Source organism: Nyctibius grandis, chromosome 6 (genome assembly GCF_013368605.1).
Source record: "Nyctibius grandis isolate bNycGra1 chromosome 6, bNycGra1.pri, whole genome shotgun sequence".
Classification (NCBI taxonomy): Eukaryota; Metazoa; Chordata; class Aves; order Nyctibiiformes; family Nyctibiidae; genus Nyctibius; species Nyctibius grandis.
In genome coordinates this window covers 35,448,831-35,668,990 of record NC_090663.1, presented here as the reverse complement: position 1 = coordinate 35,668,990, position 220,160 = coordinate 35,448,831, and the positions used below count along the sequence as shown (strand labels likewise).

At 40.5% G+C, this 220,160-nt stretch overlaps 3 protein-coding genes and 1 long non-coding RNA gene across 10 annotated transcripts; 2 read left to right on the top strand and 2 right to left on the bottom strand.

Moving 5' to 3' along the window:
* The first annotated feature begins 12,225 nt into the window (after positions 1-12,225).
* On the top strand, positions 12,226-37,559 carry FGL1 (fibrinogen like 1). Of its 5 annotated transcripts, none has more exons than XM_068403544.1 (9): positions 12,226-12,312; positions 13,971-14,059; positions 16,945-17,020; positions 23,219-23,399; positions 26,542-26,701; positions 28,798-28,895; positions 29,860-29,948; positions 30,499-30,686; positions 34,624-37,559. In XM_068403544.1, the coding sequence occupies exons 3-9, from the start codon at positions 16,955-16,957 to the stop codon at positions 34,781-34,783; spliced, it is 942 nt and encodes a 313-aa protein (XP_068259645.1). In that variant the 5' UTR covers positions 12,226-12,312; positions 13,971-14,059; positions 16,945-16,954; the 3' UTR covers positions 34,784-37,559. The 5 variants fall into 5 exon arrangements, with proteins under 5 accessions (XP_068259645.1, XP_068259646.1, XP_068259649.1 ...); XM_068403545.1 differs by having other exon boundaries at positions 12,226-12,356; XM_068403548.1 differs by lacking the exon at positions 34,624-37,559 and adding an exon at positions 34,277-34,355.
* Positions 37,560-44,763: 7,204 nt separating this feature from the next.
* Positions 44,764-52,336, bottom strand: LOC137664529 (uncharacterized). Its single transcript, XR_011048346.1, has 3 exons — positions 52,279-52,336; positions 49,508-49,736; positions 44,764-44,809 (listed from the first exon to the last, which is right to left on the bottom strand). It is a non-coding gene; the product is annotated as an uncharacterized lncRNA (long non-coding RNA).
* A 76-nt stretch (positions 52,337-52,412) lies between these two features.
* MTUS1 (microtubule associated scaffold protein 1) lies at positions 52,413-187,824 on the top strand. 3 transcript variants are annotated; one of them, XM_068402683.1, is made up of 15 exons: positions 52,413-52,429; positions 88,380-90,611; positions 92,876-93,071; positions 107,135-107,317; positions 111,821-111,955; positions 114,012-114,101; positions 151,549-151,766; positions 164,846-164,912; positions 177,740-177,954; positions 179,104-179,209; positions 180,228-180,301; positions 180,406-180,501; positions 182,943-183,059; positions 184,556-184,653; positions 185,543-187,824. In XM_068402683.1, the coding sequence occupies exons 2-15, from the start codon at positions 89,526-89,528 to the stop codon at positions 185,757-185,759; spliced, it is 2,898 nt and encodes a 965-aa protein (XP_068258784.1). In that variant the 5' UTR covers positions 52,413-52,429; positions 88,380-89,525; the 3' UTR covers positions 185,760-187,824. The 3 variants fall into 3 exon arrangements, with proteins under 3 accessions (XP_068258784.1, XP_068258783.1, XP_068258785.1); XM_068402682.1 differs by lacking the exon at positions 52,413-52,429 and adding an exon at positions 52,622-52,735; XM_068402684.1 differs by lacking the exons at positions 52,413-52,429; positions 88,380-90,611; positions 92,876-93,071; ... (1 more) ...; positions 111,821-111,955; positions 114,012-114,101 and adding an exon at positions 127,743-128,212.
* A 3,158-nt stretch (positions 187,825-190,982) lies between these two features.
* On the bottom strand, positions 190,983-216,639 carry PDGFRL (platelet derived growth factor receptor like). Its single transcript, XM_068402685.1, has 6 exons — positions 216,559-216,639; positions 206,645-206,939; positions 198,616-198,767; positions 196,857-197,150; positions 196,407-196,546; positions 190,983-192,023 (listed from the first exon to the last, which is right to left on the bottom strand). The coding sequence occupies exons 1-6, from the start codon at positions 216,611-216,613 to the stop codon at positions 191,835-191,837; spliced, it is 1,125 nt and encodes a 374-aa protein (XP_068258786.1). The 5' UTR covers positions 216,614-216,639; the 3' UTR covers positions 190,983-191,834.
* Between the last annotated feature and the right edge of the window lie 3,521 nt (positions 216,640-220,160).

Sequence of the window (220,160 nt, the reverse complement as noted above, 5' to 3'; positions counted from 1 at the left end):
AATCATCTCAAAACGCTGAGCGTGGGCGAGGGTCAGATTCCGTCCTCGTTCGGAGCACTGTCAGTTCCCAGAGCCTGTTTCTGCCCACGTTTGGTCTCCCGTAAGAAGTCGCAGAAAACGCAGCGGTGAAAAGGTGGAAATCGTTGTAGTCTGTTCTGCCTTTTTTCCCTTCTTTTTCTGCAGTGCCATTATTCGTGTTTTACTACTTGCTTCAAGGCTTGGAGTTTACAGATCTGGGTTCTTCAAACTTTCCTTTGGAAAAAAAAAAAATAGAAGGATTTGACATTCGAAAACATAATTATGGGTAATAGCCGTGCTGTGCTTTACTGCTCTGCTCTGATCACCCGGTTGTTCCAGGCAGATAAACTTGTCTGTAGCAGAAGTTCTTGTTGTTAGTTGTCAGGGGGCTGGACTTGCATAATACACTCAGGATTTTCGATTTCTGTTTCAGTAAAGCTGATACAATTTATATTTCTCTCGTTTGAGGGGTTGTCCCTTGTTGTCAGAATGAGAAAAACAAGTTACTGTTTTCAGCTTTGCCATTACACTGAGTTTCCAAAGCAGAAGCACTAAATATTTACGTGGGCCTCACAAGTCATCCTGGTTGAGAAACGTTCTACTGGTACTACATGGAAATGTCGTTAACTCCCCATCTGCAGTCATTAGCTGCATCTACCGGCAGTCCTGGTTAACTGGAGAAGTTCCAGCTGACTGGAAATTAGCAAATATAGTGCCCATCTACAAGAAGGGTTGGAAGGACGATCCAGGGAACTATAGGCCTGTCAGCCTGACCTCGGTGCCAGGTGATTGAACAGATCATCCTGAGTGCCATTACACGGCACATGCAGGACAATCGGGGCATCGGGGCCAGCCAACATGGATTCATGAAAGGCAGGTCCTGCTCGACCAACCCGGTCTCCTTCTATGACAAAGTGACCCGCTTAGTAGATGAGGGCAGGGCTGTGGATGTAGTCTATCTAGACTTCAGTAAGGCATTCGACACTGTCTCCCACAGCATCCTCCTAGACAAATTAGCTGCCCAGGGCTTGGATGGGTGGACTCTTTGATGGGTTAAAAACTGGCTGGATGGCCGAGCCCAGAGAGTGGTGGTGAATGGGGCAAAGTCCAACTGGCGGCCGGTCACTAGCGGTGTTCCCCAGGGCTCAGTTCTGGGGCCGATGCTGTTCAATATCTTTATAGATGATCTAGACGTAGGGATTGAGTGCACCCTCAGTAAATTTGCAGATGACACCAAGCTGGGTGGGAGTGTCGATCTGCTGGAGGGTAGGAAGGCCCTACAGAGGGATTTGGACAGGTTAGATAGATGGGCCGAGACCAACGGCATGAGGTTCAACAAGAACAAGTGCCGGGTCTTACACTTCGGCCACAACAACCCCATGCAGCTCTACAGGCTGGGGGAAGAGTGGTTAGAAAGCGGCCCGGTGGAAAGAGACCTGGGGGTGCTGATCGACAGCCGGCTAAACATGAGCCAGCAGTGTGCCCAGGTGGCCAAGGCGGCCAATGGCATCCTGGCCTCTATTAGGAATAGTGTAGCCAGCCGGTCTAGGGAAGTGATCGTCCCTCTCTACTCGGCACTGGTGAGGCCGCACCTTGAGTACTGTGTTCAGTTCTGGGCCCCACACTTCAAGAAAGCTGTTGAGGTGTTGGAGCGAGTCCAGAGGAGGGTGACCAAGCTGGTGAAGGGTCTGGAGGGTCTGACCTACGAGGAACGGCTGAGGGAGCTGGGGTTGTTTAGCCTGGAGAAGAGGAGGCTCCGAGGTGACCTTATTTTAGTCTACAACTACCTGAAGGGAGGTTGTAGTGAAGTGGGGGTTGGCCTCTTCTCCCGGGCAACTAGCGATAGGACAAGAGGGCACAGCCTCAAGCTTCGCCAGGGAGGTTCAGGTTGGACATCAGGAAGAATTTCTTTTCAGAAAGGGTTATTAGACATTGGAATGGGCTGCCCAGGGAGGTGGTGGAGTCACCATGTCTGGATGTGTTTAAGAAAAGACTGGACATGGCACTTAGTGCCATGGTCTAGTTGACATGGTGGTGTCAGGGCAAAGGTTGGACTCGATGATCCCTGAGGTCTCTTCCAACCTGGTTGATTCTGTGATTCTGTGATTCTGTGATCTCTCCCATATTAGTACTTATACCGATGTATTTAGCTCCACCAAAAAATAAATGATACATGAATCCTTTTCATTGACACATTAATCTATCTGTGATTTAGAAGAGGAATTAAATGATTGGAAAACCTATAAAATAAAAATGTTTCAATAAAATATCATTGCTTTCTCCAGCAGATGTCCCAGTGTCAAAGGAATAGTTGTGGACAATACGTAGTGCATGAAAGAGGTGAGCAAAAGACTGCCTGCTACAGCAGCATTTTTCTCCCATTTCTGCCATGGGCTACATGACTGTATATCCGTAAATGAAATCACCTTAAAAAGAATCTGCAACAACTTGATGGAAGCTCTCTAGGTAATGAATATATATTATTCATCTGTATTGCAATTCTGCAGCTAATAAAGAAGTTCATTCATCAGCTTTTTTAAATTACACTTTTAACTAACATCCTTTTATCCTGGCCTCAGGTACCATGTCTGGATATTCGACACAATATTGGCAACGTTGCTGCTGTTGGCAAGACGCTTTATATTGTTACAGTGGCATACCTCCCGCTGCCGGCAGGTGGAGGCAAAATTTAAGAGAAAATAGTGCATTAATACAATAACTATTATTATTTTTGTTGCTGTGGTTTATTCTTAAAACACAGCTCCCTCATTCTTATCGTTTCCTGCAGGAAAAAAAAACCTTACATAAAAATATAATACAGTTAAGGAAAAAAATACATTAAATAGATTTTTGTAACAATGTCTTTATTGTAGTACCCTGTATGTCATAACTGCGTATTTTCCTTACCACAGGATATCATATATTGGTAGTATGTCTCTCATAGGACCCTACAGCATCATTACTCTGATTCCTGCTTGACGTTTGCAGGATGATTTTTTCCTTCTTTTTTTTTTCTGTCCCTCTTCTGGAACTGGCTGCAAATGCGTGCTTTTTTTTTTTAAAAAAAAAAAAAAAAGTGTTCCAAAGAAATAAAGCAGTACTAGCTCCTCAGAGCCATTTTTCACTGGGGATGGGGACTGAAAAAAGATACAATGAGCGTTAAGGAATCATGGATTGCACTGCAAGAAGCATTATTTCCAGTACATGGTTCTCCACTACTGTTATAACATCTCAGGATTTGGGAATGACTGTGAGCCAAAACTAACATGGCTTAAAGAATGTCTTGTTCATTAAAAAAAAAATCCTTTGGGGGAAGTCCTATATCAACGCTAATGAGCCTCTGGATTGACAGTAACTAATTCCTCCTACAAAGATCTCTGTTGTAAGTGCTTCCATCAGCAGATGCGCTAATGAATGCACCCTCACAGAAACTGAATGGATTCTCTTTGAGATAGCCCAAATTAATTAGAATTGAAAGCTATGTCAGAGACATGTGATGATTTTTTCCTTGCTCATCTGCTGGTTGTATCTTGTTAATTTTACTTTATTATTCTAGAGTGAAAGGAAGGAAAGCAAACCAAATACAGGCATGTAAGGACTAGAGACAAGAAGAAGTGAAGGATTAAAGTTCTACTGAGACAGAGGAGATATGAGGAGTTGTTGGAGAGATTTTTAAAGGCCCTGAAACAAAGGCAGTAATTAACAGGGCATTGAGTTCAAATAGTAATTGTCCACTTTTTTGCTGATTTTGTGACAAAGAGGTTTTTGCTACAAAAATGCAACTGGCCAAAAATGATTAGTCTATCATAATATGGCTACACAGTTACTGTCAGACTACTACACAAAAGGTAGTTCTTCTTTCTTTGCATAACATTAGATTGGAAAGATCTTTTAAGGCATTAACAAAGAGTTTTGAGTTGATTTATACAGGAAGATAAATTGTCCACTTATCCATGTGGGGTCTGATAATAAATTAAGCAGGTGTAAGGCAGAGGCACAGGCATTTAAGACCCCAAAGCCAAGTGTTAGGCTGGTCAAGGATTAGCCAATTCACTACCAGTCAAGAAGAAAGCAATTTTTGATGATCCACTCAAGCATAATAGCCATCAGAAGCAATAAAGAAAAGAAGAGTAATTGAGAGATAGGTATCAGCTAACCTGGTCAGACCCCGGAAAAGCGCCTGAATCTCAGCCGAAGAATGGACAGGATCCCTGTTGTGAACCTTCCCCATATCTGTAGGAGTGGGGAAAGTAATCCTCTCAATACTGCTATTATCTCATCAGTCTGTACTATTTACTGTTACATGCACTCAAGGTATTACATTCTAGTGAATATAGTGACTAGTATCAAACCTAGTGCTAAAAAGTGATGGGATGGAGCCATGAGGCATAACCAGTTTTGTTTTATCAAGCATGCTTATTTCAAACAACCAAAGCACATCAGGAGCACCACTACTGCCCTACCTAGAAGCCATAGGAACACATTTTTCTCATTGTCCCCTGTGAAGTTCTGGGCCCAGCACTTCAAGAAAGATGTTGAGGTGTTGGAGCGAGTCCAGAGGAGAGCGACCAAGCTGGTGAAGGGTCTGGAGGGTATGACCTATGAGGAATGGCTGAGGGAGCTGGGGTTGTTTAGCCTGGAGAAGAGGAGGCTCAGAGGTGACCTAATTGCAGTCTACCACTACCTGAAGGGAGGTTGTAGTGGAGTGGGAGTTGGCCTCTTCTCCCAGGCAACTAGCGATAGGACAAGAGGACATAGCCTCAAGCTTCGCCAGGGGAGGCTCAGGTTGGATGTTAGGAAGAATTTCTTTTCAGAAAGGGTTATTAGACATTGGAATGGGCTGCCCAGGGAGGTGGTGGAGTCACCATCTCTGGATGTGTTTAAGAGAAGACTGGACATGGCACTTAGTGCCATGGTCTAGTTGACATGGTGGTGTCAGGGCAACGGTTGGACTCAATGATCCCAGAGATCTCTTCCAACCTGATTGATTCTGTGTGTGAAGTCAGGCTCCATTAAAGCTGATTTTGAAAATCATTTTGAAAGAGGTGTCTATAGCAGAGAAGTTAGCAAGGTTGTAAGTACTATTTTGCTCTTAAGGAATTAAGATCGAGTTTCACAACCAACCTACAAATAAGGTGCTTAATCTGGATGTCCCTCTGTTTACTGTTTAGTTCAACATTATATTTGAACTAAACACTGTACTTTTAGTTATGTAGTCTCATCTATTTCATTTTTTTCTATTTCCAGTCCGGTAACAACATCTTCAGTTTATTCCTTGGCTAACAAAAGCAATCCGAGAAGAAACAAAATACTTCAGTTGTTCTGAAATGACAGATTTGAGTTAAACAGGCATAGCTGCAGGTTCCTCAGAAAAGTGAGTAGGAACAACCTTTAATTCATAATATCTTGGATGGTCATTGTATATCATGATATTGTCTATCCACTTCCACATTATTTAGATTTTTGGAGTCACAACCTAAATATGTGTTACACTGAAACAAAAAAAAATATTAAACAGTGAGCAGGAGAAAGATAAAATGATTACATAGCTTAGAAATACCACATAAATTTCTCCCTCTGAATTAAACGAAAGGACAAGAATATGAAAGAAACAAGCAACCCCACCACACGTTATAAAGAAATGTTCGGAACTAAGAATTCTCATGCCTCTCTGCATAGCCCCAGATTTTTTTTTTCCATTTTTGCAATTAAATAAATAATTTTTTATTTTTTATTTTCCTTGGTTCTGAGTGTACAGAATGAAAGATACTGTACAACTATTTGAGAGTTCATTCTAAGAGGAGAATGTCGCAGATACTTCCTACTTTTTCTTTTGTAATTGGAAACTAAAATGTATCTGATGATAGCAGTCATTCCTGCACATTCATAACTAAGTGCTTCCTCTACACTGTATGGCTTCAGTTATGTTGAAAACATATCAGCATTAAAATAGCATATAAAAGCTACAGTGAATTCGTCAAAATCACCTAGTTTTTATTTTCATATGTGTTCACACTTCTTTAGATGGAAAAAATCTGCCAAAGTTATAGGTCATTTTATAGCCACTGTGCAGTTTGATAGTGAACATCCGATCCAGAAGAATAAAAAATTCCTAATAATTACATGGCTTTATGTTCATAATCTAGTATGTGTTGACTTTTTATAAAAAAGTTATCATAAGGAGTTCCACTGTAGCTACACAAGGTTGATTAATTTTATGATACACTTCATTTCATCCTCTGGCAGTAATGTTTTTGAAATAGATATTTGCTTTTCTGATACAGGTTTTGCAAATATAGAAATAATGAGTAAAGTACGATGACTTGGCATGTCCAATGACTATGAATATATATATGCAAGGATTTAAATTAGAGTAACTTTGAAGTGTTTTAAATAACTTTGTAATCTAAATCTTTTTGTCACGTTTCCAATAAAATTGCTTTTGTGGTTTCTTTTAATTTTTTTCTGATGATAAGAGGGGTGGTAGAGATTTGGTGCTAAGCGGTTTCAGTTCTACTATTGATTAGGGTTGGTACAGATGGCTAACAACACTAAGCTGATAAATACCAAGGAAGAGAGATCAGTTGATGCACCTTTACAAAGAGATTACATAATTTTCACAAAGTAGACTATAGGAGAAGGATGTCTTTGGAGAGAACAAAAGGAAAACTGGGGCCAGCAGGAAGCTTCATAAGTAAAGGAGGCACTCAGGAGAAGGCAGGGTATGTAAGCTGTTCTTGTAAGGCAGAAGATTATGGACTATGTTCTCTTCTTGACTCTCACACTAAGATCTTGAGCAAGACACTTGTCTACCATATACATTTCCTCACTACATATCTTAATTCATGTTTGTTATGATCTTGGGGTTAATGAATAGAAGACAAACACCAGCAATGGAACTTACTGTGATAATTGTTTAAAAAATTAAAAATTACTCTGGGCCTTCACCAAATCCACTGTTTTTCTATATTCTGCAAAGGAGATGTGTACAGATCTAGATGTTTGTTAGATCTTTAACTTCTGTGATGTGTTCCATCTATGCTAGTAATACTGTCTTTGCTACTGTCTCTTGAAAAAGATGGGAGGGACTATTCATTTTGTATTTCTAATAAGAATTACAGGGGTTTGCCATATTTGGAGTGTGGTAAAATAATGGCTAAGTATGCTGAATTTGCTGATCTTATCCATAATAATGAAGGTGTATTGCTGATTTCTGTATTGTATATCTAAAATGACAGATTATGAAATGACTGAAATTACTAAATTATGCACCTGTTTCTTAGAATACTACAAAAAAAATGAGGTAAGTTATTTAAAAACTGGATTTTATTGTTGCATATTATGTCCATACACCAAAAAATAAAGTACATTCATTCGGTCATTTCAGAATAAGTAGGAAGTCCTTTCCTGCTTATCTCTTGGCCTCATCAGGGAATTACATCTATTGCCCTAATATTTCAAATTCATCATGCGATTATGCAAGTTTTAGAGATCTATTATTCATATGCTTCAGGTTGCAGTCATAGGCCCTGGTCTCTCTGTGCAATGTACTTATATAGTTGGTGAAACCTTCAAAAGTTTGTAGATGGACTTCTGTATTTTCGGCATAATATGTTTCTACCACTGCTTTCATTAATATTGTGGCAAGCATTTTGATGAAAGCATGTTAAACGAATCAAAATCTTTAAAATATTTTGAAATTTCTTATTTGTCCAAAAGTAAGCAAAGTATTGGCTTGTAGCACTCTTAACTCATCCAACACTGAAAAAGTAAAATATTACTAATAAATTATATGAGAGAGATGGCTAACCGTCACACATAAGCAAGTGCACAATATTCCTTAAAGGAATAGGCAAGTGAAACAATAATGGCCACTGTCTGCTTCAAAGACTGAAGCCTATGGTGGATCATGTACATTAAGGTAGCTTGCCTGAAGACTACTGCAGTGACACTGGCTATTACCTCGTGGAACTATGCATGTCAGTGGATTGAAAGAAGCAGAAAACTGAAATACAGGAAGGAGGCAACAATGTCCTAGAGAGAAAGAAAAAAAATCAGTAACCCTCAGAAAAAGGTAGTACTGAGTAAGCGGAGAATTGGAATAGTGAGCAATGATGCTTCTTCCTTTTGTTGATTTCTGTCGTGTTCGGTACAACAGGACTTATTCATATGCTTCCCTGTGAATAATCAGAATTGCATCAAGGAGGTCCATCATCAACATCTCATGAACTTTAGGGATTTGTACTGGCAAGAGCATGTCACTTTAATTTGATCCTGTTTTGTAGTTATTTTAATACTTTGGTGCAAGCTTCTTGTATATAAATGTATCTCCCAAATATATATAAAATATTAATAGCTAATAACTATATTTAACTTCCAAAAGCTTAGTGGATATAATTTTTTACAGCAGTCCAAACTGTTGACTAAATCCAGTGTAGCTTTTTGATCATTTTATTCTATTGAATATGTGAGCCACGTCTTATGTAAATGTACTTAAAGTGAACTGTTGAACAATCTAAAGTAACTCCACTCAAACAGATAAGAGTTGTACTCACTTTCCTCAGTAGTCTGCCCTGGAACGTTGGAAGCCATTTAACATGTCAGTCAACTGTGCAAACACCCACAGCATTATGTGTGTGAAGCTCTTACACAATGCTTTTATTTGTGGAATACACTTAAAATGGGGAGATATAATAGTATTCTGGTAACTGGCACATTGTCAGTTACGATAACTACTTAACCAGATTTTCTTGTAAATATCCCCTGCCATTCTTAAGTCAGTGTATAAAAAAATACACACTTACTTTTGGAAAGGAAGCTACCTTTAAAAACATGGGCACACAGAAATTTTTAGTCATAAATCTGAGTTTGGGTTGTCTTTGATTTCTGCTCTGTTCTGTTTCAGTAACAAAATATTATTATGGAAGTAACACATTGCTACTACTTTATATGTTAAAAAATAAAACCTCCAAAGTTAAATTTACTCAGACGTCATAATTTTGATGGAGTTAGTCAGGTTGGGTTTTGTGTATTGTATTTTAGTTTGTTTGGGGGTTTTTTGTTGTTTTGTTTTCCCTTAGAAAAAAAAGCTTAATATCTAAGCTACGAAACCAAGCAGCATATTCCATTTAAAAGTATTTTCATTTTGTTATTGTTACTGTTTAGCATATGTCAAAGATCATTTAATTATCATCTTGTTGGATATACAATGCTGAATGCACATTTTCAAGTATGTGATTTCAGCCAACCATAGAATGGAGTCCGTTACATGTTTTCTATTTTATCCTTAGCATTACACAAACTAAAACAATGGAGAGAAGAGCATAAACAAATAAATTTGTAACAGATGGAATGAAAGTACCTTTTCACAAACACAGTTACCATATCATGGTTATACTATCTTTGACCCTTCCATATTTCTACGTGACAGCTGAAGGTGATTTAAAACTTTCCTAGATAAAAATCATACACATGAGAAAAAGTAAAGCTTTATATTTTATAAATGGTGCTTAACACCTGCGTTACAGCTTATCAAGGAAAAAATGGTGCTTCCTTGTACTATGAAAGATTCTTGTGTGCTTGCAACTTCTTTTGAGTCTGAATGATAAAAGGATGATATTATGAACGCATTTTCTTGTGTTTGCTGATTTTAGAATCATAGAACAGTTTGGGTTGGAAGGAACCTTAAATATCATCTAGTTCCAACCCCCCTGCCATGGGCAGGAACACCTTCCACTAGACCAGGTTGCTCAGAGCCCCATCCATCCTGGCCTTGAACACTTCCAGAGAGGAGGGCGGCATCCACAACTTCTCTGGGCAACCTGTTCCTGTGTCTCACCACCCTCACAGTAAAGAATTTCTTCCTAATATCTAATCTAAATCTTCCCTCTTTCAGTTTAAAACCATTAACCCTTATCCTATCACTATGCTCCTTGATAAAGAGTCCCTCCCCATCTTACCTGTAGGCCCGCTTCAGGTACTAGAAGGCCATTATAGGGTCTCCCCAGAGCTTTCTCTTCTCGAGGCTGAACAACCCCAACTCTCTCAGCCTGTCTTCATAGGAGAGGTGCTCCAGCCCTCTGATCATCTTCATGGCCCTCCTCTGGACCCACTCCAGAGGACCATGTCTTTCCTGTGCTGAGGACTCCTGAGCTGGATGCAGTACTCCAGGTGGAGTCTCACAAGAGCAGAGTAGAAGGGCAGAATCACCTCCCTGGACCTGCTGGCCATGCTGCTTTTGATGTAGCCCAGGATACAGTTGGCCTTCTGGGCTGTGAGCACACATTGCCGGCTCATGTTGGGCTTCTCATCAACCATCACCTCCAAGTCCTTCTCCTCAGGGTTGTTCTCAATCCACTCATCGCCCATCTGTATCCATGTTTGGAATTGCCCAAAGCTGTTAAACTTCTGTCAGATAAAATACCTGGGGAGGTACTCAGCTGAAAGTGCTAATCCAATGGGAACAAAGACCACTGATTTCTTGTCCTAGCTATTTCTTGTAAACATCCACAAAAGATATAGGATGGATTCAATACAACTGACCGTTTTTACCTTGCTTATAGGAAGCAATAAACATGTTGATTTAGTGTAGAAGTGAGGAACAGCATTTTATTCTTTATATGTACTTTTGTCAAAAAACTGATAAAAGACTAATTGATGATCCTTGCCATATTTTGCTTTACTTCTGTGCAAACTCCCCCAAGAGCAGCAAATCTGAATAAGATTTGTGTGAAGAGCCAGGTCTTTACTGGCCGCGTGAAGGTCTATGACATTTGCCAGTTTTCAGTATTGGTTGTATCCAACAGGTCTAAGACAGACATTTCTTCTCTTCCTGTTGAGTTTATATGACTTCCATTTGTATACTCTTTGAGAGTATTCTGTTTAATTTGTTTATTCTTGCAAAATAATTCCGATGATGAGTAGCCTATAGACTTCTTGAATAACACAAATCTCTGACTTGACGCTGTATGTAATTATTGTTTAACTGAACCACAGCCATACATTTTAGCCATCTAGTCTTTGTTTAAAGACCTCAAGTGATGGAGAGTCTACTTGTAACCCTCAATAAATTGTTTAAATCATTAATAAATCTGAGTTTAAAATGCCTTGCCTTTTTTCCTAAACTCGGAGCCCACCCACTGAGTAACCATGGGTTAGGAGTCATGCTACGAACAGGTGTTTCCCTCCTTGCAAAAATCGTTAGCCATGGTAAGATTCCCAGTAAAAATGACTTGTTGAATGATTTTGAATTTTTGAATAATTCTTAGTCTAGGCTACTCATAGAAATTTATTGCAATTTTTAAATATTTGAAATTCAGAATATGAAGTTAATTAGTTTATGTAATGTAATTAGTAAAGAGAAATAGATTGCCAGATTCCAAACAATACACCATAAATTATTCAGAGGAAGTGTGCAACAAATATTAGTCTTCAAAAGGAAGTTGCTGGTGTGAATATTTATATTCTGGAGCATAAAATTCCTTTTACTGCTTTTGTTCAATATTTCCTTAAGAGTTCACATCTTCCAGAAGCATTCCTTTAAGCATACTCATTTATTGAACTTTTTGGGAAGAGCCAAAGGAGGGCAAACACTCAAAACAAACTGTATTTTAAAACATACTTTGATGTATTCATCTGGCTCTAAAAAGCTTATATAGAAAGTGATTTTGTCTAACCAAGTCACTGAGATCATGTGCTTCTGAGCGCCTCCCAATTTAGCTAAAAAATACTGACTTACATCAAACAAGATCCTTAGTCCTTTTTTTCTTGTTCTCTTTGGCTTTGTCTGTACTATGATACTTTGTTGTTTTTTTTTTTAGCAAGTTTCTTTTTTATTTTACCACCTCTAACATGTAACTTCTAGTCTGAGGGATTATGTTTTATTTCTAAATCAGTTGAGTCAGTTATGGTCTCTATATACCCCGGAAGCCTAAGAGATTTAGGCTTTGATTCAGGAAAGGACTGGAGAATACAGCTGAATATGACGCTGAGAGCAATTTCCTGGATCAGAGCAGTGAAAGGGAATGGATGATCCTTTGTTATTTTTGGTTTGTTTTTATTTCAAAAGTGTTGTGTTAGGCACAGAATTACCATCTTCTCCCTCTTATGTTGCAATTTAGTCTTGATAACTGCAACTTCTCAGTAACATTCCTGCCTAGTGACTCATAGCAGATGTAAGTCTCAACTCTACAGAATTTAATAGCAAAAACAATCGCAGCCTGGGAAGGGCTCTGGAATTCTTTGCATCAGCTTAAGAAGATTTAACAACTTTTGAGTTCTGTCCAGAGGGTAAAGGTAAACATTTTAGGTACCTGTGAGGGAAGAAGGAAGAATTTGGGGTAATTGCTATAGATATGGTTTAAAATAATACGTTTTTGAAGTCCATGTAACTGGTGCAGCGTTGCTAAAGATGCATGAATGTTTTAGGAGGATCTAGCTATTTTGCTACGACATCTAGCTAGTTAATAAACCTCATATTCAAATCTGTACTTTCTAAACTTATAATAATGTTTGGCTTTATGAAATAGGCTGCTTTTTAAGCCTAAAAGTAGATCAAATGATGAATTATTGTCCATTTTTCAGATGAGGAAAATGGGGCAATTTTTGTAACACTACCTAATTAAAACAAAGCAAAATTTGTGCATGAGTTTAACCATTAAAACCAGTTTGAATTTTAAGAAAGCAAACAAAAATCTTTCAAGTCATTATCTGTCCTTTTGGCAGATTCTAACTTCTTATTATTGTATTTATTAGCAACGCAATTCTTATTGACACTGTACAAACAGAAACAGGCATCTGAATTCTGTCTAGTTTGCTGTCTCCAGAATTCAAGAACAAGAAAACAGGCTAGGAGTTCAAAATTTTCTTAGCACAGGGTTTCTCTAATGTCATCAAATCTATTTAGTAGCTTGTTATTGAAAGACTTGCAAAACATCAAATTTAGGGGAAATTTGAACATACTATTAAATGCCTGAGTAGCCTGGAAAGAAAGTCCAGACACCGAGAAGGAAAAAGTTACCTTTCTAGAATTTTCATTCCATAGCTTTGGAGAAATGTTTCTGCACAGCTGTGGAAGTGCACATTCCAGGTGTAATCTTTGAATAGTAAATGAGTAATCTCATATGGATAAAATTTCAAGGTGTCACAAGAGTTGCCCTTAAACTTCAATTTCATTAAAACAGAAAGTGATTCTTTTTTTTTTCAGCTGTTAAGGGCTTGTGTTTTCAATTTGAAAATCTTACATTAAGTTTTTCTCACTCTGTCATGATGTATGATAATTAATCTACATGTCTACTGTCTGAGATTAAGATTTTCCTGGAAAGGGATGTCCCCTGCACAAATTTGTTTTTTTGTTTTTGTTAAACAAACACAGGTGTTATAACAAAAGTCTTGGAAGTTTCTCAGCATGTATTAACTCTTTGGATTCACTAGTATCAACAACACAAAAATATTTGCTAAGTTATGCAATTGTTTTCATCTGTGACATGGATTAAGATTTGTAATTTTTTTTGCAGTTTTTTGGAGTGAATGTTTTTATTGCATTGTGTGTGAATGTTTATCAGCAGTTGTATTCTCTCCCTACGTTTTTAATTAGTTTACCCTCCACGTACATTTCTGGATAATGCATTTTAAATAGTAATATAACAACCAGGGTAAATATTTAAATGAGTGGATAAATTAGTTTAAGAAACTGGCTTTCAAAGCAGTCTTTCTAGAGCAAGATTTTAAGCTTCCCTTGAATAGAACTTCAGCTTTATGTATTACCGAAGAACTTTCAGAGAACTGTTACTAACATAACCTTTTCTAAAACTTTTTGTAGAAATGTAGAAAACTGAGTAAACAGTTACCCACATTAATTCAAAGACTGAGCCTGTTGATTTAGTTAGTGTATGCAAAGTGCTTTGAATATACATGGGGCTTGACCCTATTTACCGCTTTTCTTATCACTGTAGATTTGACCACCCAGTGAATCTCATGTGACTGCAACTGTGGGATCAGATAAACTACGGGAGTTTATACTTGCTGAGAAATTGGTTCAAAGGTACGAGGTACTGCCCCTTCCAGGATCAGCACTGCTCACTGTCCTCTACCTTGTCCAGGTCTCCCTGCTGGGCAGTGACGGAAGCAGAGCAACAACATTGGGTCAACCATTTCCTTTCAGAACTTGAATTTTCATGTCTCTTCCTAGTCTTCCTGACCTTTCTCCTTTTTTGGGAGGACAGCAGCACAAAGACTTTGGTCCCCCCAACCCTTGTTCCTACTTCAGGTCCACTCTATGGTTTTTCTCCTGTGTCCTCTCTGTTTCAATGTCTTCCCTGATTCTGACTGACAGGTCTGCCAAATGGAGCTCTTCGTTGCTCCCTCTTTATATGCCTCTTAATTCTCTTACGATCATAGTGAGCTCATATTGTGAGTGACTACAGGATCAATAATCCATCTTGGGTTTACTGTCTAACTTCCTTTCTTAAAAATTAAACTCCAAGATTAAAATATCTTGAGCAATATATTCAAATCATCACATTTAGAATTTTATTTATGAGACTATTCCTATACTTTGGTGTCTTTTTTTTTGTTACTCACATACATTTCTCTGAACAGTATGCACGATTTACTTGATAGTATTCTTATTTTTTTTTAGAAAGACTGTAGTTGTAAAGCTGTGCAACCCTTTTAAGATTGATTGCAGTATTCAGGCATTCACAGTCAGTGAAATCATGATAGAACAGTTTGAATATTAAGACTAATGTGAGGGAGAACAGTGTGTTTTTATAAAGAAAATAACAGAAAATGAAGTAGCACAGTTAAGTATGAATCTTCCAGTGAAAAAAATATAGTCCCTTCTCTCCTAGAAAACATATTTAAGATATGCATGGAGTTGGGACAGCAATTAACAGACACAGATCATTTGTGGGTTGTCCAGATAGTTAATGTACCCTCACAGACAGTGTCATTGCAACAGATGGCAATAGCTGCTTTCAAAACAGTAGTAGCTGCAATAGCCATAATTACTACTGTCGTAAGGTGAAAGTGCATGTTTTCTCATGGCAGAAACCTCCAAAATCCAAATTAATAACAGAATTCAATGCCAGGCAGTTCTTGCAGATTTCCCCGCCTTCTCATTTTTTAAGCCTGAAATCCATACGATTCACCACTTCAAACAGTAGCAGAACTTGTTGCTCTAATTCAAATGATATAATATTTATTTGGTTAGCATGAAGAACAACTTACAACTTAAAATTCAGAAATTTTATGACATAGAAATAATTTAGCCTAAAATTTTCAGTTCACACTTTCTACTCAAGAAACAATTTTATAGATAATTTTTAATGGATTACTTTGGAATAGACATTAGCTTAGTAGAGTGCTTTGCAGCTTAATGGTAGATGTTGCATATGTCCAAAATGCTTAAAAAAAACATCTGAGCTGTCTGTAACATGAGACAATGGGTACAGAGTACCCTCAACACCTTGTGTTTGCATCAGTCCAGTGCAAGAAGTGGTATAACAAGCTTTATCCAGATATACTTGGGCCCCACAACTCTATGCTTTCAAATACAATGCTTTCAAACCAGCAAAACTCCGAACTAGAAATAAAAAAAATTGTTGCTTACTTAAATAAGATAAGTGTAATTTTAAAAAAACATCCTAAGTATTTTATAGGTTGGTGTTGAAAACTTGAAATTTGGCTGGGCTGTAATTTGTACTCTTGTATGAGGTTTTCAGAGATTGGTGAAAATGAAGTTGGACTTGTCCAGTTTTACAAGAACTTAAAAACATACTTCACACATACACCTTGTTTATCTTAGTACAGTAAAAAGCACAGTCTGCCAGATTTCCAGTGGTGTTTTATATTACTTCCTGTAGAAACAGGAATTTCCATGAAGTTGGTGTTTCAATAAACACATGCTGACATTGAATCATTAATCTCTATTATAGATCTTATGCTTTGTCTAACCACAAATGTTTTAACATGTAGTTAGCTGATTTAGTTTAATAAGTAGAAAAATCAGAGTGGATATATATTTTGGTTTAAACAGGCGTTAGCATATGCTAAATGAAAATATTTTAAGTTTAAAAAAAAAAGAAACATTCCCCAGTTGATAGCTTGCAGCAGTTTAACTAACCAATTTAGAACTGATTTATGTATGACCTATGTAAATATTTTAGTAATTGGAGGCCTTGATTTCTCATCTGTGAGCTGAAAAGCACACATCTACCTTACAGAAAATTGTGAAGTATTATCAGCTAATGTTTGCAAGGCAGTGAGATACACTGGTGATTGGTTTGACATATAAAATAATTTTCATATGAAATAATGTGATTTAAAATGCTATGGGTCACAGAGTACAAAACATGCATAGCTATTAGTTGAAAGATGTCTTCCTTGTCACCATTAGAATAAAAGCTGATAACTATTATGCTTTTTTCCCCAAAATTACTCTATAACAGTAAAATTATCTCCATCCTCTCATGGCACACAGAAGTTGCACAAATCTTTAGTTCAAGGACAGCTAGCTCAAGTCAGGTTTTAATTACTTGAATATAACAGAGAGCTTTCTCCCAGCTTTAATGGACGAACAAGGAATATTGCTCTGCTTTTCAGGACATTTTAAAATGCTATTTTTCTTTTGCATTGTTTCACAATAAAATGTGTGGGTTTGAACAGCTGTCCTACAATACATGGAGAGCTCTGATACAAAGTGGCCTAAAAGGATAAATTATGTTTTTACTGGGTTTTGGAGTTGTACTTGATCAGACTGTTTTACACATTTGTAATGAAGCCTAAATATACATTATATTTACAATATATAAGAAACATAATTATAGGTTTATAGATTATTTCAAATTAAATTTAAGAAGTCAGGTGTAAATATTTAGTTTTAATGTTTAAGTTAACTAATATTTCATTTTTTCCTCTACTTCACAGCTTCCAAAGAATGAAGATTTTTATAATGATTGATTTTGTCCTTGCAGCTAGCTTGATGGATGCCACTGGTAGCTCTGTAAGTTCTAGTAATTAAATTTGCCTATAGAGTTTCTTCTAAATATGTCATACCTTGTCCTCTATAGTGCTTACAGTGTATCTCAGCTACATGGGTTGGCATGACGTTTGACAGGAAAAAGTAGGATTCAGAACAATACTGAAATACTGGGAAAATAACCTCAAACAGCATTCAGTGGAGACAAGTTTCCGATATGGAGAGAAGAAACAAATGTGTAAATATGCAATGGAAGATAAATGACTGGGCAATAGCACTGAAGGAAGTAATCCAGTCAGTTTGTTACTGGATCTGACGTGAAATAGGAGGCGATAGAATATGATGCATTAACAGGCACATTGTACAGAAAGCACACAAGACAATTATACTACTATTCAGGGATAATGCTAACTCAGAATAACACCTTTAGTTTTGAGCAGCATAGTTACAGAAAGGCAAAATCCAGGAACTCCTAAAGCGGTGGCTGCAGCAGTAGTATTCTGGGTCACTGACACTCAGGACGAAGAATGTTTCTATCCCGTGTCCACTTGCCATACAACTTTTTCTCAAATAAGATCCACAGCTTCATATTCTTACTTGTTCCCATGTTACTATGTTATAATTCACACTCAGAAACAATGATCAAAGCTCCTTCACTTTGATCCAAGTGCAAGGTCCTGCATGTGGGCTGGGGCAATCCCAAGCACAAATACAGGCTGGGCGGAGAATGGATTGAGAGCAGCCCTGAGGAGAAGGACTTGGGGATGATGATTGATGAGAAGCTCAACATGAACCAGCAATGTGCACTTGTAGCCCAGAAGGCCAATCGTATCCTGGGCTGCATCAAAAGAAGCGTGGCCAGCAGGTTGAGGGAGGTGATTCTGCCCCTTTACTCTGCTCTCGTGAGACCCCACCTGGAGTACTGCATTCAGCTCTGGGGCCCCCAACATAAAAAGGACATGGAGCTGTTGAAAGAGTCCAGAGGAGGGCCACGAAGATGATGAGAGGGCTGGAGCACCTCTCCTATGAAGACAGGCTGAGAGAGTTGGGGCTCTTCAGCCTGCAGAAGAGAAGGCTCCGGGGAGACCTTGGTGCAGCCTTCCAGTATCTGAAGGGGGCCTACAGGAAAGTGGGAGAGGGGCTTTTTACAAGGGCAAGTAGTGACAGGGCAAGGGCGAACAGTTTTAAACTGAAAGAGGGTATATTTAGATTAGATATTAGGAAGAAATTCTTTCCTGTGAGGGTGGTGAGACACTGGCACAGGTTGCCCAGAGAAGTTGTGGATGCCTCCTCCCTGGAAATGTTCAAGGCGAGGTTGGATGAGGCTTTGAGCAACGTGGTCTAGTGGAAAGGTGTCCCTGCCCGTGGCAGGGGGGTTGGAACTAGATGATCTTTAAGGTCCCTTCCAACCCAAACCATTCTATGATTCTGTGATTTACTTCTAGCTCCCAAAACCTTCTGCTATGTCTGCTGCCTCTCCAACAAAAACCCTAACATGCACACACTTACTCTACTGCTTAAAATACTTCGAACCTCACCAGTCCTGTGCTGCCTGTCTTGGCTGTCCTTCCTAGTTTGATATTCAGGTCCTAACTAGCAGGGACATGGGAGACTGAATTGTTGATTCATAATTGCCTAGGTGGAAGTGGTTGCTGAATTTACAACTAGGTGAGCATCATTATTATGGCTTATATTATCTTATGGAAGCCTTTTGTTCAGATAAGTAGCTCTATAGGGGCATTTGTGCTCAGTGGAGAAAAATATTACTAATTTTTATAAAAGCCTACTGAGAAAAAAGCATTACAATGAAATGTGTTTTCTTTCTTTGGATTTTTCATTTGGAATGTTATGGGCTTTGGCTGACCCTGTGAGTAAAATCTGGGAACATTCTGAAATTTATCTTTAAGTTTTCACATTTTAATCTCATTAAAACACTAATCTTATTAGAGATTTTTTGGAGCTCATTTAAATTCTGAAAATACAGCAACTAACACCTCAAGTAAAAATTTTGTATTTTTATAGTTTTCATAAAGTATTCTGATTCTAGTTTATAGCATCAATTTTAATGGAAGGTCACTAGCTGCTAAATAATTCACACAATAATGAAATAAAGATTGTGAATGCACACTGATTGCAACAGCTGGTTAAATATGGGACCACATGTCCAAAAGCAGAGCCGTCAGCAGTTGTTAGATAATTGCTTCTCAATGTGTAGTACAAACAGTTGTTTCACCGAAACAGACAGAACAGGTTATGTTCAGTCTGGTTTCAATCAGTGAGCACTACTGTCCACTGGAAACAAACACAATCAAATTCACATTTTTTTGAGTATTTTGATATTGAAATAGTTTAACTTTGGTCCATATCTAGCAAAAGGAATAGCAATATGTTACAGCTGTTGACTCATATAACCCTAGGTTACATTTTGCTTCTATAGTACTCTAGCTGTGCACTGGTTTAACTCCAATCATTTTAAGAGTTACCCTGTGAAAAAGTGTAGTAGTACATTAAAAGAACAGTCTGGTAACCTGCAGATCTAAAAGCCACATTGGTCCACCTTGAAGTTACACAGCTAACTTGTAATTGTCCCATGGGAAAAATAGGTGTGTAATTCCAAATACAAGAATTGTGGTTTTGCTGTCCAGCAGCAAAGTGTAATGGGATTTGTTTGGAGTTGACAGAAAGAGACGTCAATGAGGAGGCTGGAGTCAGGGAGAGAAAGCAAAGTATCAGGTACCAGTACTTTTCATATGTAGGTTACTTTCAAAACTCTATTTCTACTCAGTCATTTCTTTCTTACAGTGTAGTTACTCAGTATGGCTGGTGATTTCTTGATTGTCACTTACTATTTACCAGCATTGTGAGCTTAAATCCTTTTCATCAGGAAACTGCTGTGTGTAATGTAGATATATTACTGTTCATGCCATAATGAGTGTATTGTCTGTAAAGCAGATGAGAATCAGCTCAGTGTTAGTTTTTCATTTTCATGAATTCATTCATAATTTTTAAGTAAACAAAAAGAAAAGATCAATATAAAATGCAAAGTTAAGAATAATATTTAGAGACACAGCCTGTTGCAGACTTGTGTTTAATTTCATTCAAAGGAAAGGTCCTTTTATAGGTGGTATATGAAGTAGTGACACACTGAATTTAGATACCAAGTTTTTCTAAGGTACGACAATATTTTTTGAGAAGTTCTGTACTTTTACAATATAATTTAATTACAGTAGGAGAATGGCTTTTAGCAGTATGAATAGGTGAATTGATAGATGCATTTTCACTACACCTGAAAGAAACACACTTAGCTGCCTTTTGCTGCTCTCCTCAAAGGCTCAGACTCATGGTATCTCCAGAACTGAAAGTAGCTCTTTGTGGCTCAGACCTTGCCATGTGTTAAAGAGACTACCCACCTGAAGTCTTGCCTGTGAAACGGCAAGGGCCTGGTGACAGGGGCTGCCATTTCCAGGATCCCCCAGGTCTTTCCTATTGTGTTTTACCATGTTCTCCAAGGTTGTGAGTACTGAGTTCAAACTGATACAGGCTAACCTTCTCAATAACCAAACACTGCAGTAAAACTGGTAAGTGTGGCATGGTGGCTCCTTTATCACTCTTAATTAATATGATTAGGAATAATATTTGGTCTGACTGTTAACATGGTTTTTTTGACAGCTTTATGTCTATAGTTAGCATTAGCTTGTCAGGGTGAGCCTGAAAATATTTTTTTTTAATTATTTATTCACTCTTTCTCAACCCACCTGTGCAGCTTTGCAGTTCTCCATAATTTTCTGTATGCACTCAGGACTAGTCTGAGAATTTGCAGAGACCTGTCAAGGAAGCCTCTTCTGAATTTTCCAATTCAGCTCAGCTTTTGTGAAGGGTTTATATGAAGCTGCAGATAGGAGTTGAGACAACCACCCTGTAAAGACTGCATAAATAGTGCATCCTTTCTTTGTAATATGCAACATGTCCCACATTAACCAGTAATTATTGTCAAATGACATCTCTCTAGGCCACTGTAGCAAGTTTGTCTCTGTATGTGCATATATTTTAAGTGTGTTTCTTCTCTTGTTTCCTGCTAGAAGAAAAGGAGGGTATGCTAGGGATCTCATACAGCTATCAACAACTAGCTGTATGAGGGACTCTAGGGATATTAGGTCATAGGCTGCTTTGTTTATTCTAAAAATTTTAGTGTTTGGTAAACATGCCTCTTACTTTACAGCTCCTCCTTGTGGTCAAGCTTCCCAGGACCTAGTAGCAAGCAGACAGCTGGAGTCTGCACACACCTGCTGTCAAAGCAGCCTGACATGGGCAGCCCAAACCCAGAGAGGCAGTTGAAACCTTTTCCTCTCAAACAGGTCACTGACAAACTGCCTAGTCCTGCCACATGTATATTCCCCGTTCTTTTATTCCACCATGTATATTAGATTGCAGTTAAGTATGATACACTTCAGAAATACTTAAAGCAGAGGCCTATATTCAGGATTGTTCTGCAAAGTCTGATCATCAAATTTTTCAGTGTGACTAAATATTGCTGGCAAATGAACATGATGGCTAGGAACCATTTTGCTGCACTCATGGACGTAGATTCTTTTATCTTCAAATACTCTCTTGAAATGTCTCTAGTTCATTTGTCTGTTTGTTGAAAGTGAATTGCATCCCCTCTAGCGAAAAAGCAAAGGGACCTGCAACACTTACTTACTTCTATCAGAAATAACAGGTCATAGTCATGACACAGTTTATATGGATGTTCCTTGACAGTAGCAGAAGTTCCTCTGCTTTATAACTAGTACCACAAATTATTTATGAAAAAATCTGCATGTAGTAGTCATAAAATGCAGATTCTAATTAATACTGTTAGTTTAATTCACAAAGATTATTCCTGGAATTGTGGTGAATGGTACTGCAAGGAAGTCAGTCTAACCAGAACCATGTTTGTGCTGCATAGAAACTTACAGAATGGTATCAGCTTTTCAGATAAAAGAAAAAAAAATCACTGCAACAAGAAAGTGAGAAGAAACGTTGGTGGGAGTGTTCATGAAAAATAGGTGAAGCCTGAGCCTGATACAAATGAAAGTATGTGGATGCAACTGGAGGTGCACGTCAGTATGCTGCTTCAGATCTCTCTATAGTTCAGTGTGATAGGGCAATGTTCTAAGATATCAGCTCTTCCATATGGATGGCAAATGTTACAGGTCTACATCCTTAGCTCATGTAAATAATGTTGCCCTATGAATAAGGTTGCACCAATTTAGAAGTACTGCATATTTGATCTTGCATATCAGATTTCCAAAAGGTTGCCCTCTGATTTTGCTTTTGCAGTGCTAGTTGTTCTCTCATGCAAGCACCATAGGTACTAAACTCTGTTTGCTCATATAAAATTGTAGACACCATGTTACTGATGCAAAACCTCATGTCACATTTATAAAATGTATCATAGAACCCCAAAGGCTTTTTTCCACATTTTGAAATCAAATTTGTTTAATATCTATTTGAAACTGTACAGGCTGTTTTAATTTAAGGTCCCTAGATTGTGTTCTGTTCAGTTTGGCTATTTTACCATAGTCATTAATCTAAAAACAATTATTTATTGTTCTGCGTATATTCAGCATGTCAGAAGTTGGAACAGTTATTCCAGCTCTCTTGTCACATATCCCTATTTGCACCAGGGTGAAATGAGTGCTAGGTATCACCATATCAGAATCGTCACATTTCTCACCCACTCTGCATGGCAAAATTAAGTGTACAAGTCACAGTACAATACTGACTTTAAGTTTTTAACTTTTATTTTTCATGCATATTTGCAGCTTCTTTAAAACTCTGGAATTTTAGAACCTTCACAACGTTAGTAGCACGCCTTACTGGATAGTAAATCTCTGTACATGGCAGGTGATAGAGAATAAGCAATCTTTATGATAGGGTCTGTACTGTAGTGGTTTTCCCTCAAGTCCCCTCTGCATGTTCACGGTGAGAGCTGCTAGTTATAGCCACTAAAGAGAAGGTCTCTTTGCAAAGCAGGTATATGTTTGGACACTCTGTAATATATGAAACGATTTTCAATAGAGTAGCAATTGAGGTGGAAGTCAACATAGTGTCTGTAGGAAATTGTGACCCAAATGTTTTATTCAAGTTAAATTTTATTTATGGCTTGGTTGGTTTTTGTATCACGTGTTAAACATGACAAAAAATTGTTGATTTTACAATAAAATATGTTTTCCTCTTTAGGATCTACAGAACTGTTTTCAAGAGCAGATAAGACTTCAGGGCCAGGTGAGGCTTCTGGAACATCGTGTGAAACAGCAGCAGTTAAAAATTATACAGCTTTTAGAGAAGAAAGAGATTCAGTACAGTGACAGAGGAGATGAAAACAGTGTCATTGACTTGGGAGGAAAAAGACAGTATTCAGGTTAGAAATGAAGCTATTCTTTTCATTTCCATTCATTGTAATGATACCCAGAAGCTTTAGCACAATTGGGTCCATTGACTTATTGTTTTAAAAGCTCATAGGAAATTGTTTGTTTAAAACACAGCGTTCAGCTTTTACCTAGGCCTGCTGCTGCAGGGAAAAGTTGTTAATGTCACACGGTATAAATCAAACCAGGATTGAAGCAGTTTATTGATTTATTAATAGCACATAGTTAAAAAACAAAGAGTGAACAATAAATTCAGAGTAAATATCAGCAATACAAGAGATAAAAGCCAATAATAGACACCTACAAAATGTTAATAGACAGTTACAGATTTCTAAACACCCTTCTTTGACTAATCGCAAAAAGTTCTAACCCATAGGGTCACGTGTGTTACAAGCACACACCAACTCTTTTCCAATCTGTAAAGTCCCTGAGACATCCATATTTACACACTTAAGCCTGGCATAATGACATCTGCATATCACTTCAGTAATATTCTGTATGTTGCACCATTTTGACTGGTTCAGCTCAGGACATCACAGCTTCTAAAATATTGGTTTTAAGTTGTTTTTGTAATCTCACCAGCATTCTGGTGGTGATCCAGTGCCTCTGCAGTGGAAGAAGGCTGTGTGTTAGCTTGTAGTAGCTGGAGTGAAGCCCAAACTCTTAAAACAATAAAACACCATTCAAACCAATAGCTGGATTGAAAACACAATTTGGGGGTCTGATTCTTGGATGATGTTCATTTCTAGTTGTCCAGTGCTAGAGAGTCTAAACTTCTGTAATTTTTAATAGCCATGTTTGAATATACTTGCAGTGTTTATGCTGCTGGAAGAAATCACAACATAAAACAAGGCATAAAATATAATAAAGCACTAATAAATGAAATTAAAAGCAGTTGTAAGTCTGACTTTAAATTTTAGCTGTATATTTATTTATGTATTCAGCATCCTGAAATACTTTTTTTTATTATTATGGCTGACTCATTTGTTACTGGAAAAGATTATTAAAACCATATTTAGCTGGAAGGTATTTGTCCTTTCTTAGCATATGCCTCAGTTTATTTTCTTAAAATGTGATTCCAAATAACAGACCTAAGTTCTCCTAGTTTCTGCTGATGTTTTTTTCCATTATTTTTTCACTTTCCTTACAGCTTAGAAAATGCTTTTCCCTGTCGATACTGCATTATTTCATTCAAACTGCTGTAACATTTTAATGTCAACAGAGATGGATAATTTGGGGTTAGATAGTGAGGGAGAAATTCCACACTACATACACCTGCTAAAAATTAAAATATGCTTAAGTGTTTTGCTAACCTACTAAGAAAATAATGGACAAGAACAGCTATTTTCTATAAGCCAGTCAAACATTCCCTAGAAAGATAACTTAGCTGTTATTTAAATCATGTTTTCTATTAGAGTTTATTCAAATCCTGACACAGATATTTGTTTTCAGTATAAACTGTTTATTTTCTATGTCTGATCTTCACTGACACTTTCACTGAGAAGAAATATAGTAGTTCAGAAAGTTCCAAACTGGCCTGGAAGTTCAGCCAACATGTTCCTTAGTGTTTCAGGGAAAATCTGACAGTTAATCAGCCCTACCTTGGCCAGGAAAACCAGAAATGTTGAAAATTATATGTCTTTCCTGTATGACTGCTTGATAGTTGATTACATATAAACAAAGAACTTTCATTTCTTAACTCCTAGAGGAAAAAAGATAAGATTATACAATTACATTGCTGTTATATTTCATGAGCTCTGAATTTTGTCATTGCTGTAAATGCTGATTAGTCATTGACACCAATGGAGACCAGACTGTAAATGGTATCAAGCCGAAGTGGTATCATTTTACACATACATTGCACTTTTTGGGGGTAGTCTTCTATGTATTTTTGCACCTGTTTGGTACAAAGGACAAGAGTATCAGGTCCAGCAATTGTTTCCCTTTTCTAACGCTGGTGATTCCATACTCTTGCTTTTGGCAGTTCTCCTGTGGACTTTCTGGACGTAGAATCACAGAATCACAGAATCACAGAATGTTAGGGATTGGAAGGGACCTCGAAAGATCATCTAGTCCAATCCCCCTGCCGGAGCAGGATTGCCTAGACCATATCACACAGGAACGTGTCCAGGCGGGTTTTGAATGTCTCCAGAGAAGGAGACTCCACAACCTCTTTGGGCAGCCTGTTCCAGTGTTCGGTCACCCTCACCGTAAAGAAGTTTTTCCTCATATTTATGTGGAACCTCCTGTGTTCCAGCTTGCACCCATTGCCCCTTGTCCTGTCAAGGGATGTCACTGAGAAGAGCCTGGCTCCATCCTCATGACACTTGCCCTTTACATATTTAGAAACATTAATGAGGTCACCCCTCAGTCTCCTCTTCTCTAAGCTAAAGAGACCCAGCTCCCTCAGCCTCTCCTCATAAGGGAGATGTTCCACTCCCTTAATCATCTTCGTGGCTCTGCGCTGGACTCTCTCTAGCAGTTCCCTGTCCTTCTTGAACGGAGGGGCCCAGAACTGGACACAATATTCCAGATGTGGCCTCACCAGGGCAGAGTAGAGGGGGAGGAGAACCTCTCTTGACCTGCTGACCACACCCCTTCTAATACACCCCAGGATGCCATTGGCCTTCTTGGCCACAAGGGCACACTGCTGGCTCATGGTCATCCTGTTGTCCACTAGGACCCCCAGGTACATGTTTGTTTTAAAGGTTACTGTGTGTTTTATATGTACATGTTGGTTTTAAAGGTTACTGTGTGTTTTATATGTAGAGAAGTTATATGATTGTAACAGGATTCTAATGTGGATTATACCATTGTAAATTAAAAGTGACACTTAAACCAGAGGAATTATTTTGCTAGTCAATTTAAACCAAAAACTGATAGTATTTTATGGTAGAAAAAATCTTTTAAAGAAATGTCAAAATAATTACAGCTCAATAAAGTTTTAAAGCAACACAAATACAAGTAAATGCACAAAAGTCATAAAAATGTGTTTGCAGAGGTATTTCCTTTGTATTAGCCTGGTCCATACGTGACTCTTGTGATGTGACTTGATTTTTGTTACTGACTTGATTTCTGATTTTGTCAGTAAGTATATGACTAAAAAAACCTGTTGAATGAATGTTTTGTGAACAGATTGTGCAGAAATCTACAGTGACGGCCATAAGCAAAGTGGATTTTATAAGATGAAACCTATCCAGAGTCCTACTGAATTCCTTGCCTTCTGTGACATGTCTGAAGGGGGTGGTTGGACTGTTTTTCAGAGACGTTCTGATGGCAGCCAGAATTTTGATAGGTAGGTACTAGACTTAGTCATTAAAATTGGAAACAAAGTGGAAAAACATTAAAACAGATGGAGCTAAGTTAAATCTTAACTTTAGACTTCTATGATTAGTTGTTATATCTCCGATAATAGGGAGGAATGGTTATTCTGTGGGACAGCCTCCAGATGGGATACCACTTCTGTCTGTCTCTCTTCTGGGAGACATCTCTTCTAGTCTTCTTTTGACAGCTTCTGCATTTTACATGAGGACACTTCAATGTCAGATGCATTAACAATTGCTGGAGCAAGAACTCTTAATGACAAGAAAAGGACTACCTTGTCTTTTGCAAATAGTAAAATCTAAAAAAGTAAAAAATACAAGCAATCTGCTTGAACTGAAATACCAGCAGCAAACAAGTATGAGAGAAACCCACCACAGAGTAATTTGTAGCTCATGCTAAAATGCCTCCAGAAAAGATAAGATGGGTGAGAAATTGATTTGTGGACACCAAACCTCCTTGTCTTTGCCAAGACTCAAGCATTTTTTGGAAATGACCAGAAGTTAAACATTTGGTGCTGTGAGATTTGAACATAAAAAACCACAAATACTTACAGATATTAGAAGCAACAAGAAGGTTTTTAGAACCTCCACTTTGCCCAATTTGCTTTTCACATATCTGCATTCTTCTGTAGATTTGTGTCTTACCTGTGTTTATAATTACTGTAACTAACTTTACAATACCCTTATGAAATAGAGAAGGCATTCCCAGAGATAATGAAAAACTGCAATCCATCCAAGAAAACTTTGCTGTTCTTATTTTATAAAATAAGGTCAGTCAAGATACAGAAGTAATCTGTAGCAGTTTACAATTGTTATCACCACACACCACCCATTCTTCTCCCTTGCCAGAGACTATCAACTACTTAAGTCACAGAGGCTGCTTTCCCTTATGACTGCCTGTCCACAGCTTAATACTTTCACCCAGTGGTTGAAGTATGGTTGCTTCTCATCAAGGAAATAGATCATATTTTTGTCCCTGTTAGAACATGTCATGAAACCAAAACCACTGAGAAAGTGTTTCAAAGCCACCGTAGACAGGGAAAAGATCCAATGCTTTCAGTATACACATTAATTCTTGAAACTGTGCACCAGTATGGGTTCAAAAGTCATTAGAATCAGTCAATAAGTCAAAGCTGGAAGCAGCTAGCTAATACCTCAATTTACAAAATTACATATCCAGCTGCAGGAGTTTCACAGCTTAATCAAATCACAGAAAATAAAGAAACAATGCTTGTGATACACCTACACATTCACTTAGATCCCCTGGATTTAAGCAGGAAAAATGTTCTCACTTTGGGTAAATTGTGCTATACCAGAGACTGGACTGAGCTAATGTGTTTTCTTTTGGTCTTAAAATCTGTTAATCTTAAACCACTTTGAATGTACCTCTTAGGACTACTCTTTGGACTGGGATTCAGTGACCAATGTAGTGTGGGATTCAGTCTTTCACACATGAGAAACAGAAATCATTATGTGAAGATCACAAAGTCTAAAATATTTGTCTATTAATGTTCTGATATATATATATATGTAACCTACAAAGAGTTCAGCAGAGGGCTACCAAGATGATCAGGGGCTGGAGCACTTGCCCTAGGAGGACAGGCTAAGGCTCGTTCAGCTTGGAGAAGAGATGGCTTCAGCAGAACCTAATAGTAGCCTGCCTGTACCTACAAGGAAGTCACTAAGAAAACAGAGCAGTTTGAAAGCTCGTTGAGTAAACAGGCTCTTCACAGTGGTGTCTGGTGGATGAGAGACAAAGTACATAAGTCAAAATGAGAGGTTCAGACTGGATATAAGGAAAAACTTTTTCACCATGAGAACAGTCAGCAGGTTGCCCAAAGAGTTTGTGCAGTCCCCATCCTTGGAGGTTTTCAAGACCTGACTGGACAAGCCCTGAGCAACCTGGTCTGATCTCATGGATGACCTTGCCTTCAGCAGGGCATTGGACTAGATTACCTCCTGAGGTTCCTTCTAATTTGAATTATTCTGTGATCTATGATTGTATGATAAAATAAGCATCCAAGCAAACTTGCTTTTTTGATAAATTAGTAATTTATACTCTTTTCAGAGTCTGGACTGACTATGAAGAAGGCTTTGGAAATTTTGTTTTGACAAATGGTGAATATTGGCTTGGAAATAAAAATCTTCATTATTTGACTAATCAAGGTAAGATTTGTATTGTAATAATAGTCTTCTCTTGTTTCCATTTCTTTGCTCTCTCTGGGCCATTTTTGTTACCCCTTTTGTTAGTATAAATCCTGAGTTCTGTTGTTAGTCTGCATGGACTTCTCCAAGTTTCAGAACAAAACACATTTGAATATATGTTTTTTAACAAAAAGTTCAAAACTGTCATGGGGTCACTGGCATGCAGGGAGTCCCTACAAAAGAGAGAACAGTAGATGGGGGTGTGCCTTACAATAATTGTCTCTACCCATTTCACAGTCAGCATCACTAACAGTCCAGAGTCAGGTAGTATACTGTACCAATTCATTTATTCAGGGCTCTGCATGGGTGCATAGGCTATTACGTGAAGGTAAATCTAGGCCTGTGCTCTTGATTAGGTTAGCCTTAGAAAGCTATTTCCATCTTTCTAAAAGTCCCTCAATCTAAGACAACTTCTGCTTTGCTGTGGAATGCTGCATATACAAAACTTACCCATTGACTTAGCTAGCTAATTCATATGGAAATCAGTGCCACCACGATGTGGTCCTAGTTTAGCTCTTTTATCTTCAGAGTATAAAAATCTAATTTTCTTAGGTGTATGCATATTGATTGATTCTCACTATCCTTTCATTACCACCTCAAATACCTTACTAAAATATAAAGCCCATAAGGCCAGTTATTTTAGAATTTTTTTTAGATTCTTCTTGTCTACACTTGAAAATCTCTATTGGAAAAATTCTAAAATTTTCTAAGCTGAATCAGGTGAATAAAGACAAAGAATAGCAAGATATGCTTTAATTTGCATAAAGAAGATAAAAACTCATCAAGTATGCTGTGATGATAGAGATAAGATTCTTGATGAAAACATACTTAATTAGTATTTTAATCTTCTACTGTACTACTCTGTTCTGAAAAGTAGTGAGATAGGCTAGTTTAACCAAAATAATTTGTGATGTTATTTCTTAAGGGAACTATACTTTAAGAATTGATCTAACTGATTTTGAAGGAGAACGGCGTTTTGCACAATATGCAAGATTCGGAGTTGCAGGTGAAGAGGTAATAAAATATTAAATAATGATTAGAGGTTTTAATGAAAATGTGGATTCTGTAGACGGACAATAGACATACAAGTTCCCTAATTTTTGTAAAGGTTTGTGTAGAACCTTATTATGATATTTTCTTTCTTACAAATGCTTGGTATTTTCAAATATATAATAATAGTAGTTTACATTGATACATCCATTTCACACTTTCTGTAAGATGCATGAATCATTTGTTTTAGCAGCCATGGATAAAAGCAGTTTTTCTATTTTTGTTGATGCTACCAACAATAATGGTACATGATGCTCTGATTTGTTACCATGTACTGCAAATTAACTCTAATATTGTTTTTATTATGTCATTTAAACATAAGGTTATTGATAAATGTTACCCTTGGTAAGCATCTTTACACCCCTTCATTATCTAGTACACAGTGTTTAAGTGGCATGACATTTCTGAGCATAAAAATAGTAGCAAATGGAACAGATTAGTTTCCTCTTTGTGGTTTCTCTTGACATATTAAAGACATTGGAATTTTTTTCCCTTTTTTCACATTTTTCATTAGCATTCTTATGAGATGAGCTGTGGTGAATACTCTGGTACAGCTGGTGATTCACTTACTGGTGGATTTCATCCTGAAGTAAAATGGTGGGCTGATCATCGAGGAATGAAATTCAGTACTAGAGACAGGGATAATGACAACTATGAAGGCAACTGTGCTGAAGAGGAAAAGTCTGGCTGGTGGTTTAACAGGTATTTTGATTTTGTATCAGTATTGTCAACTATTCTGCTTCATGCATATTCATCCAATAATAACACATAGTAGAAGATAGGATTGGCATTGTTGATTATATTTGCAATCTGCCCTTGACCCCTACCAGAGGTCTCAGTGCTGGTAAGACTGAAACTCACCTTAGAAGGGACAGCACAGCTCAAACTGGTCTGTGATAATGGTATTTGCCATAGGCTGTGGTCATCTTTGTTACCAGACAGTAAGGACAAGATAATTCTGCCCCTTTTAGGTAACACAGTTTTTACACAAGTAGGTCATGTAGAGTTTGCACATGTATCCCTGTTGTACTTCATTCTTGCATTTTTCCTGCGTTGCACTAAACCAGATGTGGCAGTACTGCAGTGTATCTGACAAGTTAAGCTAGTGCTGGGTTATTAAGCCTCATTTTTTTCACCTCAGTTCACAGCATCTCACTCCTGTTATTCCTTCTGTATCAAGATGGGCGTGTATCCACTCAGTTTCTGTCAGTGAGCATGGCTCGACTGAAAGGAAGATTTTTTTTAATAGGGTTCAGTAAAAGAATTTTAAAATCTCACTTACATACAAAATACCAATTGAAAGAGAAAGGATAAAACTGGTAGGCTTAGTACTGTCTGTATAGGCAGCTATGTTCTTTCCCTTAATTAATTAGATGAATATAGCCATGAAGAGAAACTATGCAATCTATCTGTGTAATAGAGAGGTTTAAAACACAACTCAGGGAAGCATACTACTATCTCACTGTGATCTCAGTTCACTTGGCAAGAGCTGCCAGGCTGGATCAACTCCGTTGTTTCTCTCTGTTTCGTCATCCTTTGTTTCTGTTTTTTAACTCCTCATTTTCCAAATTCTGTTTCAGTAAGTAGTCTGTGACCAGCTTAGCGGATATGATGTGGCTATTATCTCACTGTTTCACAATTAATTACATATTTTAATATATTTTTATATATTTGCATGGATAGTGGGTCAGCAGAATGTTTGAGACATATGAAAAAAATCACATGTAGACAATGTTTTTTTGCAGTTCTCACGAAAGCTAAGATATAAAACGGAAAGGCAACTGTGCTGGAGATCCTTTTCCTGTGAAATCAGAACTTTTGTGGATTTAGAGGAATATCTAGACCTCAAGTAGCATAAAACTCTGATACCATGCCATGGAGCTCATTAAGAGTGAATCACCAATCACTTTTAGTCAACTGCATACATTTTTTTTTTGTCTTTTAAAATTTTTTAATTATTGGATTGGCTGGACAAAAGAATGACCCCTTTGCAAAAGTAGCTGTACAGCAGAACTTGACAGTTATTAATACCTTGTAGTTGGTGCTACATAACTACTAAAGATAGCTGACTCTTACCAGGCCAGTTCGCTGTGTAGCTCATGCTCTTGAAGTGGCAGTCTATCTGGATAATGAAAATGAGTTACTAATAGTGTTATTTCACTGCCTTGCTACTGGCTTTTTTTGTGTTAAGCCTAACATAAAAATGAATACTGCAAAACACTAGAAAATTTCAATATCCTCAAATCCTACCTGAAAGAACAGTACTGGCAGAGAAAGGAAAGCACTCAGAACACGTTGTCATGCACAGATTAGCAAACATAGAAGGAATTAGTGCTCTTGGCTGGTTTGTACAGGAGCTCCCAGCTATGAAGGAATTTTTTATAGCCAGCCTTATGCTGTCTGGACTAATGAAATACAGAAACGCCCAGATAATATGAATACTGAGGGATGTGACACAAGTGACGCCATATAGAAGTAGTTCAGATCTAGTTTAAAGCCACTGGTCTTGCTCCAGCTCAGCACTTGTTATCCTGGACTTCTGCAGAAAAATGGCCTTTCTTCATTCTTTTGTAAGCTCTAGAAGTGATTTTTAGCTTGGATACAAATCCACAGAGATGGGTTCACTCTGGTACTACACCCAGGTCATAAGCTTTCCTGCATCCAGGGCACTGCAAAGGTCAGTAAATTCATAACTGGTAAAAGAAGAGCTAACAAGTCTCGTTGGACATGAGCTTATTCTTGCCCCAGCACTCCCAGTTTTAGTTATACCATGCATGGATGATCACAGTGGATCTGTCAGGCATCAAGTTGGGGCCACAGATCTCACTAACTCAAGCTTCCTGCCTCACCAGTCATCCTGGAGACAGCATAGCTACAGCCATGTGGGGCTGTACTGGAGTCAGTAAGACCAGGCAGAACTCAAACAGTTCTTCAGGGAATCAACTCCATCTCTCCGCATCTGTCATACAGTTAATATATAATTCAGGTAAAATGTCCACAGAGAATTGAGCGTTGGCTGTACTTTTGAAACTATTGCAGTGAAGTTTTTTAATTGAAAAATTAGCCTATCAGAAAGAAAGGAGGAACATCATGGGCTAACTTTAAGGTGTTTATTGACTTGTGAATAATGAATGTTGCTTCAGAGTATCACATCAGTAATCACATGCCAGTTGTTTCTTTAGTGTGTCCAGTTACTTCAGACTGCATCCAGTCAGCTACAGAATACTGTGTATTTTTGCTATTTGTGCCTCCCAGCACTAATTAAGAGTTGTTACTGGCTCATGTTGCTGTTGACAAAATCATGTTTTGCCTGCTTCCATCAAAGGAAGTCAAAGAAGGGGTTCAGTTGATCTAGAGACCTCTTAGCAATTACGATTCTTATAATGAAATCTGTGTTTTGATTCAAAGTAGACAGAGTACCTGCTCAACGCAGAATTTGTATGGCTAGAAAGATTATGTCAGCTCTGAAACATGTTTGTCATTCTCGAAAAAAAAGTCACTTTTGATATCTGCAGTTTATAAGCTTTCAACCAACACATTACCAAAGTAGAGCTTAAAAATTGTAAGCAATGAATAAGCATATACATACAAGAATTCTCCTATGAGGCTTTTATTACAGTTTTTATTTCAGTTCTCAAAAAGTGTTGTTAATGAAGTGTAAGCAAAGCCAAAGAGACTAAGATTTGCCAGTAATAATATCCATAAGGCTCATTTGGACTCTTTTCTGTTTGCATATTTTCTGAAGTCTGCTTTTGAAATCCCTCATGCTGTTCAACAGCTAGATATTAACAACACTTAGAACAAAATATTGAATTGGCAGATAAACCAAGCCGATTCATTACAACGTGCTGCAGAAGAAACCACCATTTTGCTCTCCATATGGTTACGTAAGAATCTAAACTTCTTTCTTGTAGAAACCAAATGAGTATCAAGGTTGTGCTCGTACCTATTCAAGCCTTTTGTGTTTTGCTAGGGGATTGTTTGTTTGTTTGTTTTAACCACTTCATTTAATAAACTAACAGGACTTCTGCTTCAGTGTGTTAAAGAACCAAAAAAAGAATGCACTTCGTATAGTCAAATAAAATGCCAGCTCCAACGATCCAGTGAATTGATATACATGTGTTTAATTAGCTGTCAGATTTAATCTATTTGTAAATAGAAATCTACAGCTGAATAGGAAAAGTGATGGTGGTATTCAGGTTTTGTCACATGAAATACCATGTGGGGTAACTGCATAACTTATGAGGGGCTCCTCTGGAACAACAAAAAGCAGCACAGTATTTCTTTCCCAGAGTTTTGTGTGGTGTATGCCCTGCTGCCACCCATGACCTGAACAACTCTGGGATAATTCTCCACTGAAACAGATGAACAGGTAAAACTCAGAGACCTAGTAATGTCAAAAAATGTGTGGAAAGAACAAAAAGAACTTTTGTTTCAAAGAAGCTAAAAGCACTTTCAGTTGTGCCCTCATTAAACTGGTATTATTTAGGCGCACTGAAGTCCACAAATGTAAATTTTGGCAGCTGTCAAACTGGGCTGTTAAAAACACGGCAAAACTTTTGACTTGCACAGAAACTACAAATGCTTTCAACTTCTCGACTGGAGGCCTCATTTCTGTTTTCCTTTACTTTTCCACCAGGTGTCACTCTGCCAACTTGAACGGTTTGTACTACAAAGGCCCCTATACTGCAAAGACAGACAACGGGATTGTTTGGTACACTTGGCATGGGTGGTGGTATTCTCTGAAGTCCGTTGTCATGAAGGTCAGACCAGCAGACTTTGAACCTAATGCTGTTTAAGTATTTTATTAAGACGATTTATCTAGTTAATCTTTCAGCAAATAAATCAAAATTAAAACAGATGGGCAGATTTTTGCTTCTCATCTATGCATAAATAAATCTGGAATAATTACTCTGCAACCAGTAGTTGCATGAGATGTAAATGACAAGACAATCTGACCTATGAATCTGTAGATACAAATACTAGTGCTAATACGTGTACAGGATTTTTTTTAAAAGGCAGGTGTTCACCTAGGAATAAGGACATCTTCATCACAATGGAGAATTTTTGGCTTTTGCAGTAACTACAAATCTTTTCACCTTTTTAAAAAAACAGTATTGTCACTGTGTTTTCTCGAAATGAAAATGAATTGTACTTACTACAACCAAAAAACTATTTAAATACAAGTGTAAGGCTGGTTTACTCAGTGGATGGAACATACTTTCTTTGGAAGAGTAAATTCCTCTGATTTATTTGTTGCATGTGTTGTGTACATAGCATACATGAAAAGTAGAAAGAATGAGGCAGGGAACTGAAGGAAGAGAAGGGATGCTACCAGGCTAGAATCAATTAAATCCAGCATACAGAAGTGGATTGTCTGTTGTTGCTGAAGCATTTCTAGGGTGGTCACATCATTTCAATCTAACATTTTTAGACGGTCAGTAATTATGCCTTTCTTCTTCTTGGTAACCATTATGCCATTCTTTTTTTTTGGTAACATTTGGTAGCAAAACCTGGACTTTAATGTATTGACATTTGGAGTTTACTAAAAGGCTAAACAGCAAAATCTGCAACTAATTTTCATGTGAGATATGCTTTGAACATAATGCATGTGTAAAGGGAAGTCTATTTCATGTGCAACTAAAATCTGGCATCTTAGAGGTTCTTAGTGCTTGACTCTATAAATTTTTACTTTCTTCATGTGTCTGTTAGACTCCACAACTCTCCAAATTCAAATGTCCTCTTCAGTCACTTCAAAGTGGTTCTGCTTCTAAGCCTATTATCTTCTCCTTTTCCTATGTCCTTGTCTTGGCTCCCTAGGCTTTCCCTTTTCTCAGTCTGCAGATCCATGTTTTTCTTGTACAAGAAGAATCGTAACAGAGATTCTGCCTCCCCCTGGCTTTTGTGCCTAGCACCTCAATAGACTCTACTCTAATAGCCAGTAATAACAAGAATTGCTGGTTAGTGCTTGCTGCTGCCATGGAGAGGATAGTAACACTCACTAAAAAGCTATCTGATTAAATGTAATTCATTTCTGCTGAGCAGATGCAAATGAAGATTTAAAAAAACACATGGATCTGAGCCAAACTTGGACACTTTTATTTCCCTGCTTTCCTAAAATAATTTTGCTTTTGTGGTTGGACTGCCAGTCTCTCTCTCTCTGTCCAAATACAGTTTTTGAACATGGCAGTCAGTTTCAGTCAAGCTTAACATAATTGAAACTAACTTTTGGCAATCTATCAGCCAGTTTATAACTACATTGATATGAATATAGGTCAGCTGAATGATAACTCCCTGCATGGCCATTTTTCCTTTCATTTTCATCCTCCAAGACCAAAAGTTTGGCAAGAATCCTTGAAAGAATTGCATGGAATAAGGGAGGGAGGATGTGTAGAACAACTTGGGGGACAAAAAGAGAGGTTCATATGAAACAATATCACTCAATAAGATAAATCAGATTGCACCTAAACAAAAAAAGGGAATTAAGTAGAGAAAAAAAATGGGGTTCAGGCAGCTAAAAAGAACATTATCATGTAAAAAATGGTGCTGATAAAAATCTGCAGTATAGAGGTTTTGAGGTCTGTGCTGTTTGTGGTAATAGCAGGTATTCTAGATAAACCAATCTTTTTCTTGATGTATCAATAGATACTGTGCTAGAGTTTCCTAGCCTTTAGCACAGCCCTGTACCCCTGCGTGAGAGGACTGACGGATGGCTCTACAGCTGCTTATTTGGAACCTTGTTTAATCAGTTAAACCAAATTAAATTCCGTATCTGACAGGATAGGCATACCAGCCTATGTATGTATGTGTATGTATATATGTATATACGTATATTCAGCATTCAACATTAAAACAGAACATCTGATTTTTTTTTTTTTATCCCATTTTATTGCAGAATTTAAAATGGGTTCCTGTGTAACTCTATGAGCAGGTCTGTAGGTATGGGTCATTAATAATACGATGGAAGTTTTGGAGTAGTTTAAAAAGATGTTGTAAGTACAGTATTTCCCACCATGATTTTCAAATTCTTTTGCTACTCTAAAAGGATTTAATTCTTTGCAAAAACATGGATGACATTACATAGAAATTGTAAACACACCCTGAGGTTTTCACAGGAAAATGGAAAGATTAGCTCATGTACTTGGAGAGTATCAAGACAGATCATATTCCACATAATTTAAATAAAAGACATGGAGGATTTAAGTACAGCAAAGTTGGATCTCTAGCACACAAAAAAGACTCTTAACATGTACAGATTGTGCTCATAAAATCTGCAGTAATTATTTTGTTTGTTGCAGCATAAATCCATCCTCTTTACTTAAAAGAACACTAATGAAATCTTTCAGCTGAGTTAGGGTGCTTTTGTCATATTGTGATGTAAAATTTGACTCCCTTTGTCTATTGGAAATCATAAAATGAAGGAGGATCAAATCTTTCTTTGTACATGTTACAATGTATTTATATGTTTATTTGGACTGAATACTCTTCGGAACAAGGACTTTGATATCCTAGCTGTCTGAAAACCATCTAGCATACTGCTAGCAATATGCAAATACAGTATTTAATTCCCACCGTCTTTCTATGGCCTTCCTTTGTGTAATAAATCTTTTTGGCCACATGAAAAACATGTGAAATTGTTGTAATTCAAAATGGTCATACAATTGTTCTCAAATAAACAAGTCCCTTATTTTCAAAAGGCAAGTTTAAGTAGCTACTAGACAAGAGAGTACAGCTTGGAAGAGAATTCTTTTCTCTGCCTGGCTTGCCTGTTCATATTAATTTATTTCCTCAACAGTTATGAACATGTTCTAAGGCAGTCTTTATTCTTACAAGATAGCAGAACAAAGGCCAGTTTATTTGTTCAGGCATGAGACAAAACAACATAATAACTCCCAAATAGCTGAAAATTAATACATGCCGTTTGATACAAATCATATAACCCAACAGAAGAATAAAAATCAAGGAAGTAACAAGGAAAATATTTTGTCAGTCATGATTTAATAAAGAATATAATGACAGCTACCAAATAGCTATCATTGATAGCTTTAAATCAAGACAGCTTTTAATCAAAAATGCATCTTGTAATATTTGTTCAAGAGAAACACCTTTATATTTTCAGTTGTCTATTTCTGTTTTCTTCCATTTGCTAAACATATTGGAGATTAAAAGAATGGAAATCACAAGCCCAGGTGAATTAAATGAGCAGTAAAAGAACCTTTTATGCTACAACATTTGTTTTCCCTAGAATGTCTAGTATGCATTGACAGAGCCGAGGTACTGCAGTCTGGCCTACTGCTTTCCAATGGAGACTCTTCTTTTCAGCTCTACTGCCTAGCTAGAGCCTACCTCTCCCCACCATTCCCCAAACTGTTACTCCTGACATCAATTCTTGAACCCCTTTTGTAAGTACGTTTTGTTCTGTCAAAGCTACTTCTTGCTGGTAGCAAAATGGTATACAGAGAAAGGGGAATCAAACCACAGTTTGACAGGTCTGTGAACATTCCTATCATGTTCTTTTAGTTTACTCCTCATTAGCTCAAAAAGAATGAAAATGCAGCTTTTTCTTCAGTAGTAGGTTCTCTTTGGCAGTTGTAAAAGAGGTAGAAAGAGCAGAAAAAGTATCCAGGGAAGTATTCGGTATCTACATTTTCAAAAATTTCCACTTATTTCTGTCTTGTTTTTTTTTAAATTGTGAAATGGATACAGAATCATAGAATCATTTTGGTTGGAAAGGACCTTTAAGATCATCGAGTTGAACCGTTAACCTAACACTACCAAGTCCACCACTAAACCATGTCTGAGTGTATGCTGCTGTTTTCTCAGAGTAGGTCTGAGAATTGGGAAATCAGCAAGGTTTCGAGCATTCAGCCAAAATCCGTATGCAATGTATGCTCAGAGAGAGAAAAGTTATCATCTTCTGTTAGTTAAAGTGCTTGTTCAAAGAGAATGTAAAACTTTGCAGTGATTAGTGGCTCTTTGATGCTTAATTAGTTTTTTGTTGAATACATAGAGTTCATCCAAAAATCATCTTTTCCAAGTACCTGAGGGCCATCTTAACCTTTGTTTAGTGCAGGATGAAATCCAGGTTGTCATTGCTACATCTTCAGTTAACTGAGACAGTTCCCCTTAATCCTACCCTAATGCTAAATAGATTGCATCAGAAACATAATGTTGATAGCCAAACATTGATTAAACAACCCTGGGGCCAAATTCATATGTTTGTTTGCTTGCAGAAGAGCCAATATATGACCTTTGCAAAAAAAAAACCCTGTAGCCCACTTTCTTCCATCCTTCCTCAGCAGCTCGTAAATACTTGTGTGTAAGTTTCTTTTACCTGTCTCCTATAGAATCTAAGCTTCCTTCCTTTCTTCTTTTCTTCCTGTCTTAATGACAGTCAGATCTTTAATTTTGCCTGTTAACCGTGGTTTGCATACCCATGAACACCTGACTTAAGGAACCTGGGTAGCTCTGAGGTTCTGCAGAAGCTGAGCAAAGGCTCTAAGGCACCTAAAATGGCAGTTGGGTCTCTAAATCTGTTGTGAGAATCAGTGTCCAACCTAGTTTATAAACAGATTGGATTGAATTATTTAATGAATGTATCACCCAACACTGTGGGCAGGAAGATAAACAGATTCCTCTTAATAGTATATGGTTCTCACAAATGATTACCTGAATTTCAGTGCATCCAGTTTTGTTGTTCTTGCCAAAGGTCCCAAGTAATTTTCAATCCATGGTCTCAATTACATTGCCACAGGAGCCACTGGGCTGGCACTTTCTGCAACATGATGGTTCACATTAAATTAGCTAAACACAGACATGTGAGCAGAAAGGCTTTTATGTTAGTGATATCCTGCACTAGATGGTGCTCTGTACATGTATTTTCTTAGGCAACCACATTTGTAAACTAGTACAAATGTTTCTCCTGATTAAGTTAATTATTAAATGATAGAAAACAAGTCAAAAATGTTTAAGTGAATTTAGTCCTTAACTCACTTTTGAAGTCATACATGAGCTCCTAAGATTACTTAAACCCTATGGAAATTCACAGCATCTAATTATCTTGAGATATGGCACATTTCAGCAGTTAAATTGTGGTCTCTTTAATTTAAAAAGCCTTGCAGTACAACAGTAGTTCATATCTTCTGCTGATTAGCAAACAGAAACAAAACTGTGCAAGTTCCAAACACTACCTGAACTAACATATCTGCACCACTGCGTTCCTGCTATGATTCCTCTACTGCTTTTCCCCGATATGGTCTCTTTCTGTTTTTCACATCTCAACTACACTGAAATTCAAGGGAACTTTACTGGAGTGAGGCCCATCTTTATATCATAACACAAATAATAAAGCATTTGAATGTTTCTTGTGATCAGGAAACCGAGATTTTGTGATACTTGTGGCACCAGCAAGATGAAATAAGTGCTTGTGCCATAGTGAATCCACTGCAGGGAAAGCAGGAAATCCACCTCCTGCCAAGATGCTATACACTCATCTGGTAAAAGCACCCTCCCTGAAATCAGTGGGTTATTCATGTGGTACTCAGCAAATGTAAAATTCATGCTGCATGTAATTGCTAGAAAGTCTTGCAAGTCTCACTCTACAAGCTACTAAGTCTGAATTATTAACACTTGCAAGATATACAAACATTTTATCTGGTGGTGAAGGGGATTTTAATGATTGTAATGCATGTCCTTTTTCTTATTTTCTAATAACTTTGAATGACTCATTTTAAATATCCCATGGAATTTTTTGAAATAATGCTAATTCAAATTGTTCCAGTTCTCTGTCACTGAATCCTGTCTACCTCTGTTAGGCAGCATACTTAATTAAGGTCTCAGCACAGTTCTCATCTATTCCTCTTACTGACCCTTCCTAACAAGGGGCTTAACAGCTTCTGAGTTGGTTTCACTACTCCTCTGACTCAGTACAGAAAAAAAGAAAACAGAAAAATCACACCCATCTGGAAGAACGCAAGTCACCTAAAATTTCTAAGCAAAAAGTTCTAGAGTATTGAAGGAAGGGAAGAGCTTCCTTTTTATGTTTACACAACTTGAAAAAAAGAGTCATTAATATTTGCAATCCATGACAATAACTTTAAATTCTACTTTATATTTCTCTTTAACTCCCCAACATTAAACAAAAGCACTTGAGCATCTAAACCTGGCATAAAAGTTTCATATATAAGATACTAACTGGACACCTTCCCAGCTATGTAATTCTCAACTTCTTTTTTTTTTTTATCTCTCCCCAAAAGAATGAACAAAATTAATCTCATGCAAAGCAACTGAGTCCAGCAAGGTCACACTGCGGATGAATTAGGCCTGTCACCTGCTCCTCAAGCAGATCATGTACATTGTGTCCCAAAGAACACACAGCTTTAACAACAAATCCTTTCTATTGTTCTACTTCCTCATTAAAAAGGTATCAGCCATATTCATTACATAGCATTCTATAGGGAGTGTAGCCGTGTAAGTCTGTTTGTGCTCTATAATTCATCATGTACTAATGATCAACAACCTTCTCCTGTGTTACCAAAACAACAAAAATATCTGCACTTATGTCCAGCTAGAGCTGGAAAGAGCTAGAAAGCAAGGAAGAGATTGCCCATGACATCTCAGATGAACTTGTTGATGCATGTGGTAACAGGCTATACAGTCTCGATATGGGTCTCACAATGTCTCTGTCATTGGTACACTAATTAACCCTCAAAATTAAAATTTGAGAGAAATTAAGACATCCTGCAGCTTTTCAAAGAACACCATCACTAAAGACTAGGAATGAGCATCAGGCTGTCCAACATAGGAAGAGTTCCTGACAGAAATAATAATGTTATCAAATTTACTTTTGAGGTCTTCTGGTACACCACAAAGTGAGTGTAGGGAAAATATGGACTTCCTTAGAGAACAGCACTACCATAATGATTGCAGCAGATGAAATACAATTTATATGGGTATATATTTTGTTTCTTACTTGATGGGCAGCCTCTTAATCTAAGACAGCTTTAAAAAAATACTGAACTCTGTATCATAGACTTTGCTCATGAAAAGCTCTTACCAGAGAATACAAAAGACTACCTGTTTCACAAGGAAACATGCTGCATTATGGTCTTCATAGTATCAGTGAGGATATTTTTGAAGAATGCAGTGGAAGCTGATGTCTGGCAGCTGACTTGTCTCTGTTATTCACCTCCTTTATTTTTTTTTACCTACAGTATCTCCTTTCAGTCGAATAGTGCTGGAACCAAAAATGTAAAATGAGACTCGAGAGAAGTCAGCTGCTAATAAAAGGTTCCACTGTCCTTTCTCGCTGACCCACTAATTTAAATGCAAGCAACTCCGATGTGATACCAGAGAAAGCCTTCATTGGGGTGTATTTATGCTTACTCATTAAAAACAAAGAAGTTCCAGCAGACTGCTGCTTGGAAATGTTGTGACATAAATCTTCAGCTACAAATGCATTTCTTCAATTATATGATTAAATTAAATATTTTAAGCAAAGCCTATATTATTCTCTGAAATAAAAAAGTACTGCAGTACTGTTTATTTCACTGCCTATTTTACAATCAAGGAGTCCAATCATAGTGGGAAAAGAACAAGTGACCAAAACTAAAATCCCTCTCTGGAACATACAGATTTTGAAAGGCAGGGAAAATTTGCAACTCATCTGACCCATGGATCTCATTTTCTCAACATGAAGAAGAATAAAAATCAAATGTATGCATTTTCAGTTTAAGAAGTGAAACCTACAAGTCATAGGTGTAAGAGTGAGAATGAATGTTTTCCCCCACCACCTCTGATTTTCTCTGTATCCCCTTGCAAGTCACTGAACTCTTTGATACTCTTCTCATGTATGAGAGAAATATGATTTAACTATTTTACAAAGTACTTTGAAACCTCCTCAGGAAACATGAAATTCAGTGACTACATTTTATTCTACCACTATCTTAGGCTACTAGTTTTGTCTGATCCCTGTCTGTAATTGGGAATCTTCATGTTTTTCACTTGGATAAAACCTTACTAGCAGCAGTTCTAAACTATATACAACACAGGAAGAGAGGTTAAGGCTTTTTTGCACTGGTTTAAGGTAGCAGAATGCCTCTGTTTTGGAAGCATTTTTCTCAGTGATGAATTCAGTCTCTGGGAGAGGTGTACTGCGCAAGTATTTCAGGGTATATTTAAAATGCCCAGAGTTCTCCCTGAAAGATTACCTTTGCTAGCTTGCATCCAAGCTGTGTATTTAAAGGAAAGAAGTACTGACTATAGCAGAAGGCTCCACTATACTTAGCCCTTATTGTCTTCAGTTTCTAGACTGGCATGATTAATTAAGGAAGTCTGCAGCTTCAACTTCCACAGAGACAGCAGCACTGAAAAGCAGGAAGTAATCAGCTCTAGTGGGCACCACCATCCATTATATCAATATTCGCAGAGAGAGACTGGATCAGTAACTCTTAATAAGAGTACTGCCTGTTATAGCCATTTTAAACACACTGCAAGCAGCTCATCGTAAATGGCAAATGAAATCCAGAAGTACAATCAATGTGCATAGTATGGTATTTCAGTCAGTTTTCTGTGATACATACAAAGTAGGGGAGAAAAGTCAGGCATACAAGGATTCCTTGGAGAATTCTAGTAATACATAAGGGCTAGAAAATGCTATTTGTTACTACGGTTTGCATTTCAGGCTGTGGAAAATTAAAAAAACTGACAAATGCCCACTAATAGGAGGCTGAGCAAGAGATTGTGGTTAAGGAGGGCGCCATGTGGCACAGCAGGGATGAGTATTCTTCCGCTGCACATTCCAGCTCTGACTCAGAAGCTCCTTACAATAGAAAACATACATGTTTTTCTAATCCCTTGTACAAATAAACTGACTTCTGCCTTCAAAAGATTCCGACATTGCATCTTGGTGGCTCATCTACATGCTAGCCTTAAGTTCAGCTAAGGGAAAGAAAGTAGTTAGCAATGAAGAAACTAACAAACATGTTAGTTCCTACTGCAATTTAACTATTCCTCCTACTATCCAGGAGTACTGGCCTATCAGAAAAAGGAACTGAAATGAAAACATAGAACGAAATAGATTGTCCAGACAATGCTAATGATTTTGTAACTTTATATGTTTGTTTTTTTCTTTTTTGTTACCGTTCATTATGCTTCCAATTAATCACTAAGACTGCACAATAGCCAAATAACACATCTGAAATATTAATTCAAAATTTATCTGGCTTATTAATAACTTCATTTGTTTACAATGTCTTTACAGTATGAAATACCAACAACACGTCATTTCATAGATAAATCCTACTGCATCCCAGGTGAAGATTGCTGTAGACACATAATACATGCATGACCTTTCTCATTTACCAGCAGTTTTCCAACAAAATGATGTTGTTCTTATTTCAGATGTACCTGATTCAACAGTAACCTTGTCCAGTTTGTAAAGTCAAGTGGCTTGAACCCTAGACAGGACTCAATTTTCTTATCTAAAGCCTGTCCAGACATTAAAAATATGTCAAGAACAACAGTCTTCCAGGCTGTTGCGTTTAAGTTGTGGGTTTTCTTCCCTAGCAAAGTTTCTTTGGTCAGTTAAAAGAAGTATTTGGGGGAGCAAAAATAATACATCAGACCTGTTCTAAGGAAAATAAGGATCGGTTCAGACATGAGTTCATGTAATACCTCTAAGTAATCTATGCTGCAATGGAAAACATAGACTAAAACACATTAAGTGCAAATAAGAAAATTTTTCATTTTTATTTCTCATTGGACTGTTTTCATCCTAAATTCCGTATGTGTTTTCTCATCTTCTTCCCTTTGGCTTGTGTTACCACCTGGAGGGAAAAAATCCTAAATTTACATTCATTTTCTTGCTCCCATTGGATGCATACCATTTCTTAAAAATGGAATGCAGAAAAGGCTTGTTTTGTGTTTTCTTTACTTGTTTTCCCCCCGTCTCTTACCGTCCATTCAGTAACCTTTCATGTATACAGAACAGCATTCAGTTTCAATCACCAAATCAAAAGCACATGCTGTCCCTTCATTAATGTTGGAATTCATCTGTCCATATTAGAGAGGATGGGGAAAGAGAAGAGGAAAGGTTTTAATTCTCTGGTTATCTGTCTTTTCACCTTTAGCAGTTCCTTTTTGAGCAGTTGGTGCTTAATCCTGCTATAGGCTGCTGCAACGCAGCTTCCCCACAGCATTGTTTTGCTGAATCCTGTCTCAGTAAGGCTCAGATGGGGACATCTTGTTGGCACACAGAACCGGTTTCGAGCTTTTCCTCTCTATTTTGTTGGTGCAAGTTTCTGTTTCATACTTACTACCTTTATCACAATTACTCCCATTTCTCTTTTGTTTCTGTCTGATTACATATACCATACCTACTCCTAAATAGGACTAATCCAGCCAGTATGAACACTGGCATAACTTGCAATATGAAGGTGCTGTGTGTCTAATGCAATACACATTCACATACATAGAGGTCTGAAACCCACAGAAGCCTACTGAAAGACCAGAAAAATCCCATTACTCATAGAACAGGGTCTAAGCAAAGAGCAGTGTAGTACAGTACATTACATTGTCTTGTGAGCCTAGAAGCACTATCAAGTTAGCTCCTATTAACAATTTACCATGCATCAGCTGGTCTGCAGAATTTTCAGCATGTATCACTTTGCATTTGCTATAGGCTCACTGTGTGCAAGTTACCTTAGCCTTCTCTCTCGTCAGAACAAGTCACATCACCATGTATATGCTGCTACGAGCCTGTTCATCCCCACGTCCACATGTACCACTGTGCAAATGATACTTGCTAAACCTTGCTAACTTAATCTCACATCCAGGCCTCACATCAGGGAGACGCTGCGATAGCAATACGATTTATGTGTTCCTTCAACACAGAAAAGTCACAGCAGCAAATAATATTCAGCACCATTTAAACCACTGATCTGCTACAGGTAAGAATGGAATTGGTTTTATTTCAGCAAAATTTTATTTCTTCAAAACATTAAGTCTATAGTGGGCTCGTGGTGAAACCACTGAAAAGCAGGAAAAGAAACTGGTTGTGTAACCTTTTTGTTCTATTAGTTTCCCTTAAATAAGTCTTAGTGCCAATAATTCTTCTGCAGACCCCTGTTAACCATGGTCTATATAGCTGAAGGCAAGCATATCTTGGAGCTGTTGCAGAGGCATAGCCCTTAAAGGCTCAGGAGCACTTGTTTTCTGGCAAGAAACACTTTCAAATAGGTCTGTGCAAGCATCTTATTGGAATTTTATCTTCACCTTCATTTCTTTCCCACAGATCGTTCCTTGAACAGAAAGATCTTAAAGTGGACTTTTAGAAGAAAAGTTGTTTTCCTTTAAAGAAAAAAAAAGCAGCAAAGAAACAACCAGTAATAGAAAAAAATAACATGTGGTGCTGGCTGCTTTTCATCCTGTACTCAAGACTGAAAGTCTCCATTCCCTGTTCGCTGTCTACAATAGCTAGATTATCTCCCACTCCTTCTCTAGCTTCTCTGACTCATCTGCCAGGATCTTGTTTGGAGAGCTCCTCCAATTTCTTCTCTAATTTGCTATGGGGTGCCATAGAAATTTGTTGTCAGCTATCATCTCTTTATTACATTGAATAGTCCCACCTGCAAAGAGATCCAGCTAGCATCTCTAGGCACTTTTTTTTTCACAGGTCTCTTCCTCTCTCTCCTCTGACCAAGTCATTCATCAAGTTAGTGCCCTTGTGGTTATGTAAACATCAGCCCTGGCTCAGCATGACTGAAAACCAGGATGGTAAATTTTCTTTCTGTTCAGTCATTTCTTGACATCTACAAAGAACACCACCTTTCTCTTAGGAAGTGGGCAAGTTTGACTGGAAGTCTTCACATTGTGGCATTATATGAATCTCTCAAACATCTTCTTCACATGATCTGCGATTTAACTGTTGCTAGCAGCCATCCTCACAGCCAGTACACTTTTTCAAGGTTTAGCCATCTCCCTTGCTATAATATCCCTTCCCCATTGCCTTGACAAAGGCAATTAAATTCTCAATTGTACTCACATAGATTGAAAATACTGTTTTAAAGGTAACTCTGCTGGGCTGTCACACTCACTATAAAATCTCCTTTTTTTTTTCCTCTCAGAATAGACAAATAGCTGTATTTCGTATTTTTGCATAAATCTGCTTATGTGAAAGTATGTTTGCTTAGGAAACAGCATACGTGGAAAATACGAAGGGGTAACAATTGTAGGTACAGAACAGTAAAGTTGTCATTCTGCATATGGCTATGTAAGCTCATTGAAATGACACTAAAGAAGTAAGGGAGAAAAATCAGTCAATTTTTTTTTCTAATTAGAAAAAATAGAGAAGTTATTAAAATAGCCTAGAAAAATAATATACAAATTCTCAATCAGTAATATCAGGAAGGAAAAAAGACTCCTATCTAGATTTCTCAAAATATCAATAGGAATGAAATGGTTAAACTGATTTCTTAACTCCATAGAAGATGAAACTTACTGTTTTCCTTCTTACTTTATTTGCCATAAAAAAATGCTTCCAAAAATTATTGAACAGTTGTTCTTATGAACTGTGCTAGAAACCATGAGCCAATTCTTTAATGTGCATTTAAGAATAATGGAAGGAATAAATAATTAATGACACGTACAATGTAGGGGTTTATCTAACAGATAATGGCCCACAAAAGGAAGAGTTTTATTACATTAGGGAATCAAGTGAACTACAATTCTAATGGTTGAAGCGTTGAGTATTTTCTAGTTCACCACCAGCATTTATAAGTAGAGAACTGAACCTTGTTTTCATGAAAAGCATTCGAAAAAAAAAAATACTTAAGAGATTAATTTATCCCAGAGATCTGTGATCTGTTCACCAATACTTTTTCTGGGGATACACACGGTCTGTCTAATTCTTTTCTGAACTGTGGAGGAGAAATACCAAGGATTCTTAGAATTGTTTTACTTGTAGCCATTACAGGTAAAATCACCAGTAAAATTACAGGATCGAGCCCAAATTACCATCCAAAGACATTTTCAACATTTTCAGAAGGACTACTCCTAATGATTGTCTCTGGCATACATCATCACTATGTTGTCAAAGCAGGAAGTATACAATTTTATTCAAATGGGCCTTAGGCAGAAGTCATATGAATGTGAAGTGTGCAGTAACAAAAATTAAAGAATATTCATTAGTAATTGAGCCTCAGAAGATAATGAAGACTTTCAACTGTGGTGCTATACTTTTCTTCAACCAAAACTGGCACTGGCCTCCAGAAAGGTTTGCTTTATATTATGCAGTACTTCAAATGTAGTCTGCATAAGCAAACAAAGGGGAACAGTACTTACCACTTGCCAAAGAAATTAAATGCAGTTATCAACATTCATTACCTGTCTCCACTGGCCCTCTCCCCACCTCAAAAAAAAAAAAAATCACAACACAGTACATTAACCTCTGGCCTGCTGGAATTTTATCTGACAGAAGTCAGCCTCACAATGCAGAGAATCACCCATGAACACACCGCTGTGTAACATGAACAAATCCGCAACATGGTGTTTTCCCAAATACAGCCAAGTTAAGACTTATCACAGACTATAAATCCACCACAGGCCAAGCTGTTGCAGCGTTAAGAGCTGCAACCCCCAAGTTCTGGCACCAGTTTCCTAGCCAGGAGCCTCCACTCCCCACTACACAAGTGTCAGTACCTTGGACCAGAATCTCTAACATCCAGCATGGGAAGCACCTGAGTTGCCAATTACTGTCACTGCAACTACCACCTTCTTGGCATCTAAAGCATTTAATTCTTGAGTTGCGCTGGAACAGGGTCTGCACTTAGACTTTGGCGTCTTTCAAAAGCATGGCAGGAGGAAGGGGAGGTCCTCTCAGCAGCTAAAGAGGTAGAGCTCAGACCTGGAGAGTCCTGAGGACAACACTGAATCCCTATCTGGCACTTCCCAGGAAAATCACCAGGCCAGAGGCTAGCTGGGAGGAATGCCTTTCATTGTGCCTGCTGAAGGGCTGTTATTCTGAACAAACTAACCGACTTTCATTGGGCTGGGGAAGCAAGGCATCACTTTGCAATGCACCAATTAAGGTATCTAGCTGGGAGTGGGGAAATTGGAATTTCAATTCCTGTTACAAGACTGCTTTTCTAGCCAATTACCATATAATATTAAAGTACACAAGCAACCAGTAAGAGTCAGAGGCAGAAACTGTGTGAGTTCCCTAATAACCTATTCAAAACCATCCATTACCCTGGATACCAACAGGGCACAGACTTGGCCATCCTGTGCTGCTGCATTTTTACTGCTATTGATACTCAAGTTACCTGGTACTATTTCAAATTACTTACACCTGCTGCAATCCTATCTATTATTAAAGACAGACATACACGCATCTTGGGGTAGGTTTTCTTTCCAGCCCCTTCAGAGGCATTTGTGGAGCTACTCCTGACTAACTCCTATTGACAAGTAATAAGAAAAGAATATAAAAAACTCCATTTCTTCCCTTTCCCACCTATTGTGATATTTACCCCTTGCTCTAGTCTCTCCAGTTCTTTCCCATGATGTATTCCTCTTTGTGGTCTTGGTTACTTTCCCCCTCATCATCCTTTGTCTTCTGTTTCTGTTCTTCATGTAAGTTTTTTTTCCTTTCTTCCCTCTTCTTCCTCCTCTCCTTCCCTCCTTTTTCAACACTAAGTGACATGATACTGCAGCCTTCCTCCGACATTTATGAAACTGAAAATGCACAGACCAGAAGAACTGAGGAGGAAAAAAAGGCAGAGAAGCAAAAGTCATTTCATGGCAACTTAGCAAGAGAAGAAAGGGCTGTCACGAGGTTTTGATCAGGACAACTGTTTTCCAACAGCTTTTGATTAGAATACCAGGAAAAGCACTTCCAAGAGCAAATGATGCAAAAAATGTAAATTATACAGACCTCAGTGGCCTCTCTAGTTCCTTCTCCTTCCTAGCATTGACAGTCCTTGGCCACTTTGAAATTTTCCCTGATGAGATTTGACAAAATTTTCCACTATGTAGTGACTTCAACTATCACCATCAACCTGAATACCATCTTCCCAGGTGGGAACATGTTAAAGGAACGCCAGTGCAACTGTTCCTGAATTCCCTCATTAATATCTCATTTTAAAAGAATCCAAGTCTCTGGGGTTTAAATTGATTTTTTTTTCCTTGATTACTGCTATATGAAAGTCCTAGACAAACAACAAAACCAGGAAAAATTAAAGAGCCATCAGAGTGGAACGGTTGCAGTGAACGCTGAATGAACTGTGATCTTTGGTAGGATAAAGATCAACATGACAAGCTTTCAGCTGTAGCAATCAGTCGATACTTTCCAGACCATGCCCACAGTGACAAAGACAGAGGCATTTTTAAGTTGTAATTGAGATTAGCCTCGATACATACAGTTGGAGCCATGCCTGTGAACTTTGCTAAAAGGCTGGCTAGGTAAACTATCTATCACTCAGTTTCACATGAGCAGTAATCTAATGACACCACAAAAATCTCACGAAGTCCCTCGTTCTACACGTCCAGCCACAGGAGCAGGCTCCTGCCAGGGTGCTTCAGCTGTGCTGCTGAAGGGTTTGCCTGCCAAGGTCTGGAGCACAGTATAGACCCTCAGAAAAGATGGGCATTATTCCCTGTCAGGGTGTCCAAGTCTTGTACAACGCTCAATCTTGTAGCCCAAAAGTGTTCTTGCTGTAATCCAGCTCACTAGATTTGCAGTCACGTGCTGACTGAAAGCTCATGTATAATACTACTGACTCCAGCTTTGGATGAAGCTCATAAAGATGGGCAAGATTGCTTTTCATGGATGGGAACTAAAATATTTTGTTTGTTACTACTAAGCTAACCACAATAAAAATAAATAGTTCTCTTTCATGTGGTGATGAGATAAAGCAGTCATGCTATATTCCTTTTTTAATTATTAGGTTGAAAGATTCAGTGTCTTCCTGGCATGTTTAAGTCTGAATCATATTCATCACATATATAAATACCCAGCAACTGTACATAGTAGCGGAGGGGAAGGTCAGGGAATTAGCTTGATGTCAAGAAAGCATTTTCTATGGAGTCACCAAATCTGTCCTGGATAGAGACTCCTACGGGGAACCTGAAGGCTGCTGTGCCCTCACGTGCCAGACACTCTGGGTAAGCATCTCCAACCTTGCTGGCATTTCAAGGCTTCTCCTCCTTGGACACGACATAAGCAAAACTTACTTTTTTGGCCTTTGTAAAGATGAGTAGAAGATTTTACCTCTCCACCTCCTGCTACGGGCAGTGCCACCAGCTGAAGATGCTGCTTTAGTGCAGAATCCCAGCAACTACTCTGTGGGGTCAGGGGGACTACCACGAGCGGTACCTTCTCCACTGAAACCCCCGAAAGGACAGATCCTGGAGGGAAGCATTGGCTCTACTAACACTGAAATCCAGGACATTGAGCACAAAGAAGTGGCAGCAAGTAATACCGTGGACAGGTTGCTAAAAGGCAGAGTTAAAGCTGTGGCCAGTCACTACTAAACTCAACTACCTTGTATGTGGTTTGCATTTGTAAACTATTTTACATAAACAAAGACTGGCACAAGTCTGGCATTGCACAGCTTAGGCCATCAGGAAAATTAAGCCAGACCTGCTGGGATTTTTTGTTGTTATAACCTGGACGTTGCCTTATGTTAACCTCAGACCCGTGACAGCTCTCACCTGACTTCGCACCAACAATCTGCGTTTTCCACGCTCCCCCGCGTTTGGGAGGGCAGCTGTGGGTACGACGGGGCCAGCCAGCCACCTCCGGCGGAGCCCCGGGGCGTGAGGGAGCGCGGCCCGGCCCGGCCCGGCCCGGCCAGGGCCCTGCTGGGGGAATGCGGCCCGTCCTGACCTGCCGCTCCCCCGGGCTGATGATTTACCCCCGGCCCGGCCGCCGGGCTCGCAGGCCGTGGCCCGGCCCTCCGGCCACCGGACATCTCAAGACTTCTCACCCCGCGCGCCGTCTGTGAAGCCACACGCGGTTTGAAAATTAAAACAAGGGCAGGTTTTGTCGTCGTCGGTTGTGCCTCTGAACTAGCGCACCTTGCCTGGACAGGGCAAGGTCACGGCTGCCCATGACCACCTGCCCCGGCCCGGCTGCGGGGAGAGCCCCCCGCCCGCCGGGCCCCGCTCCGCCCGGAAAGGCGCCGGCACCGCCGCCAAGCCCCAGGAGCGGCGACAGCCTCCCCGGGCGCCGCGGCCAGATCCTTCTCCTCGCTCCCGCGCAGTATTTTTAGTCGCCGACCCAGTTCCCCCTCTCGGTTACCTGCGCCTCCCTCACCGCCCGCGGCAGCGCGGCTGGGCCCCCCCGGGGCGGGCGGCAGCCCCCGCCGACAAAAGCACCGCCCAGGGGCGGCCCGGTCTCGCGGCCCGGCGCCAGGTGAGGGGAGCGAAGCGCGGGGCCCGCTGTGGGGCAGGTGCGGCTAGAGCGCAGTTCGCGGCGCCTCGCTCGGGACGGCCCGATCCGGGCCGGGAGGGGGCGCGGAGCCGCTGACGCGGAGGGGGCGCAGCCCGGGAGGGGGAGCCGCGCACGCCGCCGCTGGCTGCTGCGGCCGCCCCGGCGCTCGCAAGGAGCGGGCGGGCTTGGCGTGGGCGCGGCGCTGCCGGGGCCTCCGCGGGGGCGCAGGGGCCGCGGAGCTGGCGGCGAGCGCGGCACGGCTGTTCGCGGCCGTCTTCTCTTGTGTAACGCAGCTACAAGTGAGGGGCGGCGCGTAAGCGCCGGCGTAAGTACCGATTGTTGCTTTTTTTAAGTAGTAGTTTTCCCCCCCGCTGCCCCAGTGCGGGCTTCCCAGGGAGGTGCGCGGGGGCGGCCGGATAACTGGGCGCGGAGCAGGGCCGGGTCTGCCGGGGCGCCGAGGTGCGTGGCCAGGGAAGCGGGTCACTGTGGCGGCCCGGGACGACCGCTGCTCTGTGCTTCTCTTACTTTCTTTTCCTTTTTTTTTTTTTTTTTTTTTTGGCGATTCACCGGCCGCCGCGCTCCCGTGTGCTGCGGCGGGGTGAGGGTGCCCGAGCCACAGCCTCGGGAGGGAGCGCAGGTGCAGCTGCAGCGGGGCCCGCTCTGCGGGGCCTTCCCCCTGGGCTGGGGACTAGAAACTTAAGGGGGCGTTAGTTGTGTGTTTGGGGTTCTTTATATTTAAAGATACGGAAATTGTACTTTGCTGGCGAAGCTTTTTAGGTAGTTGAATACTGACATGGTGTTAGAAACGTTTAAAGTGTGATAGAGCTTGCTCTCATGCACCCCGGCTGCTTTGGTCCTGCAGTAGGAGCACTGACACTCTTGAGATTTTAAAAAAAGTATCTTTAATGCTTGCTTCTCCACTTGCTGCTATTTATACCACACAAGGTTGGCAAGGAGAGGAGAGGCAGTGTTTGAAAAGAACATTGAGCTTAAACTTGATACCATTGTTCCAAGGACAACGCGAGTGCAGATATTTAAAACAAAAAAAAAAGCCTCAGCAAACACCCTCCTCCAAACAACCCAGGCCCGCCTCCCACCATGTTTTTCTACTTTATAATCAAAGCAAAGAACTGAGCATCCCTTTTTCCTTAGGGATATGTAGGTTCTTGATTCAGACGCAGCTCTGACTGTGTGCCACCAGGACTAGGGCTGTGCTTTGGTGCGTTGGTTGGTTTATTTTGTGCCTGTGATGTGATCTGGTTAAACCCCGTGTCAGGGGGTTATCTAGAAGGTGAAGTCTCACACTGTGGCAGACACGTGACTTCCACTTAGGCAAGTAAAATAAATCATTATTGGTCATTGCCTATGCTTTGTAAGGTTGGTAACAGTCTAAAAGTAGCTATAATGTAAAATATTGTTAATACTAACTCTAACAAATCAGGTGATACCGACACTATTGAATAGATATTCATGGTTAATAATTTTCTTCATTCTCCTTTTTCTAAATGAACTCAATACACAGTTAATTCTTTTCTATCTCTAAAGTGAGGAGAGGTAAGCTTTTCATATAATGAAACTCAGTTTTGTGGGAGCAGAAAAGCTTTAACCTGCTTGATTTATATCACTGAGATTTTCAGAGTGGATGGTGGTGACCAACATGGTGGAGTTCACTGTCTGGATTACTAAATAAGACAGGTATTAAAAATTGTTTATTCCTCGTGATGTGGTGTGTGCTCCTGCAGAACTACAGCTATGCGCTGTAGCGGCTGGTTCGTGTGACTCCATACCAGCCACTGGGGCTAACTTAGTTCTCCTCATGCTAATTATTGTGGGTGAGCAATAGGTTGCTTTTTGAGCTCTGTTTTTATGGAGCTTAATTGTGTGTCTGGTAACATGTCTGTATTTAACATTCGTATAGTCACTTTTAAACTATTGCAGGGTTCTGATATCTGGCTGAGATCAGGCTGCCTCAGAAGTGTGGCTAAAATAGTGATAATAATCTGATAACTCTGATGCGAAAACTTTATGTAGCATCATTTTCCCTACAGGGTAAACATGATTTTGTGTGTAAAGATTCCATACTTGAAAATATTTGAACAAATGTTAAACTTTTAGTAGCTGGCACCTTAAAACTGGTTTCATGGTATCTTTTTGAGCAATTTAGATTCAGAAAATAGCAAGCTTTAGTGTTGGATGCATAATGGTTCCTGGTTCTCATGTGTTTTACTTAGTCACTTCTGAGGTATTGATTTCAGCTGTAAGACTAAGTCTGCAAAAATGCAGTGTAAAGGCCTTGACAAAGTCAAGAATTGGCAGAGTAATGACACTCTAAATGCATCTGGGGCTTCTATTTCTAACTCTTGCATTTTGTGGTTTCAAAGTTTTGATTGCAATCACGTATGGAAGAAGTGGATTTCTTTTTTAGGAAGTGCCAAGATTCTTGCACAGAGGTGGATTGTTATGAAAAATGTCAAATATCGGGAGGATTTTTTTTTTTAATTGTAGGACTTAGTATTGAGCTGAAATCTAACATGTCAAGTAGCTAATGATCTCAGCAGTCTAGCAAAATATTTAGACTGGTAATAGAAACTGGAATGCAGATTAGCCAGCTGATAGTGTGGGGCTGATTTTATATACATAAAAATAAAACCATACATATGGTTTTATACATATATATGCATTTTATACATGTATAAATCTATACATTATATATGTATAAATGTGATTGTTACATATTCATATAAGATGCTACAGTGTGCCACTGCTGTATTATGATTGTGTGGTGTTGAGAGATACCTATGTGAGTGCAAGTGCCACATGTGGTATGATCCAGCAGAAGCTGCTGAAGTGATTGCCTGCCCTGAAATCCCTATCTCTGTTTAGGTCATTTTGTTATCTTCATTGGGTTTCATGGTATATCCCAATTTACTGTTTAATTGGGAAAATCAAGCCATTTTAAAGTTGCTTTCATCCCATGAATTCAGAGGATTGCCTGGCGAGTTTGTGGAATGCTCAGACGGTGCAGTAGTTTGGAATTAAAGCTGGACAAGGTTAATGCTCTGTATTCTCCTTTACTTGATTTCTTGTGGAAAGGGAAACGAGCTGGTGCTTCTTCAGTGTCTGTGAAGTGTAACTGGCTGTTGTAGTTTCTTTTAAGCAAACATAAATGTGAGAATGATAACAGCCTAGTTACTTTTGAGGGAGTACTTGCACTGTGGTGTCTGTTCCTTTTCCTAATTCATGTATGAAGATGTATTTAGACTCAGCAGTTGCTCTGATAGAGCCATGGGAAGAGTTGTTTTCTGCTTTTCTGCTTTTTGTGTTGTCACTGAAATTATTTCACAAAGTACATTGGCTATGCATAGTTATACTTTATTAGTTGAAAAAAAAAATCAGTGCTATTTGATAGTTTTATTTGTTGTATAAGTGACAAAATAATACTAATTAGGATTCTTAGTTTTCTACATTAGTGGGCTTTTTCCAGTACCAATAATTATATCAGGACTTAACTTTCCACTGAACAGTATGATTTTCCTTTTTTTCCCATTCCTAGCACCTGTGTTAACCCTGGTTTTAGTTCATTGACTTTTCCTTCCCGTGGATGAATTGCATTAATCTTTAATGATTCTGGCACTTTTCCACTTAAGTTACTTGCCTCAAACTGCTTCAGTTACTATTCTGTTTAGTTTTTGCATCAGGAAGAACCAAAGCTGCTGTTAGTGGATGGCTATGGTGTGATCTGCATCGCCTGCTTGTGTCGACTCTCCAATCTTTGTTCCCCTAGGTCTGTCATTTTGTTTGACTTTATGATAAACTTTATTTTAGCCCTTCCAGTTTACTGAAATGTAAATGTTAAGTTGCCAATGTTCTCTCAGCAATCTTCAAATATTTAGAGATTTCACAATTACTTTTCCTTTTGAAATCTTAAATCTATTAAAAATGGACAGTAGCTCATTTTTGCATTTAATATAAATCTGGGTACATGTTACTATGCAACACGAGAATTCTGCAGGGAAATGAAACTAGTGCACTCGAAACACTGGGAGTCAAGATGTTGTAACCCACATTGGGTTTTGATGAACTGGTTCCTACTGCAGACCCTACTGAATGTGCACATGGTGGTTGTCTTTCTGTTCAGAGTGACGGTGGTCATCAGCTGTACAGCAGACTCCCTGAGGTGGGGTAAAAGAGTCTGAATGTGTGTGGTGTAGCACTTTATTCTAATGGCTGGTATTCCTAGTATCTGTAATACCTTTTACTGTATACTCTGTATACTGCCTCTAACAGGAAGAAACAAGAGAACCTTGCTTCCAGAGCCGGTTTCCCTGCTGTGTTTGACCCATTCATGTCAGTGAATGGACAGGCCTTCTTCAAGCAAAAACAGGGCTATTGAAGGATGGATTTTCATAACTATGAAAAATTGTTTTGCAGTTATGTTAAGTAACTCTGTTCTTCCCCTGATCTCCTGGAAACGTATGAGGTCCATATAGCGTGTCCTGGACTTGTTAGTTCAGTTTGATGGCATCAGCTGACATCTGTGAGGTCTGGATGGAGGGGTCTGTGAAATGGTGCTCCTTTTTCCTTTCCGAGATCAGCTGTAAATCTGCACAACTGGCCAAAAAAGAAATGCTTTCAGTCATTGTGCTCCTGAACAAGGGTGATTGTACTCTTGGGGGAGTGTGAGTATTTGGTGCTGGAAGTATTACAGACCTCTGTTTTGCCTCTGTTCATCTCCTGTTGGAGTTGTAGCTGAGGCTAGTGGAGGGAGATGCTTGGCTGGTCGTGTCTCTAGTGTTGAATTGCAGCAGGCTGAATAATCTTGTCTGAAGAATTTAGAAAGTCGGAGGATTTTGCTGCACCGTCATTCCAGGAGAATTTGGGAACTAAGGATGTGTAAGCCAGTGAGCATCTGATAGAGTTGTGGTAAATTGCCGTGGAACAAGAAAGGCTACAAACTTGTCCATCAGCTATGGCTTGTGTGCTCATTCTCACAGTAAACATGATGTATCTTTTTTATTTTACTTGGTGTTTTACCTGTATACTCCTAGTGAGTCAAATGTGATTACTCTTATTTGAGAAAGCTAAAGGTAAGATAGGTGTAGTATTCCAAAACCATGACGTGAGACCACGTTTAAACTGGAGGTGTAAATGGAAGATGCTGACACTGGCTTATGCATAGCACACATCCTGTTAATGGCTAGTCTGCAACAGTCATCAGTTATTGGACAAAGTCTCAGGTGCTTGCTCTTAACATCTGATTTAAATGTTTTAGCGGTAGTGAAATATTTCATTTACTGTGATTACTAGAGATACTTGAAATACCAATGATGTGACTTTAAGAGGGAGGCCAGGAAGTGATTGCAGAATACTTTCTCTGAGTTTGTATTTTTCTTTAAAAAAATGCTTTAATTTACAGAATTACAAATTGGCTGGGAGGTGCCTTTGGAGGTCACTTTTTCCAACCTCCAGATCGAAGTAGGACTACTGCCCATTCTAGATCAGGTCAGCCATGGCAGGGTCCAGATCAGCCTTGAAAAATCTCTGTAGATGGAGGTTCTGTAGCCTGTTTTGGATATTCTTGCAGATAACTTTGTTCAAGGAAAGAAATAACTCGAACTGGAATGGCTGATGAGCATTTACAGGATTACAGGCAGGTGATGTTAGAGAAGTCAGTTGGCAGTTGTACCCAGTTTGCGGTTTGGTGCTGCACTCTTTCAGATGAAATGCAAAGAGACCTTCAAAGAAATTGGTCCAAAGTAAGCTGTTGGTACCCGTTGCCTCTGAAATGACTCTGACCATGATCAGATGATCCATCCAGTTGCTGTGCATGGCCCTAGCTCTTTATTGCAGCTCCAAGTTGCAAAAAGATCGTAGTTCTGCCTGTAGGTGCTGTGCAGTTCTGTGAATGCTGGCTCCTGCCATGAGAGATTCTCGTACGCTCACTTTTTAGTTTAGTTGCCTCCCCTTTGGCCTGCCTGTCCTTTTGTCCAGTTGAAGCTGCAGTGTGTCAGATGTCTTTAGAATTACTTTTAGCTTGGGGGGAAAAAAATCTCCAAGCTTTCTGGGAGAAATTAGCAGGAAACCTGACTTTTTGTTAGTGGTATATGGGTAAGTGGTGAGAAATTGGAAGGTTGCTTTGTGGATATAAGTACAAATAGCTTGATAAATAATTATCCTGCAGAAAAGTGGTGTATATACAACGTGTAAACTTGGAAGTCCGTCTGTGCAAGCTTTATGTAAAGTTTATGGAGTTCTGCTAACCTGTGCCAAGTGGTGGTCAGTACGGCTTCCAGTCTATGGAGCAAAAGCTACATACACAGCTGGGTGTCACTTGTAAACTGGGTGTCCAGTTTTAGAGAAGTATAAAGGATTGATTGGAAATTGTCAAAATTGGACATGCTTTTCACTTTGGATTTGTTGTTTTTTTTTTTTCCTTCTCATGCTTATTTTATTTATTTTGATGTCTTGAATTCTGTGTTATTTAGTGTCACTTCTCTGTAGCTGCCATATTCCATACTGGTAGTTTTCTTGTGTCTGTCTGGGTCTTTTAAGTTGTTCAGTTAAAAAGGTAGCTTATGGCAAACTCATTCACCATGAACATTTGGAAGTAAGTGGGGTAGGTATTCCTTTTGGGAGATGTTGATCCATAAACAACATATGCAGTATGCATCTCCATGTTAGGGTTATTTATATCAACAGTAATACGTTAATTCACCATTTAAATTATGAATCAACAGAAAACTTTCTTTAACAGTATCAGGTGCTGTCCTGTTCTTGAATTTCTGTGATGTTCTTTTGAGAAAAATTGAAGAATAACTTGAGATTTGGTTTGAAAGACTTAACACTCCTCTCTGCCACAGGCAGTGCTGTTTGGAGTATCATATCATATGCAGTGATGTCACTTGGAGATTAGACTCTTCTTTTGATGGAGTTTTACCTGTCCCAAAGCATGAACTTTCTGGACGTCATTACTAGGCTTTCTTTAAACGCTTGTTAAACTTTCTGCTGATTTGCACTGGTTCTGTTCATGCTTGAATAGTGCTCTTTGGGTGTAGCAACCCCAAAAGTCATGCTTTTCAGAAAACACAGCTTCTAGTGAGTCCTCTTCTATCAGTTAAATCAGTTTATAATTTTCCCAGAAACTGGAATAATTAAATGCAATAAAAAATGAACTGTTCTATCTTGATTTGTTGGCCTAGATCTGTCTGAAAACTGACTTGCATTGGTGGAGGAGCTAGCAATTAAACACACTGAAGCTTGAATAAACCAAAACCCACTAAGGTGAAAGGACAGGTTGTTTGAACAACTAATTCTTGCAGCAAGGTGTATGCAGTATTAGAGTTTCCACTGTGTGGAATGGGAAAACAAACTTTTGTTAATGGTCTTCTATCTTTGTTCCTGGGAGCATGCATTGCGCACAGCATTGGACTGAAATAGTGGGCTTGGTCAGCTGGTCTAAGAAATTAGCACTGAAATTATCCTCTCATACTGTTATTCAGCAGAGACCTAATGTGGCCCGTTAGAATCTTTTTTTGCAGAGATTGCACAACTGCATTTGGCATGCTTGACAAAGCCTCCCCTGTTGTCTTTAGTGCCACATACAGTTCTTGGTGTAAGGCTCAGTGCAATTTGCTGCAGGTGTTCCTGCCGTGTTTGGGTTTTTTTGGTAGATACGTTGGTTGAAACTAGGTGGTGCTTTGTCCATCTTTGAATGTGGACTTCGTGATTTCCTCTGAGAGGCTTGGCAGATTTCGGTTTTGCAAATGTGCTGGTGTTCAAGCCATTACTGCATGGCTCTTTTTGGCTCTTTTTTTTTTTTTGTTTCCCTTCTCTCTGTCACCCCCCTTCCTGGTTATTGCTTTGTGGAGAAGAAAAAGAGGAAAAGGAATGCTTGTGTTCAACCACTTCTTTCCACCTTTTGGACAGCAGTCATTCAGTCCTGTGCGTACATTATTATTTCTGACTCATAGCTGAAGCTCTTGATGGTCCTGTGGGTTCTTTGTTGACGCTGACTAACTCTATGTGAAGAGTTTCACATTGATGCTGTCTCTACTGAGTTGGTCTCAACAATGTTGCATGACAGCGTAAACCTCACCTTTGATACTGCTTGTTCATGGCTGTTTGATGCAGGCCACTTCTGGATGTACTGGCCTAGCGGTTCTTGGCACTGTAAGCAGGCTCCGTCTGTTGCAGCATTCCCTCATCTGATTTGTGCACGAGTTATTGCTTTCCTCCCATCAGCAATCAAGGATCTTAAAACCATTACTCTGTGCTTTTGACCGTTATCTAATCTGGGAAGCCTGTTGATTGCAAATTGCACTGTTGCAATGCTACCTAATTGCATGGCTTGTCTGCCGGTTTCACCTCTGCCAGACACCCCTAATGCTGACTTGATAGTTTTATTGCATTGTAGATATCTAGGAGATGTCTGTAGAAATTTGGTGTTTCTTGATGCTAGTACTATCTGGACAAATCCCTGTTTCAGGTATGCTGTCTACCAGATACTTGTAACTGAGGAGCCTATATGGTGTCCATATCATCTCAGTTGTACCTCAGGTGTAAGTTTGAAGGAGCTAAACTCTACTGCAGATCTCTAAAGAGAATGCTGTTTTGTATATTTGATTTACTGCTCATTTAGTGATACAAGCCAGACTTATGACACTTCATTCTTTTATCTTTCAAGCAGTGTGGAGCATGGACTGTTTTAATTGTCTGTGAAATCTTTTCCTTTTCAGGTCTCTATTATCAACCAGCGGCTGCCATCAACAGTGTGAAAGTACTGGAAGAAAAGCTGCTGCTATGATTCATAGTTCATAGAGCAGCATGTGTTATCACATAACATGTGGCTGAACTTAATGAATTTGTTGCCAGAATTGTCTGTCTGAGAAGTACTCTTCCCTCACATAATACGATACTTATCATGCACTTTTTTGATTGCAGTGAGGGTTGTCTTATTTGATGCTCAGTTGCAGATAATCAGATTTTTGTTAAGTTTGCATCTACAGGTGGATTGCTGGAGTTCTTCCTTTGCAAGCTTTCCCTAAATGAAAGGAATGCCTCACAGGTGTTTTGATCTGGTTGTGTCCTTACTTGTGTCTCAGTATGAAAGTGTCTCAAAGCTACAGATGTCCCGTATAGTGCATCTGTGTTTCCTCTGCTTTGTTTTGTGCTCATGAACAGTTCATAGGATCTGTTCAGGAATTGTTATAGCTGAGTATTATGAAACTCAACTGTGTGGGTGTTGTCTCCTGCTATAGTAATATAATCAGCCAGAGCCTTGATGCCAGGAGATAATAATGACTGATTCTGCTATCAGCATGGGTTGGTGGCCTTGGGCAGCTGGATGCCTTTAGGCATTTGCACTCTTGGTGCAAATCTTGGCATCTTGGCATCTGCCTAGATGGATGGCAGAGGCTTGCCGAGCAGTTAGGAAGCTCACTTATTTTAGCGTGCTTGAATCTGTAGTTGCAGAATAAATGTTCTTGTTCTGCACCAACTCATCTAATGAGCAGCTGCTTCTGATACTCATTTGGACTTGTGCACAGCACTGCTTCACCTGAGGTTTCCTTGTCCTTTGTAGCTCCTTGATATTCTAATAGCAAGTAGTGCAAACCTCATGAGCTTGACAGTTTTCTCAGGAGATTATAAAGGCTCTTGGTCATCCACTTCATCATGTATACTGCTCGTGGTAAAAGTTTGCTTCTACCTTGTTACACAACCACACAGATCAAGATGTCTGGGCAGTTTCTGTATGTAGTTAGGACTCAGCATTACCTTTCTTTCCTTGCCCTGAACTTATTTGGGTTTGTGCGCCATGGATTTAATGTAATAAAATGTCCTGCTGCTCAGCAAATGGGCTCCAAAGTCAAATACCATAAAGCAAGTATTTTGTGTCACAGATTTCTCAGAGGCTTCATAATGGTTGTATTGGGCATAACTGGTATTTATTCATGCCTCTCTGCTCTAATAGTGCTGCATCTCAACAGTTAAGATATTGGTAAATCTGGTTCCAAATTTCAGCCAGCTTGAGCTGGTGGTTCATTTAATAGCTTAATTGCGAGGTGATAATTCAATAGCAGTTTTCTTCTGTTTCCTAGATGAAGAGGCTGTATCATTAGACCATCTGAAGTCTTGCTAAAAGCTGCCTCTACTGAAAGAGGTATTGCAGCTTTAGCCATTACTTCAGCAAGAAAAGTATTGAGCATGCTTTTTTATTGTTGTTGTATTGGACTAGTAGCTTCCCTGCTTGCCCTGTAGCCTGTTGACTGGGTGCTTCAAGTACTGGGCAGTGATGCCTGCCATATTAGTTGGGGTGTCTGAATTTTTTTTCAGTGTATGGCTTTTTCCACCTGTCTAGCCTAGCGGCTATCAGGATTGTAATTCTTTCCCTCTGTGCCCAGCTATCTTTATAGCAGTATCTCCTGTAAGCTGAACTGTTGGTGTCCCACAGGTCACTGCACTGCTGTGCCGGTGTGTAAGCCTTACTCTATGGTGGTGTGTAGTCATGCATTTGTAAAAATGCACTTCTTGAACAAATGAGTGCTGTGGAGCCTTGAGAGAAGTGACCTTAACATACCCAAAACTGAGAAGAGCGAAGGTGATGAACTGCAGCGGTTAGAGCAGCCGTTCCAGCAGAACGCTTGAGGTTTCAGCTGTATAGCTTGGCATGTGGGCACACCTCCAGCCTTTACTCTCGTGTGGGGTACCCTGTAGGTAAGTTGTTATCTAAATATAGTAAGCCTGTGTGGTGGGGGCTTTTCCCCCCTAGTGGGCTATTTTCAGTGCAAAGTAAGTGGTAAAGCTTTGTCTTCTACCAGGTCACTCCGTCATAGGCTTTCAGATATTTCCAGTTGTTTAGTTTAGCTTTCTTATTGAAGACTGTGTGGAAGCTGAGTGGAGGACTTTGGGATCAGCCTTTCTGGTCTCTAATCTGTAATGGGATGCATATCATTGATAAACGAAGTCTGGTTCTGTAGAGGTCGTTCCATTGTAGCCACATAAGTTATATTTAGAGCTGGTTTATATCTGATTGGTGTCAGAGTAGAGCTACTGTTACAAACTGTTTATTTATTTATAAACACACAGTGAATGCCAGCTTCCTGTAGAGGGGCAGCCTAGAAATTTGTTCTTTAAAAAATCGTGGGGGAAAAGGTTTCTAGGAAGAAAAAATTCAGTTGCAATATGTTCTTCATGGCTGGTTTGTTGTTTTTTTTTTTTGCCAACCAATGGCTTCATATAAAGCTAGTTTTATGCTTGACAAATGTAAATATAGCCAGATACTGTAAAGAAGTAAGTTTCTCGGTCTCCAGGACTAACCATGGTCTCCAGGTAGCAGAAGGTGGCTTACAGAACAGTTGCAAAAGTAGCATGCTGGCTCCTTCCCTGCACGTCTTTGGCTGATCTTCCCCCCCTCCCTCAAAAAAAAATCATTTAAAAATGCAATATTTGTGTTCATCCCATTTCTTACTTAGTTGAGAGTGAGTGATTGTAACAGTTCACAAAGGTGCAGATACTTGAATCTCGTAAATGTTAACAGCCTTTCAGTGTGTGTGGCTTGTTTTCTGGTTTTGTTTGAGAGAAGCACAATTTCAGAGAAATCTTAAATGGCAAATTCAGCTTCTCTTTTGCCTCAAAATAACCGAATAACTGGGTAATTGTACAACCTATTAAGAAGAGTAAGTGTAGCAACCCTGTGGTTGTTCATTCAGCTTTTAGTTGTGAAGTATTTGTTTTGTAAATGTAGATATGAGCTCAGTGCTGTGGTATTTGGTTTTTGGTGTTTTGTTGGGGGTTGTGGGTTTGTGTGTTTTTTTGTTGTTGTTTTTTTTTCCTTTAGGCCCTTGCACTTTTTTTGTCATTGTCATGGAGAAATTTAAAGTTTGATGTATTTTGACTTCTAGCTGTTGATGTGAATACTGGTTACTACTGTTTGGTAGCTGGGTTTTGACGTAGAATAACCAAAGGAGAACTTGCCTATGAAAGCTTTGAAACTTTTTGACTTTCCCAATGCAAAACAGTAGCATTTTTAAAGACAGAAGATGCATCTGTAGTGCCAGAAGGGGAAAATGTCACATAATGTGTGTGTGCCCATGCTTGCAAAGAAAAGAGGTCTATCATTGAAGTGATTATGAGTACTCCAGTAACTTTCCCGTGCTCTTCACCTCTTCCAGAAATCACTTTCATAAAGTGGCAAAATGGCCTTTGTACTCAATGATACTGCCCAGAGAAGAAATTTAATCTCTCTGGACTAACGGCTGCCTTTTTACAAACCAGTGACTTTGAGGTTAATGTTTAAATATTTAAACGGATTTGGCGTGTTGCCATTTAAGTAGAACAGCATGTGCTTAACCCTGAGACTCAAACAGTTCCCTGGGTAGCCAAAAAAAATAAAAATTACTCAATAGTGCTGTGATCTGGTAAGTTCAAAGACTATAATTTAAGGCTAATCCTGAGCAAGGGTATCCTAAAGGAGGACAATTGATCCAATTTTCCTATTTAGCTGAGGGGAGGGGAATTTTAACAGACGGTACCAGAACTTTTTAGGTGAGTCAAAGTCCAGTATAAACAAGCTAGTGTAGGCTCTGGTAAAAATAATCCTAAAAGATACCGATCTGCACATAGGAATTTGAAACTTGTTGAAAACAGAGTAACTTGTTAAATTCGGACAACTTTATTTTTGGTTCTCTTTGTTTGGGTTGGAACACCAGGTTTAAGCAAAGGTTTGACGAGCATAAAGCTCAAACTTAATTTGGGAGTCTCGGTACTTATGGCTTGAAATGGAAAAAATCAAAAGAAGAAAGCCAAGAGCAATTGCAGTGGCGTTCTTCAGATGTCTGGTGCTCTTTACATTATTCTGGGGGACAGTGGTGCCTGTGCCTGGAAGAGATGTGGGAGCTTTGGCCCTGGGGCTGCATCTCTAATCCAGTCTTATTCTGACCTTAAGCTTACCAAGAGCTCTGCTAAAAGCATCCCTCTCAGGAGAGCGCTTCCCGCCTCTTGTGCCAGATGATGCAAATCCAGGTTTTCTGCCAAGTATCCCAAGTATTTTCTATCAGTGGCCAGGTCACAGCCATGCTGCTTTGGTGACTGGATGCTTTCTGTAAGTTGAGGGAATGAAGCAGCGTACAAGCCGTGCTGAGATAAGCCTGGCTGAGCAGAGTGAGACATTTTTTTCCTCATCTTGCTTTTTTATGCAGATCTTGCATTCAAGTTAAAGTAGTATGTGAATTTTTCAACGTGTAGATGTGAAACCTCACACTTAAGAACTCTTAATGAAAATAATTATAAATCCCATAAATATTTGAGTTTGCAAGAACTTTGCAGACAAACTAGTATTTTGCTTAACTCTCATTAAGTTGTGTGGTATTTGTATTTCAGCACGGAAGTGAAATACTGTGGGCCAGGGTTACAGTTAAGTGCTTGAGCTCGTGTTTGCATATCCTAAAGAAAGGAGTGATACTGCAAATGGCCAGCACAGAATTAATACGTCACATATTATAATGTGATTTATGTGGCCTAGAGGAGTAGTGCCTCAATAAATGGTTATGAAATATGCACAGTGCCAAAAAGCATCCTCCTGTGGGCAGCATGAATGCTACAACTCTAAAACTAGTATGAACTACTTACCCTTTTCTATCATCCATGTCAATAGTTAGAGACAAAATTTTATGATAATTTAATGTATTTGGGGATTTCATTATAAATGAAATAAATTTCTACTTAAATAGCTGTTTCACTTGTGATCCTGGGAGGGGCAGACAGGCATGCTTTTGGTTGACCAGCTTCTTCCTTCCTGTCATCTGCTGGTGGTTCAGAGGAAAAGGGAAGATCAAACTAAAGAAATCAGGGTATACTTTTGAGTGCTTTACAGATGGATAATAAAATCATAATCTGTGTTTCATCCAAGAAATATGACAGTAAATACTTAAGCTATAAAAATTTTAGTAGGAGCTTTACTATACCTTCCTTTTAAGATTAAATTTTTAAATCTTACTTCTGAAGAAAAAGGCTCTTTTCCAGACCTCACCTGTTAAGTTCCATGAAAGAGAATGGTGTATTCAGACTGTCAGCTCAACCCTCAGAGGCTTATGGTGATCTCTGCCCTGTGCTGCTGTGTGTAGTCCGCTTGCTCTGGCACTGCTCTTTAGCATCCTTAGTCAAGGGAAAAGAGTGTAGCAGTCAACGTGGTAGGCAAAGAGCTTGAGAAACCTGTCCAAGAAAGCATGCAAGTTTAATCAGTTGATGAAGTATGAATGGATGGGTCAAACAGAAGGTAGATTTGGATCTACGTTGTTCTGAAGGGGAGAGGAGAAGGAGGGAGGGTGGTTGGTGATCACTTTTTTTCATGGAGGTGTTTAAGCTGTATTTAAATAGAGTGAAAGCACGTTAATCTCCATGAGGGAGATCATAATGAACAAAATGGGGAGTAATAAAGGAGAAACACCTGCCCACAGCTCAGTGTTGAGGTGGGTGCGTACCATAAAAGTGCAGCTTTTCAGAAATCCTTAATGTCATGACCAAGCCATAATGACTTTAAGTAGCAACCTGGGAAGGTCAGGTTGTGGTGAGGTGATGGCAGGCTTGGCACAGGAGGGGAGGGATGGCCTGGATGTGCAAGCTTCAGCTAGAGATGGGGTTTTTTTTGGGGGGGGGGGGGGGGTGAGGGGTGCTGGTAGCACATGGCTGTTAGAGGACTATATTTAATGTATCTTGCTCTCTCCTGTGTGCCAGCTGAGCAGCAGCAGGACTTCCCACCCAGTGAAACTGTGAGTGGAGAATGCCTGTGGTGCTGAGGGGCAGCTTTTTCAAACCAGATATCCTCCTAGTCAATGGATATATGCTTACTGCTTTAGTTCCTTCTGATTTCTGTGTGGGTTTTATTTGCTCTGAGATGATTACAGCCTGCCAACAGCTATTCCTGTTCTGCAGGTGCTCAGCTCTCTGCTTTTCTGTTAAGTTCCTGGTGCAGTGTATTTTTCTGATGGTAAACGCAATGAACTGAGAGCCAGTATATGAGGCATGGAGATGGGATCTCAATGACAAGCTGTGTAGTGCCAAAGTCTTGGCTCTTCCAGTATTGTCTTCTTCCACTGGTAACTCAGCGGAGCTGTAGTATACTGTGTTTTAGATGGAGTTTGAAGCATGTTGCCAGCCAGGTAACTTTTGCAAGGCTCTTCCAAGAACAGAAGAAGACTTGGATTTGCCGAATTAGTTCGTTTGACACCTTGAAACACTTTAATGGTACAAAGCTCCTTGTTGTCTAGGAACATGGGATAGCTTAAAGAGTTCTTTCCTGTTCTGAGAGCAAGCATTGTATTCATTTACACAGAATCACAGAATCAACCACATTGGAAGAGACCTCAGGGATCATCGAGTCCAACCGCTACCCCTACACCACCCTGTCAACTAGACCATGGCACTAAGTGCCATGTCCAGTCTTTTCTTAAACACATCCAGCGATGGTGACTCCACCACCTCCCTGGGCAGCCCATTCCAATGTCTAATAACCCTTTCTGAAAAGAAATTCTTCCTGATGTCCAACCTGAACCTCCCCTGGCGAAGCTTGAGGCTGTGCCCTCTTGTCCTATCACTAGTTGCCCGGGAAAAGAGGCCAACTCCCACTTCACTACAACCTCCCTTCAGGTAGGTGTAGACTGCAATAAGGTCACCTCTGAGCCTCCTCTTCTCCAGGCTAAACAACCCCAGCTCCCTCAGCCGTTCCTCATAGGTCAGACCCTCCAGACCCTTCACCAGCTTGGTCACCCTCCTCTGGACTTGCTCCAACACCTCAACATCTTTCTTGAAGTGCGGGGCCCAGAACTGGACACAGTACTCAAGGTGCGGCCTCACCAGTGCCGAGTACAGAGGGACGATCACTTCCCTAGACCGGCTGGCTACACTATTCCTAATAGAGGCCAGGATGCCATTGGCCGCCTTGGCCACTTTAGCATCTGTTAAAGGATGTCTTGGAGGTGTAAGAGTTTTCATGTATTTCTCTGTAGGGAAAAGAGTTAGTTGATATTCTATGCCTTCTTTTAAGGATGGTGCATTATTAATTCTCATTTATAATGGAAGATTACGTATCACCTGAAGGATGCACGTTATGCGTTTTATACCTTAGATTTCTAACTTTTTTTTTTAGATGTATTAGAGGTTGGTTTTTTTCAAATGTCTTTAATTTTGTGACCTTTTAAGACACTTCAAAGTGGTTTCATTTCTTATAGCTTGAAAACCCTGTCATTGAACTGGATAAATTAAATGAATGGAGAAAAAGTTCTGTTTCTTGTTCAGAAAGAGAATTACGCTGAAATGTTTAATTCTTCAACTCTAGCCAGTGGTTTGTCTGTGTTTAAAACATTGTCAGTGAGCACATGCCACTCGAATGTCTTAATTTGAATGATGAATATGTTATAGTGGAGTTTAATATAGCTGTCAATTTCACATTTAAATGGACTTTGTTGAAATGCATTTGTTTATATTTATTGCAATTCTTTTATACCCTGGGGAAAGAAATACTTTCGGAGTGAAAGTTACCTTAACACTGTTTTGCATAGCAAGTGTAGCCTAGCTTTCATCTTTCTTTTACTTTTCCTGCAATGCTGAATTAATTGAGAAGGCTATAGTAAATAGGTGTAACAGTAAATTATACACTTCTATGGTAAATCTATTATGTGGTTAAATTAATTGAGTAAAGGAAAGTCGCCAGTTCAGCCTTTTGGAAGCACCATATTCATCTTTCCTTGCCTGTAGCAGACAGGAGTGAGAGACTGTGGTTTATGTCACTTAAAAGAGGTGAGGGAGAACTGTTAGTCCTGTAGGGCAAAAATGAGTAATTGTTTGACATGTTGCAATATGACTTTTCCAAACAACTGTTCTTTCCTCAGGCTACCTGAAGGTAGGCTAAGATTAAATTTGTCCAAGCTACTCTGCAGACTTTTTAATGTAAAATTGTCTTCTAGGGTAGTGGTTTGTTGTAATTTGTGGTGCACGGGGAAAGGACGGTGGCAGGGGGGGAAACACCCGCGTGTCCATGTGTGTTTCTCTTTGCAACCTGGAGCGCAGGGGCAATATTTCCCCACCCCGGTGCCCGCATACTGCGAGCTCGAACATTCAAGTCCTTGTGGAGGCCTGTGCAGGCAGCGCGGGTGGCACTGTGCAAAACTCCTGGGCTCAGCAGCTGCTGCGGAATGAGTTTGTAGCCTGGCTCTGTGTTTGAATTGTGGTAGCCCGCAGCTTTACGAAAAAAGCAGTTTGTGTTTTTTAAGTCTTGTGGGTCCCTCAGTAACAGAGAGGGGAGTTGAACAAGTCTGTCTTCCTCTCACTCCAGACCTGGCTGAGAAAACCAGTTGCTTACTTTGTTGAACAGAGCTCTTGTCCCTCACTGTAAATAAGGTCTGAAGCGTTACAGAAAATACCTCTTTGCAACTACCACCTGTCAGATCTGTGAAGTCCTTGTCAAACCTGCTCTTAGGACATGCTGCTAGCACACAGGGAGCTTTTGATGCAGTGCTGGCAGAGTCTAAGGAAAATTCTTCAGCCTGAGCCTTTTATTGCTGCGTGGCTGAACTGATCTTTGAAAGTTGAAATCTCATGAGAGGACTCTGTGGCTTCCATGTTTGTGTTTTGCTTGGTTTTTCTTTTTTCCCCTTAATCTTGCTGATTGCTTGTGCTCTGATGTATGCCACTGAGGAGAGCTTTTGGTGACTAATCTAATTCAGCTTCAACTCATCCCATTTAAAAGGCTTGTGCTTTGACTGTGCTAAGTAGTTTGTGGCATGTCTGTCTTTCCCGCATGCCCAAGTGTGAAATGCTACTGTATTCCACATAACTTTCTAAATGTATTACTTGAAGTTGTTTATTCCATAAATACAGAAGCATCCTCTTATATGTGGCTCTTACAGTGTATTCTTTGCTACTTACAGGATAATAATTGTACTTTCTGAAGTTGTGTGCCTAAATGTAGTCCAGAGTAAACCTTTTAGTTGCAAAAATTACATAGAAGCTGGTAATCTTTGTGAGGGAGGTTTGGTAACTTCTGTCACATACTGTCATTGATTTAATGTTCCCTGATGCTTTAAATTTAACAGCTAAACCAGAAGTATTAGTGGCTTCCACAATTAATGCTAAAAACATGCCAGGCTGAGAGAGAAATGCCAAAAAAAAACTCTGCAAGTAGCTTCCATATGTGGCTGACACATTATTTCCTGGACGGCTGGTTGATGTGTTGGCAAAACTAGTATCATATGCCATTTTCTATTAAAGTTTGGGAAGAACAATCAAGTTGCAGTTCTTAAAAGGGAGAGCTGGGGATGATAAAAGGCCTCTACTTAGTGGCTTTTTTAGTATTCTCAGTATTCAAGGTGATCTTTGATCATTGATCTTTGCATGCTAAGGCATTGCTTTTTCGTCTGTTGCTGTCTTTAGCTAAGCTAAGCTATTAAAACAGGAGCTACCAGTATTGGATTTCTAAATAGAAGGAAAGATCGATCAAACTTTTAAAGGTGGTAAAGGAAATCTAATCTCATGTGTTTCTCCTTATGGGAGGGAGGGAAGACCTATATCTAGAATGGGAAAAAATAGGAAATTAATGTAATACTGCAAAAAGTATTTAAACCAACAGAGTTATTGACTTGAATGTATTATTAAATTGTAATAAATACTCTGTCTTAATAGAGTTGAACTTGTAGGCAGGAGTAACTAACCTACAAACAAGCATCCAGTGCTCAAGGAAACTGCTGTGGGCTCTGACCAACACCCCTGTCTGTCTGCAAGCACACATGTTTTTCAAACTGAAAAGGGTTTCCATTGTCACAGCTGATGTAATGTGCTGCTTTTCATTACTCCAAAACTGGTCCTTTCCTCAAGAGATGGAGTGAAGGAGTGCAGGCTATGGAGACAGTGATAGGAACTGCTAACTTCATTTACCCTACTATGATCTGAGGGAGCATGGGATCTGAAGTGATCACATAGCACCAATTGCTGCCCAGGAATGGGCTTCCGTCCAAGGTAAAAAAAGGAGCAATTGTATGATCCTTGTACATCTTGTCCCATTCCTGGTCACCCTACCTTAGACGAGGCTGGCTGTGACAATGCATTCAGGGGCTTGAAAAGCAAATGTGCCCACCTGTAACTTGCAGTTGAGGCTTCCTGACTTTCAGCTGTCAGCCCAGCTCTCTGCTTTACCAATGAGGCTTTAGTTGGTGAAAGCAGGTGATTTGTATTTGCATCAGTACAGTGGTTGAGTTTTGTTCTATGTAGGAAATTGCTGTTGCCACTCAAGCACTTAAGCAATATCTGAAAGCCTGCAAGTACCTTCTGTTGGGAGAAGGAGCTAGTGACTGGTATTTCTCTGTATATATTCTTTCTAAATAAGCGTGACAGCACTGACATCTTGTTTCTTTCTGAATATGGTAGGTATTAAGCAGAAAGTGGTCTTGGGACTCTCACTCACCTCTTATGCTTTTTTTTTTTTTTTCCAGTCAGTAATCTGAAACTCATCTTTGTTGTTCTGCTCTGTGTGGGAATTGTTATTCAGGCACCCTTTTTCAGGAAGGATCTTAATTTTTCTTTCTGTGTTGACTAAAACTTTGGTAAGACTTTAGCCAATAATAGGACAGTATAAACTAGCAGGCTAGATTGGATAGGAGCTGAAAATGGTAATTTTTTTTCAATTTTTTTTTTTTCCCCTAGGCATCCATAGCTTTCTAAAGCAGTGTGTGAACTTGTTGGGGTTTATCCTTCTTGTGAGGAAAATGCATGGCAGCCTGCAATTGGGAGAGTCTGGTTTTGGGGTGTTCCCCCCCATCCTGATGATGGTGTAGTCCTTGTATTTGTTGTTGCTGTTTAAGCGAGTGAGCAGCTCTAATGGCTGCAGTTGTATCTCTTTAGCTGTTAGAAGCTGATGAGGTGGTTTCTCTTGTCCTGGAGGAGCTGTCAGCTTTTATGGACCTCAGCTGGCTCTGTGCATCTCAGCAGAGAGGTGGGATGACATGACAGAGCTGCCAAACTCTTGTGGCTCATGTAACATGAGATACATGAAACTTGGCAGCCTCAATTTGAGAGAGGTCTGGTGGTGAGACCACAGGAATGTTCTCTAAGTTGGTATTTGGTTTCCCCTCTCATACTGAGTATTTTGACTGTATTGACCTTCTGGATACGTGCAAGATTAATCTATCCAGGCCATGGGGTGATTCCACACAGATGTGGACTCTTGCTCAGTGAAGTGTTGATGCTCATGGTTGCTGGTGCTCTGATTTCAGTTAGCACAGCCTGACTTTGACTTTATTTATTGCTTGATTCAAAATACAAGCAATTCTCCTGTGGTTGGTTTGGGATCTGAATTATTCACTGATCTAACTGTTGATTTGCATACGTATTTTATGTTGGATGCTTAACCTAACAGGGATATGAATAAATATATTTGGTGTTACTTAAAGGACTAGTATTTTATAGTTCTATACTAGGCCTGGTATTTTTTCTTTGTAGAGTGTAAATGAGTTATCCTTTATATCAAAGAATAAGACAGAGATAGACAACTGATTGATCAAGTTATCCTAACAGTAAGCTCCAGTGTGTTGTTGCACTAAATCTGTGGCTATGATAAGACATGTGATTGGTTTGTTAAAGAGCTTTTAAAATGTATTTTTCCATTGTGTGGTCGTACGAGCAAACATACAGGTACCTGACATATAAATCAACCTGAATATTGAGGTTTATGCAATTTTATTTCTGCATGTGGAAGCTAATGCTGAGCAGGCTTGTTACAGTAAGCACAATAGGATAGTGCTGTATCTTGTGTACAATCCATTCTTTGCAAAATAACTGAAACATGCTTTAGTGTGATAGGAAGGAGATTTAAAAATTGGTTTACTAATCTAGTGCACTGAGATCAGAGTTGAACAGGAGAAGGCACTGATGGCTGCAGTGGTTCCTGTGTTAGTAAAGATTACTCTGCTTGAACCAAAACATACTCTCCAGCTTGCTGGTATGTGAATGTCACTTTATTTCCAAGGTGTAAGGCTTCTTCTGTGGAGTCTCTGGGAATCTCTCAAATATATTGGGGATAACAAGCATTCTCAGATAGTATCCTGAACACTGCTTCTCTGCTATAGCATGTGCTTGGCTTGGGTTTGGTTTGTACTACCACCTGATATGTGAAAACACAGCCTCCTTGTAGTACTTGGAATTATTGGTTTGTATACCTAAAATAATTTTTTGGAAGGAGTGTAGTTTGTCCGTAGCACTTACATTTGTTAGTTGCCAACTTTTAATTTGAAATGTGGATGGGGAATAATCGAAACCCCCAAATTCTCAATCTTAATATGCAGACTTGGAATTCAGGGACACAATTGGGAAAACCACAAACCAGATTTTGTGCAACTATTAAGACAGAGGTGGGTGGTAGACTAGTAAGGCTTAAAACCTTTAGAAACTGGGAGCTTGAGCAGGCAGTTGTTCTTGCTTCTGCCTTGGGTGAGGAGAGGAAGATTGCATGAAACAATTCAGGAGACATTAGTACAGTTTAATATTATGAAAACGGTTACTTCTGCTACCTTTCACATCTGCTCTTCTTTGTAATATAGTGATTTGTGAAGAAATAGTGATTTGTGAAGAAAATGGTCAAAACGCTCAGTCTAACAACTTTACTGGTATGGAAGGCTTGATTGTCTGACACACAACTTTATATTTAGACCAATAATGTGTGCCTCAGTAGAAGCTCTTCACCTGTCCTGTGATCGGCTGAGAATATAAATTTCTCCTTTCTGCTTTAAGAAAAATCAGAGGCTACCTCCGGAGTTGGTTTGGTTTTTTTTTTAAAGACCCTTATCAGTGGTCAGAAATGAAGTGCCCTAGCCACCAGTCTTATCATGTGAAAGATCAGAAGAGCAGAACTAATTTGAACACTTGATACTTGTATGCAAATTGAACTTTGTCCTTCTGCATGAGAGTTGTCCTAGTCACTGGGGACTGCCCCCCCCCTCTTCTGACTTTCAGCATACCTAGTTTTGACTAGAAACTTCTTTGTAGATGCAAGAAATCCAGCCCAAGGAAGCTTATTACACCCAGAATATTCCTAGATCTAGTTTGATGGACTGCCGTTCCTCTATATTGAACAATTTTAAGTCTAACCACCAAATACTGCTTTGCAACCCTGAAGGCTTAGGTGTTGATGGACTTCCCAGAGGACTGAGGTGAGTGGTTTCCAGGTGCCAATCCCTTACACCCCTGCTTCTTGTGAGGCAGTTTCCTCTGGAGAAAGTTCCTAATGCAGCATTAATTGCTTGTAGTTGACGTTTGCAAGTAATATACTGCCCAAATGACTTGTGAAAATGCCTCTGGTATGTTTAACTTGGGTCAGAGAAAACAGAACCCCAGTGGTGGATTTGAAGGGAAAACATCGAGGTAGAAACAGCCTCCTTTTCTAGGAACATCCCCCAGTACCTGGTGAAGGCAGGAGAGAGCACTCTAATGAATACTTTTTAAAATTAGAGACATGAAAACAGGAGATCGGGGGGTTGGAGATCTGTTGTGGATTCTTCCTGGATGATCTGCTCAGCTCAACTCTTTTTTCCTTAGCATTCAGCAGTCAGGGTTATGTGTTTTCCTACCAGGAGCAGCTTCATGACTTTTCCTCCTATTTGTTTTCTCGGATTACTCAGCACTGGGTGTGTGTCTGTGGTTTGAGGTTTTTCTATTTTGTTGTTTGGTTTGTTGGTTTTTTTTTTTTTCTTCCCCCTCCCTCTGCATAGGCAACCCTTCTCAATTCAGGCTTCTCCAGCATTCTGGGATTTCATGTACCAGAGAGCTTGTATCAACAAACTGTTCATTCAGAGTCCTGAGTGAGCAGGACATGAGGATCCTTGTTTGTGCTCTGTGACTTGGTGGATTTATAGATGGAAATCTAGAAACTGCAGCAGTGTTAATATGCTTTGGTGAACTTGATGCTGATAGATGAAGTAATTGTTATGCAAATTTAAACTTACTGAGATTGCTTTGAAAAAAAAGTTGGTCACCCTTCACAGGACAGTATGCAGTTGTGCAAGTTCAATTGAGCGTTGTTAGGTACCTAAGCAACTTCTTGTTTCGTTTGGTTTTCAACAGTGTTTCTTCCTCATTCCCAGAAAAACAGCTACTTGTGCTACGTGCAGCCCAAATACCTGTCCAAATGTGAGGATTGTTTTCTTGCTTCTTTAAGCTGAAACACAGGAGGCAGAGTTGCTTATCCATGTCTCAAACTAACATCAATGGTATGAAGTTACTCAAGTACACTTATTTGTGTTAGCCTTGTGTAGGAGTTTTCCAGCCGCATTGCAGAGTGGTGAAATACTTGCTGTATGAAATGCTAGTAGTGTTTCTGACTTGCTTCTGATAAGAGTGATAGTTTCATGGCTTTCGGTACTGTTAAGTGACTGTTTGACCCAGCAGCTGCCATTTGGTGTTGGTACTTACTGGAATTAAATAATGAAGGTCTGTGGCCAACATAAATTCAGAAATAATGTTCTGTCTCTGTTGCAGTCTTAATGATGTATGTATATTATGTCCTTGGAGGAATAGCTTGGAAAGCACAGCTTTGGCTAAGTTTGTGCATGGTGAAGCTGTACATCCTGGTGCTGTCTACCGTTTTGAGCAGGGGAAGCTTTGGATTTTGAATGTAGGAATATAAAGGCATCATTTCACTTGAATCTGTGTATTGCCTGTCCCTGTGCAGAATTACAAGTTGCAGTAATTTTTTTCCACTAACACTTTTTTTCCAAATGGTCATAATGGAAAGCCCCTTTACCTGTGTGTTCTACCAATTATTTTCTGCTGCAGATTTGCATGTCTTAAATGTGTCTTAGCCCAAGAAATATAGAGTTTTATAGATGGCTGCTAACAAACTGTGTGTCTGGCTGTTGAATGACAGCTTAAAGCATACCAGGTCAGACCGATGTCCTCTAACTCATCATGCTTCTATCAACAGCTTGTATGTAATTCAGGCTTTCCTACATCAGGCTTATAAAGCTGGTGAAGTCAAAGCCTAAAGGGTTAAATGTGAGGTGAGCTGTGTTGCAGACTGGGTAGTTTATACATGGCACCAAGTCCTAGAGACTCCAGAGAACCACTCCATGTGTATGAGTGAATCATCTGTCCAAGGGGGCAGTATGGTAAAAGTTAATGTGTGATCAGTCCTTCTAAAAAAGACCCATCTGACTCTCTCAAAAACCAGCCGAAAGAAGAGCATGCCTGTTAATCATGTAGCTCCTGTTAGGCTGTCAGTTGTTCAGGGGTTATGATCTAGTTTATTATAAAACCAGGGTGCTGCTTTTTCACTTTGTAGCATGGAGACAGTGCTTTACAGGTGTGTGCAGTGTCCTCTAGTTGTATGCATCTCTCATCTTAAGGGGAGGCTGTAGCAGAAGCTGAAGTTCACTTGGGAGCGTCTGGTAGGGATGTGACACTGGGTGTGTAACACTTCTGTCACTGCCCCTTGCGTTGATTTTCGTCAGTCTTGAGTTGAAATCAAAGCTACTGTTCCCATATAACATATAGCTATAGTTCCAGGGTGTCTGCAAAGACCTGGTGAGATTATATATATATATGTGTGTGTGTGTATATGTGTGTGTGTGTGTGTGTATATATATATATATATATATATATATGCTTTACTCGTGTGGGAAGCTGTCAAGTCAGCTAAATAGTTGAATGAGGAGAACTGTTTGAGAGGCTAGCATTTGAAGTTAAAACGCTTTTCAGCTCTCTGGTTAGATCTCTGGTGCAGACATTTGACTATACTGTAAAACAAAACATAGACTATAATAAGCAGCATTTGGATTTGATGCCTAACTTGAATCAAGGAAAAGTATTAAAATAATGGATATGCACCACTTGCATCTTAAGGAAGAAATTTATAACTCTTTGCTAGACTACAGTATTCCTGAGCAGTCTCGGAGGAACTGAGGGGACAATTTCTGGGTGGGAGCTTCAAGTCCCACTGTTACCCTGTGGATGCAGAACCCTTTGTAGGAGCGCTGCTGCTCAGGGCTCAGGTGGAGTCCCCTCCCCAGAACAGAGGGGGATCATAGAATCATAGAATGGTTTGGGTTGGAAGGGACCTTAAAGATCATCTAGTTCCAACCCCCCTGCCACAGGCAGGGACACCTTTCCACTAGACCAGGTTGCTCAAAGCCTCATCCAGCCTGGCTTTAAACACTGCCAGGGAGGGGGCAGCCACAGCTTCTCTGGGCAGCCTGTGCCAGTGTCTCACCACCCTCACAGTAAAGAATTTCTTCCTAATATCTAATCTAATCTAAATCTTCCCTCTTTCAGTTTAAAACCATTCCCCCTTGTCCTGTCACTACTTGCCCTTGTAAAAAGCCCCTCTCCCACTTTCCTGTAGGCCCCCTTCAGGTACTGGAAGGCTGCTAGAAGGTCTTGCTGGAGCCTTCTCTTCTCCAGGCTGAAGAGCCCCAACTCTCTCAGCCTGTCTTCATAGAAGAGGTGCTCCAGCCCTCTGATCATCTTCGTGGCCCTCCTCTGGACTCTTTCTGACAGTTCCATATCTGCAGGGATCTGCAGGGAGCCAAGCAGCAGCCTGCATGTCTGGATTCCTTCCAGATGCCTGGGTGAGACCAGTAACCTTGCCCTGGCAGCCCTTCAAGCAACGTGTGCCCATCTCCCCCTTCTCGCCAGTCCTTCCCCCACCAGGTCCCGGTGGAATCTCAGCCCTCACGGGGCTGCAGGCAGCCTGTCAGCAGCAGTGTCAAGTGGCACAGGGAGCTCGTGCTTTCCAGAGAACACTGACTGTACCCTGCTACCTAATAGTGTTGCATAAATCAAGCTATTTTCTCTGAACAGCTCTACAAAACTGTCATGATGTCTGTCTTGTTCTTGTCATTTGTCTGCTGCAGATGTGCAGTGCAGTGTTCAGCTTTGCAGAGCTAGTTCCCTCTTGGATTCAGAGGCTTGTGTGTTCTGGGACCAAAGGACAAACAAACAAAAAATATAAAAAGAATAAAATATAAACATAAACTCCTATAGCAGGACTGATCTAACTGTGAGAAAGTTTCTTTTGTAGGGAACATAACATTTTTTTAATATAAAAACAATGTGTGTTTTGTTGTTTTTTTTTTTTCTCCTGGGGCTACAATATTTGGTACAATGGTTGTGAATTGCCCAGTTGCTCCAGATGCCAGTTGCGCAACACAGCAGGTGAAATATTGGTGAAACTGTTAAGATTGATAGGATTTAAACTACTATTCAGCAATATTTACTGAAAATCCTCAGCAACCAGTGCACCTTTAGGACTTCTAATCATTGGGTTGGAGCTGTTTCCTATGTGGCTACCAAAATATTATTTCCTGTAACCAGTTTATAGCAGTTTTATTAGATTTTGTTCGCTATAGGTAATCAGTAGCCTTGAATAGTTTGTTTGTTTCTGAAAGTGTAGTAACACCTTTTCTTCAGTTGGCAAGTACAGCATCTTCAGAATTAAGTTCTGCAGTGAAGCTATTGCTGTGCGAAAGTGCAGTCCTAACTCGGGTAGAATTTCTTGTAGAGTAAGTGGAAACTGTTCTTGGCTGGCTGTGGTCTTTTCTGAATGAATGACCACTTATGCATAGCAAGCATCTTTGAGTGTGCAAACACTGTGAGCTGATTAAACTTCTGACCTGGTTAACGTGAGAAATGCTAAGCATCTTGATTAATTCTTCAGTTCATACGGCAAAAGGATGTCATGGCAAATATGTTGCTTTTTCAGTCATTAGAGACGATGTTGATCTGCTTTTTCAGATAAATTAATCAGGTTATAGATTTGTTACAGAGAATAACCTACTAGAGCTAAATAATACTGCTGTATTTACTGTATCTTGTTTCACTACAGATTATGTTGGAGAGTACTCCACAAGCTCTGTAAACTAGTTCATATTGTAAGTCGATGTTAAATATAGCCAGTTGCTGAACAGCTTCTCAGTTTTAGGTGAAGATCTGAAAGGACACGCGATGCACAGGAGCAGATGAGTCTTTCTGTGGCCTTAACTATCCGATTCCACTGGCACAGTCGCTGTACTAGCCAGAATACTGATAATGTCAGCCACATGTTGTGTAGCACTCGCGCTAGAGCTGGGGGCACAGATGCTTCATAACATACTTCAGGAGCATGATAAGTTTCAAGTCAGCACAGAACCTTAAGTAGTCTCAGTGTATGCTGCCTAGCACATTGTGGTATATTTGCTTGGCATTAAAACTTGATTGTAAAGGCAAATATTTAATGCAGGAGTTATTTCAGTGGTAATGGTTAAAGCCATCTCTGCTCTGACTTGCCAAACAAATGACTAAGTTGTGGCTCATTGCTAGGAAATGAGAACTATTCTTTTTTTCCCAGGGTTATGACTGGCATTTTAGCCACCTTCTTTGCAGCATGGTGCAGCTCCTGCAGAGTGTTTCTGCCGTTTTAGTACTTGCTGTTTTGTGAAAGCCTTGTACTTGTTAGTCAAGAGGAGATTAGCAGCAGACAAAAAGTCTTCACTTAATTAAACGTCTGTAGAGCTAATAATCAGAGGGGATATTTTAAAACAAAATTTAAACCAAACAAAACCCCCAAAGATGCCAAACAAAACACTAAAACATCACCAGCAACAATCCCCCCCCCATTTCTCCTGAGGATCCAAGGTGTAATGGCTATTCTGCACTGCTTCCCTGTGTACCTGCTTCTGTACTGGATTTGACTTCAGCTAGGATGAGAAGCAAGTGAGGAATATGGGGCAAGTTAAGAGGATTGACAGCTCAGTAAAAGAGGAGAAATGTGTAATGGAGAGTAGAAAGGTTGCTGAGAGGACTGGTTAGTTCAGAACCAGTTAGCTCAACTTCTACTTTCAGTGCTTGTAGTTAGTTCAGTGGAGGATGGGCATCAAGGGTGCTGATGGCTGAAATGTCCTTAAAAAATGAGAAATTATGATAAAGAATGTATGATGAGAGACTTCAGGAAAGCTGCTAGATATCTGAAGATTATCTTTAAACTTGAGGACATTCTTGAAGAGCACAAATCTTACTTGCTCAACTTTAGTTTCACTTATTTGCTGTATGCAAGTGTCTGGGCAGACCTAGCTTGAATTCACAAAGCATTTTTGTTCTTTGTTATCTTTTACCACCTTTTCTCCTACACTGATAATATTTGTCTTCGAGGGAAAATTCCTGTGAATAATACTGGCTCACTGTTTCATAACTTGAAGATACCAAAATGTATAAATGTACCCTTTAAATGGTAGCGATGGAGAAAATCAGTTTAGATGAATTCCAGGAAATGGAGAAAGTGAGCAATATTTGTAACCCCTATCTAGTCAACGAACTTGAACACTGATTAGGATTGTCGACCATAGGGCTCTGACAGTCTCAGTCGTTTGTGCTTAGCTATTCAATCAAGTCTTTCAAAAAGAAGGACTTGAACCTTGACCTTACAAGGCAGTGCCATAATAAATGTGCTATTGTTTTGTTTTGTTTTATTTTTTCAAGTTCTAGCTCCTTACTTTTGTTTTGACCTGAAAGTTTATCCTGCCTTGTACAAGAAAATACGCTTCTGCTAAATATTTCAGTTGTGATAAAACAGGAAAAAAAAACCCCAAAGGATCTTCCTGAAAATTTGATGACTAATTTAACCAGGAAGTAATAACTTAATGTTATTCTTAACAGTTCCTAAAGAGTAACAGACTGAATATTGATCTCATGGAAAGCCATGCACAGCCTTTGTTTATGATAGCAATGGATAAATGAATGATAACTAAGTATATAACTGACCATGTGCACAGTTGTGTACTGCACCATACTTTGAAAACCCTGAGAAGTCTGTGCCAATTTTAGCAATGAATGCTGTCTTAATGAAGCTGCTAATGAGAGCGGATTAAATCGTGAGAATGGAGAGTACTGGAATATACAAGCAAGAGGCTTGTTGGTATTCTGATCTGCACATTGAAATAGGCAGCTTTGGTTTTGTTTGATCACGCACTTAATCTCAAATCATAAAGTAAACTGGCTTACTTGCGCTGCCTTAATAGCTGGCATTTGTCACTGGCTTGTGTATGCTTATCTCTGTTACTTCTGTGAATTTCATCTTGTCGGTTGCTGTAAAACAGAGTCGGGGAGAGGCAAGTGCATTTGTAGAACTTCCTGGTCTAGGGGTTTGCACCTCGAAATCCCCAAAATACTAGATGCCATTTCTAGACACTGTTTTCAAGTATCTTGCTTATCTAAGTAAAAGGTGGACTTAATTTACTTTTAGAAAAGTCACTGGACCAGTCTTCCACTTCTGAATGAAGAGTTCTGCCAGAACTTACCTTACAATAAAAATCAGAAATAGGCAATTAAAGGAAGAAAAATTGTGTTATCAAGACACTGTATAAACCCATTGGAATGTCTTATGTGCTTACAAATAATAGCCTGAACTCGAAGATGGGGACAACAGCCTAACATCCTTGAAGACAGGCCAACAAGGATGGCTAGAGTTTATGAACAATTATATAGATAAGGACTCTTCATCTTAGGAAAGCAATGACTATGGACAAGGAAAAGAAGGCTCCAAAAGCAGTTGAATCTTTCCATGGAACCAATACTCTGAAAACTGTGAGTTTGGGGAAAGCGCTAGCATTGCTGTCTCTGTTAGACAACCATTTAGTCACTAGTAGGAGAAGGATGTACCTGTTAGCATGAGTAGTCATATGTTTTGGCATAGTCTGATAATATTATGTCATGGTTTAAAGCTATGGGAAGTCAGCACCTCTTGCACAACTTTAGGATGTCTGATTTCTGCAGCTGTATGCTCAATTGCCTTTCCACTTCCATACCTTAGTGCCAAGATTTAACTGCTTAAAATTCATGCTCCATGGTTACTATCACTTATATGTTATGCTGATGCTTCAGTCTTGAAGCAGGCTGGCAAATCGTAGAGTCATGGAACATTTTGGTTAGAAAAGACCTTTAAGATAATAAAGTCTAACCATTAAAACCTAGCACTGCCAAGTCCACCACTAAACCATGTCTGTAAGTGCCACATCTACACGTCTTTTAAATACCTCCAGGGATTTAAATACAGTGCCACTCAACCTCTTCCCTGGGCAGCCTGTTCCAATGCTTGACAACCCTTTCAGTGAAGAAATTTTTCCTGATATCCAATCTAAACCTCCCCTGGTGCAACTTGAGGCTGTTTCCTCTTGTCCTATCGCTTCTTACTTGGAAGAAGAGACTGACACTCACCTTGTTACAACCTCCTTTCAGGTAGTTGTAGAGTGTGAGTTGTAGGAGGCAAAACCTGATGGTCCATGTCTGTGAAAGCGATACTACTCTTTCAGTCGAACGGGTCTGCATAATTGCTTCCAAACTAATGTGTGCATTATTTCTGCTTACCATAGCAAGTGTCTCACGTTGATTTTTAACGTTAAAATGGTTTTGCGTAAAGCATACAGATGTTGCTTAGCTGCCCTATGGGGTTTTTTTGTTGTTGTTGTTGTAAACACAGCACCTTCACAGTGCCAGCACTGATGATACTGTGTGTTCATAAGGAAGCAATGTTGTTAGCATATGAGCACTTCGTGTAATTCCCTTCTAGGAGTATGTTGTACTTGTAATGTTGTAAATGTTGGAGTGAAGAATAGTTTGAATTAGCTTGGCAACAGCCTAGTTCACATCAGGATGGGACATTACTGAGGCTGCACAGGGAGCTCTGAAATTGCGATTCTGTGCAAATGCAGCATTACCTGAAATTGTGTTTCTTCCCAATGCTTTCTGATGGAATGTGGAGTGGAGCAACACTGGACAGAGCATGTTGGGAGGGATTCCCTGGCTGCTGCAGATGTTTCAGTAGGCTCCCTCCTGGATGCTGCCATCTCTGCCTTCAGCTGTACGTGCTGGAACGTCAGACTTGTGTGATTGTTGTTGTGTTCCAGAACACGGCAGGTAAACTGGTTGTAGTGTAATGTGTTGATGTATGAAGTGCCTTAAGTGGCTTCTGACTTCAGTGACACTGGTATTCATGACCGTGTAATACGGTTTTCTGCTGAAATACAAATGCTGAAGATGCGTTTTCTCTAGTATCAAAGCATGTTCGGTTGAGTAAGAGCACTTTCAGACTGCCTTCCTGCGTGTCTGGGCACACCATCTCCTTTCAGATGGCTTTTTTCCCTTCATACACACTGTACAAACATAACTGATGGGTTTGAGTAAGTGCTGTGTGATTGTGTGGGTGAAAGAACCGAGTTCCAGATGGAGAACCAGGAAAGCGTAAATTATTGCTGTTTGCATTGTGACACTAACACAAATTGACTTGCATTCTTGTAGTAGTTTGTAAACTTGTAGCTTGAATTATCTATAATAATGGTTTTGAGTCCTGTTTACCTAGCACTGAACGAGTTGCTGTCTGTCCCTCTGCCCTTCTATAGCACAGCCCCAGACACTCCTTGTAGGTTAGTAGAAGTGACAAGATCTTGCTCTGAGCCCTCTTCTGCATGTTGTAGTGTATTTCTGCTGGGTATGGGGCTGCTGGCAGCTGATCACTTCTCCTCTTAGGAGAATCTGCTTGCCAAGCTCCTTTTCCTTTTTTTTTCAAAGTGATGCTTCTGTTGCCCCAAGCTCTTTTATGTGTTGAGGAAGGGGAACAATTAGAGCTCTGATAACTAAGACTCTTTTTTTTTTTTTTTTTTTCTCCAATGTGTAAGCAGTTCAAATATACAACTGCAATTTGATAAGTTGAGCTTTACTGAAAGCACAAAACAGCTGAACTCTTTTGTACTGCACTGGAGGGTGTTGCGGAGGCTGGATGTGCATAATGCTTGTTCGTGCAAGATAAACTCAAAGCAAGTTTATTAGTAGCACTTTGTTTAGAGAATTCTCTAAGTCGCTAATTGCCAGGAACAGTATATTCTTGGGAAGGAATGTTCTCAGGAAAGGCAACTGTTGTGTCTGTGCATCTACTACTGACTGCTTCTGTGGAGGAGATGCTGTCTGAGGTTGATTTTTCATTAGCCTCCTGTGGCAGGTATTAAATCTAAAGAAATTCTCATCACCAGGAAGACTTCCCATCCCGTAAGCCTGGTGAACATATTAGTACCTGCAAAGTTACAGGATGTCCATTTTTTTGAGGACTAATGTTAATCTATTTTAACAGATTTTATACACCATAGGTTAATCCTTAGAAATACCTCACTTTTTATGCAGGACACTTCTAGGACTCCAAATGTGGATATGAAGCTGTATTTGAAGCTGGCTTAGTTGCTTATGAAAGGGTTGTTTACAAAAGTGAAAATTTGCTTTAAAAATAGTTGAATCAGTGGTTTATTTCTATATATTCTCTGGTTATGTGAAAGTCCAGAGGCACTGAGTGAGCAGATGTCTATACGTACAATGTACACATTCGTATATGCAACTTTAATGCACTTCCTCATTTACTCTACTCAGCCTCAAAACTACTTTTATTTTTCTGGGAGCTTCTTCAGAATTGATTGGATCAAGATTTACTTAGCTGCCTGTGTTGTTTCAAATTTTGGCATTATTAGCTATGCAAACTGTAAGCTAACATGACATTCTTTAAATTCTTGGAATCTCAGTCTTGCTAAGTCTTGGCATGTTGGAGTTCCCTGTTTTCTGTAGTGAGAAGCTCTTGAAAGAGATGAGACTGCTGGTTGGATCTGAGCTAATACTGAATCAAAATGGGATCTTACCTTTTTGTTGCATGACTAGGTAAGCAAGCTGCATTATGGGCTAGTCTCCAGACAAGTAGAAGCTAGTTTTAATGTGTCAAAACAACAGTGAAAGCAAAGTTTGCAAATACTTTTCGGCAGCTGATTCTGTGATTGACTTAAATCAATGGAAGATTATTCAGGACAGGTTCTTGCCCTGCCTTCAGGGAAGACTTTTTTTTTTTTTGTTGAAGAACTATTGAATCTGCCTTACGTTTCTTAATGGAAAATGAAAATAAGCGTACTAAAATTGTTCATACTTCTATAGGGATTGAATAATACTGTGTAAGCAAAGGATCTAGACCAGCCTTAAGGAACCAGGAGATATTAAGCTAGTCAAGCCATTTCATCTTGGGGGAGGAACGGCGGGGCAGAGGAGGGTGCTGTCTGATCTTGGTAGTTTGTTTTTTCCTTGTTCCATGGTCTTTTTACCCTCAGTTTGAGATAGGTGTTTTAAAGTCTCACGTAAAGACTAATTGTGGGCCAGAAGCTTCTCTGTGTTTGGCCCACAGTGAGCACACAAATTCCTGCAGTTTTAGAATGGTCTTAATTTGAGTGCTGCTTTTGTACTCAAAACTGTTTATGGGCCCTAAGCCTGTGTGGAAAGCTTTATACTTTTCATTGGTATGAAAAAGGATTTATTTTTAAGGTAGTTATTCAAGCTATGTTTCCAGCTGAAGAAAATAAGGTTTAAGGAAAAATGTCAGCTTCTTGAATGATGCGTTCTTGCTTTTAGTACTCACCTTTCACTAAGCATGCTGGCTTTATTTTATACTTTCTGAAGTATTTGTTGATAAGAGTGTGTTTTCTTTCCCCTGCTGTGGTTTCCAAAATGGTTTATATGGTTTCTGTGAGGATTTAAATTTCTTTGTTAGAGAACAAATCAAGAGTTGCTTCTCTTGTCATGGCAAACTTGTTTCCCTGAGCAGTTATTGATTCCCATACAAAAATATGATCAGGGAATTAGTCTTCGGTGTGCATAATCAACATCAAGATAGCGGAAATCTCCCATCATTATTATTATGTTTTCTGATCTTGTAGCCACCTTGAGACCTGTCTTACTGTATTGCAGCCAGTATTGTCACTCCAGTTGAGATGGTTGAGTCACACAGAATCACAGAATGTTAGGGATTGGAAGGGACCTCGAAAGATCATCTAGTCCAATCCCCCTGCCGCAGCAGGATTACCTAGATCATGTCACACAGGAACGCGTCCAGATCAAATATTCTCTGGTTTTCTGTTTTCGCTGGGGTTTTTTGTTAGTTTGTTTTGTTGTGGTTTTTTTTTTCAACTTACAGTTGAAATAATTTCAGTCTTTAATATAATTCTCTTATTAGTGTGCATTATTCTGTCCATCCTATATACTTGATCCTGTTGTTCATGTCCTGCTGCTTTCTTCCCACCAAATTTTAAATACATCTTTATATCAGTATCCTCATTTGAGGACACCACACTCTGGTGTCTGCATTTTAGTTAAACACCACTGACTTTTGTTTGTTTATTGTTTTATATGACAAGTGTCCTCCTCCTTGTTCTTTGGAGAGTGGGATCTGTCACTCCAGACATATGATGGTGTTCAATACCTGTCCAATTTCCCTGTTCTTCAGTTGGGAAGCTGGCCTTTGTCAATGAACGCATCTTCAGCCTGATTCCCTTGTTGGATCCAGTGAACTCTCTTCCTCCCATTTAGACTTTATTGCTCTGGAAGTGACCCTTCTTCCTGCCAGATCCCTCACCCCACTGCAACCATATCTTATAAATCTGAAGTTTTTCCTACCTCTGGTCTCATTTTTGGCACTAGGAGCCTTTCATATGGAGTTGTGCTATGGAGATCATCCAGCTACTTTGGACAGTTTGGATCGTCTCTCTCATTCATGTCCTTGTGGTTTTGGTACCTGAGTGCAGTCTTAGGGCTTGCTAGGAACTTGTCCTTATACATTGCATGGGCTCTTTAGTTTTTTGGGGTGTTTTTCCCTATGCCATCTCCCCCCCACCCCCCCTTTCTGCTTCTGTAGGGTTTGAGGTGAGTATATGTGGCTTTCCTCTGCTGGAGAGGATGCTGGAATTGTTTCCCCACTTGGCTAATCTTGTGTCATCTTTATAGAAGATGGAGGCTGTTGCTATGTAAGGAGCTGCTCTCCAGTGACTCTGAAGGTGTCCCATGTGCATCTGCCTGTTGGCTGCCCCAGCAGTACTGGGGTAGTGTACTGGTGTAACCCCAAAGCTGATTATGAACTTCCTTGTCTTCTCTTTATTTCAGCTCAGCTGTCTTAAGACGACTCTTTAAAGGTATTGAGCTGCCTCCACTGTGCATCGCTTCCTAGAAAGGCGGGAAAAAAGCCTTCAGTGCAGAGGAAAACTGCTGTCTGGGTTGTTACTGCTCTTTGCTATGTCCATCAAGGGATAAGCACTGAAGTTTTTCTTTACTGGGATTCTTAGTGTTGCTGCTATGTTGCTGCTCTGGTGTCTGTTCTAGATCTGAGCTTATACTGAGCAGCATTTCATCATTATTACAGTTTATATCTCTCTTAATTTCCTGTCTTCGTGCAAACTTGTCTGGTCACGTGTATGTTCTTATGTACATGGTCAGACTGAAAATCCACCTAATGCTGTGTCCTGTCTCCAGCAGTAACCAGGGCTAAATGCTGAGTGAAGAGTATAAGAACAGCATGAGCATGTAGTGATTCTTAGAGTTCTCCTAGCTGCTTGCAGCTTGTGACTGAGAGCTGCTTGAGGTAGTTTGGTGTTCAGTTTTGGACAGATTTTTCTTACGTGGCTCTTACCCGCTTGTGTTTGAGCCTGTGTAAGCTTTTGGCCTTCAAGTACCGTGCAATACGAAGCTTCATGGCTTGATCACTCACTGTGTGAGGAACCATGCCCTTTTGTTAAGTACCTGCTATTGGAAGAGGGGGAAAATGATGGTTCATTCTATCATGTAGTCCCTCAGGTACCTTTTTCCTTTTGAGGAACCAAATCTTTTGGGTTGTTCCTTTGCTTCTGTGGAAGCCTAGCAAGCCAAGTATCTGAGAATGCAACCCTAAAGTCACACTTAATTGCAGCTGACCAAAAGGTTCAAAAGTTGCTTGGCAGTCAGGGAAGTGGAAATGGCTTGTGAAGGTAAACATGCACAGATGGCATTGTTGCAAAAGCCTAGTTTCCTTAAGGAAGCTGGTCAAAATGGCTGCACTTGATTCAAAGAATAATAGCTTAAGAATGATTACTATCTTAAAATCCTGGTTTGGCTAATCATTTTTAATTTCTTTTTAATTCCAGAACTTTTGAATCCTCTTGGGAAACATGAAAACAAAGTACTACTTTTTAAATACCTTTGAGGACAGTTGACAAGTTCCAGGGAAAAGCTGTTTTTTTCCTGCAAAGTTCAGAAGAATCTGCATTCTCTGGGATTTTAAATAAATATAAAATGAAAAGAGTTTAAAATTTAGCCTTCAAAATGAATGTTGACAAGTCTGATGACAAAGCAAAGAATGGCTTGAAGTCTTCCTTACTTGGAAGGGATGATAACGGAAATAACTGCGCATGTGACAGGGCTACACCTTCCTCAAAGAATTGTGCCACCAAGACACACAGTAATTCAACTGACCAAAATATAGTGACTGAGAATGAAGATGATACTGTTCTTGAAAATAAGAGTGACTTCAGAAGTATTCTTTTAAAACAGCAGTGTATTGAAGCACTTCCTCTGCAGAAGACACCTGGCAAATACAACTGCACAGGAGCTCTGTTGGGAGATGCAGATGCTGCGTGCACATCTTCCGTGATTGAACAGACTTGTGTGTATCCTTTGAACTGTGACTTGAAAGAAACAACAAACTTACTGAAAGGTAATGCTGCTATGGCAAAAATGCAAAATCAGAGTAACAATCAATCTGTGCCTTACAGTCAGACTGACTCTAAGTGTGTATTACCTCTTCCTGCTTCAGAGCAGAACACATCGTCCCTGATAAATGACAGGGCACGATGCCACCTGAGCACATTGGATGTTACTAATGTTATAGGTGAAACTCTGGGAACTGATCAAAGTGACAACATGCATCTGAGGGAGACGCTGATCTCTTCTGAAGTATGTATGAGAGAGAAATTTGATAGAACCAGCTCAGAAAGAACACCTAATTTCTTCTCTATGATAGTGGCTTCGGAAAGCCCAGATGCCTATTCAGAACTTGAAGTATATCGTCCTGCCTCTGCAGATGTCGAACACTCTGTAAAAAACACTAACAAGACTGATAAAGAATCACAGGAAACAGAAGCACAGTCTGTAAAACTAGCTTCTGGATGTATAAATCCTTATAGGCAAGGTGATTATCACCGTGCATTAATATTAATGAAGATGACCAAGTGAAATCCTTGCAGGATGCCCCTGACCATGATGCAACTGGGAATTTCAATGCTGAAACATGCATGAATTGTCTGGTAAATAATGTGCACCTTCTCCCAGTAGATAAAATGGATGGAGAACAAGTATCAAAGAAAACCAATGAACCCTTAACCAAAGAACAAAGTACCTCGGGAAATGCTACTCTTCAGGATAAGCACAACGCCTCTTTCATGTCTTGCAGCGTACCAAAATTAAAGAGGACTGTTATGCCTGACCTGAAATGCGAAGCAACTTTTGTGGTCTTCAGTCCTGTGGCTGGGGAAGGCGATTCTGCTCTATGTACTTCAACCCCTAAAGAACGATCAAAAAAGACAACTTTTTCTGTTTCAAGTCCGGCAAAACTTGCAGACAAGTCTCCTAAACTAAGACCAAATGAGGCGTTTGTAGCAGGACATAATAGAAGGCCTTTGCTTAAAGCTAGTTCAGGTCAAACTGCAGGAAAACCAGTGGGCAGGTCTCCTATTGTGTCAGCAATAACCAAAGCGAAGAAATTGGAGATTGTTAGTTTTCCCAAACCTAATTTCAAAAACGTGAAGCCAAAGGTTATGTCTAGACCTGTGCTACAGTCAAGAGACAGTGCAGCATTAAAACAGTCTCCCCAGTCCCCCCAACTATCAGTTGTCTCCTCATCTTCACTGATTGCTTCCCCGGGGCAATTGTCCCCCTCTATAAAAGCTCTGAAAAAGAAAATAGATCTAGCTAAAGACACTGAAGTGGAATTGCCTGTGAATAAACCCCATAAGCTACATCTTAACAAACACCTCTTCACTAGCCAAGTCGTACATGCCACAACACATCCCAGAAACGCTTCCCACAAGGCTTCAAAGCCACCTGCGTTAAAGCAGAATCCGGAAGACATTGGCAAAGCAAGCTCTACCCATTCAGCATGCTCCTCGGTTTCTGCTGCGCTTCCAACGTGTGTAGAGAACTCGAAAGAGATGCTGAATGATAAAATGGAAAGTTCAAACTCTTTAATCCAGCCCTGTGCTCAAAACATCTACCCGACCGGAGGTGAAAAAGAGCAAAGCAGCAACATGGGAGTTCTTCTGGAAGCAGCCTTGTTAAAAGATGTGGCAAATGAAACGTTTGACCTGCACTCTGTTCCTTCGGTAAGCTTTTTTCTTTACATACTTAATTATATGTTTTGTACATTTGGAAAAAGGGAATTCCGCATCTCTCAGTGCTAAATGGAAATTGTGGAATGGGTTTTGTGTATACAAATGTCACTGTAATTTTGATTTCTGATGTTAAGTCTCTCCCTAATAAAGGGGGCGAAGAAATACCTTTTTACAAACTGGTTGCACTTGGCCTTAAGTGTGATTTAGTGCTGTCAGCCTTCATCTTATTCCATGGTATCAAATTTTTTTTGGTGAAGTCTTAAGACAATGCAGTTGGTAAGATTTCTGATAAAAGCAAGCAAGTCTTAATTTAGTCAAACTGGTAAAATTGTGTGGCATAACTTGGTGAGGTTTTTCTAAATATAGTTTTTAATATGCACTTTTATCAAGATAATTCTAGTGGTGCTGTAACTTCAAATAGACATTAGAGATAAATTGCTGTTTTCAGTATTTTCTTTCAAAATGTGCTTTAGAACTAAATTACACTTTTTAAATTTACTAACAGAAATGTTGTGCATATATTAACAATAATATTAAGTCACACAAAACCCAAAGACCAACAAGTTGGTCAAGCGTTTTGTTTTTAACATCTTAATTTAACTGTCTGATTTGAATAATTTGGGGGTTTGTTGATTTGAAGTAGAACCGTGACTCATTACAATAGTTAAGAGTAGCCAGGAAATATTTCTCATGCAGAGGGCATATACCTGGTTTTGGGCAGTCAGCCAGCTGGAAGGTGCAAACTTCCTGGCCGGGAGGTATGCGTGTGCTGGTTGGTTGGGAAATATTTTCGGACGAGTCAGCTGCCTGTCAGGGGAAACATGCTGCTTTCAAATGCTGTGAAAGAAGATTGAAAGAAAAGGAACGGTGAGAAAGAAGGGAAGAGCTTCAGGGCTGGGTTGACCAAGATCTCAGGAGGCATAGCAGGGATACAGAGTTGGAGTTTGATGCTATATGCATTCCCTCCTGTGGTTCGCTTGTGGGTTCAACAGCTTATGTTAAATTGGTGAAATGGAGGCAGCAGCTGTTAGCAGCAGAACTGGCATTGTCTGAATTTTTGTCAGGCTTTACTAATTTGCCAGAAAAACTCCAATAAAGTTCAGTATACGGAGGAAGCTACTTCAGGTAAAACAGAAACAGCTATCCATTTTTGAAACATTACAGAAGAAAATAAATAAAATTATTTATTATAATAAATAATTTAACTTGAAAACCTAAAAGAACATGAAAACAAGGATGGTCTATTTTAATTCTGAAGTCTTTCAGAGCTTGGATTCTGCTTCACTCCTTCATTTTGGTGCCAAGGGTTGGAGAGAATGCTTTTAATTCACCCTGTTGCCAAGATTGAAGCCTTTGTGATACTAATTGTTCTGCTGGTACCTGGAAAATTCATAGAGCAAATTCTATAAGATGAGCAGTAGACCATTCAGCTGGACTAAATTTAGTAAGTGGTCTTCTGAAAAGTGCAGATTAACTTCTGAAAACGAAGATGAGGATTGGAGTCAAAAGTGCATTAATATGACCAAATCGCTGCATACCAGCTTGAGTCACAGAAAAGCATATGAAGAGCTGTACATTCTTATGAGTTTACCTTTATAGGCTTATCTTTACAGTGTGAGTGGTCATGAATTAGTGCCTATGTAAACTGGAGCGAGAATTCTCTATGAAAGGTAGATGAGTGCTCCGTATAAACCAATTATTTTAAACCTGTCCTGGGTCCACTCCTGAATTTGTTTTGTCTATGGCACTTGAATGTGAAAGATTTTAACCTGTTTCTGTGTTGTAACATAAGACCTAGACTAGGAAACCTGTTGTAAGTGCTGTGATGTTTCAGGCAGTACAGGACAACTAACTTCGCAGTGCATTAACTTGTGTAGTTGCTTGGCAAATAATTCGTATTCAGATTAGGTGCAGTCATGTAATTTAATGGCTTAATAGAGTTTGGGGAGGAAGAGGAAGAAATTCTGATGTAAAATGACCTCTGTAACCTCTTTAGGGTGTTTGTCATTACCAGTGATTAGCTTCAAACTAGTAGTTTTCTGTTACTGAAGGCCATTCAGGAGATGATTCTTGAAGTTCTGAACTGCAGATGTTGACACTGTGACAGCAGACAGCTAAGCATATCCCTTACCTGTGTGGTCACTAATTCATTATAGATGCTGGAAAGGGAGATCCTCAGCTTCTCACAGTGGTGGTGTGTGGGGTTGGTTGTTGTTATGTTTTTGGTTTTGTGTTTTTTTTTTTTCCTAAAACAGATGCCTTCTGTGAAAGATGGGACAACACAAGGGAAAAACATAACGAAGAAAGGCCCAGTCACACTACGAAGTGTATCAGCTCCCAAGGTTAAAATTGTGCCATCTGTGTTGCCCCCGAAGAGAGGATGTGAAAATAAAACTATCAACACAATTAAAGAGCCTTCTCACAAAGGAGTTGTTCTGTCATCAAGCTCTGGTAAGAGAATTTTTCACTGGAATACTACCATTTAACCAGTTTCTTAAAATGAAGATATCATATTTAATGTAGTTTCTGACAGAACTTTTAGGATGGTACAGAGCTGTATTTTTGGTGCTTACATATCATTCTATCTAAATCACAATTGCTATTACGGGGCGGGGCAGAAGAAGGCAGGTTACATCATCATTGTAAAATCTCATTTTGTAAGGAATGTGTTTAGGAGGATGTGCTATTAGAAGAAACAATATTTAAATATTATTATTTATAATTTGGTTATATAACAGTACTTTGCAGAATTACAACTAAAATTACTTGAAAGGTGTAAAAGTGAAGAGGAGAAAATACAGAGCCTCAGGTACAAAGCATTTATAAGCAACTGTATGCTATCCCAACGGCAATGAGCCCTTATTTCAGGACGTAACATATTTTATTCAACCTAATTTTCGTACAGCTCTATAGTTTCTAGAAAGAGGAGAACATAATTGAAGGAGAGACTACTGCTTGAGTTGCTAATTAAGCTCAGACTGATTAAAACCAAGGGTGGAGGGGGAATCTCACATCTAGTCTGTAGGCTGCTCTTCAAATCTGGTGACTGGAAACTACATTCTGTAATTGTATTGTAGAGATTCAGAAATGCTCTTGTAGGTTATGTACCTTTTTTTTTTTTAACAAAGTGTGGCAATATAGCTATTTGCAAAGGTAGCCTGGCTATGAATGACTACGCTACAATACACTGTAATTTGGAAAGTGTGCACACCCAGGTATAGCCAGTAGAACCTGTTCTTTTTCTTTTCTTTAACCCACTCAATCTAAGATTATAAAACAGGCCAAAATACTCCTCTTAATTATATATAGGTGGTGAGGCATGATAAAATCTGTAGCTGTAGCTGTTTACGGGATGAGTCCCTCAAAGAAAGTGGATATAGGCTATTCTCTGACTTAATCCTTGCTAATATGAGGGACTTGCTCAGTGAACCAGGTACCTACCTACCTGTAAGCCACCAGTTTCTTGGAAGACTCATCACCTCTCTGAATACCAGTTTAGAGCTTTCCTATCTGTAATTACAGTCTTAGAAGAACTGACATGGATATAGATATAGATGGATATTTGTCCCTTAGATTATTAATCCAGAATAGATTTATGACACTGTCACTAGAAATAAATCTAAGCATGGCTGGGTTGCAGGACTAACTTCTTCCCTTCATTAAAAAAAAAAAAATCAGATGCACTTTCGGAAGCAGAAGTCATTTGCTGTTGAAAATAAAAGCCTTTACTCCCCAAGTTTCTTTAGCTCAACTTGTGACTCCTTAACTCATTGTATGTGGAAGTTACGGTGGTCGGTAGAATACCTTCCAAATTTTTCCTGTTGGAAAAAGGCTTAAGGTAAAAGCATGAAGCAATACCTCAGCATTTCAAACTCATGCTATGATCTGACAAGACTGGAACTTTTAACGTTGCCCATGAGAAGAAGTTTTTTCATGCCTTCTCCCTAGCATCCCTGCCAATGCCCACCGTTCCTAGCACATCTTACCCTTCATTTTGCTTATGCAATGTTTTGGTGCTACAAAGTAGGATTTGATGCACTGAAGTATATCAGGTTAATTTCCCCATCCCTTGCCAAGGGAGTTCTTAAATGTGGTTCCTTGCTCTCTGTTAAACTTAGCACTGATGCAAATCAGAGGATGGGATTAGAGGTGGTAGAAGCAAGGATGGGGAAAGGTAGAAGTTACTTGGTATTGCTACCAAAGCCTCACTGTATTATGCGATGACACCTTTCAGGTAAACCCTATCCACTGCTGCTTGCCCCATCTGTTTTTAAAGTTTTTTGAAGTAAAACTCTACATACACTTACTGTGGTCAAGTGGCAGCTTGTAACTGAAACACAGTTCCCTGTTTAGCTAAAGCCTTTCTGTAGGGAGTAACTACTTCTTCCAGTTTAAGGCATTTGAGCATTTCAGTATTAAACTTGTACCTTGACATAATTCCAGCAGCATAGATAAATAACTCAGTAGCCATACAGTTGTTTGCTGTCAGGATTTCTCCAGACTACAGACAGACTAGCTAAATCCAGGATGGAAAGGACTTCTGAAGGTCATCTAGTCCAGCCCCCTCTGCCTGCAACTGGGTCAGCACTGAAGTCAGACTAGATTGTTCAAGTATTTGTCAAACTGAGTCTTAAAACGTCCAAATCCTAGCGACCTCATTGCTTCCTGAGGTGCTAACATAAATGCAGCTAGTTCTTAACCATTTCTTGACTGTATTTAGATCATTGGGTAGGAAGACAAATCAGTGTAGTGAGTCCATTAAATACTCTGAACAAGAGAGGTGATGGTATAGCTCTGTGTCATCTCTCACATGTGTATGTTGAGGGAGAGAAGCAGTCCGTCTGTCCAGAATGTATTAGTATATGTATTATTCCCAGAATAATCAAGAGCTTCTGAGCAGTGTATTCTATCATGCATGGTCATTTTGAGTGGGAAGCAGGAAACTTCCGTACAACCAAGAAATAAAAGAACAAATGTCCTGTATAAAACACCAATTATATACATACTCCTTGCAACTTGCCAGGAGTTGAGATTTTGGTAATTTTTTTTCACTTGTAAATGTAAACCTGAAGTTTTCAGTGGTAATGCACTAACCCAATAGAAGCATGCATCTAAGGAAATTCCCCGATCATGTCCCGAACAGGAGACAGCAGAAGGAGAGGAAACCTTGTGTCTCAAGCATTATATTCTTGTGATGTTATTTGCAGAGCATGTTAAGCTAGAAATAACATTTTTATTTATTTCAAAGTGGTTGCTGACCGCTGTTCCCCAGTATTAGTGTATCTTGGCTGGAAATCTGAGTGTTTGCTGAATTCGATATTGGTTCTCTAAAAGGTGAGCCCAACTTCATTCAGTGTACCGAAGTGGTTTGTGAAATGACGAAGCCCCATTTCTGCAGCAAATCTAGAAATCGGGTCACAGTTGCAAGCTAGATGCCTCAAAATTATTTCTGTAACTATTTGTCTCCATTCCTACATAAGAGAGAATGACCTGCAATCACATACTCATTCTCAAACAAAAATCTTAATTCTCTAGAGCTAATTTTTCCATGGTGGTGTGCTTAGATTTCTGTAGTACTGGATGGCAGGTATTATGCCTTTTGCCATGTTAGTTTTCTATTAGTGAAAACGTTTATTAGAATTCAAGACACAGAATAAAGTGTTTGAGTTACCTGGTTCTTACTGGAAGGCATGTGTAATTTTGGAGTCCTGGCTCAGGACTTTCAACCAGTCCTAGAAATGAAAACAACTGTTGTTTTTGTTCCCAGCAAACACAGCCTTCTAATTGGATGTACGTAACCACTGTGGAGGAGTAATAGGCTGCTGATAGTTGAGGTATTATGGTTTGGGAAGAGTCATGTCTTTCTCTCACTTGAAGGCAGGGGTAGAAGGGGACTGGAGAAGCCAAGGAGGTTTGGTGGTCCAGTGAAACGTCACTCCAAGTTCTTCTACTGTCAGCCTGCCCCAGCAACTGCATGCTACCACCCATTCAGTTGAATGGAAACACTGTGACAGTTTGAGCCACAGGAGGTTGGTTGATTTGTGTTTGAACAGCGTAAAATAGGGATATGAATGGTTTACTTAAGATCTAAAAATGTAAAAGCCCACCACTGTGTCTTTTTTTCTTTTAGTGCTGACTGCAACCTACCTGTAAGTATGTAAAGGAATGGAGCTTTACCTGCAAGTTAAGATATGCTAATACTTCACTTACACTTCTGCCTTAAAGTAATACCATTGCTTTCAGTCATTTCCTACTGCATGAAACTTCATGTTGTTGTTGATGTCTTAACTATGAGAGCTCTGTCAAGCCTTTCGCGTAATTGAAACTATTTGGGGATATGAAAGCATCAAAAAATATTATTCCTCTACTTACTGTTAAAGACTTCCAGAAATTAATGGAAGCCATGTAAATCATCTTTGTAACCAAAATGTCTTTCACTGTCTGACAGTTATTTCTGACATTTTAGGTACCATTTTTGTCTCTTGAGTTAAGTCACTGATAACCGAGTAAAGCCCTGTGCTTTACTTATCTTTTCCATGAGTTTAGTCCAATGGTACTCCCTCTTTCACTTGCTAGTATTTTCATAGCATTTAACTAGCATAATGAAAGCATGGGTAGAGAGAAGCTCAACAGTCTGAATTCTGTGTTTCCTTGAAGAAGATTTTGGACAAGTGAGACCTTTTCCTTAGGAAAAGTTGATCATACGGAAGGACTTTTCCGGTGTTTTGCAACTAACTGAAGCACAGGAAAAATACTTCCCCATATGCTATAGGAAACACGTTTAAGTTGCATTAGACTACAAAAGGTTTAGTGATACTTTGAAATACTGATTTTCTTGTTCACTTGGGATTGCTAAATTCCTTCTGATCTTACACTTAAATGTGTAATTCAGAGAAGCTTCCAAAGTTAAAACCAGAACAGGCTGTAACAGATGAAGACTGTGTTCATTATTGGAGTGTTGTGGCTATTTATTGCACAAAGAACGGGCTTTTCAGATGGAAAAAACGAAACCAAATGGTTTCAGTTGGTTTTCATACAGCTGGAAATGTATATAAACTTGGTAATTCAACACTTTTTGGTATAGCCTTTCACAACACTAGCGAAGCAGAACCAAACCAATTTCGTTTCACTAAGCGTTCTCACAATCTTGAGTCTATGTTCTGACACTGAACCAGGAGCTAAACCAAACATGGTTACTGCAAATCACTTTTCAGCTTGTATCGTTCCTGCTATCTACCATGTGACTCTCTAAAGTTGGATTCACATGCTGCCAAGAGGAAACAAAATATTTTAAAAGGCAAACATAACTTCCAGGTTTTCTGACCTGAAACTGTCAGGACTTTATCAAAATGCTGGACTGGAGAGTTACTTGTAAGTGTATCCATATACTTTCTCATGAACAAACCTGAAATACACCAGAGTCTATAAATAAGGCTTAAAATTTAGTTTCAACCAGTCTTTATGCTGCTTGGTTTTTTTTTTTTTCTTTTGCAGAACAGCCAGCTTTTTTTATGGATTAACATCATTATTTGTCCTTATAATATTTGTTGCTGAGTTCAGATTACTTCGTCACCTTTTCCCTTTCTTTAATACATATGTAGTGCTTCATTACAGTAATTAAAATCTGTGTTAAAAGTGAACTTAAAATTCCTGTATTCACCTTCAGAGATGTGAGAAGGAGAAGACCCATACATGGGTCTCCATGGAGCATAATGTGTCTGTAGTATGACATAAAGCTTGTCTATCATCTGTCTTTGGTCATCTTCACCCAGAGAGCTCCACTGCGTAGTGACGGTGTTTCTCATAACCAGTTCTCTTTTAATTTGCGTTATAAAGTGAGGAATAACTTACCTAATGTATCTGAAAGGACTTTTGTCCAGCTGACCAGTTTGTGAGAGTTCAGGAAGCAGCGTTAGTTGTGAGGGCTTAGGAGCCTCGCAAGTCGTCCCTTCTGCCTCTTGAAATCTCTGATTGCTTGAGTTGGGCTTCCCTGCTAATGTTACCACTCCACTTCGCCCTCGCTTCCTGGCCATCCTCAACAGGAATAGCTTGCTGGAAGCTGCTTGGAGCAGTGTGTATATCCTTGTGCCGAGCCTCTACCCCAGATGCTGGTCATTCAGGTACACACGCTAACAGAAAAATTTCCTTTAACTTTGACACCTATTTTCTTTTGTTATACTTCATTAACAAGGAGCTCTCACTGTGGGATAGATATTACTCACGTTTTGCAAGCCTTACATAGGGTTCAGCATAAAAACACCCATTTGGAACAAATTATTTCCTATTTAGTTTTATAAGTCCAATGGACCATGAGAAATGAGTAAAAGCAGAATGTGTTTTTTGTGAGATATTATGGGATTTGTTACAATGAATGATTTCAAAGCAAGTTGATCGATTTTGTCTCTGATTTGATAGCCTTAGGTGTGGTCCTCTGAGTTTTCTGAGGGTAGGGGAAGAAGGTGGGGGGGATCGCAACTTTTGAAGATGAACTTAAATGATCTTTATTCCAAAGTCTATGATATTTCCGGTAGTCTGTTGACTTCCAGCTTCTAGAAGGGAGCATTTAATCCTGTCAGCTTTGTTTCAGGTGCCACCAGTGACCACACGTAGGGAATTAAGTTTTCACATATATTCTTGGACTTCTTACAGGTGACTTTGACTAGCCATGTCAGGGTTTTAATATACCTGTAGCAAGAAACGTGATCATACTTGCAGAGGCTGATACTACCAGTCCACATATCAATGCTGTCAGAAATGTGGATGCATTTATAAGAATATTCTCCTTTAGGAGTGAGGTGTGCACTGCTTCCCTGCAGGGGAATTTCTTGGTACCTAGTCATTTACTTGCAAGGACATGCTGGTGTGTCTTCAAATAACTCTTCACCTGTACTGGGTAGTTCTGAATTCTCTAGGAGTGGAGGTAAAGGAGGAGAGAAATAGGAATCCTTGCCTTCCTGAAGAAAATTGTGTTTATGTTTTGCTACAGTGAGGTTCCTTCTTCATGCAAGGAATGCATGACCTCCTGCAACAGAAAACTTAAAATGTTTATAGATAACGTGTGTATAAAAGCTGCAAACTATCAAAAAATTCTCAGTGCATAACATGAAGAAGTGTGTGGTATGAAGAGCTAGACAAAAAATTAAAAGCATAATTGGATGTGATTGGTGGTTTTCTTTTGCCTCCACTTTCCTTGTAGTACATTGATTTGACTTCTCCTTGTGCCCACTACTCCTAAACAGACAGAACTTTCCAATAGCTGTGTTAAAGCTAGTGGTTGGGGTTGGTTTGTTTAAGTCAGGATGCAAACAGCTTACAACAGTCTCCTGGCAAAGCTGGAGTGGGCAAGCTTTGCCACACTGTGCAGCTGCCCTGGGAAGCTGGCGTAAAACTACCTGCTTGTAGGTTGTAGGAGATGACAGCACGACTGTGTGGACATGATCTCTCACAGGGCTGCCTACAAAAGTAAAAAGCTAAAATTGAGTAAATGCAGCAGGCAGCACGATGGCAGGCAGCACTGGAGGTTGGGGAGCAGGCATGAGTTTGGACTTGAGACTGGGGAGGAGAAGGGTTGTTTCTAGGTGCTCGAGAGATCCCCTGCAATGAGTTGAGCCTGAGGGAAGACTAGGAAGGGAGGAGTCTGTCTGATGGCAGAAGGGTTTAACTGGAGGGAAGTCTGCCACATTTCATAACTGGGACAAATAAGAAGGGAAAAAAGTGAAATTTAACAGTAGATGTTCCCTCTCTCTCCCCCAAATTGAAAACACCCCAGTCAGTGTTCTGACAGTGGGAGTGTTTGAGAGAATGAAAAGGATTGGTTTGGTTAAGGCCAGGTTGGATGAGGCTTTGAGCAACCTGGTGTAGAGGAAAGGTGTCCCTGCCTGTGGCTGGGGCGTTGGAACTAGATGATCTTTAAGGTCCCTTCCAACCCAAACCATTCTATGATTCTGTGGTTGTTGTTACCTGCAGATACAATGCTCTGTAGCACTGATGATCACAGAATCACAGAATCAACCAGGTTGGAAGAGACCTCAGGGATGATTGAGTCCAACCATTGCCCTGACACCACCATGTCAACTAGACCATGGCACTAAGTGCCATGTCCAGTCTTTTCTTAAACACATCCAGAGATGGTGACTCCACCACCTCCCTGGGCAGCCCATTCCAATGTCTAATAACCCTTTCTGAAAAGAAATTCTTCCTAATGTCCAACCTGAACCTCCCCTGGCGAAGCTTGAGGCTGTGTCCTCTTGTCCTATCGCTAGTTGCCTGGGAGAAGAGGCCGACTCCCACTTCACTACAACCTCCCTTCAGGTAGTTATAGACTGCAATAAGGTCACCCCTGAGCCTCCTCTTCTCCAGGCTAAACAACCCCAGCTCCCTCAGCCGTTCCTCATAGGTCAGACCCTCCAGACCCTTCACCAGCTTGGTCACCCTCCTCTGGACTTGCTCCAACACCTCAACATCTTTCTTGAAGTGCGGGGCCCAGAACTGGACACAGTACTCAAGGTGCGGCCTCACCAGTGCCGAGTACAGAGGGACGATCACTTCCGTAGACCGGCCGGCTACACTATTCCTAATAGAGGCCAGGATGCCATTGGCCTTCTTGGCCACCTGGGCACACTGCTGGCTCCTGTTTAGCCGCTGTCGATCAGCACCCCCAGGTTTCTTTCTGCCGGGCCACTTTCTAACCACTCTTCCCCCAGCCTGTAGCGCTGCATGGGGTTGTTGTGGCCGAAGTGTAAGACCCGGCACTTGTTCTAGTTGAACCTCATGCCGTTGGTCTCGGCCCATCTATCTAACCTGTCCAGATCCCTCTGTAGGGCCTTCCTACCCTCCAGCAGATTGACACTCCCACCCGGCGTGGTGTCATCTTCAAATTTGCTGAGGGTGCACTCAATCCCTACATCTAGATCATCTATAAAGATACTGAACAGCATCGGCCCCAGAACTGAGCCCTGGGGAACACCGCTAGTGAGCGGCCACCAGTTGGACTTTGCCCCATTCACCACCACTCTCTGGGCTCGGCCATCCAGCCAGTTTTTAACCCACTGAAGAGTCCACCCATCCAAGCCCTGGGCAGCCAGTTTGTCTAGGAGGATGCTGTGGGAGACAGTGTCGAATGCCTTACTGAAGTCTAGATAGACTACATCCACAGCCCTGCCCTCATCTACTAAGTGGGTCACTTTGTCATAGAAGGAGACCAGGTTGGTCAAGCAGGACCTGCCTTTCATGAATCCATGTTGCTGGCCCCTATTGTCCTGCATGTGCCGTGTAATGGCACTCAGGATGATCTGTTCCATCACCTTGCCTGGCACCGAGGTCAGGCTGACAGGCCTATAGTTCCCTGGATCGTCCTTCCGACCCTTCTTGTAGATGGGCGTTACCATTTGCTAATTTCCAGTCATCTGGAACTTCTCCAGTTAACCAGGACTGCTGGTAGATAATTGAGAGTGGTTTGGCAAGTTCATTTGCCAGTTCCTTCATTACTGTAGGGTGAATCCCATCCGGGCCTGTAGCCTTGTGGGTGTTCAACTGGCACAGCAGGTCACTAACCGTCTCCTGGATTACGGGGGGTTCACACAGCCCCCCGTCCCTAACTTCAGGCTCTAGGGGCCGAGTCTCCTGAGGACAACCGGTCTTGACATTAAAGACCGAGGCAAAGAAGGCATTGAGCACCTCTGCCTTTTCCTCATGCCCTGACACTACACTACCCTCCTCATTCAGCAAGTGGTGGAGGCTCTCCTTGACCCTCCTTTTGCTGTTGATGTATTTGTAAAAGCTTTTTTTGTTGTCTTTGACCGTAGCAGCCAAATCAAGCTCTAATTGAGCTTTGGCCCTTCTAATCTTCTCCCTACATGACCTGGCCACGTCCCTATAGGCCTCCCAAGTTACCTGACCCTTCTTCCAGAGCAAATAGGCTCTCTTTTTTTCCTTAAGTTTTCCAGTTTTAGTCTGAGAACATTGAGCTACAAGAAGAGGAACACATGAATACCTACCTGCATGGCTGCTGGCAGCCCAGTTGTGTTTTTGGTGCTCACTTGCTGCTGGTTCCTTGACACCTGTGCTGAAGAGGAGCACTTCCCTAAGGATTGTAGGTGAATGGGAACAATACTGTGGAAGTCTGCAACAGATGGGGAATTGGGTCTTGCCTTAATATGTAAACTGTTCTCTGATCAGCTGTTATCCCCTAAACAAATAAATCTCTCTCAAGTAAATATTTCAAGATGCAGCAGTAACTGAACATTCCCTGTCTTTGTCCATGCTTACGTTTAGCAGTTGAGGCGTTACTAGCAACATAACGTAACTGTGTCCTGCCTTTTCTTTGGTAATTTCGGTAGTAATTTCAGACTTTAAAAGGGAGGCATAACGAGAAAGAGATTATCTGTAGATCTTTAGTAGAATTATGAAACATGCTGCTGTTACTACTTTTTATTCCTCGAAGGAGCACTGACCTATGTATAGCGTAATATAGTATAACTAATATTGCTGAATGGCTAATCAGGCAAGCTGGGGAGCTTGCAGCCATCAGAAATCTGTTAGTATTGCTACTGCTTTACAGTGCTCAAAATAGCAACCATAAACACTCTTACAACTATGTTAAGATAGGTCAGCTGGAAACAATACCAACGTCCAGTCTGTCTTTCTATGATTTATTTTCTCCTTTCAATAGATGCGAAAAAATAGCATGTTTTCTTGAAGGTTTACTCCTCTTGCTTTGTAAAGACCTTGTACTGTAGGCTTAGACGGGGCTTTTTCATCATACTTAAAATTATTTTTTTTAAAAAAGCTAAGTTTAACACTTCTAAAATAGAGCCCTCTGGATTTTTAAACTTGCAGGAAAAATCAGAAAAGCGTAAGATAAAAATGGAAAAATCAGTATATTCAAGAGAAGGCCAAACCAACTATTACTGTTAGCTTTAGGGTTAAACAAAAACAGCAACAACTAAAACATCCTTCCAAAGACTTCTTTTGCACTTAGTCTGCCCTGGGTTTCTCTTTGGCAAGGGCTTCCAACCATTCACTTCCAGGTGTCGTATAGCTCCGTGAATGCCAGTTGCTCTGTGCTCAGTTCTAGATGTGAAATGTGTCGATATGGTTTGAAATGGTGGAGATTGAATCTCAGAACTGGTGAATACACATTCAACTTGAAAAATCTGCCTGGTATCAACAAAGTCCCAAGTTCACCACTACTAGCATATGTTTATTCTCTTAATTAGGCTTCAGTGCTATTTAAATGAAGCCTTCATTTATTCTTGACAATAACCACCTATGAGGGATTCATATGAGAGGGTGATTATTTGAGTAGGGATATGAAATCTGACTTCAGAGCTTCTTGAAAAATGAGCTTCATTCTTTCCTTATTTCTATTCCAATACAAGAGATACTTTATCATACTTGAAGTAACGTGGTTGTTCCACAGAGGCATTTTTCCAAAGAATTGCCAACTCATTATTTCACTGTAGAGGAATGTGATATTTCTAGTATTCCACTTCAGTGACTAGATTAAATAACTGATGAAAGCCTGTTACTTTGATGCTATTGCTTGTTGTCTTTATAATAATTGTTCACTAAATATCCTGCTTTTGTGCTTGTTTCCAGTGCTTTTGTTTATATACCGTATCTTCCTGCTTCTGTCTTCAAAACCTTTGAATTTAATTCTGTTGCTACTCATTTCCTAGGAAATGGTACTTATAAAAATGCATTGTAAAACATTGTTGTTAGTTGAAGTAGCAGCTAGAGTAGTTGCTTAATGATCTTGTGTCATGACTTAAATTCTCCCTCAAGCAGGGCTTTTGAAAAATGTATTTGAGTGCTTGAGTAATTTCTTTAATAGAAGCCTTACAGGAAAGCTCTAAGCAGTAGAAGAACTAAGAAAAGAGCAAAGGTCATCTGTTTGACGTGCTTCTGAAACTGGACATCCTAGAGCTTGCTGTGCTCGCTGAATGGGTTTGAGTTCACAGCTGGTTTAGAGCGCTGCCATGTTCCAGCGTCTGCAGAGGAGCTGGGCTGGCTGCAAATCATACATAGGGAACATGCTGTACAAGAAGAGATCAAGCATTTTAACATACTTGCCTCGACCATCTTGTGTGAAAATCACTGTGAAGAAAACAGGATTCTGTTCCCTGTACCTTTTGAACTGGATGAATGAGTCCAGCACAACAGCAATCAAGCATGCTGCCCTCATCTTTAAACAATAAAATGCAGCTGATAATCTGCATTTGTTCCTCTAGCTGCCTTTTGAAATGTAATGCTTTAACTTACTAAGTCATACAAACTTAACAGGCTGTTTGTACGGTGGCCCTTTTTGTTTGTTTGTTTGTTTTTGAGAGTGTGAGACTTGTTTGATTTTTGCACCTTGTTTTGCTGAGAGGCTGTTTAGAAAAGGAATTTCTGACGGGCCTGGATTGATTACTTTTCTGGTATGTTGATCCATTAATGAAACAAGCTTTTAGAAAACAATGTGGAAAGTTTTAGAAAGCTGTTAGATTTATTTTATGAAGTTCAGATGTCACAGAAACTTGCTTTTTATTTTTTGGTCAAACACACAAATGATTTCAGGTATGTTGTCTGGAGTGCTGTGTTTCAGAGGTGTTTTCAGTAAGTGTGAGCTTGTGGTTTGTGGTGTTCTCATAGCATGACAGAGGTTGGATGCTCTCTAGTGAGTTGGATATATTCGAGTGTCCGTTGCAGTAACTTACAAAAAATTCTAAAATATGGCTGACAATTTTGTCTCACAGATTTCATACCAGGCTACAGTAAAGCCATATACAGAATCACAGTTCCCCCAAGTAATGTCAAACAAGTAGTGAAAGTGCACATCCGCAGAAAGGTCTGTCGTAAAGCGTGTTTAACAACACATTGAAGCTTGTGCGTTATATTCAGTGACCAGTATTATATAATATCCTAATGCATGTTCAGTATACGTTGTATGTAGGGTTTATTTTTTGTTACTGAATTGATCTGAACTGAGGGAAATAGCTTGGACATACCTTCCTTTATTAGTGCTGTGCCTGGCTTTGCGTACTTGATAGGGGATATTTTGAGGCAGGTTATCTAATCCTGTCACACCACCTACTGTTGGAAAGCAGACATTGGGCATGAGTGTTTTTCTTGCCTAAATCTTAATGTAATCCCCTTAATGTCATGCTTTTTTGGTCTTAGTGCAAATTAATGGTTTCTTGGTCGCTGGTATTTAAGTATGGAGGTCCTGCAGCAAGACTGATGTTGAATAAAGTGGAATTACTAGCTAATTTTGTCATATTTCAACCGTCTCTTACATAGCTTAAGCAAAATTGAAATGTGGTTTATAGTGACAAGAATAAAGAGGAGAGTATTCCCTTTAAATAGAAACTTGATTATTCTAAGTCAAATCTGAAACACTGTAGTAGTATCTTTTAAAGTAAGAGAAACTGTTCTGTCAGACTTGAAAATGGCAATGACATCAGAAGTTAAGATATTATGTAAAATATATTTTGTTATAATAAATAACAAAATATTTTTTTAAAAAATCTGTAAGTCTGTCTTCTATATCTCTATTTTTGTTCTTGTACAAAAATGAAAACCTCTTTTCCATAGCTATTCAGAGGACTGTAAAGATCTTGATGTCAGAGCTGACAGGAGTCAGCTTGGTGCTGGGAAGACAAGTCTGTGTGTACATAACTTCCTTTGGGCCATTGTAGTTCTAGTCTGGGTACAGACTATTCAGAAATAAACTAAAAGCTATTTTAACTAAATTCACATTTTCTTGCAGAAAGGATAGTTGCTTTGTTAGTAGTACACGAGTAGGCTCCTGTCTGAAGATGGCACACCTGTCTCCTATATAGATACTCTTCCTTTTTGATTAACTTAGCTACTGGGCATTTGTTTTCAACAAGCTCAAATGAAAACAGCAATTAGTGCAAAAATGTGTCTGCACCAGCTGGCCATTAAGAACTTGTTTCTGGGGAGTGCTGTTTAACTAGTTCTGCAGAACTAGTCAGTTTTCGGTATATTATGTGGGTACAATGCAATGTGATTCTTTTCATGCTGTATTTGTCCTTGAAATGATACTATCTTTTGGGAGTGCTCTGTCAAATGAGGTGTGGGGGGGAAGATCTCTGTTTTGGGGGCAGGAACAAATGGAAGAATCTTTCTTGGATTGCCTTTGAGCCAGAGGTTATATTTTTATGGGATCGCCAGTACAGCTAACCATAATACACAGAGGTAGGCGAATGCTAGAAGGACTTTCTGTGCGTGCAAACGTCTACCTTGAAGGCTGGTTTGTAAAGCTCTTGACTTGTTCCTGAGGTCAGTATGCAGGTAAAACGGGATCCTTTAAATCCTTGGAACTGGTTTTTCTGCATTACAGCATTTTTTACTGTGTGAATATGAGGTAGATTAAGCCTCTTTATATGTATTTTTAATGCGTAAATCTTTTTTACTTGTAGGCATGTAAGTAGAAGAAGCAATTGTTTCAGCTTCTTTCCAACTCCTTTTGTTCTTTTCTCTCCCTCCCCCTTCTGCCACAATAACAGGTGTAGGATCTTCACCAAGAGAGAAGCATGCCTCCGTGAAAAATTCTCCAGCCTCTTGGTCTAGCTTCTCTAAACCACCTGCCAAATCCAAAGTGCCTGTCAAAAGATCAGTGCTTGAGAGAACACCTAGCATCTCATCAGTCAGCAGCACTCAGAGTGAGCGAAGTCTTTTCAGCAGTAATTGTAAGTATCTGTCAGGGTTAACGGGTTTTAACTGATAGCCAACATCAACTACTTGTTGAAAAAATCCCCTTCAAGGGAGTCCTGTCTAACAAAGGCCTGGGTTAATTCTCATTGTACTACTTATTATTAGTTCTGGGTCTCAACTCTTTTTGCCTCCTAACTTACAACTTTCCTTCTGGAGATATGCCACCTGAAGGAGCTTTGCGCCTTGAATTTTGGTTTGATGAGTAGAGGTTTCAGTACAGCTCCTCTTCCGTCCTGAAACATTACAAAACCAGTGGGTCTTCCCAAGCAAAAGTTTCCTTGTGTTTACATATAGGGTAATAACAAATAAGTCTGAACAGTGTGAATGGATTACGTGTTGTAATATTTGGAACAGCACGTTACAGGTTTTTGATACTAAATGCTCTTTTGGAACTAGATTATATCTGCTTTCAGAGTTTTAAGATAAAATGTGTAGATGAGATCAAAAGCAGGTAAGTAAAACTTTTCATGGGTGGACTTCTATAATTTCTAGGGTAACTGTAAGCATTGGTGTATTCCATCTTGATTAAAACTAGGGAGAACAATAACAGAACTAGCTTTGATTTGAAGCTCTACAAAGGGTCTGTACCAGCATTTGTAGGAGTTTGAGGGGCAAAAATATGAAGGAAATAACACACAGCTGACTGTCAGACATATTAGTATTCCCAGCTATACGTATTCAAATGAGTACATTCAAATATTCTGTTACTATCGCATCATCTGTTATATCTTGGAGACTGGGAAAAGGCCTTTCCTTTGTGCCAGATGTCATTTAAATCTGTCTTCAATGGACTGAAAAAGAGAACTGTGATTTAACATACGTCTGTAGTTTATGTATGCGCATATTGCATACATACATATATAACTAAATACTCTCTTGTTCTTTTTTTTTTTCTCCTGTAGTGCCTTCATTAAAAAACTAAGACATAACATACTCCTCAAAGGAATAAGAGTATGTGTAATAAAATATGCAGAGCATGTTCCTGTGTAATCGGGTCGGTTTGGTTACTGTGACAGCCATGTTGACTTTTTCTGTGCATGTTTAGGACTGTATCTGCAATTCCTAAGCAGCTTTGTCCTCTCTTCATTTTACTCCCTCATGTAACAAAGGAAAGGGTCATCACTTCATAACAAAGTATATTCAGATTAAGTATCCAAACAGATGACTCCTTATTTAACCTGATTTGCTAGCTGGTTTAATCTGTTTTGTCCACTGCCTTCAAGCTTACAATTTTTTCCACTCCGATTCATGAAGAGCAAGTAAGAGCAATATGAGAGGTTGAACATGGCTGCAGTCTCTTTGGCTTTAAGCTTGCTTTGATCTTTTTTAAATGACTATACCAGGAGGACTCCGCAGTTGCACAGAAACTCATTTTTCTCCTATTATTTTCATCAATTCTACACTAACACCACCGACTGACTCAGGAAGCCACTATGATATTACCTTACTGACATTGCTGGTAGTGGGATCTTACAGCTTTTGTATTATTCCTTTGTTAGCCACGTTTACTGGGAAAAGAAGTAGGTTGTATTCCTTTTTATTTCTATTTTAAAGCATGTATTTTGTTTTGTGGAGGTTGGTAAATGTGTGCAATGTTTTGACTTGCTGATTTTCTGTGAGATGATTTTTCTTTAGTTAATTTCTTGATGAGAATTATTTCTGTCTGATGGTCATGTTTTGTGAGTATAATGAGTTTAGGTTACGTATAATTTATATGTTAGGAAAGTGAAGTTTTTATGATTTTGAATCAAATTGGAAAGAACTAATGAATTTACTTTGTGCTCTAATAGTAAGTACAGTGCTGCTCTTTTTTTTTATTCTTTCATTTAGTCTACTATACAATAATGTCAGGAAAAAAAAAATCTGTATTTGTAAACCTAAAATGTTTTCATTAGATTGATGGAACACACAAAGATCAAAATGGGAGGCTTATGCTGTGAATGTCATGAAATTTATGACAAACTATTGTGGTCCTGTCAACAGTATTACATTGACAAAGTCTCTTAGCTTGTTTTGCTTGAGGAGTTTGCCTTGCCTTAGCTGAGAAAAAAATTACAAAAGAGAGCATTTCTCCTGCTGTGTCAGCCCTTTGTTATGGGATGTCCTTGGATTGGTAATTTCCTGTGGCAGCATTAGGGGTTTTTTTGTCTAATGAGCACTTGAGTTTTATGATTCTTTTCTGTAAAAAGACTTGCTACCTGAGAAGTTTGGAAATCATGATGTTTGAAATGCTGTTGTTAATAGAAGCATATTTTGCATGTAAACTGTCAGTTTGAGCATTGAAAAATTGGATTTTTAACAGTAGAGAAATCTTCTCAGTTTCAGCGCTGAGCTGAAAATACTATCGTTTGAACATATTGAAATGTTTAAGCTCTGAGGTTAAGAACAAGAATCCAAATTTGAGCTGCATTAGAATAACTGCATATAAAGGAAATAACGTTTCGGAAGTTTAAAAGCTGATATTAGCTATTGACCTGGAGCTGCCTTTCTGTACAGTCAATACTTCACTAAAATTCTTTTAATGAATTGAGTTTCAGATCTTAGCTCGAGTGAGATCTCTTGATACCTGTCCGTCTTTCATCACGATTACAGTTACTCCTAATTCTATGAATAACCACCTTTGAATCGCATAGTGACCAAACTTTGCAAATTTGCCCTTTTTTTCTGCACACAGCCTGTTTCGCTGACTCCAGAGCTTCTAATAGGACAAAACAGTGCCCTGACTAGTCCCACATCAGAAGTGTGTTCGCTTACCCGAAGTGTTACTTCCATGGCATGCTTCTGATTTAGAAGAAAGTAGCACAGCAGTTTGTAGGCAGTTGTTAGCTGCTCGCAGTGAGCTCTGAGCAAAAATCCTTAGTTTAGTGATTTACAGAAAAAGTTAAGGACTGCTTCAGGCCTCGTGCTTTACTAAAGCAAATTGGTTTGACTCATCTGATGTTAATATTCCCACAGAACAACTGTGTTATTGATGGGTTATGCAAATTGTTCCTCATGTATAGATTTTTTGCAAATATTTAGCTTTTGTGCCTTTAGAGAGGCTCCAACTTTATTCATTTAAAATAAAGAGGAGGACTTCAGTTGCATATGTTTCTAAAAGGGAAAGCAATTCTGTCCCTCTTTCTGTGGTTGAAAATGTATTGATTAGTGGCCAAAAAACATGTTCTTGAAGCAGTTAACTTACATGGTTTATGCTAGTTCATTTAAAGACACTAAAATAATCTCAAGACTGTATGTTCCATCTTTCAATGAACAATATTAGATATGTAGTTCACAGTACCTTTTGAAAAAAATCAGCCTCATTAAAATGCTAATCTGAGACAAACCTGATATTATATGACACACACCCCCTTTCTTTTTTTTTTTTCTTTAAATGACTGGAGAAAAAAGCAACAGTGTGACAAGCTCTTCCAGCGTGACTTAGTTTTTGCCTGTCTCTGGTAAACAGTGTCAATTCCTTAATCTTTAATGTGTCAGTGTACGTGATTTTTTAGTGCCTGAACCAAAGTGTACTCAATCTATACTTACTTTAGAAGTATTTTCATATTTTTTTCTGTAAAAATAAAACAATGCTTTTCCCAAATGTCAGTTTTCTTTTTTTTCAAGGAAAAATAGTCATTGTGACAATAAGCTCAAACCTCTCTCAAGTTCTTTAGAGAGAGAACAAAGCGTATTCTGTAGCAACTGCCCTGTTAGTTGCAAACCTGATTTTGATGTGAGATAACAATCGCTTATTTGTCCTGCCTGTCCCCATTTGGGTCTGTCTGCCTCTTTTTGCAGGGAGTATTTTGCTGTATGACTTCATCTCTCTCTTGGCGGGGGGGGGGTGTGTCTTCTGAGATCTGCTGTCACTGAGGCGATTGCCATTATGAACGGAGACCACAGGAACCTTCTTAAAACTTGTTTGGTAGCTGGTGAATGCAGTTGGGCTCACACACTTTTTAGTGCCCCACCAGGAGGACGGAAGGAGTGCGGAGTCTGCTTGTGATGTGCGCACCATATCATTGAAACAGCACACTCAGCTCAAAAGAGAGAGGAGGGGAAGATGTTGCATGAGGAAGTTGTCTGAGTTTTATTTGTTTTTTATTTTTTTAACAGTCAATTCTGAAGCCAGAATGTCTTTGTGTACTGATGATGCTTTTTCTTGGCTTAAACTGAAATGTGTTCTGCGTTTGCTTTGTACAGCAATATCAGACTTCTAGTTATGTGTCTTGATCAATATACTTTTATATATATCCCCCGCTTATGTATAGTTCAAAGCTGTATGTCTAGTTCTGAGAAGTGTTTGTAACACTGATAGACTGATCTGTTACAATTCATCAGTCTGTACTGAAGATATTAGATGTGGTCACAATATTTTTATTCTGACTTCTGTTTCTCCTATCTTTAGCCTCAGGTAAAACAGGCTTGTTTTAGTATTTAATCTTCCCCAAACTAGATACTGCCTAGAGCAAATTCTTTGTCATTCTGTGTTGCAGCTGCAAGTGCCACAGTCATCATCAATAATGGAAAACAGCCTTCAAAACCAGCCTGCCAGAATGGAACTTCAGGATCTGTCCCTTTGAAAGCAGTACCAAGACCTAGATTACACTCATTGAAGTCATCTCCGAAAGGTATATGGGTCTGTTTGTAGGTAGAGTGAAACTATAGTTACTACTGTTGTGGTACTGTGGCTACCCCCTGAAGCAGTGTTTATTAAACGGTGGTCTTGGAAAATAGTGCGAGGAAGTAAAATCACATCAGTGGCGCTTCAAACGTTGTAAGATTTCATAGGAAGGCTAACATGTCCTTTGTATTGTAATTGACTGGGGTCTTTCAGGCAAATGAGGAGGAGGTCTTCACTGTGATACGACTAAGGTTTGCATGGCACAGGGACTAAATGCACTTTGCTACATGGCAGGTGTCATCGTGTGGGGTTTATGTTTTCATAAGAATTTTCTGTCACAAAGCTCAGGCACAGACTCTGTTGCTGCTGGTGATCTGCAGGGTAGACTTACCCTGAATTTATCCTGAGTGTATGGTTGTCCTCGTCCTCATGCAGACTTTGCATTATTTTCACCCCTTTCATGACAGAAAGGACTGTCGGATATGGGGATATTTTTTTGAATAAGGTACTGTTATATGAAGTATCTCCTTTCGTAGGTGAATGACTTTGTCCCATCTTTTCAAGGGAAGAGTCCCAGAAGCAGCTTAGCTCTTCATGCTGCTTCTTCTTGATATTCTTCTTATGGGCTGAAGTAGAAGCAGAGGTTGCTCTAATTTTTAACAGAGAGAGGACAATTGTGCTTCATCATCTGGTGCTAAAGGAAAAATTAATTTAAATGTACTTTCTGGCTTTGTATTAAACACTCCTCTGGTTCCTGTTTCTATTCAAGCCAGGACCCCTTGACTGGCCAACAGTGCTTCTCCACACAAGCCACAAACAGCAGTTGACAGCTCATTCTCTGGCCAAAATTAGAGACATAATGGGAGCAGATAAATAAGCTTGCTGTCTCTCTCTCCTAAATCCTAGTTATAATAAGCTTGCTTCTGACCATCTTTGTGGTGAACTGATTATTGTAATTGGATAAACTTAATTAAATACTATGCTTCTGCTTTAGGGTTAAGTTTTAAGCTGGTATCTGACATAACTGAGAATAAATTGAAGAGATGCCTGCCAAATGTCGCACTATAATGACATGCTTTAAAATGGTGAACAGTGAAAAGAAACAGAATTTGCCACAAACTGTAAATCGCTTTGAAACAAACACAAATTATATGGCTGACTGACAAGCTGATGCTTTCTGTTGGGGTCCAAAACATGCAACGCAATTGTGTGTTACCGAACATATTCAGTGACCTGGGTGCTAGAAGCATGCCTCCAGCACCTGCAGGAGCAGTGTGGCCTGAAGAAGCTGGTATTCCCCTCTTGGCTCGGTCTTGTGTTTTGGGGCCTTCCCGGTTCAAGAGGGTTGTTTTGAAACTGGAAAGATCAACTGGAGACTTAGGAAGATGGTTAGGGTCTCTGAACACATGACCTGTGAGGAGAGGTTGAGGGAATTGAGCTTGTGTAGTCAGGCAAAAAGGAAAATAAGGGGAGGTACTGTAACAGTCTGCAATACCTTGAAAAGGACAGCTACAAAGGTGATGGTGCCAGACTCTTCTCAGTAGTACCAGATGATGTGGCAATAGGAAATGATTGCAAATTGTGGAGCAGGAGATGCAGCATTGCCCAGTGGGGCCATAGAGCCTCCCTTCCTGGAGGTTTGCAAGGCTCAGCTAGACAAAAGTATGGTCAACTGATCTTGTCTCGATGGTGGTCCTTCTCTGAGTGGCTGGATAGCTGGCCTCTGGAGGTCCCTTTCAGCCAGTGTTTCCATAGCTGTGTTGTATTTGCCGCTGTTTTGAGACTTAAGTAATTCAATCCTAGTGCTAAAGTGAAATCCTTACTAATGTTTTCTTCTGCTTAGAAGCTTTATTAAAACTGTCTTTTTATTTCTTCCAGTGTGAGTTCTGGTAAAGCAAAGTTAAGTTTAAACATAGCTTAAATTTTCTAGAAAGTGTCTCTTTTTGTGTTTCTTTGAGTAGATTTGTGCATCTCATACTTAACTGTAAATATGTGATGTTAGGCATGTCTTCAATTGCTGACATAGCTGTACTTTTAAACCTGATCTAAGCTTCTACTTCTAGGAGCCAAGGCCAGGTCTGCTTTACTGAACCAGTGCGTACCAAAATCATCCGGGCCACTGCACTCAGCAAGGAAAGTCGGTGAGGCTAGAGGTAATCAGCTGTTGGGTAAAGTCAAGTTTTCACTTATATTCTTAAATCCCTCTGTTTTGAGAAAGAGTGGCTATGCTCCATGACTGCAGAGTAATTGAGATGGTCAGTCTGCTCTTTCTCCTTGTAGTTCATAGTATTGGAGACGGGCTGTGCAAAGTGTTCATAATATTTATCTGGGGGGTAAAAATCAGGGCATTCATTGTCTGCTACCTGCTTGAAACTTGCATCCCATGAGGACTCAGAATACTTGATAATGTCTGTTGAATGATGTTCTGTCACCTGCTTATAAGATCGTGTACTTGCAAGACTCAACCCAGACTAGTTTTTCCAGGTTTGTGTTTAATTTAAGCAAGATTCTTGTGAGAGTGTGCTGATCGGCTTTGGCTGTTGAGGATAGTATTTACTCCACATTTCTCTTTCAGATGCTTGTTTTATTTTTAACTTTCAATTGAAATTAGTCATTTTTACTAGAGTGAATCAAAAGAATAGATATGAATCCTCAGGCAAGTTCTGCTCCCAAAGTGAAAATTTTGTCTTACAAAGTCCCATTTGGATGGCTGAGGTGAAGGAAACAAGTACAGTAATGGTACAAAGCAGGTTGTTTTCTATTGAAATACCTGCTCTTGGATCACACACTATTTGTAAAGCCTGAAGGAAGCTGATAGGTGTTGTCAATAGACCGTTAATAAACTTCTACACATGACTTTTGCACTTATACCTAGCAGTCCAAAAGAGTGCTTTCATTTAACTAATATCCTTTGAAATAATAGATTAGCTTTCTTAGTGCTTTTATTTGTATCTAACTCGATTGGTAGCACATTTGAGAGTGCTTTAATTTCTACCTCCTTTATACAAATAAAATAACTGGAGCATATAGGTGGAAAAAAGTTACTATGATGCTGGTATAGATGACTGTTTTTTATTATCTGTGGTCCTCTTTGAATGAGTAAAATAAAACAGTGCTACCTGGCTTAAATGAAGTATGATAATCGTAATGGAAAAAAAACTGGCTTATTGGGAATTCATCATGCATTTTCCAAATAGTTTAACCATATAATGCTAAGTCTCGCTATTGATCATGCCATCAGCCATTGCAAGAAAGAAACTGAAATTGTGAAGTTTGAGGAGCTTATGTGGAAAGAATATTAAAAAGGCACCCCCAATGCCCCTTACTGGCTTGAAGTGTAATTCTCTCTCTCTCTCTCTCTCTTTTTTTTTTTTTTTTCCTCCCCTGAACACGGTAGGTGCTCCTGGAAGACACGGACACCAAAACCTATCTTGTTTGCGTTCTGATGAGTTTTCTGAACACATTTTTACATTTTCTGTGGTGCAACTTAAGTTAGGTTTATACATTATGTTCGTATATTGGTTCTTTTCTTGGACGAACAGTTTTGCAATGGATAATTCTGTAAGCCATCACTGATTCCAGTTCCAAGGGATATGGAGAAAAGTCTTGGGGTTTTTTCTACTTACTGTCTTCTGGCTACCCTGCTCTTAGCATATGCAGTCTGTGCTATCTGTCGCTCTCTGTTTCCAGTGAAGCATAAGGAGGTTTTAACGGTTACCAAACAAAAGTATGGCAATGAAACTTGGGTGTAGTTTTTGCTGTTTAGCCACAGTGAGATAAGTAATGACTAAAGCTCATGTGTTGTGGCTTTAAAAAAAAATAAATAGAAGAATCAGGCAGAATAACAGGTTCTTCTGGAAGGTTCATGGTAGATACCCTTTTGGTGTCAGCTGTCTCTGTGTATCACTGCAGACTACACTTGAAATTATCTGAGCATGTTGCTGTGCATGTCTGCTTGTATGGCAAGAGGAGGAATGGCAGCTGATTAAGTAGCAGATGGCATTCCAAAATCTGGCAGAGTTTTAAGGACTTCATATTGGGTTTGTTTTCAGTGTTTATGCCAGTCAGGACACCTGGTGCTAGTTTCTATCTGCCAGGAGACAGAAAAGTCTTCAGATGATGTTTCTGGTTGCAGCAATTTCCAGGTCTTTTCAAGAGAGTTGGCAGTCTAAATCAGTTTCTCGAGCATCAGTGTGTATTTGCTGAATTAAAAGCTGCTTGTAATTAATTACTTATTGAAAAGCCCTTTTTGAAAGATGCAGATCATCACTGGAAAGCTCTGTGTCCCCTGAGTGAATAGCAGATGTCTTTCTGAAAGAGGTGCTGTAGCCAAGCAGATGTTATAAATTTGAGTCTGGAATTACTGGGTAAATCAGTTCTGACCTGTAACTCTGGTACTGTGGCAGTATGTTTTTAATTTCCTGTAGTAATAATGTGAGTCTAATGCTTTTGCTTTTTACTCTCTTGGGCGTCAAATGTCTGCATATTAATTGTGACCAAGTACCTTGCTCGATATCTTCTGTTAAGAGTCAGGGCTTCTGTCATACAACAAGCATAAGACTTTGCACAAAGTGCTGATTCTGTTTGTTTGTTGCTTTCATTGATAATTAGCTGAACTAATGTTAGTTTAGGTATAGCCTGACACTGAGTTTCATGAGCTCATATGTGGTACTTTTTTATAGGAGTGTAGAGGATGATAGACCTAGCAACATAATGTCTTTAGTAGCTCTGTTGAGGAAACTCATGATAAGCAACAAAGTCCATTTCTGGACTAGAAACAGAAAATTAAATTCCTCTTCCACTTGCTTATGATAGTCTTAAAATATAACTTTATTTTTCCCTAAATTTAGCATGGCACTTTCTCTGTGTTTTCCATGCAGAAAAGTAATTAGTGCTCCCTCCGCTTTTTACTAGCTTAATGTAATTTTTCTTGTGATTCATCTTTTCCAACCTAATAAAGAATGTTGCCACGTAGCCTTGAAGTATTATATTCGATGCCGTAAAAGCACAGCTGTAAACTCCAAATTGGCTGTGGTATTTAGTGATTCTTTAGCAAATGCTCTTTAGGATAATACGTTTGCCAGTTGAATAGCTGTATTTCAGTGTTTGTCTTAGTAAACCTGAACTGTTTCCTGTACTGAGTCAGCTTCCAAAATTGGATATGTTAGACTTTCAAGTTAATACACTTCTGACTTATACAGAACATTAGTTATCATTTCCCATTTATGCATGCAAAGCTTTCTGATGTAGTATTTTGCTTTTTTAAGAAAGATTCCCCCCCCACACTCCCCCCTTCACAGTTGCAGATAGTTCTTACAACAAAATAAAAATATCGTGTGGCTGCTTACATGTTCTGCAGTACAATGTCTTACATTTTAAGAAAAGACAAATGATCTTTTGTGAAATTAACTGAAATAATGCCAGCTGGTACCATGTAGAATGGGGCCCACTTTTTCTTTTTCTTTAGTAGCCTTGATATTATAGTGAAGCTTTGTTCTAGTGATTTTTAGCTAACTAAAGCTTTTGTTCTTTTCTTTCAGTGCCATAGTTAACACTGCAGTTTTTAGCCTCATTCGGTGAGGAGGTCCAACCCCACTTCTGTTTCTTGCCAGTGTGCTCTGTCTGAAGAGTCAAGAATAGTTTCTTGAGGCAGGACTCTGGTAATAAATTGATTACCATACTAATGCATTAATTAAGTGTCTAGCTGAGTTGTTAATGACGCTTTTAGCATTACTTCAGGGATGGAAAAAATAGCAGACATTTCTAGGATATGATCACTTCTCTTGACTATTTGTGCTCTTTATCCATTTTCCATTCATTTACAGCAGTGATGCAAAGCCAAACACAGCATACTGTGAGTATGCCTGTAGAACTGGACAGACTTACGTATTTGCAGCTGTTCATTCCTTGTTCATGTTAAAACATTCACAAAGCTCCTTTTTGTGAAATCTGTATTTTTTATGGAATACCCAGTGGATCAAGTAATTTCTACAAGTTCTATGGCATATTACTTCAGCACTGGCTTTACTGCTTAGGCAAAATAACTATCCAGGTTAAGGATAAGTTACAATACAATAATCCCTGGTACTACATAAACAGAGCAAAAGCAAATATCCTTTTTTGGCATTTCCAAAGGTAAAGCTATCATTTCAGGAATAAAGCATGCAAATATTTATTGGAAAGCGCTATCCTGTTGTTCAGTGACCCTGAAAGGGACTTATGGTGTATTATGGGTAACAAGTTATGCTTGTCACACAACACTGTTGTCAGGAAAGCTAGGGCAACTGCTGGATATACCCATAAGGTATTGCCAAGTAGGAAGAGTATGATTTATGTCATCTCTCTTCCTACTATGATGGAGCATACATGGTGGAGTCAGTTACTAAAAGCTATAGAAGCCAGGAAAATCAAAGAAGCTTCATTTAAAAATCGCACATGCTCCATCATGAAAGATAGTATTCTGTTGTCTTAGCTTTTGAAAGAGGTTAAAAGGCTGATTGTTTTCATCGTCTATGAGAAAAATACAACACTGGGTGAGGGAATAACTTCAGTCAGGTGCCTTATTGCGAAAGTGAGTAGTAGTGCCGATCAAGCTCAAATGGAAAAATAAGGTATAAATGTAACAGTCCATGAAGCTGTCTCTTGGATCAGGTTGTTAAAGGTGGATGCTGGCTTCTCCCTCAAAGTCTTAATGTTGGGATAGGATGCTTTTACTAACACAATACTCTGGTTCAAACAAAAGTTTATTGAGGCATGCTTTAAAGTTCAGTTAACAGCCCTTTCTTTCATGCCCTCAGTCATCACTGTTGAAAAACAGGGGAAACAGAGGGTAAACATCTCTTCTTATGTTGTAGATTGCCTGATAGAATAGGTTACCCTCAAAATACTTGCACTTTCAATGTCTGGAAAACAAGGGATTAATGTACATCTTACTGTGCTTGTGCTTCTTTAACAACAAAAAATCATTTCTGTTTTAAAATCTGTCATGATACTATATGAAAATGTGTAAGTTTTCTTTAAAAATTGGGAAGATTATAATTCTGAGAGCTGATGAACATCGTTATGAGTGTCAGATATTTAGGTCTTCAGTGAATTCTTTTATCTAGTTGACCATCAGTAGTCTTCAGCATGGTATGGCAAGTTACTGTACTGATGAGGGATATCTGGTCAAGTGGCTTATTAGCTCTGTTTCTCCTTTCGTATCTGCTCAAAAGGGTTTTGGGGTTTTTTGGGGGGGGAGGGGGATGTTTGCAAAATTTTTTTGCGAGTTGCACAAGAAACTGTGCAAGCAGTGTTCTTGTTGCATGGAGGCTTGAGAGGATCGTTGTGCATATGTGAATGTAAGTGCTCATATGGTTGGTCATATAGCAGGTAGATTTGGGGAACTCACCTGAGTTAAAAGCAAGGCAGGAATGATAGTCCTTTTGGTGGCAGTTCTAGCGTAGATCATGGTGCTAGCAACATGCAGAAAACAGCAAACTGCTTCTGTCTCAGCACTTTGAGCATTCATTTTTGATTGCTTTATCTTAGTATTCACTTTTAATATACTTTTCCTGCTGTATAACATAAATGTTGCTATTAGGATTGTTGCTAGAGAATATAGATAGATATTTGTTTTTCTTCAGTACCCAACTTTGCAGATGCAAGGTTAAGTGTAAAATTAATTTTCTTCAGTTCAGAAGAATGTCCATTCATATAAAAAAATCCCAGAGGTCTTAACCTGTTTTTGAAAAAAGGAACAAAAACCCCTCAGACCCCCCCAACAATTCTGATAGAGAGTACATGTTGCAGAGCTCTACATGGCAATTTTCGAACAAACTGTATTTCACTGTTGTGTAAACAGTAATTTTAAGTTTCATGTATCCATTTAAAAAAAAAAAAAAAAAAAGGCGTTCTATGGTAATATGTGGAAATTTTCCATGAAGTAAAACTTCTGTTGCTGAACCAACTCTGCTTTTCTTTCAGAGTCTTCTAATACTGTATTCTGCAGCTCATGGGAAATGAGTTCCCATAAGAATCATACAGGGAACAGTTGGATAGGTAAATTTCTTAAACATTTTAAAGCTCTGTCTGTCCTATTCTGCGTGGGAATAAACTAGGTATCTTCTGCAGTGAAGTTAAAACCAGGAGGAAGATTCTGCTTTTTAACAGCTAGTAGTTTGTACAGTGCTTAAAGCACTCCAGACATAGAAAAAGCAGAGTTTAAGTGCTTGTTAAAGCAAGGGGGATTTTGTCCAGGTGTTCCACGTTGCAGAAGTAGCATCTCTGACTAGTTCTAATCAGGAATTTCAATATAGATGTGTTGAGACTGAATTCTTGGTCTCTTGTGTTAAGAGCTTCAGCTTTTGTAAATAAGTTGGGTTAGTCAGTTTTTCTGTCTTTACCCCTCTTCCCTAAAGGAAAGCCTGGAAATTTTGCAGAACAACTTGGAACAGTTTGTAAACTCTGTGGAGTGAAGAAGGGACAAGATTAGATTCATTATTAGTTTAATGAAGATAGTTAATATTCTACAGACTGGAAATTCTAGGAGTTGAATAGTGTAAGTTAGTCTTTCTCCTTTATCTCTTGAAAAGGAACAAAAAGATGAAGCTTACACTTATTTTGCAAATATTGGTACTGTGCGTTGGACTATTTTGTTGCCTTTCTAGCTGTGATATAAAGCCAGCTATAGCCTTTTTTTAGATGGTTTTTCATCCATGTGAACTATGAGGACCATCTGAATGACTTAATTGTCTCATGTGACCTAGCCTTAGAATGCCTTCAGGCTAATAAGGAATGTTCTCATAAACAGACAGCAAAGCTTCTTATGTGGTATAGCTATTACATGTGAACTGACTATAAAAGCAGGTCTTCGTTATGCCACCTCTATATAAATAAATGCAAAATTAATCTAAATTGTGTGAATTTGAGTTTCTTATTAAATGTGTTCATTAGGGAGATATAATGATTTTTATTTTTAAGAGTTAAGGGAATATCAGTAAACCTGAAATACCTGTAAACCTGTAAAGCTTTGTAATCCAATAGCTGTTACTTTCTTGGCCAGATTTCTCCAGCATTATCAAATAAAGTATAGTAAAACAGCTGGATCTAAGGATTTAATTCATTGGGTGAGAACTACTGTGCTCCAGAAGTCTTCAAAGTGAAATGGGTGGTGCTGATGTTCAGAGAAGGCCACCCTAAACTCTGAAGTCATCTGTTTTGAGTGTTTTGAGTATTTTGGGTTTTTTTTAAATATGTGGCATTTTCCTGAGGTGTAGTATGTTTGTCAGAGTAGAGAATAGGATGCAAAAAACTGAGACATTTGACAGCACAGTCTTAACGTATTCCAGATTGGTCCCTTCAAGTCAGTGTATCACTGTATTTGCATGCATGTTCCTAGTGTTCTTCCCGAACTTGGCCTTCTGAAAATTAACACTTTGAGAAGGTTGTCTCTTGTTCCATACTGAAAGTCAGCACTGCTCCTTATGCCTTCAACAAATATCTTCACAAAAAAACAATGAATTTTGAAACCTCAAGGCTTGCTATGGAGCAACACATGGGCCAGCTCTGTTCGAATGGTGGTATTCTGCTGGGAATTTCTCAAATCAGTGGACTGAAAATGTTGGAATTATTATTACAATCCCAGCAATGAGGATTTGATGTGGGTCCTGTCAGTTTTCCTGTAGCAACAGAGCATCATTCATTAAGGCCTTTTGTAACATAACCCAAATGGTTTTCATGCTACAAAATCTGTTTCTTCTATTAATGCTTTTAAGGAAGGATCTGTTTTCTGGATTGTAAGTTAGATATTTCAGAGATGTTTATTATTATTTAATTCCAAACTTATGTGAGAAACTTTATCTCCAGCTCCACACAGCCATACTCCAGACTCTTGGTGACACAGAGTATGCAGACTTTTCTGTGGAGGAAGTGTTTGTAGTTCACTTCTGTGGTGTTTATTCTGATGTTGGGAGGAATGTCTGTAGTTCCCTTCCATGGTATTTATTTTGATGTTTCACAATAACAAGCCACACGAGAGAAACACAGAGCTGTGATTTTCTTACAGTTGTCTAAATATTGGATAGGTCAGCCTCTGCATGAGTAGAGGGGGCAGCTGAAATAGATATCCACAGATTGTAACAGCTCAAAGGGATGCTTAAAGAAAACATCCCAGTGATGGGAGCTAGAATCCAAGGCTTTTCTAGCATGGAAGTCTGTCCTAATGGCTTTAAATTATAGACCTCATTGTTAGGATTAGCCAGAGATGTGCTTTTATTACTATTCCAAGTGAACTATTTTTAAAAACATCTAAATTCTCACTAATTTTTTCAGTTTTAAGAGAACAATACATTTTTATTTTGTTAGGAGACTTTAGAGCTTTGACCATCAGGATCATGTACCAGTAGCAAACCTTTTTCATTTTGTTATTCCTAACTGAGTTGCTGTGTGCAGTGCTGAATTAGGTCACCACCTTGAAAATACCATCCTGGAACTTGGTTGCTTTTCTACTATCTTCTTGTCCCTTCCCTCTCCTGTTAAACCTAGGTATGGATCTCTTCTGATGTTATCAGACTTGTTTTTTTTTCTTTTACTCTCTGGAGTTCCTTAGATTGTGCACATTGTTTTATGTGCTTGTAGTAAACAGTGAGTAATTGGGTGTCACTGTACTGGAGTTCTTCCTTAACTTTAAGGTGAGGTGTATAAGGTATCCCAAAGCTGACTCTTGATGTCCAATTACAATGCTTTTTTTTTTTTCAAGTTATTTTGAAGTCCTCTGACTTGTTCCTTCTGGCTTTCTTTAAGTCCTTTCCCCATATTTGTTAAGATATTTTTCAGCGGATACAGTAGCTGCCTATGTGGCTGTCATTGACCCCTGTTAGGGAGAAGAGTTGGCATAATATGTGAAAGACCGTGGAACTACCCCAGAGACATGAAACTCGGGGATCTTGTGTCAAAGATGGTTAAACGGCTTGTAAGTCAAATATACATCTACACTTTTGTCTGCACACCTGGGGCTATTAAGAACATACAAAGCCTGCAGAGATAAGTGAAACACACCGGTTGTGAGTTGTCTTTAATTTGCCCTGTGAACCTTGAGAGCTGTAAATCAGAGTTGATAAACCACTGGTGTGTCTTAAGAGATGTACTTGCCTAAATTGTCCTTATTTGCAAAGCTGCTTTTCAGTAGAGGCTGTCTGGGTACTGGTTATTGTTGTTCTGAGGCCACAGATGAACAGTTGCACAATAGATATGAATCAGTATCATGTGAATAAATAATTAATAGATCTGTAAGCTCTGGCCTTAAGTAAAACTTTTATTTCTCCTCTGTACCTTGGGGCCTGAGCTCACAAGAACTCATGTATACCTAGTAACCTAGCCTGTTACTGAACAGCAGGAGTCCCTAGCGCAGGGGTAGTTGGGCTTTTTGACACATCTGGCTAGATCATTGAAACTCCATATTTTAAGGCACGTTGTCCTACTATTAGTGACATTATTCACTGTTGTCAAGTAACAGTTTTTCTTCAAAGCACTGTAGGATTTTAACTGAGGCAGTCTAACAAAAATGCTGTTTTGGAAAGGACATCCTACACATGGAAAATAACTTGCTACTCCCTTAGGTTAAAATTAAACTATTCTTCTGGTGTTTTGTTGCCTTTCTCAATTCTGAAAGAGTGTAGACATTGTAAATGCCACCACTGTTGTGTGAGAGACAGGTCAGCCTGATTCCTGTAGCTGTTTGCCTGGAAATCCACTGTAGCATCACTTTCTGTTTGACAGGCCACTGAATTTATAATGGTTAAAAGCTTCAGTGTACCAGAAGAAACTTAAATTATTTAGGATTTTTAGTGCTTGCTCTGAGGCAGGAAGAGGTTTGCTTTTTTCTTCAGGTGAGGATTTGAGCTTAAAATAAGTCCTGAAGCTGCAAGGTGCATTCGGCATGGCAGTGGGTATTAGTGCCTGCGGGAAGGTTAGCTTTTCAAACTGGAGCACTAGCTAGAGCCAGGTGGTCACAGGAAAGTGGAGAGGGGCCAGTAGTTTTCCAGAAACAAAAACAAGGACACAGATGACCCTTTGGCTTTTAGTACGTTCCTGCTTCTAATGTCTCTCTTTGCATAAGCAACCACCTCTCTGTTCTTCCTGAATTAAAGCATGCCAGTAAAATCCATCTGTTCCGCACTGCTCTTGCTGTCTTACGACCAGGAGCCAGTTGTCCTCTATGTGGGCTTCTCAGATTTAAAGATCTAGCCTCTGATTTATACTCCTTTGCAATAAGACACTTGCTCTACTCCGATGGCTTTCTTAGTGATTATTGGATGTGGAAAGAGGAACAGAGACAGCAGAAACATGTACAGATACTGCAGGTTTGGCCTCATGAGGCTGAATTGAAGAGCCTACTGATGCCAGTGCCCTTTGCTCCTTTCTTGTCACATTGCTAAGGTTCCCAGGGAGTGGCAGATATGCTGAATCTTCTGGCGTTAGAATAGGCCTAGCCCCACCATCAATCTGATCGTGTCATCAGATATTGATGCATTTAGCAACCCAGATAAAATTACATGGTCATAATGGGGTAGAGCCCCTTTCTCCATGTTGATCGCCAGTTTTGCCGTTGGAGTTCGAGGGAAGCCAGCAGTAAGGTGCTGGTAAATAAAATCTGTCAGTTGTTTTGTCCTCTGTCTGGGCTATATGTCACTTCCTATTTTATTCTTCTGTTTTCTGGTGCTATTTTCCGTTGCCCTTATCCAGTGTCAGGATAGAAAAAGACCTCTCTGTGATCCTCATGTTATGCATGAAATGTAGACAGCGCAAGTTCCTGGCATGCTGTGTTAGGATCCCATGGGTTATGTCCTGGCTTTGAACCCTGCTGGCACCAGGCACTAGATGGTCGTAGGAGTACAGACTCGGAGGTGCTCTTTTCCTGAGCTGAGGAAACAACGCTGGCAGATGCACAGCCACCACTGTGGTGGAACGTACCACGGCGTAACACACAGAGCTCTGGCAACGCTGGAGTAACCTCTCTGGGAGTTAAATCTCCCCTGGGAGCTATTCGTATACGGATGGACCCGTCCTCTCGCTGGCCGCTGTCGGAGCGGAGGTAGTGCTGCGTGCTAATTGGGACTGACATGCCTCTGTTGCTTTTTATTAGTGTTGTCAGGTCTACTTCTGCATAAAGCAGACTTGTTTTAGGTTTGTGGGTTAGCAGGACTCCAACCCCAGAGGCTAAAAAGGCATTTTCTTCATAAGTTTTCTTGAAAAATTGATACTATGGTGTATCTCTGTCTTCATGGCCTGTTTCCACTCAGACTAAGGGTGGGAAAGAGGAGGCAGTGAAAGTATTATTTGTGTATCTCTGTAAAAGGAGTTTTAGCCTCTGCTACAAGGGCTTTTATGTCCATATAGAGCTTTTATCTGCTCATATTTTGCTTCATGATTCATTCCTTCCTTAGTCTCCAGACTGGTTCATTACATCATGCTTCCCCTCTAGAGATTCTTTGTTCTAGCTCCTGTTCCTAGGAGGGAAGTTATGGTTTCAGTGGGATACTTCAACTTCTCTGTTTTTACAGGCTGATAAGTTCTTTACCTTTCTCCCAGGCACCATTGCAAGGGTGGGGAGAGGTGGTGGGTTGGGTTTTGGGTGTGGGTTTTTTGTTGGGTTTTTTTGAACCTGATAGGACTGTTTCCATATTTGTGACCATCAAATTGGGATGGTGAGAGAACATACATTTCATGGAGCAGTCCCTCCCTTGGGGAGCTGAGAAGGGCAGGAGGAAAACAAAAGGGAAAGGGCGTTCCTGTGGGGTGCTCTGGCAGAAGGGTAGAACCTAATATGGCTGTAGGCCTGATCAGAATCTCAAGATGCCTTCATTAAGAGAGGATTTGATAATATGGATCTAATATTTGAAGAGGTGGGCTAAGAAACTATGCTGAATATGCAAGGCTACTGTAATGTGCTGTAACAAGCCTTCTGGCTTACTACTGAGTGTGGTTTCCAAGCGTAATGATCTTCCAGCACAGAAAGGAGGGAATGTCTTTGATAGTGGTGCTGGCTTAGGAAAAGGTCTGGATCTGCAGGCTGTTGGAAAGATAGATGAACACACATGGCTAGAGCCAAAGCTTTTCAGACTAGAAGGAATAGGTGAGGGTTTTATAGCAGTAATGACATGCATGCCCCACTGTGTGCAGAGGCTGCCCTGGGAACCAAACAAAAAAGCTAATTTACTGTCTTTGTCCTTATTTTGAATGGTTTTGTGCAGACCGAAGACATGTTGTAGTACTTCAGAGTTGGTGGTACATCACTGTGCTGGGAAATAAATATTTTGGTACAGGATCATAAAACATTCAGCAGTATTCTCCCGCAGTATGCTGTGGAGGTTGGTCTGACGGGTCTGACCGTCTCCATGCTGGGCTGTGGCTCTTTTGCTCTGCTTACAATGAGCTGCTTTATTGTCACGGCACTGGCCTATGTGGAGTTAGAGATACCCGGAGACCAGCATAAAGTGACAAAATGCTATTTTTAGTTCTAGCTGATGTGGTAAATAAGCACTAGAGACTTTAAAATGTTACGTGTCTTGAGCAAGTGAGGCGTGCTATTAAAATCTAATACATTAGTGGTAAGGAGCGGACAGGCAAAGCACCACTGGGATGAGACCCATCGGTGTGATTATGTTTGCTTTGGGTTATACTTGCTTCAGAGCAAGTCGGGTTAATGGTTTCAGGAACTGGAAGAGCTGTCAGATAGGTGCTAGAGAGCATTAGCTGTGGTTTGGTGAAATGGTGGAAGTGAGGGATCAATGGAAATGTACCTAATTTTGTTGTATCTAAAAGGTACAAAGGCTGTGGAGGGCAGCTCTTCAAGCAACCCAAAAGAAGGTGTGAGCTCTTACTGTCTTGTCTCCTGCATTGGCTGTGAGATACTTGGGTGATCCCTGCTCCTATGGCTGCCTGGCAAGGCAGCTACTGACTGTAGGCAAAGTAGTGAAATGTTTCTCTTTACACAGAAAGGTGGCCAATGCAAGTCTGTAGCGCCTTAGCAGCATGTATTTATAGTCATGGTCATAGGTGAAAAATGTGATGTTTTCTAATCTCTGTAAACCAGTTACTCCTCTATTTTCTAGCGTCTGACTCTGTTTTTAATTTTATTTTTGCTAGTGGCTGCTGAAAGGGACCAAGATATATGCAAAACTTTTGAGCTCATTAAATAGTAAGAAGAAATATTTTTTTAAGATGGATAATTAATATGAAGACAGCATCTATTTTGAAGGAACTCCTGTAAAGCTGCTTGTTTGCTACAGTGTTTGGGTGCCTTCAAAATCCATCTGGCAGAGATCTGTTTTAATATGAAATTGATGCCTGCTTCCTTGCTCCTCTTCTGATAAATGGAAGCGTCTGCAGTGTTGAGCTGCCAAGCTAAATAGTATTTCCCTTAAGCAGATCTCAAATACTTAAGTGTTCTTAGAGAATAGATGTGTTTGTGGATTTGTTAAGACTTTAAATGTTGACATAATATTTAATGCCAAAAGCAACTCTCATAGAAAATGTTAGCTGATAAATTTGTTTTGATAAATTCATGTCAATTGAAAGAAACTGTTTAAAAAAAATGCACCCTGAAAGGATTTTTGGAGAGGAGAGCTGAAATATGCCTCCAGAAATATTCAAATAATCTCCGTAACAGTCTCCAAAGAACAATTACATGGTCTGTGACATTGCTGGATGATATATTCAGCTGGCAAGACCACCCACTTTCTCCTCCTCCTCCTCTTCCTCCTCCTCCCTCTTCATCTTCCTCCTCCCTTTCCTCCTTTTCTACCTCCCAGCCCCACGGAGTCCCACAGCAGATTAAGCGTCAACACTGTGATGCAATTCAGAGACTGTTGGTTTTCTGAATCAGTAAATTGGTTTTATTCTGAGGACACGCTTTGTTTCCACAACATCTGGTGAGGAGAAGCTGCCAGCAGCATTTACGCCGTGGATATCTGCTTTACTGATTTGTTTGCTTGTCTATGCGTAAGGATTAAGAGCAAAGGAACGGAGACTTGATTATTTCTTCAAGCCTGTTTTCTTTAGCAAGAATTGCTTCACTTCGGCCAGTAGTGATATAAAAACGTAGTATGTGACAGTACATGGAGGCTGTTTCTTGCTTGTTTATCTTCCAATTGCACTGAAGACATGTTATGGTCCCCGAAATTTTCCTTATCCAACATGCGTGTACGGCTGACAGCAAAGGGGTTGCTCCGAAACATTCGTCTACCTTCTGGCTACAAGAAAAGCACTGTAATATTTCATACAGGTTTGTGGCTTTTTTTAATGTGACGATTAGAGCATGTATTGAGGGAATACCTTGTTTACTTCAACAGCAGGTTATTTTTAGCAAATAAAAGCGGTACTGGGCATGAGAGTTTTTGAATTTCATACAGAAGTCTGACTTCTGAGCAAAACAGTTTCATATTCTAAGTCTGCATGTGTGTACACCCATGCTGAGCTGCTCGTTTGGAAGATGGTTATTCTGTTTCTGAAATGCAAATTGGAATTTGCTCTTTCTTCCCACAAGTCCAAAAATAGAATGAGGAAGTCTATGCTATTAAATATTTATCTAATCATTTTGATGACTATCTGCTGGGAGCCCTATCTTTTCTATACCTTGATTGGGCATGAAGAGGGAAACAGGGAGGGAAGTGGAATGAACACAGGCTGTCATGATGTGGCTTTCTGTCTGTGAACAATATTTGAATACTTACATGTAGATATCTGTTATCATGCATGTCATGTTAAACATGTCTTACTTGCAAGTAGGACAAGCAAACTTTTATACTCACTGGTGTTGATACAAACCTAAAAAGTATGAAGTTTTAGAGACATTCAAAAGACAAGTGTGTTCATGTTTCACACCCCCATCCCTCCCCCCCCCAAAAAAACCCAAAACAACAAAGAAAAAACAAACAAACCACCACAAAATTCTCAGCTGCATCTGACCTGATTTTCATCTTCAGTGGCAGGTAAAGCAAATAAAGCAAGTTATCTGTAATGGGAACAAGATTATGGAAGCTGAGCTTTTTTCCAGAACATACATGTGTCATTCTGGCAGACGGTGGCAGTTGTTTGTTGTTTATTTGTTTGCTTTAGCTAAGATACGTGACATCTAGAGAAAATTATGGCAGCTCGCATATCTAGAGAAAATTATGGCAGCCCGCATATTACATGTCTTTTTTTCCACTGCACAATCTGTAGTTTTCTTGCATTTTACTTAGGGAGGAGCAAGCAGCTACATAAACGAGTTTTGCAGAAGCTCTTCCTCTCAGGCATTTCCTTGCTCTCTTGAACACCACCCTCTTTGCTTTTATTTTTTGGAGTTCAGTTCTACCGTCAGCTTTCCTTTCTGTCCTGGCATTTCACATAGCAGCTTAAACTGTTCACCTTGTCATTACTTATCCCTGGCAAAGTAAATCTGGTTTCTGAGTTCCTCCTGAATGATAAATTCAGTTGTGAACATAATACAGGCAGACTATGCAAACGTAATACAGGCTTCTGTTTGCAGCTTGCTTGCATGGCTTTCAGTTAGGATTAAAATACCTTCATGCTAAAAATTCTTATGTAAGGGAGTCTTTGTGCACATATACATACATCCTTGATGTTGCTAACAGTGCGAAATTTCCTCATAGCACATATTCCAGGGACAAAAATCCTAAAAGAAAAGGAGGGATAATGTTCACTCTTCCCAGTGTTCATCAACTGCTACTGAAATTTGTATAATTTTGAAAAATAAAAACAGATGTCAGTGCATGTATCAAGGGAATTTTACAATTATAAGAATCCATTTGTGGTTTTACTTTGTTTGAGTGGATGTGAAAGCAAAACCTGCCTGCAGGATGCCTCTGTTAAATACAGCATGTAAAATAGATTGCTAGCCCTGTGTTCCAGTTAAGCAGTACTTCACTAAATAAGAAGTGTTGAATAGACCTTCTGCATGTTTTCTCTATGTGCAGTATGTACAGGCTAATGGTATTACGTTGATAGCTTAGAGAGGTTTTTGCCTGATCTCCTCTTTCTGCTTTGCTGTCCCTGTGTCTGGTAGGATGTCAGTGTGTTAGCAGAAAGCAGACCAGTGGTTAGCTGGAGTTGAATATACCAAAAAAAGTAGGGCATCTGAAAACCAGGTCATATTCTGTAGTGGAGAGTGCAAGTGTGTATTGACATACCATGGTTTTAGAAACAGTGGAATGCATCAAAGCTTGTTAGTGATTATTTCAGGTTCATAAAACTCAGCAACAGTAGATGAGGCAATGACAATGTATATCACAAGTGTAGAAGGTTGTTTTTTTGTTAAATGCCAGGAGGAGCCATGTTTGTTTTTGCAGCACCAGTATGAGTATCTTGTAGTGGTTTAATTGGGTTAAAATGACGTGTGGCTTCTTTCCAAGGTCACATAAGCGATGAGAAATAAAGTATACTAGGGACTGTATCAACAAATAAGGGAGGGAGTAATTGAAAAAAGGAATTACAGGGTCCATGCAGGAATGTGAATATGTATGAGTGTTATGTAAGCAACATTCAGTCCCAGTTTTGGTGAGATTGCACTTTTCATATGCAGTATCATGAATTTCATCCTTCGCTCCCTTTCATAATAGCATAGACCGACTGCCCTGTGTGACTGTAGAACATCCTTATGGCAATTATTGAAATGTAGAGTTTTAAAGTAGTCTAGAGCACCGGTGAAGTTGGATTCTTCTGTTACCATGTCCTGGCTGACAGTTTGCAGTGCAGTAACTTGGTGAAGTTAGGATGTAAACACTGTTGAGAGGACAAGGATGGAACTCGCTCTTGGGTTTTCATTCTGACTTGAGGATATTTTGCAGCAGCCTGCCGCAGTTTCTTCACAGTATGTAGTATGGCTGGACATCCAGGTGTTTACACTGGTGTTAAGTTAGTCTGGATTGGTCATTGCATTTATAGTTAAATGGATCCTGGGGCTGGAGTGCGTTTGTACGTCTTATCAATGTGGAGGTGTCAAAGTAATAGGAGTAGTTCAAATATCTGGCAGTGTAAGTGTTCAGCCTGTTCAGAGGAAACCAAATAAAACTGGAATTTTTTTCTAGGAATGGAATAAATCCAGAGGAAACTTGATGTAAAATTTAGTGTTTCTTAAAAGTCATTCAGCTTGTTGCCTTGTGTCTAACTTCCATCGCTGTGTGCTCTACGCTGCTTCAAGGTCACTGTATCCAGAAGTTTCTTCTCTCTTTAAATGGAGGCAGACATCGAAATGTCATTTTCCTCAGCTACTGGTAGTACACCTGCATTGTTAGCTGTATATGAGTGTCCTCTTCAGCAAAACAAAAACACTGAAATGCTTCAAGAAATACTTTATTTACCCATCCAATGACTTGTAAAACTTATTTGTAGCAAGTAACTGCAACAAAATCTCAACACTTCAGAACTGCATAAACATGATAGATATGACTTAAGTGTGAACCATTGTCTTTCAGTGATGAAATGTAACGTTGGTTTCCTTTATCAAACCATTAAGGATTTTTACCAAAGAGTGACTAAAGTGCTCTTATGCTCTTCATACATCAGTGGTGTGACAAAGTAAATCATCATCTCTGTATGATTCTGTATAAACTGCCAGAGAAAGACATTCTTTTATGAATGGTTCAGAACAGTCATTTTGCGTTACTTATGCTTTCTCTTGCATAAACACAAAATTCTAGACAAGGAATGAAAATGAGGAGCTTTGCTCAAAAAAATCTTTGGAGAAAGAAGTGGAGTGCTGTGAAAAGCATATGCATGGCAACTTCTGTGTTCTGGCTCCACTGTAGTAAGTGATGTTGGATTTTGTTATTCCTTCACTTAAACGGATTAATTGTATGTGAAGGATTCCTCAAGTATTTGTCGACATGAAATAAGAAGAATTGCTGCTTCAAGCTCAACTTCATAGAAGAACAGTTAATTGGAGAGTAAACATGAAAGACCTAGCAGATTATCTCTGCTAATGTCATTGAATATTCTAAGTGTACATTTGTTCCCACTTGATATGTCTAATAGGTGAAAAGGGTCTGGCTGCAACTTCTGTTGCTGTGAAGTAGGTTGGGGTTTGGAAGTGACAGGCAGCTACAATTACACTTAAAAACCTGAATAGCTTTTAATTACTTCAGGAGATTTCCAATGAGGTAAAACTGGACTTAAACTTCTAAAAGCTGCCTCTGCCAGTTTTGCAGCTTGTGCAAATGAATCTGTTACCATAGCAGAAATGGCCTGCAGCTTTCAGACAAGTAAAGCATTGCTATATATTCAGTCCTTTTAATTTGAACTTTCCAAGGGATAAAGCAATAGGGTTTTTTTGAGGAAAATGATACCATGAAATTTCAGTGCTAGAATGCAACGTTTTGAGTATTTGCAGCCAGCTGGCTCACTGTTTTGTGTTACTGTTCTTTCTTTGTTGGCACAGAAAACTATGATGTGGGAGGGAGGTAGAAGGCAAAAAATTTCTTGCGTCTGCAATTAATCAAATATAATTGTATGTTAAGTACTGTCGAGGCAGTACTGAATAGATTGGGACCACACTTAACCACTCTCATTGCGATCAATGGCAAGAGATGACAGTTTCTGTTTATAGACTGGCTGTTAGTTTAGTGTCGTGTAATGAAGCAGTGTCTCCGTTGTTTTTATTACTTTAAAAAAATCTTATCACTGAGTAGCATGGTGCATAGGAAGAGTCTAGGTCCACAGCTGATAGATTTGATTCCTTTAGGAAAATACTGGTGTTTCAAACAGCTCTTGACTGTTTCACCAAATATTGTACCAAAACCTAACTTATTTGGAAGCGGACCCCATCTGTCTTGGCTTGTCTTCCCCCAAACAAAATTCAGTGAAGGCTTCATTGGTCAAGCTGGCTAGCTTGCTGAGTTCACCTGTACCTCTATTTGTTCTTCTCTAGATGTATCTGCTGTCTGTGGTCCAGTGGATTGGTGGTGTTGTCAGATTTGATTGAATTAAATCTTATTTTTAAGAGGAGGTTAAGCAATTATTTTTACCGTGATAATATGGTAAACTAGTGCTGCAGAAGTATTAATTAATGATTTAGATTACAGTTAATGGTATCACCAGCACCTTTCTAACCATGTCCACCAACAGTGCTCTTCCCCATTACCTTTTCCTGGTCACAGAGTATTGTTTCTGTTCTCCGTCCTACAGGGAGAAGAAAATAGCATTTGATCTTCTGAAAAATGAATGCATCAGCAGTATAACTTGCATCTTTAAATCTTCTTTAAAAAAAAAAAAATCCTATTCAATTTAGCTGTCCACATACTGAAATGTAGAAATAACCCACCTTAAATAACCTGGCTTGTATCTGGCTGAGATGTTTCTTTACAGTTGCTATTTATGAACCTTCCATTGGTGTCATCTTTACTGATGTCTACTGGTTGTAGGCAAGGGTGCTAATAACCCTGGACCCTGTGTTCACTCCTGGTTAAATTTATTTTTGCTACTTCTTCTCATGGTAGTATGTTGCTTATGCATTTATAGCAAGTAGAGGTTCTTTCTCAAGATGCTCATGTAAACAGTTTGTATGTGAAGTTATCGAAATGCTTCTAGTTAGGCAGGAAATAGGACAGCTGGGAACATCTGTGGTGAAATTCTTTTAATGAAAGCTCATCCTTTTCGTAAAGAGAACTAGCAGTCCTTCAGTAGAAAAGTCAGGAAAATATTACAAATAATACTCATTAATGGATTCACTTCTTTAATAATGTTTTCAGACTCAGATATTTCAGTGGCCTTCATTTCTGCTGTGTGTGAATATTGCTAATGTAAGAAGCACTTAAATTATTAAAAATGTTATGTTTATACTTATTACAAGAACAGACTTTGTGCTAAGCCTTTTCAAATATTTGTAGTAGTAAAACAGGAATAGTGGAAATGCTTCCAGCAGAAGAATGAGTGAACTTAACTTATAAAGCCAGTTGCAAATTATTCTACTCCAAATAAAACAGAAGGCTAGAAAACTTTGATTTTCTTAGCCATAAGCATGGGCCACTTCTGTATAACCAATATTAAATCAAGGCTCACTTATTTCCACAAATATTGTACAATCTACCACCTGCTTAACTTGCATATCAAATTAAGGCATGTTTCCACTTTAAAAAAAAAAAAAGTCCTAATATGAAATGAATAGCATAACCCTATTAAGCCTGTATTCTTGTGTCTTGGAAGGGACCCCTCCGCTAGGACTTAGGGTCGAGGAAGACAAGATGCACGTGTAATGTGCAATTAATATTTTTCTTGCCGCATTTGTTAGTGGCACAGGTAGAAATGTTTGTCATTAGAGATCTTTCATAGGAATTAACCTCATGTATGGGTTTTGGCTTTGTAGTAAGTTATGGGTATACCCCAGTGAACACCACAGTTACACAAGGTATCAACTCCTCAAGAAAATTTCTATAGTCTTCTTTCCCTCCCTCCCTCCCTACCCACCACACACTTAAGCAAAAACATAAGTCTTCCGTCTTTGTAGTTGTTTGTTAGCTTAAATAGAAGAGACTTAAGGGAACATTAAATGCAAAGAATGATGTGATGAATGTTTTAAACCTCCTCCACAGGAGCTGCCTGGTCTCCACAGCAGGCGCAGCAAGCAGGCACTCCTTGAGGGGAGCACTGGTATCTGTCGGGCAGCATTTGCCAAAGCTTTCTTTAATTGCACAGTTTGGGTAGGAGTCATTGGCAAGAAAAGTCCCTTAACTTCCAGGTGAGGTCAGCAAGCAGCAGAAGGACTGTGCGCCTCTCAAAGGGTGGAGACATACTGTATCTTGTGGCTAATAAAAGCACTGGGTGCTGCCCTGTTCTCTGTTCTGTTTTCAGCTCAGCAAGATGTTTTCACATTGGCTCCATTGGGTTGTGCTCAGGCTGTTCCTGAAACAATGGTTTACAATGTTCTAGGCGTGTCCCTGGGGAGACATCTTTGCTGCTTAATAACAGGAAAACTGTTTAACATAACAGGAAATACACAAATAGGTCCTTAACTGTGACGTGGTGACTGCCAGGAATTGTGTAAGTGTGTTTTGTGTGTCTTTTGAAAAGGGGATGTTCCAGCAGCAATTAGAGCTGGTATGGAGCACTTGAGATGCCTTATCTTCTGTCTTGCACTTGCACTGAAGCATGGAAGATTGAGTTCACATGGATGATTTTAACCAGCAGCAACTGAAGTGGTTCTATTAAGATGCTATTTTATGCTGTTGACCAGCAAATTATGTTTCACTGCTAGGGTAGCTTTAAAGTACCGTTTCAAGGTTAATTTTAGACACATGTTCAACTATGCTGGTATTCCTTAAAACATGCTGTGCTGCTGCCTACTAAAATACATTTTCCTAAAGTTGTGAGCTTATCTCTGATTTTGGTGGCTGCTTAAATTTTCCTTCATTCTGCAGAGACTTTACTTCATGTTAACTGTGTTGATATGTGTAATCAAAAGGATGAATAGCACAGGTGCTTAAACTGTAAATTGGTATAGTAATATATATAAAAGTAAAAATAACTTTCACTGTGTGAACCAACCTAGTGGAGGTGGATATGTGTGAATACCCTTTCTAGTGCCTTAGAAAAACAGTACTCATCTAGAGCAACCCCGATTCTTAACTGAGCTATGAAACGGTTGCAGACATAGATAATCCTCTAGTTACATACAGAAAAAGTTTAATACAACTTCCCTTATGTGATCTTCTAGATGTGCCAGGCTAGTAGTCTGCAAATAAGGTAAATGTGTGCCTCTGCTCTGTTGTGTAGAAATGATGGCACAGATTAACACTTTTCGCAAAGTAACTGCTTGGTTATTTTTTAGTTGTGGGAAAACATTAGTTTGGGACTGAACCTAAACTCATCAAATTAAGTCAGTGTAGGTGGGGAGGAGCTGTCTGCTGGGTTGCCATTTTGGGCTGTGATTAAAACCAATCAAGATATTGATTGAAACAAGGTCATTGGGTGATACCATAGCAAACAATGTTGAAAATGCTACATTAGTGTTTTCTACGTAGCTCCTAAAGCTCTAGGACTAATTCTTGAAGGGATTTGGGAAGTCAGACAGTTACTGTAAACTTCTCAGTTCATTTCCAATGTATAAGCTCAATCATGCCTATATCATCACTGAATTTATTTTTTTTTTTTTTTAATCCATGGGCAAAAGTCATGTCCTAGCTTGGTCTCTGAATTGTTTTATATTCTATTTTATACTCAGAAATTTGTGACTTCTCTAAAAAGTGAATCTGTATGTACCAAAAGGAGAATTTGGATATTAACTATTTATTTTGTAACCTGAAATTGCAAACTGCAGTCATCTATTTTATGAGGAAAATTTTAGAATTGAACTATTTAGTGATCTTTTTGGTAGATAAGGTATGATTATTATGGATAACTTAGGGCTGATTATAGCACTTCCTACATGCTTAGAAGTGCTATCACCTCGCTTTTTAAATAACAACATCTGTGAATTTGAGTCTAATCTGGGTTTATTTGTCTTTAAATGGATGTAGAGTTTTATAAACACAGGAAGCTGTTGCTGGATATACACTCAGAAACAGTTTTGGCAAAAAGGTAATAATATAAAATATAGCCCAGGCTTTCGAGGCTCTTTAAATTCCCACTGCCTGTCCTACTTTTTTTTTCCCTAATATCCTTTAGGCAGCATTTCAGTGCCACACTAAAGTCCAGTGACATTTGTTACAGTCATGTAACATCAGCTTATACTAGTGTGATTGAATAAATAGTTTCTGAGTTCAAACTAAAAGCCACTCTGTCCTCTGCATCTAAGATAGCTGCAGATACTGCACAGGGAATGATGTGGCATATTAATGTGCTAGTCTTGTGGTCAAAAACGTATTTTACAGGTCTCTCTTGTACAGTTGTTTTCAAGGAAAGGTTATGGTTCCTTACAAATTACTGAGTCCTACATAGTCTCTTACTCTTAAAGACTTTGAGTAGTTCCGAAAAACTGGAGAGAAATATCAAATTCTTGAATCTAACTTTAAGCTGAGCTAATAAATGTTCTGTCAGTTAACTAATCATGTGTTCGTTGTGAAGGAAGAATTGCTACATTAAATTGGGGGAGGCACAATAGATAAGATGAAGTTCAGTGATTCAGTTAAAGTTCCAAATTAGTTCTGGGTTTTGGCTTTAATTTTTTTTTGCCTTTATTGCGACAAAGTGGACCTCTATAGTACGTGAGCAGAAAGTGACTTTCAAACTTAAAAGTTTAATTATATATGCTACAAGAATCCTGTTTGGAGTTCTTCTTATAATTAGCTGTTAAAACCTAGGGTTGTTGGAGCCAACTTTGATACATAGATCTAGAATAAATTTATGATGCAAAAAATTGTCTGTTAACTTCCCTTACTTGGATTTGTATGTAACAAGTGTCTCTCCCAGTTACTTGATGTTTATCCCTAGCATACTTACAATGCTTGCCAGCCCTTTTGGAAGGAAGCATGTTAGTAGTTGAAAAATAGTTAAGCTGTCTATATATCTGACTTCTCAGGACATAGGAGACTGCCGTGCATGTGTGAGAGCAGAAGAGAAAACTTCTCAGCTAGCCTGTTAGTATCTGCATGAAATACATGACATGTAGAGAGATCATAGATGGTGATTTAATCTGTGTGAAGTCAGATCAGGTTTGAGCTGGAAGAAAAGGTATGAAAATGCAGGGAGGTGTTTTGTGGTAAGACTTGAAACAGTTCAGCAGTCTGGTGAAATGCCTTTTGTGTCTAGGTAGTGTTTACCTTTCCTCAACAAGGAGAGATGTAAATGGTTTCTGGAGGTTTCTTCCAGCCTTGTATTTCTGATGCTGAGCATGGTAGGGTGGATTACAGTATTAAGGAAGAAATTAATTCAAGCATTGCAATTTCAAATGGCTTCTTCCTTTCTGGTTGTCCTTCAGCCATTTCACCCCTGATCACATGCGAGAGCTGGGATCTTCAGAACGGCTGGAAAAGGAGAAACATTGTCTTGACATCATTCTGCTCTCTGGTGTTGTGTGAGGGTTTCCCACACATGTGTGGATATATAGCAGGTTTCTTCCTGTATCACCACCCCCACACACACTGCCCCCACTGAAAGTCTTTTCCCAGATGCAAAGATACCCAATGTCTGAATATCTGCAAACAGGGAAATTGGCAACCCAGAATGTATCCAAGAAGGATGTGGAGGTAAGAAGAAAGGATCAGGATTTGCACAGGGGAGGCAATTAATGGGATGTGGGAAGGGCTTACAGATGGTATGAACTAATCATGGTGGGATTCCCTGTCCCAGCTGACTCTGAGTCCTGACTGTAGACAGAAGCTGCAGAATGAAGGGCAAAATTATGTCGTGTCCTGTACTGGTGATGAAGCAGTAGAGGGCACCAGACATCAAGGAGCAACTTCTTGTACAGGAGGTGTAAATAGAGAGAAAAGACAGAGGAGAGGAAATAGGCGCAGAGTGCGGAAGATCAGTCTTCAGCATCACTCTGTGCTTGGTTCTTTAGGCAGGTGTGCATTTTGGGGATGACAAGGCAGAGCTGCAACTATAAGAAGGTATGCTGAAAAAAGAGGACTGCTTCAGATGCCTCTTTGCCTACCCAGAGCAGTACCTGAACTACAAACTTGTTTAAATGGAAGCCCCTTATGTAAACATAGTTGTTAGCTTCCAAGATAGCAGGTTTTTTCCTTGAAAAGCTAGGGAATTTAAAGATTTAAGGTTGCCTGCAGCATATATGATGAACTGACGTAGCAAAATTCAAATACCTAAACCAAAGATAATAGATCAAGATATAGTTCACAAACTTCAACTCTTGTCCTTATTGGCCAAGGCATCAGCACACCGTAACCCATACTCATGCAATTATTTTCCATCTTGTCATCTTTGTCCTTAAAAATGGATGACTCGCTGCAGTGTTTTGTTTTTTTTTTTTTGAGGTGGATGAAGAGTTGTTTCATTAGTGTACATGTGGCCAATCTGACTCTCTCATATCAAAACAGCCATGCTCTACACTTTACATTAGTACAGTAAACTAGTTCTACCATCTGCCCCCTCTTTTTTTTTTTTTCCCCTCAGACAGTGGTATGTAGCACTGTATGGTTAACTAGCATGTGTCAGGCTTTGTCCTAATTCAGAACAAGCTAAGAAATCAAGCATCAATATTACCCTTAGTTATTTAGAAAATAACCAGAACAAATCTGATCCACTGGTAGTCTAGCTGGTGCATGTTAGAGTTGTCTTCTGAAAATTGCATAGCATTTCAAATTTGTTTATTTAGTTTGCAGTCATCTCTGAATGTATGGTGGGCTTACTAATATTTTTATCTTTGTAGTTGATGTGTGGCTCGTATTCATGCTTGATATGCAGTGTCTAGATGAAAATCTAATTCAATTCTAGATGTTACACTTTCAGTAAACTTGACTAAATATTTTGTGTCTAAAGACAAAAATCACTTTGTATATTAAGTGTTCAAAACTCAACTAGTGCTTCTGTAAGATAGGCCTGCGGTACATAAGGTAGAAAGTGTTATGGGCACAATGCTGAGATTTCAGAGTAATAGTCAGGCTTGCATGTGTACTATGCATTTAACAGGCAGACATCTGTCTGATACATTAATTACACAGTGTTCACGTCTGGGACTCCTTTAAGTCCTTTGTAAAATGTGGCTTGTAAAGATTATCCCTTCCAATCTTCTAATCTGCTAAAAAATTTGGACATTGCTATTTTTGAAGTGTTTTTTGAATTCTTTCCTGCTATCATCCCTGACTTTGTCAGTGCAGCACTACTAGGGTTGGCAAAATGTGTGGCCATTTGACATCATCTCACCTGATACTAACTTTGCCATCATCAAGACTGGAAAAGAAACAGCTACTGGTAAATTGAGAAAGAAACATGCAACACTAAGACAGCACCAGGGCACAGTTCCAGAGAGTCTTGATCACCAGAATTTCCTTCAAAACTTGCACTTTAAAAAATGCACAGACTGGTTGATCAGGCAGTTGCAGCGATGACATGAGTTGAGCTAACACAGTCATCTTTGTGCTGTTATTTTGGAAGCCACCAGCAGTTTGGAAGGTAATGCATTTTCTCAGATGTAGTTTAGGTATCTTTACAAACATCATATACTAGATCCTTGCAAAGTTTCAGTATAAGGTTAATGTAGGTGTTAAAACATAAATTATAATCTTCAGAAATGTGAGTAAGGCTGATGCAAGATGGAGATTCTATATGCTTAATCAGTATAGTAACAGATCATGCCAAATTACTGGCAAATGAAAATGTGTGTTGTTAATATGCTTCCTCTAGGGCGAAAAGCACTGTGGTCCAGGCGATCCGTAGTGCATTTGACAATGTCCTAAAACAGTTGTACAAGCTTGAGAGCCATATTGCATAGGACAGATGACATCTTAAGGAAACAAAGGCACATCAGTGTTAATCACTCAGATGAAGCCATGTTTTTGGTTGAAAAATACTGAGGCTTTAATGGATGGTTAATTTCCATAGGCGTGTACCCACAGGGAACCCAGTTCAAAGGCTGTCTTGTGGGTAAGAGTCTGTTGGGGTAGGAACCAGAAAGATGATGTACTGAGGCTTATCTAGGAGTCTTAGTGCAATGTCACACTTGCATTGTTGGTATTGCTCACCTTGGATCCATGGCTGCTTCCAGTGCCTCCTGCTTGCAGAGGGAGCTCTCTCCCTCACAAAAAGATGGCAGGATAATGCTCATAACCCAACAGAAGAAGTCCAGACCATCACACTGCTGGGCAGAGGGCTTGCTACATGCTGTGGGTTATCACTTCAGAGACTTAAAGAGTATGAAGTATGTGTCAGATTAACTGGCAGGGAGTAGGCTGGCATCTGTCTTCAGAAGAACCCTTGTGCAGAAGTAGTTAAGGACTGCTTGGGATTGCTAAGCTTTTTGTGGAGACTGTGCAAAAGCTTACTTAGAAAGGTGTGCGGTTGGAAAACTGGCCTTCCTCGCTACCTCTTGGTTTCTTCCCAGGCGTGCGTATTTGCAGGTTTCCTCTTCCACTGCTGTTTCTGTGTAAAGTACGCAGTAACAAAACAGCGCCCTTGGTTCATGCTCCATTTGTGTCAACAAGCAGGAAGCTAATAAAGAGCTGCATAAGGTATATTATAGTTTCTAGGTAACAGCTTTAGGCTGCAGGACTCTGGCATGGTCTGTAAACATTTGGTTTCCTACGTAATAGTCAGCGTTGTAACGGACAGGGAAGCATTTGACATGCTAATAGGTTCTGCTTCAGAAGAGCCTTGCTCCTACCAGTGTGAAACCCCATGTGGCTAGTGCTGCAAGATATGTGTGCGTTAAGCACACGATTAAAACAGTAAACAGGCATAGAGCTCTTTGAAGTATGTAAGTATGTCTGAGATTTCCCTTTTCTTTTTGCTATCGTGTGTATAAAGACAATATCTAGTTCTGTGGCTAGAAGTGAGGAACAAAAAGGGATGGATTTAAAATGCTGTACTGAGGCTAGAAGTCAGTGCTATGATACTGTAAGTCAGTGGATGAGTTGGTATGAGAGGACAGACACAGACTTCAGAAGCAGTACTTCAAACTGAAAGTACGGAATAATATGTGATGATTCTGCACTCCCCCTCCAGGCTGTACAGCATTTAAAAAATACATGCTGAAAAACCTTTGTAACCCTGCAAAGAAAGGCAGAGGGATTTCTGCTGTTTATGTTTAAATCCTGCTGAGTCAATTTAAGCATCTAGGTCAGGTTTTATCTGCCTGCAGTTAAATTTTGTTCAGTTCCTGCAATGGAACCTCACAGGAGGTTCCACATAAATATGAGGAAAAACTTCTTTACAGTGAGGGTAACCGAACACTGGAACAGGCTGCCCAGAGAGGTTGTGGAGTCTCCTTCTCTGGAGACATTTAAAACCCGCCTGGACACGTTCCTGTGTGATATGATCTAGGTAATCCTGCTCCGGCAGGGGGATTGGACTAGATGATCTTTCGAGGTCCCTTCCAATCCCTAACATTCTGTGATTCTGTAATTTTTTTAAAAGCCTCTGAGGTGGTGGTGGTGGTTGGTTGGTTTGTTCAGAACAACTTGAAAAACATTTGATGAAAGCTGAAATAAGCTGATGTTTCTGGACACGGGATAGTGCCTGACCTTAAAGAAGAGGTTACAGTAAGAGTAAAGGAAAGGGACAGCTGCCATGCTGCTTTACGAAGCATTTGGTTGTCGTCTTGGGCTTCAGACCGTGTTGATGTGGGGGGAGATGCAAGATGAGAAGTGCTGTTTTTCTTCCCCCAGATGCTCTGAGACAAGACCAGCTGCATAAGTAGTTAGAAAAGTTCCTGAGGGACAGCAGCATCTTAAGCATTTCAGTTGGGCAAATTATCCAGGCACAACTCTGAAAAATGAAGTCACTTGGCTGTGGACCGGCTCATGACTGGCGTGCTTGAAGTGTGAACAGAACAAGTTGGGGATGTCTGCACCAGCTTAAACAGACAGGCCTGAGGCAGAGCTTAGAAACAAAACATCACTTCTTCAGGAGTCTGTGTCTGTACAGTCACCAGCCCAGACTCTTGAGAGGCACAACAGGAACGTGTGCATTTGCCACTTGCCAAGCTGGGTGCAGACAAAAATTACAGTTGACCAATCTGTGGAGCGGCTGGGGGGGCTGGAAGACTTCCATCCAAGTCTAGCCTGTCAGGCCCTCTGCAGACACCGTTAATTTAGTTTTGTGACTGATTTCCCTGTATATTTGTCTGAAACGGCTTCCTGGGTTTATAGCCCAGAACAGGAGTTTTGAAAGAATTTAGGGTGGTAGTTTACAGCTAGCCAAATGTCCAAGTCCTCTCAAAGATAATCTTTTTCCCTGCCAGATTAAACCCAACAGCTTCCTTATTTGTGTGGATGATCTTAAGTCTCCCTCTCTGAAGTGCTGTAGCTTGTCACAAGGCAAACTTTAAAATCAAAGCCATGAGATCAAATCGTTGATTGGTCTTGCTGTTGCATTGCTTGAATAGCTTGTACGCATTGCAGCAGCGGGGGAGGATGGCCGGAGAACTGTAGAGGTTTTTTGAGGTTTCAGAACTAGCTGTGTAAAGATTAACATACAAGGAAAGTTATGTGCTCACTTTCGGGCTGGTTCAGATGCAAGACTGAGATTTGATAACTCCTGAAAGAAAAACGCCAGAATCAGACCCATGGGTCACACAGTACTGCATTGATGGGACTAGCTCACTTACAGGAGGAAAAGATAAAGCATCTAGAGTAGAGGTCAGCAGTTCAGGTCTGTGTTCTTCAGGTTCTAATAAAAACAGGTGGACCTTCATGTTTACTTCAGTGCTTATCAGTGTATTTGGAGAAATTTGATCCAACTTAAAACTCCACTGAACACAGTTAGCTGTAAGTGTTTTATGACTGTTAATATTGTACAGGATACGTGTTTTCTAATGCTTTCCATAACCTGGTTCAATGTGTGTTGCAGCAAGCATTTCCTTACCTTTATTTCAATATTTTAGTTGTAACTTGGATGATTTCATAAATATGAGTATATATCTAGTTTGCAAGGATATATTCTTGACCAAGTGTTCTCTCCTATTATATGTAGCAAGTACTGTGTTCTGTAGCCCTCTCTTTTTTTAATTTTTAATTTGGTCTTTCTCCTTAGTTCTCAAACTCTTTGCCAGCCTAATGCCAAGAAGTCCAAGAGTAGGGGTTTTTTTGTTGTGTTGGTTTTTCTTTTTTTTTTTCTTTTTTTCAGTGGGGGAATCTGTTCAGTTACCAACTACAATTAGGTGTAAACCAGACTTTGAAAAAGGTAAAAGTCAATATATAGATGCAACTAGATGCTTCCTCTTTCATGTTTGGGAAGTGAAAATATCTGGCTGCCGTTTTAATTCTGACCCCTGTCCTAGATGTATGAACTGGTCAGCCTCACAGAACATGAAACCACTGTGAAGGTCAAAGTAATGGATTTTTTTGTACGATTCACTGTAAGCTTTGTGTAAATTCTTTTGTTTAATATTTCAAATGTGCTGTATTACTTCACACTGTAAAATATAACTTACTGTGGTTTAGTGAGTTTCCATGCTGACTTCAGAACTATGCATGGTGCTTTTCTCAGATGCTTTAACTTCATGGGTTTTATTCTTATAATATTAGAGCTATAGAAATAGGGATGTTTTGTGTTTGCTGGTAGCTAATTGTGTAAAAGATTTCTGTGTTTCCGTAAAGCAAAAGAAATACTTTAAAAACAAAAGACAAGACCCCAAAAAACCCAAACATATCCCACCTAAATAGACCAGATTTTATTTAAATCAGGCTTTTTTTTTTGTTCTGCTCTAATCATTAATTTACTCTTGAGAGGAAAACCTTGTCAGTGTTTGATTTCTGTTAGTCTATGAAATCAGGAGGTTTTTTTCCTAAACAGGAAAACCATTAAGATACTTGAGATGCATCAAGGATAGAGGCATTTTAGCTGGAGCAAAGCTGATGTACAGCAGCAGAAACAGGTAATTCTGAGATGATGAATTCTAGGTTGGGAAGCTTTTGCATTGATGAAAGCTATTGTCCATGTGTCATTAGCTACCACGTATTCCTCTTGAGAGACAGGTTGTAAAATTCAGAGTACCAGCTACCTCTGTAGACTTTCAATTTGCTTTGTAGTATCTACCCACAAATTTAATTTAGGTAAGCTTTTGAAGAGTGTCTTCCAGAGTGGAGAAAAGTAAAAGAAACCTGCCTGGAAGCTATGTGGACAGGGTGATCTTTACAAATCACCAAAGAGTCCTTAGTGATCAGAACCCTTAGTTTGAGTGAGAAATGTACCAAACACATTGGTTATGTTCTGGATGGAATTAATGTATTCATATAGAGCAGGAGACCAGTTTCCAAGGACAGCTTTTCTTCACAGTGTATTACACTATAGCAGAGAGCACTTGGTGATTGGGGTGAGTGCACACACATGTAGAAAGGAGGCTGCAGCCTTTGGATTTGGTGATGTTGGACAGGAATGACAATTGCAGCATCTAGTTTAGTCGCCCGAGCTTTGTCAGCTAGGCTTTCAATGTAGCTTATAGAGAAAGGCTTCCCTCAAGCCCTCCTTGATGTCCCAGTTAATATCTGCTCTGAGTCACTGTCTGGAGGAGCCAGGGTGTATCAGTTGGATACCACCTTTTTTTAGCCCAAAAGCATCTTTTTTTTTTTTTTTTTTTTTTTTTTTTCTCTCAACCCAGTGGAAATCACTCCATGTAGTCTTCATGGAATTATACCCTTAAAATCACCAGAAAATGAAACTTAGGCAAGATGGCATTTTGAGCTGTTCCTCTTAGTATAAACACAGGATTTGTGTTGGCTACCAAAAGCTGTCAGGAAGATTTAGATCTTGGATGGTTACATGTATGAGCCTGGTAAATACCCTCCCTCTCACAGGGAGAGACCTGTTCTCCACCTGTATCATAACTGAATCAATGGAAATCAATTCAGCTGGATTCTCATTTGCTGCCAGGACCTGTCTGACAAGGTCTTTGCAAGTGCTTCATCTCCGTTCATGAGGTTTTTAGGAACTGCTAAGTTATGGTGGAGCTTGGAATGAAGAGTTATGCTGCTGAGCTGGACTACTGCAGGTGTTGGTCTAGCAATGCAGAAGTACTGCTAGTGCTCACACCTGGCTCTCTTCACCTACCTAAATCTTTTGTCAAAGATGTTACCTGGATTAAAGTTTCACATTGGGCTTCTGCACTCTGTTTTGCCTGCTGGTCTTCAGTGGTGACTGTATGTGAATAATAATGCTTAGGAGCTCTCAGGATAGCTATCCAGCTAGAAATGGGGCAAGGGGCTGAGGAGGGCAAGAAACTACACCTGCGGCCTGTGACTGTGCTGGGGAAATCCCATCAGAAAGCCCATGTTTGGCCTTCTGGCAGGTGATACAGAGAGTTGGAAAAATGCTCCACCATTGGCGTTGTGTCCACCAGGGGCTGTGATACTGCTGCAATAGCAGGGCAGTTGGGGGACACCTGCAAGCTGTGAGGTGCTCTGTGTGGAGGACGTGTCTCTCGTACCTTCCCGGTCCCGTGAGTATGCCTGGACTAGTGTAGGAGGCAAACTGGCAAGTGAGCAGTAAACTCATTGCAAGCAGGACTACCCAGATTGGCTTTTTGGCCAGCAGCACTCTGGTGAGTTGGAAATCGTGTATCTGTACATGCATGGACTATCGGCATTCTTCATAACGCCCCCCAGCCCAAAACGGTGCTGATGGTGCTGTGGTTTTGGGTGGATAGCATAGGTCCTCTGCTCTGGGGTGTCTGTGAGATCATCACTGTCTCCACAAGCATCCTGGAGCCATGACAGGGCCAAAGGTGTGGTGTAAAAGCTCTCCTGAGATCCACCTTGTGTGCTGCTCTGAGTCTGGCTCTGAATGCTGGGTGTTGTGCTGAATACCAGCTCGCCTTTTTGAAGGCAGAGACTGACGCCTTCTGTAGACAAAGATCTATGTTGTGTTGATCATTTTTTCCAAACTGAATCCAATGACTGGGTAATTAAATCACTGTGTAACAAAACAGCTAACAGCCTGGTGTCATTAATCTACCTGCTTTTACGTGGAGCGTAGACCTATCCTGCATTCTCTGCTTAGAAGTAAGAAGCCTTAGCTTTTACAGAGAACAGTTATCACTCAGACCTGGTAGCCAAAAGGCTTAGCCTCCTTAACCTGCCAAAAATATCTCATAGACAGTTTTCCTGTATTGCTCTGGTAACTGTTATTGTTTGTGGGCTAGAGCGCTTCCTCAGGATCTGGGTTCTTACGGAGATTACTAGAAGAGCATTGCTAGCTGTGGGAATGAGGAGGGCATTCAGTGGGAGTGGGCCAGTGTCCAAGTGCTCACAGATGTATTCTTGAACCCTCACTGCAAACATGAGCAGAAGGACAGGTGTGTAATCACCTTGTTGAATATAAAATTGAAATAACTAAGTGCTATTGAACTGTTTGGCTTTCAGCTCCTGCAGGCAATTCAGGCTCCTTTTGAGCCTCTGTGTTGGAAAGGAAGGGCTGCTGCGTTCTTGCAGAGTGTTTGGCTGTGTTGCAACAAACCTGGTTACTGATGCCCAGGCATACTTTGATTGATGTACAGATCAAATGACTGTTGGGAGTGGCTTTTGGGGTGACGTCCCACGTACAATGATGTCAGCAGAAGATTTTTAAAAAATTCAGGTGTGGCATAATCTGCCAATTAAACTGATTAGTGCTCTGGCTGAGTCCTGAGAAGGAGCTCTGGCTCTAGAGCCCTGCTTATTGAAGTATTTTATTTATTGCCTTTGTCTCACCTTGTACTAGACTTTTACCCTAGTACCTTCACTGCAGCACGCTGTAAATTGCAGTAGGATACCATACCAAGGGCTATGTGCTAGCTCTCTTGCTATCCGGGGAAATCTGCTACCAGCTCACCAATGTCCCTGACCGCTTGGAAGCTGTGACACTGGAAGAGGTCCTGTGACTCCCGTGGGATCGAGATGGAGTGCCTCGCTGCTCTGTTGGCAGAAGTGAAAGCTAGCCAGGAGGCGATGCAGGCTGGACAGAAGGAACTAAAGCATGACGTGGAAATGTCTCAAAAGGAAATCAGAACAGTGTTAGCACTGCAGAGGAGCCAGCAACAGGTGAAAGAAGATCTCAAAGCAGAGGTGAAGTCCAGTCATTTGGATATAAGAACTGTGCTTGAGGAAATCCAGCGAGTAAGAGAAGAAATGGAAGCTCGATTAAATACCCAGGCTGATTTGGTCTTACTGATCAAAGAAGTGAGCACCAATTTAACATGTGTAGACAAGGCTTTCCAGAAAATGGAGGAGAGGCAGAAAGATTTTACCAGCCTGCATCTTCCTACAAGAGAAAATGTTGAGCAAGGATTTTTCTTTGAAAAGTGCTTACACAAGACACACATGGGTTTTGAGAAACCTGTGGAAGCTAACAGTTTGGATGAGGAATGTGAAAAGAAGGTGCTTAGGGGTAAGACAATGGTGACTGCAAAAGTGTGAGGAGAGAAGTGAGGTTGTTCCTACTTGTGCTTGTCAAGTAGTTTGTTTAGGCTATTTGGAATGCTTTTAAGAAATGTAATTTTTTTTAGAAATTGAATCTCTTGCTTAAAGAAAATAATTTCTAGTTAGCATAGACATTACTACACAGACCTTCCTAGTACTTGATAAGCAAAGGAAGGCTTTGATTTGCTCTGCAAACCAAAAAGTGGGTGATAGGTACCTGTTTCATCTGGTAATCCGGCAACAAGTGTACAAGACAGGCTTAGGGAACCAGCAATACCAGGCAAGTTCTGAGATAACCAGCCAAGTACAGTGTCAAGTACTGGGTAATACCCCAGCACTTAAACTTAACTTTCTGGAACACACCCCGATGTGACCGTTGTGCATTTCTTTCTTTTGGATGCCTATTAACTAGAGAAGCTATGTATGGGAAAAAGTTTGCTCTATGAAAAAGCTTGGGATGGGTCTAATATTCTCCCCAAAGAACTGGAGTCAGCTGCAACCATCCGTGTAGTGACTGTAAAGGGAGTGGGAGGATTTTTGGACCTTCTCCAAGGTCATGGGGTATTCTTTTTGCCAGTGATATATCGAATCTTCTGTGAATGATTCAGTGATCAAAAGGCTTAGTCTTTGCAAAATCACTGCTAATATATTTTTTTTTTTTTTTTACTGGTATGCAGAAGGATAGGACCTTAGATGGTGATTCTGTCTGGTTACTGTGCTACATGCGGTACTTGAGAATCTGATTTCTAGTCTTCAGAAATTGAGCCTTTCGACTAGATTTGGTACAGTGTTTTCGAGCCTGTTGGAGAGGAGTCCAGAACCTAACTTAAGGGTGGAAATTGTTCTTCTTTACAAGTCTGACTGTATAAAGGTGGCAAGTAAAAAGGCCAAAGTGAGGAGGACTTGGGCTGTCTTTAATTTAGAGTCCATCACTGATGTGTTGTATCAGTAATTAGACTAATGATGCTTTTGTTTTAATGAAAGCATGGCTTTTGTTTTGACATCACAGCATGCCTTCTATACAAATCTGGAAACAATCTGTCATTGCCCAGAGGTACGTAGGCCATAAATAAGCATTGGAGTGTCACTGGTGTTAATCTGTAGAGGCAGTTCATGCTACAGAGGGTTTATGCTAACAGAGGAATGCTTTTCAGCATTTGAAGTGGCTGTGTATAGCACATGGCTATGATAAAATTGCCAGCAGGAATGTCACTGAATTTCTCTAGTGCATGTTTTTTGTTCAGCTTTTCTTAGTATAGTATCCAGGGTTGGCTTGGCTGGATGTTTGAATGAGCTTCTAGGAAAAGACTTGGTAGTCTGGGCACCATGATAAAAGCAATGATGTGAAACTAGCAAACCGATAAAGGCTGGCTGAACTCTGGAACAGTGGATGTCTGAAGTCTTGTGTCATTTCTGGATAGCTGTTGTATCACTGTATTTAAATGAAATAATGTAATTTTTTCCCAGAATAAAAATTGTCTGCAGACATTTGTCCAGGTTTAACGCAGCTCTGTCAGTGTCCTACAAATGGATGTAAAAGTCATTTCATATCATTACTTAAATTATGACATTAGCATCTGTATCAGTGATTTCACCCAGTACCCTTAAATCAAGAAGAGTGCTCTAGTTCTCTATTTATTGTAAGTGGAGCATTCAGGAAGGGAGGTGGAATATAGGAGAGAGTAGGAGTATGTGAGCCAGTAGGGCAGAGAAGGGCTGACTATACGTGTTTATTCTGTAGTCCCTGCTCTTTTTTTCCTTTCTCCTTGATTATTGTCTCTTGTGATTTTTGAAGGAGCTTCAGAAGGTAACCAGCATTTTCCTGAACACAGTATTCTCCGTAAGATTGCTGGATATCTGACATGGTGGTTCTCAAATGTGAACTGTCATACATTTAAAGACGTCTACTTAAAGGACATCGTTATGTTTGCACTGCGAGGAAAGAAGTGGTCACGTTAGTTAAAATGGTGGTAAAAATAACCTAACTAGAACTGGCAGCCAAGCTTGATCTTTCTTTCCCCTACAGATTTGTATTTTGATTTGGGTTATCATGTTGATATACCTTTTAACAGCTTTACTATTAAACTGCAAGAGGGTATGTTTCTAATTGAAAATATACCCTTTAACAGACAGCATCTCTGAGCAAAAGTGTAGTGAAATCTCCAAGAATACAAGAGCATCTGAACATGATAAAGCAATATTCTGAAAATTCTCTGACTATGAGGAATGACGGAAAATCTTGCCTAGAGAGGATTTATTTGGAAAATTAATACGTTAAGGAGGCACTTTATACCTGGCTCCATAAGAGAGGCACAGGGGACATCAGTATTTCGAACAGGAAACTCCTTTTCAAATGCTTTGAAAACAAGTGAAGGCCGTGCAAGACTTATGTATTAATGCAATAGTTGATGCGTTAGTGAGACTAACGTTAACTGAGAATCAAAGCTTTTGTTATTGATACTGTCTCCAGTTGCGTGATTGAACCTTACACTGCTGGGACTATTCCAGAGTCACTTGACAACCTTCAAACCAGGTGCTTGGGCTTCAGAAAGGATACATGAGCAACACCTTCTAGTTGGTTAGTTTGTCCCCTGTTTTTTCCGCATGTTCCAATTTTTCTTTTCACCAAATCTCACCTCTCAGGTTTTTTCACTTTATCTTGAAGAAATCTTGTGAAGTTGAAACTGTACAAAGTAATCTGCTTAGATGTCTTCATTAAATTGCCAAGGGACGTTTATGTATTGCATCAGCCTTTTATTGCAAAAGTGTTTGCTCGTTCCCCATGCGATCAAACGGGGAGGACTGGCCCTATCTGCACAGCAGTACGGTGCTTCCTTTCCAGTCCGAAGGCAGCAGAGAAACCTGTAACTTCTGCAGTGTTTACGAGTCAAGCGCTGGATTATGTAATGTGGTTTCCTCTGACAGGAGACAATTGTGTGCTGTGAAGGGATTGAGGTTGCAACATAACTAGGTATATTAAATCAACAGTGTAGTTCACAGACCGTGAGTAATGGCAGGGCAAACTTCAAATACGTTACATTTTAGAGCATTTTTTAACGTGTCATCCTTGTGACTGAAATTGCTGACACTTAAGAAATGCTGCAAGACCTCTAGTTGATAAAGCTCAAACCTGAGCTGCAGAGAGGGGAGTTTTTGCCATGAAAATTTTAAAAGGAAGAAAAAGACCAAGTAAATGTAGGGAAAATGGTTTTGTATTCGGCAATACTTTAGAACGGAGGAAATAGGAAATCCATGTTGCAAACAGAAGCGGTCAACTTTATGTTAGAAATAAGTTACTGGATAGGTAGGATGACAGAGATCTTGCATTTTATGAAAATATTTATTTAAAGCACAGCGTGAAGACTATGCTGAAAAATAAGCCACAGATTAGATGAAAGTGAGGTAGACGTGCAAACCATTGTATACAAAGTTATGGTACTAGAAATTAACCTGGCAGATGATAGTGTCAGCTCTGCAGTGCTACTGAAATAACCCTTTCTCCTAGTTAGTATTTCAGGAAGTGTTTATAAGAATTTATAACTACTTTCTTTTGCACCTGTCTTAAGTTTTGGCGAGACTTCAACATAAAGTGCGTATTAATTACTTATTGTTGTTGTTCTAGTTGACAAGGGCAAGCAGCGGAGTCCCAAGAGCTCGTGCATACAGACTCAAGCGGCCACAGATGTGTATTCGCCTGGCACAAAAGCAGCCGAGTTGACACAGTACAAAACAAAATGTGAGACCCAAAGTGGAATCATCCTGCAGCTGAAAAAATTCCTGACAAGTAGTAACCAGAAGTTTGAAGCATTAACAGTTGTGATCCAGCACCTGCTGTCTGAGGTAAAAACTCACACCTAATCAATTTTGGCTTTAGTTTTTTGAACTCTTCTCAACAATGACTTCTGAAAAGTTTAATATACCGATACCTAACATCTCTGTTTCCATTTCAATGATTTCTCTTTTCCTGCAGAGGTAGCAGTAAATCTGCTCCTGGCATCAGTTAGACGGAAAAAATAAAAAGCCTGACACTGGGTTTATGGCGTCTTTGCAGCTTCACATCTTTTTTAGAAGAGGTTTTTCAATGTTTGTAGTCACAGAGTCCTTCAGGGCTGAGTACCTTTCCACGTACAGACTTAAGTTCTGCCCTTGTAGGAAAGACTAGTTTTAACGGATAATCTGCATGACTTTGCTTTGTTATCTGACATTGGATAGAAGAGTACGTAAGAGATAGATATGTTTTTGAGCTATTCAGAATAAAGTGTAAGTTACAATGGTTGTATTTATTGAATCCTGCATTATTGGTGGTGTCTTAAAATTATCAATGTTTCATTTAAAAAACAATTCTAGAAATGCACCTGGACTTTAGAGTGAAATTAATCTGATGTGGTTTAATGTTTATTTGTTCTAGTCTGTTTGACATACATAATGACCTAATCAGTTTGATATTACACTAGAAACTTTTGGTCTGCTTTGAAAACTTTTGAGAGAAGAAACATCTGAAGTGAAGGAAGTAACAGTTATGGATTTACGTTGCAACAGTTGATGCAGGCTTTAATAGCAGTTTCTCTTGCATTTATAACTAATGTTCCAAGATTGGTATCAATTTTACTTCAGCTGTTCTGATAAGTGGTGATTTTATAGTCTGATGTACAAAAAAGCACTGAGTTGTGTTAGTATGCAGCCAGAAACATAACATTCTCTTGTGGGATAGTACCTGCTCATTCTCATTTCATCTAAAAATACTGCATTTAAGTCCAAGTCTGGTTCAACTCGGTAAGAGCAGTGGCCCTTAGCCAGTTTTGTGGGTTTGGTTTGGTTGGGTGTTTTAAATTCTTGATTGGAACACCTTTCTTTGCTAAGGAACTGGTTTAAGATCTTCAAAAAAATTTGATACAGGATTTTTGGATGGCTGACATCTAATATGAAATTATGAAACTTATATGTGAAATTCTCACAGCTAAACTTCTGTACAATCTTCTAATTACTGTATAATAAACACCTTGATTTTTGGTAACTTTTATCATTAAATGTCTTGGCCTAGATTCTTCTCTCAAATATTTTGTATTGCAACTTTTTAAAATTCAGGGATACTTTATCAATGTCATATTTAATAAGAAGAAACCTGTCATACATAATTGGTTCTTCCAGGCTATTTTACAGGTCACTTAGTCTAAACATGATTTTTTTTTTTTTTTAAACAATAATGGGAATGGTTATTAAAAAAAAAAGGTGTTGAAGATGGAGGGAATAGAGAACTGCATGGAGGAAACTAGTAATTTTGCTCCTTCTTCCTCTTCATTATTCTTTTGCAGAAGGAAAGAAAAAAAATTATTTGTATCAAATTGCATAAAATTAGTAATCATGGACTTAAGTCTAAGCACATGAAACTGGGCTAAATATGACATACTGATGTACTTTTATACCAGTTATTGGTATTGAGGTGGTTCTCTCCTTTCCCAGGATAAGACAATGCTGAAGAGTCACTGTTTTATTCTTGTGTACTTACCATAGGGGTGAGAAGACTCTTCTGCTGTGATGGTGTAAGGAATACTCAGAATCTGGTAGTTAGCGGGGGGAAACATCCTGTAGGATTTCTGTGTTTCAGGGAACACTGTGGAGGGTTGTTTTGGTTTTGTGGTTTGGTTTGGTTTCAAACTCTTTGGGTAAACTCAGGGAGAAACTTGGAGTTAGGTTTTAGTTTGTAAGGCAGGGTCTCATAGCTTAACTACTGCAGAGCCAAATGAAAGTAGCTTCAGCTTTTCTGCTTTGAAAAAAATAAAATAAATCATGCTTAGCTGATTACATGAAGAATAAAGCAGTGCTTCCATTCCTCCCAGTAGAGCAAGTGTGAAGTGACACGATGCATTATGCTGATGAAACAGCTTGATGTAACCAGAGGAAGGTCCTGCTCTGGACTCCTCTGGTGCTGGTCTGTCCCTGCAGAAGGCTGATTCAGCTTGCAACTACCCGAAAGCTAACACAGCCAAAGAGAGAGCATTTCTTTACCGGATTAGCGACGTGGACCATCCTAATGTGTGGTCAGAGCCAGTGCAAGGGTAAGACAGGGTCGAGGACAGGCTGCCTGGCCAAATGGAGAAAAGAGCTGGAGTGAGCTGTTAGGTCACGTCGAGGCTGTGCAGCCCAGCCCGAGCCTCTTGGCAGAACCTGCCCCAGCCTCTCCTGCTTTCCCTGCAAAGCTGAAGTTACTGGGAGGTGATTCAGCTGTTGGGTTTGGTTGGGTTTGCTTTCCTTTTTTTTCCAAGAGGTCCCAATGCATTTCTGCATGAAAGTTTACAGTTGCTTCTCATTTGAAATGGGATAGCTGCGAACCAAATCAGGACCTGCTAGCCATGACTTCTGTCAAAAATGCAGACAGCCCATCTGGAGTGAAGCTGAGAGGGTGATGTTGAAGGGTTAAACGAGATTGAGCAATGCTGCTGTGCTGTTTCTAGCCCAGCAGGAATCTCTCACAAAACTCTGCCTGAGCTCAAACCTGTTTGTTGTAAGCATTATCTTGGAGCTGCCAATATTAACAGCTGGCTCTGATAATACCTTCACACTCGAGCTGTCAGGGTTTTGTCCAGGGAATTTCTATGCTTAACTACCTCTGCCAAGACTCCTCTGAATTTAAAAATCCTAAAAACCCAATTTCTACCTCGCAGGGGCTACTGTTGCACTGGGTTCATACCAAATGGAAACCCTCTTGGCATCCAGAACACCTGATGGCAATGAACGGTGTGGCTGGCAACAATGCCGCGCTGTACCGACTTTTTCCATGGTTAGACAGCTGTATGTGCACTAGCAGTGTTAGAAACACAAGTCAAACTGCGGGTTAATCACAAAAGCAAGCTTAGTCGTTCCAGACTACTGCGCTCCCCCTAATCCCCTGGTAATTTCTGTGACTTCATAACTGTTTTCCTGGTTTTTAAGTTCAAACAAGAAAGGAAAAGTGGCAGTACAGAGGAAATGGTGAAATCAGCCATTTACAATAAGTGCATGAAGTGCCAAGAAAAGCCATCTTCCCTTAACGTTTAACTGCATTAAGCTCTGAAATTTACACCACGGCATTTGAGTTGATCTTTTAATTTCCCCTGGTATTAATTTTGCATATTAATTTTGAGTTTATTTCTTGTCCCTTCAGTAACAGATGCATTCACAGAGGCTTTATCCGTGGTTTAGCATGTCTGTGGTAAGTCAGGCCATGGCTGCCACTCCTGCAGCCCTGCCGTCTCTTCCCTTGCCCTTGTGTCTGCACAGGCTGCTGCTTACCTGGCCTTGAGGAGCCAGGTCAGGCATACAGTCAGAAGGAAAAAAAAAAATTATTATGGGTCTAGTTTTATAGGTTTGTCCATACCCAAAGTGTCATGGGTATGCCGCTGTGCAGTGGTTCGCTGCGGGAAGGAGTGGGAGTGAGGAACCACCAGTGCTGGGATGGGGTGGTAACGTGTGCCAGAGGGGTCTGCGGCTGTGGGTAGACACCAGATGCTCCCATGGGAAGGAAAATCCCAAACTCGGATTGTTTTTGTGATGTCTTGCAAAAGTACGTCACCAGCTGATGAGACTGAGGCCGTGGTGACTCCTGCGTGAGCCTCTACTTCTCGCCTCCAGAGGGGTGCTCAGCCCCTTCCCCTGCCTCAGGGCTGCCCCTGCAAGGTTGCGTGGGTGCTGCTGCTGGTGAGTTTGAACCTCTAACTCACTGCCGTCTATAAACTCTACATGTCTGGGGGTGGAGGGTGTTTGTTTTAGCAGCGCAGTGCTAGCTTGGTTTTTAAATCTGGTTTTGACTTTTTAAGGGAGATTTAGCTTTCGAGTGAAAAGGCAATGTATTGTTAGAGTGACTTGGACAGCTTTGTGACTGTTCAAAGTGTGAACTGGCAAATATTACCTTTTCATCCTCTCATTCTAATGCATAAATTGCCACATTCAGAACTACTCAGGCTGTTTAAAAAAAATTTAGATGTGAACATGTTTAATTATTATAGACACCCATTTCTGTTCTTCTGGTTTAATAAATGCATCTAAGTGTTTTGAGAGCTCTCAACAGATTCTGCTGTAGAAAAGAGCTTCAAAATTGTGTCTATGCTACAGGATGCTGCAGAGATGAAGAACAACTAGATTTCACTGTTGTGCTTCTCTTGGTACGGTTACGGGAAGACTGGTATTTACAGTTCAAACTTTACTTGGGAATGACTGTGGTGACATCTTCAAGAAGTTTCCTTCATAGAGGGAAATGCCATTTGAGAGGCTATAGAGCCTTGGCAATAATATGTGGATACCACTAATTGTGGATGTGACACAGGAAACAATACAAGTAATGTGCTAGAAATAGTGTGGCTGAAACAAGCTTCAGTATTTCTAGGTGGAAATAGAAATTAACCATTAGTATATGAGCTGCTTTAACTGGCATTTCCTGACATGTGGATGACTGTAAGAGTCATAGTTTTCTCAGGAACTTCTTAGCACTTTAAAGAGTTTTTTCCCATGTTGGAGTAGATGGACACATGTGTCAGAAAAAATTGTCCTGGCCTTTGTGGAAGTTCAGCACAAAACGTTTGTATTTATCAAATGAGAAATGCATATCTAGCTTAAGGAGCAGAAGTACACATTGCATTACTAAACCCAAAACCATTTATAGTAAAAGGAAGAGTTTTGGAACAGTCATATTTTGGCCTATAAATCCAAAATATATTTGCAGGCCTATTGTTTAGAGCAGCTGAATGTGAGTAAAATTTATAGTTTTGATTTTCTAGAACCTAACATCAAACTTGGCTGGTTCTCATTAGGATTTTCATCCAAAGTGTCCTCCTGCTCTTTGAATCTGGCTTCCCAAAATATGGACATAACTTTCTACAAGAGAGAATAAAGATATTTAATTTAGATATTTTTTGTGTGTTTTTTAGATTTAAAAAAAAAATCACTTAGAACAGAAGTCAAAAGATAATATCTTGAATTTGAGGAGTTCAAATAGTTTCTGTTCAGTAAAGGAGAGTATTTGATTAATAACGCAGTATCTTCCTGCTGTAAAGCAAACCTAGGCTCTAGCAGTTTGTGTCTGACAGGTAGGTGTTGGAAAGCAGGGATGTTTCAAATGATTCTCAAGGTCCTTGTAACGTGGCTGCTGATGGACAAGAATATTTTTGGCAACGGGCTGAAGATTTGTGAGCTCTAACATCCAGAAAAAGATTTTAATCCATTAATTACTGTGAAACTAGGCTCTGGTGGAAATAACTTTTTAGAACATGCCTCAGTTAAGCAATTTATTGGGTACATCTGGGTATTCAGCATGGGTTACAGCGGGAGAGAGTTCAGAGTCCTGTCCTGTAGCTACTCCTAGCAAAATGTGCCTTGAGAAAAGACACCTTTGACTGAAACAAACTTGGTGTTTCAGGCAACTAGTGTTGGTTCTCATGGCTACCTTGTTATTTCTCCTAAGTATTATTTTTTTCCCAAGAAGATGCAGACTTAATGACAACAGCGAACTAGATGTATCTATTACAAAAATAAAATTAAAGGGAGCAGGTAGTGGAAGAAAGAAAATAACAATCTTTACTTCTTGTTTCCCTCTTTTGTACTGCCTTTCAGATGAAATTCTAAACAGCCTTAAAAATGGAATGGCATAAAGAAAATACTGTAATATTGTGGTCAAGCATAGGATCTTGTATTCTAATATTTCAAAGAACTTTATAGATAATTGTCATTTTATAGATGTGAGAACTTAAGTTGTGACAGTATAACTTGTCAAAGCTGCATGGTATCGATGGAGACTGTCGTACTCAGATGAGCTGAACTGACAAAAAACTTTAGAAAATACTGAGAAATAAGTAATTTCTTAAATAGGGTAACCTTTTTTTAATGAGATCAGAATTTTTACAGGGAAGGAAGGAGTCATTCTGTCTGACAAGTGAAAACTAATACTGGAGTTCAGAAACCCTGTAGAGTAGAAAACAGGGTTGTTACAGAGAAGTAAAAATTAAATAGCCCATATTACAACATCTGGACCTAACTTTGTAAAGCTATTGCATGAAAGTGGACATCACTTCTAAATGGGAAAACAAAGATCCAATATGAGCATAAGATCCCATGTAAAGCTTGTAAAAGCATAAAGAGCCTGCAAGTATACGATCTGTGTTAAATGTGAAGTGACTCAGGAATCCTGTTTGGCTGGTTCTCTGCTTTAGTGTTTCACACAGTAAACATCAGGGAATAAACGTCTGATTCTCCATAAATATATCTACCAAATGAGAGGATGTTAGAAATCACAGTGAGTCTCTATCAGCTAATCCCATAAGTATTGTATTCTGAGGCTTAATTGAATTCTGTTTGAAGTAATAAGTCAAGGTGAAAACTTACTGCTTGTTTCATTTGGTAAGAAGGCAGTGCATAATACTAACAAGGCCAAGAGTGATTTGGAAGCAGTCATTTCACTGTGTATTTATTGATTTGAGATGGTTAATGACATTTTTCACTTTATTGCAGAAATAGTTTTGCTACTCCTTTCAAAATATTCATGGAGCAGAGGGTGTAAATACAGTTTGTTGTGCCACTTCCTTGGCTCATTTCTTTAGCTTGCTTTTGCATCTGAGTGCTGTGGAAGAAATGCCATTTCAAGGGTTTTTTAAGTGGGGTGAGGGGCAGGTGAGTTTAAAAAAAAAAATTCATTTCTAAATTTGCTGACTTCTAATTAGAAGATTTATTAGAGGATTGGGTTTTGCCAGCAAAGAAGGAACAGGGACTGGTAGAAATACTGTAGTAAAAGAACTAAAATAAAGCAAATGTTATACTGCAAAGTGGACATGAATGGCCCTTTTGTTACCCTTTCATAATGACCTCCAGGCTGCAGCTGATGACACATGAGTGACTGTGGTTTATGCAAAGATGTGACTCAATTTCTACATTACAGCCAGTGATGATGCTCATATTTCATGACTGGTGCAGCACAAGGATGGACTAGACCCCAATTTCTAATGCTTTGTCCATAAAAGGAATATCTCCTCAGATAAGAAAGACATCCTGTACTGAGATCTGTTGACAACTGAGACTGCACCAGTATTAAAAAATATTTAAATTATTATCTTTTCTTCCATACAAACTAAGTTCATCTCATATAAGGTCTAAGCACATGTTACAGAAGTGCTTGCAAATAACCATAATTTATTATTATTTTTTTTAGGATGTTCAGTATTTCTCTCTAAGTTTGATTTTAGGAGTAAGTGCTTGCGGTTTGACAGCAAATGGCTTTCAAAAATCAGGCTTTCCTTGCCCAGAATAAAATTAATTGGCCCTGTATATGGCAGTAAAACACATTTAAGTGCTTCCATTCACTGCTGCGCTGATAATTTCTGGTTTATGTGCTCTGAACGAATTTTATTTAGTCTGGTCTAATAAAATGCTTTTAAAAAAAGCATTGTAATGTTTTTATATTTAACACTTCATGTTCTCCTCCTGTAAGTTTTGACTCTCAAAATGACTTGTTTACAAAGTGTATGGCTGATTAAACGAGAAGGCCTTCCAGCTCAGAGGCGTTTCCAGCTGCCAGTTCTGCCTGTGACAGGTACAGTTGCTGCCCTTTGCATGGGGCTCAGAGCTGCCTGCCTGCATGCCGCAGAGTGCTTGGTACCAGCATTGTCTGGGCCTTTCTCTGCCTTCTCTGGGCAGGGACCACATCACATCCCAGCATTAAGAGGTGAACGTTACAGTACGGTCACTATGTGTTTGTGTCACGGGAAAAGTCCCACGACATGACCTGATTCCCTGGGATATTTCAGGACCTAGCAGTGGGTTGTGTCTGTTCCGTTGCAATGTACTAGTGCTTTGCAGCTTTCAGTTCGGGCAATGCATAATGCTGCTTCTGAACCTGTTAATGGATAGAAGATAAAAGGCTTCACGTGAGTACAATTTTGAGGATGCTCTGGAAACATCTGAGGAATAAAAATTGAGTGAGAGGGTTTTGTTAAATGATGGAAGCTTGCTAAGAAGTTTGAAATGCCACAGAGCTCCTGGAGGAGGTGGTACATTGCATGGGGTAGACTAGGCAACTGTGATAGGTAGCTTATCACATAGATACTGGTGTGACATAGCTGCTTGAAATTAAAAAACCAAACTCACTCCCCGTATTTTGATATATAAATGCGAACTTTTCAGTATTGGTTCTTGTGAATTCTTATTTCTTTAGTACAACTCCAGAAGAGTACATGTTTTGTTTCCAGGAAGAGTGTGGTTGCTTATACTGTGAACTGTGATGTGTGGATGATTGCTACCAGATGGGCAGTGTTAGCTTATTTGGACACGCATACTCGAAACCCGGGTTCTACCATGGTTTGCTCTTTTACGTCGAGTAGCTATTGAAGGACTTGTAGCTCTTAATACGGAGGAAAAACTTACAAAAGATGAAGAGGGCTTTTTGGCCAGGCACAGCCTATCTGTGGCTCTCAAAGCCTTGACTTGCAGGCAGAGCATGGAGCTCCCACACCAGGGCCACCTCACCCGGCCAGCAGCAGGACTGTGCTGGGAAACCTGAAACGGTTAGTTTGGCTAGTTGCATGTTCTCTCAAGGAGGTAAGAGTTGCCAGTTTGCCATGAAACTGCATGCTCCTGGATCTGGAGTCTGCAAGGAGCTGTGGGATGCTTGAGGAACACCCACCCATTCCAGCTCGAGAACTGCTTATAACCTGAGCTCTTGGAGGTATCTTGTCTTTCTCACGTAAACATTTGGTATAGGTACGTAGCCAGGAAGGTTGGTTGCTTGCATGCTTGGTATAAGTACCTTTTTTGTTCATTCTGGGATGTGGACTGTTGTAGAGCTTCCTGCTTTTAAAGCAGAGTGATGGAAACTGTTCAGATGCTGATGTGTCTTCACCCTCGTTTGTATCTAAAATGACCCTAGGCTGGTCTGTTTGAATCTCAAGCTGTAGCAAAATCAGCTGGTTGCCAGGAAAAATACTCTTAAGCCGGTAACTGGGCTGCGTAACTGCCAGTAACACAAACATGAACGACAAATTTTGTAATTTATTCCATTCCTGACTTGGTAATTTTTGTCATCTTGAAACTGTTATGTTCTTCATTCCCCTGCCTTGGACCTCTTCTTTTTCCATCCAGTTGTAGTGGGGCAGATCTCACCTTCCCAAGTCCTTGCTATGGGGCACACATACCCCCTGAATTTGCTTGTCAAATTTTCAAGACATGTGAAGGATTTTTAACTGCCTGATCTTTCACAGAAAAAGAAATGTCCAAGTCTCCTTCTTTATGCTGAGAATTTTTTTGTAGTATCTGATAGTAGAGGTGCACCACCCTGATATTGCCTGTGGCAAAGCTTTTATCCCCAAACTCAGTTCTTGTTCCTTCCTACAGCTTCCCTGTTTATGGTAGGGGGGAATGTTTTGGCTAGAGCTCAACTGGACTTCTTGTGCGCCTACAATAGATTCTTTTGAAATACGAAAAATAGGTACCTAGTCATCCTACATGATCTTGGCATAAACTCATAAATTGTGCCAGAAACAGCTTTAAATGGGTATAAGTACCCTCCTTGAGTCTCTGACAACTAAGAGAGGATGATCCCTATTGCCAGATTTATCCGGATAAATGAACAATGCCAAAATTGCTCGATCCTGCATGCTTCCACTTGGTTCTGCTCTTTCAATTTCTGGTATTGATTTTTCAACTATAATCTTGTAAAGCCTGAACTAGAAGGTTGCTTGATATTCCAGCCCAAAGCACATGCATACCTGTCTTTAAATACCGAAGATAGCCCTTACTGGATTATTCAAGTGGTCTTTGGTATTTTACTGCACTTCGATTTCAGGTCTTGGAAACTTTCATGTTTTCTCAGGGAGACCCCTGTACCTGGAGCTTCAGTTCTCTCAGAACTTCAATAAAAGTGTGCTAAATTAACTGCTAGTCAGTCTGACTACTTCATGTGGCTGCTTAACCATATGAGCAACTTATTCTTCTTATTTTAGTCTGGCAGTCTCTGTGGCTAGCTTTTTGTGAATATATTCTTTAACAGAAGATGATGATACAAGTCTGTCTGTCTGGGTTTCTTGATTTCCAAAACTATGGATGGACAAGCTGGAGGTTGAGGCACAAGGTTAAACAGCACCAGTAAAAAGCAAAGGGCCCTTAAGAGAAGCAGAAAGCAAGAACATTTTAAAAAAACAAATTAGTAAGGCAGTGTTATTCTATTTTATTTGGGGTTTTTAGTCTCAGCCTCTGTCAGTCCTTAGTATATTCTGATCTCATAAGCCCTTTTCTCATCAAGTTGCTTTAACTGAAAACAAATACAATGTGTGGAGCATGAAGCAGGCCTTTTAGAAACACTAACCAAAAATGTTAGTGTTTCCAAAAGGTCTGCAACATGGTCCAGCCACTAGGCTGAGGGGGGGAAAATTTGAGATGTTTTAGTAACAGAGTTGGCTGGAAGGAATCAAGTTCGAGGATGATTTTTTGAGAATTAGAATAAAGAATGAATATGCAAACCAAGGGGAGGGGCCACATTAAAAGAAAAAAAATATTTGTACACTGGTTTAGTAATAGACAAGGTTACTGTAAAAGCTTTGGAAAATCCCATCAGGAGCCCACAGCATGAAAATAAAAGTGCTTTGGTCATTAACTTGCTTGCAAATCCACCTTGCCGTTGTGTCCCAGCACGCTAAGATGTAGCTCAAATACCTCGCTGCAGCGTTCACTTTTTCATCATGAGATGCTGTGACCGTAGTGCGAACTGGTGTTGAACAGGAGCGTGGTGACTCATCTCTCCTTCCTGAGCAGGGAAGAGCAGGCGAGTCCTGTTGATAACTGAGCTCTCTGCTCTCCCGAGAATTTACCAGGGAGGGCGAGGTGTGGTTTTCAATCTTAGCCCACTGTCACTGTAAAAAGCTTCTAAGTGCTTAATGTAAAACTACAACACAGCTACCAGTGTGTCAGTGTCCAAATAACTGTTAAGACTGCTTAAACTGTAGTGATTAAAAGGAGATGTTTTCAATACAAGCTCAAAAATACAAGTATTTCTAGTAAAGGGCTGGCCCTTTCTTCTAGCTGGCCATTTCAGCAGCAGAATAATTTCCTATACCTTGCAGCAGATGAGGATGCATAGCATAATAATTACTCATTTTGATTAGTCCTGTGTCAGACCTTAATACATAACTGGTTTCTGGGTGCTCATTCCCTCTATTTTTTCTTAAGAATGGTATATTTTACTGCTTTATTTGTTCTGCAGGCATGCAGTGAGTATTCCCCACCTCCAGGACAGGGTGCCCTTAGCCATGCGACCTGGTGAGAAAGTGCTAATGATAGCCTGCGGTCAGGCTATGGTGAGAGTGACCGGGGGCAATCGGGGAACGTGCTGTAAAGGTGAGGTTTTCCCTGGGGAAAACCAGGTGCAGGTGTGGCCTTGCCAGTGTGTGAACTTGTCTACCATGGTCAGTTGTGTAGTAGGTAATGGAAAAAGTCTAAGCAGCTTTTGGGCCAGTGCCTTATTACTGTTCTTTCTCTAATGTATCCTAGCTGAAGGAAAAGCACGCAATGTGAGTTTCAAGCTCTTTGCGTGCGCAGGGGCTATAAACAGAAGCCTGGGCATTGACAGCAGCAAAGCTGCTGTATCTGTGGTTCTCCCATTCAGCTCAGGCCTCCCGTGGCTTATTTTCGCATCAACAAATTAAGTGTGAAAGCAGCGTATAGCAAGCTCGACACGGCTAAAAATAAGCTCCATTATCCGCAGAGAAGGGCAGCGTTCCCTTCGCGATCCTGGCTGCTGTTTGAGCGAGCGGAGATCGATCGGCGTAATGTCTGGGGCTCGCCTTTCATAAAAGAAGGGCTGTGGCTTTAAGTAATCGCTGGCTGCTTGTGTCAGTTGCAGAAGCTGCAGTATCCGCCGCTGTTGGGAGCGATCTGCGCGGAAGCAGGATAACCTGCGGAGGCAAGGTCCAGCGTCACCACTCGGCCGCGGCCGGACCAGCCGGGCCGGTGGTGCCGCCACCCGCGCGTCGCCTATGAGTGCTGGGGTGCTGAGCGGGGGGCTGCCGGAGCTGGAAGATGGGCTGCTCCAGCAGCAAACTGTGCCTCTGTTCTCAGTGTGCTGCAGCAAGGGTAATCGGTGTTTGTTTCGCAGTGCTTTTTCACAGGGAGCTGGATGGGAGCTTGGCCGCGAGTGAGGTGAAAGCGCCCTGGCAGTGGGAAGCCTGGACCTTGTCACCTCCATGCCGTGGCCACGGGTGTGAGGTGCCAGTCCCGTGCTGTGAAGCGGCCCTGCTCTGGCCCTGCCTGGGCTGCTCCCTGGGGTGCAGGTCGGGGGGCAGAGGGGCCTGGCCAGCCGCCTTGCCCTGGCTGAGGCGCAGTTCCTAGGCAAAGCAGGGAGATGGGTGCTCCTGCTTGTTTTGAGCACAGCTTCGTTATGATTCTCTCAGTATAAGAAACATCTATTTTAAAATTAAGAACTGCGATCAGCAGGGTGGGTTGTATTCAACTTTGAACAGCGATGTGCCTTTCCTTCATGGAAGACTGAGCATTTAGCAAAGTTTTTGTCTTTGTGTTTGAGCAAGTTTTAAGATAAATATTTAATGCATGCCTCTTTCACATATATACCATACTTCTGTGCCCTTGAAAGCTATCAGTTGATTTGTTCTGGAGGGTTGTGTTGCTACACCCATCATAAAATATATAATTAATTGCTGCAAAGTAGGACTTTAATTGCAGTGTTATCCTGGAAAAAGCTATTCTTTGTTTTAAAGTATAACTTCCTTAATGACAGAAGAACATCTGTGTGTTTTGTAACAGCAGAACTGTTATCCTAAATGATTCATATCTTGGCTTCTTGCTCCTGCCTCTTGTTTTCCTACAGAACACATGTAAGTTAATTATTGGAAGGTGCCCTGTTCAGATCACTAGTAACCAAAAGTTTGGGTTCATTTGTTTTTTTTTCTCTGCAGAGGGAGGAAGCACTGAAACGGCATAAAGAGTTATCTCAAGAACTAGTTAACCTTCGAGGAGAACTAGGTAAGAATTTATTTTGGCATTCTTCATGAGAACAGAAATACAGTGAAACAGATCTGCGGAAAGACAGATGCCCTGGTACTGTAATGGCAGACATTTAATTCCCCGACTGAGTTCTGCTCAGATGCTTTAATCGCTGCATTTCTCTGGAGCCCTGACAGCGTGACCCCAGGTTCACCGAATTCCTGGCACTGATCTGACTGCGCCTAGCAGGGCGTCCTCGCAAAACACGCGTCTGATGACCGAAGCACTCACTTCCTTAAAAATGAAAGGATGGCTGACAGTATATATACTTCTGTTTGATCCCTAACTTATTTATACACTGTCTTCTAGAGATTTGCTAGCAGAAATCCATAAACCTGTAAAATATACTGTGCAAAATCTTCATTTTGCGTTAGTGGCTTTTAGGTGAATGAGTGTAAAATTAACAGGAGGAAATGCAATCAGGCTAATGAGGTTAAATCTTTGAACTCATCCTAGTGGACAGCTATAATATGAAATTGAGCCATAATGTGCAGGGGCTGTTTTTGCCAACTTTGAAGCTTGATTTAACTGCATTTAATGGTAACTTCATATAATTTATTTGAACTCAAAGCAGAATCATCTTGTGGAGTGCAAAAAGTCACTGGATTGAAACTGATAGCACTTGAAAGTGAAGCTAGCGTTTTATAAAAGTGCATTATTGATGAAGCCTCTTTAAAAAAGAAAAAAAAAGCTTTGAAAGCAGAAGTAATATGTGTGGAGCAGTTTCAGATATATCACTTATTATTGAAAAGCTGGAAATGTTTATTTTCACATGCTTTGGAAGTTGAATATCGTCTCAGCCAAACTTGAGTGTGAACGTAGGTCTTGTTACATGCAGGTGGTGCATTTAATGTTTAAATTTATTTTTTAGCGCTGATTGAGTAGCTGCCAGGAGATGCCCACCTTATTAGAGTCAGAAGCATGGTGGGGAGGGAGGGGTTCCCTCTGTCTCCCCAGGTAAAGCAACAGAGCACAGCTTCTCCACTTGTCACTATTACTGTTATCCAATGTAGACAGTTATGTTAAAATGCATCTTTCTGGGAGCTTTATTTGGTGCTGCATAAAATTGCAAATGTATGGATGGGGAGTATCGCAAGCAGAGGAAGCCTTGCATCCTAAATAGATAGACAAGAGTACCAAAGACACTGCAGAAACGTGTAGTGTTTTCTTTCTTGGAAGCTTAGCACTAGAAAGCTGAGGCTTTTGTAGAGCTTGGTGCAGTCTGGCATCTGCCAAGCTGCATCCTTTAACCTTCCTACTGATGAAGCACCTGGACTGCAGTTTTGCAGTTGTTTCAGGCAGTTCTCAGTAGGGGCTGGCTTTGAAAAAGCCTGGCCTTCCTCTGCCTTGGCATCCCTCTGTCGTGCCTTGTGCCAGGACTGCTGCCTGGACAGCCATGCGCTGAGCCGTGCGTTGAGCTGCCTGGGGACCTAAGCCAGATGAAAACTAGTGGCTTGAAGTGCTGTTTTGCCAAAGCTGCCTGGCCTGGCTCAGCATGCAGCTGAAAGAGCACTCATGCCAGAGCAGAGAAAGGGGAAGGAGCAGCAGGGTGGAGGGTTGTGTTCCCCATCAGCTGCAGCTGGCACCTCTGTCACCCTAAAGTGACAACAACAAAATTAGAGTCGTAGTGTGGAAATGGGCTTCTTGCATTCCTATGAAGTTGTGTTATAAATATTATAAACTAGATTTATTTCTTTTTTTGTGTACTACACGTGACTTTCTGGGCAAACCCATTTGTTTACCTTATCATAAAAATGACTTAGAAGGATTGCTGTCAGAGCAAGAAAGTCTCTATTCTTCCATGTGCTTGCATCTTCAATATTATTTTTCCTTTATCAACCTAGGTACTATGTTTGTCACTTATCAGGAAAGGGAAAGTTCAACTTAGATTGGCAGACCAGCACTTTTGCCTATTACCACTTTTTGGGGTGGGTTTTCTTTTGAAAGCTTAGTTCTAAGGATGCCTCACTCTTAAATGAGCATCCCATAAACTTGTTATGTTCCTGCTTTGATTAACAGCCTGCTGAGCTCATATGTGGGACTCCCGTTGCAAGAATATGACATTCAGTAAGTTGATAACTAGAAAAAAGTTCAAATCTACATCTACGCCCATCTACAAGAAGGGTCGGAAGGATGATCCAGGGAACTATAGGCTTGTCAGCCTGACCTCGGTGCCAGGCAAGGTGGTGGAACAGATCATCCTGAGTGCCATTACATGGCACATGCAGGACAATCGGGGCATCGGGGCCAGCCAACATGGATTCATGAAAGGCAGGTCCTGCTTGACCAACCTGATCTCCTTCTATGACCAAGTGACCCGCTTAGTAGATGAGGGCAGGGCTGTGGATGTAGTCTATCTAGACTTCAGTAAGGTATTCGACACTGTCTCCCACAGCATCCTCCTGGACAAACTGGCTGCCCGGGGCTTGGATGGGTGGACTCTTCAGTGGGTTAAAAACTGGCTGGATGGCCGAGCCCAGAGAGTGGTGGTGAACGGGGCAAAGTCCAAGTGGTGGCCGGTCACTAGCGGTGTTCCCCAGGGCTCAGTTCTGGGGCCGATGCTGTTCAGTATCTTTATAGATGATCTAGACGTAGGGATCGACGTGAGGGCCCAATATGCAGAGCTGACCCCCATCACAGGGAGGTCTGCAGCCTGCCTGGAGCCCGAATCAGGGATATCACCAGGCAACTCCCCAACCTGGTGAGGGCCACAGACTACTACCCCCTGCTGATCTTCCAGACAGGTGGGGAAGAAGCTGCATCCCGTAGTCTGAGGGGGATGAAGAAAGACTACAAGGCCCTAGGAAGGTTGGTGAAAGAGTCTGGGGCACAAGTTGTTTTCTCCTCCCTCCTTCCATTTTCAGGTGATGACGTGGGATGGAATAGTAGGATTCTCTCTATTAATGCCTGGCTACGAGACTGGTGCTACAGGCAGGGCTTTGGGTTCTTTGATAATGGCTGGTTTTATAAGACACCAGGTGTGACTGTAATACATGGGAAAGGTTTATGTCGTAGGGGCAAAAGGGTTCTGGGACAGGAATTAGCAGGGCTCATTCGGAGAGCTTTAAACTAGATTCAAAGGGGGATGGGGTGGTAGCTGGGCTTGCACCACTGGGGCAATGCTCTAGTGTTGAGGTAGACCAGGAGGCCCCCCATCCCCCTGGGGTGAAATCAGGGGGTGAATCTGGGATGAAATCGGTGTGCCCAGCTCGCTCCCTGAAATGCCTGTACACTAATGCACGCAGCATGGGGAATAAGCAGGAGGAGTTAGAAATCCGTGTTCGGTCGGGGGGCTATGATCTAGTGGCAATTACAGAGACTTGGTGGGACGCCTCGCATGACTGGAATGTGGTCATGGATGGCTATGTCCTGTTCAGGAAAGACAGGCCGCTAAGGAGAGGTGGTGGAGTTGCTCTTTATGTGAGTGAGCAGCTAGAATGTATTGAGTTCTGTCCAGAGGCAGATCAGGAGCGAGTTGAGAGTTTGTGGGTGCGAATTAAGGGGCAGGCTGGCAGGGGTGATACTGTTGTGGGTGTCTATTACAGGCCACCAGATCAGGATGAGGAGGGTGATGAGGCCTTCTACAGGCAGCTGAGAGCAGTCTCTCAATTACAGGGCCTGGTTGTTGTGGGGGATTTCAACTACCCTGATATTTGCTGGGAGGCCTACTCAGCCAGCCATCCCCAGTCCAGGAGGTTCCTCCAGTGCATTGATGATAACTTTCTGATGCAAATGGTGGATGAGCCAACTAGGAGAGGAGCGCTGCTGGATCTGATCCTCACTAACAAGGAGGGTCTGGTGGAAGAGGTGAAGGTTGAGGGCAGCCTTGGTTGTAGCGACCATGAGATGGTAGAGTTCAGGATCTCATGTGGCAGGAACAGAATAGCTAGCAGAATCGCAACCCTGAACTTCAGGAGGGCCAACTTTGGCCTTTTCAGGCAATTGCTAGGGGAAATCCCATGGGACAGGGTACTAGAAGGTAAGGGGGCCCAAGATAGTTGGTTAGCGTTCAAGGACTGCTTCTTCCGAGCTCAAGATCAGAGCATCCCAACAGGTAGGAAGTCAAGGAAGGGTACCAGGAGACCTGCATGGTTGAACAGGGAACTGCTGGGCAAACTCAAGTGGAAGAAGAAGGTGTACAGATCGTGGAAGGAGGGGCTGGCCACTTGGGAGGAATATAAGTCTGTTGTCAGAGGATGTAGGGAGGCAACTAGGAAAGCTAAGGCCTCCTTGGAATTAAACCTTGCAAGAGAGGTCAAGGACAACAGAATGGGCTTCTTCAAATACATTGCAGGTAAAGCCAACACTAGAGGCAATGTAGGCCCACTGATGAATGAGGTGGGGGTCCTGGAGACAGAGGATAAAAAGAAGGCGGAGTTACTGAATGCCTTCTTTGCTTCTGTCTATACTGTTGGAAGCTGTCCTGAGGAGCCCTGGACCCCTGCGGCCTCAGAAGAAGTCAGGATAGAGGAGGAATCTGTCTTGGTTGATGAGGGCTGGGTCAGGGACCAATTAAGCAACCTGGATGTCCATAAATCCATGGGCCCTGATGGGATGCATCCGCGGGTGCTGAGGGAGCTGGCGGAAGTCATTGCTAGGCCACTCTCCATCATCTTTGCTAAGTCATGGGCAACAGGAGAGGTGCCTGAGGACTGGAGGAAAGCGAATGTCACTCCAGTCTTCAAAAAGGGCAGGAAGGAGGACCCGGGTAACTATAGACCGGTCAGCCTCACCTCCATCCCCGGAAAGGTGATGGAGCAACTTGTTCTTGGTGCTGTCTCTAGGCACATCAAGGATAGGGGGATCATTAGGGGCAGTCAACATGGCTTCACCAACGGGAAGTCTTGCTCAACCAACTTGATAGCCTTTTATGAGGATGTTACCCGGTGGATAGATGATGGTAAAGCTGTGGACGTGGTCTATCTCGATTTCAGTAAAGCGTTTGACACGGTCTCCCACAGCATCCTCGCAGCTAAACTGAGGAAGTGTGGTCTGGATGATCGGGTAGTGAGGTGGATTGTGAACTGGCTGAAGGAAAGAAGCCAGAGAGTAGTGGTCAGCGGGACAGAGTCCAGTTGGAGGTCTGTGTCTAGCGGAGTTCCGCAAGGGTCGGTTCTGGGACCAGTTCTATTCAATATATTCATTAATGACTTGGATGAGGGATTAGAGTGCGCTGTCAGCAAGTTCGCTGATGACACAAAACTGGGAGGAGTGGCTGAGATGCCGGAAGGCTGCGCAGCCATTCAGAGAGACCTGGACAGGCTGGAGAGTTGGGCGGGGAGAAATTTAATGAAATATAACAAGGGCAAGTGTAGAGTCCTGCATATGGGCAAGAACAACCCCATGTACCAGTACAAGTTGGGGACAGAGCTGTTGGAGAGCAGCGTAGGGGAAAGGGACCTGGGGGTCCTAGTGGACAACAGGATGACCATGAGCCAGCAGTGTGCCCTTGTGGCCAAGAAGGCCAATGGCATCCTGGGGTGTATTAGAAGGGGTGTGGTCAGCAGGTGGAGAGAGGTTCTCCTCCCCCTCTACTCTGCCCTGCTGAGGCCGCATCTGGAATATTGTGTCCAGTTCTGGGCCCCTCAGTTCAAGAAGGACAGGGAACTGCTAGAGAGAGTCCAGCGCAGAGCCACGAAGATGATTAAGGGGGTGGAACATCTCCCTTATGAGGAGAGGCTGAGGGAGCTGGGTCTCTTTAGCTTAGAGAAGAGGAGACTGAGGGGTGACCTCATTAATGTTTATAAATATGTAAAGGGCAAGTGTCAAGAGGATGGAGCCAGGCTCTTCTCAGTGACATCCCTTGACAGGACAAGGGGCAATGGGTGCAAGCTGGAGCACAGGAGGTTCCACTTAAATTTGAGGAAAAACTTCTTTACTGTAAGGGTGACTGAACACTGGAACAGGCTGCCCAGAGAGGTTGTGGAGTCTCCTTCTCTGGAGACATTCAAAACCCGCCTGGACGCGTTCCTGTGTGATATGGTCTAGGCAATCCTGCCCCGGCAGGGGGATTGGACTAGATGATCTTTCGAGGTCCCTTCCAATCCCTAACATTCTGTGATTCTGTGATTCTGTGATTGAGTGCACCCTCAGCAAATTTGCAGATGACACCAAGCTGGGTGGCAGTGTCGATCTGCTGGAGGGTAGGAAGGCCCTACAGAGGGATCTGGACAGGTTAGATAGACGGGCCGAGACCAACGGCATGAGGTTCAACAAGAACAAGTGCCGGGTCTTACACTTCGACCACAACAACCCCATGCAGCGCTACAGGCTGGGGGAAGCGTGGTTAGAAAGCGGCCCGGCGGAAGGAGACCTGGGGGTGCTGATCGACAGCCAGCTAAACATGAGCCAGCAGTGTGCCCAGGTGGCCAAGGCGGCCAATGGCATCCTGGCCTCTATTAGGAATAGTGTAGCCAGCCTGTCTAGGGAAGTGATCGTCCCTCTGTACTCGACACTGGTGAGGCTGCACCTTGAATACTGTGTCCCAGTTCTGGGCCCCGCACTTCAAGAAAGATGTTGAGGTGTTGGAGCGAGTCCAGAGGAGGGCGACCAAGCTGGTGAAGGGTCTGGAGGGTCTGACCTACAAGGAACGGCTGAGGGAGCTGGGGTTGTTTAGCCTGGAAAAGAGGAGGCTCAGAGGTGACCTTATTGCAGTCTACAACTACCTGAAGGGAGGTTGTAGTGAAGTGGGAGTCGGCCTCTTCTCCCAGGCAACTAGCGACAGGACAAGAGGACACAGCCTCAAGGTTCGCCAGGGGAGGTTCAGGTTGGACATTAGGAAGAATTTCTTCTCAGAAAGGGTTATTAGACATTGGAATGGGCTGCCCAGGGAGGTGGTGGAGTCACCATGTCTGGATGTATTTAAGAAAAGACTGGACATGGCACTTAGTGCCATGGTCTAGTTGACATGGTGGTGTCAGGGCAATGGTCGGACTCGATGATCCCAGAGGTCTCTTCCAACCTGACTGATTCTGTGATTCTGTGAAATGCAACTGAGCTTGATGGATGTGTGACGCCCGAGTGCACAGAGCTGTCAGCTGGGGATGCTGGCTGGTGTGCTGCTGGACGAGGTCATCAGCTGTTCCCCTCATGGAGCTGATCTTACTGGGTCAGCTCCGCAGGAGCATCTGAATGGCAGCCTTGGGCTTGCTTCCCTTTGTAAGGTTTCCAGACCATGGTTTCAGTGAAGCATTTATCTTCATGCAGCTCCTTTGTCTCAACCACATCATACGTCTATACAGCCTGTCTGTACTTCTCTCCTCAACATGTAAAGGGAGTGGATTTAAGCACAGAAACAAAAAACTACACAGGTCTTCAATTCTATCCAGCTTTAAAAATATTTGTTTTTTAAAAATAAGTTTAAAAAAAAAATGAAGCCAGCCAGACCTCATTTGTTGACAAGGTGTGAGAAAAGCATTCTTGTGTAATGGTAGCTTTAGCTGAAAATAATCTGTTTAAATACACACCTGCTAATCAGCTTTCTATTGCCACTCTTAAATGGATATAGCTGAACTTAAGATTTCCATAGGCTGTTTTGACATAAGTACTGCAAATTTTCATTCACAGTATGATCTAGGCACAGATTGGCTCAGAAAGCTAAGTACAGTTTGAATCTTATTTTGGCTGTGTGGACACGTGTACATGTTTTGTGGAGTCCTGGCTGCTGTGTTTTTAATGCCTGTTGGTTTGCATTTTGGGAACAGGCAGTTTAGGAAGAGGAACCAGGTGTGCCCAGCTTGGTGTAGTCTGTGCCCTGCATGTTGCCAAGTTTGAGAGGAACATGAAGTCTCTTGCAGCTTGCACCCTGCACAGTTTGGGCTCCTCAATTTCTTGCTTTAAAGTTTAACTGTGTGTGCTCCCAAGCTCCTTGATTTACTTTGCAAAACCAAATTGACCTGCTGTCAAATTGTCTGTTTTGCTGGGTTATTCCATATGACCCTTTCTACCAAAATACCTTTTTGTTTAATGATTTAAATATGCATTACCATCCCAGAACCTGCCTTTGGCAGCGACCCTGTGGCTGCACAGAGCGTGGGCAGGATGGTTACTGGACACTGCTTCCTGCTCTCGGTATCTGGAAACACGTGCGAGGATTAGCAAGGATGATGTGTTTGGGGATGGGCTTTTCCAAAGGAGTTAAAATGCGTTTACAGTTGGGTTCTGAACTTGAGTTTTCATAAAATCTCCAGCCACAAGGAGTAAACTTTGTGGTTTGAATGTAAACGCCATGGTTCTGGGAGCCTGGAACAGGTATGGATGTCCTGTGTGTCACCTGTTTCCCTTATTAAGATGCAAGTGAGTGTGTAAATTATTTCTAGTCACCTGTTTAATTGCCTAAGTAGAAATTGCAACAGTTGCATATTTCTTCAGAGGTACGAAACTACTCCTCTAAATTAATTGCCTTCAAATTGCTTCAGAGCCTCTTTGCACCAGTGCTGGATGTGATCCAGCTCAGTCCTGCTACCAAACAGCAGGTGCAAAGCTGAGTCAGCCCGTGCCTGCCTTGGCCCTTTGAAAATTGCCCTTTGTGAGCCTTATTCAGTGGGCTGGAGAGGCTTGCGTGGTATCCTGTACAGCTAAATGCCCAACCCCACTCTCTCCCCTCCATTTGCTGCATTGCAAGTGCTAAATAATATTTTCTTCAAAATACCTTCATGCTATTTTTTTTTAATTAATAAATGACCTTTAAAGTGTTTTGGAGGTTGGGATAAAAGAGACTATTGTGTTTTCCAGATGCATGGAGTGAATGTGATTTGGTTTTCAAGTTTTGGTGATCCTTAAAAATACTTAATAGTAGGTAGACATTTCTATCAATTATTTGAGGCAGGGCCTAACTTGCCACAAGTCCTACGCTTGCCTGCCTGCTGACACCGTAGTGTTTGCAGCATTAGAGGACAGGAACTTACTTCCTTGCAGATTATTTGACTGCTTCACATATGTATTCTACCATACCCACGTAAATGTAGCTTTAAAGCATGCTTTTCTGGTCTGTCTCCTTTCAACTTGCCGAAGAACAAAAATACGAAACTTCCTATACCGTTAGTCGCATTATAGAAGTAACACCAAGAGAAACTTGGTCATAAACTTGAAAGCATGTTTAGGTAGAAGACTTTCCAATATTGAGAATCTGCCAAAATCATGAATTAATTATTAGACAACACTTTAAAAAAAAAATTCTATGGAGAAGGAAATAAGCCTTTGTGTCTACAGTAGACTTACTGATCAACAGAACATATACAATAGATCATGCAATGTGAAATATAAAGTTAGAACAATAGTGTTATGTGCTGTGACATAACACCATACTAAATACTTGATGTTTTCTGCTAATTTATTCCCTTTTCACTTCCCCCATGTCTATTAAAATACTGCTCTTCTTTAATGCTTCGAAGAATCAGGCTCTTCGTTTGTAATAGACGGGTGTTAAGAAGCCTAAAATACAGATTAATCTCACTCACTGTTGTAATAATACAGGGAGAGACAGTGGTGTATCACTGGGAGGAGAGGCTGGGACAACCAAGTGGGGGGAAAAATATTAACAGATTTGCTATTTGAATCAAGAAGTAAATCTTGCTTCTGGTGGCCAAGTACACCATCCCATATGCTCTATCTTAAAGTTTAAAACTGTTTGGCGTTACAGATGAGATTGAACAAACTTAATGAACAAATGGATAGCACATTTTTTCATCTCTATAGCTTGATTTTTCTCTCAACTGCTGTCAGACCATTTGTCTCCTGTTGTTTTTTTTTGCTCAAGGTCTGTGGTCTGTTCTAATGCACAGTATAATGAAGATACGGAATTGTGGAGGGCAGTGCTTTAAGAAGGGAAAGCAAGCACAGTAGTCATGTACAAAAACTCTGAAGCATGCCCTTCATGTGTCTCTGAAGTGGATGAGAAGTCAAAATAGAGATTTTGCATGTGCTACTGGAAGAGCACATGTTCCAGTTACAGATTTTTCTTCAAAATTAAGCACCAGTTCAATGAGAAAACTCTTAAGCTGAGTAGCCATCAAGTTTGGTTAGTCAGGAGTTTTGCAGTATCCCCTTCCAGTGGATGAATGGTCAAACTAAGGAATTAGTTGCCTTTTTCATGGCTTGTCCCTTTCTTAAAGCAAGGTGGTGTACAGTCATATGTGATTCCATCTGGAGATGGATAGGGCTGTGCGAAATACTTGCTGCAAACACTTTAGTCTCGAGTGCGGGGCCAGACTTTAGTTTACAGGACTTCTCATAATTTCACATTGACAATTCTTCAGTCGGTGCTTTTGCTGAAGCTTCACATGTGCGGTTTCTTGCACCACCATAATACTGGGAGCTCACTGGTTGTGTAGTGGTTCTGCTCCTTGTTTGGATGGCAGGGGTTGAAGTTAGGCTTGCGATCTGCAAGGAAACATTGCAGCCTCCGGCTTTGCGGAGGGCAGACATTACCTTCAAGGTAACACAACATTCAACTGCCAATGCAAGTTTTAAAAGTTTTTGTTTGTCTTTGTAACATCAGTCTTCTCATAAATCTGAATTGCAAACTGGCCCAACCAGAACTGATGTATATTTTTACTTTGACAAAGGCGTGGTTTGCTATTTGCTTTTTTTTCTGAAGTGTTTTGCATCACCTGAAGTTCTGCATGCTGACATTTAAAGATAAGACAATGAGAGGCAGCACATTCTTTTAGCTAAATGGAGGCAAACGAATGGCTCTAGCCTTACAAATAGAGAATTGGATGGTTGCTTCTTCCTCTGTTGGTTTTAAAGGAAGTGGATCATTTGAAGCATTTTGCTACAGTTATCTCAGATGAGGCATGTGAGTTGCCTGCCTCTCAGCTATACCCCTCTTACTCTGCTATAGATGGTCAGATCCGTTCTGTGTGCGGTTGGCTGTGTAATGTCTCCATTTGGCTCACTGCCCGGTTCTTTGCGTTATAAAATAATGTCCCCTACCTATGATGTTTCCCCTTCCCCAAAAAGTGACGAGCATATATATTCAATAACATTATGCCGATGCAATGTGATAGAAGTGTGAATTCTAATTTTCCCATTTTTTTTCCAAAGGGAGCAGTTATAATAGAAGTTTGTGGGAGGAATAAAGATAGGGAAATAAAAATCTTTCCTGGTGGTGGGTGGTATAGAAAGTATAGAAAACTGTGAAATCTGCTTGGGTTGCAGAGAATGTTGTGGTAGGTTTCAGCTGAGCCTTTAGTTGCATTGTTGCCAGTCATGGGGTGAACAGCTTGGCTTAAATCTGTCCTGGTCAGCAGATCTTTCACACAGACCTAGTGCGGAGCTAAGCCTGCTGTTAAAATCCATTCAGGTAGACACACAACAGATTGATTTCCACGCAGTGCAGCTCACTCACTTACACGTTCTAGTTCAACTGCAGGTTCCAAGTGGTGGCAGCAGGTCCAAGACTTCTTTACAGTTTCCTTAAAAGAGAGTGCAAGTTATCATTCATAGAGTTACTTGCTCTTGATGAGCTGTAGCAAAGAGGGAATCAGACAATGTGTGTGACTTGAGGCACGCTGCCGGGGCAGGCTGCTCTCCCTAGAGCCGAGCCCGGTACTGCTTTGGGAATTGGTCCTTGAAGATACTGTCATTTATGTATCTTAAGGCTGAAACTCAGCTGTGATGAGGATTTCCTGTACTGCCTGTACAAAAATCCTTGAATCTTCCCATGCTTTTACATAAAGTTTATATTTATAGTGTTTGGGCAGTGTGCCAAGCTGCTGTAAAGTGTATGTATGCATGACTTCTCCCGTATTTGATTCAAGATCAAGTTAACATTTTAGTTGATTTTTTTTTTTTTTCTTAACTACACACTCATCTGACTAATTTCTTTTAAACCAAAGTACTAGAGTCTGTATAGAAGCAGTTTTGCTTAAGGTCAGTGACCACACGCTTGTGTTAGAGGTGCTGTTTCACCTTGCTTCCAGGCTTTGGGTGCAGCTGGAATGGCATAAGGTGCTTGCTCCATTCATGTTAACAGTAGGAAAATGACTCCTCCTATTCCTGCCTGTCTGGCTGGAGTTGGGAATGTGAAATTTGAAACTCAGATGTACAAGTTACTAACTTCTGTTTTGCCTTTTAAGCAATTGTAAGTCTGGGGAGACAAACCTAGGCAGTCTCCTAAGCTGACCTGTGTTAATATAAATGTAAAGAGAATTGCACGACATTTCTTTGTTTTCTTAATACTCTGCACTTTCTGCCTGAAACTATTCTGTATCTTGCATATTTAAATATCTTCGGCTTATACATATTAGTAGTACGTTTCAGATTGGCAGTTCTGTATTGCTCTTTATCAGGCAGTTCGTGTCAGGCTAGAATTGCTTCTCTGCTGCATATCTGAGTGTGAGGATCATGTTGAATGGATGGTCTTCAGTATATTAAGACTCTCAAATTTAGCTAAGTGGTTTATATATCAAAAAGTGAAGTACTCTGACAAATAGGCTACTGAAATGGGATCAAATCAGGTGAAGCAGCAAATCAAATTAATTTTTTTATTGGAGCACTCCAGTGTCCCTTGTGAGACATTCATTCTTCTATGTCATGACAAACTGTCACACTTGTGCTTTCTATATGGGTTCCTGGTTTAACTAGATTCAATTAATTCTTAGCATAAGAAACACTGAATTTGATATTTCTGCAGAGATCTTTTCATGTGGTGGCGCGGATTTCATGGATAAATTCTGTTTTTCTTTGTATAACCATGTGGCTGTGCGGAGTGTTCACTATCTTTAATACTTGTAATGAAGATGATGAAATTAGCATTGAACTTGATCCAATTACTTTTTTCTTTCTTCTTCTGACATCTTCAGTAACCACTTCTGCAGCTTGTGAGAAATTGGAGAGAGACAAGAATGAACTGCAAGTTGCTTATGAAGGATTTTTGCAGAAGTTAAACCAGCAACATCACAATGATTTAGCTGAGCTGGAGGAGAGGCTTAAACAGTTTTACACTGGAGAATGTGAGAAACTCCAAAGTATCTGCATTGAAGAAGCTGAAAAGTACAAAGTGCAACTCCAGGAGCAGGTTTGTGACATCGGAAGTAGAAACGTTCTCTAGCAATTGCTTTCTGCAACAAATGAGCCTTCAGAGAATCCTGGGTTTTGCTAATAATGGAGTTATTTTATCTAATGTTAAACTCCAATTCGTTGCAACTATAAAAATATTACTACACTAAGCTGTCCAGATCTTAAGCTTGTGTTTAAACGTGGTGGAGAGTCCTTGTGTTCTGCAAGCTTCAATGACTTCTGGAGCTCCACTGGATTATTTGAGGCAGCTTAAATTTTCAGTTTTATAAAGACACACCTGGCCTGTGACCTTGCTTTGCAGCAACTCCATGTGTGCGACCGATGCATACATCATCCTGTTGGTAGCATGTCATGGTTTAACCCCAGCCGGCAACTAAGACGCACACAGCCACTCGCTCAATCTCCCCTGGTGGCATGGGGGAGAGAATCGGAAGGGTAAAAGTAAGAAAACTCATGGGTTGAGATAAAGGCAATTTAACAGGTAAAGCAAAAGCCTGTTAAAAAAAAAAAAAAGCACAAGCAAAGCAAAATAAGGAATTCTTTCACCACTTCCCATCAGCAGGCAGGTGTTCAGCCATCCCCAGGAAAGCAGGGCTCCATCACACGTAATGGTGACTTGGGAAGACAAAACGCCATCAGTCCGAACATCCCCCCCTTCCTTCTTCTTCCCCCAGCTTTATATGCTGAGCATGATGCCATATGGTATGGGATATCCCTTTGGTAGTTGGGGTCAGCTGTCCCGGCTGTGTCCCCTCCCAACTTCTTGTGCACCCCCAGCCTACTCACTGGTGGGGTGGTGTGAGAAGCAGAAAAGGCCTTGACTCTGTGTAAGCACTGCTCAGCAGTAATGAGAACATCCCTGTGTTATCAACACTGTTTTCAGCACAAATCCAAAACATAGCCCCATACCAGCTACTATGAAGAAAATTAACTCTATCCCTGCCGAAACCAGGACATAGCAGTAAACTGTAAGGCATTGTTCTCATCTGTTAAGTGTTGTATGTGGCTTAGCTTTTCCTGTGACCATCTGTTGAGTGCTCCCTAGACTAAAACATACTCGATGTACTGTGTAAAGCCATTAGAACAATACTTTAAATGAGTGTTGACACATGTAAGGGGGGAAATAAATCATGTTGTCTTATTGCAGGTGGACAACTTAAATCTCACACATGAAAACTTCAAGCTAGAATTTGAAAACAGGCACTCTGAAAAAGTAGAGGAGCTGAAAAAGGAGTATGAATCCTCTTTTTCAGGCAAGTATTTTGTATTCAAGTACATATGCTATAGTGCTGCTAGTCACGAACAAAAATATTCAGACTTTTTCATCAGTGTGTCCATTTCATTGTTCTTGATGGTCAGCTATTGTTAAAAACATTGGCTGAGTTCCTTCTTTTGGAACTGAACAGGTCTCATTTTACATACAGAAATCACCATGATCCCACTGTAGTTGAATGAAACTTTTAAAACAGTTTAAGAGTGGAGATAACTTTTTCTTTCAGTAAAAGATGTCTGAATTGCAGTCTGCCCTCAAAATCTCAAGTTAACGAGTAATTGCTCCCACTCCCTATTTCTATAAGGAGCACCTCAAAATTGAAGTTGAGGATAAACAGGGTTGTGTGCTTTCCAGACTGACATGGGAATGTTGAGAAATATTACACGCTGTTTACAGTATACTGGGGCAAAGGTGGTTTTTCAGGGAGGGGGTGGTGAGTGCGCTCAGTTTTAAATGGCATTGCATCTAATTGATGTAAGTGATGATGATTTCCATCCTCCCTCCAACTCTGCTTGATAGCCAAGTTTCCAGTGATACTTTTGCGTCATTAAAACGGGTGATGTTTCCACTGCAATCAAAGAGCAAACTCCTCTGCGTGGCATCTCCAAAGTAGGAAAGGAAATCTTTTTCTAGAAGTTTTTGGAAGACACAATTTGAATTTCTGCTGTGCTTCCCATCAGAAACTCAGCTTTTGTCAGACGTGGCTCTTGTGCTCAGTTCATCCATTTGTTGCATATAGGTGAATGCTTTCAAAATTGACAGGCTGTCAGCTAATGAAATGGATATGCGGGGGGGCAATCAACAAATCTGAAGCAGCAATAAATCTGATGCTTTGTACATGCTTTGGATCAACTGATGATAAATGTTCTTTCCATGTTGTCATTAACTCTGCCTCTGCGAGTACGTGTATTGGCTGGCTTTTCGTGCTGCATCTTCTCAAAAAGAATTTTCATATCTTACACAGTATTAAAAAAATCTGCAAAAATAATTTGTTGCAGAGCTCAAGAGCGCCCATGAATCTGAAAGAAAGTCGCTTGAAGATTCCTTTAAAGAGAAGCAGGAATTGCTAGAGGTTTGTTAAGGGTTGGGGTCATTGCAACAGTCTAAAACTTAAAAGGCAGTTTGGAGATGTGTGCTGAATTCTTGGCCTAACTGTACCGTATCTTTTAATTTCAGAAAAAAATTGATGAATTAAAATGTGAAAACGATTCTCTGAGTGAGAAGCTGAAATTAGAAGAGCAAAAACAAATAGCCAAAGAAAAAGCCAATCTTGTAAGTCTTGATCTTCAAAAGTAATGCAGATAAGCAGATCTTGTAAGCCTGGGTTTATTTTATTGCATAATATGAAAGGTTTGCAATCAAGCCTGATGGGGGGGAGGTCCCACACTTATTAATATTTTATGCAAATGGATTGCTTGCCATAAGTTTTTCTCAATCACTGCAATGTTGTGTATTAACTTTGCCATTATAAATCTATAAAGCTGTTGAATATCTAAGTCAGTGGTGTAAGTTATAGCCTAAGTTAAATTGAAGACCTAGGTGTATGCGGAAGTTGTACCATAGCTTTCCTCTAGACAGCCGATAAATGTTCTAATGGCGCTATGATCAGCGTGGGCTCACATCGCCACTACAGAACTCCCTTCTTGTCCTTGAGTCTTTAATGCATTTATTCAAACATTGATTAGTACTGTTGCTGATTTACCCTTCAGATAAACTTTTTTGTCCTGCCTTCCCTCCCAAGGCTGCTGTGATGCTCCTTGGTTAGAAATGTGCTCTGACAGACATTTTTCACGCACTGGGAGGGTTAGACACCAACATGCTTATCTTTCTGGTTACCTGGAAATAACTGGAATACCGGTGGTATTGCTTATCCCGCAAAGAGAAAATCCGTGCTTAAAAACTCACTTAGGATGCTTCTAGTAGAAGTTGCTCTAGTTTTCACTGCAATTTAGGGGTTTTTTTCTCTTACTGCTTATTCTATTGACAGGACAGAGCTGCCACAAGAAGAATCTGCAACCACAATGTGTTGCTGGGGTTAGGAGAGATGATGCCAAAGAGAACACATTGCACACTGCACTTGGGAGGTTGAACGGCATTCCATAAGGATGCTCAGATGTTGTTTCATTTAAAGGAGCAATAGTCAAGTGCCTTTACATGGCCGCAGATGCACTTTGCATCCTGACAGCATAAAGCACATCATACGATTGAGGCTCTCTATGAAAAATACTGATCTGACCCAGTATATTCTTCTGTGCTAAACACAAATTCTGCACTATCAGAATTCCCATTAGCCCTTTGAAGACAGAGGTGTATTTCCAACTTCTCCAGTATTATTTAGATAGTGTCACTTGATATTCCCAGCTTTTTTGCTAAAATCTTCTGTAGGCCTTTCAGTCTTTTTATCTCTGTGTTCTGCTGTGAGTAGCTAATGTGGTGGCTCAGATTTAACTTTAAAAAGACATTTTAAGATCATTGGGGCTGAGGAGAGAAAGAAAAAAAAAAATAAATTTTGAACATACTGTAAGCTGCATTTAAACTTTTCAGGATCACTTTTCTCGCTAGCACCTAGATTCCTTGTAAAGCCACAAAAGGGAGGAACGAAGTTCAAATTGTCTGCCTCCTCCTTTGAGGCAGCACAGCACACCCCACCCTCACAGGGACTTCTGTTCAAAAGTACCAATTAAACAAGAATCACTAATGCCACAGTCCTAAAAGCAGGCAGGAGAATGAAATGTGTAGGCGATGAGGCCCTTGTTACCAGTGAAATGTACTGGCTCTCACCTTGTGGGACTGCGCCCCACAAAACCGCAGGCATTGCCCACCGAGTCTGAGGTTTCTGATGCGGCAGTGAAGCTGTTACTCAATGCAGTACTCCAGTATTCTCACCCAAATACGCTTGTTTTTAAAGATAAACTTGGTTACACAGCACACCTAATCATTGGTTGATTTCTGTTTGTGTTCCACTTGGACTATCTGGAAATAAATGCTTTATTTCTCCTTATTTTTGCTTGTCACTTTGCCTGTGAAATGTAGAGAATATGTTTTACTGTGCAGTGTTTGAATGGGTCCTTTGTGTCTCCTAACTGGCTGTATTGTAGATAAGTCATGGATGTACAGCAGTGCAAGATTTTTATGTGCAATTGCATTGCTAGGCTTTAAGAAGAATGTAAACCCAAAAACTTTCAATTTCTGCTTATGAATCAGCTACCTTCAGACTCAAAACAGGGAAAATCAGCTACAGTCAAGTTAATAGCTTTAAATTTCTGGTGCTTTTTGAACTACTCCAGCATCTGAAGGCTTTTCAAATGTTTACTCTAATTACCTCTTGGGATGGGTTATGAGTAATATGAAATAAATTTTGGAACTCCTAGCCTTAAAGGAAGCCTTTGGGCACTCCTGCAAAACAAGTTTTGCTGTGACAGCTTTACTGCCTGCCTTTGACTCAAATGGGTTTTTCACATTTGTGTATAGTGTTTTCTGAACAGCTTCTAAGGAAAACTGCAACTGTCCACCTGCACCAAGGACAAACAAAATCAGAGGAGAAAGTGGTAGCAGATTTTTTTTTTTAATTCTAAACAGTTCAACTTGATTTCACTTAGAAAAAGTAGCTGTCGTTGCCATATTTATTTTCTTGCTCTTTCTAAATAGTAGAGAAATGCTTGCATTGTTCCTGAAATTCAGGGTACTAAGCAAACTCTGTGGAAATCTTTCAGAAAAACCCGCAGATTATGTATCTGGAACAGGAGCTGGAAAGTTTGAAGGCAGTGCTGGAGATCAAGAATGAGAAACTCCATCAGCAGGATATAAAGCTAATGAAGATGGAAAAACTGGTGAGTTTTCCTCGGGGTCTGGCCAGTTTGGACCGTGTCTGAGTTATGTTCTGATAATGAACTTGGGCTGGTCAGACTTACATGTTAGGATTCCCTCCCTGGCAGTGTTCAAGGCCAGGTTGGATGGGGCTTTGAGCAACTCGGTCTAGTGGAAGGTGTCCCTGCCTGTGGCAGGGGGGTTGGAAGTACATGATCTTTAAGGCCCCTTCCAACCCAAACCATTCTATGGTTCTATGATTATTTTTTTTGTGTTTAAAAGGAAACATGAAATAACGATGGGACATGCTCACATTGCAGGTACAATTGTATCTGCATTGGGCTGTAATGTAAAGAGGGGGAAGGAATCACCAGATGCTGTAAATGACCTTTTAACCTCTTAAGACAACTACTGGTTTGCATAAACTATTGCTAACTTAGTACAGGGTTATCTGGGAGCCTCTTCCACACTTCCTTTCCTCTTCTTTCTCTTCTCCCCCATCCCACAAACAAAAAATCCTTACTTGCTAAGTTTGCTTGAGTGTTATGGAAGATAGATTGCACTGTCAGTAAAACATTAACATGGAAATGATCCTAATTAAACAAGAAGGGATCAAATATGAAATGGAATAAATGTTTTCGTCTAGAGTTGATTAGCTTAGGTCAATCATTTTAGCTGTTCTTTTTAAACTAGTTGTTTAGCTGTGTGGATTTGCTCCCGATTTGTGCATAATTCCACATGAAAAGGCAATTTTGGGAGCAGAACTTGTAATTACTTAGCATACTCTTATTTGTGGCAGGACAGTGTCCTTATCCTGGGTGGGGCCTTTGAGCACTGTTGTAATACTTGCTTAAGCAAGATTTTAATGAGGAAGCATAGAAAGAGGTTTGGATACAAAGGAATACATTCATATCAGGTGTTCAGTATTGTACAGCATCATATGTTGCCCTGGTCTACAATTACTAGTAAATTACTAGTAAACCTTCATCTTTTCTGAACAGATGTTGGCCACAGTTAAGAAGCCCTTGGACCATCCCAGCCATTTAATCAGTGTTTTTCCTTAACTTTCCTAACATCCTGCAGCAATGAAGTGGAATCAGGAGAGCAAGAGGAAGAGCTGTTTACACAAGGGAGCTCTTGAATTTGTCACATTAGCATGTTATCTCTAGACAGTCTTCTGTCTGCAACAGCTTCTAAAACTGCTTCCTGTCACTGGCAGAAGTTACTAGAACGTGCTGGTTAACTGGTAGATCCCTTACCCAGTCCTCCTTTGTTGGCATCTAATGAACACAAGTGGCACAATGCCAGTGTTATGCAAGGATAAGGGAAGTAGGATCTGTGTGACTATTACAGAACAGTAAGCCATGACAGCAGGTCAGTCTTGCATTACTCTAGGCTTTTGCACTTAACCGTACCAAGGTCTGCAAGCTCCAGATGATGAATGCCTGTGATAGCTCAGTTAGTATCTTGATGAGTGCATGTATGGGTTTTATTTTAAACTGTGACCTTTTTTCCTAAGCTGGAGAACAACACAATCTTAATGGATAAATTAAAGAAGGTTCAGCAAGAAAATGAAGAATTAAAAGCTCGGATGGACAAACACATGGAACTTTCAAGGTGAAAAATATCTGTGGAATTTTAGATGTTCTTATGAACCAGGGGAAGGTGTGCCTGTGACAAGAACGAAAATTCTGTGTAAATACTAGTGACTGGGATTTCCTAGTACTCTGTAAACAAACACGCCCCTTCCTTCCCCACTTGTATCTCTGCAAATGTGCATTCACAGAATCACAGACTGGTGATTCTACATTGTTCTCCTTCATTCCTATGTAGAAGAACAAGCAGGAGCAGACTGTAAGGGGGTGAAGGCTCAGTATGTTCTTAAGTGCTCCAAAACAGTATTTTGGGGAAGAAAAGGCAACTCAGAAATATCATCTTCTTATAGATTGGGTCTTTTAAGTATTACTGGATTGGGAGCTAAACCTGGTTTCACTTATAACCACTTCAGTTGAGTGATTTGTCCCCAATTTAGATCAGTGAAAAGAGCAGTGTGTTTTATTTAGCTATAATAGCAATATTTAACATGAATAAAAGGGGTCTGAGGTTCTCCTAACTTCAACTATTACTTAAATGGATGGGCAAACTCTTCTGGTTTGAAGGAAACTAAATAAATTTAGCTTCTATGTAGAGCTGAGCCTGCAAGACGACCCAAAGGCTCCAGCATAGCCATTTAAAAGCATCTGTCATTGTAAGTAGGACAAGTCTCGCTTTTCAGATTCTTTTTCTGGTCTTTAGGAACATTTCTTACTGGGACTTTCTCCTACTTTCTGCAAGCTACCAGTTTAAATCCAGCAAGGATGAGAACACGCTAAATCCTCATTTTACGGCAGTAATTTTGTTGTAAGCCAAGCAGGGGATTATGCAATTTCAAACCTTTAACAATTAAGTTCCATGCTGTAGCCTCCAATTTGGGTTATGGGTTCTGATGTAAACCTTATGTTCGCAGGCAACTTTCTACGGAGCAAGCCGTTCTGCAGGAGTCGCTAGAAAAGGAATCAAAAGTAAACAAACGCCTGTCAATGGAAAATGAAGAACTTCTGTGGAAGCTGCACAACGGTGACCTATGCAGCCCAAGAAAACTGTCTCCCAGCTCTCCATCTGTGCCTCTTCAGTCCCCACGGAATTCTGGTAACTTCTCTAGTCCCACAGTATCACCGAGATGACACCTCTGGAGAGAGAGGGGCTTGCATTTCATTGGTGATCTGCAGAACCGATCCTAACTTTAATCACAGGAGCAAGAGCTATATTAGCTGACTATGATGACTAAACATAACTGGAAACTATTTGGTGCAAAAATGGCGATAAGAGACTGAATATGGGAGTAAGACATTCAGGTTGCTCCTCCCAAAAAGACTTGTGTATGACCTCTATGGACATTGTTGCACAAAGCACTTACAGAGCAAGGAAAGACTTGTTCATTGCCTTTTCACCTAACTATAAGAAAAAGCTCAGGGGCTTAGAGATAAAGATCACAACCTTTATACTATGTTCCTTATCACAGATGCTTTTTTTTAAGGCTGTGTGTATGCGTGTGTGCATGTGTGTGCTGTGGATGGAATGGTTGTAACACACTGTGCGTGTGTCTAATGCTGCCTTCTTTGCTGTGTATGTAATAAAGGATAAAAGCTGAAGACTATACATTGACACGTACTTCCTTAATGATGGTGTCAGTATGCATGCTTTTAGCAAAGAGTACCCTCACCCGGGAATGAGGAAAAACCTCCCCTAGTACTACAGGTTAGTTTCCTTCATTTTTCTGGCTTCAGTAAAAAAATGTCCTGAAAAGCTTTGTCAACTGACTCATTAGTGTCTTGGCCGACCTGAGTATGCAACTTCGAATTAATTTTAAAACCAAACTGAATTGCAGCCATATTTTGCATGGATTCTTGGTTTAATATCCATGCATAACTCTGCCATTTATGAACAGACATTTTTTGCAGGATACAGTGGATTTTGGCTTTCAAGTCAACAGGGTTGTAGTCAGAACCACGGTAGCCCTCAAGGTCAAAAGTTATTAGTTGAGTTGCAGGTTTAGAAACCTAGACCTATCATCTTACCTGCTGAAAAGGAATCACTGATTTCCCGAAAACAGCATGTCCATTGCTGAGGCCGACTGCTGAGGATAAACTAGACATAGATTTGAAAGCAAAGAGAAAAATGCAATGACTGTCACTAGGTGCATTCTTAACTCAGTTCTCAAGCAAAATCTTAAGTAATTTGTGAATGCCAATGTATCTGGTGTCACACTTTGCCCTTTTAAGCATTAGCATTTGTATTAACGTTACCTGAGGAAGAGGGGGAGGCAGTAGCTGTGTATTTATCTTGCTACTTCTGCCATACCTTCCCTCTTAGACTGCAGGATATCTGTGTTTTGCCAGTTCCTTTGGCAAAAGATCCTGTACAAGAGATTCTGTAGAGTAAGGGACAAAAAAATTGTTCTGGCTGCTGGAACTGGAGGCTGAGGGTGTTGTTAGCATTTCTGGAAATGTCATATGCTGAGCTTTAGCTTCAACAAGGTAATCGTGTAGCCGCTACACCCTTGGTCAGACCTGTTTGAGATGTCTACATTGCACCTACTAAACACAGGTTCAACTTCAAAGTAGTATTACAGAACACTAGCGATGCTTACAACAGCTTGGGTTTTGCAGTACCATTCCAGGACCACTGTTATCCTCCTGCTTAGCTAATGCTGTTAGCTGGCTATACAGTTAACTGTTATGGTAAATGTAGCTACTGAGTTTCCCCATGTTTTCCAGTAGCCTGGAGTCAGAAATCAAGGGATAGAAAGTGTTTAGGGAACTCAACTGGAGAGCCACTTCAAACCATTTTACCCAAGGCTTGAAAAATCTTGGCTAGTAACGAGGAACACAGACATACAAACAAGACTCTTATCAGTGCTCATACAATAGGTAAACTTGTAATATGCTTAAATTTGTGATTGACTATTTCATCATTAAATTTACTTAATTTTCCATAATGTACAAGTTAAGGGTGCCATTTCTATGGACCATTATGCTCTCTTTTAGGGCACTGTACATACCACTTGCTAGTGGTGTCAGTAATTAAAATGTTTCCTAGGGGTTTCAAATTTAACTATGAAAATCCTTTGTGGGCTAAAGCTTGGCTTAAAGTATATCTTGGAACGTTCTTATTTTCTATGGTCAAAGAGATTTGATCACATGTATTTGAGCTGAATGCTTAAAAAATAAAATTTTTGTACTGATTGAAGGGTTTTTCTCCTGCTTGTATTAGTCAAGTGATCTTTAATCTAAGGAGGAACATTCCTCCAAGTACTAAAAACTCTTAGTACCTGCTCAGCACAGCAGAACAGCAATAGTGAAGCTTCACTGCACAAATCATTAATGTTCAGCTTAGAAAACTGTAACTCTACCCTTGCTACTCTCATGTAGGCAGAAGTTACCCAGAGCTTGCTTGTGATTATTAGTGATTCGGCTTTAGATGGCTCTTAAAAAAAAGAATGTAGATAACATTACAGAATTCAGCAATAATAAAATCCTTGAGTACAGTTGGCTTAATATAGGGACCCAGTGTACCTATGCCTGGAAAAGGCATCCTACAGGACTCGCCTCATTAAAATGATCACCTTACTCAGGAAAATTTTTGTGTAAGAAAAGCCAGAGTTTAGCAATCTAACAGGTCCTGTCACAAGAACAGTTGTCTAGCCACTGGTAAGAACTTTATTATCTATCTTAGTTGCAATGTTAGTGTACCCCTTTGTATAACAGAGAAAAGGAAAGCTTTTCTGGGCTACCAGTACAGAAAAGTAAGTACGGTATAGCAAGTAATACAAAGACTGTTAATTTATCCATACTTTCCCTTCACAACAGAGGAGACTCCTCACCTCTAAGCTTCTTGCAAGGAGAATCTTTAATGCTCTTACGAAGAAATGAAGAATCCTTGTATATAGAAATGAGACTACAGAAATACCTGTTTAGTGTTTGTCCTGTTGGTCCGAAAGAATTAAATAATTCTGTTCATCTGTAAGCACTGTTCCAATATTTTTTCCATTTAACCGAGTATTACTATTTCAAGCTTTAACTTAAATACCATGTGTTAGCAAAGGCTTTGTTCAATCCAGTAACTTTTACATAGTTTTTAGTCATTTCTTTAGCGTAACGTTTCCTTCAGGAAAAGCTAGAAACCTGCTCACCATAAATACATTCCAAAGGTCTAGTGCTAGTCAAGCAATTAAACAAGTTATTTTCTTCAGATCCTCAACCTTAACTAGCAGTTCTAACTCTAATGCTAAGTTTCCAAGGAAGTCACAGTGACATAGCTGTACCAAATAGGCTGTTGCTATTCAAACTATTCCTAATGTGGTTCACCTCCCTTCAGTACTTTTTCTCTAAACGTCTTTGTATGAGTTGCACTATATTTGCTGTAAAGTTTGAGGTGAATCATTTCCTTATGCTAACTGAAGACCTCAAGTTTCTCACTAGAAACACCAAAGACACTTGCATGTAAACTGGTATAGAATCATAGCATCATGCAATTCATGCAGGAAATTCCTTCTAGACAGTAAGTAACCACTGATCTTTAAAACTGTAGTTGCCTGACAACCAGGAAATCATTTAGGGCTGAGCTTGAGTTAAAAAGGTCATCAGAAAGTTGGAATAATCATTGCACCCTGAAGAAACAAATACTTCTGTCCACTGCTGCTGCCTTGCCTTAGCAGAGCAGTGACTGAAGTATGGACATAGAAATAACAATATTGGCAGGTTTAGGCATGTGACTTCTTTGACAGGTCACTTAAATGTCACTTCCCAGGCTTCAATCTCTTACCCTGTGTCACTGTTCATTTATGTGGAAATTGTAATTGCATCAATGTAAAAAGAATCAGGCCTGCCCAGGAGGCTTTTGGTAACATAAGAACTATGTAAAACATATATATATAGTAAAATGACTCTCATAGTTTACAATGATGAGAATTATTTTGATGTTCCTGGCGGGGGACCAACCACCAAAAATTCTTCCTTAAAGGCACTGCTTCTGTAGTTACAGTCCATCCTGAGAACTGCATGTGATTGGTACACATAAGTCTTACATCTGAGGGAGACTACTCGAGCAGTGATGCAGGAATGGATTTACGTCGTCTTTTCCTCTCCTGCCAAAATGTCACCTAGGAACTGATGCTCCCAAGTGAACTGCTGCACTGTTGAACAAGTCTGAACAGGTGACACCCTCTCCCACTTGCTAGATACTTTAAAGGAAATCAATTGTTGAATTAAAGGCTCAAAAGCACTTTGAAATTTAAGAAGTTCAAAGGGAAATATATTGTGCTAAAAAGGAGTGAACACATTGTACAGCCTCATCCAGAAGCCCAAGGATTGTTAAAGTTACTTTGGTCAGATTAAAGTCTTGCCTAAAAAAAAAAAAATAGGTACAAAGACCTCTTTTAAGTATTACCATAAAACTGTGCAACACCTGTTCAGTCAGTGGGGTAATGGTGTAACATTCTTGATACCCTTTTAATAGCAATGAGAAACAAGATTAACAAGGGACTGCCTCGTAACACCCTCAAAGTTCATCCTGTTGTTTGCTATATTTAATTTTATTTTTGTAGCTACCTTGTTTCCAGAGGCCAACAATATCACAGGCAGCTGGGGAGCATTCTCCATGAAGCCCATTTCATGAAACATGAATACAGCCATTTCAGTCTTTACCATGGATACCTGTCATATTGGTTACATTGGTCTAGGTTCCTGCATGTTGAAGAAAAACTTTCAGCAAGCTGTGTAATGCTTTCATTAGCTACACTAATAATCAGCTTAATGACATGATTGAGAAGCTGCCATTTTCACTTTAGTACTTACTAGATATCACTACTCAAAACAGTACTGTACACATCTGCTTAAAGGTTTGAATTCTCTTGGGCAAAGGGCTTACGTCAAGCCTTCACCAGAAGAAAGCTTTAAGAATTCTAGGCAAGTGCAATCAAGGGACCGGTTCCTGGTTTGGTTCCTTGTATGCTCAGAAGCAGCTGTTTTTCATATGCTTTGTAAATAACATGGCTTGCATTAAGACTTTTTTTGTCACACAGTTATACTACTGAGTAGATCTGTATTGAAGTTTAGCTTACATTGATTCTGTGCTCGAGCCTAGGAAGAAAACACATTGCCAAAATGTCCAACAGCGTTGTTATCAAGTTCTTACCTTTTCTCTGGAAAGTCTCTTTCCTTGTATTGGTAACTAAACCCAGGGGGAGAGAAGCAGTTGGTTATTCTTCCAGATATAGTTCTGTGTAAATGAAACATCTTTCCTTTTCTCCTAAGTAAATTAACGCAATCGAGTTGAACTTGTTATTAACCTGAGAAGACATTCTGCTGTATAAGCGAACATTATTCTAATGTTACATTTGGGTTCTTTTCTTCTGTAAATGATACTATATAAATAAATGCAAGTTTTACCTTTAGCAAACATCATTTGCTACATAATTTGGTAAACATAACACCATACATCTAGTAAGGAGTGAACTCTAAGTAAGCTACATATTATAAGTTGTAAGAATGCAACAACATAAGGAAAACCCAACATACCCAACCACTTACAAGTCTCTGGAGATACCCTCTAGCACCTTAATATATATTTAATAGTAATCTTACCCAGGAGTGAGAGTTTTATTTGTGTGTTTCTGTCTTTATACATATATGAAATGAACACACACACAGAGATACATATATGCAACTCACATTTATGTTTTCATAATGTTCAGAAATTTAATCTTGCAAAATAAACATTTGCTATTGGCTAATTCTGTAACAAGGTGGGGGTTTTTTGTTTTGTTTTAAACATGTACAGTACTCTAAACTTAAAATTGCACAGCACCAGAAATATAGATACACCTGCTTGGTGGATTTTTGAGGATATTTAATATCCTCTCTGTCCTCACCATTCGGCGGGTTAACCTTATGAAAGAGTTCGAGGAAACAGACCATATGCAAAGGAAAACCCATGAGCACCTATTCCTAAATATTATAAGCCCTATGCATGTTCAGGCTTAAACTTTAATACTTCATAGTAGTTTTACTGACTCACAACTGACTACTGCTGGGCCTAGGGAGCCCTGTTTTGCCCTGTCAAGCTAGTGAATATGGAATGCATTAGCATATGAAGAGAGACAGTGAGAGAGAAAACTTCATTTAAACATCAATAAAGAAAATAAATGGCTATAATGTCAAATAACATACAGTTCGTTCTATGTCCAGAAGCCTTTCCTATCAATTCAGTTCAACTTTAGTAGCTACTGTTGTTTCTCCTTGTAGGTTCTGAGCTATACAAATGTAGTTTCCAGCATCTCTGGCTTCAAAATCCTCAACAAGAAGAACGCTCTTTGAGATTCTTGTGGTATGTCCAGTTCCTCTGTCTATCAATCTCCAGAAGTTTTGGATAATCACAGGCCTCTCAGACTGTTTAAAAGAAAAAAAAAAAAACCACACCAACCACCCACATAAGAAAATACGTGATTCTGCAAAGTGTATGTAGTGACACTGCCCTATCAAACCCTGAAGCAAGAGGTCAGCTAGTAGGAGCCTGTATCCAGAAGTCAGCCTTAAGTGAGGAAATTGAAGGTGTCTGGCAGTTGCAGCAACATACCTGCATTAACTATGGACATACCAATCAGTTATGCTAATAAGGATAATACAAGGGCTCTTCCACTGTAAGAGCAGGTACTGTGTATGTTTAGATTAGTGACAGGCTGCCAAGGCTCTGCCTGGCGTACATGAATGAACCATGCTGCAGCTGTGGGCCACTTACTAAGGTTCCATTTGGGTACTTCATCAAATAGGCGAGGTCTCTTGGGGGGAGATGTCAGGATAGATGTGTGAGCTTATTTTCAGACTTTCAGCATGTCTCGAAAAGGAAGGCTGCAGTGGCAGGAGTCAGCTGACCAAGCTTTAGCTAGTTCTTTTAGCACAGAGAATAGCCTCAAATCGTGTGTTGCAAACTAATTCCTCATCCTCTAGTTTCAGAAACACTGTATTAGATAACACACAAGCAAACAGTAACTATTCATAAATGCTTCTAAATTAATCCTCACATTATGCTTTCCAAACTGTGTATGTAACTTCAAAGCCAAAAATACAAACAAGGATGCTTAGAGGCTGCTTTTTAGATTTTGTTGTTATATTTGTAACAGGCTCTTTTTTTCCCCCCCCCCCCCCCCCCCCCCCCCCCCCTCTTCTTTAAGAGAATTCTCTGAAGGACTGTTTATCAGGTCACACTCCCTGGCACCTCAGAAGTTTGCGAAGGACTGGCTAAGAGAAACTGGCCCAAAAATAGACTAAGGCAGTCTCCTTCCTTCCAAAAGCCATCACACTAGTCAGCAGCTTTAATCGTGTTGGCTTCTGCTATACCAATAACCTGGATTCAAACAGTTAGAGAGGTTTCTGCTTGGAAACCATCTCCTCTTGCTTCATGAAATGGACAGATTAGCCATTTACCAGTATGAATGCTACAAGGCTTAAGCTAATAGTAGCAAAAGGGTAAGTTAGACACTTATCTAGAGCCAAAGCCCCAATCCCGCACTTGCAAAATGACCAGTACAGAATAAGCTGCCAGTCTTCTTGAAGCTCAGGGATGACTCACAGCACAGTCAGACAGTGCCTAGGAAGTGACAGGTATTTACAGCTAGCAAGAACTTCTTTGAAAAACTGGTAGTCATCTCATCTAGAAATTTTTAAACCTTTAGAAGGAATCAAGCCACCTAGCAGAGCACTACCTCCTGTTCCCACCCTGAAAATCAAGTGCTACGGACAATCGAGTACTACCACACACTTAATTCAAGCCTAAGTTTGTTCTTAAATATAGCAAGTGGAACTTCCCTGACCCTGACAGGGAAGGTAAAGGCCATGTAAGGCAGATGCTATTTGCCTGGTTAGGCTCCTGCTAGCCCAGTTTTTCTCAAACTACTTGCCTTCTGCTTTGAAGCTAGTTTAAGGGAATCATATTAAGGAGTGGATCAGTATGCACCAGTCTGCAGTCACAGCAGGTGAATGAGCAAATGCAAGTGATGGGGAGTGGCAAGGGAAAAAAAAAAAAACAAACCACAACTGAGTGAAAAACAGCAAGAGGGAGAGGTTAGTGACTGCAGAGATGTGATGGGGGTCTCCAATGCAACGTACCTAGGAGCAAGCAGGGATTAAAGTGCTGCCTCTGCTCAGAGATCAAGTGGTAGGTGACAGCCCAGGTGCTGGGCGGGGAAGAAAAACAATCACTGAGCTCCCAGCACTGAAAGCAGCAGCAATGAATGGAAACATCCAGTGACTCTTAGAACTTTGTTAGCCCTTTTTAATTGCACAAAAGAAGGTGTATCTGACCAGCATCACTGATGATGCTCTGTCTTCTCCCTCCACCCCCACCTTTTTCCTTTGCAGTATGAGAATACTTCCTTAATAACTCTTAAGTCTCCAACAAGCTACAGTGCTTCTGCTCCGACATTTACGTCATCATTTTGTTGGGGCAGAAACCCAAACACAACTCTTCCCTCCCTACCCCCAGGCACAGCTGGAGCTGAGACTGTTTACTCCAGTGGATAAGCACATCAGCCCTTTCCCAGGCAGATGCAGGCCACAGGCTCTCAGCCCCCGTAGGTGGGTGCAGTAAGAGGGTGTAGTCCCCTGCTGATAGGGCACATGCCCTGCACTGCAGCCGCAGTACCACAGCAAACGAGACAATTTGCGTGTTTAGCTGCTTATAGTCAATGCTAGAGAGGCAAAACTGTAGTGCACATGGCAGTACTGCATCGGTTGCTGCAAGACCACTGGAAGCAGCTGGGCCAAGAACAGCTAGCAACCAGGCCTGGGCAACCATTCAGCTGTGAAAGATATAAAGGCAGCAAGGGGTAGACCCTAATAAGATACAGAGTTTTGGAAGGCCAGGTTGAATCTAGAATTTAATTGTTTGTTCTTAGTAATTACAGTTAGTTACAGAAGACATACTACAGTCCAATAAACAGATATCAAGGGAAGCTAAAAAAAACCACCAAACACACACACACACGCAAAAAACCCCCTGAAAACTGTATCAATCAATCAACAAAGCTAATGTGATCAGCAGGGGCATTTCTTCTCTTCCCCACTCAAGAGAGTGAATTGTTATAAGACTGTCGGAGTTAAAGCCCCACCTTGAAGGACACAGACACTGCCATTTGTTGATGCATCTCAAATTCTAAGAGCTAAATTCAGAGGAAGACATTGGGCATTTAACTCAAAAAACACTATTGCTCTGCAGCTTCCCGAACTTGGAGGCACTTCAGTTGTCCCTAGAGAACTTACTTTTTACTTCACCGACAGCTGCAAGTTTCTCTGCTTGTTTAGACATCTGCCCCTTTCCTGCCTAACTTCAAATGGACACCAGAAACAGGAATTCTGCCAAACTCTTCCCGTGCTCCATCCAGTAGTTACTCTTCAGATCGCCTAATTCATACTAAAGCCTAATTTAGTACTAAAGCCCTCACCTAATGCAGTTGAGGCTGCCCTCGTTTAACAGCCAGGACAGGGCAGGGAGGGGAAGTTGGTAATTGCTCACAAACTCTCAGACTTCAATAGTCTCAGCAGGAAAACCTGTGACAAGCAGCAGAGAAAAAAAAAAAAGAGGTGGAGGGGAGAGGGGGAAGTAAAAGAACGAACTAACATCTAAGCAAGGACTAGAAACCTCGTTCTGCATGCCCAGTGCCCTCACCAGCAGTTCAAATCCCTTTCGTGCTCACTTGCTCTCTCACTGTTTTTTCCCCTGAAAAGGCACGCAGCTTTCTGTGACAAACAGGGTGCTGCAGTCCCTATCTTAATGGCTACAGCAAACTTCTGGGGCTTCGGAGTTGAATTTTCTCAGGCCTAGTAAGCACTGAACTCCAGTCACTCACTTAAGCAATTACCTCTGTCCTTAAATTACTTAATTCTATGCTGGCTCAGGGAGACCAGTGCTGATACAAGTACCTTATTAGCAAGCGCTGCATCGTCCTTTGACAACCCAGCACCAGGAGGGCTGGCAAATGGAATACAATGCAACCCCTCAGGTCCTAGAGGATCCCTTTTCTCTGGTGAAGGGTTCCATCTTCCAGCAGTCCTTCCTTTGCTCCTAGCCTGCTTAGGATAAACAGCAGTAGAGATGAGGCTGGTCATGAAACAAGTCCCTACTGTAACTGGTCGGGGTGAGTAAAGGCAGAAGAGAGGGGACCACCAATGATGCTAGTCAGATACACCTTATTTTGTGCAAGAAAAAGGACCAACAAAGTTCTAAGATTCACTGGATGTTTCCAGTGGATTCTTTCAGACGAGGCTGGGCAGAAGCAGATTTCTGTGCTTCTGGATATGGGCAACAATTAAGCTTAAAGATTCTGTGCTTCAGCAATTCCTGTGCCCAAACCATGGAGATGGAAGGGATATCAAACACAGAAGCATCAGTGAGGCTTTGTGGCTTGTCCTAGAACAGCTTCCTGACGCTGGGTGGCTTTGACCCTGTCTGAGGCGTTTCTTTGTAAACGCTGCCAGAGGCCAAGTGTCTCTGGAATGGAAACCTGAGGGAGGAGTGAGCTTTGCTGAGCTTGATTTTTGCTCACATGGGTACAGCTCTCCAGCTTCATCCCTGTGTTACTTCTCTAGGCTCTCAGGGAAAGATCGGCTTAAGTTCAAAAGGGATGTGCTGCCTCCTCCTGCCAGCACGCCTGAGCTAGCAAGAGGCAGACACCACAATCTGAAAGAATCTTTAATCCAAATCTAGACACTGACTGGTATTCAAAGCATTGCCTTTATGAAGAACAAACCATTTCAGCCAGAGCATATATCTCTTACCTCTTGCCCTGGGTACTGCCACCTGAAGTTCACATCTACATCTGGCTCCCCAAGGACTGTGCAGATTACATGAACGCTGTCACTGACTTCTGCTCTATTGGATGACGCTGCAATCGTGGTTGAGGGCGGGCCCTTGGGAACTGATAGAAAGACAGTGTTTGGAAGCAGAAAATTCGTTTTGGAAGTTAAATACACTGGTAAAGCTTAAGAGTCAATTTTTGCCTCAGTTTGCTTAATGCAACAGGTAAGTGATGTATACCTGCAACTTCCCCCACGACACTGGGAAATTGCTGGAATTTAAACCTACGAAGTTTTATCACATATACTTTTGATCAAGATTTTAAAACTCTATGATTACATTACTTATTTTACCTTTTTTTAAATTGTTTTCTAAACGATGTCAGCAGAAGAAACAAGAGTCGGTGTAAGCATACAGAAATTGCACCTTACCTTCCACATACAGTAGATGATACTTGATGGAAATCTGAGGTGCTCCTTGTGACTCTGCTTTGCAGTAGACAATACCTTTATGATCGGAAGTAGGGTGCTGGTAGACAAAACCCTTCTTCACATCATAAATAATATCAGTTCCATCTGTTTCAATTTCTTCTGCTGGAAATTCCCTGTGTAGAGTTACTTTTGCTGAAGGAGTAGTAACACGGCATGGGATGACTGCAGGTTTATCTGGGTTCAGGTAGACAATCTCAAAATAACTCGGAGTAGGTACAAAAAGTTCCTCTTTATCTGTGCAGAAGAATTGATATGGTTAGAATAATACTTACATGTTGGTTTAACGGAAAGTAGAGAAAGTGCATATGACAAGAGAAAATAGCTATGAGCAACATTAAGAATTAACCCAAAGCTTTTTGCTTTAAATACGCACACACGAAAGAAAAAAAAAACTTTTCTAACCTGTGAGTATGTATTTACATAGCTTGCATTAAAAACATTAAATCAAAAAGAAAAACAAAGTATTCTTCACTGTAATAAGATTTTTTTAATCTTAAGAAACTCTTTAGAATTCCTTTTTAATAAGTTTCCAAATACTCATCTGGATCTAATTCTGTTCAGTCACTCACTTTTAAAGGGTAACACACATGAAAAACCCGCCACCACTGGTAAGATAAGCACTACTAGAAAGATAGATTCTTTGGAGCCACAGCCTTTTTATACATATGATTTTAGGCAAAATGTTTGATTTTCTGCTCTAAGTAGCCGAAATATTTAGTGCTTTTAGAATGACAGTTAAAGAGCATTTCCATATTTGGCATGCTGCTTAGAAATATAAAGCTGAAATTCCTCTTTCTAGCACGAGCACTTACATAACTTGACTGAAAAGTTTATTCCAGCCTTTTTAAAGGAATGTATCCTCAGAACATTAAGCACTTCTGATATAAATGGCTTCTGCACAGTCTCTGGTCTAATTTAGCTCCAAAACATATCGCAAACAATCTTATCTTGGCATTTGGTAATGAAAATATTTGCTAGCCAAGAATGCTTTAGCTCTAATCAGGCAGCAAAGGCTGTTTTACCATTCAGAATATTTTCCATGAGAAGAACAAATTAACCATTTGATTTCAGCTCTGTTGTACCAAGTAGCAGTAAACTGTGCACAGTTACCTACTATGAGCCTGTCCATGCAGTGTTAGGGCTACAGTCAACCTCGGGCTCTGTGGGAGAGAACACACGTGCTTAAGAGTGTTTTGCCTCTCAACATCCCTTATAGACTCCTGGGAGAAACTCTGGCCTTCCCAAGATCAATGAGGTCAAGATTTTTAAGTTAGTGCAGGTAACTGGAAGCTTGGGAGAGGGGGAAGAGTCCACATGGTCATCTGAATGCCATGACCAAATGAATCTTCTGCACAGATTTATCTTCTTTATCCTGACATATTTTCAAAAAAAAAAAAAACCATTTTTTTGTTCATTTTGTAGAAGATCCTCAGAACGTGTGTTAGTATTTTCAGAGGTATTTGCTTTCCATTGCATTATGCATTATTTTGGGTACACATGTAGCATAATCCATAGGGAAAATGGACTCATAAATCACACTAAGCAAGTCATTTTCTGCTCACCAGCACTGTCTTCCTTAACATCCACTTAAAAAGATGAAAACTGTAAAAGAAAAATCTTGACAGTGAAATCGCTGATGTAGCTTTATTCCTTAGTAGCAAATATATTACCACTAATAATCCCCCTGTGAGTTAATTACCTGTGAAAAAGATGTATGTTGAACCTGTTTTAGTCTCATCCTTCCTGCATTTGTTACCATTGCACAGCTGAAGCCAGCAGCTATATTCACCTGTGTCTGCTGCAGTGGAGTTTGAGAGGATCAGCTGACTGTACTTGTCAAGCTGCTTTATACTGGGGAGAAGAAAAACAAAAGGCACAGACAAGCACAGATGTATTTCCTGGTACATTTCTGTCAGCTCATTTGTACTTTTTTTTATTCCTGCTCTACAACTGACCCACCTTTCACTTTCAGAGCTATGCTGCAACTACCCCTTTTGCTCCAGCAAAGACCTGCTTACATGAGTAGTTTTATCGATTTCAACTACACACAAGTGCTTCCAAGCTTTTGTCTTGTACCATTCATTCTTGGATTCTTTTCAGTCCCCATTCTGAAACTGGGCTGTGACTGCTGTAGACAATGTGTTCATCTATGTTTTGTCTCAGTTTGTCCATGTATATCCCGTATTTTCATGCTCCAAGTCAACCTGCATGCATCTCAGTCCTTTTTTGATAGTATTAACTGTAGCACCACTTCAATAGTATATAACAAAGATAATTCAGGAGTAGTAAGTAGCAGGTACTTTAATAAGTTTGTTTGATGATTTATGCCTGCCTTCAGAGTGAACACTTTCCCATCTTTAACATATCGGCCCAAGTTTCCACTTGCAAACACCATCATAAAGAGCTTCTATCTCACCCTGGGTTTGTTCTGCAAGTAAGTCATTTTACATTGCCTACTCCTCCGCCATAAGTAACCTCACTGGCATCCTCTCACTGGAGTTTCCTCATCACCCCTCAGCTATTTCAGAGCATGACCCTGAGAACTGCTGGAGGTGTACTGGCAGTGTCATCACACAACTACACAAAATTCAGCCTGTGTGATTATTTCAGACTTTATTTGCTTTTTTCTCCTTCTCCTGAATTACCCAGATACATCTCTCAGTGGGTTGACATTTGTAAATGTGCAAATATTTATAAATACGTAGATATATATGTAGATACTGACAATGTTTCTAAGGGTGAAAGGTCCTATCTATGAAATTCAGCAGCTACAATCTCATCTTGTTCTTTTTTTATTTTAAGGTTTGCTTTCCTGGCTCTTTCTTTCAGACAGATGGTGTTATAGTTGGCAATCTGCTGTGTTGCCTTTTGACGGATCGCAAAACTAACGGTCCAACAGTACCAGTCCTCGGGGAACCCCGTCAGGACAGCCATGTGGCGGTACTGATGCACTCCACTGCTGCTCTGACCCTTAAAAATGTTATTTTCAACCACCTGCCTTTACATGGTGGCACATCCAGAACACGACGGTTTCCTGTTTTCCTTTGCAAGACATTGAATTACAAGGTCATTTCTCTTCTGAGTCAGAAGAGATTTTTCCAGTTTTAGGCATTTGATACCAAACTCCTTTCCAGTGTTTCAAACAGGGTCTGGACAAATACGCAGCTTGCGTGAAGTCTGAACAGTTCCCATGCTCTTATTCAACTGTGGGTTCTCTGAATATTTATTATCCTCCTATTTCTTCTTATTAGTGTGGCAGTTATCTTCTGTAAGGCAGGCGCCTGACTGAATCATTTATTTCTGGGATTAGCATGCTTTGAAGAAATTCTTATCCTCTAAAACACCTTGTCACTGTGTAACAGCGGTACTACAGACAGGCCTGACTGTACTGTATGCTCTCAATGCTCTGTTTTGCTTATGTCTCCACTGCAGGCAGAATAACTGCTTAAGCAGAGAGGCCACTACTTCTAGCTACATGCACTTCCCGAAATTTCTGACTCCCTAGGTGTTCTGCTAGCAGTCTGCACTACTACCAGCAATCATGAGCAACGGTTCATGTAATCCAACATTCAGCCTCCAGCCAAGGCTAGTAGCTTAGAAATTAAAACCACACCAAATACACAACCCAAACAGGGCTAACTGAGCATTACCTTTCCCATTAAAGTCCTCAGACACCATGAGTACACTCACCCACCACGAGGCAGTTTTGAAGCCTGCCTAAGGAAAGAGGCAAACCATATTTCCTACCTCCTAATGCATTTCTCCTACACGACCTCATCCAATTCCACTTTTTGGAACCATGTCATTATGGAGTAGTAGCATTTTCATTTTTAATACATACACTACCTTACATTATAAATTATCTTCAGGTTTTGGATAAGCTTTGATAGATTCCTATTCGTGCAAGAGATCCTGTGGTGTATCACACCCAACAGGAAGAAAAGAGAAATCCAAAACATGTTCTAGACTGTACTGTTATTATTTAGTTTCACAGTTCACATCTCATAGCTACATGACTACATCAGCATAAAACGTTTTGCAAGTATCCAGTACTAAATGTCAACATTACAGAGAAGCCATTATGCCAGAACATTTTTGCCTCCAACCGTCAATGCAGACACTGAACTATAGCTCAAAATCCCAACAGACAGAAAAATAAGGTCACAGTTAATTAATTATTGTACAGTGTGTTCTGCTTAACTGAGAACAAGCTATCCAGTAATCAATGGAAACAGCCTACCGAGGTAGTCATCCACAAACATGCACTAACAAAACCTGGCAACTGAGAGTGGAAGTGTTGCAACTTGTGACATGACCATATTAAGCAGACAAAACAGGACATCTAAATTAAATTATAAATGGTAAATCCTGCAGCTGACTGGTATTTCCAGGGTAACTTTTATTTCCTTAGTATTTTAGATGCTGGGAAATCTGACTCAAAAGCCAGAACTTTGCTTGCTCTACATATCACAAAGTAAAAATGTTGTATATAGAGTCATAGAATTGTTTTTGGTTGGAAAGGACCTTTAAGATCAAGTCCAACCATATACAAACATTTAAAGACTGTTTAAAGAAACTAGAAAACTACTCCAAAATCTCATTCCATACATTCATCTTATAAAGCTTTAGTTATTTGAAGTTCAAAAGATCTTTGCCAGAAAAACTATGCCAAGTTTAGAAGCTAAAAAGAAAGATAAAAAAAGAAAACAGGCAGTGTACATCATAGTATCATTCAAAGAGCATCTAGCGAACTGCTCTCAAGCAGCTGCATTCATACTGACAAAAGAGAGCTTATATCAAATACAAGCTCACTAGGAGAGGAACGTAACACCTTGCTGTTTGACACAGGAAAAAATCCCTAGCTTTCAGACTTCAGAGCACATGGAACAAAATGAAATTCAGTTATACACATGAGCACAACCAACATCACACCAAGCGAGCAGGAGCCTGCATTCACTGAAAGCAGTCTGATTTTGCCCTCTACAACACACAGTTTCCTCAATCCTTGTAAGAGTGCTCCTGTCCATACACCCACACACACACCCCAACGTGCTTGTGATGCACGTCCAGCTCTTTGCCCCAGCTTCTTCCACTGGACCAGTTTCATTTCACGTGCGTTTATTTATCAGATGAAGTTCTGTGATAAATACAGCTGGTCTTTGGCAAGCGAGAGACCCATGCTCCGAGTCAGGCAGAGCAGAAGCTATGTGAAGTTAGACTGCCTTCATCTAGAGCAGCTTTTTGCTACGAAGCATAAGAAAGAGAAAATGTGCTTGCCCTTATTTTATTTTCATCCCTCTCAGTTTTTGATCCTTCTCATCCACTGTAGATCCAGCTTCTGGGTGAGCTACAGTCATTAATTTGTTATGCAGTCTTAAAAAACAACATTCCAGCCCTTCTGTTCTGGAGGTGCACAAGTTACCATTGACTGTTAACACCACTAAGATTTTTGGCCAGTTCAGCCAGTACACAAAATTTTCAGACAAAAAGTTATCTGCAGGGTGTGTTTATGCTGCACAAGGCAAGAGAGCGTTACAGATAACAAGCTAGTCTGAAGCAAGCTGGTGTGTGTCCTTAACTCGGGAGCCAAGTTTGCGTGATTCCAGCTTTCTCCCCAGAGTTGCATTGCATGCTACAGTCTCTAAAGCTAAATAAATCATTTCAGTGTGCACTGTTATTTACTCCAGTTAGAATAGTGGAAAGAAAGGATTTCTCCTCTGGCTCAACAAGAAACAGCCAGAGAGTCCTCCTCCTCCTCCTTTCACTCAGTGTCTTTCCCTCCCTCCATATGACAATTTTAGCATATGTTAACAGCTGCAGACCTATTAAAACCTAACACTCTCTAGTACAGCAAGCAATTTTATTTTATTTACCAGGTCATAAAGTATACCTACAAAGACAAACTCAAAGAAAGCATAGCCACTTCTACTACAGAAATGGCTTTTCTAATTATAATTTCATCCTTCTTAGAAAAGTATTACTATATGGGTGAGTTAAAAATGTGACAAGCACAGCATGGAGACAACATCTGGCTTTTATCCTTACTTTTTTTGCAACCACCCATAGGAAATACATTATGTAGATGCTAACTAACTTTAACTAGTTGCAAACCAAAATACCCTTTTCTTCCAGAACTACGGACAAGAAACAGAATGCAGTGAGCATGCATCTTCAGCATCAGCTCCTGCCCTGGACCTCTGCTGTTAACAAACGCTCCAACCAACTGAGCTACAAATGCCCTGACTGCCCTGAACCTTAGGGTCTCTTCTGCCTTCCATAATTGCAATTCTGTTAGATGCCAGGGTCCTTAAAGCCTCCTCTTGTAGCAGCTAAGAGTTAGAGGATCTTAGCAATTCCCAGGAGATGTAAAACACCGTGTTTATTGTTAAAATCCCTCCAGACCAGCTGAATTTGTACATCCCTCCTAGCATTTAAAGAAAAAAAAAAGAGGAACTGGATGCCTGAACATCTGTTGCTGTAGGGATGAACAAAAGAATGGTAGTCACTGGTCCCCAGCAATTGCATGGACCACATCGCCATTGCTCCTCCTCCGCATTTATCCTCCAGGCCCGGCAACCCGCTCCTTCTTCACCTTCCATTACTCCTCAGACCCCAACCACTTCCCCGCTGCTGCTGCCACTAACTCTGGTTTGCACCAGTGCCGCAGCTCCAGCAAGATAAGCCTGGAAATCCAAGGTAAAAAAGCCCAGCCCAGTTAATTAGCTTGGCTTTCACTCCAGACCTCACTAATTGGTAATGAAGGGATTACCTTATGCTTGGTCTTTAAGCACCCAAAAAATGTTAGAAGATCCTGAATGTGTATCTATCTAGATGATTAAACAATTTTTGCTGTAGGTTATTTGCTAATATTTTTTCTGATTTTCCCCCCTTTGCCCTATAGTCAGCATTTTGTTTTAAAATAGCGAGTGTAATATATTAGTAAAATTTTACAATTTACCTGTTGTAGTTGGTGCTTGGTACATGGTCTTTTGTATGCTGTGAGGAAGATCTAAGCTCCTCTTGAAAGATGATAACATTGTTAATAACTTTTGCTGCTGCCAGTTCACTTACAAACACTACCAACTGAGCTAACTAAATAACATGCTCTCTTTACGATATTTCCAGTTAAATTCAATCAAAGCTTTCTAAAACCATGGAATATAAATTTTGTATTTCACATTCCATAAAGCAGACTTTGTTTCATATGCATCCATTAGCCCTACAGCAAAGATCTTGAGATAATCACCAAAGTCATGCTAAAAATGTGAGGAAAATATAACTGCACAAGATTCTGTGGTCAATGTCTCCATAAGTCATTACTGTTCTGTGACTTGGAAGCATGCTACTAATCTACATTTTCAGTTTCTCTAGTTAATTATAGGATCTTCTGCTTACATTTAAAATTGTTGATTCAGCCTAACTCAGCCTTACTGCTTCAATAACTTATTTCAAAATAATTTTTCTAAAGCAAAGATCATCATGTTTCAATATAGACCCTTAAATATAAGCCTAACATACTTCTAAAAGAAAATAAATACTTAGGCAAGTTATATCCACCCAGCCAAAATATTTTATAGCATTTATTTTTTGTGATATTATTAACTTTTGCTATATGGTTAAAATATTACAAATACTGAGAACTTGAGTGAGAACAGAAACGTAAATTGCTGAGGCAACAGAATCCCAAACTACAAAATGCCAAACTACACAATTAGGAAATGCGTTTCTTTTTTTTTTTCCCCAAACTACCTTAAATTCTTGTATTTTGTCTCACGTGCATCACTAGGAAAGTACTTAGTTTTGCAAGAGAGTAATAGACAAATAAATAATGCAGAAGCATTCAGATTCCTCTCCAAAAATGGTGAATACTTGCCTTGCCTTCTTCAATGCCAGATGCTAATACTCAGATAACATGACCTGGAGGTCTACTGGACCAAATCATGCCAGCAACCTATTTGCAAATGCACAAAACATAAGACACACTTGAAAACGACAACCACCACCCCCCACACACACGCTCCCTGTCGATGCTGTGCTGCACAGCTTTGCCTTGCTGGAACGTCAGGTCTGTATCGCAGCTAATAAACGCCACCTACTGGAATAAATCCAGATAAAACATTATTTCTTGCAAAAGAAAAAGCAGTTGTTTAAACCGGCCACAAGATCTTCTGAGAGATACTGCTGCGATAAGCCCTCAGCATAATAAACGCCACCTACTGGAATAAATCCAGATAAAACATTATTTCTTGCAAAAGAAAAAGCAGTTGTTTAAACCGGCCACAAGATCTTCTGAGAGATACTGCTGCGATAAGCCCTCAGCAGACATAGGCTTGCTGCTGTAACTTACTATGACAGAAGCCTTGCACTAGCTACAGAGGTTTATTCAGCCAGTGTAGTTCCTGAACTACTCAGCCCTCAGGGGACAAGCAAATAAACACTCAGAGAAGAACTGGCTCATGAATTTCAGAAGGATATGCTAGAGATAACAGTGTATAACTGCCAATCTTCAACACTCCTCTTTGAAAAGAGAAGTGGAAAGGAGAAGAACATATGTGAAAAATTAATTAACTGGGAGTGATTTTAAGGTAGCACCATACCTGTAAATAAAGTGAAATGCATCACAGATACTCAGATAACCTCAGTTATTTACAAAGAGCATACACACTTGTACTTAATTTACGAACAAAAGGACAATAGGAGCTGATACCTTTGCTCATACCTCTGTGCCTCTCTCATCTAATAATCAAAGAAAAGCTCCTCACAGCTCTTTCTTAAGGCGTCGTTCATCACGCTCCACAGTCTCCTCACTACTTGTCTTTCATAGGCACATACTTCTCCATAAAACAGCCAGTGAAAACAAACACAGCAAAAACAAACATAGCAAAAAAAAGCCTGTGGAAGACATCCTTAAGCTCCTTAAATGCCCCTCCTCTTTCAAATACAGAAGTAAATTGCTACATTTAATCTACATTTAGCTATTGTATTATCCTCAAAAACTGAGAAGGCAAACAAATGTATGGGTTTTTGGAGATGTTTAGAGCAACAGGACACTCACCTGGTGGGGCAGAGAGTCCTTGGTTCCTTTTCCTGCTCTAACAACTATTTATGTGGTTTCCATTACGATGTCACTATATGAAAGAAAAAGCCTTCCTAAACACAAGGTGACTATCCTCAGTGTTAAACTCTGCCACTCCACAAACCTTGCAATTCCCTTTTGCACACAAAGGTAACTTTGACTGAAAAAGTAAACACTACTTTAACTTGCTCCTTGGCATGGCGGTTAGTGTATTTTTTTGCCAGTTGAGAGATATGGCTTTGAGCCTCTTCAGGAAATTACGCTGTCTCAGGTGGTAGCTACATCAGAACCAGTACAGCCCACCAGGAGCAGGTCTCTGTAGAGCAACAGAGTTGGTAGTGAGTACCTGACATCCACACTCACACATTTTGAGAGTTTTACTTTGGACTAGCTCTAATGTGGTTCCCTGTTAGTGGCTGGAGCACACTGGTGTCCTGCTGGACCAGATTCATCTGAAAGCAATCCGGTTCATATGCTACAAGACTATTCCACAGTGCAAATCACAGGGTAGTAGCTGGTGACAACTGAAAGATGCTCACCCTTTTTTGTTGACATTAGAAACCACTACGTGGAACATCTTGATTATAAAAATGTAAACAAACAAACAAAACACCCCAACGGTGTGGAAAGTGAAAAATAAAAAATAGCTTACCTGAGTCTGGAGTCTTTAAAGGTGTCTAAGTATGAAGGATAGTTCCAAGTAACATTACTCCCCTTACATCGCAGTTCTATGCTTTGTCCTGCAGACAGACTTAAAGTGGCAGCTAGTTTCTGGAAACGACCTTTATCCATCACCTGTGTCAGTATGGACTGGGACTTCAAAGAGGAGTCAGCAGATTCTCTCTCCTTCATTTTGGGGGTTTTGGGTTTTAGTTTTTTATTAACAAGCTTAATTTTGTTTTCCCCAGGTTCTTTTGGACGTTTACTTTTTGCAGGCTGTCCAATAACTAGTAAAATAAAGAAAAGAAGGCAACGTAACTGATTAGGAAAAGGTTATATAGTCTTTTAGCAAAAAAAAAAAATCTTCCTTATTATCACAGAGAATAACTGAAGTTTTGTTCTTCCTATAAAGGATTCATAAAAATGAGTAAGAGTTAATTCCCATAAGTTTTTGAAGTCTCTGGCATGACCCATTTTCCTGGGGAAAAAGGAAAAAAAGAGAGCTTTCAACAACATGTGGAAAATCTATACTTACAGTTTACATCAACAGACAAATATGTAAGGTATGAGAACTTTACAAACGGGAAAGAAATACAGCATTTCTATCTCCAGCTACTTTTGTCATTTCTACCTCACGTCACTGCCATTCAGCACGCAATGCTATACAAGTTCTCCGTCTTCATAAGGACGTCACACACCCATCAATTCTGCATAACCTTTTCGCACACCATGTTACTGTAAGAGACATATGAAGAAAAACTGGCAAGTGTCAAACTTAACGACGATTTATAAAACGCTGATAGTGATACAGTTTTCTTCTTTTACAGTAAGCACCGTGAAAATACAAATGGCACTTAAGTCACTTGAAGATAGTATTTAATTAATCACTTCTCTGTAACAGCCATTTATTTTGACAGTCCAGATGAAAAGAGAACCTTATTTAGAGGCAAACAGTAAGAGATTTCATTAACTGCTACACACAACAGGGATGCCTAGCTGCCTCTGAAAACAAAGCAAAGGAAACGGAAAGGAAGAGGAAAATGGAGGTGTCTCGAATTAAAAAACAACAAAAAAAATCAAGATATTCCCACTTTAACTGAAAGCAGGAAGCACAGATCTTTCGTGAGATGAGCCTAAAACTGCTGTCCCCAGACACCAAAAACTCCACTAACTGTGCCTGACAGCTAATTCACATTGAACATGGGATTCCTCCATGAAAATGATTGGGTATTTTATCACACAAATCAATCAACAAGCTCCCTCTGGAATTAAAAATAGCCCTGCTGTATACTGAGTTAGCATGAATTAAAGCTGGTACTGGCTGCGGTATGAACAGCAGCACTTCCAGACTCCTGCCACTGATGGCTCCCATGACGCTCCTCATACCCCGGCTGGACATCTTGCACTGCTTCAGCCTTCCACTGTAAGTCCAGGCTGATGTACACCACGTCTCTTTTAAATGGCACAGAGCCTTCTGAGCACAAATTTTAAAAACAGGGAATTAAATCTGAACATAACAGAATGCTTTTTACTGTGAGGGTGACCGAGCCCTGGCACAGGTTGCCCAGAGAGGTTGTGGAGTATCCACCCATGGGAGATATTCAAAACCCGCCTGGACACAGTCCTACGCAACCTGCTCTAGGTGGCCCTGCTTGAGCATGGAGCTGGACTAGATGATCCCAAGAGGTCTCTTCCAGCCTCAACTATTCCGTGACTCCGTGACCTCAGCATGCAGAGTAAGGCTGCCTGTGATGGAGCATTTGCCTTCTGGTCTCATGCCAACTGGAAAATAAACTGGAAGACAGGAATGCTGTACCTGTCTTAGTTTGCCCAATAAATTTTGAACTTGTTTGGACCCTTACATAACAATTTTTTTGAGAGGCACACGTCCAATTACTAAGGTACGTCCCTCCCCCACCACACAGATATTTTACCCAGTTCTACATTATGAGCATTGGTGAAGTTGATTGCAAAGATGCCTCACCACCTTAAAACGAGCCACAAAGTGAAGAGATCAAATAGAAATGCCTTCCAAAGATCATGACATTTTAAGATAAAGAGTAACATTTTATAGTTTCTGGAAGAGTTAAATATTAATGCTTCTTCCAATTTTTCTTCACACCTGTGATGCCACTGGCCATGCAAAACTGACAGACTTGGGGGAATTATGATAACAAAGGAGAATTTCAGAGATGTGGTTGGTGCCTCCCATGGAAGACCATGAAGTAGGGTTTTTCTAGTCTCTCAGAGCACGTTACCCTAATGAGTGACACGGTGCATATATTACAGGGGCAAACAGTTGGTGCAGAAGCACTTCTTCCCTGCATTACATTAGAAAGGCTACAGTGGGTCAGACCTAATGCCTACCTAGCCAACATCTTTGCACTGACACCACTCAGTGTCAGATGTCACTGAGTGAACAGGGCAACCATCTCTGCTCCTTTGATATTAGTCTCCTAGCTTCGAAGAACCTTTAGCTCAACGGATCTGTGAACCACAGTTGCCATCGTTTTATTGTCCTTGGTGGATTTTTCCTTCATTAATTTGTCTGGTCGATTTTCAAAATTACACAAATTATACATAAATATTAGATGCCTCCTAGGTTTTGTATCAAGTGAATAAATATCCATTGTTTCTCCAACAACCTTCTCTGAGGCACTTGTACTTTTACAGATCTTAAGTGTCCTTCAAACATATCCTTTCTGGACTGACAAGTCCTACTCTAATTGTTGCTTGTAAAGAATACGCATCTTATAACAGTTCAATTACATCATGTTTGGGTAATGGAAAGAAGACAAAAGCAGACTGTACACCAGGTTCAAGATATGGTCAAATCACAGTTGTACATAGTGGTGATGTCTTCTTTCCTGTCTAAATAGCTCATTACTTTTCAAGAAAGCAATATTAGGAGCTGACTTTCTCTAGAATAATCAAGTGTAACTCCAAGATCTCTTTCCTAAGCAGGAATTATTGGTTAGAAATTCCTAAGTAGAAACCCATCAATGTGTATATGAAGTCAGAATCATTTGTGTAACTTTGCACCTACCAACAGAAAATTTCCAGTCCTATTTTCACTGCCCAGTCTTTCAAAATGGCAAGATCTTTCTTCAACTCTTTACTGACAGTTTTCTTTTCTTTTAGCAGATTTATAAATATGCTGAAAAGCACATGCCTTACAAGATACCTATGACATTCAACTGGATAAAAACAATTCTATGCCCATATCACAAAAAATGAAGATTAACTCCTACTCTTTGTTTTCTATTAGTTATTACTCCATGAGGGGTCTTCCCTTGTCTCATAGCACCTTGGTTCCCATGGAGTCTTTAACAACCGGCTTATCAAAAGCTTTTGGGAATCCACGTACATCAACCAACTCATCCATGGCCACACTCTTTATAAAGTCATTCAGAGAACTTCAGCAGGTCTGCAAAACATAACGCACGTCTCAAGGGAAAAAAAAAAAGGCAGCCATACAAAGCCATACTGACTCTTCTGTAATTCATGCCTATTCATTCATGAGTTCAATTTATAGAATAGAGAGATTGGGCTTTGTGCCTGTACCTCCCTCAAAAATCTTAAAATACTGGCTTATTTCCATTTCCCTGGAAAGGAGTAGTTATGTGATAGGTTATGCACCCAAGCTAAGACTTCAGTGATTTCAGATTCAAATTTCTTTTAAGTCCCAGGTGGATATCATCAAATCATGGCACTTAAACACTGTTCATGTTCTTGATTTTCTCAAGGCCCATTCTTTTGGCATATTAATGAGACCTCCTCTAGTGATTCTTCCCATAGAAAAAGATTGTGTCTCGGAGGCTGCTATTACAGTGCTCAGCAGGGTACTGCACTCAAAGTTTCTGATATGCTTGTCACCATTTTCCATTAAAACCTCCCTAAGCACATCCATAGTGAACATGGGTGCACACAAATAATTAAGTTTTTAATTTAAGTTTTACTTTCTGTAGGTGTTCCTTCTTATCCCCCGTTCCTACCAGCCTTACAAATTTTGCGGCCTTCTCTCCCTGCCCCACCCCAGCACATCAGAAGGAGAAAAGGATTTATATCTGGTTTTATCCCTTTTGCAAGCTGTTTCTCAAACTCTTTTTGTCTGCCTTATTCTGGTTTTTATATTTAACCCATATGTGAGTTAAAAAGCCTCCTCATCTTATGTAATTCCCCCTTCCGAAATTAAATGCATCAGTTGTTTCTTTGGCTTTTATTATTCCTGCAAGAATATTAAAACTACAGTCTAGCTGTTCTAAAGCAACATCTGAATCCAATTACCTGAGTACTGCTCCAGATCAAGTCAAGAACTGCTGCTTTTCTCAGGGATTCTCCGAGTAGCAGCTCTAAGAAGTCATCATTTGTGGCATCTAAACAATTGCACTCGGCGTCACACCCTGACGTGTGCGATCTAACCTACACGAGGGTAAATAATTCTTCCTTTTGCTCTTCTATCCAGTTCTTGCTGCCCCTCTGATCTTCCTTAACAGAGCGGTTGTTCCCTCCATCACGTTGCGTGGTCAGTAACCAGGTTGGTTGCTCTCCACAGGGCTGGTATTTCTGTCCAGATGACTTTTACTGACGAAACCCACCAGGAATCAGATTTAACACTAAAGCTTTCTTCAACACATACTGCCACTCCTCCCTTGGGTTGAGCTATTCCTTCTTTCCTTTGTAATTTGTGCCCTAGTATTAGAAGGTCCCACTGACAGGCCTGATAAGCCTTTTGGATAAGCATTCCCATCTCAAACCAGCTGTTCCAGTTCCCTGTTGTACTTTCCAGATTTGTCTGTAGAAGCATACAAGCTTTGGTCCAGCCACCCTTGTTTTTTGGCTCCAAACACTATTGAAATAGGACTATTTGTTCAACCTACTCTTTACCATTTCCACCACGTTTTGCCAACCTCAATCCTGACACTGGTTCAAAGGCACACAGATCTTACAACCTCACCCCGAGGAAATGCATCATCCCAAACCATGTGCTCTTCCACACCTGACACTCTGCCTTTAAGAAACTGTTAAAGGCTCCCCTATGAAAGCTTTTCAATTTTAAGTGCCAGAAGCCTGGTTTTGATTTTCTCCAGATGAAGTTTTTCCTCTCCGCACAAGCTCCCTCTGTTCCATGTTTCTGTAGTTCCCAGTGAGTCTGAACACTTTCTTCCTATACCACACTCCCAGCTACACAGTGAGACTCTTGTCTGTCTGACCTTGTATTTCCCTGCAGGCGACAGCAGGGGCATTTCAGGAAACACCATCAGAGGAGCTTTTATCTACCTACACAGAAAACCTAGTTTTGCCTCTCTGCTGCACCTCCCCAAGAGGTGAGTTTCCAAGTAAGCTGTGAGTACGCTCCTCTCCAACACTCCCTCTCAGTCTGCCCAGGTATCTACCAACGCCGCCACTTCCGCACCTCACAATCCTGCCTTCTCTCGTCACTGAATCAAGTATCTGTATGCCCAATAACTAAATTAACTGGTACAGTTGTCTATCAATCACCTAAGATAAAGAGGACACACAATCAAATCACAGAATCAACTATGTTGGAAGAGACCTCCAACCTTTGACCTAATACCACTGTGTCAACTAGACCATGGCACTAAGTGCCACATCCAGTCTTTTCTGAAACACCTCCAGGGATGGGACTCCACCACCTCCCTGGGCAGCCCATTCCAATGTCTAATAACCCTTTCTGAGAAGAAATTCTTCCTAACGTCCAACCTGAACCTCCCCTGGCGCAGCTTGAGGCTGTGTCCTCTAGTCCTGTTGCTAGTTGCCTGGGAGAAGAGACAGACACCCACCTCACTACAACCTCCCTTCAGGTAGTTGTAGAGAGCAATAAGGTCTCCCCTCAGCCTCCTTTTCTCCAGGCTAGACAATCCCAGTTCCCTCAGCCACTCCTCATAAGACTTGTGCCATAGACCCTTCACCAGCTTTGTTGCCCTCCTCTGGACTCGCTCCAGCACCTCAATGTCTTTCTTGAAGTGAGGGGCCCAGAACTGGACACAGTACTCGAGGGGTGGCCTCACCAGTGCTGAGTACAGGGTAACAATTACTTCCCTAGTCCTGCTGGCCACACTATTCCTGATACACGCCAGGATACTGTTGGCCTTCTTGGCCACCTGGGCACACTGCTGGCTCATGTTCAGCCTGCTGTCCACCAATACCCCCCAGTCCTTTTCCACTGGGCCGCTTTCCAACCACTCTTCCCCCAGCCTGTAGCGCTGTATGGGGTTGTTGTGGCCAAAGGTAGGACCTGGCACTTGGCCTTGTTGAATTTCATGCCATTGGTCTCAGCCCATCTATCATCTAACCTGTCCAGATTCCTTTGCAGAGCCTTCCTACCCTCAGGCAGATCAACACTCCCACCCAACTTAGTTTCGTCCACAAATTTACTGAGGGTGCACTCAATACCCTCATCCAGATCATCAATAAAGATATTAAACAGGACTGGGCCCGGTACTGAGCCCTGGGGGAAACCACTAGTGACCAGACACCAACTGGATGCGGTACCGTTCACCACCACTCTCTGGGCCCGGCCATCCAGCCAGTCCCACCTGGTCATAAAAGGAGATCAGGTTGGTCAGGCAGGACCTGCCTTTCCTAAACCCATGCTGACTGGGCCTGATCCCCTGGTTGTCCTCTATGTGCTGTGTAATCGCACCCAAGGTGATCTGTTCCATGACCTTGCCAAGCACCGAGGTCAAGCTGACAGGCCTGTAGTTCCCAGGATCCTCCTTCTGGCCCTTCTTGTGGACGGGCGTCACATTGGCCAGCCTCCAGTCATCTGGGACCTCCCCGGTTAGCCAGGACTGATAATAAATAATGAAGAGCGGCTTAGCAAGCTCTTCCGCCAGCTCCCTCGGTACCCTTGGGTGGATACCGTCTGGTCCCATACACCTGTGAGCGTCCAAGCGGCACAGCAAGTCACTAACTACTTCCTCCTGAATTACAGGGGGTACATTCTGCTCCACATCCCTGTCTACTGGCTCAGGGGCGCAGTCGCCCTGAGGATAACTGGTCTCACTGTGAAAGACTGAGGAAAAAAAGGTATTAAACACCTCAGCCTTTTCCTCATCCCTGGTCACAATGTTCCCCCCCATATCCAATAAGGAATGGAGATATTCCCTTGATCTCCTTTTGTTGTTTATGTATTTGTAAAAACACTTTTTATTATCTTTTACTGTAGTGGCTAGACAGAGTTCTAGTTGAGCTTTCTCCTTTCTTCTACATGACCCAACAACATCCTTGTACTCTTCCTGAGTTGCCTGCTCCTTTTTCCAAAGATCATAAACCTTCTGTTTTTCCCTAAGTTCCTGCGAAAGCTCCCTTAATTTTTAATTTTTTTCATCTCAAATTATGCTGCTCCAAGAACATAAGAACCCACCACACAGATTCCCCCATTTCCTTACCCAGACTGCAAGACTTTCCCAGAGAAGGGAACAAACTCAACTAGCCCATTTATGCAAGTACATGAATATGCCACTTTTGGGATACTTCACTGTCTCACCAGATTTATTTGCAGAACCCTCATTGTTTTAATCTAGCAATAGCTTTTCTTATTAAAAAAATAATAAAATTAAGACTTAGTAGAAAAATATTGAGAAAATTTCTCCTTTCTACCTCTTATCAGCTCCTAACATCAGTTCTAAGATGCACTGTACTCACTTCCTCTGCAACAGCACATTCAGGGTCCCTACTAACTCAGCATGCCAAAGCAGGAGACTATAGAATCACAGAATCATAGAATCGGCTTGGTTGGAAAAGACCTTTAAGATCATCAAGTCCAACGTTAACCTAGCACTGCCAAGTCCACCACTAAACCCTGTCCCTAAGCACCACATCTACATGCCTTTTAAATACCTCCAGGGATGGCGACTCCATCACTTCCCTGGGCAGCCTGTTCCAATGCTTCACAACCCTTTCGGTGAAGAATTTTTTCCTAATATCCAATCTAAACCTCCCCGTATGCATTGATACGTCACAGAATACATCACACAGCACTTTTGCTCCTGGTTCATGGTATTTGTCTCATCCTATCCTTTAATGTTTGTCTGCCCCTTGTTATTGCAGATGTTACACACACACAACCCCCCCCAAACCAATGTTAGTCACATAAGGCTAAAAAGCATTCAGTTTTGACTTGAGATATCACCTATATCCACATGCACATCTTGGCATCACCAGAGACCTTTCAACTCTCATTAATACTGATGAATTCTTCCTTGAAAAAAAACCAAAAAAAATCAAGTGTGAAGTTACCGTAAAGAATAATTCTTAACTACCAGGATTAAGAGGGAACAGTCTTTGTGATCACAACTAACATAACAAAACAGGTTGGACACATCTCTGTACCACATTTGTGGTACTTCAAATGAAAAGTCAATCATCCAAACCAACACTCATACAGACAATACAGGTTGACACATCAACACTCGTATGGACAATGAGGAGGGACATATTTCACTGTTAATAAGCTAAAATAAGCTAAATTAGGAAGGCTATTTTGAAATCACAATATCTACATTAGGACTTGTACCTATAGCTTTAGACAAGGAACTGTCATTAAATATGCCAGGTTACTTTCTCCCATAGTTAAGCTTCTGTATGATATAGTGTGAAGCACCACCCAGTCAAACCTCAGTATAAGCTAGACAAACCAAGAGAAACATAGGCCTGGGAAATCTTTTGCCCAAGTTAGAACTGTTTCTCATTCTGTGTTTTGATTGTCTATTCCACAAATAGAAAACACTTTTTTTGATGTGGTAGTGCACACCCACAGACCACATCTTTCAGCAGAAATCCTCTCCCACACCACACTGGTCCAAAGTGCAATTCCTTTGCATGCAGTCATAAGAAAAATTGGGCTGGAAAGGACTTCTGGAAGTTGCTTCCCACCCCCGTTCAGTTGCTCAGAGCTTTGTCTGGTTGAGCTCCAACTATCCCAAAGGCTGGAGAATCTACAGCCTGCCCTGCCACCTTCTTTCAGTGCTTAACAGCTGTCAGGGTGAAGAATTTTTTTATGTTCTTACAAGAATTTTTTCCTTACGACCTCCTGAGCCACTTATGGTAACTGCCTCTTTGCCTTTCACCGTGCCCCTCAGAGCCTGCCTCCCATTGCTCTACAAACCCTTCCACGGGCTACACAGGCCTTGCTCCCCAAGCCCTTCTGCAGCGAAAAATAAAGAGGTGGGTTTTTTTGTTTCTTCTGAAGAAGTTTTAGTAAGTTTATTCACATTTTGCAAGAGGGAAACAGCCTCTCTTTTGCTTAGTTAAAGTCTACGTAAGTCAAGGATTGACTATGAATGACCCTTCCCAGTCAAAAACTTGCCTCTTCCCCCACCAAGACTTCATCACAACCTGAAATTGAGTTACGAGTAAAGTCTGGTCCTATCTACAAATGAACAACCGTGCACAAAACCTGTTATTTTTTTTTTTTTAATCCCCGAGCACCACGTCCAGCACTGACCCTCCTCCGGCCGCGGCGCGGGGATTTAAGCGCGGACTTCATCGTTCTAAAGAGAAACGGCTGCGGGGGGCAGCTGGTGTTGCCGCCAAAGCGTCTCCCCAAAACCCCGGGATGGGATTAAACCACATTTTCGTTCTCCGGCGGAAAGCCTCGGCGGCTTGCTGGCCGCAAACCGAGAGAGCAACCCGCCTTCCCTCCACCCCTGCGCAGCAGGACGGGAGCCCCGCCACCGCCGCCCCGAGATGGCTCCCGGCCCTGCCCCGGGGGCTGTCACGGAGCGGGGGAGTGAGAGGACGGCCTCAGGCACCCGGCTTCGCGGGGCAGGGGCGGCCGCGCTGAGGGCGGGGGAGGCGGCCCGGCAGTAAGGAAACCCGAGGCGCCTCGCAAAGTGGGGGGACTCGGCAGGGCTGCGGGCAGCGGGGGTCGCGGCTCACCGTGCGGCAGCGTTTCCTGCAGCAGCAGCAGGCTGAGGAGCACCCAGAGCCGCATGGCGGGAGCGGCCGGGACGCTGGACTGAGGCGGGACAGGCGCGGCGACGGCGGCGGGGGGCGGCCCCGCGGCGCCTCGGCGGGCCGCGGCGCAGGGAGGAGCCGGTCGCGGCTGTGCTGCCTCGGGGGCCGCTCCCGCCGCCGAGGGAGGAACGACCCGCGGCGCCGCACGGGCGGTGTCCGCAGAGGGTCGGCCTTGCCGGCCAGGGCACCTGCCGCGGCACTTAAGCGCTCGCACGGGGACGGCTTCGGCTCCCTGTGTCCAGCCCGAACTCCTCCCTCTGCGGCTCCATCTCCTCCGCAGCTCCTCGCCGGGCGGTTGAGGACAGCGACAGGGTCCCCCCGGCCATCGCTAGCCCAGGCAGCGCAGGCCCAGCACACTCGCACAGGACTCCGTGTTCAGAACGGGAGCGGAGCTGCATCCCAAATAATCTCGAGCTCAAGGACACCTGTGGATGTTTACTGCTTGCATTAGCTCGTCGGTGACAGCTGCCTGTTGCCGTATGTGGCTTTGTGTGGGTGCAAGGTGTTGGTTGCCTTTGGGCCTGTAGCCGGACCCACAGAAGGGAGCAGGCAACAGAGCGTGGGAGCCGTACAGGTTATGTATCACAGGTGACCCTATGGATGGACGTCAGGCACAGATCAGCGTTGGCCTAAGACAGCAAAAGTACATTTTTAAGTCAAACTATTGCACTCATTCCAGCCTGCAACAGCAAAGAGATTCCCAAAAGCCTGCTTAGGAGAAGCTACCTCAAACTGGAAAAATAGAGGAAGTTTCTATGTGTTGCTATTTGGGGCTCCATAGGCCATGACACAGTCTTCACGTATGAGTGACGCCTGTGTGAAGCACATCAAGAAGGTGCAGGTATCGCTTTAGTGCTAAGAGATGAACATGGTACAAACAAGCCAAGTAAACTTGACGCTTGCTGCATGTATTAAACACCTCAGCCTTTTCCTCATCCCTGGTCACAATGTTCCCCCCCGTATCCAATAAGGAATGGAGATATTCCCTTGATCTCCTTTTGTTGTTTATGTATTTGTAAAAACACTTTTTATTATCTTTTACTGTAGTGGCTAGATAGAGTTCTAGTTGAGCTTTCTCCTTTCTTCTACATGACCCAACAACATCCTTGTACTCTTCCTGAGTTGCCTGCCCCTTTTTCTAAAGATCATAAACCTTCTTTTTTTCCCTAAGTTCCTGCAAAAGCTCCCTGTTCAACCAAGCCAGAATTCTACCCCCACGGCTCGTCTTTCAGCTCATGGGGATGGCCTGCTCCTGTGCCTTTTAAGATTTCTTAAAGTATGTCCAGCTTTCCTGGACCCCTTTGTTATCAAGAACTGTTTCCCATGGGACTCTCTCAACCAGTGTCCTAATGATCAGAGCTGGTGACAGAGATACAAATATTTGTATATTTTGGCAAATATGGACTCCATTAATTTTAAGACATATTTAAGCTGACATATACCTTTTTCCTGTGTAGATACACAGTGAAGGAAGTGCTTTTATGAATTTTAAATTTCGTGGTTTTAAATGGATATGCATGAAAAACTAGTTCCATTTTCATTTAGAGTCAGCAGAAGAACTAATGTGAACCTACATGTAATGACCCCAGTTCTCCACATGAGTAAACTGATAAACACATTTTTTCAGGTCAATGTTTTAAATGTGATGCTTGCAGAATGACTCTTGTCCTCCGTTAAATCAGTGGCTATATTCCCACTGCTTCATGGGACCAAGGTTTTCAAGATCAGTCTTAGTAAATCTGTATGTATGATAAGGTGATTATTAATAATTTGAGAACTTTATAAGGAATTATATAAAAGAGTTGCAGTACACCTCAGAAAAAAAACAAAGTCATAGCTCCTCTTAAGTCCGTGAACAAAGATGACTACCCCAATGTCTTTAAAAACAGTGTCAGGTGATAAGTTTGCCCTGGGAGTGCGGTTCTCTGTATCAAGACTATTGTTATCCATTGCCCAGACTCATGCTTTTATTCTCCTGATATACCCACAGTACTATTCAAAGTTGAAGTTCCTGTTTGTTTTTTTTTTTTTTTTCAAAAAGGGAAAAAGGACACAACAGTGAGTTTGACCATCCAGCTCTAAGGTTAGGTGCTGTCAGGACAAAGGTCGGTGCTTTAGAATGTTGAGCACCACGAAGGCCAATGGCAACTCACTCCCTCCGAAGTCAAACCTAACATCATCTCTGGTTTGGCACTGTAAGACAAAATGCCCAAATCAAAGGGTGTTATTCTCTGTTGCAATGACTTCTTGAGTGCCTGGAAGCAAGTATTGAAACAAATGCTGCTACTATCCCCATCTCCAGACCACTGGAAAAATAAAAGATTTAGACATAAAACATAGGGCTTTTTTCCCCACTCTGAAATCCATACGAGCTGTCATGTTATTTATTTTATATGAGTTATGATTTGTATAATGTCATGACATTAGATATCTAACACACTAATGGTTATTAGGTCACTATATTATTTTAGTGTTTACTAAAACTACAGTGGTGGTTAAAGTTAGAGCTGTTGGGTGAAGTACATACAAGTGATATTCAGCTTTATTTAAAAAATACAGAACAAATGCACAATTGTTATCTTGTGAAGCACATGTTACAGTAAATGAAGAGCAATGTAATTTCCATCAGAATTTGGAACTAAGGTAACTAAAAATATCGTTGATTACAATTCTATTGTAAAAGTGAAAAAAACAAGCACCATATTTTTAAATATAAGCAATTTTACATTCATAAAAATTCAAGACTTCATTTTGGTAGAGCACTTCAAAGAAATACAAATTTGTAGTTTAAGTTGCCTCATAATCTTTCTATATACATTTTAAATGCTCAGCAGCATAAAATACAGAAATAATTACTACAATGTACATATGAACAAAAAGAAAAGTTAAAATGGATATGAACACTAATGTTTTTTAAAATGATGCACACATAACTATTTTTAAAGATATGTAACACATATTTCATGCTTTACTTCTCCATAACACAAAAGAAAAAAGCCCTCCTGAACATTCAAATCCTTTTATCCTTTGTCCTGACTCCAATTAAACTTGATGAAGCTGGAGTTTACCTGGCACAAGGCTCAATGAATACATACTAAGACAACAGAATTTGTCCAACTGACAAGAAAAACAAGGTTATATAGACATAGTTCTTTCTAATGCATGTCTAAGCACAGAAATCCTTCAACTTAGCTAATGTTAAGGAGTTGTTAGATTTCTAAAATCAAATGGAAAACAGATCAGGAGATGGTAAAGGCATTACCTTTAGCTTTGGAAAGGTCCAACTATTAAAAATGCAGAGGTCCTCAAAACATATACCAGAAAGAAATACTAAAGGTACAGGAAATTAAAAACAAACACAAAGATCCTACACTATATGAAATACCACCTGCTCTTTCTGTAAAATATATATTTGCCTAACACTGAGTAATCCCAGTGCTTTCAGTGAGCATACTGCAATTTGTACAAACTTCCAGGCAAGCCTAGGAAGAATTAGAGCCCAAGAGCATTAAAAGGTGCTTTTA

Bases quoted from the DNA above. Each gene is read 5' to 3' on its own strand.
- FGL1 (XM_068403547.1), top strand. From the start codon at position 16,955: ATGAAGATTTTTATAATGATTGATTTTGTCCTTGCAGCTAGCTTGATG. The intron at 17,021-23,218 runs GTAAGTTCTAGT...TTTCCTCTTTAG, and splicing joins TGGATGCCACTGGTAGCTCT to GATCTACAGAACTGTTTTCA. The intron at 26,702-28,797 runs GTAGGTACTAGA...TACTCTTTTCAG, and splicing joins GGCAGCCAGAATTTTGATAG to AGTCTGGACTGACTATGAAG.
- MTUS1 (XM_068402683.1), top strand. From the start codon at position 89,526: ATGAATTGTCTGGTAAATAATGTGCACCTTCTCCCAGTAGATAAAATG. The intron at 111,956-114,011 runs GTATATGGGTCT...TTCTACTTCTAG, and splicing joins ATTGAAGTCATCTCCGAAAG to GAGCCAAGGCCAGGTCTGCT. The intron at 151,767-164,845 runs GTAAAAACTCAC...TTTTCTCTGCAG, and splicing joins TCCAGCACCTGCTGTCTGAG to AGGGAGGAAGCACTGAAACG.
- PDGFRL (XM_068402685.1), bottom strand. From the start codon at position 216,613: ATGCGGCTCTGGGTGCTCCTCAGCCTGCTGCTGCTGCAGGAAACGCTG. The intron at 197,151-198,615 runs GTAATTAACTCA...TCTTCTGCACAG, and splicing joins AACATACATCTTTTTCACAG to ATAAAGAGGAACTTTTTGTA. The intron at 192,024-196,406 runs GTAAGAGATATA...TCTTTTAAACAG, and splicing joins GGCAGTACCCAGGGCAAGAG to TCTGAGAGGCCTGTGATTAT.